Source organism: Phyllostomus discolor, chromosome 13 (genome assembly GCF_004126475.2).
Source record: "Phyllostomus discolor isolate MPI-MPIP mPhyDis1 chromosome 13, mPhyDis1.pri.v3, whole genome shotgun sequence".
Taxonomy (NCBI): domain Eukaryota; kingdom Metazoa; phylum Chordata; class Mammalia; order Chiroptera; family Phyllostomidae; genus Phyllostomus; species Phyllostomus discolor.
The window spans coordinates 57,752,405-57,958,478 of record NC_040915.2 but is presented as its reverse complement, the minus strand read 5'-3'; the positions used below and the strand labels follow the sequence as shown (position 1 = coordinate 57,958,478).

Below are 206,074 nucleotides of genomic sequence, written 5' to 3'. Positions count from 1 at the left end.
CTCCCATTGCTTCCATTGGCTCCACTTCTCAGAGGCTGGTGGGGTGGCTTGAGCTGGAGGGATAGCTGATTAGAGAAGGAACGAATGGAGGTGGGAGGAAGGGAGCTGACACCCTCAAGAAGAAGAAGAAGGGGGTCAGCAAGGCCGATGGCTCTGGGCCTCCATGCATTGCCCTTGGACCTTTTCCCAGGGCTATGGAAAAGGCCACTTGGGACACCCCAACGGTGGCAGACCTCAAAGGCCACTGAAGCTTGGAGGTGCACTTGTTTCCCTGGTACCACTGGGGCCCATTTTTGAGCTGCTCAACCCTTGGGAAGAAAAGCCTTAGGAAGTCTGGGGTGGGGCGAAACTGGCAGAGGAGAGGAGGGAGCACGACTGGGGCTCAGTGCTGAGTGGTGGCGACCAGGGGTGACCCAAGCTCAGGCTGGTTGGGCTGGGACCTGGCATCTGCGCATAGGAGAGCGGGCCCCCTAAGCACAGGGCTGCGGGCAGGGTGGCCATTCCCAGCACCACTTGCAGGTTCCCTCTTGTCCTGGCTGGCCCCTCTGTGTCCCAGAAGGGAAGCGCCTTTTCCCTGCGTGGCCTGAGGTTCTGAGCGTCCCCTTCTTTGATACGTTTCTCCCCCAGCCACTCTTCTGTGTCCTGTCTCTCCTGGGTCATGTGACCAGACTCTCTATGTCCTGTGTTCTCTGAACTTCTGGCAGGTCTGGACTCAGACTCACACACTTTCGAAATTCCCCCAGAAAACCCTGGGGATCAGCTACGAAGGGTCAGTTCTGGCGCAGAAAAGCCAACAATCGCTCCAGTCTGGCTTTGTAACACACTGCAAGTTTGGGTTGGTTTGTGTGTTTTCTCTTCCCCCAGCAGCAGATTTACATTCCTAATTCTGTTTGCTCGGGCTAAAGTTAGCTTTCCTTCCCGGAGAGATGACAGTGGAGGATGGGGTGGGGAAAGGCAGCCTGGTCTGGGATTTTAATTTTGCTTAGCTAATCCTCCAGATGGGTAATCCACTTGTGGATAATTGAGGTTCGGCAGTCCATTATCTTTAGGTAGCAAAGTACGACAGGCAGCATTTCTCTTGCAATCTGTCAAGAGAAAGTTGGCAAGAGAAACAAGGCATCCCTTTCATATCCTCCTCGTGGCCCGGCTCCCGGGGAACAGGGGAGGCAGGATCCTGAATGTGCGCGTTCAGCTGCCCTTTCTCACACCTGGTCCGTGTTTGGTTCCTTTGAGTTCTGACACACGGACCGCCCCGCCTCCCAGCATTGGAGGGCTGGTGGTCAGGTGACTGGCGGGCAGAGCTGGCTCTGGACAGTGGATAATTGTCTTGTCTGGTGCACCCTCCCCAGGGTGTTTGCGGTAGGCCGGTGAGCTAGGTGGAAGGTTCAGAGTTTCCCCGACACGGTGGCCTATAATTGGGTCATGAGGTCCCAGACTAAGGGGGGCCCCACCTGTGTCCATGAGACCAAGCGCCCACGATGCTTTCCAAGGCACCTAAATGTTGGAGCATACCTGCACAGTCCTGTCACCTGTCCCTGTCGGGCAAGTCCTGGCTACCAAGTACACCGCGGTAAAAAGTACCAGCACCTTTCACAGACCAGAAGCTACCTCGGCTGAGCTTGGAGGTGGTGAGAGCACAGGCTCAGGGGCTGGCTCACAGGCCAGCTGCCCGGTCTCCTGTCAGGGCCTCCATGTGCCCGACTGGAAATCAGGGAAGACGGGCACGCCAGGGCGGCCGGCAGGGGCTGGTGGGGTGCGGGTCTGGTGTGGCACGGTGCTTAGACCGCTGCTTTCTCTGGTAGCTGAGTCACGTGCTCTGGGCACATCACTTCATAAACTCGGCTTCCTCATTTGTCAAACAAATAAACTCAATATACGAAACAAATAGAAGCTGTACTTTATTAGTATACATTGTTCTGTTCAAATTTGCAACATTTACCTAGAGGATAACAACAGAGCAGCAAAGCCTGTCCCGATGCACAGACGTCTGGGATTGGGGGGACGACGGTGACATCTTCTGCCTCCACAGTGGCGCACGAATTTGTTTCTTGCTTTTGGTTGTACAGTGAGGAGATGGGTAAATGTACGTGGCGACAGTGTTGGACACTCACCTGGAGGTCTGGGGATTCAGAATGTGCTTGTGTTGAACAGACGAGGTGGGAGCATCTCCATCCCAGCCCGTGAACAGGGCGGCAGGTCTTCAGTGGGTTAACGTTCGACCTGTAATGCAGTAAAGGGGAGTCTTGCGTTCTCTTGCAGTTCTAAACCACTCAACATGCAGCAAGAAAAACGAGCCAGATTTGACTGGAGCCCCTGAAACACCTCTGTAGAACCAAAACTGCTTGCAGGTTGCCAGACTGAACTCTCCCGAGGGCTTTCCTGGCATTCTGTGACCCCCAAGGCTGGATGCTGGTGCAAGCCCCAGCCGAGGAAGGGGTGTTGCGGGGAGATCCGGAACTGAGTCAGGTCCTAGGCACAGGGAATCCTAGGGCCTTCCCAGGGTGCCGGTGCCCAATGGCATCACCTGAGTCTTCTGCCCCTGGGACCTGGCTATGAGTAGGTGCTCTCGGCACGACTTTCTGTGGCCACGCTCTGGGAGGGTGACAGCACTGCCTGCCTCGGAGGGATGGACCGCCTGTGGTCGGTACCTCTAACAGGCCAGGCGAGGTGCCTGCCTGGCGCAGAGCGAGCACTCTGTCAGTGCAGAGTAGGGTCACCTTCCGTGTTGTTGCCAGCACCTCCCCAGCCTCACGTTGCACAGATGCTCCCAGAGCCTCTGGCGCTCCTGCCCCGTGCTAGTTCTCGTGTTAGCAGAGTTGACACGGCCGTTTTATGGGCTGCTGGTTCCATACAAACGCACAAGACTATGAAGAGCAGCCTCTGTGCTCTGGGCTGCCTTTCCTTCCCATTTCCCTGTGGCCAAGACTAACGTCACTTTTGAATAAAGTGAATAAATTGAATTCTTTGTCTAAAGCAGCTAGGGAAGCCCAGGATGGAGAATAGGAGACTGGTCTGTGTATGTGCCAGGAACGCTGCTGTCAATCCCCTTATAGTCAGTGCACCTGATGTCACTTCTTAGTATTTACAAATGAGCAAATGCCTTGTCTTCGTTCTGTAGGGGAGCACAGAACTTAGTGTGCCGTGTTGCAGTAGTCCTCGGAACCAGGAATTCCAACTCAGGTGTCCAGTCGGGAGCCATTGTGGGGAATTAGAGCTGCTACTTGGCATGGTGGAGAGAAAGCCTGGGCCACACTCTGAAACCCTCTTTATACAGGGAGTCAAATGTGTTGGCCAGAAATGGTTTTGTTTCACAGTGCGCTTGGTGAGGAGTCAGGCGTGGAACGCCAGCCTTCACCTCATCCCCTTCTCCTTCCTGCCCTCAGACCTGCAATGCTTCTTTCGCCACCCGAGACCGTCTGCGCTCCCACCTGGCCTGTCATGAAGACAAGGTGCCCTGCCAGGTGTGCGGGAAGTACTTGCGGGCGGCATACATGGCAGACCACCTGAAGAAGCACAGCGAGGGCCCCAGCAACTTCTGCAGCATCTGCAATCGAGGTAATCTTCCTGCTCTCTCCTCTTGTCCAGACGGTGGGCCTGAGCTTGTGTGGGAGGCTGGGGTTGCCTTGACCACCCTGCCTCTGACTCCATTCTCCGAAAGGCCAGCCTTCCGCTCCCGCTGAATGATAAAGCTGAATGATAAACACCGTCATTGTCCAGCTAGCTGCTTGCCACCCACCCCTTCCTTTCCAGGAAACTTAGGGCGCTTGGAATAGGAGTTCCCAGGAGATCAGCAGGTGGGAACAGAAGGAGTGTTGTTCCCAAGTTTGGGCCCGTAGCATCCGCAGCTCTGGTGGCAGGGTCGATGCATTTGTAGGTACCACTGAACTGTCGGTGCTGGTGGGAGAGTCAGGGGGCCCTAAGAGGTGAGGGAAAAGGGCTCCTGCTTGCAAGCTTGTGCTGGCTGGTTCACTGGCACGTGAAGTTGAGCGGCCAGGGAAGGAGGCTGAGTCTAGAGACAGATAAGTATCCGAAACTTTCTAGCACAAATGATCGGAAAAGAGCCCAAACCTAGACAGACTGTGGCCTTGATGAGAAAGGAAAGTGGAAGGTGTTCTGAGAAGGGCAGTGTGCTTGCTGCCAAGGTCGGCCTAAGTGGCGTCTGGCTCTGTGGCCCTGCTGTTGTGTCGGATGAAGTCAGGCCCGTCCTGAACCCGAGCTTCTGCCAGGGCTTGTTGGCTGTCGGAAGGGCTGAGGTTTGTGTTTTGCAAGCACAGTGTCAGTGGAGGAGGCTTGCGCCGTATCTCTGCTGAGGGAGGTTGGGGCAGCTGTCTGTTGTGGGTGTGAGGATGCTTTTGCATGGTGCGCTTGCTTTGGCTAGGTGTGGACATCGCTGGGAAGTCCTGTCTCCCGGGACACCCTTGTCCCAATGCTTGTGGAAGTCTTGGATGTGGCTTAGTGGATTGAGTACGGAACCAGGAGGCCCTCAGGGGGCCTAGCCCCTCCCGCCTCACCCTACTCTGTGACCTCAAGCTTTCCCTTCCCTTCTCTAAACATCAGTTTCTCCATCGCTTAAATGGGGTTAAGAACAGCCCGTTGCTCACCTCACAGGGTTGTTGAGAGGGTCCCAGCACACCAGGTAGATGAAGGTTCACTGACCTCCTCAAGGTGCTGCACACTTGGGAGGCCCGTGCTCACGCTTTGTAGCGGTGGTAGGAAACTCGGCTCCCTGACAGTCTACTTTGGGCCTGCAAAACATCCCTGCAGTCACTGGCTGGAATCTTTGGGTGCTGTGCTGTCTTCATGTGCCCTGAGGCAGCTGGTGGAGGGAGATTGCTGAGAGCTGGGTGTTCTTGGTGCCCTGAAGCTGTGTCTCTCCCTGGGATTGCATTCCTGGGGTTTGCCTTGGAGGCCGCTGGATGTCGCTGTTTGCATCACCAAGACACTTGCTGTGAAAGCAGGGAGGTGGTCATAAGAGCTGCTTAAGTGTCTGTCCTATTTTCTGACATGTCCGTAGAGCCCTTCCTGGCGGGAACTTCCCCCAGGTAGTAAGCTGTGGGGTTGTGCATACAGGGAGGTATCAGGCTATGGTTGACCGTCTTGACCGTGGCTGCCCCAGCTCTAGAAAAAGTTTCTTGTCTTGCTTCATCCTGACCTGGCTTCCTGACAGCACCCCCAAATAACTCTAAACCTGCTACAACGTGCCATCCTCAGTTCTCTCAGGGTTTCGAGGTTGAGTTCTCAGAAGCCTAGGAGCAGGAACCAATGAGAATGGAGAAAGATGCTGATGAGAAACCCGAGAGCCTAGCCCCGATTGCAGAGTCTGGGGAAAATTGGTGGGAGACCTAGGGCCACACCCCTGGAGGCTCAGCTCAGGAGGAGAGAAGAGCTAAGAGCAGCAGGGAACAGCAGGGCAAACTGATCCAGTTATGGGACCTCTGATGTGGCAAAGCCTACAACGATTGTCCGGATTTGTTTTTCCTGGGGCTGGTGAAGAGGACTTGGGTAGCAGCCACAGGACTGGGACGGAGACACGGGAAGAGTAAAAGCAGAGGCCACCTTATCTCAGAAAAGACAAGACTGCATCTGGATGGTAGGCTAAACAGCTTTGGGTCTCAGAGTCCGAGCAGGAAGTCCCATTCTTCCAAGAAGATAAAAGCGGGCTCTGGTCCAGCCCTTCTCCACCCAGAAGGAAGAGAAAAGACAATTTCGTTTTTTATCAGAAGAGAAGGAGCAGGATTCTACCTCTGGATTCATTTCTTGGGCAGAAATAGGAAGAGACTCCTTCTGGGAAAAGAAAGGAGGAGAAAACAGTTTTTCTGGGAATAAGGACACCAAAGATGTCGAGACGCTGGACTCAGAATGTGGAGAGCCCTGGGTCACCCTCTGCCCTGCCTGCGCCAAGGCTGTGAATGCAGGGAGGAGCTGCGTGAATAAATGAACAGTCTTATTCTTATTCTCATTCTTATTCTCAACAAGGGTTTGAGCAGAGGCTAACGTCAGCCAGCGGGTTGGATGGTTGAGGTTGGATCCAGTGAATTTCCAAGTGCCACCTCACACCCTCCCAGCCTAGCGGTTCTGGAGCAATCAACCATTTGTAGATCTGCCATTTTCGGTCTTGGCCACACAAACGGCTCTTACCTGTGCAGAATGGAGAAGATGACAGGCAGCCTGGCCGCGCTAGCCCCACACTTGAGACAGACGACCTTGTCTTTGTCCTAGAGACATACCGGGATGTGAGTCATGCCTTGTGTGGAGGAAGAGAATTCGCAGTGGAAAGAGGATGATGGTGAGATGAGCTTGTTCTCTGATTTTCAAGCTGAGGATATCAGTTAAATTGATCGGTGGGAAGGAGAGAAGGCCCTGGCAGATCACCAGAGTTGTCTTCCTTTCTTTTCAATTTTCTGTAGCAGGGTCTTTGTGTAGACACACAGGTACTCTCAGGAGGAAGAGGGACAGCGTACTGGGAATCTGCCTTTGGCAGAGGCAACAGCTGGTCTCCAACATCCTTGCCTAAAAGGTAGGGGAAGTCCTTCCCAGTCAGAGATAAGTGTCCAAGTCGTGGCCAGTGCCCATCAAGGGCAGACAGCCTGCCATTACCCCAAACTGAACAACACGAACCGACTCAGGGCCCCCATCTAGCCCCACCCAGCTGGGCACGGCCCCACCAAGGTTTGGACAAGGAGAAAGAGTCCCGAACCCCTGCGTGGATGTGGAACTTGCAAAAGGAGGGTTTGCGTCTGGGGTGTGAAATGCAGCACAGCAGACAAGAAAACGCCGGGGAGGAGCAGTGGCCTTTGGTGAAGGGGAAGGAGTTCCCGGTCTCCAGAGTGCAAGGGAGGGCGGCTTGTTGGCTCTAGCGGAGTTACCAGTGCCCTCAGCGTCGCCTTCACTCTGGCGCCTGGGTCAGGCTGCGCCTCTGGTTCTTGGGCTAATCAGTGGTGAATGGGCAGGTGAGCTCAGAATTCAGACTCAGTATTTCTGACTTTCAAGATGTTTTCTTCTCAGCTTTCTGAGTTTCTTCTCAGAAACTCAGCTTCTGTTTCAGCCCAACAGTTGGCTGCTGAGTTGCTCTGTATTTAAATTCCGGGCTTTAAGTGGCAGCTGTGGATCCACTCCTACCACCTCGCCATGTGGTTTTGCTATAGATAGTACCGTCTGCAGCTGGGTGAAGGCGAGAGACCCAGCCATGTGTTTCTCAGACTGTCTTTCAGGAAAAAGCAGCAACTTCTCGTTGAGCGTCTGCTGTATTCCCTGGGTGTCGCTCCTCCCACAAGGAGTAAACGTAATCGTTACCGGTGCTCCTTCCCTCCTTTCCCGTTCCTTTCATTGCACCACTGGCTGGGCACACCGTATCACTTCAGAGGCCTCACAAGGGATTAAAAAGACAAAGAAAAAAATTCCCCTCTGAAGTGGCATCATCATATCATCAGGAAGGTCTGATATCTGTGCTGGCTGTTGGGGGCACAGCACCAAACAGGGTGCTACGGCCCTCTTTCTCGTTAGCCTCGTCTGCTCATCTCTGACACCTCCCCTCTTAGGCATGTTTGTACGGGACCCTCTTAAGCCAGCCTGTCCCCTGTGTTTGGCCCCAGGCAGACCACTTGGTCACAGCACGGGACAACTCGCTGTACCAGGCAGGGCTGGACACCAGCATCTGACCCAAGTAGGTCTGTGAAGTAGCTGCGTCAGGAAAATTCACTCAGTCCCCACTTCCTCCAGAGCCACCAGGCACTATTGTCAGGGGAGTGTTTGTTAAGCAAGCTTCCTTAGGTCAGCCCGTGTCTAGCAGCGGCTTCCATTCTGATGGAGGAGAAGCGCGTGAGTGTAAGCGGTGATAATGAAACCTGCTGCGGAAGTCCCGGGGATGTTTCCAGAACGAGGGCCAAGACAAGGAAACCATTAGAAAGCGTCTGCCCAGTGGTTAAGGACCACGTATGACACATGGTCCTGGGGTTGGAGCCTGGGCTCTGCCTTTTTGGTAGCTGTACGTGAGACGCAAGTTACCTAACGTCAGCAAGCATCTTAGTGTTTCGTCTCTAAAACAGGTGCAATAACTCCCAGCCCCTGGGGTGGGTGGGGGAACACTGCGGAATAATTCACGCGGTCCGCTGGGCCCTGGCGTGCCACTAGCACTTGCTGAAGGTGAACTTTTACCGTAGTTCTAGCAGCGTTCCAAGGGTCATGCCACTTCAGGCTTCTCCAGACGGGTCTTGTGCAGACACGACACAGGACACGCCAGCCTCTGACTTGTTAATAATGGATCCCATTGTTACCCTGGAACTGTACCTTTAAAAGGGAATGAAAATACCTGAGAATGTGCCAGCCGGATCTGGAGTGGATTAAAGGGACATCATCTAGGCACTGGTACTCCAAGAGGGCCTTATGCTACAAAGCTTCGCTTCCTGCTGAAGGCGCCTTCCGATCCTTGACCACGAATGGGGTTCGCTGACACAGCTCCTTCCTGTGAAACCCAAGCGGAAGTCCTTTGACTGACCCGCCTGGTTCCGTATCCTCAGACCGTGAGTGGTGTGCATGTTGGCCCAAGACCTGCTCTTCCCGGCCTGGGACATCACGTGGCTCCATCGGACCAGAACGTCTGGGTTGGGCCGGAGTGGCCCCAAGGTGGCTGGACTGCCCCTTCCCCAAAATAAAGATGGAGATTATCTTGTGTCTTCCGTAAGAGAACCTGACGGATGCTCCAAAACTGAACTGAAAAGACCACCACGAATAAGAGATAACTACGCCCCTTTAACGTAACTTCCTATTTTTCTTACTCTTCAAGAAGTCTAAACAGTTACTAAGTCCGGTTATTCTGAAGGTGAAAAAGTTAGGAAAATAGAACATGCCCTAATAAATAGAAGAAGGAGTACTCCTGGAGGCATTCCTCCGGGATTTCATCCTGCCCCCGCTGGTTTGTTTTACCCTTGACAAGTATTAGGAAGCCACCTTCTTCTTGCTGGCGGCCCACGGCTGCCCTGGAGCCCCATGCACTCTTCTGACTACATTGCTAGCCGTGGTCCCTGCAGCTGACCCGGGGCTGTGGGCCCTCCACTCAGACCACTGCTTGCTGAGGTGCCAAGTGAGCCTAGAGGCATTTGGCCTCTGGCCCAGGGAGGGGCAGGATCTCAACCATCTGTTCAGGCAGCGGGCCTGGGCCCTCTACCGCAGACTTGCAGAGTGGGCTCTGCAGAGAAACCGATTCGAGGACAGTGCCACCCTTCATCCTGAGCCAGGTGGCTCCGTGGCTGCAGCTGTCTCTGAGCCAGGCCGGGGGCCCCTTCTAGGTGCAGCTGACCTGGGAACGCTAGCCAGAGCGGCCAGAGGAGAGGCTTGGGGGAAGCAGACAGGTATCTCTGTGCTGGCCGCGGGATCTCATCTCCTTTTGTCTTGTTTAGGTTTCTCCTCTGCCTCCTACTTAAAGGTCCATGTTAAAACCCACCACGGTGTTCCCCTTCCCCAGGTCTCCAGGCACCAGGAGCCCATACCGAATGGGGGAGCAGCGTTCCACTGCGCCAGGACCTATGGCAACAAAGGCAAGCGACCCCTTGCTCTGCACTTTGCTTCTCTGCGCAGACTGTGTTGTGGGGGCGCTGGGCCGGGTGTGGGGAGGCGGGAAGGCTGCCAGCTTGCTGGCCGCCTCAAGGAGGCTCAGAGATCTGAGTGGCAGTGGCCTCCAGGACAAAAGTCCCAGTGGGTATCTCACTCCAGGGCGGTGAGTGAGGCTTTAGGGCACTGCCATGATCCAGCCCCCGCCTCCTCGTCCCCAGCCCTCCTCCCTTGCTCCTGGCCAGCCTCGGCTGTCTGGAGCCCTGCAGGGATGTCCCAGGCCCAGGGCAGGAAGAGGAGCCCTGCATGATGAGTTAGTTTGGGCTTGTCTGTTGCCTGTGGCCCGTACAGGGTAGTGTGGAGCTGTGGCTAAATGCTTACTCCTTTGACCCTGTAGGGCAGGGGGAGCCAAGGCTGGTTTCCCCCTTGGTAGGTGTGACTGGTTGCTGTGAGCAGCCCTTTCCAGAGGGCCTCTGGCTGCGTTTGTGAGATGCATGGCGGTAAATGAGCTGACTGCTTCTTTCTCCAAGACGGTTTGCATAGAGCCCCCTGAGCCCCGCCCTCACTTGTTGACTCTTGTCGTTCTGCGGTATTTCAAGTCGTTGTTGCCTTGGGGACGATGCCAGGGGCTTGGCGGATGGCAGAGATGGCATGCTCCACGCTCCCATCACGGACCTCCCTTCCCGGCATGGCGCTCTGAACCCAGGCAGGAAGCTGCTGGTTGGTGGAGGACCCCACTGTGGGCCAGGCAGGGCAGAGCAAGCAGTGAGGGTTGTCTCGAGGTCCAGCTTGTCCTGGGCCCTGCGTGGGGACAGCCAGCCAACTGAGTTGTTCAAAGTTGCTTGTAACCTCTGTGCTTTGGCCAGTTGGCCCAGGAAAGGTTTTGGCAGAAGGAAGGCGCTAAGGGCAGGGCGTGTGTCTGCAGCACTGGGAAAAGGGTTGGCTTCTGTCTCAGCCGTCAGTGGGGTCTGCTGACTTGAGGACCCCGCGGCTCAGGTCTGCCTTGCTAGGGTGCAGCTAGACTGGTCCAAAGGCGAGGCCACTGGCATACTTGTTTGGCATCATCAGAACAGCTGTTTTACCTTCAGAGGCACCCAAGAGAGCGCCTAGGAGTTGGGGGTCTTTGGGTTGTTCTGGGCAGAAGCAGTGGAGGTTCCCTCTCCGTACCCCCTTCCTCAACGCAGGCTGACATGATGGTGAGCGATACGTGTGCACCTGCATGAAGAGTCCTCAGCAGGGGAGGCTGGCAGCCCCAGGGCCCTGCTCTCTCACCCCCGTAGGTACACCAGGCTCCCAGACTGACCAGCTGAACCTCGGTGGGTTCTGCCAGGACAGTGGATGGCCATGGACTGCCCTCCACAGGCCTGTGAGCTGGCCCCTCCCGGCCCCTCCAGGAGGGGGCATCCCCAAAGCCTGGCCTCATCTCTGCTCTGTGTTCTGTTTTCTCCTAGAAGGCCAGAAATGCTCACATCAGGATCCGATTGAGAGCTCTGACTCCTACGGTGACCTCTCGGACGCCAGCGATCTGAAGACACCGGAGAAGCAGAGCACCAATGGCTCCTTCTCCTGCGACATGGCGGTCCCCAAAAACAAAATGGAGTCTGACGGGGAGAAGAAGTACCCCTGCCCTGAATGCGGGAGCTTCTTCCGCTCCAAGTCCTACTTGAACAAACACATCCAGAAGGTGCATGTGCGGGCCCTCGGGGGCCCCCTGGGGGACCTGGGTCCAGCCCTCAGCTCACCTTTCTCTCCCCAGCAGAACATGTCTCTCCTCGAGTCCTTTGGGTTTCAGATTGTCCAGTCGGCATTTGCATCATCTTTAGTAGACCCTGAGGTTGACCAGCAGCCCATGGGGCCCGAGGGGAAGTGAGGCGGATGCCGTGTCCCCGGGGAAACGGCCATCGGGGACTGCTGAGAAATGCTGTGAATGCGGAGGGAAGTGATGTCTTTGGGTTCTGTAGCTGAGAGGTTTTTCTTCGTTTTTAACCCCCCACCCCCTTATCATCCCATCCCTTTCCATCGCTCATTCCCCCAATGGTCTTTAGAAGTAGATCCTCATCTGATCCGCCGCGGAAGTGTCTGCGAGACCCAGTACGGGGCAAGGGCAGGAAACACTACATAGGCCTCCAAGGCAACACCAGTCCCAGTTTCTCTAATGGGCGGAAGCTGGAATTCCTGGTGCCCAGCTCTTAGTGACCCCCCAACCCAAACCCATACCTGATGGCATTTTGGGACCTCAGTGATTCTGGTCCCTTCCCATGTCTCCAGTCCCTCATTCCCCCATCTCATACTCCTAAAAAAGGAAACACAGTAGGGTTTCCCCCCACTTACACAACTCCGATGCCCAACTGTCTTTAAGGAAGCTGGAAGCCTACAGCATCCCATGGACCATGGGGCGAGTGTCCTCCAAGAGCCCTCTGAGCTTGACCCTTGACCTGGATGGCCCCAGACCGTTCTGAGCCCTGCTTGGAGGCTAGCATTTTGCTACTAGGACAAGCTTAGCTGTTGAGGACACTCCCACCCCAAATTCCAGTTCTTACGTGATTTTAACCATTCAACTTGCTGTTGGGTTTTAATTCTCTAATTATTATTATTATTGTTATTATTTTTTAGGACCAGTTGTAGTGAATTGCTACTGAAAGCTATCCCAGGTGATACAGAGCTCTTTGTAAACCGCAGTCACAAGTTAGGGTTAGTATTAAACTTTGTTTAGATGTACCATAATTAACTTGGCTAGTCGATTGGTGAAGTCTATGGAAGAAATAGTTTTATGCAAAATTTTAAAAATGCCAGTCTGGTCAGGGAGGGAGGGGGTGTCGGTGCTGTCGGGAGCCAGGGAGGCAGGAGAGCTGGCGGGTGGGGACGTGGTGCCCCTCGCTCGGGTCACACGTGAGCAAGCCCAGGTTGACCTCGTGGTGTGAATTGATCTGATCAGACTGTATTAAAGACGTTAGTACGTTACTCTGCCTGCCCCCCTGCGTCTGGTTTTTCAGCCATGGGAGTCTTTGGGGCCTGGAGGGTGGGTGGGCAGCCTACGGCCTTGCACTCGGGATAGGGATAGGATCGCAGGAGACCCATCTTCCTCTTCATTGCATCGGCTGCATTGAGACTGGTGGGTGAATGTTACCTCTGAGGACTCAGCTGCCGGCATTCACCCACTTCAACAGATACTCGTTCCCCAGTGTCCTCACTGCTGTGGGCCGTGCTCAGCCTCCGACCCTGGCGGTACAGTGGTAAAAGGTTACCCTTGTGGGTACAGGAGACGGCTAATGTAAGCAGATTTAACCTGAGTTTGGGCAGTGAGAAGTCCAAGGAGAGCTACTGGGTGAGGCAGGAACAGTGGAAGTGGGAGGGTGGATGGGGGCAGTGTCTAGGAAGGTGAGAGGCAGGGAGTGGGACTCTGGGAGAGAAGGCCTGGACTTGGAGGGGACCAGCTGGGACCTCAAGGGGGATGTGAGCAGGCTGCAAATCCTCGTGGGCAATGGGCTCTGAGAAGCTCAGTCACTTGGATGCTCCCAACCCCACATTACCTATGAGGTAAGTAAAAGTTTGCTGCACCTTAGTGGTGATGCAGGAAGAGATCACCTTAGTGGTGATGCGTGAAGAGATCACCTTAGTGGTGATGGGTGAAGAGAAGGGAGAAAGAGAACAGCGAACAAGAGGCAAGAAGTGAGCGCAGTGGAGAATCAAGGGAGCACGGCTCAGAGTGAGAGGGAGCAGGCAGACCTACAGCCGTCGGGGCTTCCCGAGAAACCCCTGAGCGAATGGAAGCTCTGTTTAACCTCCAAACGAACAGGGGAAACATGGCAAAGGAGAAAAACAGACCAGGAGGAACAGACACACAAAATGATTTAGACCCACATTAATATCAATGATTACATTGTTCTAGTTTAAAGGCAGGTTTGGAGCTGGATTTTAAAAAAAAACAACAAAACCCTCTAAACCACCTAAACAAAATCTTGGATCCATTGCCAGGCTCTGGAATTTGTGGAATGGAGGCCTGGGCTGTTCCATGTATCAGAGAAAAGCCACCCTAGGGTGCTGGGATACTGTGGACATAGAGCTTTGTGACCACTACAGAGTTGCCAGCTGGTCATACTACTGGGCACTAAAGCAAAGAACATGGTCTTGAACCAAAGACTTAAGACACTGTAGGTCCTGGTTATGTCCGCACAGGCAGGGACCACAGTTAGGAAGCAGTGTTGGTCACGTGGCAGGAGGGGAACAACGGAGCAGGCAAGCAGACCGCTGCTGCTTCCAGAGCGCTGCTCATCTAGAGGCTCGAGCAGCAAGCGGAAGTGCCCCTGCGTGCCCCCAGCACCCCAAACTTCCTCTTCTCCTTCATGGGAGGCACCCTTCAGGCTGTGAGGATGAAAAGCTGTGTGGGACGTGGCTACACACAGGTGGAATGACTTCTCTTGCCGTGGTCAAGTGCAAAGAGCCTGAGCTTTGGCTGTCCAGCTCCATCATCTGGCCATGGCCAACCGGAGCAAATCTCTGCACCTCGGTTACCTCGTCGGTGAAGTGCGCTGTGAAGACTAAGGGAGACCATCACCATGAGCTAGCACTCTCTGTGCCTGATTCTCAGCATAACCCGTGAGGTGGTTTATCACTGTCGCCCTCCTGCAGACGGGCAAACCGAAAAGAGCAGGCTCACACGGGTGGAAGCACCCCACCCCAGGTCACGTAGTAAGTGATGCAGCCAGAGTTGAAACTCAGGCCTGTCCTCTGACCCCAGGACCTTTATTCCCGAGCTCCCAGCGACACACAGTGCCTTTACACGCAGCATGTGAAGGCTCGGTAGTGTGCTTGGCACAGAGAGGCTCTGGTTTCCCTGCCAGGCCCCGTGATGAAGGCCTGAGAGCATAGCAGGAAATGACCACTGAGGAAGGCAGGGTCAGTGCCAGACGGAGTGCCTGGAGACCAAGTGTGAGCAAACATACCCTTGGACTGACCTGGGAGGTTGTGCACCCCACCCCAAGCCCTCCTGGACCCCACTGAACGGAGGTGTTCCAGGCACCGCCAGGCAGAGCTGTCCCACCAAGGAGCCAGCCCGACCGTAGTTCCCAGGCTCAGCTCCTCCCACTCAGCACATACCAGCCATTCCCAGGGTGTCCTTCCCGCGAGCAGGAACACCCTCCACCTGGAGGCTCTGCATGTCTGAGTCTTACTCACGCCGCCTCTGCCTCCCTCGGCACTGCCTCTGCCCCTGCCCTGGGTCATCGTCACTGCACCCTGGTTTTTGGTGGTCTTCGGAGACAGTGCTGGGTCAGCTCACAGCACCCCCACTTTCCAACTGGGGGGGCCTCTTGCAGGGGTTTTCCCCACTTGCTAGCGTGGAACACGAGGATGAGAGTTCTAGCTCACAGGGCTGCGGTGAGGGTTGCGTGGACTGGCACGTGGAAGGCACATTCAGAAACACTCAAAAGGCTCCCTTGTAGTTTACCTCCTCCTCCCGACTACACTCTCCCGAAAACGAAAGAGAGCAGGGATCAGCGAACTTTTTCTGCAAAAAGAGCCAGGAAGTGGACATTTTCAGCTTTGTGAGCCACATGGTCTCTGTCACAGCCACTCAGCTCGGCTGGACACTGAAATTTTAATTTCATAAAATTGGACATGTTAGAGAGTTCTCCTCTCCTTTTGACTTTTTCAACCATTAAAAAAAGTAGAAACCGTCCTTGCCTCGCAGGCCCGGGTCAGACAGGCGGCAGGCCGGGTTCGGCCCCACAGGCCAGCGTTCACCAACCACCTCTCGAGATCAGCTCCTCTTCCTGCTTCTCCGGGTCTTGCCCAGGTTTCCGATCGTGGATGTCGCCACCCAGGCTCGAGTCCCGGCCAGCCGTGGACTCGCTCATGCTTCGTGTGCGTTAAATTGATCTGACACCCAGAGCTTGTGATTTCTTGGTCTGCCGATCAATCCATTGATCCACGCAGAGTACAATCCCGTGTCCTTCAATGAAGGCTGTTCTAAGGACCCCGCACAAAGATGGGTCTGATGTGCTCAGAACAAGGACTGCCTGCCCAGTTCCCCCTCTTTTTGAGGGTAGGGGCAGGGCAGAGGGCAGGGCAGAGGGAAGGGGGTCAGCAGGGAGCCGGCAGAAGACAGCAGTGGAGGAAATGGTGAGTGAGGGCAGTGGCTGAATCCTGTTATTGTTCACTTAGTTCCTTCTGGCTGCTTATCTACCTCTGCTTTCTGGCTTTCCTGGAAGGCTTGTGCTTGGGGGACACCAGGGATAAAGAGAGGGTGACAGTTTTGGCCGTGCATTCAGAATTCCACAGTTCCCTTGAACGCCCCTTGCAGGCGTAAATCCCACAGTCGCGTCCTCTCTCAGGTTGAACGACCACATTTGGTGCCCACCCCAGTTATCACACGCCTTGTGCCCTTGGAGGAAGCCGGCTGGTGGTTCTCCAGCTTACATAATCTCTCCGGGCCACGGAGTTCCTGGCAGCAGGGCCCCCAGCATTCCAGTCCTCACACAGCACACGTCTTCCCGCATCTCCCACGGCCACCTGCCCGACCCTCCTCTGGACCTCTGCTCGAGTGGAGGGTGTCCCTTACACCCTGCAAAGAGGTTCTCTCTGGGGGAGGGGAGGAGGAGGAGGACAGAATAATTAGTGTCTGGATCTGCATCTCTCACTAAACTGCTGTGAAAGCAAATGCCAAATATTTATCTGAGGGACTAATCCATCCTGACAAAACAAGTTTCCCTGAGGACAAGGCAGTGTGGAGGTAGGTGCCTCTGAATAAAAGCTGCTTTGTACCGCTGTGGATGGCACCGCAGGAAAATAACTTCCGCTCCAGGGAAAGCCTGCTGCCTCCCCGACCTCTGCCGCCCGGCCCCGTGGCCAGTCCACACCAGGCCAAGGGCAAAGCCTGTGGCGGCACTGAAAAGAAAACTTGTGGTTATTGCCATTTCCTCACCTCCTTCAAGGGCCTTTCTCTTCTGATTTTCTTCTGTCCCGAGTCAAAACCTGTGTCCGGCCAGAGCCTGCTGAAAGCTTTGGTGTCCGTGTGAGGGAGCACTCTCCTCCATGAGTGGCCGGATCTATGTTTATGTTTTATTTTTAAGCTTTTCTTTGGATGAGGAGAAATGGTTTGCTTATTCATGTAGTTTCCTCTGCCTTTCGTTTATCTGAGGGATTCTTATTCAAAGCTCAGCTCAGAAGGCCCCTCAGTGCCTTATCTCCCAGAAAGGAGACAGCTTTCATTTATTACATCACTCGTGGGTGTCACACACATGCCAGGGGCCTTCGGTACATCGACACCCTTATGAGGCGGGTACCACTTTATTTTCACTGGGGCTCGCAGAGATCAAGTCACTGCCGGTTCCAGCTGGCTATGAAGTGGTAGAGCTGGGGCTCGAACCCTGAACCCTCTGACGACGGAGCCCAGGGCCCCCTCACTGTGCCTCCCTCCGTGCCCTCTCCCTGCTCTGCACGTCCTTCTACTTTTACATCATCTTTTCATGTGTCTGTGTCCACGTAGGAGACCAGGCTTCTTCACAAATGGGGTGCGTGCAAAGGCAATTCATCTGTGTTCCCAATGCCTGGGACAGTGTTTGACACTCAGCAGCCACGCATTCATTCAACAGGTGCTCTGAATGGCTGCTGTGAGCTCAGAACAACTCTGCTCCTGCTCCCAAGGAGCTTATGCCCACAGAGTAGTACAGGACGTGGGATGACCACATAAACAAGCGTCTGTGCCACAGGAGGGAACATGACACGAGCACTGGAGGGAAAGAAACGCTGCCAGGTCTGAGGAGGCGGCGGCACTAGGGCGAGACCCTGCAGCATGCTCAGGGCTTGGACATACAGGGCTGGGTGCGGGGAAGCAGGGCGGCTGGGAGAAGGGAGGACGTAGGCAAACTTGCCTCTGAAGTCCAGATGCCAGCGGAGAGTCACAGTGGCAAGTCCCTTCATGTCACTGAGGGAGAAAAGGGCCATTTCAGACTGTGTAGAAACTGCTGGGAAACGTCAGCCAGCAACCAGACTGTGAAGGAAGGGTGCTCAAGGCAGACCGCGGGGGTTAGTTTGGGAGACTGGCCCAATGTGGGGGTGAATGAACAAAGACAATAAGACAATTTCCCGGGGGAATTTTGCAGCCAGTTTTTTTTTTTACAATAAATAACCAATCTTTTTTTATAATTTCATGAGTATCTATGTAGTTATTTCTATTTTTTAAGAGATTTTATTTATTTTTAGAGAGGGAAGGGTGGGGGGGGGGGAGAGAGAAACATCAATGTGTGGTTGCTGGGGGCCATGGCCTGCAGCCCAGGCATGTGCCCTGACTGGGAATTGAACCTGGGATGTCTGGTTCACAGCCCGCGCTCAATCCACTGAGCTTTGCCAGCCAGGGCTAAATAACCAATCTTTAAATAACAACTCTCATTACAATACTACTACCAACCATTTATTTACTAAACACAACAAGTGGACCACAAACGCCCCAGGGCCAGTACAGGCAAAAGACTGGGGCCCAGCATAAAGCGGCAACTACTGCAGGGATGAATCCCTGCTGCGGGAAGGAGCCACTGCCCAGCACCGCGCGCGAGGCTGGGCCTCAGGCCCCTTTTCCCAGCCCAGGTTTAGCGGGAAAGGGGGGGCCCAAAGCGATGCATGGTCTGCATCACCAGAGAGAGCTGGTCAAGGAAGCTGATGATGGAAATTCGGAGGAGGCGAGAATCTTCCGCTCTCCAGCGGACCGCGAGGACGCTGCCGCTCACTGAGAGCTCCTTCCGAACCGCGTCTCGGTGGGGTTCGGCATCAGGGGCCAGGGACCCACAGGCGATGTCTGCCTCCAAGGCGGACGGGAAAGGCACACTGAGGGTGAACACATGTGGTCTATTGTCCGGCCTTCCGGTCACGAGTGCGGTGGCTCCTCTGGCTGCAGCGGCCGCCGCGCCTGCGCTGCCGCCGCGGGGGCTGCCGAAGCCATCCTGGCTGTCCTGGCCGCTGGCTCTGGTGGTGCCCGTGTCTGCTGCCTGCATGGTTGTCATGATGGCAGAACTTTAAAAAAATTTTTTAATTTATTGATTTTTAGAGAGAGGAGGGGGAGAGAGAGAGAGAGAGAGAGAAAAATATTGATTTGTTGTTCCACTTATTTATGCATTTATTGGTTAATTCGTACACGTGCCCTGACTGGGAATTAAACCTACGACCCCTGTATATTGGGACGACGCTCTGACCAACTGAGCTACCCAGTTAGGGCTGCAGAACTTTTTAAGAAAATAATTTGTCATAATTTATCAAGAGTCTAAAAATGCTAATATCCTTCAAACCAGTCATTTCATTCTTCTTGAAGGAAGCTATCTAACAAAGTTATCTTTAAAAGCTTGACACTCAAAGGTAATTGTAAAATGTGGTTCACAGAAAGCCATTTAAAAATGATGATTACCAAAAAAAGTTTAATACCACTGGGGGAAATGTTTATATTAAAAGTGGTTGTGAGAAAATAACAAGCTGTGAAAAAAATAAAATCATCAAGGCGGCGAGATCTAAACGGTGCTTAAAAAGATGCACGGGAAACTGACGGGAAGGAAGTGCAGCTGCAGCAGGTTGGGGGGCATCTCACCCCCTGCACACGTGGGGCTTTTTGATGGCTCTCAACAGCTGACCTCGGCGACACCTGGTCAACCCCCTTTGTCTTACTGTGATGCTTAATGATGGATGCCACAGACTCTCAGCTACTTTCGGGAATTAGACTAGTCTCCTTCTGGTATTTAAGATTTGTTTTCAATGTTTACACAAATAAAAACATTCCTTTTTTAAAATGTTCATTTCAAGCTTACCTTCCAAGCTCTGGCTCTGGCCCCGGCCCGTCCCAGGGAAGCTAAACCTGGCCGCAGCCGCCGAGGTGCGGGCAGAGAGTGGGCGAAGGAACAACAAAGGCCCGTCCTCCTCCACTTCCTCTTACCGTTCCTCCCCTTGGCGGCTGGGCTGGGAAAGGGCTGGGGAGGTGCCGGTCTTCCTACCTGACAGCCTAGGGGAAGCAGCTGTTTCTCCGTTGATTGGCTGCTACTCTTCCAGACCTCTTCCTCCCTTTGGCAGCACTTAAAAACTGGCTCTCTTGTGCAAACCTTTCCGAATTCCACCTTCCTTATCTGTACAATGGAAAGAAAGCAAACTTCCTTATGTCGGAACACTGTCAACTGTAAAGCACTATGTAAACTTTATTGGCTATACTTTTTAAAAAGATTTTATTTATTTTTAGGCAGAGGGGAAGGGAAGGAAAAGGAGGGGGAGAGAAACATCAGTGTGTGGTTGACTCTCGTGTGCCCCACACTGGGGACCTGGCCTGCAACCCAGGCATGCGCCCTAACTTTTTGGTTCGCGGGCCCGGTACTCAGTCCACTGAGCCACACCAGCCAGGGCTACGTACTCTTTTGAGGAGCCTATTATTTGAAATGTCTATTATTATTTGAAGTGGGTATCTCCACTCGGAGATCAAATAGGTATTTCACTTAAAAGTAGAAACAGAACTGGTGAATTTCCCTTCAGACCCAACATTCAGTCCACGAACTGACCCTGCAGGCTGTTCTTTTAAACTGCGTCTACCCCATCCAAGCCACGTCACCTCTGTCTAGAAACTGTCCTCCAACTGATCCCCCTTCTCCATCCCTGCCTCCCTGTGGTCACTGCAGCCTGAGTAAGACTTCTCAGACGTAAACTGGCCCGTGTTACCTTTGGCTCCAAACTCTCCAATGACTTTCCATCTCACTCAAAGCAAATGGGAAGCCCTGGCCCCCGGCTCCCTCTCTGACCTTGCTCCTACCACTCTCCCCCTCACTCACTCAGCTCCAGCCCCGTGGGTCTCCTCCCTGTCACTCTCAGAAGCCAAGCCTGCTCCTGCCTCAGGGCCTGTGCACGCCCGAGTCCCCCTGCCTGGAACACCCTTTCTCCAGACAGTCACAGGACTCGCTCCTTCACCTTGACAGACGTGTGCTCCCTGGCACCGAATCTAAAACAACGCACTCTTGCCCTACGCCTCTTCCCTGCCTTTCTTCCTTCTTAGCACTTAGCACCCCTGACGCATTGTATATGTATCTGTTTATGGTCTGCCTTCCCCCATTAGAATGCAGACTCTGCCCACTGCCACATTACATCCAACACCCAGTACAGAAACGAATTCCTTCCAAACATTTCTTTGTAATGACCGTTTCATAGTTACACCTGCTCAAGTCCAATGGCAATTTTCACACCCTAGGGTTCTCCTGGAGTGGGCTCCCACCTTGTGTCCTGGGGAAAGTCACATGCTTACCTCTATGTCCTGAAAGGGAACACGAGCCTATTTCCCATGTTCAACTGTGAGTGGAAGTACACCGGCACTTGGGGTACAGGGTCTGAGAGAAGGGTATGCCCCTGGTGTCTTACCATCTTTAACCCTCCTTCACCAGATGCCTGCAGCTGGCTGGAGCCCGGCAACGTTCGTTATGCCACAGCCTATTTCCTGGAAAGTTGTGTTGTGGAAAAGACAAATACGTATAAACAACTAGAAATGTGACCTGAGGGGTAAGTGCAAGGAATTTGCTGCATTTACAGAGGGTGGAGGGACGAGGCCCCAGCAGGACATTCACCCAGGGTTCCGCAGAGTCGCTACTGGCCTTCAAAGGAGGGAGGTGGGACCCTGTACACAAACTCTGGGGACACTCCCATCTACCTTCACCACCCTCCTTGCCTCAGCTTTCACAGGCGGCCAGATTAAAACTCTGTAGCCACGGTGGTATCCGCATGGGGACTATGCTTGACCCCAGGCAGCTTTGTCTGAAGGGGAGAAGAAACCCGTCTCTATTGTCAGTACAGAAGCTGAACCTCACAAAATGACTAGCTCGTTTCGGGCCCACGTGGTCACGACACTCATGGTCTTCCGGTGCTGCAGGCCCTCACCCTGCTCCCCTGACTGGTGTTGGCCGTGGGCCACCTTGTACCCTGCCCCTCACACAGAAAGCTGCACTTCCCAGAACTGTCCTCACCCAACAAGCTGCTCTCGTCCCCCGTCCCCCTCAGACCTGCCTGAACTGGCTGGGGCATTCCACAACCTTCTATTTTCCCTAGGCAGAGCTTGGCTCTGGCCCCAACCCTTGGTCTCCAGATGCACCTATATGCAACTGCCCAGGAGGGACCAGCAGGGGGAGCCAGCAAAGTTCGGATTCTTCAGCGAGACAGGAGGGTCAAGCATAAAAGCTACTAGTACCTCTCAAAAGACTCAGATAACTTTCTCCCCATTGAAAATACACAGCCGATTGTGAGGTTCCGGCGAATGGACAGCCGAACAGAATTCATCCACTCAGGCACAAACAACTATCTACTAAGCACCTAACACGTGCCAGGCTAGGCACTGCATATAAAGAATACTGTTTAAGTCCCTAACCTAATCCAGACACTAGAACTGATGAACTGGGAGAACTGATGAGCGGAGGTCCAAGCACTTGGGTCAAAATGAAGGTGTGTGACAGCTTCACGGGACTCTGGGAGTGGGAGAGACAAAAGAAAAGAGTTTGAGGCCAGAAAATTCCTATGATTTTCACCAATGCGAAAACCTGCCAGAGAGCGCACGCTGAGCTCAGTAAAACCGCTGGAAGCACCCTAAGCGGGAGCACACACCCGAGTCTCTCAGAAACAGTGAACACTTTCTAGTGCAACCAGAAAGCTGGGTCAATAAAAACCCGAAACCGAAACTGAAAGCTTGGTCAATATACTGATCTTGGTTCCCACCAATCCAAAGGGGAGAGGGAGTGCCTGGGGGGAAAGATGGAACAAGGGTGGCCACATGTTGATGACCCCACGACCTGGGTGACGGGCACCTGGTAATTCATTATATCATTCTCTGTACTTTTGCCTACATTTGAAAATTCCCGTAGGAAAAGCTTATACATAATCAACGACTCGGTCAATAACCACGACAGAAAAGACCTTATTTGTTATGGGAGAAAACTGAACATCTCCGCTCATCCCAAATTCCTAGAGTTCAGAATACACTGAAGCTGTGAACAGTTTCTCTCCCGTCCCCTCTTCTCTCAGATCTGTTGCCAGAGCCTATGATCTTGGTCCTTCAAAGAGTGGCACAGCGGCCCTGGCTAGTGTGGTTCAGTGGGTCGAGTGCTAGCCTGTGAACCAAAAAGTTCACCGGTTCAATTCCTGGGGCCAGGTCCCCAGCTGGGGGTGTGCTGGAGGCAACCAATTGATGTTTCTCTCACACATCGATGTTTTTCTCCCTCTCTTTCTCCTTCCCTTCCCCTCTCTCTAGAGATGAATAAATAAAACCTTTAAAAAAAAAAGGAGTGGCACAGTGTATGTGAGTTATTTTGCTGGGGCTCCCTATCTGTGTTATTCACAAGAACAGGTAAAATGAAACTCAAAACCTCCCTTGGGAAAAATACTGAGATGTCAGCTCTATCTTCCACTGCCTAGCAGGGAAGGAGTGTTCAGTAATGCTGATGAGAAGAGAATCCACAGGAGTGGAGGATGAATGAATTCTGTTCCCAGAAGCACTGTGAGGTCACTGGGCAGCCTTGAACAAGTGCCATGATCTCTGGAAGTTCCCCCTTTCTAAAGACAGGGACGCACTACATATGCAAACGACACTCGAAAATGCATGAGAGAAGTTCAAAAGACAGGTTCTTTCTCGTGTGTCTCCTCAGCCACATGGCCTCTCTGGGGCAATAATTTACAAAAAGGCACACAGCAGGTTCGAAGGCTGGTACCACTCTTGACCTCAGGGAAGTTCTGAGTCAAGAAGGAGGTTTCCTTGGCAGGCCTCAGAGGTTCAGTCCACACCTGGCAGGAAGTATGGGGTCTGAGCTGAGGCAGATGGGAGTAGTTCAAGTTCTGGTCAGGAAGAACTAAAAACAGCAGCCATCACTCCCTGGCATCCAGGGGTGGCAACTGACAGCTACTCCTGAGTCTGGGTTCAGGAGAAACAGTACAAACAAGGCTGTGTAGAGCAGTAAAAACCAACCCAGCAAACGGGGTCAAACAAGAGCTTGACAAAACCACCCATAGCACAGTAAGGCAATAAAGCAAATGCTTTGTAATGATTCTAAATGATACGGGTATTGATTATATAAATAGCCCACATGGAAATACCTGCTCCGGAAAAAAGTGAAAAGTGAAAAGGGAACAAAATACTGATGATATTATGCAAATGTACTACAAATCAGAAATCCATTAGGAGTAAGAAAAGTAGAGCATTCACAAAGCTGCAGTGATCAAAACACTACAGTACTAGTATTAGGACGAACACAGCTATCAATGGAATAGAACGGACAGTCCAGAAATAAATTCATACATCTATAGTTCATTGATTTTTCCACAAGGGTAAGAGCATTCCGTGGGCAAAGGATGGCCCTCCAACAAACAGCGCCGGGACAGCCGATACACATGTGCAAAATATGACACCAAAGGTACAAGCAACCAAAGAAAAAAACAGGTAAGTTAGACTTCGTCAAAATGAAAAACTTTTGTGCACCAAAGGACTATCAAGAAAGTGAAAATACAACCCACAGATTGGGAAAAAATAACTCATATGTCGATAAAAATCTAGTATACAGAATAGATAAGAAACTTGCAACTCAACAACAATAAAGACAAACAACCCAATTAAGAAATAAGGACGGCAATAAACATTCCTCCACAGAAGATAAACAAGTGGCGACAGGCACCCACCCATGTCTGTGAGGGGGTTGCTGGATTATCCACCCCACTGTCGAGTCAGGACTAGCGTCTCTTAGGAATCCAGGGAGGAGATGGTAAAGCTCTAACAAGCAAAAATACTCAAGGGACAACACTGTAACCTTCTTAAGATTCTTTGAGCTGACACTGGTCACAAAACTGAGAGGAAACCAAATACTATAAAAGCTATTTCCAGCCCTGGCTGGCGTAGCTCAGTGGGTTGAACTCGGGCTGCAAACCAAAGTGTTGCAGGTTCAATTCCCAGTCAGGGTACACGCCTGGGTTGCCGGCCATGACCCCCAGCAACCGCACATTGATGTTTCTCTCTCTCTCTCTCCTTCCCCCTCCATTCCCTCTCTAAAAATAAATAAATAAAATCTTAAAAAAAAGAAGCTATTTCCAGATAATTTGGATCTGCGTAACCAGCATAAGAGCAAAACCAAAGGTTTAGCTGGGCTCTAGCTTCTGACCCTAGATGGTGGCAGTTACTGCAATATTCATAATGATAGCAGGAGTTCTTAACAAGTGTGAGGCACTCTTCTTCTAAATGTCTTACATATATTAACAGTTTCATATTTATTGGAGATTTCCCCACTATCTCCAAGAGATCAGAGACTCAGAACAAAAGCACACTACCACTCTAGGAATGGGAGGCTTTCTCATAAATCTGATGGCTCTGGAAGGTGACAAAAGGTTAGGCCGCTCAGTGTGGGGGAGGACAGGATCCTAGAAAGCGGAAGTACTCCACCACCGCCTGGGCAGCATCAGCCTGGCTGCAACAGGGCAAGATCTCTTACTTGTAACGTCAGGATGATCAGGAAGCTGCTGCCACTATTGCATAAAAACTCAAGAACACTTAGCAGTGATGGCTGACTTCCAACTGAGCCATTAAAGTAAATGTGGAAGAAAGCTCCAGGTAGAAAATATCACTGGGGAATGCACAGAACACGCTGAGTGTTTGGAGCTGGCACTTAATTTTCTATTATTGCACTGAGGGTCTGGCCACGCTGGGGCCAGTCTGAGTCTATTTATGACACCACCCATAACACTGCTCGCTTCTGGGCTTCCAGAGGGTGGGAAGGGCAATCAGATCTTAGGGCTGGGCCTCATGATGACGTTGATTTCTCTTGTCCTTGCATTTCCTTCCAGCCACAATCTGTGATCTGGTTTGGAATTCTTTTTTTCTTCTCTCTCCATTTGACCATAAGAGACTGAAGAATACATATTATAAAATATATTAGTGTTTCCTGCCCTGGCTGGTGTAATTCAATAGATTGTGCATGGGCCTGTGAACCAAAGGATCACTGGTTCGATTCCCAGTTAGGGCATATGCCTGGGTTGTGGGCCAGGTCCCCTCAGCCCAGTAGGCTGCACATGAGAGGCAACTGCACATTGATGTTTCTCTCCTCCTCTTCCTCCCTTCATTCCCCTCACTCTAAAAATAAATAAGTAAAATCTTAAAAAACATGTATTAGTATTTCCTGACATACAGATTCTTAACTTTATTTATTTATTTATTTATTTATTAAAGAGAGGGGAAGGAAGGGAGAAAGAGAGGGAGAGAAACACTGACCAGCTGCCTCTCATATATGCCCCAGCCCAGGACTGAACCCGCAAAGGAGGCATGTGCCCTGACTGGGACCCAAACCAGTGGTGAACCAGTGACCTTTTAGCTTTGTGGGATGATGTGCAACCAAGTGAGCCACACCAGGAAGGCCCTGACATACAGATTCTTTAAAGTGTATTTCTTAAGAGGAGATGGGATAAAGCAAACCATAAGAAAAGATGGATGAATACAGTTTTGAAGAGAGTAATCAGCACGACGGTGCAGAATGGGAGAGATAGATGGTGAGTGGGAACTGAGATGATGGAAGAAAAGCAGTCTCTAATAGGGAAAGTAGACAGGTTCAGAAAGGCTAAGTAACCATTTGCTTAGAACTCCTGGGCTCTATTTCTGAACTCCCCTGTTTGTTGCAAATACTCTTGTTAAGCTATGGAATCTGTATTTGAGGCCTGGTTTCTTCTTACCTCTGCTTTGAGACCCATTTCTCACGCTACCAGCATCCTGCTTCGTGGAGTTCACATACTCTCATTGGGCTCATAAATGCTAAAGCTGCATCCAAAGTTCCCTTGTGCCTTCTTGCCAGCCTGCCTTTATTCTAGTACCTCCTCAAGTTATCTGCACTCACCTGAGTCTTTGATTTTCTGTCCAGTTGGCCCACCACCATTAGCTCTATATCAAACTGTTTGCTGGGCATTTCTACATGCACACCTTGCCCTTATGTCAAATTCAAAACCAGTAAGGCAAGGCCACTACTTGTCCCTAAATCAGCTCCACTTCTTAACCTCCCTGGCTATTAGGAAGGATACACAACCACTCAGAAATCCACCCCACCAGTAGGCCAAATCACTTAATTGGGTCCAATGTCAGCCTTGCTCATGATCCCTCCAGCCACTTCCAGTCCTTCTCAGCTGAACTTCTTGAAGCTGTCTGCTCTCAGTCTCCCTTCATCATCTCCTTTTCCTTCTATAATCCATGTATTTAGCTAACCCCACCCCCCAACACCACCACCAAACACCTTCCTGACAGTCACCAATGGCCTTCTTGTGGCTAAAACCAATGGATTCGTTCTAGCTCTTCTCACATTGGACGTTCCTGGTGGCAGTGCAGACCACTTCCTCCTTCCTGAAATACTCTCCCCACCTTAGCTTCTCGAACACCATGCTCTCCTGGTAGCAATCCATTCGTCTTTGGCTACATTTTCTCAGCCTTCCCTGAACCTGCTTTTCCTCTTGTTCTTATCTCTGTGAATGGCACCTCCGTTTCCTAAGTTCCCAAACCAGAAACCAACTTCCTTAGCTTCTCCTGTTTGCTCCTGACATCCCCTCACTCACAGAGTCTTGCTTATTCTTCCTAGATTGCCTCTCTTCAGCCTCATTGCCTACATTTATGGAGCACTTACTGTGTGCCTGGCACGCCTCTGTGCCAGGCAGGTGTGTTCTAGGTGCTTTAACCCTCACAACAAGCCTCTAAGGTAAAGTTTATCATCATCATCTCCAATTCAAGCAGAGACATAGGGTGATTAAGTACTGTAATCTGCATCGAGTCACAAAGCTATTAAGTGGCAGGATTAAAACCCAGATGGCCTCAGTTTTGGGTCCAGGCCCTCTCTTCTCTTTTACTTAGATCATACAAAAGCCTCCTGGCTTTCTGTTTTAGCTTTCTCTGATCTTCCACACTGTGGCCTGTGTGACCTCACTAAAATGTAAGTGATTCTTGTCATTCTCTTGCTTAAAACTCTTTACTGGCTTCTCACTGTCTTCAGGGTAACGTCCATACTGGAGAACCTCCATAACCTGGTCAGTGAGTGCTTATTTACCTCTTTGTTGTGTGGCCTCGCTTTAATCACCACCCCGAACACTCACTAACCACAGGAGCAGCCTACACACTTCCAGGCTTCTGCTCATTGTCTCACCTGCCAAGAATACTAACTCCTTGACCCTCCATAGTTTACTTTTTCTGATAAGCCTTTTCTGACCTCCTAAAACTAGGCCATATACCCTCCCTGTGAGCTCCCACAGCCCCCAGTACTAATCTCTACTATAGCATTGATTTCGGTCTGTTGTTTGGCCTCTCTGCTAGTATCTGCTCTTTCACAGATTGTAGCTTCTCAAGAGCAAGGACCTTGCAGGGTTCACTGTTGTATCCTCCATCCTCAGTTTAGGGCCTTCCTGGTGAACAGCAGACATTTAATAAATAATAATTGGATTAATCCTTTGTCTGTATTACAATCTTTCATATCTACACACAAAAACTACATTTCCTTTACTTTATTAAGTGTAATCCTGAGTTGCATAACCAGATTATAAATTTTTCGAAGATAGCAAATATACCCAGTGCTTCTAAGTTAGAGGTTACTAACCCCAAAACTGACACAGCTCCGTCTATTCAGGACTCGGTGAATGTGACTATGCAATACTGTACGGAGTGTTTTCATCTCTCCCTCCCTATGAGGAAGCTGAGTCATAGAGTTTAACAGCTTCCCTAAAATAACATCACTAGTAAGTGACAGATTTGGGATTTGAATCCTGACATTGGTGCCTGTACTCTATTTTTAAAAGATTTTATTTATTTTTAGAGCGTGGGGAAGGAAGGGAGAAAGAGAGGGAGAGAGAGGAACATCAATGTGCCCTGTGCTGAAGAAACAATTGGTTGCCCCTTGCATGCCCCCAGCAGGAGACCTGTCCCTGGCAACGCAGGCTGTATCCCGATGGGGAGTCAAACTGGCAACCTTTCGGTTTGCAGGAAAGTGCCCAACCCATTGAGCCACACCAGTCAGGGTGGTGCCTCTATTCTTAGCCACTGTAATAATGGGCTATGGAAACTTAGACTTACGGATGCTAAGTAACTGACCTAAGATCACTTGGTAGGGCTGAGACTGGAATCCAAGCCTTTCCAAAGCCTACACTCTTACTTACTTAACATACTGCTTCTCTCGCTTTAAATGTCAGGGCTAAAGCTCATACTGGGTTATTGATGAATTTTCAAAGCTGCAGATCCAGTTTGCTAAGTTTGGAGAGTATTGGAATCCCTTCCAAAAGAGGCACAGTTGTAGCTTACTGGGTTAATCTACCTTAAAATACCGACAGCCTAGTTTTACGAAGTAATTAAGTTTGTAATCTCATGTTCTCCCTGCGACACTGAGGCTTGTATTTTCCTCAATGTGGAAAGCCACGTTTTCTAAAGATGGCTACAGTCGAAATCCACTCTCATTCAGAAATTTCCGCTTCCCTTTTTTTCCCACAAAACCCGTGATGTGATGTTCTCAAGTTCTCTGCTTTTGTGGCACCTCAGTTCCCCAGTGCGGAATGTCCGTTTCTGAAAGTAACCTGTGTTTTGCCGCTTACCCTTAAAAAACCACTGCTCTCCGCAGACTTATTACGCTCTTTCTCCTTAGGCAGAGCTCTGCCCTTCCCCTTTATGTCAAACCTTTCTTGAACACTCAACTAGGTACCAAAATGGAAAGAACCTAATTCGCTGAAGGCCATACTTTCAAAGAAATGGCCTTGGGTTTAGATATTTTGACTGCAATATTATTTCCTTAATACGCTCCCTAATAAAATCATCCCCTGCTCAGTTTGCAATTAGGCACCGAGATGTCTTTCGGCAAAAGCTCAGTGGCTACTTGTACAGCACATGCTGTGAAAGGAAGAGCCGGAACCAACTCATCAGCTCTCACTCCGAAGATTTTTACCGACACCATGGCCCTCTTTTGCTGACAAAAAGGATTCTTAAGCCTTTTAACAGCTTTATAGCTTCCTTATTAGAACTCTTCCGCTAAAATATGTTATCAAAATGAACTGTCCATCCTTCTTGGGAAATGCTCCGGAGGCTATTTCCTGAGTTAACAGTACGGCTTTATCTCTGGATTAGCACTGGTTAATTTGAAACCAATAGTCAAACATCCCTGAAATAGTTAGCAAAATGAGTATTATACTTCACGGCGTTGTCTTCAGGAAGATAAAACACCCCAAATCACTATTTGACTAATGATATTATCGTTGTAGTAATATTTTTAGAAGAAATCGGAAGTTTGGAGTAGCCGTAGGCGATAAAACGTGGCCATGCTGTACCAATGTATGAACCGAAGTTCAAACCCGAATCATGAGGAAAAAACAAAACATTATCAGTGATGGTGACAGCCACATCTCTGACCTAAATCCGATTCCCCTGAGGAAAGAAGGTACCGAACCTGTTAGCATATGCCTATGAAGGACCAAGGGACAAGTTCATCGTTCTTGAAAAAAATCAAATCACACTGACAGGAGAGAAAAAGCAGAGATGATTAAACTGACCAAAAAAAAAAAAAAATCTCCTTTAGCTTCTATCTTTTCTAGGCAACGCAGCTCCTGATAAGACACACACCACAAAACGTGGTTTTGCTCCATATCCAGGCGTGTGGGTTAGAGAAGACAGCAGTTTCTTAAATAGAAAAATTAAATGATAGCAATAGGTAAAGAAGCTTTGGGTTTCTGACGAAGAAATACCAGCACCCCTACATGGCTGTGGTGGGTAATCTGAAAGCGGTGCAAGTGCTGGCCTGTGTACAGCCTGTCTCTAACGTACTCAGAGAAAAAAGGATTGCAATCTAGCAGACTAGGTCCTCACAGTCTAAGGTGGAGCATTTTGCCAGATGATCAGTGAGTACTCACTGCATACAAGGGCAGTGCATTAGGTGCTGAGGGATCAGTTCAAAAGAACAACCCACTACTCTGAACTCAAAACATGCATTGTCATTTTCTGAAGCCCATATATTTAAGGTAATGAAACAAAATAACATCGCATATCTTTTGCAGTGCTGTCGGAGTCTTTAGGACCTGCAAGGAAAATTGTGCAAAGAAACCCCTCCTCCTCGGCCTTTGTCTATTGAAATGTCCTACTGGTTCCCAGAGAAGAGGGTAAGATTCCTTCAGCAAGTGAAATACCACCCCATTACTTTCTCCCTTACTACGTTTCCCTTTTCATCATAGCACTTAAAGACCACCTGACACGTTATATATTTACCAGTTCTTTCCCAAACCAGAATATCAGTTGCATGAGGGTATTTTAAATATTGTGTTCACTGACATATTCTCAGTATCTAGAACTAACTCTAGCATGTGGTAGGCTCTCTCCACATTTGTAAACTTAATAGTGTTTAAAAAGACCCCTGAATATTGTTAGAATTGTTAAATTCTAAAATTTTAGGCTATCTGTGTATATGGTTGAGAAAGGGTAAATTGACAGACTCTGTGTGCGATTCCTAGTACAGACTGAGTCAGGAGTCAGAGCACCAGACACCTGAGACAGGAGAGTGATTGCAACAACAAAGCAACATAGCTTATTAAAAGGACCGAGGGAACCAAACACTGTCAGCAGACTTATCTTAAGAGTAAACTGAATGTGCCTCTCTGTCCTTTCAGTGTCTGAAACCTGGCTGCAGTGAATTCAAATGCACTTCAGATTCGTTGGATGGACACTAGCTGCCTTCCTTGATAAAACTTTCAGAATGTTTTAAAAAAGTGTTTTCCCACTCTCTAAATGACTGCTTGTGAGATGAAAGCCCTCAGACGGAATCAGCCTCTCATTTCTATTTTCAGAATTGCCTGAGTCACAAGGTAGTCTTGGCGAATCACTCTGCTCTCTCTCTCTCAGTTCACTGAGGCTGCCTGGGAACACGAACCATCAGCCAAACAGGAAGAGGGCCCTCTGCCTAACTCCTAAACGCCGAAGTCATATGGATGTGGTGAGGTTTAATGATGGATATAAATCGCTGCAAATGGATTTCCCACGGGGTGGGGGTGTGCAGCAAACATTGAACTTAACTTCCTCTACATGAATTCAGAGCTGATAGAAAGGAAAGATGATTAAATATAGTTGTGCAAATATCCCAGTATTTGCATAACATGTGTTTTCAACTAAAGAGACCCCTTCTGTATTCCTACCATATAGGAAGTCCCAGACTCTAAATATAACCAAGGAATGTGATGATCTGAGCCTGGCAAAAATACACTGTTTAAAAAAACAACACCACAGTGTTCATATAAACATGTGTAACCCACAAAAGCCATTTTCCTTTTCAAGGAGGGGTATAAAGAGTTACTTCCACTTGGATCCTGTTATCTGTGCCCCCTCTGTGGTCCAGGGTTCCTCTCCGTTGTTGTAGCTAGCATGTCCTCCCTAAATTGTTCTGCCTTAGTGACTGCAATTCCAAACCTCCCTCCCCCCAGTGATGCCTCTGACAGAATTCTTCTTCCTGTACTCACACAAATAAAACCAGAAGAGATGAAAGCCCTGGGGAGGCAGTCAGTACAGGTCTCAAACTGACGAGCTGCTAAGCACGAGCTGAATTTCTCTGCCTCTTCACGTGGCCGAGTTGCACTCTTGGCTCGGGGTTAGTGATCTTACATGGCATTGGAAGCTTAGGAGCCAGGGGGCGCCCTTTCAGCCGAAAAAAACACCTCGCTGCAAAAGCCAGCTGAGAAGCTCCCAGTTCTAAAGAGAGGCTGTTTACCAGAAGAGCATACATAACAAGGGCAGGTCCGACTGCAAGGCTGGGACCCTCCCGCAGAGCTGCCGCCAAGGGGACCCCGGTTGGTCAATCACCTGCAAGATGAAGGCGGTGAGGATGCTGCCGGCTTGGGTGCAAACACTCCTCGTCAGCAACATGCTCCTAGCTAAAACCTATGGATCTGGAGGTAAGATTACAATCTTTCCTTTCTGCAGCAACTTAATGAAGCAGAGAGGGTAAAGCTCCTATTCCCCCAGCATGGCCAGGCTACACAGGAAGATGACAGGAAAGGAGGCTTTTAGCTGGTTTCTGTTGTCCCCTGTAAGGGTTTTTGTGTTTTTTGTTTTGTTTTGTTTTGTTTTCTTTTCCTTCTTTTTTTCCCTGCCAGGGGCTTGCAGCTCCATCTTTGCCATTAAGAACAAAGGCTAGTAGCCACTTTCTGTTTCCTTTTCCTTGCCTGTGGCTCAGGAGTGGATGGAACTTGGGGATTCATCTCTCCTACTCCCTAAGTCCTGTCCTTTTCTAGGCTTTGCACGATGCGGCCAGACACAGCCCTCCTTCCGCAGCCTCTCCTATGGCTCTTCTGCAGAGGGGAGTGGGAGTTTAGAGTTAACATCTAGGCAGCAGATGACGCAGGTTCCCACCGTTTGAGGCTCTCTTTTGCCTGACCGAGTAAAGGCTTTTGTAGAATTCTCTCAGGAAGGTATGTTCCCTATGAAGTATGTTTCCTGTCTGCGGAGAGGGGAACCCCAGAGTTTATGTGACATGGAATCACAACCTAGGGGTGTGAATTCAGGCCTGAGCCCATCGAACCAAAACAACCAAGCCCTCTCCGTACTCCCCTGCATGAGGGCCACAAATTCCAGGGCTGCAACCCTTAGCACCTGTGCAGTGCTTTCCGGCTTAAAAATAAAACTAAATAAATAAATAGATAAGATAGATAGATAGATAAATAAATAAATAAATACAGCTGTGTTTCAGGCACCGGCAGGGTTTTCCACGCGAGTCAGGGAAGCCCAGCAGGGTCCAGGGTCTCCCCCTAGATCGGGTGGCCCGGGCTCCCCTGCTCGCCCATCAGTGTTTGGGGGGCTCTTCTTTCTCACAGGCTGCTTCTGGGACAACGGCCACCTGTATCGAGCGGACCAGCCCGCCCCCGCGCCGGGCCTCCGCTGCCTTAATTGGCTGGATGCGCACAGTCCCCTGGCCTCTGCCCCCGAGTCGGGTGAGTGTCCCCTCAGGGCCGGGGGCGGGCAGCGGCCGCAGTCCCGGCCCCCGCCCATGGCGCCTTCTCTCCCCGCCAGGCGCCGGCAACCACAGCTACTGCCGGAACCCGGACCAGGACCCGCACGGACCCTGGTGCTACGTGAGCGGCGAGGCGGGCGCCCCGGAGAAGCGGCGCTGCGAAGACCTGAGCTGCCCAGGTATCCACCCGGGATCCCCGGGGCCCCGGGACCAGGGCTGGCTGGGAACGGCGGTTACAGTTACCGCGCACGTGCGGCTGCACGACCCCGGCCGGCCCCGCCCCATGCCCTGCCGTCCGATTGGCCAGGACTGTCTCCGGGCCGCGGGATCCCAAGCCCATTGGCCGCCGCTGCCCAGAGTGAGCTCATCCTCCTCCAGCGCCTTGTAAACAACTGAAAGAGGCGAGGCCCAACCCCTAGGCTGCGAGCTCCCGATCCTGAGCAATCCGCAGCGTGGCCTTCGGGAGTGGAGCCGCGGGGACCCGAGTCCCGGTCGGACAGCGTTACAATGCCCCATGTATAAGCTGTTTGAGGCATCTGAGCCTCAGAAAAGTTAAGTGACTTACTAAGGCAATAGCAGGGTTCAGATTTGAGTCCAAGTTAGATTCTCGAGTGCAGCCTTGTTGGTCCAGAGGCAGCAAGATAGTTTTTCTCGGATTCAGTGGAATATGTAATCATATAACATAGCGATTGGCACAAAGCGTGGGCTCGGTAAAGTCAGCTGCCCAGAGGAATCGTGATTGACACCTGGAGAAGATGGCAACTGAGTTGAACCTTGGAAGATAGCAAGGATTTGAGCAGATGAAGATGGGGAGGCAGGAGAGGCCTTTTCTTACCGCCTTCCCCTCACATTTGCCGTGTCCAGGCTGTGGGGTGGCACTCTCTGGCCTGGTTTTGCCCCTAGGGTAGGGCTTGATTTCAGTGGATGTGGGTGGATCTAAGGTGGATCCTCCTCACTTCCCCCAACACTAAGGACAAGTTCAACTGTGGAATTCACTCAGGCCACTCTCTGATGAGAGCTGTTTCCCACTTCACCTCCAGAGACTATTTCCCAGGACCTGTCAACCTCCAGGACAGAAGCTGAGGAGACACCTGAAGTGCCAAGTGGAGACGAGGTGCAGGTGTTTGCTCCTGCCAATGCCCTGCCTGCCGGGAGTGAGGCGGCAGCCGTGCAGCCAGTGATTGGAATCAGCCAGCGAGTTCGGGTGAACTCCAAGGAGAAAAAGGACCTGGGAACCCTGGGTATGACTGCTCTACCCTGCCCTTACTGGATTCATGAGGAGATATTTGCTGATTGTCTGGGGTGAGGCTAACGGGGCCTTGTGTCCTGTCCTCGGCAGGCTACGTGCTGGGCATTACCATGATGGTGATCATCATCGGCGTCGGAGCCGGCATCGTCTTCGGATACACCTACAAAAGGTCAGTAGCTTCTCTTCTGGGCTCCCTCCGAGGAGGGGAGAAAGGTACGCAAAGTCGAGTCAGATTCCTTTGTGGCATTCTTCCCCACAAAGAAAGCGAGGTGTTGAATGAGGGAAGCCAGTTTAAGGAGAGACTTGGTTCTAGTTTTACCCAGTGACCTAGGGCAGACCCTCTCCTGGTGTCTTTATGCCTCACCCCAAAGCCTTGTGAGGTAGGGGTTCTTGTTCCCCGTTTTACAGATAAGGAAACCTTTGTCAGAGAGGTCACGTGACTCACTCAAAGTCACAACTCTGGGAGTGGCAGGACCTGGGTTCAAACCCAGCTTTTTTTGACACCAAATTCCCCATGTGTCTCATCCAGTGTGTCTGGTATGGAAATGGGTGACACTGCAGAAATCAGTCCAGAAACTCATTGTGGGGACCCAGAGATTGAACTTTTTCAGGGAGTTAGGAAGTTCTGCTACAGGAAGAGAAACCCACACACCACTTTTGCTTGGGGTTTGAATTTCCTGAGCCATAAGTCTGTCCTTTAGGAAGGAGAAAAAAAAGAGAGTTGTAGGACAAAGAGCCTATTTACTGCTCCTCGCCACATTTCAGAAAGCCAAGGAGGCTCACAGGGACGGAACTTGTGGCTGGGACAGCAGGAGAAGGGATGCTTATTTTGAGAGGGCCCCTGAGATACCATGTGGAAAAAGCTGCCCTGGCTGGTGTAGCTCAGTGGATTGAGCGCGGGCTGCAAACCAAAGCATCACAGGTTCGATTCCCAGTCAGGGCACATTCCTGGGTTGCAGGCCATGGCCCCCAGCAACCGCACATTGATGTTTCTCTCTCTCTTTCTCCCTCCCTTCCCTCTCTAAAAATAAATAAATAAAATCTTTAAAAAAATAAAAAATAGAATTCCACCTTTACAAGCAAATTCATTTAAAAAAAAAAAGAAGAAAAAGCTATCGAGCTCAGTGACAGGCATGTGATGATAAGCCAGAGTTGCATTAACTTTTTATAGGACTGTCTGACTTTGGGGAAATCATTTGCCTTTCTTGGGCAAAATCAGGGGATTTGATTTCCAGCCCTAAGTGTGATTTTCCTCTCCATGGTCTGAGAAGGCTTTCTGTAAGGGAAGTGACATGGTGGCCTGCATTTTCCAGTGTCAAGGGCCATGTCTGAGCCCATAGCTCCAGTGGATCACCCAGCATGAAACAAGTCTAAAGTGTCCTTAGAGGTGATACAGTCAACCTCCTCATTTTATAGGGGAAAACGGGAAGTGTTTGGTGTTAATAATAATAACAACAACAACCAAAAAAAACAATAGCAGCAGTAGGGAACATTTACCTTATGGCAGACATTGTGTCGAGCAGTTTGCATACTTTAACTCATGTCTCACAATCACCTTTCTGAGGCAAATGCTGTTGTTATTCCCAGTTTACAGATTAGGAAACTGAGGCAAGAGAGGATATACACCTATACACCTTGCCTGAGGTCACCCTCCTAGCACTTGGTGAGGCCAAGCCTTCGCTGTGCCACTACCTAGCTATCTCTCGACGTTGGGCGAGATGCCTCTCTTTCCCACTCCACAGCATCCCTGTAGCTAGGGCATGTGGCTGCTTAGTTCAGTGACCATAAACGATAGTTGTTTTTCTTGTCTGTAAAATGTGGGTACTATCCTAGCACCCTCCAAGGCAAGCTCTCTTCCTTCTCTGTTTTTCTGTGACTCAGGAAGCACATTTGACCTGAGAGGGTCTCCCGAGTCCCAGTCCCAGGTTTTTGCCCCCAGTGAGCTGGTGGACGTGGCAGGTCCAGGGACGGCTGCTCATTCATTTCAGAGAGTTAGATGAAATGCTGTGGCCCTGGCCTACAATTCAGAATCAGAACCAAACCACATTGGCTGAGTCGAGCCCTCCTTCCTTAGCCACCAGGTAGCAGTGGACTCTCCTGTAACCTTGTGACAGTTTCCAGGCCTCCAGGTGCTCGAATTGGCTAAACCTTCATTCAGAGCTCAGTTCTCCTGCCAGTGAGGAAGTCAGGCCTCTCTGCTAGATTTGCTCTGCAGGCTGTCATGAGACTGCCCTGCCTGAATTTACCTTCCTGTACAGGGTGGGAACCACATCACGAGACTCCTCATCGCTAACCACCTGACTACTTCTCTGCTCACAAAAGTACTCGAGTACAGACCGTAGAACAGGAAACCGTATGCGGGCTGGGCAAGCTGTCCCCCACCATTAGAGAATAGAATGCCCTGGAAAGAGCTGTTGAGTGTGAGTTCTGATACTCTGTACCTCAGTTTCTTGCCTGTTAAAAGGGGATATATTCCTCCTCCACACACACCACAGCAACCCCATGCCCACTCACGCAAGATTATTATGAGTAAATGTAGACAGTAGAGCACCAGCCAGGTTAAACAGTTGCAGTAGCAGCCGACATTTACACGTTTCTTAGTAAGTAAGGCTATACTGAATGCTCTCCTCTGACAATCTTGTCCGAGCCTCATGACCGCACTAGAAGGATCACTTTTACACGAATGATTTTACAGCGAGGAGCTGAGACTTAGAGGAGTTAAATGCAAGGTCCCAGCTACACGGCTAATAAGGTGTGTCTAAGGATTATCAGTGTTTCTTGAAAGTCCAGAGAGACCCAGTAGTTTCGTGCAAATTTGCCCTGAATTGCAAAGGACAGTAGGAAAAAGAGAAACATTCAACATAAAACAGTGGGGTTTAGAAGTCAAAAGAACCCAGGTCTAGTTCGGGAACTGCTGCCGATCTGGGTGTGACACTGGACAAGTCATTTACCTTCTCTGGTTTTGTCAGAGTTTCTGCTTCTTTAAAATGGTGTAGGGGCAGGAGTTAGCTATGATGATTCTCCCAGCTCTAATATTTCCTAGAACGTCTATTACCTGCTGGTGGCTGCAGGCACTACCAGGTTCAAATCTCCGCTCTGCTATTTGCTTGAATAAGTAATTTGACCTCTCTGCCCCTGCTTTCCCATCTCTGAAAGAGAAGCCCTAGCAGACAGCATGCGGGTTTGTTGTGAAGATGAAATGACACAGTGTAGTTTGGGCACACAGTTGGCGTTAGTAACCTTGGCTGCCTTGAGGAACTTTGCCTGAGCAGCAGTGTAGGACAGTGCTGCTTCTGACCAGGGAGACAGCGGTGGCTCAGAGTTATGGAATAAGTTGAAGAAACCCGTGTTGCCCACAGGGGGTCTGAGGTACCTCCACCGGCCCTGCCCACTTCCCAAAGAATATCTTCATCCACATCTGCTCTCTCTGGGCAGCACAGCTCCTGAACCGGGCCCTGGAGCAGTCAGGGATAGAATTACTGCAAGCCTTGAACTCTGCCAAAAGGCCAGGACGCTAATGGGATGGAGCTTTCCCCTGGCTGGGAAGAGCTGGGCAAGCAGGCACCAAGCTTCCTCTCGGGAAGAAGGGTGGCAGATGGGGGTGGGTGAGGGTTTAGCGTGGCAGGTCTTTGTGCCGGTCGTCTAGGCCACAAGGCCAGTCTGCAGCTTCCTGTTCCTCCCCCAAGTGTAGTGCCTGTGCTAGCTAGCTCTGGAGGGAGCGCTTGTTTTCTGATTTAAAAAAAAAAAAGGCAAGGGAAAAACTGTAAGTCAACACCACTCTACCCCCTTAGGAGAGGAGCTGAGCCAGTGAATAAGCCTTTTGTTGTCTCTTGGCTGCGAGACAACAGCCTGGCTGCCTCCCCCCAACCCCCACCCCCACCAAAGGAAAGTGAGAAAGGACGGAGCTGCCTGGTGGCCAGCGCAGCAGACCTGGTGGCCTGTCTCAGACCATCAGGTGAGCTGGGGGCAGCCACTGCATCTCCAGGACTCACAGACATTGTTAACAGGGGTACTTGGAATTGGGTGTGTTCTGAGGCTTCTAGATGGATAAGGCTATAATCCAGGTGAGTCCCAGCACCTGCTTCCTTTACCCTTGGCCACTCTCCAACCCTGCTCTGCCCCCATTAATGGGAAATCTTTTTTACCCCCTAAAGGTGTGCATGCTGTGCCTTCTGTGACCTCACAGTGCGGACTAGGGAATCAGGGCATGTGTCATGTGAGAGATGTCACAGAATGTTAGGGGCCTGGAGGGAACCCAAGTCCATCTCCTCGTTACACAGATGATGCAATGAATGCCCAGAGAGGAGGGGAGCTGCTGAGGTCTCATAAACAATACTTGCCTTGGCTCGTCAGTAGGAGAGTTTCCTTGGGAAATCAGATTAAGATAACATTGGTTGGTGAATCAAGTCATATCCAGGGCAAATCAATAATAACCTTCTGAGTGAAAAAATTTTTATTTTATTTTATTGATTCCAGGGGGAGGGGGAGGAAGAGAGGGAGAGAAGCATCGATTGGTTGTCCCTTGCACACGCCCTGACTGGGGACCAGACCCGGAGCCCAGGCACGCATCCTGACGGGGCATCGAACTCGTGACCTGTCGGTTTGCCGGATGACGCCCAGCCAACTGAGCCACACCAGCTAGGGCCTTCTATGAATTTTCAGCAGTTCCACTGTTTTCAAAATGCTTTCACTTTCATCATCTTATTTTGAGATAGATATAATCCTCCTTTCACAGACGAGGGAGCCAAGGCTCAGCGAGGCTGTTTGCCGAGCTGGTACTAGAACGTTGGAGAACTGGTTGAAGACAGTTCTGAGGCACCTGCTCAAACTCCTTCCTTTCCAGCCCATCATTTTCTCAGGATCCTTCTCCAGTCTCTTGTCACTGCACCTCACATCACGGAGGCTGTGTAATCCGTCAGATCTCAGCCATCTCCCCCAGGAGTTTTGAAGGAAGCAGGCCTGTGTTGTATCAAGTCATCCATCAGCTGCCTGTTGCAAGGGCTCTTTGGGCAGAAGGGGGCTCCTTCCAGGAAGATTTCTTCCGATAGCTGAGCCTGTGTGTCTAGGTGCTGGCTTTGGAGGGTGCTGACCTAGGTCCTGGGTGCTGGTCCTGTTGTGCAGTGTTCTAGGCACTCACCAGACCCTTTGGCCTGCAATGGGGGCAGCCTGGTCCAGTGGGAAGGGCCCTATATGTGCAGCCATAACATTGGGTTTGAGTCTCTGCCCCACCGTTTCTTCAGGGGTGACCCTGATCAGGTCCTAACCTCTCTGAGTATCAGAGTCTGACAGACTTTGGTTTGAGCCCACCATGTGATTGGAGAGTTCCTTAACTTCTCTGGGCTATTTCTTCATCTATAAAATGAACGCTGAGACCTAATTCCTTGGGTTCAGCTGAGAATGAAGTACTCCATGTGAGTAAAGAGGGCAACACCAGCCCTGACTGGTGTGGCTCAGTGGATTGAGTACCGGCCTATGAACCAAAGGGTCACTGGTTCGATTCCTAGTCAGGAACCAAGCCTGGGTTGCAGGCCAGGTTCCCAGTTTGGGGTGTGTGAGAGGCAACAACACATTGACGTTTCTCTCCCTCTCCCTCCCTTACCCCCTCTCTAAAAATAAATAAATAAAATCTTTAAAAAAAAATAGGGCAAGACCATGCCAACTGGGTCACTGAACACTATAAGAATTCAAAGGTGTGTGAAAACTAAGGGGTCTGATGGTCATTGTCTTGTTTCCCACTGACCTAAGCAGCCCTCAGAGTCCTTTTTGCCTTGTGCATGGGTTGGGGACAGTCCATGTTTCCAGCTGGGGCTCACACCTTCTGGGGCTTTAGAATAAGATGACCGTCTCAGGACAGGGTGCTTAGGTGAGTTTTCTGGACTTCATGGGTGAGCGCTGATAGCTCCCTGGGTCTCTCGGAGTCCTGGGCTGAAAGAACGAAACTGTACCTTGCTTTAAGATCTCTTCTGTATTCTCTTCCTCGAGCCCCCCTGCAGCTCTGTAAGGTTCGTATTACTATTACCCCCATTTTACAGAAGAGGAAAAACACCAGAGGTGGAGGAGGTCCTTGTTGGGGTAAGGCAGTCTGGCAGAACAGAAATCGAGCGTCATCAGCCACTGATTCACCGTGACCGCAGCCAGCTCCTACCCTGCCCGTTCTCTGAGATGCTATCTGATAAACAAAGTCATGCAGAAGGCACAGCCTGAATGCCTCCCTCTTTTCTTGCCAGGGGGAAGGACCTGAAAGAGCAGCATGACCAGAAAATGTGTGAGAGAGAGATGCAGAGAATCACCCTACCCTTGTCTGCCTTCACCAACACCACCTGTGAGATCGTGGATGAGAAGACTATTGTGGTCCACGCCAGTGAGACACCAGTCGACCTTCAGGAGGGCAGTGCCCCCCTTATGGGACAGGCAGGCACTCCTGGGGCCTGAGCACCCCCACAATGGGCAGGAGCCCATGCAGGGACTGGTACAGAATGGCCTACCCTCCTGCAGCTGGGAGGAGCTACACTTTTTGTTGTGGTTAAAACCCTTCTCCGGGTTTTTTTTTGTTTTGTTTTGTTTTGGGGACCTCCTAAGACAGAAGCAGGTGGTGCTATGGGCTGAGAACGAAGATGGGTAGGGTCCCACCAGTGCTCTTTCTCCATCCCTTGGAGCAGGGTTTTGCCTGTGGATGGCGACAGCAGCAGCCCCCATAGCAGTGCTGCTGACAAGGGCTTCCAGACATTGCCTGTGCCCCGGAACTGAATCAGGGATGGACAGGGAGCTCCCCCAGGCTCCTCTGTGCTTCATTATCTAAGGTGGCCTCATTCTCCACCTTTCCGTTTGTTCTCTATGGGCTTATGTGGCGCACACTGTTATTCATCCTTCAGGTCAAGCAGGTCAAGAGGGAGCATCTAGAAATATATCTTTAGTTTAAAAAATATTTGGGGTGGAACTCCCTACTGACCTCTGGGAACCAGAAATGAATTTGTACAAAAGTCAGAACTGTGGTTTGAGAATGGGGTCGAGGCTGGGGTTTACTGGGTGTGCTCCAGCTCGCTGGTCTGGCAGCGATGTGCCTTGACAAGAATGGGCCGGGCCTGGGCCCAGAGACGCTTCCTGTCTCCAAAGGAAAGGAAGAACTGCACTGAACATTCCACTTAGGAAGAGGGGAGAGAAGGATCCGCGACTGCCTTAGGCCACAGGATGTGAGGTGGACCTGGGGTACCCCAGTCTCTCTCCAGGGTGGACAGTGACCTCTCTTCATTTTGTAGGGATAAGACAACAGCCAGCTAACCTACGGGAATCATACTGTGGGGCCCTGTGAGCTGCTTCTTGAGAGGTTAATGTGGAAACTAAGCTCAGAAGTCAGGTAATCACAGCTCAGGCCCCTGCAGTGGCCTGAGTGTACAGGTTGCTCTGTGGCTTCCAGGCCAGCGCCTTCCAGTGAAGGCTACTAGAGCTGGGGCCCCAACCCCTAACTTGTAGAACAGTCAGAATCATTGGAAGGGATCTTCGGGCTCCCAGAGGGGGAAGTGACACCCAAGATTATAAAGTTACAGGCAAGGCCGAGGGGAGTACATTTCCCCGTGGCACTGTGCTGCACTGTGCCAGCAGCTCAGCAGGGCCTCCAAGTCCTAATGTCACACTCGGAGGCCTTAGCAATGCCCTGTCCACGGAGTTTTCTTCCCCGAAGCCCTTCTATTGCCCCATGTGGAGAGGGGGATTAGTGGGGATTGTTCTCTTTAGCAGGCTGTTTGCAGGGGCGAGGGAACCTAGGCCTCAGGGGTCCCTTGCTGTTAAGTGATGCTGAAGAGACTATTACTGGTTTCTACTTTTCTATAAAAGCATTTCTCTGTGTACATGTTTTATATACCTCATTCTGACACCTGCATCTAAAAGTGCAGGAAATTGCTCTGCATTTGACTTACATAAATAAATTTAAAGAAAAAAAAAAGGACTTCACATTGCCGAGTTTTTGTGGGGTGTCAGGAACACTCCTTCCATACGTTGGGAAGCTTTTGGTTACCTTGTCAACACCTCTGTGGCCCTGGCTGTCACTGGGAGGTGGCAAAAAGCCGAATGGTTGGTAACTGCAGTCATCACCAAGAGTCCACCCAAGGTTGGAGCTGCAGCAGAGGTGGCGGTGTGGGCGTCTCGACGGGCAGTTAGTCGCGGCAGATCCTCTCCCCTTCCACATTCTCTCCGAGGCAGGAGGTTAAAATGAATGCCCAGGCAGCCCTCGGCTGGAGCTGGAAACGGGTAGTGGGTGGTGGTGCTGTGGTCGCAAAAGGATGAATGTGCAGAGGGGTGAGCCCGTGGGCTGCCAGGAACAGCTCTGGGCTGAGGAAGGTCCCTGAGGGCACTGCCAGGGCTCCAGAAGCAGCTGTCAATAGGAGTGTTTGCTGGGCTTTCAGCAGGGGATTTCAACAGCAGGTCCTCAGCTTGTGGGAACAGGCAGAGTGGTCTCTGCCCAAGCCCGGACACTTCTCTCTGTAGATCTAACAGCAAAGGGCACCCTCGAGCATGTTTTTCCAGGACCCAGACTCTGTCCTCAGGCTTTGGGTATGTAGATTTATATTTGCCCAGGATAACCACTAACCAGATAGCAGCATCCCACCCTGCCCATTGGTCACCCCTTCACAACATCCCCTAAGTGCAGAAGCAAGAACTGAATCTTTTGCTCTCAAGCACTTGCAGGGAAACACAAGGGGCGGGGGTAACTTGCATTCATTTTTTTCCCATTGTCAAGGTGACACCTAGCCCTGCAAAGGCTCTAGGACAGGGGCCCCAACCCCAGGGCCACAGACTGGTACCAGTCCATGGCCTGTTAGGGACTGGGCCACACGGCAGGTGAGCTTGAGAGTCATACACTTGAATCATGCCCAAACCAACCCCCCATCCCAGTCTATGGAAAAATTGTCTTCCACGAAAAAAGTCCCTGGGGCCAAAAAGGTTGGAGACCGCTGCTCCAGGATATCCAGGCTTTAGGACTGCAGGCGGATCAGAGGGTGGGAGTGTGGGGACCCAAAAGAGTGACGCAGCTGGTAGGTGGAAGCCAGACCTGCTTCAAGGACTGGGCTGCCTCAGGTGGGAAGTGCACGTTCTAGAGAGCAAGTCGGTGTCTACATAAGCAAAGGGGATTCGAATTAGGGAGCGTGAGGACTCCCTGCCGTGGGGAGTCACATGACCCGGACCTGAAGGTGGCCAGGAGTGTTTTCTCTAGAACAGAGCAGGGGGGGCCTTGCACTTCCTGGCAGACAGGCCAGCAGACCCTCCACATGTGTCTCCCTGAGCAAGGCCCCAGATCACTTTTCACTCTCAGTATTCTCAGTTATGTTAACTGCTTAATTTATTTGGTCTGCTCAATGGTCCAACCTGGGCCCACCACTCCCACGTACGCTGGGGACAGCTGAGGCACGACCAGCCACACGGTGCTGACCTTGCTGCCTCTGTGAGCCCAGGGCTCAACCCCACAAGCTTGCACACTCCACACATAAGTATGGTCTACACAGCATAGCCAGAGATGACAGCTAATCCCACAACTCATCAGGTCTATAAACAGTATTTCACATGTCACCCAACAGACAGAACAAGATAATACTAACAGCAACCACTCTCCCAAATCATTCCCACCCCCCTCCTCCCTCCCACCCCCAATACAACCACTACACATTGCAGTAATATCCCAAACCCATTCCCAATTTGTTAAATATGGCCCAAGCTCACAGATGCTTAGGAAGAGGCAAATCTATTTGCGCTGAGTCCCTGGAGATCTGGGAGCCAAGGTAGAGGGTGCTCCCAGGGCTTTTCAGCACCCATGGCTGTGGCTCAGGAGGCTGCAGCCAGGAGCTAGTGATGTGGGCCAGCCGGCAGGTGAAGTAGAAGCCAGACGGCCCCCAGCTCAGGGAGGTGTCTCTCCCAGCATCTAAGCTCTGGGACTCTTGCCACCACCTCTTCCCACCCAAGTTGGTGCCTGGACCAGGGATGGGGAAGGGTGAGGAGTAGCTGCCCCAAGGCCAAGAGACTGCTGAGAGTCCCACTCCCCTAGCCTTATACACTGGGCCTGCAACAAGCCATACCATCCTCCAGAGCTCATCTAGGTCTAGGCAAAGTGTCTCAAGCTTCTGACTAAGGTGCCCACCGGGGTATGAGCGACAGCAGCCAGAGTATGGGCTTTCTAGAGGGCAGGGTCTCTTTCCAGTCCCCAGCCTCCTCCTGCACTGTGGGTGACTTCTTGTTGTGGGCAGAAAAGATGCCAACCTAGGAATTCTCAGCTCGTCTCCAGCAGTATAGCTGGAGAACACAAGATACACACTGCCCCCGACACTGGGACTGGGAAGTGAACCGAAACCAGCCCTTCCCCTGACTCCTGGCCAGCTCCACCACAAGTTAAAGGACTCTTCAAAACCTATTTCCTAGACCCCGCCCAGGGGAGGGCAGCGCATGGAGTGGAAGGAGGGTAGCACCACTGTCATTTCACATCCTTGGATTGCGGCCTGGCCACCAGTCTCTCTCTCAGCCACACTACCACTCCAAGTCCTCCCGTCCTCAGCTGGACCAGACACTTCAGAGCCTAGGGGCAGGTTCACCCTGGAATCTTGCCCAGCAGGTCCAGATCACACTGACTAGCCCGGAATCCCAGAATCCCAGGGAGTTCCGGAGTGGTCACGAGTAACAGATTCCTCCTGGCTCAGAAGCCAGGCTTTTTTTTTCCTTCTTCTTCTTCACAGCTTTCAGGCGAGTGTTGGATTTACAGACAGTAACCAGGTCCCAAAACATGTGGAGATGCATTTCCCTGGTGCTGCGCCCGCTCGCCTCCTGGGGAGGTAGTAGGGATGGCTTGTTCTGCTTCTAAACAAGGTGCCAATCCACAGGAAGCCAGGAGGGCCCTGCCCACAGCAGGGGGTTGGGCCAGGGCTAGGGGGGCGAGTCCCGTGTCAGGCCATACTGCATGCTCACAGTGTGGTCCAGCTCCTCCAGCTCTGCAGGCAGTGGGATGCCCAGCTCCCCCAGGTACAGAGAGAGGGCCTCAAAGGAGTCCTCCAGTTTTGAGAATGCTGGCCTAGGAGAAGAGGGGGTGAAATAGGTGAAATGTGGGTAGGACCATGGGGTGGTGAAGAAGGTCCCCAGGCATGTGACTTAACCACTTCCTAGGTGTATGACCTCGGGCAAGTCCCTTAACCACTGCCTCTGTGGGAAATAGATTTGCTGTAAAGATCTATTACAGATAACCTGTAAGGAAGCTGGCATGGCTCCACAGGTTAGTTTAAAAATGAAAGTCCAGGAGTAAAAAAGCTCCTCCCACGACTGGGAGCAAATGCAATCATCAAAGGTGGGATTGGACTAAGTGCCTTTTTAAAAAATCCTGTCCAGTCCTGGACTGTCTCCACATCGGTGGGCCTGCCCGGGAAAGAGCATGTCAGAGGCCCAGAGGCCCAGCAGCCCTTCCCGAGGAGGAAGCACAGGGTGGGCTCCTGGTGCCGTGGAAGTAACTGAGGTGCCCTGGAACCCTAAGACATCTCAGGCTCACTCCTCCGCCTCCCCCAGGTTTTTACTTAAACATTTCACCTTCTCAGCCCACTCTGATCGCTACATATAAGCTTACAACTTGTATCCCAAAGAATTGTCTGTCTCAGCTGGAGCCCTTGTGCGCAGCACTCGTCCCTTTCTAATGTTCCATACAGTCGATCTCTCCTTGCTAGACTGTGAGTTCCACAAGGCGGGTGGGGGGCATGTTTTTGTTCACTGCTGTATCCCAAGGGCTTAGGACAGTATCTAGCACGTGGCAGGCACTCAGCAGATAGTTTTCAATGAGTTAAAGACAGACATTGAGAATGACTGAGAAAAGGGGCAGGACCAAACAAATAGCATATAAATTCACATTTTTCCTCATGCTCTTACTCGGGTGTTACTAAAGGATTGTGGTCCTTTGGCCCATGAAAGAACAAGATATGGAGCCTCCCACCAGCCAGTCCCGACTCTACAGTGGACTTTAGGAAATCATTTAAAAATAAAGATTATGTGCCTGCTGGTTACCTTGGGGAGATGGAGTTAGGCAGTGAGGAGAGTGTTGAGGGGCACACTGATTAGGGGATTATAGAAGATGTATAGTTCCTGTGCCAGGTATTTCAGTAATGTTTGACTTTGATTTTTAAAAGAAACATGATTTTTGATAGCAGAAAAAAAAAAAGCACAAGATTCTAGTTTTGTAATGCACAAACTTGAAAGGACCTTGGGAAACATTGGTAATAAAGAAAGATAGAACCTGAGAAAATTAAGGTAATTTTTTTTCCCTCACCCAAGGACATTTTTTTTCATTGCTTTTTAAGAGAGAGGGGGAGAGGGAAGAAGCAGGGTGGGGGGGAGGAGGGGGGAGAGAGAGAGAGAGAGAGAGAGAGAGACAGATGTTGATGTGACAGAAAAACATCAACTGGCTGCCTTCTCCCACATACCCCGGTTGGGGATCGAACCCACAGCTTTTTGGTTAGGAACCACACTCGAACCAACTGAGCCATGATGGTCAGGGCTAAGGTGATTTTAAAAAGATTTCTTTAAAGGAGGAAATTAGCTAAATGCGTGAAGATGCTCACTGTAGCAACACTTATTATAAAGAGAAACTGGAAAAACCTGAACATCTCTCTACATTATGTATACTATAGTATGTTCAGGGAGTCTCTTAATAGAATTTCATGTACTTAACAGAAATAATAAATAGGAAGACTAGATGGTAACAAGGAAAATGCAGGGCAAAATGTAAGATTTTTCTCTATTTGAGGTTAGAATCTAAAAAGTGTGTATGTGGACATGGACAGGGGAATATGGAGACATGAAGACACTTAATTTGTTAGAATGGTACAGGTTTGGGTGAATTCTGTTAAAATTTCTTTTAATGGCTGTGTCTCTGTGTTATACCCAGGACACTTGCTACTATGCCCTCACCCCCCACCCCCCACCCTGGCATGTCAGTGTTTTTGGGCGCCTTGAGTGGCTGACAGCCACATCTCTGATCTCAAGGCTTCTGCCACCCCTATGTCTGGGAAGGGCTTGGGGACGGCCAAGGGATGGGGGAAAGGGGCAGGACACCAACCTGCTCTCGGGCTCCAGTTTGCAGCAGATAGTGGCCAGGGGGAAGAAAGCTGGGGGGCAGTCTGTAGGGACAAACTTCTCCCAGAAAAGCTTCACGTTGAGGCCAAAGTCCAGTGTTCGGGGCAGGCAATCAGGATCTGCATACACCTGCCCGATGATCTGCAGGTGAGAAGACGGCTGGTCAGAGAGTGTGGAGAGTGTGGCCATACGCAGGGGAGAGGGACGCCGGTGTGTGGACAGGAAGAAGATGAAGCTGAGGTTTAAGAGCTGCCCCCCTAACCCTGACTCTCAAAATCTTGCTAATACAGACTGTCTCTCGACTGAGAGTCTGATTATTGAGGAGGGTTGTTGTTTTTTCTTTTAATAAGAGAAAGTTTATGTAGAAAGCCACAGAGGTAGAAGTGAGCAGCAGAAGACATGGGCTCAGGAAATGACTTACAGAGACAGAAGAAGGGCCCTTGGAACTCACCCAAGAGGAAGGTAATGGTAACATTTGGGGGGTAGGGGTGGGGGCGGGGCACGGTGTGCTCCTGAGAGGGAGAGTGCACTGAGGAGGGTTTAGAGGAGGCCTCGCTGCCCCCGCAGCACAACGCTCCAGACCTGGAGGGGCAGCTCCTACACCGCACCTGGCCCTGCGGAGCCCCCCGTGTCTGAGTTCCCTGCCAGCGCTCAGGCCCTGTGCAGTGCGGTGTTGGGTCTGACTCATGCCTGAGACCCTTTGGTGCCAGCCCAGTGCTTTGTACACAGTAGGTGCTCAACTGCCTTCTATGAAAGAACACAAATTTTAAAAAATATTTTACTTATTGATCTTTAGAGAGAGGGGAAGGGAGGGAGAAAGAGAGGGAGAGGAACATCAATAGGTTGCCTCTCCCACGCTCCCAACTAGGGACCTGGCCTACAACCCAGGCATGTGCCCTGACCGGGAATCAAACTGGCGACCTTTAGATTTGCAGACTGGCACGCAGTCCACTGAGCCACACCAGCCAGGGCCAGAAAACAATTTTTAAAAGAACCTTTCTTCGTTATTCCAATCACCACTTGTCTCTCCTCTGCCACTCACCACTTTATAAAAATCACAGAAACCTCTGAATGTGTGTGTCCAACTAACTGCTTTGAGACAGACTGAGCTAAGCGCCTAAGGGCAGGAATGTTTCCAAGACTCACTCTGTACCCCACAGTGCCTACCTAGCACTGTGCTAGGTGGGCTGGCATTTCCTGGGGTGGCTCCTTCCATTTCCAGGCTGAGGACCGAGACACCTCTAGGGCCTGGGAAGAGGAAAGGTTGCTTCTGGCTAGAGAGAGCCACCTGAACAATCTCCTGCCTTTCTACATCTCACCTGTCCCGTACTGACCCTGTGGCTTCCTGAGACTGTTTCCTCACCTGGAAAAACTCTACTCCATCCTTCTCATGGGACCAGTGAGACTCAGCTATGTTAACAGATGTGCGATGAACTCTACAACCCTAAACTTGTGTTGATTTTACTGTGAGTCACTCATCTTTGGAGGAGGAGCGGCAGTTCTGAGGCAGGGCAGAGCTGCTAGGCCTGCTGCCTCAGGCCCTGTCTACGTGAGAGAGCTCACCTCGCAGAGAACGATCCCGAAAGAGAAGACATCCACCGTCTCATCGTAGCTCTTTCCTTGGGGAACAAAAGAGAGCTGGCTATTAGGTTTGGTCCCTTACAAGCTCTGCACTGAGTCCAGGGCCAAGCCAGGCCACAGCCAAGAACCAGGACTAGAACAGGATCCGTGGGGATACTCCAAAGGCTTTCCACCCGACAATCACCTTTCCTCAGCCCTGGGTGGGCTGCACAGATAAGATCTTATAAAACAACAGTGCCCGTGATGAAACTGCATGGGACAGTGAAAGGGACCTGGACCAGGGTTGATCTGTTCTCTGCCACTGCCCAGCTGTGTGCTCCTGGGCAAACCACAGCACTTCTCTGGGCCTGAGACTCCAAAAAGGGTTGTATCAAACCATTTCTGAGGCCTCACAACCTTATGGGGTTCCAGAGTCCCAGCCGGCATCTCTCGCTGGTTTGAGCATTATCCACAAGAGGGCACCACACTTCAGTTCTCAGCATAGAGAGAGACTAAAGGCTAGAGCTCAAGGAGTAAGTAGCCTGAGTTCTTACCTACCCTTGGGGCATAAAGGCCACAGTCAGACCTTCCCCTAAGCCTCGGGTGGAACACTGACCAGCTAGTAGGCCTGAACTCAGGAAGGAGTTTATGTGGCCTGGTCTGGCAAGGGATAACAATCATGCAGCCTTCACCTCTGCATACTTGGCCTTACACTTCACAGGCCTCCCTGGAGTTCCCAGAGCTCTGCTGCAGGATGTGGCCCCCAACTCCCCTCTAGAGCACGTCCCCTCAGGGCATCAGGACTCACCGTTCAGCATCTCAGGGGCCATCCAGTAGGGGTTTCCCACCACTGTGTAGCGCTTCTTGCGGTCATTTTTGCGCAGGGTACGTTTCTTGGTGGTGGCCTTCTCCACTGGGGGCTTTTTCCTCTCCTCTACTATGAGCCGTGACAGCCCAAAGTCTGCCACCACCACAGTCTTGTCCTGGTAGGACAAAGGCCAGGTCAGGACTTGGTGGGGACCTTTCCAAGAGACGTCATTGAGAACGGGAGAAAAGATGTGTAGCAAAGCAGAGCGAGACACAGCCGAGGTGTTCTCTGACAGACAAGGCTCAGCGTGTGTTTTCTAACGTCTGGTGTCTCCACACAGCAGAGCCCCAGGCCTGGGGGTGTTCACAGCCCGGAGGGGTAAGGCTCTGAGACCCAGAGGGTGGAACTCAGCGGCAGTTTTGGGCATTTCTTTTGTTTTATTTGTTCCCCTTCGTGTCTTATTCCCCAGAAGATTTAAGGCCACGGCTACAATCAGAATAAGACCGAGAAAGAGGGTGGAGGCAGTTGGTGGGGTACTTGGGGGAGGTAAACTCTTCAAATAGCTAGCGGGCAGTCACGTGGAAAAGGGATTAAGATTGTTTGGTGTGGGTTCAGAGGGTGAAGCCAGGGCAATTTAGTGGACACTCAGGAAGCCAGACTTCAAGTCGAAAGGAGAACAACATTTTAACAACCAGAGCTGACCGGCCAGTGGGAGGAATACAGGCCCCAACCCAGTCACTGTCCATCTACTACTAGTACGGTGGCCTCAGGTGCTAGAGATATAAAATGGGGTCCACCATGAGCTGCTTTACGGGACCATCATGGGGCAAAACCAGGGAAAGTGACAGGGCTCTGTATACAGAAACCCTTCTATCCAAAGGATTTCAAGGGCTGCTACCAGGAAAAGGTGGAATTGTATCTCCAAGTGTCTGGGAGCCTAGGAGACAGAAGAGGGCATCCGAGGCAGAGGAAAAGCAAGACAGGAGCCCTAGGCGTTATCTCTGGTCTAAAGCAACAAGGGACAGTCAGTCTCCCTTGTGACAAGGAAGCCCTGTGGGCTGGCCGTGGGGAGGCCCAGACAGGTGGGACATACCAGCTTGATGAGGCAGTTGTGTGAGTTCAGGTCCCGGTGGATGATGCACATGGAATGCAGATAGGCCTAGAACAGAAGTCGGAGCTGAGGCCAACGGCCAGTAAATCAACCAGACGCTGACTCTGAATTTGGGCCACAGAATGGGCTCTTCTTCCAGGCCACCCTCAACTCAGCTTCAGGACCCAAACTGGACCCCAGAGCCCAGGTCCTCCTGCTGTCACTGCCTTGTCCCAGCACCAACAGAAAGCCAAAGGCTCCCTCAGCTTCCTCTCTCCCTGCTGCCGTCTCCTGCCCGTCCTTTGTTCATTGACCCCAACCCAGTGGCTGCTCTAAGCCCTCACTGTTTTCTCACGAAGTCTTTAACTTCACTGGGCACCGGCCCTTGCATGTCCTTCTACTTAGGTCCCCATTTAGATCCAGGGCATCTGAAGTGAGCACCCTCAGATGCACTGCTCCTAGGCCCTCCTCCCAATCTCTGGCTTCAGCTACCTGGATCCGTCTTGCCTGTGACAGGGGAATAAGCGACCTCCTCCTGGACCAGCAGGCTCCAGATTCCCGACATTCACCTCCCCTGAGATGTGGCACCCTCCTTGCTCTCTGTCTACACTTTAACCTCTTTCCCTTCCCTTCCGAATGTTTCCAGAAAAATCCACCTGCTATTTTCCCCCTCTAGGCCTCCATCTCTGGCTCTCATTACTCTTGGAAGGCACTTCCTTTTCCTTCCCTCCTCTTCCCCAGCAAATGTGGAAGGAGCCATGTCCCCCCTCCCCAGCCCCCTGTAATACTACTTCCATCCCCTAGGCTCCCAGAGCTGCTCACACCCAGGGAGCTCTCCCCGAATTGCTGGAGCTCGTGACGTGCCCATCCCCACCTCAGAGGTAACACCTCTCCCATGCTACCGTCATCCGAGACTCCTGTGTGCCTGCTTTTCCTTCCAGCTTCCTCAATGTCAGCTCTTCTCAAAGCCATTTTCTCTTCATGTGCTGACGCCCACAAACCACACATCAGCCTTGGCAGACACCTACCCTAGCTCTTCCCAAACGTGTTTCCCAACCATCACTGCCACTCCCCCCTCCAAAGCACGTCTGGTAAATGACACCAACATTTCTCTAGGTACCTCAAGCCGCCCACACTTTCTCTTCCCCTTCACCTGTTCCCTCACTGCCAACCTGCCTTTCCATTCTGACTCTGCCGTCCGTCTCAGCCTCCTGTTCCCCTAATCATACCCCAACTCAGAAACCCACACCCCTGCCCCGCACCAGGTCTCTCGGCCCCGAGTTCTCCCAGTTCCACCCCAACCTACTGACCACACCAGACTCATCTGCAAAAAAGCACAGCTCTGGCCACAAAACTTACTTGCTTAAAAATCTACACCTGTCTTTTTGGCTCCCTAAACAAAGTCCACACTCTTTAGCTTAAGATACAGGGAACTTAATGTACCCCCAAGACTAATATTGTCTTCATGGTCCCGACATGAAAAGCAGTGACTAAAATCTCAGGACTGACCAGCCCAAGCTCCTAGTTCCGTCCCTTTCTGGCCTCGGCGCCTCGTCTGGAAGCCAGGGTTGCCATGAGGAATAAGCATGCACATGCATGTTATTCCCGCAGCTGGTGCCCGGCACGGAGAAAGCACTCAACAACGGTCAATCGCTGCTATCATCGGAATCATTGTTCCCAAGTGAAACAGACTGTTTCCTCCTCTCTCCTCCCAGGTCTTAGCTGCTGTCGTCTCCTTAACCTCGGGGGCCTCTGTGCCAGAAGGAACTTTTATCCAGTTCTGGCCTGTCCTTTGGGGCTCACTAGAATGAATCTCCAGTTTCTCAGGTTTCCTAGGCAGCGAGGTCCTCTGCTTGCCCCAAGTGCCCTCAGCACCTGGACACCTCTGTGCCAGCAAGGCCAGGCCACCTTGTGCAAGTCTGCCTCTCCAGTTTGCCTTGCCCATGTCCTGTGTGCCCTTGAAGACCTGGATTCTTTGAGAGTAGGGTTGTGAGCTGAGAACAGCCATTTGGGGTGAATTTCACTGGTAGAGAGAAGCTCAGTACAGAGCTGCCCAGCGCACAACCTGCCTTCCAGTGCGCCAGCAATCCTTGCATCTCTCCTGACTGCCGCCCCAACCGCCCCTCCCCTGCCAACCCGCTGGCAAGGTTACTGCCAAGACTCACCATTCCAGAAGCGATGCCTTTGGCAAACCTGACCTTCTGCTGCCAGGGCAACGGGTCCTACAGGATGAGGGAATGTCCATCAGAGGCTGTCGGGCCCTGTCCCATTCATGGTCCAGGCCCTGTCGGTCAACATGGTCTGCCAGTGAACCTTCTCTGCCTGTGCCCAGTCCCACCCATCATGGCCCTTCGAAGGCAAAGCAGTGAGTCTCCCTGGCTATCACGGTTCCGGGGTAGTGGTGACACAGGTGACCGGCTGACAACCCACCAAAGCTCTTAGGGACCGTGGAGGTGGTACGCTTACCACACTGCGCACAAAGTCCTTCAATGTGCCCCCCTCAATGTACTCTGTCAGCAGGTTCAGCTTCTTGTCCTTGTACAGCACGCCAATGAACTTGAGCACATTGGGGTGGTCCAGGCTGCGCATCACCTTCACCTGGGGGTGGGGAAAGCCAAGGAGGGTTGGCAGTTCCCATTATGTCTTCCTTATCCCTTCCCTCTAGGGGTCAGCTTGATCAGTGTTACCTGCATCTCCTACCTCCTATCTTAAGTGACAGGGAAGAATACTTCTGCATAGTTGGGGAGGGCCCCATGGGCCTTACTCTCAGGATCTTGCCTTACTAGGAATTACATGTGGGGGGGGTGTGATTAGAGTGGGAGGGTCCCAGAGTGAACAGAGGCCTGGAGGGCCGCACTTGGACCACACGTGTACCCAGCTGAATTAATTAATGGAGCAACTTGAGAGAGGCGATGGGAACTGTGGAAATGCTCAAGGGACGTCAGTTCTCTGGGAGGCCCCACCCTAGGCTCCCTCAGCAGGGTGTTCAGGTGGTTCTCATAGCATCTAGTTGCACTAAATGGTTTGTTCTCATGTGCATCACCCCAGTATCTGCGAGCACCTCTGAACCACACTGCACTGGTTGCTGCAGCCCTTGTACCCAGCTTGTGTTGCCTTCAGTGTGCGTTCACGGAACAAATAATGCTATAATTCAGAGGGCCAGGGATGTTGCTCTAGTGTTCTTTTCTGCTCAGCCTTTAAGAAAATGATTCCAAAGTAAGTTTCCTCTTGAAACCATTTTTAGTAAAGCCTTCCCTCTTCCAACAGTGACATCAAACTCCCAACTCAACCGCACTTTCTTACCTCAGTCAGAAAAGTCTTCTGTGTTTCCTCATCACACCGAATTAACTCCTTCATGACCATCACTTTGCCCGTGGCTTTGTGTGTTACCTACAAGGAGGGCGGTTGTTATGGGTGCAGAGACCAGAGGCAGTTCTGGGGAACTGTGTGATATCTGTGCAACTCCCCATCCCATCCCCTGGAGAACACACTGAGCCAGATCAGATGGAGAGAGTTCATGTGCGGAAGCACGGCACAGGGCAACAGGGACTCAGAGAGCACACCCCCTTTCCTGGAGAGCAGGGCATGCACAGAGGAGAGGCAAGAATCCAGAAAAGGGAAGTGTGGAATGAGGCAGGAAGGGGCTGTCAAGCCAAGCAGGGGCTCTGGTTATCTGACAAGGGAGTGAGTCCCTTGGGTGAACAGAAGTCTGGGGACAGGAAGGTCAATGCTGTAGACATGCGCTAGGGGGCTGGGTGGGTTGGGGGTGAGCTCTCCAGCCCCAATGCTCCGAAAGCTGAGACACATGGCTTACCTGACCCCCCCTCCCAGCTCTCAGTAGAGGAGGAGGAGGAAAGAAAGAGAGAGAGGTTAGTCCCTGAGACTACTGTTCATCAGGGAGGCAGGAGCCACTCCCCCATGTACCCCCTGGAGCATGACTAGCACTGAGGCCTCTGGGCAACCTAAAAACTCTCACTGACTGTAGGCAGGAGGGCCATGGGCACAGCTCATCTCAAGGGTCTCCAAGTTCACCAAGTGGCCTGGGAGGGCTGGGGTGGCAGGGGTGCAGCCCTCACACCATTCCCTGCAGCCAGGAAGACGGCCTGCTGTCACACAGGGTGTGAGGTGAATCCACATAATAAAAACTCCCCAAGAGGAGGCGAGAGAGGGATGAGGGGCAGAGGAGCAGAGCAGCTGCCGCCTGTGCTTACCTTGATGGCCTGCCCAAAGAAGCCCTTCCCCAGGACCTCCCCGTGGATCAGGTCACACGGCCGGAAGATCTGCTGGGAGTAGCTGCTAGAACAGCGAAGGGATTCTGAACGGCTGATGTCACGGCTAAAGAGCAGGGGTTCCTTCGGGGAGCTGGGGCCAGGGGACTTGGAAATGCTGTTACTGCGCCTGAGGATGAGGAAAGAGGGTGGTATGGATAGGGTAGTCCTCAGAGACCTGCCAGGAAACCCTGGGGGCAGGAATCTTAGGGCTACCTGACCATTCATTCCAATGCCTATGGTTCAGGAGCTATGACTGGGGGAGGAGGATTCTTGTATCAGAGAGCTGTGCCATCTAGGGGCTAGACATCAGTAGTTCAAGCACAGTGAACACACATTCAGAGTGAGAACCCTGAGTACTTCTCACCTGGAACGACTGACTACATGCTACTGGCTTAGAGTGCTCAATACAGGACAGCACTATGGGTGGACCATCAGATGATGGTCCACTTTCCATGTCTGCTTGATTCGAGACACCAACTGGGTCAGACTGATAGCCTATTGCCATCCAAAAAATGACCAAATGGGATTTTGGACATTTGCACATTTATATCTGTCTACATTTCCTAAATTTTAAAATAATAAATGCATAGTTTTTATAGCAATAAACTCATTAGGTTTATATTTTTTAAAGTAGCCAGTAATAGCCCTGGCTGGTGTGGTTCAGTGGATTGAGTGCTGGCCTGCGAACCAAAAGGTCACCAGTTCAATTCCAAGTCAGGGCACATGCCTGGGTTGTGGGCCAGGTCCCCAGTAGGGGCTGAGTGAGAGGCAATAGCACACTGATGTTTCTCTCCCCCTCTTTCTCCCTCCTTTCCACTCTCTCTAAAAATAAGTAAAATACAATCTTAGAAGAAGGGACAGGATGGATGAAGCCCGCAGCACTGAAGGTTGACTGCAGCCCTGCAACCTGCTCTCCGTGCACACTCCTGTTTCACCTGGGCGACCCAGAAAGGACTGCCTGCAGCTTCCTAGCCCTTGCTCTGCCTCCTGCCAAGTGTGCCGACAAAGCAAACAAGGTGAGCCATCCCCTGTCTTGCATGACGGCCCTCTAGATATCTGAGCAGCTCTCTGGCCACCACCCCCGCCCCACCCACATCTTCCCTCTTCCAGGCCATGTGTTCTCAGGCCTTCTCTGACCTCTGGCGCTGTGCCTCCACCAGCTTGCGCATGCTGATTGAGGCCAAGAGGGCAGCCAGGAGTGACAGGAGCCACCTGTCGGGAGGGCCCTATTTCCAACAGATGCCAGCCAAGAGGGCCCTGAGCGATTTAGTCTGTTTGGGTAGGAGGGCAGATAAAGAGCTGATACCTAGGTAATACTAACAACACCTCATATTGACCGAGTGCTGACCCTCTGCCGGCGCTATGCTACTTTGCATCCTCTCCCATACTGAATCCTTACATAATCGGTGAGACAGCCACCTTTATCTGCAGCTCCACTTCACATATGCAGAGAGAGGCTAGGAGAGATGATGTGATTTGTGAAGAGAGGGAGCTCAGCTCAAAGGCGCCATTATGGGTGTGCCTGCCTAGACACCCAGTGCTCTAGGCTCCCGTTCTTTCAGTCTCCCTACTTGGTGCATGCTCTCTCTCTGCAAACCTGGATTTGGTTGTTGGTCCCTCAAATCGTAAACAATTTGCATGCATCACTTGTTTTATAGTTTTCAAAGTCCTTATTTATACTTATCCATCCTATCTATGCCCCCACTCCAGCCTCCGAGCCCCATGCTTTTCCCACAGGCCAGGCTGCCCTTCAGGGTTCAGCATTACTGCCTCCTGTCCAGCTCAGGAGTTCAGTGGACAGTATGACCTTCTGGTGTCTAAGGGGACATTACAGACAGCTGGGTCAGATCACTCACAGGTCCTGGCTATGAACTGTGATTTCCATGAAGGGAGCTGGGTCAGCACAATCGTCAGCCTGTGCCTGTCCAGCTGGTTCCCTTTTTAACTCTGCTGGTCTCCAAAAGCCAGCTCTGCCTCATGTGAGGGATAGGCATGGGACAACACAGAACCAGGGTGAAAGACGGCACCTAAGGGAACGTCTCCTCAGTGTCCCTTCCAGATTCTCCTTGGTGTCCAGGGGGCTGAGGGTGTGAGAATGTCCAGCATTCTGCATGTGAGGAGAGAGCCGTGCATCTAGCCGCAGCTGGTCCAGGCGCTGGGAGACGGGGTCATGTTCAATCAGGAGCTGAAGGGCCTGGCTCGTCTGGCTAATTGCATCCTCTACCTGTAATCAAGGGCAGTGTAAGGCTGGCTCCCACAGGCTGTCCATCCCAGGCCGCCCACTGTCAGCCCAGATGATCCAAACACAGTGTGGCCAATGCTCAACTTGGCTAATGGTAGCCTCCAGATGTCAGTAGCCACACAGTGCCCTCTGCCTGGCATCCTATCAGCTTCCCCATCTGTTAGGCCATCCCTGCAGCCCTGGGAACATGCCAGGATGACACAGGAAGTCATCAGCAGTCACAGGCTCAGTGGCAAGACAGAGAGATAAACTAGGAATAGGGAAAGGTAAAGACCATAGTTTGATCTCCCAGAGGGTCTGTTCCATGTCCAACCCCCAAAAGACAGACTGGACACACACTCTACCTCTTCCACTCGGAGTGTGCGAACAGGGGCACCATTGATCTCCAGGATGCGGTCCCCGGGGTGGATGGCATTGCGGTTGTTGGGACTGATGTGCATCCGGTTGACCCTAGGCCAGACAAGAGTTGAAGAAGGGTGAAGGCATCCTAAAAACATGCCTGACCGATTTCACTTGTGCAGGGAAGGCTCACTAGGTCCCAGGCTCCTACTGGCCCCCAAGGCCTAGGCCACTCGCAGAGAAAGGGCATTCATCCAATGGCTTAAGCCAGAAACTTGGATGTCATCCTCCCAGTTGGAGTTCCCTCACTGCCCCCAAGCCTCACCACTTTGGAGAATCTTGTGTTCTCCCCATCACCACACTTACTAACATCTTTTCCCTGGATCTTGCAACAACCTCCTAATCATTAGGACCTAATGGGTCTCCATATCTTTAGGCTTGCTCCCCACCCATCCAACTTCCACAATAGCAGTCCTTCTAAAATGTTAACCTGGTGGCATCACTTTGTTGCTTTAATCCCTCAATACACCTGCTGAGTCTTCACAATCCAGGCCCTCCGTGACTTAACAGCCCACTCTCTGGCTACTCCCAACCACCCAGTCTATACCAGACACAACCACAGACTCCTACCTCTACCCTGAACACAGTTCCCTCCCCTCTCCATCTAATGAGGCTTCAGAAAAGACCTCACCTCTTCCTGACTTCCCCAGCCCTAGTAACTCTCACCTATACTGCAAGCACCCAGTGCCCAGCACACAGTAAGTGCACAATCGTGATTTACAGGGTTGTCTGGCAGCCACAGGTGCCTCATTACTAGCATTAAGATGGACACAGACTCTTTCCCCATCTGGTCTCTGGCCTAGACCTAGGATGGAGTCTTAACCTCCTTCTCCTTCCTCCGTTCATTCACTCAAACAACAAAACAATAATCAGTGAACACCTACTATATGCCAGGCACTGTTCCAGGCCTTGGGCATGCAGTACCGAGTAAGACTAAGATGAGTCCCAGGAGGAACTTGTGGAAAGGACAAATGATAAACAAACCAATACACATAATCAAGCCAGATAATTTCAAAGAGCACACATGATCTGAAACCTGACACACGAAAGGTGAGTGGTTCTGGCATTAAGTATCCGGTGTGAAGCAACCTGGGCAGAGAGAACAAGTGCCAAGGCCCAGGTGTGGTTACAGCATAGTGAGCACCAGAAAGAAGATATACGATGAGGATAAAGGGAACTCAGCATAAGACTTTGGGAGTTCTCAGCCCCTGGAGGTCCGTCTATGGGCTCTGCTCAAGAACCCCTGCTCGAATTCTCAAAATACTCACTCTTTCACTTGCACGGTGGTGGCATAGTTGGAGCACGCACTCTCCACGGACACAGAGAAGCCCCGCCTGCCCTCAGTGGTGGCTGGCATGGACATGTGTGTGACGGAGTAGGGCAGCTGGTCCTGAACAGACTCCGTGGAGAGCCTCTCAAACATGGGTGCCAGCACCACCTCATTGTGGCACTTCCCACTGTGGAGAGGAACATAAAGGGGGCTAAGACACTGGAGCCCCACCTGGAAGCCCCCAGCAACCACTGCACCATGTGGTTTTAAGCAATAATACCTACAGTTCCACTGCTAGGTCTTTGCCATGAAGTGGCTGGCCACTCAGAATGAGAAGCCTGGCTTCTCTGGGGTGGACTGGGCCTGGCAGTGAAATGGCTTGGGTTCTCTTTGCTCAGCCTTTGACTCAGTGAGAATCCAGCCCCCTTCCCTCTTTGGGCCCCAACCTGATTTCTTTTGTCAACCAAGACAGTTGGACTAAGTGAGCACTAAGGGGCCTTTGTCTTTAATGTTCTGGGATCCTTCTCTGAGAGCACCTTCCCAGCCATTCTCTCCCTCTGGGAGGACTGCAGGGCAGAGCGTCATTATTCACACAGCAGGTAAGGACAGAGGTCAGAGAGATGTTAATTTTCTTGCTTACAGGTCACAGAACTGATTAAGAACATCGCTGTGACAGGAATCCAGTGCTCTGATACCCTAGTTGTCTTTCTGCCCAACTCATGCTGCACTTGTCACTCCCTCGGACACTTTTGTAGGGGAAGAAAGACACAGGGCCACCATCTTACCAGTAGAGGGTGGTGTGCTGCACCAGGGCATATGCATCCCCATCCTCAATGATCACCTTGCAGCTCATACAGGCAAAGCATTCTGGGTGATACTTGAACTCCCCGGCCACCTGTGAGCAGGAGGGGAGAAAGGTGGACAGATGGAGAAAGTGAGTCCTCACCGTTGCTAGAGTGAGAGTAGGGGTGGGTGGGTGACCCCCAATCAAGGATTCGCAGATCCTGGCAATAACGTATGTTTGCACCTCCTTTCCTAGAGATACCGGAGGAAGTGTCAGGTTGTGTCTATCATTTTTGAGATTGCAAAACACTGCTTTGGTCTCAGCCACGAGAATAAGTCCCCAGAAGTAACATCCCAATTAGAAAGACTCACGTTTTCTCCAACACAGAGCTGGCAAGTCTGTGACTAGGCTAAAAGCCCTTTGTCTAGAGCAGGTGGGGAGGTGGAACCTCTCTCTGCTAGCCCATTCCAGAGTCTCCCTTTCTGATTTCCTGAACACAGCTTAGGTATACCCTCCTCTCAACCTGTAACACTCTCCTTTAAGGCCTTCACCCCATTGTATTGTGTCTTCTCCCTGCCTGCCTACCCACCCACACCCAACACTGAATGTTAAGTCTTTGAGGAAGGATCTTACCTGGCACTTAACAGGTGCTCGACAAACCTCTGTTAAATGACTGAATAAGGGAGAGACCATGGCTGATGGAAAGACCAGAAGATGAACAACCATGGGGAACTGGAGACACTGTCAGTGGACTCTGATGACCAAGAGGGGCAGAGATGGAGGGACTCACTCACCATGACAGGCCCTGTCATCAGCAGGGAGCACCCATGACAGAATTCCCCAAACTTCCTCCAGTAGTCCTTGTGGCAGTAGAGCTTCCCATCCTTCTCATAGTACCAGTTGGTGAGGGACTCCTGACATTCTGAACACCTGAAGGCAAGATAAGAGGAGAAACTCTCCTGGATCCAGTGTTTCTTAACCTGTTTTGGTCTTGAAACTCTTGAGAATCTGATAAGAGCCAACAAGCCTCTCCCAGAAAAATGCACATACAAGGAAAATGTACATATAATTTGTGTATATGGTACATGTATATCAAGGATTGAGGCCTAATCATGGCCCCATTTAAGAACCTCTGGTCTAGCCCTGGCTGGTGTGGCTCAGTGGACTGAGCACTGGCCTGCGAACAAAAAGGCCATTGGTCCTATTCCCAGTCAGGGCACATGTCTGGGTTGCAGGCCAGGTCCCCAGATGAACCAAAGAAGTTTAGACACCTACCCTTCACCAACAGCATTACTAGTGTAGCATTCTTTCCCCCAAATATTAAGCATAAAGAAACAATCAGACAAATCTACAATGTGGATCACTTGGTAAGACAACTGGCCTTGACTCTTCCAAAGTCAGTGCCATGGCGGGTGGGGGTGGCACAGAGATTAAAAAAGCCTAGAGATGTAGCAACTAAATGCAATGCCTAAACCTTGGATTAAAAAGAAAATAGCATGAGTGACATTTTTTTTGAACTGAGGAAATTTGAATTTGGATTATATATTAGATTATATTGTGAAATTACTGTCAATTTTCTTACATATAATAATGATATTTCGATAACATAGAAGAATTCTTAGAAGAACCATATTAAAGTAATTAAGGGTGAAAGTCAAGATACCTACAACTTTTAAACAGTGCAGAAAAAAAATCAAACACTGTGTGTGTGTGTGTGTGTGTGTGTGTGTGCGGGCGCGTGAAAAGATAGCTAAAGTGGCTTAGTTAACCAATAAAGAACCTAGGTGAGGGGTACATGAGCATTCCTTGAACTATTCTTTCAACTTTTTTACATATTTGAAAATATATATTTTCTATATAGTTGAAAAATTCCATATATTTTTCTATAATCTATAGAAATTATATCTTCTATAATCTATAGAAATATATACATATATTCTATCGATTAAAAAAATTTCAAAATAAAATACTGAGGAAGAAAACCCGAAACTCCATTCCCACTGTACACAGAGCATTAAATCCACAGCTGCTCTCTCCGCCAGTCAGTGGGTTGCGATGCTCCACCACAGTCGGGTCGGGGGTGTGTTCTCAGGCCACATCTGCACAGACGAGCGCCTCCTCGTTTCTGAGCCTCCTGGCTAAGAGCTCCCTGGCCTGCTGAGCCCATGCCATCTCTTTCTCTCTAGTTAAGAGACTCTCTGTTCTTGTCAAGGCCTCACACCACGCACATTGGCCACATCCTTGCTTCTGAGGTGCTGCCTGAATCCTGACCCTGACACTTACCAGTTATGTCATCTTGGGCGACTTATTTCCCTTCTCTGACCCAGTTTCCTCATCTGTTAAATGGACTACTATGAAAGTGAAATCATATGTATTAAAGTATACACAGTTCGTATAAAAGACCTAATACAGTAGGAACTTAGTACATGTTAACTATGAAAAATGATGATAGTGGTAGCTCACACTATTTGCCACTCATTGCCACTATCTGGATAGCTCTGGGCAACTCTCAGTAGCTCTTCCTCACTGACAAAATGGGCCCAATAGCATCCAACTACAAAGAGCCACTGTGAAAACTAAGTCAGTTAATGTTTAAGGAAAGCCTTTGCCAACTGTGAAGGGCAAGGCAAGTATATTACTACAGTAACTTGCTAGGCACTGCAGATATAAAAGGTCACCCACACCACCTTCCAAGAACGTATAACGGCAGGAAAAGAGAATGTCTAAACAAAACTTAATTTTAACAATACAAGGTAAGAGTCCACAATGAGTGCTACTACTTTTGAGCACTGCAGTGGGTAGAGGAGGGAGACAGGAATGGCTGTGGAGCTAGGAAGGTCTAGAGAAGTAGGATCCTGAGAATCCCTCTTTATGGAGCGTCCAGTTCCCCTGGGAACTCAACAAACACAGACGGTTTCTGCCACCAGCCGGCCCCATCTTGTAGCATTTCCTACTTGTCCTGTGCATGCTGAATTTCAGGGTCTTGAGAGCTTAGTACGGTGTCAAGAGTATGCATATGAAGTGCCTAGAAATGGCACACTGAAAACCATGCATTACAGGAGACTGAGAGGAAGACTCTCTCCTGTACATTCAGCTCCACCTCCTCTCTGTAAAAGGACTGCTGGATGAGCTCCAAACTGGGAGAGACGTGGGTTCAAGTTCTTAGGAGCTACATGCTCTTGACTGAACCCTTTCTCTCTCTGGGTTCAGTTTCCCCACCTGTAAAATGAGGGGATTACACAATACTACAGATCCCCTCAATTCTGTGCATATCTGTGTTTTCTGTGCAATTCTGTGCATACCTATGGATGACCCAAGGTTTAAATGTCAGCACCGCCACTTACCACCTAACTGATCTTGGGCCAGCTGCTTCATTCTCATTTGTGAAACAGCAACATCACCACCTACTTTCAGGGTAGAATTAAATGAGTTCTGGGTGACTGTGAGGTGCCTAGCAGAGGGCCAGCACTAGAAGCAGGAGGTTCCTTCTTGCCTCCCACCTTCGGACTTAAAGCTCCTGGATACCTGTCTTTCTTCTTTACTAGACTGTCAGCTCCCTGAAGATGGGAGCAGTGTCCCATTTAATCCTGGTAGACTCAGCACCTAACAAAGGGCCTGATGGTAGGCATGGCAAGAACCAGCAGTCCAAGTTGGAGCAAAAGGGTTCGTGGTTCATGGTCACCAGATCCTGCCCTTCTTTTGGCTTTAGTGGAGAAAAGCTGGTGCAGATACATTTGTACCCAACTGTAGGCCTGGGCTCTATTACGCCCTAGCAATGGTATGTGTGCTGCAGGGCATGGGAGCACCAGAACACGTCCTCCTTTCCATTGTCAATATCCTGCTTTTGTTTGCTGCAAGTGATCTGGCCAGGCCCAGGATGGGAGCAGGGAGAGAAACCAGTGCAGGCATGTAGGTGAGACATGCCAGCCTGCTGGGAAGAACACCTGGCTGGAGAACAATATCACTGATGCACACATCTGTGTCAAGGAATGCTTCTGAGAGGCACACCCAGCAACACGGCCTAAGTCGATAGTCACAAATGTCTGAGAGGAATGGGAAGGCGAACAGCTTGTAGGAGGGCTATGGGTCCCCAAGCTATTTTGCTTTAGAACACAACTGCTTCTTAGGTCACTGTAGAAGCTGCCACTGTAAACTTACAGTCCTAGCTTATATTCCAGGCACTCTATGAGGTGACTTATATATTATCCCTAATCCTGATCACACCCTGCAAGGTGATAGGATTAGCCATTTTACAGGTTAGAACAATAATTTTCAACTGGTGTGCTACGAGAATTTTTAAAACATGCAATACCTGACTATTTAGTCAGGGACTCTGACCTGTTTTCCCTTAGACTGGCAAATAAAAAAAAAAAAATGACAACAGCCAACACAATAATAGCCTCCTGATGTGAATGAATCAAAATTATACCTTTTTTGGTCAAATCAGTCAAAAATATGATTTTTGGTGTGCCGCAGAATTTTAGTAATTAGTTTATGCCTGCCATGAAATAGAAAAGGTTGAACTAGGAGACTCAAAAACAGTGACTAGTAATTTCTGCAGGTTACCGAATACTTACATGACGGAGCTGGACTCTGAACCTATGTGCACTTGGCCATGAAGCCATTCCCACTGTGCTATAGTCCCTGAGTAAGGCAGCACATCTAGTAGGCTGGGCCTCGGATCTGCGTCTGTGAAAATGAGGAGACCGGAGCCCTGAGAGCTCAAGTCCCTTCAGTGTTAACACTTCATGAGGCTTTTCCTTAAGCCCCAGCACTGGATGTGAAGTGGCGAGATTCTCCTCATTCACTTAGTCTGCAGCCTTCTGTAGTCCCCAGCAGTCCCTACCCTTTCAAGAAAAGAATCCAAACACACTCTGGAAATGTAAGGTGCTACTCAAAAATAAAATAATATAAAATTAAAAATCCCACCTCAGATTCTCAGTGGCTGTGGCCACAATGTATTCTTAAAGCCAAGGTTTTTTTCCAGCTTTCAATTTTTGAAAGTTTCAGGTAAAAGTCACAATCTGCCCTGGCTGCAGTCCCCAAGCCATCCAGCTTAGATGTGGTAGTGCCCTGAACCCAGGGCCAAGGCATCAGCCACCACACTTTCTCTCCACAGCAGCCAGCGCTAACAGAGCTGAAGCCCTTCAGCCAGGGGAGATCGCTGAGAAGCCCATGAGCAGTGAGGACGACCTCTGAAACCCCCCTGGCAAAGCCCTACAGACGGCCTGGGTAGCTACCAGGTGCACCAAAGGCTGGCAGTCAGTTCAGTGGGCAGCTCGGATCCAAAATGAAGTCTTTTGAGTCAGCAGGGAACAAACAAGTTAAAAAAAAAAAAAAAAGATAATCAATTGAGTTTCTCACAAATAACTCTTTTAAGACGTGGGTCCTTGTTCCTTCTTTGCCACTTACTACGTGTCACCTAAGGCCAGTTACTTCATGACTGAACCTCAGTTTCCTCATTTGTACACTGGACATGATAAAATCTCATGGGGTTATGAGGATTAAATTATGTACAAATGCCTAACATGATGCCTGGTTCATGGCGGGTGTCCCGGGTTCAGTTCCCGCCCTCCCTCCTTTACCTTGAGAACATCAAGAGCAAAAGGAGGCAGACCCCTTTTCCTCCCAAGCCCAAGCAACATGGATCTGCTTCTTGGCCCAGAACCAGGTTTTTGTGAGTCGAGAAGACCCTACAATGAATTATTTATCTAATCAATAGATTCGAAGCAGTCCCTGTTAATTAGGGAATAGTTACTGCGGATGTGCAAGACCAAACAGGCAAGGTACTATGCTGGGAGATGCCAAGTGAAACAAGATAGACCCAGTCCTCACTCACATGCAGACTATTCAGGCCAAATGTTTACAGGTAAACTTTCAACCTTATGTGGTCATGGAACCAAACAGTCATTACAGCGGATTTACAAAGGTTAAAGAACAAGCCCTCCCATGTCCTGCTAACGGCCTGGCTGATGCTCAGCCTGAGTGTCACCACTGGGGATGAGATGCCAACTCGACCACAGGGCCTGGAGGGGCAGATATAACAGAGGTCTAAAGACTCCCGTCCATCCGAGCCCTGTCTTCTACCACCAAAGATGCCATTGTTACCCCTCCTTCCTGGAGACCCTGGAGACTGAGGTAGGCTGTCAATTAAGCTGTAATAATTATGGAACATGTTTTTGTCTTGTTCTTAAAAAAAGTAACCAAACACATAAGGAGCCTCTGGTCAGCAAGAAATAAGTGTTACCAGAGTGCATTGATTTAGTTCCAACCAAAAGCCAGGAAGCCTGTAGTTTCAAGTAACTTGGACAGTTGTACTGCAGTTAAGGGTAAAGCTTCGTGACTTGGAAAAAATGGAAAAGAGCTTGTGTGTCTCCAAGGAGCCATATGAGTTGCAGAGTTGGGAACCATTTACCTGATCCAAGTCCTTCATTGTTCAGATGAGGAGAAAAAGATCCCAGAGGACCTAAGGCAGCTGCCAAAATTTACTGCTAAGCCGGGCAGGGTTAAGAATAATTTTCCCTTTAAATATCGGTTGCTTTAAAATACAAAGATGCACTTGTTTTCTTCAAGAGACAATGTGTAAACCAAGCCCATTAAATCAATGTTGGACATTAAGGGAAATTCTATTTAAAAAATTCTCTAAAGATGTCAGACAAAAGTTGCTCTTCTGTAAATTCCATTTTGAGGTATTTTCTTATTGGGAGCACACCTATAATTGCACCTCACTCCTGACACAAGTGGCACTGGCAGAGGAAGACAGTGCACTCTGCTGAGGTCTCTGCCAGGAGGCAGAAATTACATTCTTTATTCCCTGCTCCCTCTGCCCTCCCTTAAGGCTGTCACGCCTGATCACGTCCCCATGGAATCTGGTTTCGTCGTTTGCCTTGCAACCACAGCCTCAGAAGTCCTGTGGACTTTTGTACTCCCCCAGAGGCTGAGGTCAAGGACATAATTTGTTCCACGGAATCTGCAAGGGTCATGTTTAGGAGCCCAGGAGCCCCTATGCTCTGCAGAGGAGAAAACTGAGGCCCAGGGAGGGGTCAGGCGCCTGGTCAGATATCAGCCCTTGCAGACACCCTGTAATGAAGGGGGTTCATTACAGGTGGGAGCAGCTTTCTGACCAGCAATGACAGTGGTGACTGATTAGGTTGATACCTGGGAGAGAAGAGTCTGGATGGCCCTTCCTGTGAGGCAGAGAGCCCATCCTGCTGACCTTCATTTCAGAAGCGGCTTCAGGAATGTGGCCTCCCATTTGGGGGATGGGAGAGGGTCTGTAGTGAGTGAGTGAGTCAGTCCCCCCACCCACCCTTCCAGCTGGGCAAACAGAGTTTGGGGAGGTGGGGGGTGGTCAGGTTCCCCAGAGGGGCTAGAGCAGAACAAGACAAAGGGCAGGCAGGAAGACCAGGGGAGCATCATTTGCCTGGCCCTCAAAGGTCCAGGTTGAGAATTCATTATCTGCTCTAGCTCCTGAGAAATTAGGTCCTGCCCCCAGAGATTAAAAAGGGCTCAGCATTCCTGACTCCTAAGGGAACAACCCCTCCCCCAAAGTGCCTTTCCAGGATTAAGAGTAAAAGGGATTAATGAGATCCTGGCTGAAACTAGTGGCTACTTCAAACACTTGGCATCTCAATTCCACGAGGTAAAATCTGCCTCCTAAACTCAAGATCGATTCCTATCAGCTCTTCAGAAAAGAACCTCTGCCATCTTTTTGATGTGCCAAGCAACCTCCAGGGGCTTTTTTCTGCCCTCTCTGCTGGAAGAGGAAAGCAAACCTAGAGTAGTTCACTGTTGAAACCAGCTGCCTCATCTGAAAAATGGGGATATATAACGTCTTTAGGCTGCTGAGATCAAACGACAGAGCGCCTAGCAGGATGCCTGGTAGAGTCAGCACTGATGACCAGTTCCTCACCCCAGCCCCCAATCCAGAGGTTTCCCACCACTTTACCACAGTCCAGTAATTCTGTGAAACCACACGGGGTTCTGCTTTTCTGCCCAGGGCCTGGCCACCTGACTAGTACCCCAGTAGCGAGGTCTGGGCATGGAACTGGGTTGGGGAAGCCAGAGCGGAGAAGTCAACCAGGACCACTGGTGAGGGGGAGGCAGGCCTTGGAACAACAGGCTGTTCCCAAGGAATGAAAACAAGCCCCACCCCAGCCAGGAATGACTCCCTTGTGAAGGGACCCTGAGGGCGACTAACCCCCCGGGGAGTTTCTGTTGGAGGTGGGGTGGGGCAGCAAGCAAAGAAAGGTAGGTCTGAGGTGGTGAGAAAGTTCCTACACCTCCCTCTGAGAAGCTCCACAGAAAGAGAGCCCCAGAGGTACTCAGGCCTGAGGACCTGGCATGCACAGGGGCTGACCCTGCAGCTCGGGAACATTCCAAAGCCAAAAGCCCCAGTCTCAGAAGAACTTACCCAAGCCTTTCCCTAGCAACTGTACTCACCTGGGAGCTCAGAAACCCTTAAGACCAGAGGCACATGTGCTTGCCATTAAGAATGCCTACTGTATACCAGGCTAACCACACCTAGATCCTGTCAGCTTCCATGCTGTTTGGCAAAACCTGTCCATCCTGCTTGTTGGGACAAATTCCCGGGCAGGCAGCACAGCCTGCAGGTAAGATATGTGAGAGCTCAAGGAACAGAACTCTACTTGTGCTCTTCCCCCAGAAGCAGTAACATCAGGAACAGGCAGGCAAGCTGCATCTTTAGGAGGTGCTTCTAGGTGTGTCTGGGAAGGAAGGAGAGCCAGAATTCCCCAGGAGCCTCTTTTGGGGCAGATCCCTCACCTCACCATTCCCAGAACATGGTGGGGAGCCTTCGCCGGGCAGGTTCTGCTTGGGAACAGAGTCTACTGGCTTCTGCCTGACAGAACCAATGGTCAGAGGACATGCCAAATCTGAGGAGATTCGGGACCAAAAGAGGAGATGAGGAGGGGGACTCAGAGCCCAACTCACCGAAAGGGGTCTCTGGCGGTGAAGTAAGCCGAGATGGACAAGTAACTCCCCATCTTCTTCCCACACCAGATAAACCAGCTCAGCTGCAAACCCGTCTGGGAGTGCCTCAGGCTGGCTGCAGACCGCCACCATGACAGGCCCGGGGCTCCCGGCACCTCTGGCTTCAGGCCGGCTGCCCAGTGCTCACCTCTCCCTCCGGAGCAGCTGAAAAGGCGTGAGGACTCTGGGCCACTTGCCCCCTGAAAGATTCCCAAAGGGGCTCATGGCTGGAACAACTCCTCCCCAGTTCTCAAGCTCAGGCGGCCCCTCGGGAGAGCCACCTCTCTGCGGAGGCTACACGCACACAGGCATTCTTGGGCAGGGGCCGGTGACCAGCTAAGAAAGAAGCGCTGCTGTCAAGTTAGCCTTCCCCTTCGGCCCCACCCCTGATGAGGGAGGGAGGGAGGAAGAGGAGGGACTCCTCGCGGAACCGAGGTGTGTGGTTGGAGCAGCTATTAGGAAACAGACCTTGCAGGCAAGGGGTGGAGCTGGGCTAGAGAGAGGCTGTAGGCAGGCGCCGCAGCAGACAATAACCAGGGCTGGCTGAGTGTCCATCCCTGAGCTCAGGGAAGGGCAAGGCAGGAGAGAGAGTGAGCACACCAGCCCCCAAGATTCCCCTGCCTGAGAAGCTGCCCAAAGGATGGAAAAACTGCTCGGAGGTGAAGAAAAACCCCAGGATACCAGCTCCAGGCCAAGCCACGCCCCCAGAAGGAGGGGCTCTCAGGCAGGAGAGACAGGTCCAGAGAACTGTCCCCTGGGTTCTGGGCTCTGGTCAGGCATCGACTTGTTCCTGGCACTAGGTCCCCCATTCATCCCTTCCTTCTGCCTGGCCTGGGGACAACTCCCAGGGCTGGCCAGTGGGGGCTGCCACTCCTCTTCTGGGAATCACTAAGGATGAGGAAACAGGCCGAATGTTAACTGACACTGAAATGTTTCTCCTTGTGGCAAGCACTATATAAGCACTCTCTTATTTCTCTGAAATGGGAATAATCTCCATTTCATAAATAGGAAAGGTGAGGCACAGAGAGATTAGGTAACTTACCTTAGGCCAAAAAACCAGTCAGTGGCAGGGCTGGGATTAAAACGTAGGCCCCTGTGACTACTGTTCTGGAGCCCTTCACCCCTGAGCTTCACTCAGCCTCTAAGGAAAACAGCCCCCTCCAAGCCCTTCTGCAAGTAGGAGACAGCACAGGGACCAGAGCCCCAATCGTCTGTCCCCTCTCTTTCATTCATTTGTTCATTCCAGAATGCCATCCATCAGACTTAGTGGGCAATGGGACTTCTTTCACTGTGTCCATGGTAACCAGGCTTCTCAAACTGAAAAAATGGGGCATGAGGGAGGCCAGGCCCAGGTGCCTGTGGGGACAGTGGGGCTGGGATCTGGAGTAGAGGCCTGCCTGAAGAGCTTCAGCTATGGATGGCCGAACCAGAGCCCACCACTGGGGGAAAGCCCCTTATCTGCCCCCGTGTGGGATTACTGAGGGGCAATGCAAGGCTGCTGGAGAAGACTGGGGCCCTAGTGTCCAGAGCCCACAGTTGAACGTGAGGGAGTGATACCAGCTCTCTTGCACCAGGCACAGACTCCGCCCCACTGAAGTCACCCTGTCACCACGACAGGAAAGTCTGTGGCAAAAGTGGTGACTGCATTACAAGGGACCTTTTTCCATCCCCCTGCTGACTGGGCACAGGGATAACAATGACTGGGACAAGGTGGTGCTTGTACCTTATTATAAGCTATCATTTATTGAGTACTTGATACGCTCCAGGCCCTGTGTTATGCTTTGTGTCTCTATTTTTCAAAAATACCTTTATTGTGGTAAGTATAGATATAAAACATTAAATCTGACATTACGACCACTTTTAAATGTACAATTCTGTGGCATCAGTTACATTCACAATATTGTGCAACCATCACCACTGTTTTCAAGCCTTTTTCATCACCATAACTTATTACATTTTAAAATGCACCTGTCCTTTGACCCTCCTGGAGCTACTCCTCTACCCCACCCCAGCCCACCCCCTTGTCCATCACACTTCTCTCTGTCTAAACTTTAATTCATGTAGCCAGTCCCCAGTGGGTTCCCAGGACTCTGGCGAGTGGCTTCAGGGTCCACTGTCTGCCCAGAATCTGGCCCATGTTGGTCCTGCAGTACCTTGGGCTCACCCTGGATGAAATTTTGGTCCTGGGTCCTATGGGTGAGCTCCATGGTTGTAGGCACAGGGCTGTGTCCGAGGGGTGGGAAGGTGGGTGGCTGGCACACCCAGGGTTAGAAGCCTGACCAGGGCACAGTCCCAAGAGCAGGAAAATGTTAAGCGAAGGGAGAAAAACATGCCTAGCAGAGACTGTCTAGGGACTCCAAGTCTCTATCTTCTGACGTAGAATTAGACACCTTACCCATTAAGCCCTGCAGCCCCTCGACAGACAACTGTGCAAGCTTGTCTGGGCTGTATCTATTACGTATCATACTCACATCGCCAAAGCATGGATGTTCATCCCCATTTAACAGACAAAGAAACTGAGGTTCTGAAGGGTTATGTCACTAGCCTAAAGATAAACAGCTAGTAAGTGGCAAAACTGGGTTTCAAACCCAGTAAGTGTAATTCTAGAACAGGGACACGTTCTCTGTAACAGGCCAGAGAGCAAATATTTTAGGTTTTGCTGGCCTACACAAATACAGATTCTGTCACAGCTACTCAACTGTCACTGCAGCACAGAAGTGGCCATACATACTCGTGTAAAACGTAAACAAATGGATGTGGCTGTGTTCCAATAAAACTTTATTTATGGTCACTGAAGTCTGAATAACGGGCTACAAAATACTCTTTTGCTCCCCCCAAACATTTAAAAATGTGAAAATCACAGGACGTACAAAAACAGGTGGTGGGGCTACAGTCTGATGATCTCTGCTCTAGAGCCAAGGCACTCGACCTCTGTTTATTGTCCCGAATAGTGAAGGCCAGCTTTTGGCATTTGTGCCGAACTCAGCCGTGTCTATCTGCCTCACACACACATCACACTCGAGCTCCAGAGGCAGCAGGAAGAGCGCTGGATAGACGCTCACCCTGCACCAAGTGCTGCTTGCAGCACTCACACATCCGAATTTTAACCAATGCTAGTCAGTAGTGCTGTGACTTTCCCCTTTGCAGAGGAAGGGATGGAGGTACAGACAGTTTAACTTGCTTGTCTGAGGTCACAGCTGTGTTAGCGAGACGTGAAATCAGGATTCGAACCCAGGCTGTCTATATTGAACTTCACCACTGCTATGCTGGAACCCAGCCTGGGCCCAGAGCCAGACTGTCTGGGTCTGAATACGACAATGCACTGCACATAAGCCCTTGGCACACAGTCTGGAACACATTAAGGGTTGATAAATGTTAGCTGCTAATATCATTAAGACTATTGTTACTACCACTATGGGCTAGCTACGTGTGGCCTTCAGCAAGCTGTTGCCTCTGTCTGGGCCTTGGGCCTTGGGCCTTGGCTAGATCTCTAAATAGCTTCCAGCTTCAACATCTTTCAGCCCTCTGATGTTACAGAGGGCTCCGTTTCCCTTGTGTCACAAGTTGAGTTTAAACTTCTTGAGCCGGCCCTAGGGGATCAGAATCCTGGACTGGGGGGCCATACAAGAGAGGAGGTGGGGCAGCATGAAAGGTAGGAGAACAACACACAGGACACTGAAAGGGGGCTGCCCAGCTGGAGGGCTGGAAGCTCTCTTTCTCCCAGCCACAGAGCCAGCTATTTCTCACCAAAAATCTATTATGTTCCCCTGTAATTCTATCAAGCAAGAAGGGGGGCCCCAATTAAGTCTGGAACTAGCAAATTATCTTCTAATTGCACCCTGTAATTTCCATCTGATGAACACAGTGCGGACGGAAGAAAGTGCAAGCCACAAAGAGACGGGGGCCAGGGAGCGCATGAGCATAACTCCTCTTGACATTTCACACAGCTCTGCTGTTCCAGCGGTGGCGGGCGCAGTGAGTCGGTGTCTAGGAATGTGAGCAGGAGGCTGCAGGCATTCTCCGCTCCCCCACTCCCCTTTCAAAGGACTCAGTGGGTAGGTGGGTGGGTGAGTGTGTGGGTAACTAGTGAGAGGATTTCTCAACGCCACGAAAACCAACTAGAAGAGGGGCAGCTATCGCTCCATGTTCTGAGATGAAGCAATAGCTCCTCCTAAGCGGAATTCATTTGACTCCCATAAATCCAGACTTCAGGAGGAACCATCGAAGGACTTATCACCAGATGTGATAAGCTACCGGCCACATTAAAGAAATTTTTTTAATTGATTTTAGACAGAGAGGGGAAAGAAGGGAGAATGTACGTGCGAGAGAGACATTGATTTGTTGTTCTACTTATTTATGTATTCACTGGTTGAATCTTTTATGTGCCCAGACTGGGTATCAAACCCACAACCTTGGCGTATCAGGATGATGCCCTAACCAACTGAGCTACCCACCTAGGGCGCTGTTGGCCACTTAGACCGCAGTGTGCTATGGTTCCTCAGGGCCAACCTCAAAGGGCCCAAACCACCCAGAAGTGGGAGGTGAATGGTTACACTGGAGGATGTATTTCCCCCTCTTGCCCTTAGATACCAATCCTGCGTGGAAAGCTGCCCTTCTAGGTCCACAAAGCAGCTGGCAGAGTATTCATCAGTTACAGCTACCAGAGGCATCTGCAGGGATTCTTGGACTGGCAGTTAAGGACAGGATAAGATGGCAAGAAAGGTGTTAATCTCCTGCACATTTCACAAATTGGAAACATGGTGGGGAGCCAAGCAAACTGACTCTCGGGAACCAGCTGAGACGCAGGGCTTGAAGGCACCTGTGAAGACTGGAGACATCAGCCTCCAAGGCCAACAGCCCCAAGTGAGCACTCTGGGGAGCAGTGGTGAATGAATAAATAACCCAATCTCTCCTATGAAGGAGACTCGGTCAGATAAGGTGAACGCTAGGAACCATGTTCACGTGGGGCCCACTACTGGCCGGGAGGACTCCGACAAGGGAAGGCAGCTCCTGGAGGCACTGCAGCTTCTAAACCTTGCAAGGTAAGCTCTGACACCCCCAATACTGACCATTTTTCCTGCCCTGCTCCTCCTCTCTTCTAGCTTATTTTCCATACTATCGCAGTGGTTGGCTTTCTAAAATAAAAGTCCCAGAAATTCTACTGTTAAAAATTTTGCCTAGAGAAATATTCCTACAGATGTACCAAGACACGTGTCCAGAACTGTTTAACACCAAAAGATTAGGCCCTGACCGGTGTGACTCAGTTGGCTGGGCATCCTCCAGCAAAGCAAAGGGTTGCTGGCTCAATTTCTTCTAGTCAGGGCACATGCCTGGGTTGTGGGTTTGGTCCCTGGTCAGGGTGCAAACAAGAGGCAACCAACTGGTGCTTCTCTTATACCAATGTTTCTCTCCCTCTTGTTCTCCCTCCCTTTCCTCTCTCTAAAAACAAATAATAAAATCTTAAAAAAAAAAAGCATCAAAAGATTAGGAACAATCCATGTGCCCATCACTAGGGGTGGGCTAAATACCACAACACATCCATACAACAACATACTGTGCAGCTGCAAAAAATCACGAGGTAAACCCTAGGTACTGCAACAGAAGTGTCCCGGGTCAAGTGCCACGTGAAAAGTCCAGTGTCAGAAAGAGTCCAGAGCATAATACCATTGTTTAAAAAGTTTATGTACATAATCCTTAGAGGCTCGCTGGAAGATCCTGCCACGTGGCTATCAGTTTCTCCTTAAAGTAGTGAGACAAAAAGCAGGGATGAACTAGTATTTATTTTCTACTATTTTGATGTTGGTTACAATTTTTTTCTTACACTTAAGTGCTGCTTTTTTAAATGATAAATGGACAAAAACAAAAAGAAGTCCCACAGGTTAGAACAAGTGCCTCCTCACACTGTTTTCCTAGAGCTCTTGTCCAAAGGCAAAGTCTGCCTGGGTGTCCTGCGCTCAGGATCCCTGCGGCTCTCTTCCACTTCCCCACCAGGGTCACCACTCTAGCCACCTCCTGCCCCACTCCACTTCCAGACCCGCCCACATAAGGCTCCTCTCCCAGCAGCACCCTAAGCCTTTGCTCTCTTAGCTCCTTCTGCAGCCTCCTGTGTTTCTAGCTGGTGGCTGTCTCCTCCTTTATCCAGGTCCAACTCCTACAGAGCCCCAAATTTCCTCTGGGAAGGGCTCCCTTGACATGTCCCCAAGCACATCACACACAGGAATGGCTCAGAGACAATATCTGTCTACCGGAAGATCAAACTACGTGAGGCCCACACCTAGATGTCTAATAAATAAACATGTTTCAAGACCCCCATTGTGAGCAACTACAGTACTAGAATGATGAGAATAACTCATTTATAAAGCATTTTCACTTTACAAAGGGCTTTTACACTCATCACCTAGTTTAGTCCCTGTAACAATCTACCAAGAAATATCTATAGCACAGGAAGGGCAAGGAAAGCCCAGAGGTGTTAGGTAATTCACCCAAGGTCGCTCCTGGGAAGTGTAGGACTGAGATTAAAAGCTGGGTTCGCTGACCTCAAATCCTACGCCCTTTCCTCAACAGGTGCCCTAGTGAGGCACTCAGGAATCCTGTCTCTCCAACACAGGGCCCCAAGCTGCTGGGTTCAGGAGTTCAGGGCTGCTGAACTCCTGCATCTTAATTTTCTAGATTTTTCTGCCCACATTCTTACTATCAGGGTATCATGAAAGATTTTATCAAATGCCTTGTGGAATCAAGAGTCTCATGACTAACAATCATGAAGTCAAATCTAGTTAGTGATGACTAATTCACTGCTGCTGTATCCTTAGCTCCTTTTTCTAAGCACTCACTGTCCACCTATTCCATCATCTACAAAATTCCACAGAATTTGTCCACAAAATTCCATCAAAATTTTGCAAAGGAATCAATTCAAAATTACTTTTCCCCAGATCTCTTTTTCTTCCTTTTTGAAAACTGGGACAGTTGGCCATCTCCATCTTCTGTTAAGATTTTATTTATTTTTTATAGAGAGGGGAAGGGAGGGAGAAAGATAGAGAAACACCAATGTGTGGTTGCCTCACACAGCCCTTACTGGGGACCTGGATGACAACACCGGCATGTGCCCTGACTGGGAGTTGAACCGGTGATCCTTTGGTTCACAGGCCGGTACTCAATCCACTGAGCTACACCACCCAGGGATACACAACAACCATTTAAGGTCAGAACCATTTCCCCTTTTACAGATGAGGAAACTGGCAAAGAAAGATGAAACAGCTGACTCAAGTTCAGGTAGCTGGTAAGAGAAGCTGGGATGGACACTTAAGCAGCCTGACTCCAAACTCAGATCCACTTTTCTCCACGACCTCTAATGCAGTCTGGGGGGTCTTATAAGACGAAGACTGAAACACAGCCAGTGGATGGGCCGATGAGTCTGTCTCCGGAACATTACTAAAAGAATCTTGTTTCAGGTAGAGATAGGATGGAAGCCAAACGACAGCCCAGTATATAATTTTTCTTTCTAGAGCCATTATTAGGGATACTCCATATTATTACCTGTTTTTCAGCTATCTGAGGGAGCCAGTTATGAGACCAGGCCAGTATGTCAAATCCGTATCTCCAACGGCATTTAATTTGGTGCCCTTAATAGAGCAGAAGATGCTCAAAATTATATGTGGACTGTTGGTTTGAGAAGCACAGTGTGCTGCTAACCCTTGACACATTATGCCATTCTAATGTCTCAGAGTGCGTTCTTCTCCGTTACCTCCTTAACCCTCACAACTGCCCCACAAGGTAGATTACTTTCACCACACATTATAGATAAAAAAACTGAAGCCCACAGGGGCAAAGGAACTCACCCACAGTTATACAACTAGCTGGCTCAGTTAAGACTAAAATCCAGGTTGTCTTCTGATCCCTGGGAATCCCAGTGCAAAGAGAATCCTCTTGAGAGCTACAGAGACCTGGGATCAAATGTCAGCTCTGTGTGACCCTGGGCAAGTGACTCCACCTTCCTGGGCCTTCCTGTTTTACTGTAAAATGGGGTTGCAGGGTTATTGTAAGGGCTGAATCAGCTGATGTGAGGGAAACTCCCAATACAGTGCTTAATAAATATGTCACCCATCTCTGGCCCCACCCCAACTCTCCATCTCTGCCCAGAACAGCAGCTGTGGGACTTCTATAGGGTCTTAGTTCTTTCTTCCCAAAGAGGGCAAGATTAAGGCACATGGAAGCTACACGCTGCTGCTACATACTAAGAGTCCCATTGTATGTTGATGCTGGTGTCCCCTGTGAGGGCAGAGAAAGACCCAGGTGTTTTTCCTTCCCTTCCTCTGTCAGGAAGATCCCAGCCCCTTGTCGGACAGCTAGCCTTAATGACGTGCTGGCTGGCTGTTTCCTCAGAGATAAACTAGACAAACGAGCAAACCAGAATCAAAGGCTTGAGTCAATAAATGCAGCAGCAACATCAACAGTACAACAGCAGATGGCAGGGTTGCTCCACTGACTCTGAACCCAGGAGCTGGAGGCCCAGGGAGAAATTTAACAGCCCTTTTACTGACATTTGAGAACTCATGAACCAACACCTTTCAATGTTATCTGACACCTAGTGTGTGGCAGGCATGGTGTGTTTTTACCCTGAAGTCACAGAAGAGAAAACTGAGCCTCAGAGAGGTTACATGACATACCCATATTCAAAAATGCAGAGACTCTTCTAAGCAAGGAGTCAGAAAGTCCATGTTCAAATCCTAGCTATGTTACTTACTAGCTCTGTGGCTGTCAGCAAGTAACCTTCATTTCCCTACTTGTAAAATAGGTTAAGACAGTTCCACAGCTCTATAGTTATTAGGCTGTTGTAAGAATTAAATGAGATAATACACATGAAATGCTTAGGACTTGTCTAGTGCAGAGTAAACACTCAATAAATGGAGCCTATCACTGTAATTATAATTCTACCATGCTTGTTTAGATGGGGGTTTTACGTGAGAAAATGAGGATGATTTTCGGCATCACGAAAAACACCCTTGTCATCAGCCAGCCTATTACATCACAGTCTCTGGTCACTACGTGTGTAATTTCTTCACACAAGTTTAGTGGAAACCGTTTGTTGCCTGATGAAGTGATAAGTTTTCTATCTGCACTACCCCTTTTCTAGAGCACAGGCATGAGAAATCACTTCTCAAAAGAGAAAGTTCAAATAGTATGTGTTTGGTCCTGGCTGGTGTAGCTCAGTGGATTGAGCCCTGGCCTGAGAACCAAAGGGTCACTGGTTCTATTCCCAGTCAGAGCACATGCTTGAGTTTTGGGCCAGGTCCCCAGTTTGGGGTGTATGAGAGGCAACCACACATTGATGTTTCTCTCTCTCTCTTTCTCCCTCCTTTCCCCTCTCTCTAAAAGTAAATAAAAATCTTTAAAACAAACAAACAAACAGTATGCGTTTGTGATCCTGAGAAAAGAAGGCCATAACCGTTCCCAGGAGCCTTAAGAACGGTGGATTTTCCCCTCTGATAATGCTGTTAGGAACGGGGTCAAGTCACAGAGTCCCAGGCAGGGGCCATAAAGGCCAACAGAGGCAGCTTTTCCCTCCTCCCATGATCCCTCCTCCTGAGTCAAACATCTCTGACAAGAGTGAAAGAACAAGTCAGAAAACTTGTCAAGGTTCTTTGCTTTGCAGATATGCCAAGAGGCCAGGTTACCATTCACAGCTCCACACCTTAACTTCAGCTACAAAACAACACGCAGTCCCGCTACTTTTCTGGCCTCCCCCCATGAGAGGGAGCCAGTTCCAGAAAACTTCAGAGAGAATGGCCCCAGCTGTAGCACCAGTGGCACTGCTCAAGGAAAGGGAAGGCCAGAGGTATTCAGAATCTAAACAGGTCTGTTGTGAAGGTTGAGGAAAGGAAGCAAAAGGGCTGGTCAGCCAGGTGTCCAGAGATCAGAGGGACCCTGGCCGGGTGCCCCACTGTACCAGTACAATTATAGACGGGGCTACTTCCAGCCACTTCCAGGAGATCTGTCAGCTGGCCTCCATGTACAGTCCCAGGTTCCAGCTTTAACTGGCCTTCTATTGTCCCAGGGACCTGACAAACTGGCAGAAGGCTGTCACTGTCAGGATTAAGGATGTGGCTGCAGACAGAGGATAGAGTAGAATAAGGAGAAGTGAGGGGAGGAGTTTGGGCCAAACCCTAGAAGTTTCTCCATTCAATATCCAGCCCCACCCTGTGATTAGGAAAACAAAGGTGTGGGGGAAGGGGAGAAGAAAAGTCATTTCCTTTATTGTAACTGCAGCCCAGCTGGGTAAGAGCAAGACCCAGGGAGTCAGGAAGAATGCATTTATTTGGGAGACTGAAGGGAGGGTCCTGCTTCTAGCAGGCCTGCACCCAGAGACTCTGAAGTCATCAGAGAATTACAGGTGAGCTGGGGTGGAAGACATCTTAAAAGACCATTCAGGCTGATGCCTCATGCTCCTCATAACCCAGGTTACTTCTGGAGTCAGACAATACAGTCCTTCCTTCCTTTTGGGCAAAAGTCAAATTGGCTCCAAAACAGCTCTTCTCCCTGGGGCAAACAACCAGGCTCCAGGAGATATTTCAATATGTTCCTTTAATAGTGCTAGATTAGGAAGCCTCAGCCCTTAAGACAAAGCCGTCCACAGCAGACAACCTGGATGCTCTACTTACCCCAAAGGCATGATCTTCACTTTAATTATGCAAGGGTAGTTCAAAATTAACCTTAATCCCTGAGGCTCCACATGAGATGACCAACGAGTGTATACGTAATAAGAAAAATAAATGTATGCATAAGTATATAGACATACCCTCACAACATAAACTAATAACTACTAAGAGTTTTCTATGTATCAGGTGCTGGGCTAGGCACTTTAAATAGATTATACATCTAATCTTCCCAATCAACTTTGTGGGATGAGTACTATCCTTAATCCCATTTTATAGATGAGGCACCTGAAGCTCAGGGAAGTTATCTAAGGCCAATTAAGAAACTGCAAAGCCAGGATTTGAAACCGGACAGTCTTATTCCACAGCCTGCACTCTTACCGGACTGTGATAACGTGCCTTACCTCTTTATGAGCACGTATTTGTGTGACTGTCTCACACACACACATTCTCTCTCACGTGTGTGCGCGTGCGCGCGCACACGCACGCACGCGCACACACACACATACACAGTGCTATCTAACAAGGTAGCAACGGACCCAGACCTACAAATAATCCAAGACTTCAGCCCTAAGACCAGCTCCTGTTGTCCATGGCCTGTCTGTGTACCTCTGTGTCTTTTTGGTTTCGGGCCTCTCATCTCTGACATGAAAGGGTTATATCATACAGTATGTAGTCCCTTCTGGTTCTGAAGTTCTTTACTGATAGGAGAATCTAAAAATTCCAAAGATTAGCTTTGTCCTATCTGATTCCGCTTATTTTGGATAGAAAACATTCACACAAATAGGAAAACAGCAGGTAGAAATATGACCAGGGGTTAGATGCCAAGGCAAGCCTTGACCTGGGAATTCATTAGGTTCCGATGCTGCTCTTTAGCCTCAGGTCTAAAATAAAGGGGCTAACCCAAGGCTTTCTCTATAAGGTCCATTGTAGCTCTGACAACTCTAGTCCTATCCTACTAAAAGGCAGAGTAAGGATACAATCAAGCTCCCTGAGTAAGAGAAGGAACCAAGGCAAGCAGATAGACACAGAGAAGACTGAAGAGCTTTGAGTTAGAACTGAAAGGGAAAAAAAAAAAAAAGCTGGTTCCTCTCCAACACTTCCAGAGGCCAGCACTCTTCAGGCCAACCCCCCACGTAGCTGGGGGGTGGGGTGCAAGTGCTTAAAGGTCAATTAAATTACTTGATATCGGCATGGGGGATGCTTTGTAGCAAGAGCTGTATGTGGGTGCTGGAATTCAGAGCATGTGATGCCTGCCAGTCTGTTCCATTCTCAGAGTGTGAGCACAGCTCCACCATTTCAGACCACAAGGGCCACTCATGCCCACCGAGCCTCTGATGAGGAATGACTGCAGGCCAGGCACTGTTTCATGTTTTAGAGAACGCAAAGACAAGCCCCCATTCTTGAGGATTCTAATCTCACCAGGGAAGGAAACAACCATTCAGTGGGTGCCCACCATGTGCTGGGCCCCCGCCATGTATTATTTCATTCAATCTTAATAAGCCTGAGATAGATTCTTAACATCCATATTTTCCTGATGAGAAAATTGAGCCTTAAACAGCAGGAACAAATCTGACTCTAAAGTTTGTGTTATTTTCAAGAAACTGTGCTGCTTCTAAACAATAAGAACCATAATAAAGTTAATAACAAAAAGCAGGAGAGGATAATCAGCAACTCCCCAGGCAGCAGAAGACAGTAGCCCAGTAGCCCTGGCCTGACTAAGGGTCACAAGGTCAGACCTCTGGCAGGCTAATGATAACAACCTGACCTAAATTACATTTCAGCTCCTGAGCCCTAAGGTGGAATGACCAATCTCCTGGGTACTTCCCCATGAGACCTGACAGAGAGACCCAGAAAAGACTTCAGAACTGTTCTTAAGACCTGAAACAATTTATTACTCTTACCTCACTTCTGACCAATCAGCTCCCAGCACAACTCCAACCCCTAACCCGTCATTTGTTGTGATTTTGCCCTCAATAATCGTAACCTGTGTGCCACTGGGGAGTTGGGTCTTCAGAGCATAAGCACCTCATCTCTGTATTGGCCTATTCAATATTAAAACTATTTTTTTCTTTCTATACTTCAACCTGCTGCTCATTTCTTTGAGACATGGAAGCAGACCTAGATAGATAGATAGATAGATAGATAGATAGATAAAATAAAATAAAATAAAAATAAAATAAAATAAAATAAAATGAAATAAAATAAAAGCAGGAAATTAGGAAGGCAGCCTGCTGTGAAGAAGAGCGGCTTTGCCAATTACGCTAAAAACACCCCTTAAGGCATCTATCTGTACACTCAGTAGTGTAGGCAGGGGAAAGTCACTGTTTCTGGGCCTCAGTTTCCTTACCTAAAAATTGAGGATGCTGAGACACCCTGAAAAGACCTCCTCTCATCCTCCCCAACCCTGGCTGCACCTGGCCCATTTGTGGCTCTTCCACGTTCACCCTGGCACATCCCTTCCTGCCCCACACCCACCAAAATAAAAACTCTCAAGTCAAAAGCTTATTTTTGTATTTTCCAGGAAATGAAATAGGTCCGAGCCTGTAGTGCACTGACAAAACAGGAGGACAGACCACTTACCGGAAGCAAGAGCTGTGCCAGGCCTCGTGAGCAGTCCTGTACAACCGCTGGCTCGGAGCGACATGGTCCCCACAGCCCTGACACCTCCAGGCATCGTCACCTGCACACAGAACCAAGGAGGGGTTCAGAGGCCCGAAGTTCTGAGGGGAAAGGGGATGAGATTCCTAATGTGTGGGATAAGTCTGAGTTAACAGACTCTCATATTGAAAGGGTTAGTCCAATGTTCAGCCAGATGAACAATTTCCTCTTCCACAAGGTCTCTGGTAAGCACAGCCCACTCATCTCCCCAGGGAGAGGAAATTCATGGCCTCAAAAGTAGTCTCATTTCATTTTTTAAAAAATGGTTCTGCCCTGACTGGTGTGGCTCAGTGGGTTGGGTGTCATCTGCAAACTGAAGGGTCACCAGTTTGATTCTCAGTCAGGGCACATGCCTGGGTTATGGGTCAGGTCCCCAGTTGGGAGCGTGTGAGAGGCAACTGATCAGTGTTTCTCTCGATGCTTCTCTCCCTCTCTTTCTCTATAAAAAAAAAAACCACGCACAATCTTTAAAAAAATGGTTCTGACTATTCCTTTTTCTACTGTAACAAAACCTGCCTTTTCTACAAGTGTCAGTCCTTGCTTAATGAAATAAACAAGGTTTCTTTTTTCAGGTGATCAGTCTTTCCTACAACTACTCCCAACCAGTACTCAGAAATTTCTCTCTAGGTTAATGTTATTGCCTTTCCCTATTCTTCAAAAACCCTGGTTGTGCAGATTTCCCATCACCTAGTCCAGGAGCTCATTCATTCAACCAACGCCAAGGGTCCTCTACAAACTCTACATTGAAGGCTGTTGGAAAACATCATCCCTGCTCCTCAGAGAGCAAATCCACTCAAATAGAAACATCCTCTCATATTGTAATTTTTCACTTAGATGTTCTTTCAGAAGTGGAAGTAAACTGCCATTTTAGTTCAGAAAAAGAAGTTGTGGGTATATAAGGGAAAGAACATTAAATGAATGCCTCCTACAGGCCAAGAACTATAGTAAGAACCTTCTCATTTAATTTTCAAAACAACCATGTGAGACAGATATAATACACTCATTTAAGGGATGGGAGAATTAAAACTTGAGGTCAGGGGTGATAGGTTAAGTGGCAAATCTAGTATTCCAATTCAGGTCTGGTTCATTCTAAAGCCCACGCTCTTTCCAATCCATCATGTTAATTCCCATTCATTCCAGTTAGGGGAACCAGGAAAGTCTCTGTAGGGGAAGCTGACACTTGAGCTGAGCCATGAAAGGTGGGAAAGATTTACCCAAGGCTGAGAAAGAATGGGGAAGGGCTGTGCAGGCCGAGATATTAGCATGGACAATAGCAGAGTCGGTTCACATCCCTCCAGGAGGGATAAGACACAGTACACCTGGTGTGGTTCAAATGCCAACTTCTTGAAATAAAGAGGGCAGCTAAGATCAAGCTGTGGTACCTCGCTCAGCCCTAGAAAGCAGGACAAGGTTGTTACAAGAATCCCTTGTGAGCTCTGTGTATGCAGCTTTGTTCTCGCTGGGTAACTCCAGACTGCCACAGGCACAGTGACAGTCACCAATCCTGTTTCACAGGCACAGGGGCCATAAATAGACAATGCATGGCTCCGGACATTTCCCGATTGCTTGGCAGCATTCTGAGGCAGCCAGGGCATAGACAGCTGTCCTTGTACCCCAGAGGAGAATTAAATAAGCTGGCAGAAGGCTTTAAAACATCGACCCACCCCACGTTTCTTCTAGTTCCACAGTGATAGGATATACGAGGTCTGTCCAGAAGGTATCCAGCCATGTACTATGAAAAAGACATTTATTGAAGACCATGCAAGATACAAGAAACATTGTACATAGACAATAAACCTCAGTTCCCTACAAAGCAGGCACCTTGCGACCTACTCACACAGTTCTCCCAATCGCCATCAGCTGCTCCATTGTATTTTCCTGAATCTCATCACAGTCTGAAATCTCTTCCCTTTCAAAATGGTGATTTTAGTTTGGGGAAAAGCCAGGACTTGCAGGACACCAAATCTGGGCTGAAGGGGAGCTGAGACACCTGGGTGATTTGTAGTTTCACCAAAAACTTTGCACGAGATGTGATGCATGAGCAGGTGTGTTGTCGTGATGAAGCTGCCAATCACCAGTTGCCCATAGCTGTGGCCTTCTGGATCATCAGAATAGTTTCCGCAGAGGAATGTTCAGGCTTAAAATTTGATGAAGCCCTGGCTGGTGTGGCTCAGTGGATTAAGCGCTAGCCTGTGAACCAATGGGTCGCTGGTTTAATTCCCAGTCAGGGCATGTGCCTGGGTTGTGGACTAGGCCCCCAGTTGGGGATGTGTGAGAGGCAACCACACTTTGATATTTCTCTCCTTCTCTCTCTAAAAATAAGTAAATGAAGTCTTTAAAAAAAACTTTGATGCAGATTTGTTGCTCTACTTGCTCAGTCATTTTGAATGTGACAGCCATACAGTACACATGCTCATTCAACAGCGTCTACTGCCTCTACTGACTAGTATGATGAAGCTGCATGCACATTCCAGTCCACTCTCCTTGGCTGCCAGGTTACACCGAGGTCACGCAAATCCTTCTTGTTATATTAACAATGGCTGGACTTTTTCCGGACAGACCTTGTACATACCCATCACCTCCCAGATCTAAACTTCTCAGACCCTTATAAGGACGCTTTTTGTCTTTTTAAAGATTTTATTTATTTATTTTTTAGAGAGAGGGGAAGGGAGGGAGAAAGATAGGGAGAGAAATATCAATGTGTGGTTGCCTCTCAGACACCCCCTACTGGGGACCTGGCCTGCAACCCAGGGATGTGCCCTGACTGGTAACTGAACCAGCGACCCTTTGGTTCATAAACTGGCACTCAATCCACTGCATCATACCACCAGGGCTGAGAGGTCTTCTTGGTCTTTGGGTGGTACAGGCCAGAGTGCACCATCATCTTCACAAACGCCAAAGCAGGAAGTCTGAGAGACTCATTTAAATGGGTTATGGACGGGGGTAAGAAAATGGATTAGTGAGAGGAGTTTTTGATGAATACAGAAATCCAAATGAATCTCCCAAGTTCTGGAGGTACCAGTCTGAGACATTTTTGGAACTCTCACATGGAAGGGCTTTCAGAGTCAGTTTGTGAACTGCCACCCCACCCTAGCAAATTTCATTATGTTAAGCCACACCTTGTTTCTCATTTTAAATTTTTAATCCAAAAGTAACAGTCTCTTACCAGACCACACACCTACTCGGCAATTCAGTATCTTGGCTCTGAATGATTTCTGATTGTTTCCAAAATTCAAAATGGATCACAAATTTCCACTGAGGTTATTTGAGAGAACTTATTGCTACACCCTCCAAAGCCTGCCCTGTCTCCTCTAGTCTTAAGAAATTCAAAGCCATCTGGCACTTATATAGCATCCTGTGGTAGGCACTCGGGGCACAAAAATCAAGACCCCTCCTCCCTCCTCTAGAATCCACCTGGTTTCACCTCCCAAGTGTCTCTCCAATCCTTCCCTGCCCTTTGCTACAGCCCAAGTTCAGGTCTTTGGCTCCTCCTCCCTATGGACTGTGCAGTATCAGCTGGCTCGCCCAGACTCCCCAGTGTTACAGAACAGAAGCTCGACTGCTTAGCATGGCACTGCTCTTCTGGACTCCATCTTATTCCACCTCTTGGAGGATGTGCCCTTACAGTTATCTCCACCACCACTGCCTTCTCCGTTTGCTCCTTCCAATTACCAGTTAAATTAAGTTCAAGTCTTTCCTATTAAAAAAAAAAAAACATCTGGACCCTGTTTTCTCCTCTAGCTACCCCACTTGCTTCCCTCCTCGAAGTCACGTGTTATTAGAAAGTTGTCTACACATCGCTGCCCACGTTTCCTCACTTTCCAGTTACTGCATAATCCACTACAGTCTGACTTCCACCCCCACCATTTCTCAGAAATTGTCTCACCAAAGTCAACAGTGACCGCTTATTGCTAAACTCAATGGACACGCTTCAGTCATTTTTTAGCAAATATTTACTACATGACAACAATATCAACTACATGTCTAGTGCTGTGCTGCAAACAAAAGCAAGATTAAACATCAGTTATTGAACAATAACAATTATTTTAACTACAAGTGGGGCAAGTGGTGTAAAGACTACATCAAGTTTTTAAGTAGGAAAACGGGGTTGGGCACACAAGTTCCTTAAGGAAGTAATTTCCAGGCTGAGCTCTAAAGGATAAATATTAAATTAATGAGGCAAAAAGGAGGAGGGAAGGATAACATTGGAGACTGAGATGAGGGGAGACATGTGCAAATGTCCTGAGGCAGGAATGCAAACTCCTCACACACCAATAAAGTTGGCTGTTATTAGCTACAAAGGACTAGGGGAACCAAGACCTGTCCCTGGCCTACTACAGTCCCTCATTAATTCCACAAAGTGTCCCTAAAGAACTTTTATCGCTCAACATCCCTTATAAAGGGATGCTCTGGTCACATCTTGATCTACTTTCTATTCTTGCCACTCACATTCATGTTCTTACATCCCAACACTCACACCTCAAGCTCTTCCATGTTCAGAATACTTTCCAACCTTTTCCCTTAATCAAACGTCTATCCTTCTTGATGGTCCCCCCAAGGCAAACAGTGCTTGTTTCACTTTGTCTATACCTGTTTTATATAATTTGTTCTGTAATTGCAGTTTATTATGTTTCTGTTTCCCTCATTCCCTCCCTCACTGCCCCCTCCCCTCCAGCTCTAAGGGGCAAAGATTACATCCTGAAGAGCTTTAAATCTCTAGGGCCTAGCATAAAGCCTGGTACAATCCTTTGCGTGGCGAACCCAACTGAAAAGTTGTACCCAACTGTCAACTACCAAAGTAATTTCCAGAGATAAGCTCCAACGGCCAGCAGGGATAATTCTACTGAGATAAGTGTCTGACTCCCAGGGTGACCACCTACAGGTAAAGGCACAGGTAGATACACGGGCCTTGTAAAGACACGCAGGTCTATCGTGGTGTACTTGAGCAAAGTTATTTACCCATAGCCTTCAGCTTCCCAAGCCTGGACATTCTTCCAATGAATACTCTTGGAACCTTTGGCTCCCTAATAACCCTGAAAGTCGATGATCCTAACTCTTTTACAACCTTCATTCTAGAAAATGTAAGATAAACATAACAATACAAAGTTTATGGAGATTTCAGCGAGGCCTAACGGAAGACCAATCCAGAGTCCAGTCCAGTCTCCCTGGGACATTCTTCCTCTGGGAAAACACCTCCTGTACCAGGCTGTTCACCCCCTCCCTCTGCTGTGTTTACCTACGTGCAGACTTATCAACAGTGGCTACTGATTGTCAGAGCCCAGAGAGGGAAATTGATTAAATAAATGTCCCCAGAAGCCTCAAACAATAAGGAACCTTCATTAGGTCTTTAATAATCGGAAATCTGTGCCTTCATTATAAGAATCCGTTGCTTTTAGGAAGTGGCAAATGTGCAATGCAAACAAGGTAAAAAATTTTAACAAATGCCTCATTACAGAGGTTCTCACCTTCAGGCTTCTTTGGATACTGGTATAAAATATATTCAGTGTATATACACTTCCCTCTCACAACTTCATAATTGGTGATGTGACCCTCGAACAGTCTGGGAATGCACTGGGCAGACACTAGGGTGGCAGGATGGTAAGGCTGGAAGGGCCTTTAATAAAAATCATCTACTCTAATCAAATCCTTTCATTTTTCTTAAAGAAAACTGGGTTTCTGCCCTTGCTGGTGTGGCTCAGTGGATTGAGTGCCGGCTTGCGAAGCAAAAGGTTGCTGGTTCGATTCTCAGCCTGGCCCACACGCCTGGGCTGCGGGCCAGGTCCCCAGTAGGGGGTATGTGAGAGGCAACTGTACATTGATGTTTCTCTCCCTCTCTTCCTCCCTTCTCCTCTCTCTAAAAATAAATGCACAAAATCTTTTTAAAAAGAAAAAAGAAAACTGGATTTGGAGAAGGAGAATCAAGTATCCTCACCATCAGAAATTTGGTCTGGGAGGGACTCAAAAGGGTTCTGATACTACCAAATCAGTTCCATTTTTATTACCCTGTGTAGCCTCAGGCAAGGTAAGGTAAGACTTGCTCAAAACTAGTTATTCATTCAGTGGAAGGGCTCAGCCTGGTACCCTAGTTCAGAACCAGTGCATTCCCCACAAGATACTAACATTCACCTTAATCTTGGTCTAAGAGCTGGGTTTCTGCAAACTAGTCCTTTTCAGACTTCAAAGTGGTGAGAAATCCCCAAATGCTGAGGGTTCATGAGACCATGAAGCCTGGCCTGAACCAACACGCACAGATTCTATCCTTTCATTTGAGAATAATCTTTGATGCTTCTCATATTCCACTAGACAATGAGAACCAGGAACAAAACGGAGCCAATTCAGTGCAGCACAAAACAAGTAAGGTAACCACTGTGGCCCTGGGAACTGGCAGGTCAGGTGTATAAATTCTACTTGTTCTGGGATAAAGCAGGAAGCAGAGGGGCAGGGGCAGTAACTAATGGGGAACCGGGAGGGTGCAGGGGAGGGGGAGGCACATTTTATTGAAGTGACTAACTTCATTAAATTTATCATGTAATGAAATGATTAACGTTTCTGTGGGTGCTCTCCCCTGTATCCCAAAGGGTTTTCCTTCTTACTATCTTACCGAATATTATTACCAAAGGGAGTGTCTGAGGAGTAAAGATGATTTTTAAAGGAGCTTCTGAACTTCTCTGGAACTTAGATTCACCCTCCTGGAAAGAAGGGATCAAATGATTCCTTCTGGCTCTGAGTCTGCGTGACACCAAACCAGGGGCCTCTCATTTTTCAGGTTAAGGCGCAGAGGCGGCTCAGGAGACGCCTTCTTGCTGTTGTTCTCTTCTGCCCTTTAGTTTATTAGGGAAAATTTGTAAGGGCCAAGCAGAAAAACTGGAGTTGGACCTGGGAATGAAACTTGGCTGTATCCTTAGGCAAATTATTTAACCTCTCTGGGCCTGTCTCTTGATATTTTAAAAGAGGATAATACCACTTCCTCACAGGATTAACAAGAGGATTATGAGAAATAATAAATTACATGTGAACATACATCCCATAGTGCCTGACACTTAGGGGCAACTGAACTGTGAGTAGTTTCTCTTCTATCTTTCATGTATATTTAGAGGGTTGGCCAGAGAAAAGCCTGGGCTTACTACACTAACCTCCAAAATCTGAAGGGAACATTTTCAAAACAAATTCAGCAAACACTTTTTTTAATGTGCAATACACATGTGCAATACACAGACTAGGTCACAAACTGCTGGGTGTGAGGGACAAAGATATCCAAGAAATAACACATGTCAGAGAGGGACAAACCAGGTGCTAGGGGCAGGGCAAACTTGGTAGAGTCACAGGATACGGGGTAGAGTAACAAACTAGACAGAGGTTCCTGTGGCTTTCGGGGCACTCGGGTTCTCACTTCCAACCACACAGTTTGCTTAGCTGTGAATGAGTTGGCACTTTCTTATCTGGAGGAAGGCCTACAAACAATCTGTTAAAAAACTGATTAACTAACTCGTGTATTCCCAGGTAGCAGTTCTCTACCGATTATCAATGTCAGGAAAAAAAAATCCCAACTACTTTGGCTCCTTATTATGTGCCAGGCAGGGCTCTAATCACTATGCAAGCATGAATTAGTCGAACACAAAGACGCCATGAGGTAAGGACTAGTATTAAAGAACTATTATGGTTTCCATGTTACAGAAGAGGAAACCGAAATGTTCAACTAAAGACCACAGGTCTGCTAACTCGGAAGTCTATGTATTTGACTACATTTTACACTTTCTTTGAAAAATTATGGGCAGAAGGAGCTGATACTCAGGGTATACTATAATAGAACCAAGCAATGGTTTCATGTTCTAGCTACTACTGGGTATAAATTAACAGATAAAAGAATCTAATTCTTGCTACTGTATAAAGAAAGATCAAGAGAAAAAGAGAGACTTGTAAGAGACTCCTGCAGCTGCCAACTCTCTGTCACTGAAATGCTAGTGATGCCCCACCCCACCCCACCCCCTAATTTGTCCCTGAAACTTGGCCCCCTCCAGGCTGCACTGATCAGAAGCTAGCCCTGGGCTGGGAATTGACCCAGGCTTCAAAAGATGAGGAAATGTGGAAAGCCTAATTAATACAGCCCCTTGGACATGATGGGTTTCTATTCAGCTTTAAAATCTTGTAGTCATCTCGGACCCTACCTTGAATCCTCCATCCTATACCCTGGGCTACCCAAGTCACCTTGCTCCGCCCATAACATTAGGCATTCCCTACTGGTCAGTGCCTTCTCCATTCCTAACACCTCAGCTCAGGTTCCACTGTATTTACCTCCAGATGGGTACCCTTCCTTACCCTTGTCCAATTCATCCTGCCACCAATGCCAGACTGGTAGTCTAAAAACAAATGCCCATATCATGACTCTTCCTGCCTCTAAAACTATGGTCCCTACTGCAGACCAGAAAATCCCACAAGCCCAGCATTAAACCACTCCAGGCTTCAGCCACACTGTAGCACGACCTTCCATCTCCTGTGACTCCCCCACCTCCAAATCTTTGCCTCTACCACATATATGAGGGGAGGCCCAGAAAAACCTGGAATTTATAAAATATTATGTATTTATTATGTTTAAACTTCAGTCACCTTCAAAATACTCTCTATTTGATGCAATACACCTATTAAGACTTTTTTTCCACTGCTCAAAACAGTTTTTGAACTCATTGATTTTGATGCCTTTTTGGGCTTCTGCTGTTTTTTTATTTCACCTCCTCCACACTGGCAAAAGGCCCCCCTTTGAGGACTTGTTTTCATCCAGGGAAACAAAAACAAGTTGCTCAGGGAAAGATCCAGTGAATAGGGAGGGTGGGGCAGAGGGGTCATGCTGTTTTTGGTCAAAAACTGCTGAACACTCAGCGCATTGTGGGCAGGTAGGTTCATAAATCACCCACCATGAAATGGCCTAAGGTGTTGAAAAAGTCCTCAAAAAAATATTTCACTGAGGCCTCCCACAACACCAACTGGTACACTGACACGGGTGGGTTCCCAGAGCATTCACCTAGAGGGGATGCCTGTATTACAAGGACCTGCCCTCCAGAAGATAATTCCAGCTTTTTGGGGGGCTCCTTCCTGCATCAATTCACCATCCTTTGTGAAGACCTTGAAACCTGTCCAGCTCTGAATCCTACTGTTTCTTCCCTATCAGGATACTAACCCCTCCTACCCTTTTTTTAACCTACCTAAGGCTTCTCAATCTTGCCTCTTCTAAGCTGCATTTCCTGGCCAAATCTGGCAGCCATCCTGGACACCCTGCTGTTCTTCAAATATACCAAGCATATTCCTGGCTCAGGGCCTTTGCTCATTCCCTTTTTTTTGTCTAAAATGTTCTTCCCCGGGCCTGGCTGGGCACTCAGTCGTTTCGAGTGTCAATCCTGTACACTAAAAAGTTGCAGGTTCCATCCCCGGTCAGGGCACATACCGAGGTTGTGAGTTTCATCCCCAGTTGGGGTGTGTACAGGAAACAACCCATCAATGTTTCTCTCTAAAATCAATAAACACATCCTCAGGTGAGGATTAAAAAAAAAAAGTTCTTCCCCCAGATATCCAAATGGCTCAAACCCTTGCTACATAACTCTGCCCAGATGTCATTAACCAGAGAGGCTTCCCTGACCTGACTGCTCCTGTGACCTTATCTTACTTTTACTTTATTTCTCTTCAGAGCATGTATCCCTTACATATGATGCTCATATATTTAATTACTGTCTCTCTCCCCACCAGAGCACGAGGCAAGGGCTTTAGTCTATTTTGTTCCCTGAGTACCCTCAGGTCCTAGAGGTGCCTGGCAGATAGTAGGAACTCAATGTATCTGTAGAATGCATGTATGAATACAGCTCCTCCTCACCTTTGAAATTCCATGTTACCATATACAGGCTTTATATAGCTTGTCTTGATTTGTCTTCCCCCCCTCTCTTAATTACTCTTAAGCAGACACAAACCACACATTTATTTCCACAAATATTTATTGAGGGCTTCCTGTGTGCCAGACTGTATGCCTCAAGCATCCTGGAATATTAATTGAAAAGAGAACTGAAGGAGAAGTCCCAGGTTAATCCTGGCTCAACCACTAGGTGAGTGGCCCTGGACAAATCCACTTTTGTCCCTGGGCCTCAGTTTCTTCACATGTAAAACGAGGAGAGCAACATTACCTCAAGTCTCTCCTGGCTCTAGAGTCTGTTAAAATTTATAAGAAGTAAAACGTGTCCCAGCCCAGTGCCTCAGCCATTACAGGCACTCAGTAAATATTTGATTCCGTTGTAGCCGATTCTCCTGTTACATGGGAATCGGAGTTGTCCTGGAACAGCTCAGCCAGAACAAGTGAAAGTTTAAGTCCCACTTCCTTCTCTGACTCCCCATGCAGCCTCATTCTGGCGTCTGTGATGCAGAGGGATGAAGCGCTAAATTTGAAGTTGGAAAATATGAACTCTGACCCCCGCCACTTGTTTGACTATGGAACTTGAAGTCATTCCTGAACCTTAGTCTCCTCCCCCCTAAAAAAGCCATACTGACTGTCTCTCAGCTCTTCAAAGCTACTACAAGCCTTCCCACGTCAGGGCCTTTTTATGTTATCCCCTCTGCCTTTTGTCCTTTTTTTTTTTTGCTGGACTAATTTCTACTTAGTCCCAAGCATAGCATTAACTTACTTTTTAAAGAAAAGTATTCCCTATCCACTCTCCTCACCCCTGGTGCACTCTTATTACCTCCCTATTTATTTTGAATTATTAGAGCATTTACCTCAATTATTCACTGTCTATCTCCAGGGCTGTGAGCACCAGAGGCAAGGAATGTCCGTTTGTTCATCACTATACTCCTCGGTGCTTGGGTAAGTGCGTGGTACAGAAATAACCAACAAATACTCTTGTGGAAGAATGTATAAACTAATGCACCTAGAGGCTTTAATGCCGCTATACAGCTTTTTGGTTCAGTCAGAGGAACACCTAATAAACACTTGCACTCTAAGATCTTTCACATGTTTCCGAGAATCAAAGTTCAAGGCAGAGAACCTATATTACACAGAGGTTAGAAAAAGTCATTGAAAATCAGAGATGAAGAACTCTGGAAGCTGAAAAAGAGGAAAGTGACAGGGTGCATTTCTCCCCGCCAGTCCTCTTTCTCTAGAAGCCTATTATCAAGAACGAGGAGAAAATCCCATGCTCCCATGGTGAGGAAGTGACCCCCTGGTGGCCTGGTCCTTGTATTCAGGATGGAGGAAGTGACTGTCCACAGGCTGAAAGCCAGGAAGTGGGGGGCAGATATCCAGGACAAGCTCCCTCCTCCACTAGTCCCTCCTGCCACCGCTAGAAAGCTTCTGGACGCTGACCCTGGTCGACCTAGGGGCTGGGCCACCCACATAGGTAGCTGGGAAACATAGGCTTCCCAAAGTCCCAAGTACCTGGTGGGGGGGCAGGCCAGGAGGGCAGGAAGCTGCAGGGTGACTGAGGGGAGACTGCAGGCCCAGCGAGCCTAACCCTGAAGCTACCCTTCATCCTTGTACGGCTCTTCCATCCAGGAGGTGTTTCGCCATATTTCTTGTCTTGGACAGGCCAAGGGTGAACCCAGAACCCCAAGGGCCCTACCTTCCCCAGGAAGAATGCTACGGTCTCTCCTTACCCCCAGTCCGTGCCTTAAACCCCAAGGGAATCTGCATCCTATTTCCTGCAAAGAACCTCAAGACGCCCTTGTGAGAAGCCTTGGGTCCCGTCGGGAAGTCATACTCTCCTCCCTTTCCACAGAAAACCCAGAACCCGGGGAAACTTTCCATCCCTTCATCACTGCCCCGAACCCTGAGGTTCCCGTACTGTCCATACTCCACAAGAACCCAGGCCCCTCGGCTTCCTTACAAAGTTTTAATTTGAGGGTTTGCGGGTGCCAAGTCCCGCAAAAAAGCTGGCCCCTGGCAGAGCCCGCATCCCTTCCTCCCGGAGACCTCTAACTCGCGGGAAGCCGCCCCACCCTTCTGCCCCTCGGAGCCCCGGGTCTCCAGGCCCCCAATTCCCCAAGTCCCACAATCTCCGAGTCTCTGGGAGCGCTGTGCTCACTCCCCAGATTCTTCTAAGGAACCCAGACGCCCCGAGAAGCCGCCGGCTCCCCTCAGGCGCCCTGGAGCCCGGCTTCCTAGATAACGGCGGACGGGATGGCGCGGCCCTTCCTTACCCGCCAGCGCGGCCATGGTCCTAGGGGCGCGGAAGTGGGGAGGAAGAGACGAGCGGCGCAGCACGAACTGGCTGCTCCCGCAGCCGCCTCAGGCGCGGGAGGACCTCAGCCCCCGGCGGGAGCAAGATGCACTTGCCTACGGCACCCGGGGAGGACCAAACCGCACCTGGCACCGGGGCCCGCCCGCCGGTGCCCCGCCCCATGACGCCCCGCCCCGGGGCAGGCCCCGCCCCTTGGTCCGGGCTCTGAGGCGGCCCTGGCGCCCCCTAGTGGGAGCAGCACCCTCCGTGGGTGCCAGAGCTGATAAGGATGATGCTGCGCAGGCGGGAGCCCTCAGCACAGAGGACCCTCAGCCCATTTTACAGATGGGGACAGCTGAGAATCAGAGAGAACTAGTTCAACTACTTCAAAACGGCACAGCTCTTTAGGAGCTGAGCTGGGATGGCGACCCAGGCCTCCCGACTTTCAAAAGCTCTTTCCAGTAGAGTAGAATCAAGAATGTGAATATGGAAAAACAAGGTCTACCCTACAAACTAGCTTTGGCAGAGGAAGATTAAGGGTGGACTTTTCTCAGAGGCTTCCAGCTCAGAGAAGCCACTTCTCTGCGCCATTATGGATAAGCAGACACTCAGTAGGTAATCTCTAGGTCAAAGATGGTATGTGCAACCACCATTCCAAGGTCAGATCCTTAGCCAGACCAAATAGGTACGTAATGAACTCAGTACACCAGATCTAATTTTTCAAGACAAGCCAAAAAGCTAGATATTTAGGTGAAATTTCCCACTTTTTAAAACTGTTGGGAACATTCAAAAATTCTAAAAATGCCATGTAGTCCAAAGGAAACACACCTGTGGACTGAATTTGCCCTACAGGCTCTTTTTTACGGAGGAGAGATCACTGGACAAGGAGCTAGAACAGCTGCCAGCTGATTTAAGGGGCCTTGAGAACCGCTTCCACTCACTGGGCTTGAGAGGGGGATGGAGTCCTCTGTGTGACAAAGGGTTGGCCACATCATCTGGTCCCTGAGTTTCCTCTGATCTGATTCTCTTAAGTTCAGCCTTTGGCAACTGTCATTTCCTTAGATTAGATTTAGGTCATGGGAAAAGTGTCCGAATGACTCAGAATGGACAGAGAGGGGGCCTGAGGAAACGGATCATGATGCCTCCATCAAGGACAAAGTTCAACCCAGCTGTCTCTGGTCCTAGTACTTGAGTAAGTTAAGGGAAGCACAATTCTCTTACTTCCTGTCCTGACCATGCAGTCCAAACTGGATGCAGGTCGGATTTTTCTCCTCTAGGTGTGGCTTCTGCTGTCGTGCGCCTGCAGAAAGTGCTGGGGTACTGGTGAAGTGATGATTTCTGTTAATTCCTGGGAAACCCCCTTGGCAGTCAGCTTTACAGTTGCTGAGGAAATCTCTGCCATGATTGCAATGAACACAGCATTGTGTGTTGAATTCAAATGAAAGGGATCCAGGGACCTCTTCTGCCAGGCTACCTATGACTATCAAAAAGGGGGTGGGGATTTTATTTACCTTGCACACCTTGGGGGAGAGGGGTTACATTGTATTTTCCCTGACACCCAGACCCTGGCAGCTTTGGAATCAAAACCCCTGAGTGTCTTCCCTTTCCTTCTGCCCCTCAGCAAGGCACCTTGGTCTCGCTCTTGTGCCTTTTCACCCTCTCATTCCATTTCTTTGCTACCTGCAACCTCGTGGTCTTCACCAGCAGGAGTGGTGGAAAACCAGGTCCCCCAGGTTCCTGCTAGAGAAGTTCAGATAACTCTGAGAAGCGCACGTTTAAATGTAAAGGAAGAGTATAAGTCTGTAGAAATGATAGAACTAAGATATGTCTTTTCAGTATGGACCCAAAGACCCTTCCAAAATCACTTGTGAATGCAAAGGAGACTTCTGGAGGGCAGAAAAGGCCGAGGCACCCAAGTCACCTGTCCAGTTTGATTACTTGACAATGGCTTGGTCAGTCCTTGAGGCCAGATCCTGCTGACTCACGACCAACATTCTGGGCCTATAATGATGAGAACCCGGATCCTGAAAACCACCTGAAGGTTCAGGCTCAGCCATCCTGAGAAAACTGCTCTACTGGTTCCTAGCCAGCCTTCCCAGTGTCCCTTCCACTTGCTTCCAACTGAGCCAGTGTTAGGTCTCTAGTCTCTCCCCTCCCTGAATCATCCCACCTAACATAGACCAATCTTCCAAATTGTGTCTGTCACATCTCTGCTCAAAAACCTGCAACAGCTCCCCGCTTTTACAAAATAAAGGCAAACCAGGCCCCTGGGAAGTAACTGTATCTCACTCTGTGGCTTCTCTCCCTACTCCCTTCACTCAGGACTCAGCTTTTCTTCTGAACACATCCTGCCCCATTACCTGTCTGCCATTCCTACAACTACCGGCATCCCCATATTCTCTGTAATTTTATTGCCCCATTCTGCCCCAAAATGCGATCTTGTTTCTACTCTTAACACAGTGCTATCGTCAATCATATCATTTTGCAACCCCTATGAATTCATCTAAATTTGCACAAATACGATAGCCATTAGCCACATGTGCCTATTTAAAGTAAAATAGCCTGGCTGGCGTAACTCAGTGGATTGAGGGTGGGCAGAGAACCAGTATCGCAGGTTCGATTCCCAGTCAGGGTACATGCCTGGGTTGCAGACCGTGACCCCCAGCAACCACACATTGATGTTTCTCTCTCTCTCTCCCTCCCTTCCCTCTCTGAAAATAAATATATAAAATCTTTAAAAAAATAAAATAAAGTAAAACAGAACTAAACATTCAGTTCCTCAGCCCATTAGTCACACTTCATGTGCTGGAAAGCTGCATGTGCCTAGTGGTTACTGTGTTGGACGGTGCGGACAGAGAACATCTCCATCATGGCAGAAAATTCTGTTGGATAGTAATGCGTGCTCTTTTAGACAATGATCAATAAGGAGTTAGCCCCTCATCACAAAGAGGGACTACCGGACATTATGTGCTTCCTGATATGATGCAGTAAGAAGTATATGGCAGGGGGGTGGGGGTGGGGGCACAAAAAAACCTGGAACTTATTTGTAAAAAAATTGTGTATTTATTTTTACATGTTAAACTTCAGTCACCGTCAAGGTGCTCTCCATTTGATGCACTATGAGACTTTTTTCCCACTGTTCAAAATAGTTCTTGAACTCATTGATTTTGATGCCTTTAGTGCTTCTGCCGGTTTTTGTCTCACCTCTTCCACATCTCCACATTGGCAAAACATTTCCCTTTGAAGACTTTTTTCATGCAGGGATTAAAAAAAAAAGTTGCTCAGGGTGAGATTGGGTGAATAGAAAGGTGGGGCACAGGGGTCATGCCGTTTTTGGTCAAAACTTCTGAACACTCAGCCTGGTGTGGGCAGGTGGGCTCGTAAATCACCCATCATGAAATGGGCAAATACACTGAAAGAGTCTTCAAAAAAAAAAAGCCTCACTGAAGCCAAACACAGCCTCTCACAATGCCAGCTGGTACAATGATACAGGTGGGTCCCTAGAACACTCACCTGTACTACAAGGGGCCTGCCCTCCAGAAGATAATTGTTTTTTTTGGGGGGGGGGCATTGTATACTACCACTTATGACATAGTCTTACAAAAAAAAAAATCATTAGCCCTGGCTGGCGTAGCTCAGTGAATTGAGCGCAGGCTGCAAACCAAAGTGTCACAGGTTCGATTCCCAGCCAGGGGACATGCCTAGGTTGCAGGCCATGACCCCCAGCAGCTGCACATTGATGTTTCTCTCTCTCTATCTCCCTCCCTTCCCTCTCTAAAAGTAATAAAATTAAAAAAAAAAAAGAAAATCAAGCCTGAATCTGGTCAAGTCTCTAGATATAACAACAAATTTTCAAGAAATACAAGAGTAAGAGGAGCATGTTAACACCAGTGATGTAAATAGCAAAACTGAAGCGGTGGGAAACTCAACAGGACAAATGAACTTGTGTTTTATAACAAACTGCAGGGGAAGGGAGAGACGGAAGAGGAACATGTGGGTGTAACGATAGACTTGAGACATCTAACAGCAATGTATGGACCTGATTTGGATGTCAACTGAAATAAACTGCATAAAAAGTAATGAGACAATTAGGAACATTTGAACAGTGATTGATGACATTAAGAAATTATTATTTTTTAAGGGGCATAAAGTGGTATTTTGGTTTTTTAAAAATTCTTGAGATATATACACACACACACACATACACACACATATATATATATAGAAATAATAGATGACACATGACTAGAATGTGCCTCAGAATAGTCCAGGTGAGGGAGAGGGAGGAGTGTGAAGGTGGGAATTGAACAAGATTGGACTGAAGTTAATGGTTACTGGGGCTGGGTGACTGCTCCGTGGAAGCTTGACTGTCATATTCCACCTCTGTGTATGTTGTTTTCCATTGGAAACAGAAAAGTTTTTTTCTTATTTGGTTTGAGTTTCTGGAGTTCTCTTAGTTTTGCATTTCCTACTATATCTTGGCACTAATCAACTGGATAACTATTAGGTCAAAATGTAAGAGGGAGAAAAGAGCCCCGTTCAGAAGGATGACCTGTAGTGCTGGTGTGCCAGGGGACCTGAGGCTGGGCTGGATTTGTGGCCTTACCATCTTCCATTTTGCACTCTGCTGCTGGGGAACTTCTGCAGGGTGCCAGGGAAGGCCACCTGCCCTGTCACAAAACAGGTGGAGAAATGCTGACAGTGAATAGCCTGTAATTGTCCTCAAGGCTCTCTGCTGGGCCACAAGCTAAGGTCCACTGTGGCAGCTTGCACGTACTTGTCAGGACTACTGCTACCTGTCAGACAGGTCACACCTTGGGCAGGGCTGTGTATGAGGCCAGGTCTCCAGCCACACTTCTCATCTGTAATATCGATGGTGTTGGAAAACTTTCATCTTCAATGTGACATTCCCAAGGATGCTCAGGTGCTTCCCAGAGGCCAGATCAGTGTGACTATTCCCCAACCACCCCCCTGCCCTGTGACACAGACAAGAAGTCCACAGCTCACAGTAATGTAAAACCATTTAATTCTAATCAAATCACTTTCACAACAGTGAAAATTAGTGACTGGTCAAGGTGTGCCACTGTATATGGTGTCATTTTCTTTCTGTGGTTCAGACCTGGTCCTGATCCACAAAGGTGGCAGAAGTGGGGGGTAGAGGTTAAGAACGTAGAAAAACACACAAGAGAAAAACTGCCTCAGCAGTGGGGCAAGGTAGTGAGCCTGATGAGGGGTGGTGGAAAGGGGGGCTCCCTACCAGGGCTGGGCCAGCAGTCCTAAGTCAGCTTTCCTGCCCCAGCTCCTGATGGAGGATGAGTGGGGTCCTATACGGTTCAAAATCAAAGGGCATGTAGCCAACATGGGCTTGCTTAACAGGTTCCTGGGATATCTTTGCTGGCAGAGCTTTCCTGGGCTCGCTCCATTTTCATTCAAGAGTCCAAGAGATTCATCTCCCCACCCACATCCCTTCTCTAACCTTTCCTCTGGAAACCCATTTCTGGTGGGCTCATGTGACTGAAGTCTCTCTCTCACCACTAGGTGGAGCCACTGCACTGAAGGATCTGCCCCTGCCCCCCAAGTCTTCTCCAGCTGAGAAAATCCAGGGCACCTCCCCCTTTAGGAATTTCCGGGTGATAAAAAGAGCCCTCTTGAGTGGGTGCCCCCAAGATGTTTAAAATCCATCAGGCACACTGTAGAGGTGGTGGCTTATTCTCACCAAATGGATTCAGCAAATAAACCACCTATTCAATACTTATATTTTGTCTTTTAACACTGAACTCTGGCATGACAGGTACAGGGGGGATGGATAAGGGCTGTGGAGAGGGGTGGAGGGCTTCCCTCATCTTGGGTAAGGTCTTGGTTTCCACATGCTATGCAGAGCAATATCTGGGGAAAAAACACTAGGTGGGGCTTTCTACGATCTGTTGGCTACTGCTGGAGGTAAGCCAGGACCCGTGCACCAGTGATGTGGCCGAGGCCCCAGAGGAAGGCCATCTCCTCCCACCCTCGGGGTCTCCTGGAATAGACTAGAGTTCTAGGGAGAGAAAGACAGGCACAGCAAGAGTCATTCTATCTAGTGAACTATCCTCCTGCCTGGTACCACACTCCCTCAATCAGATTTGGAGGAAGAAACTTGTGAAGTCGAAAAACAAATCAAGGGCAGGGGAAGCCTGACTTTCAAAGAAAGACCACATGCTATCACCGTGCTGAGACCCCCGCCCAGGCCCACTGCCTGGTTTTAACAAATCATCAGGGGATGCCTGCTCTGGAGTGGCATGCTTCCTTGGTTTTAGCACATACACAAGGAGTTCTCGGGGGGAGTCCATCAAGCCATACCAAAATGAGGGTCTTTCTTCTTCCCTACCTCTTCATTAAGGACAACTTTGCTTCTGGGGAGGCTGGTCTTCAACATGCAGCTGGACTGACTTGAGAAAGCCAAAGCACGCAGGTCTGGAGGATGCATGTGCAACTTCTGCAGCCTTGGGGACAGGGCTGCTTGTGCGGTTGTCCCTGCACCAGAGCTCTGAATCCCACTGGCGGCCCACCTGCAGGTTTTTACTGATGCACAGCAGTAGTCTAGGCTGTGTGCTCTCTGGCAGAGAGGCACATGTGTGTAGTGTTTTTTTGGAAAGCTGATGGGAAATCTGTGAGTGAAGCCACATGTCTCCTGGGATATTCTATGCCAGAAAACAAGGAGGTCATTCAAGCCACTCTCTGGGGCCAAAGACACTGAGTATGGCCCAGAGCCAACAAAAGATCATTGGGTCTCTGGTGAATTCATGATACGATTCTAGCTTCAGCTGCTGCAATTATGATCTTTTATAGGACAGCAATTTTTTGCATCTCTGCTGAGGAGAAGAAGAAGGAAGAGGGAGAGGAGAGGGAGGAGGGAATAGGACAGAGCAGCATTGGGATCTGGAAGGGGAACCTCTCTGTATGAGGACCCCCCCACTGACTTCGGAGGCCACTTACCAAGGGGTATTTAAAAGAGATGAAAGAAAGCTTCCATAAGTAACATTTGGTTCATCCCTTTGTTTCTTATAATATTAAACTTGGGTGAAATTGTACTGACAGTTTCTCTCTTCTGCCTCTTCCCTGTGCAGAGTCAGGAGCTGCTGGGCTGGCTGGAATAGGATTTCATGGTGTAACCCATGAGAGACGACTCAATGCCAAGGCCTGAGATTATAGCAGAGTGTTTATGGCAGTGGCCATACTCCAGTGTTCTTGACAACTGGTATTGAGTCCCAAAGCTCTGATGGAGAAGCAAAATTCCTTGGTGTGTTACTGACCCCACTGATTCCAGGGATCAGGATTATCCAGGAAGCCAAACATCAAGAGTGGGGATGGCGTGTCATCAGTCCAGAGGCCCTGCCATGGATGTAGGAGACCAGCATTAGGCAATTAGGAGCCAGAACATGATCACCAGGGCCACAAACAGGAAGAGGCGTGACAGGAACTGCTCATCCACGTACTGGGGTGTTCCGGGGACAGCTGGAGAGACAGGAGGGAGAAGAGAAGTGTCAGAACACTGCAGCTGTGCACGCTACCCATATGGGACAGAGTGGAGAAGCATCGGCCTTCCACTCCTCACATCAAAATCCTGCACACTGAAAAGATTTCCAAATCCCAAATAACATCATGCAAAACAAAACTGGAATTATGAAAACATGTGAAATAATATAACAACGAGGACATTGTCTCCAAAGGGGTTTGGCCTATTGGTGCAAATAAGACAGGGATCTCTTAGAGGGAATAATGAAAGAAAAGCTACTGTTTGTTAAGCATCTCCTGTGTGCTAAGTGTTTTGCACACACTTTATCACTTGGTGGGTACTAGCCCCATTTTCTATAAGAAGAAAGTGAAGTTGGTGGTGAACACACAAGGAGGTATGATGCATTTAACAACTGTACACCTGAAGTCTGTGAGTTCATTAACCAATGTCACCCCTAATAAATTCAATTTAAATTAAAAAAAAAAAAGGAAGAAACTGAAGCACTGCCTCCTGAGTCATAGAGTCTGTAGATTCTGGCACTGTCCAACCAGGAGGGATCTCAGAGAGCGCTTCATATAGCACCTCCTGCTGCAGAGGAGAGAGCTGGAGCCCAGACAGGCAGAATGACCCGTTTCTCTCATCCCGCAGCAAACTAGGGGCAGAAGTGGGCTGAGAAACTGGGTCTCCCTCCTCTCTGCTTTGAGAAAAGCTGCTATGCAGAGCTCACTGTCCTGCCTATAGGGGAAGGAGAGTTAAGAGAATCTACACCCTGATGGACAAGCTGTACCAAACATGACAAGAGAAAACTGATTGTGGCAGGGGGGTAAAGACATCCAGAGACCAGCCTGGCTGTGGAACTACGTTCACCTGGGGAACCCAAGGTGAACCTTGGACCTGGTTGGAAGGAAGCAAGCTATCAGGCCTTCCCCGGGCCCTACCCTTTGGGATCTCCTTCCTTGTAGAGAACATATGAACAGAGGAGAAACCTTTGAGGTAGGTGGGGTAAGAAAGGGTATTCTTAAGATCTCTTGGTGCTGTACTATTCCCTAAATAGGTACTCTGAGGGATTCACATGCAGGCAACCAGTCAACAACGACTTATCGATTGCCTGCTATGTGCCAAGCACCAGGGTGGGGGCAGGGGACAACTGGGATGGCCCAGGCGTGGGTTACTGTCCCTAGAGTGTAAGTTTCTAGACTGCACTGAGGAACTATGCACTGGTCCCTGCTGTGCCTAGCACACTGGAGGCTCCAAGCACTGCAAGCAGAGCTCAGCTGGCCTCAGCAGCTCTGCAGCTTCCATGGTAAGGATCCTGGCCTGGGTGTCAGATTGTGATGGAGTACAGAGCACTCACCTTGCTGCCCTGCTCTACACCGAATGCAGCTGGCATTCTCAAACTCACTGGAGGCAGAAATGCAGCAGCAGGTGGCAGACCTACACAGAGGTCCCAAAGGGCTGGGGTTTGGGACCAGCCCCATGTGTGTCCTGAGGGAAACTGGACAGAGATGCCAGAGAATGGAGAGGCCCTGACTCCTTGTGGGTCGCCTTGCTTGTTCCAGCCCCAAAGGTCAAAGTAAGGGAGGGGTACATGTGCAGGACCAGGCCTTTCTTCGGCTTTGAAAAGGTTTATACCTTTCCATTTTATGTGCACAGGACATGTCTTGGAAGCCATTACTAAGTACTTTCTAATTTGTAAAACAGAGCTAATCACACATCTGTCCCACAGGCTTATCATGAGGACCCTGAGTTTATAACAGAAAGCATTCTAAACATGCCTAATACTTGGCAAGCATGCAGTATCATTAGCACGACTGCCAGTAATCTGGAAAGAGTTCAGCACATTTTTAAAAAGCTGATTATCTGTGTAGTAACAATTATCTGTACCCTATACATTGCCAGATACTTGAGATGCCTTCAATTAGAATTACCAAAGAAATAAGGTCTCACCTGGAGGAGGCCGCCCATCATTTATGTTAAATGCTGTGGCAAATATCCCAAAAGGAAATGCTCCAATTCCAAAAGACATCTGAAAGCCACCATCTCCAAATCCGAACCCTTGAAATCCCTGTGTAGAAGAAATGCCATTAAGAAGCAGAACAAGCAGGTTTCTCCTGAACCCATTACACATGTCAAGTTACAGGTGGCACCCACCTCTCCTCCCTGTCCTCTGCCACCTGTTTCCAAGGGGGACATCTTTTCCTCCTGTCTAGACCCCAAGGCAGAGGAACCCTGGTGGCCCCTCTGCCCTTCTAGTCCACAGAAGGACTAGCTGGACCCAGCTAAGGAGATTTGAATACCAGAAGGAACTGGCTCTGACCCAAAGTCAAACACTCTGCTGAAGCAAGTCAGGGTCCTTGCAGCTCCAGGTTCTTTCCCAGAGTCCTACACTAGCCAGTGAAATTTCCCACATGCTTGCAACAGCAAAACTGGTGATAACTCTTATACCCAATTACAAGGGAACGTCAGTACAAGCTACACATGATTGGTAATAGCAACACAACAGAGGTCATGATAAAAATCTTGACACATGCTCTCAAAGGACCATTACACTGACCATGCAGCAACACAGCAAAACTCTGCGACCGCGTTATCAGATGAAACCGGTTGGGCACTATGGTCACAAGTACATGACAATATGTGGACAAGATATGGATAAGTCTTTTCTCTGAAAATTTTCTATTGATATCAAGAAGTTCAAACTTTCTGATAAGTGAGAGAAGTTCAAATATTCTGATATAAAAGTAATATATGCTTGTTATAAGAAATTCACACATTATAGGAACTGACAGGAAGTCACGGTCTCTTTGTCCATCTTCCATTTCACAGCTCCTCCCCTCTAACAGCCACTGTCAGCCGTGCGGTGTGTCGGCCTGTGCTCTGCCCCATTCAGGTCCTACACAGCATCATCTTTCACATGATAAGACTCAAAAGGAGTCAGAATGTCGTGAATAAGTAACTCCCATTTTCTCAAGTGCTAACTCTGTGCCGGGCAGCATGTTAGGCACTAGGAGACATAAATCACATTGAATTCTTACAGTAGCATCACCCACATTTTACAAGTAACCAAACTGAGGCTTGGAGAGGTGAAATAACTTGAAGGTAGTAATGAGTTCAGATTTAAAACTAAGTCAGTATGATCAGAAAGCCCACACTCTCCATTACTATGCATGTTGTACAAAAAAATTTCTCTCCTTTCCTGTATCCCTGGGTAGATCTTTGGAACAAATGATTACAAAAATAACAAAAAGAAGAAAAACGAGTGGGCCGAACACTGTCCACAAAGCACTTTCATTTGTGAGTCTTTCACAAATCGTGCAAGTGACTGCTCCCTGTCCCATACTGAGCAGCCTAGCATATCCAGTTCCAAACTTCCTGCCAGGTGGCACTACCTATAAAGTTTATCAGGCAATTTAATAAGAGGGAAACCTACATGGAAGGAAAACAACCTGTTTCCTCAGTGCAGAAATGCCTCCTATTTAGACCTAGTATGGGTGAGAGCCCAAGGCTCCTAGAACCAAGGCTGCCTTGCCAAGACAGGTATTGACTGCTTCATCAGGAGCCACCACTCCACTCAATGCACTCCCCAGGGCTAACTCCTGGACCCCCTCTAACATATGTACAGTCCCACGAGTCCTCACGTTCGGTGGGTTTATTTTCCTAGATGGCAGAGGCAAAAAGGACCATTGGTGGCTGCAGGTGCTTGTAAATGCTAGAGGTGTGCATGGCAGTCACCAGGGCCAGGGCCTCTGATTCCTGGGTCAGCAGCTAATACTCTGTTGGGAAGCAGAGCCTGCGAAGGTTACAGAGCCTGCGATGGTGTTGCCCAGTAGTCAAGAACAGGGACTTCCATAGCAGCCCCATCTGGATTTCAGCCCTTGTCTGTGAGACCCTGAACAAGTCACTTCACCTATGGGACCTCACTTTGTTCTTCTGTTAAATGGGTTGATATGAAGCTTAAATGAGATTGTGCATATAAAGCCCTTTACATATAGTTGTTTGAATATAATAATCATTCAACAAGTGTTTGTTGCTGTTACTGTTGAGGGCAATCTGGAGAAGAGACCCTCAACTTATATCAAGACCCCTGACTCAATAATCCACCCCCTGGGAATCCTAAGAAAATGCTATAATTCAAATAGGAAAAAAAAAGTGCCAAGATGGTCACTGTAACAAAATCGGAAGATATTAAAAGGTCCTCTAATGTGAAAACCTAAATTAAAATGCATCAGTATTCAATGGAATAAATAGTACCTTTTAAAAATAATAAAGAGTGCCCTGACTGGGAGGCTCAGTTGGTTGGAGCGTCATCCCGTACACCAAAAGGTTGCAGGTTCGATCCCTGTCAGGGGCCAGGTCCCCAGTTGGGGTGCATGTAAGAGGCAACTGATTGATGTTTCCCTCACACATAGATGCTTCTCTCCTTCTTTCTCCTTCCCCTCCCCTCTCTCTAAAAATAAGTAAATAAAATATTTAATGATAATAATAATAAAGAGGACACTACAGAACATCATGGAAAATACTGTCAAAATTAAAATTTAAAGCAGTGAAGAGAATGACGATGACTACATAAGATATATGCACACGTACATGGCATACAGATAAAAAAAGATGGGAAAATGAAAATATACTTGTGAGACTCTGGTAGTGTGGATAAATATTTTGCTTTTAAAATTTTAAAAATATTTTGACAAGAAATTAAAAAAAAGACTACCACCTGATTTAAATGTGCAAAATTTTTGAGCCAGTAATTCTACCTTTAAGAATTTATACTAGTAAAATAATCACGAACCTGCTCAAAAATCTGTAAGTTCATCAGAGTATTTTTAAAATAGGGAAAAAAAAAAGGGAACAGCTGAATGTCCAACAACAGATTAAATAAATGATGTGCAGTCCAGGTACGAGGACACTCTACATAAACTATTACTGACGTGTACAATCGGAAGCCATGTCACTGAAAGTCCCCCCGCTCTAGGAATGTAAACTCTGTAAGGGCAAGACCTTTGCTGTGTGCACAGGTGTGTTATCTATGCCTAGAATGATGCTCTGCACACAGAAGGCACTTAATATAGAATAAATGAAATTTTAAAAAGGGGTTACAAAACAGGAGGCAAATATTAAAAAAAACATATGTATATGTGCACATCTATAAATAAAATATACAAACATAAAAAGATCTATAAAACTTACATGTATATATAATTATAGAAAAATAAAAATAAAATAGATCAAAATGTTTCCAGTGGATATCTCTGGATGGTGTGATTATAACTGGTTTCCCTCCCTTTCCTTTCTGTATTTTACAAGTTTTCCTTTAGTTTTTATAATCAAGAAGGAAAAAGTGCAGGGCCAAGAGAGAAACTTTTAAAGCTATGGGCTCGTTGCAAGAAGTTTCTCCTAGAGTTTTTTTTTCCTCACCCCTCTGTTCTCCGGCTCTGGCCTCTGACCTTGAGGACGGGGAGGCGTCTTCTCTCTGAAAAGAAAACAGTGAAAATGTTCTGAGCTGCTCCGGGTTCTCACCAGGGCCATGCCCCTTTTCCTGCCTAGTACATGAACAGACCTATGCCAAAATAAACCAAATACTGAATAACTCTTTGTTCTACTTGCAATTGTTTTTTCCTACCTATGGAAAATTAAGGAGAAAAATCAGATTGTTTATAAGATTCTCAGTAGATTGCACTCAGCCTACTCCTCTCGGAGAGCCTGAGCCAGATCCGTGAAGAAGCCAGCCAGACAACTATCCCTGGACCATGTGATAGAGGGGTCATGGAAATAAAAAGTCCCAGATCCAAACTGAAACAGAGGGCAGTCTGTCAGCAGAGAAGGCTGAGATTCATGGTCTCTCTGATCTGCCCCTATTTACTTCAGCTTTTCTTCCCACTACTCTTGGGCAAGTACTTTACGCTTTTTACCTCTGGGTCCTAGCCTCTTCCATCACTTGTTCCACAAATACTGGACTGAGGACTTGTTACCCATTAAGCTCAAGGCAGGTTACCAATACTAAGACTGAGGACAAACCCTACTCTTGAGGTATACATGGTTTAAAGGGGACTACAACCAATCCCAATACAGCATGGTAAGGGACTTAACAGAGGTGTGAACTAAATGGGGTGGGAGCATGGGCGAGAGCAACTAATGTGGAAAACAAGGGCCATTTCAAGGAGGAGGTAACTTTAGGGCTACCCATGAAAGATGGGCAGGAGTTTGAGGAGGGTTGAACAGAACTGGCAGAGGGGGCAGAAGAGGTAAAGGAAAAACAAACACAAAGGCTGCCCTGGCTGGTGTGGCTCAGTGGATTGAGTACTGGCCTGTGAACCAAAGAGTCACCAGTTTGATGCCCAGTCAGGGCACACGCCTAGGTTGCACGCCAGGTCCCCATTAGGGGGCATGCAAGAGGCAGCAGATAGGCAGCTGATTGATGTTTCACACATTCCTCTTTCCCCCTGTCTTCCCCTCTCTCCAAAAGTAAATAAAAGCTTAAAAAACAAAGATCTAAATACAAAGGCTCATGAATGTGAAAGGGTGAGAACCTTTGAGAGAAGTCCAATGCATCTGGGCACAGGGCATGCTGGGGTGGGTGGGAGAAGGTAAGAGACACCTCGGGGGAGTTTGGGTGTGGGTGTGTTCACACTCGTGCACACGCCACATCACAAAGGGCTCTCAGTACTTGTGTCTGGAGAATGCCAGACCTACCCATACCTCCATTCCCAGAAATCTCCACTCTATAAGCCTCCCTCCCCCCATATTTTATACATCACTGCTCCAGCAACCCACTTCCCTGCAGACTCCTGCTGGACACCCTGCTTTGCAGGATGCTCCTGTACAGCACTTTGCACACTTGCAATTGTGATGTCTTGTGCGCCGAGCACACTGCCTGCCCTGGCAGACACTCTGTGGACATCTGCATTACAGCTCAGCATATGGCAGCCTGGCTCCCTTCCCCTCCTGGCTCACTCCCATCTGGATCACAACCCGCCTCAGAACTGAGGATCGGCAAGCCCTGAGTAAAGGGTGGGCTGAGCTCATGCAGAATGGAAGTGAATTCACGTCCAAAGGGGAAGAGTGGGTGCGTGAGGTGCCCCAAGGCCTCACCTGGGGTCCTGCTGCCCAGTGCTGCCCCTGCCATAGAGCGGGATGACTTTGTCTCGACTGATCCCGGCTTTGCAAACTGGACACACCTGTCTGTTAGGTCTGGTCTCCAACCACTGCAAGCAGGAGAGAAAAGTGCATTAATGGTACAAGCCCACCAGAGTGCTGTCAGAGCTAGGAGAACAACATGGACCAGAGGCCTCAAACTGGAAACACCAGCACCAACAGGGAACACCTCAAAGAACTTGACTTTGATTCCTGCTCCTGCCACTAAATATTTACTAGCGGTGAAACCAAAATGGCCCTTAAATACCATCATAATTAAACAAGCTTCTTCATGCTTTGTTCTCTCTAGGGACTCCAGCAACACAGCAGGAAGGAATAAGCCTGGAGCTATGTCAAAGTGTCTGACAGACACAGCCTCAGTTTAGGTTGCAGGTGTGGGTGCAACAAAATTTATATCTCCACCCCCTTGAGGGACCCACCGTATTACCCTGGCATTCAAATATTTCTTTCTGTGATTTCTCATTTTTACAGCATTTCCTCAACAACTCTGAATTCCACACATCAGCCTCTGGATATAAGCTGATCATTTTCTGGTGATTTGCTACTATGTGCTAAAGGATAGATTCTGCTCATTATCTAAATTTGCTTAGTGTTTTTTTTAAAGTATTTTCACTCATTTTTGCATTCAGCTATTTCCTTCAATATGAAGAACACCAGAATCCTGTTTTGGATTTCCCAGGCCCTTTCGCTGGTTACATTAAAAACATTTTGTTTATTTAACTTTCTTTTTTTTTTCAAATTATAAGAGAAAGTTTATTTAGAAACTTAACAAAAATAGAAAAAGTGAGCCAGCGGGGCTGCACAGACCCAGGAAACAAGCTACAGAAACAAAAGAAGGGCCCTAGGAGCTCAGGAGCGGGAACGGCCGAGGTAACAAGCCCGTGGGAAGAAGAGGGAGACGGGAAAGGTTCAGGAGTGAGCCTATTTACTTTTCTTAAAAACAAATAAAAAGATAAAAACATGTTACCTGTAGTGTTTTTGTAGACATTAAGTAATTTAATATGTATATTCTCAACATTTATCTTAAAATTTACATTATAGTTTTAGACCTAATGATATAAAGTGCATTATAGAAGTGCGAATCTAGGACTTCAGTGCCCAGAAGGTAGTGTTCAATGATTTTATATCTTGTTTCCTTTATCTTATTGTCAAAAGCCCCAAAACTTATATATATTGTGCTCTTCATAAATTTATGGCAGATACGTTTCACCAGGTTCCACTGGGATCAGAATGCACAGCCCTGAACTTAGCAAGAACCCCTCTCATCTTCCTTACTTTCTCCCACCCAGATTCTGAGGCTCCAGCGGTCTGGAACTTCTGTCCTCCCCTCACACTCCCAAGCCACCTACTAGTGTGGGGCTCTGCTGCCAACAACCATGGAGACAGCCAGCTCGAGGAGATTACTCATGGCCAGTTGTGGCCGCCATCCCTGGTCTGTCTCACCAAGCAGGCACCTGGGTCTTGGTGAATACTTACTAACTGATTTTCATCATAATCTAATGCTGGGAAAACAGACTTTTTTCCTCTCACAAAAGCTCTTTGTTGAGACCTAAAAAGTTTCCTCCTTCCTAACATTTTCAAGGGTAGGGGGAATTGTTGATTATGACAGGAGGTACTTTCTAGAGGCATAATCTCAAAAATGAAAAACTAGCATACTGTCAAATCCAGCCCAATTTACAAGTGAGGGACTGAGACCTAGAGAGGTAGTGGCCTGAGAAGGGCACAAAGGCCACCCGTAGCAGAGTCGGGACCATCCTGCGTACCACACTGACCCCTCGTTTCATCAAGTGCCTGTCAGTGAGAGGGTATGTAATGGGGGTTGGGGAGGAGGCGAGCAAATGAGCCCACAAGCAGGGGAGATTGCAGTTTCTGACAGCAGTCTCCTGAGACTAGGGGTGTCTTGTGCAACCACAGCTGATGAAAGACAAGGTAAAATGAAATGCATCTTACCTGATGTAAACACGGCCAACTGTCAGAGTCCCCAGAGCAAGCAGGCATCAAGGAGAAAAGAGAAAGGGGGAAAAGGAGAAAAAAAAATGCTTTCATTAGCAGAAACACAGAGGCAGGGGCAGACAAATGGGAAACATGGGAAAACCGGGTGGAACTGTGGAGCACTGCCACCCTGCTGAGCGGGAATCGCTGGTGCCAAAAATTAGAAAAGACCAGGCTACAGCCCTGACAAGTGTGGTCCAGGTGGATGGGCATCCTGCAAAGCGAAGGGTTGCTGGATTCCCAGTCAGGGCACATGTCAGGGTTGTAGGTTCAGTCCCCAGTCAGGGTCTGTACAAGAGGCAACTGATCGATGTTTCTTTCTCACATCTGTTTTCCTCCCTCCCTCTCTCTCTAAAAATAAATACATAAAATCTTAAAAAAAAAAAAAGACTGTGCTAAAAACACAGGGAAAATGAAGCAATAGAGTCAAGACACCAATCTCCACCACTGGGGCCTCCCATTTGTGAAGACCCCTGCGTACCAGATCATGTCACCTAACTTCTCTATGAGCCTAACTCTGAGGTGTTTGGGCCTCTAAAGGAATCCAATAAATAAAAGCTGAGGACCCTCTGGCAGAAAAACTCACAGGGACATTCTCATGCTCTCATCCACACACGCATGCACACACGTTAATATTTTGGACCCAATTTCAGTGGCTTCATAGCCTCCTCAGTCTCAAAAGGAACATGCAGATCTAGATCCAGTTCAACAAGACCTTCAGGCTATCCTCAGCCTTGAGAACTCAGCGGGCAGTAAGTACCTACAAAGTTCAGGTCCACTGTTAAAAACATCTTTAAGTAACAAGAAGAATGGGAGGCTGCTGCTCAGCAGAAGGGGCTACCTTCAGCCCAGTGAGGCTGCTCCAACACTATGAAGGATGCTACCCGATCTCTCATTTTTCAAATGAGAAAACCAAGCTCAGAAACATGACATGACTGCCTACAGCACCAGGACTGGAAATAAGTTCCCTGGCTTCTAGTTTACTGTACTTCCTGTCACCTAGCAGTGGGTACAAAAAAAATGACGTTTACAGAATTGAAGGAAAAGTCACTCTGACTCCGTATCTTTAACTTTTTTCCTCTCTTGAATCATTCATTCAAGTAACAAATGTCCACTGCAGATCTAACACATGCCAGGACATGGAAAATGTGGACGTGGATTCTGTCCCTCAAATAACGTACCTCCTCTGGCTGAGCAGACTCAGAAGATAATTCCTTCCCCAATTCCTGGACCACAGTTTAGCCCCACAATCCAGACACACAATCTCCCTGGACAAAAGAGACACCTGGCATCTGACTCCAGCATTAACCTTGCAGCTCCATTCCACATTAAGCCAGGGGCATCCTAAATTGTGGAAGGTCTCCACTGGCAACCTCCCTCAAAGGCTGTGGGGCAGAAGTGGAGGGAACTTTTTCTGGGGGAAAATTAAGGATTATAACAATGACGATGGTTACTCCCATTTACAAAGCAACTACTGTGTGTCAGTCTGTGGCTAAATAGGTTTGCATCTGTTAATGGTACTGAATGGTCAAACTAACCTTTGAGAAAGTGCAATTACCTCTATTTTACAGATAAGAAAACTGAGGCACAGAGAAGATAGTAGATTTGCCCAGAGACAAGCACTCTAACCAGAAGCATCTGTTTCATTTTAGAGTCTGTGTTCTTTCCATTGATACCCTGACTTAATTCTTAATTTTGTCACTCATTTCAAGTCTTGCTTTTTTGATATCCTAATCATAAGACTGGAGCATCACCAAATTCTAGGAGAGGGTTGATGACAACCATTTATGCATAAACCTTAATGATTAGGGAAAGAGACTCCAGAACAAAAATCTCTACCTCACTCTACTCACTCATCAATTAATCATTTCACTGTGGCCAATTTAATTCCCTCAAATATTGCCTAAATGATCCTTTCTTCACTTCCCTGCTGAAAAACATCCAGTAGCTCTATGTCCTGCTCAGTTAAATCCGGGTTTGATAATCTGGCCAAACCCTCCTTTAACTATTCGAACACTCCTCAGTCCACAGCACCCATTCGGGGTGCTATTCGAGCTATAGAATGGCTTCAGGGTCTCAGATGAATTCAACAGTGCAATGCCTGTCCCTAGAAATTGCCTGTCTTGGGGTGATACTCTTTGTCTTATCTGGCATTCTCACCTTTATAATACTCCAATTCACACTTCAAGGTCCAGCTCAAAACCCAGAGGGGGGGAAAAAAAAGACCTCAACATTTACCCAGATTCTCAGAGCTAAGAGGTGGTTCTGCAACCATCAAGGCTGAATAGGCCACTGACTCTGCCACTTCATTCTTATATACTACATAAAATATGGTAACAATATTAGCATCATAGCTAACACAATATTTTTACATATTTCAAGTCATTTAATGCTCACAAATAATCTTATAAAAGATTGGCAGAGTGTCAGTGCCTTGCTCAAGGTCACCCAGGAGGAAAGTGGCAGAGACAGGATTCAAAGCAAGGCAGTCTGGCTCCACAGTCCTGGCTCAGAACCTCAGCTAGCGCAGCAAGTAGCACGTAGGAAGTGCTCACAAATCGTGTTATTACTTTAGAGGTGGGAAAACGAAGCCCAGGGTGGGGACAGGATTTGCCCCTAAGTCACTCGGCTCATCAGCAGCAGAGCTGGAATGAGAACCCAAGCCACCTGCCTTCAGGCCTGAGTGTATCAAGACCCAAAGTGTGTAGGAAACCTTCTCCAGGGCTGTCCAGGGCTACAAGCTTTCCAAGCTTGGCAGTTTGTCCTCTGGGGCGGTGGCAGGAGTACTGACCAGAAGAGGTGGCCGCAGAGGCTGATGACGGCATCCTTGGCTGTGTCCAGGCAGATGTTGCACTCGAAGGTGCTGTCCTGCCCTCCGCTTTCACCAGCACCATTGCTGCTGCCGCTGGGTCCCCCGGCGCTGGAGTTCTCAGGGGATGCAGAGGCTGAGGGCCCCTTGCTTGCCATCCTCGGCTGTCAGCAAACTCTTGAGTGAAGATTCTCCCCAGGAAAATCCTAAAAGGCAGAGAGCCCTTGACTGACCATTTCTGCAGCTCGTTTCCCTGGCCTCCATGCCAATACCCCCATTTTTTCTCAGCTCCAGAGGTTCAGATTATGACTGAACCCCCGAATAGACTTCCCAGGAGCTGCAGAAGATGACAGCCGTGGGGCACTATCCAGAGAGCAATGACTCAGGAACTTTGAATGAACACGGCCCGGAATTTACTGCACAAACTGCACCAATACACAGCAGCCTCCAGATGACTCTCCATAGAAACTGGGTCTCACTGTCTTTACATTCTCCCAGGATAACCATCCCAGGTGATAAATACACACTCAATAAAATGGAACATTCACAGGCTGTGCCCTAACTTTTGATAGCCTCTATATTGGCAACTGAATTTGCTCAGACCAGAACATTTGTGACTGGTATATGCCAGAATATAAAGACAACTCTGTCGCTTTGAAAGATTAGGAAGCTAGGAAGGACCACAAATGCCGCCTGGTCCAATGTCTTCTACAATGCAATCTTTGCACTGCCTTCTGCCAGGTAAGAATACCGCCTGCCTTATGTTGTCTGAATTTGCCTCAATGCCTTTAAAAAGGAGGCTTAATGACAATGCTGAAAATAGAAAACCAGTATGACTTACCATAAGTGAAAGACAAATATAAATATAATGAAAGAAAATCTCTTATCCTCATACTACCCGAAACCATTTGGCATACTTATACCAAGCTTTGGGCAAAACTGGTCCAATCTCTTTAGGAAACTGTGGCTCAAGACATCTCAGCGAGGTGACTAACGTGGAGCTGAGACTGGGACTCATTGCGCCCAGTTTGTACTCAAATGACTGCTACAACGGACCAACTGGCCACCAAACGCTGGAGGAAAGAGACCACTGTTCGCTACCTCCTCCGACTCAAAGAACCTGCCAAGAGTTGAACAAGGAGGATAAGACCAATACCAAAGGATACTCAGAAATTCTCGGAGCAGATTAAGAATCTGTGAAGAACCTGATCTGGCCACCCTCACCACCCTAGAAATTCCAAGTAGGAAATGCTAGCCGGCTAGCACAGAGAACCAAAGGTTGTGGTGCTGGTTCCAGTCAACAGGTGGTTTTGGGAACCTCCCTTCTTCTCTCTGGGCCAGTTTTCTGCAAACTGAGGCACTAGGCTACACGGTCTCATAGGTGCCACTTTCCAGCTCTGCAACTGTGCCATAAGGGTCATCTTACCCACTGTCTCCGAAGTAGATGGTTCCGCCACAAGGCTGGAGTGCTAGACGACCACCCAGATTCCGGCTTCCAAAGTACAAGGAGGCAAGGACCAAAATCCACAGTCCTCTCAGGCCAAGAAGCCTTCCTACACACCACCAACTCAGAACTCTGGACTCACGAGTATCCCTCACCATGACAGCAGCTCAGTGACTTGAGCAGGGAGAGGAAACCGGCTCCCCGCCACTTTTTCACTCAGTTACATCATTTTACATAATGTCCCAGAAGGGCAGCTAGCTGCCTACTGGCAGCATCAGGGCCTTGCTGGCCTTGGCTCCAAGAACTTCCCCATATCTCAAGCTTCCTCCTTTCCATACACAGAATGAAGCCTGTTGGTAAGGACCACATGACTGCCTTTTCTTGCCATTCTAGCTCAAGTACTGGACACATGTGTTTCTTTTCTTTTCTTTTATGCTTTCAATTCATGCTTTATTCCAGATGCCTACACATGATCACTTAAGTATTTCTTTCTTTTTAAAAATTTTTATTATTTTTATTGAGTTATAATGAACATATCGTGTGTGTGTATATATGTTTCCCACAAAAAAAACACATTTAAAATGAAGGATTATAGTTGTACAGATGAGAAAGACAACCATAAAGTCAGGTTCATGGATCAATCTTAACGACAGCCTTCTGATGTGATGCAACTGGAAGTACAGAGCTCCAACACTGACGCATTCTCGTCTTAAAACACGGACTCTCATCAAGCCTCTAAATGAATTACCCATTTATAGAAAAATGGGGCATAGGTGCATGTGTCAAACAACTCCAGGAAGATGCAGTCAGCAAATCCAGAATGGGGAACTTTTTACAGGACAAATAACCCAAGTTCTCCAGAAAATAAATAGCATGGGAGGGATTTGAGGTTACAGACTGAAACTTGAGACACACTAACCATCGGTAGTGTGAGGGTCTCACTGGAACCAAATCAAACCAACTGTAAAAAGACATCTGTCCCTGGCTGGCGTAGCTCAGTGGATTGAGCGCGGGCTGGGAACCAAAGTGTCCCAGGTTCGATTCCCAGCCAGGGTACATTCCTGGGTTGCAGGCCATAACCCCCAGCAACCGCACATTGATGTGTCTGTCTGTCTGTCTGTCTGTCTCTCTCTCTCCCTCCCTAAAAATAAATAAAATCTTAAAAAAAAAAATTAAAAAAAAAAGACATCTGTGAGATGACTGATGAAAATTAGATTTAACCTGAGTATTAGCTGATATTAGAAATTATTAATATTGAGTATGATAATGGTATCATTATATAATGTTTTTGAAAAATTCTCTACTTCTAGAAATACTTAATGAAGGAATGATAAGATGTTTGAGATTTGCTTTAGAATACTCCAGGAGTGCCCTGACTGGTGTGGCTCAGTGGATTGAGTGTCGACCTATGAACCAAAGGGTTGCCAGTTTGATTCCCAGTCAGGGCACATGCCTGGGTTGCAGGCCAGGTCCCCTGTGGGATGCATGTAAGAGGCAACCATACACTGATGTTTCTCTCCCTCTCTTTCTCCATCCCTTCCCCTCTCTCTAAAAATAAACAGAATCTTTAAAATACTCCAGGAGAAAAGTGAAAATAGAAAAAAATGAAATAACAGGAAAGCTGATGGTTGCTGGAGCTGAATGGTAAATGGGAATTCACTGTATTAGTTTATTTTTGTATGCGCACGTAAATTTATATAATAAAAGGTATTTTTAAAAAGGTCAGGTTGCAGTAGTATGAGCCTGAATGGGTAAAAACAAAGTATATAAACGGGCATATGTATACACACATGCAAAGAAAATGCCTGCAAGGTACACACTAAACAGCCAACAATTATTTCTGGGATTATAAGGGCTAGGCACTTTGAATTTTATATCTTATCCTATTTTAATGATTTATGACAAGTAGATATTACTTTTACAATAACTTTTTTTTTGGGGGAAACTATTTTCCATCAACCTTATTTTTATTCTGTTAAGAGTTTGGGGAAGACCAGCTTAAGACCACTCAGTGCCTGTTGCTGCCCGCTCCGCGGCCTGCGCAGTGGGGCTGCAGACCAGGCTTTAGCAGAAAACTGCTGAACAGGCACAGAGGGCGCCCGCGTCAACAATGTCAGACCAGTTGGTGACGTCAGGCTGAGCAGCAGTGAACTCAGGGGCTGAAGCCGTCCATCTGCCCTTAAGTCCCTCCTCGGTCACAGCCTTTTCAGCAGCGGCCTGCTCTTCCTTTTCAATCTCTTCAGGATCTTGGACGTCAAGGGCTCCAGGCATTGTGAAAGTTTCCCTTTAAGTTACATGGGAACCAAGCACAAGACGGTATGGGCCCCTCTCTGGGTAGGGTGGAAAGTTACTGTAACACTTTTAAAAAAGGAAACTATAAAATGTATGTATAATATTATATTTGTTACAATAATGAATATAAATATTAGTAAATGTCTTTAAAAATGTAGAAGAACATACCAAACTGTTAACAGTGATTATTTTGGTATTGGTGGGGGTTTAGAGGTAGTGATTTATACTTTGTAATGGTTTCCCATTTATAAAACTGACATTTTTATGTGTATTAATTTTGAAATCAAACAAGAGAGTACATTTAAAAAACTTCCCCAATGTGCCCTGGCTGGTATGGGTAGGTCCCCCTCTCTCCTTCCTCTCTCTCTAAAAGCAGTGAAAGAACATTCTTGGGTGAGGATAAAAGAAAAAAGGCCGACCAATGTGGCACGGCTGGTTGGACGTCACACAGCAAAGGGAAAACGCGCAGTTTTAACTCCCACTCAGGGCACATGCCTAGGTTGCAGGTTTAGTCCCGGTCAGAGTGTGTACGAGAGGCAACTAGTTGCATCAATGTTTCTCTCCCTCCCTTCTCCTCTAAAAATAAATAAAGTTAAGAAAAAAAAAAAAGGCAAAGAAGAGAAAAAAAAGTGTCCCCAGTGTTCCAGTTTTCCCCGATCCTGAAAAGCTCTGACTTCAAGTCTTGGCTCCACCACTGACTGGCACGTGGCTCAGGGTAGAGACCCTCACGGCTTCAACAGTTTTTCTCACCTGAGGAGGGAGGGTGTCAGGGCTGCTAGGGTGGCCCAATGAGGTAACACAGTAACTTGCAGAGCCCACCAAGGTGGGAGGGGGCTGTTGCTGCTGGGGAGATACACATACATGCCACTTACCCTGATCCACTGCCCTCTCCACTCCCTGGACCCAACAAAGCTCTTCATGGTGTATAATCCTACAAACAGGCATAAGGGGACAGTCAGGGTTAGGGTAGGTATCACTCGGGAATGGCAAGGGGACAGTAACAGGTCAGCTCAGAGTTTGCAGGGAGCAGCAGCCTTGCAGCAGGCCAGGCATGGGAACAGGCCTGCACGTGCCAACTCCAGCCAGCTCACACACTTCACTCTCATTCTAATTCTTAGTAGACTGACCACGTGGCCTCTACCTAGGCTGCAGTCACATCCTGCTAGGCACTCAAATATTTGCTGAGTGGGTGCAGGCATGCATGACTAGTCTTGGTCAACTCCCAGGCCACCTGCTCACCCATCCCTGGAGCCTCCTGTCCTCGACTCCTCCCTAGCCTCAAGCAACCTGAGCAGCATGGGAGAGATGAGCGGCCTTCCCTGGAGAGTGTCCATTGAGCACCTGTGCAACAACAAAATTTGGCTACATCCTAATGAGTCCGGCAGGATTAGGGCAGTGTGGCTCAGAGGACTGATGGCCCTGGTCAGCTTAGGAAGTGGACAGAGTAAAAGGGAAGCAGGCCCTGGGCACACCTGAGCTGCCATCCTACTAAAATTTTTTCCTGGTCTCTGTAGAGACCTATGGACTTGGACCTGACCACACAGAGACCTTGTTGTGGCTGGTTCTGTGCGGCTGTCCCAGTCCTGACCATTCTTCACTCCTGACTTGAATCCACTTTCTAGTTTTAAAAATACACTCATAACTTTTACCACTTCTGACCTTCACTCCATTTTACGGAGGAGGACATTAGCCCAGGGCGGTTAGGGGATTTGTCCAGGTCATCACACAGTGCCAAATTCAGACGTTCCAACACAACATCAGCACTCTTTTCACTCTTACAGGTTACTCTTCAATATGCAGCTTTACAAAATTAAATGCCTGTTTTTTTTTGTTTTCCCTCAAATTCATTAGGTAATGCTGTAATTTCTGTGTTCTTTGAAGTGAGTACAAAGCAAATCACTCATCCATTTACGCATTCTACCAACAGAACTCTAGTACCAACTACATTCAAGGCCAGGGGTGGAGTAGCGGAGGGTCACAAAGAAGAGCAACCCCAAGTTGAAGCTCTGGAGTCTAGAACAGGAGCTAAGGAAGATATGTAAATGATTATAAGAATTCTTAACAGGGGTATCCAACAAACTTGTCCTATTTTCCTAAATAAGAAACCTTCTCAGAGATCTGGTTCCTAGATCCCCTCAAGGATTTAAACAGAATCTGGATCTAGATAGGGGCCAGTAATCTCTATCTTTAAATAAGTGTCCTTCATTTCCATTCCAGATGATTCTCTGATGAAGGGTTTTGAAAATCCAGCTCTCAAACAGGACATAACTCTACCAAAAGCACAAAGCAATACAGTACAGAGTTTGGGAGAGACAGTAACCTCAGGTCCTGTCCTTCAGATACATGCCCCTAACTACAGTCCCTAGGGACTGTGAAGAGGTCAGATACACTTGGAATGTGAGGGAAAGTCTGCTGAGATCTCAGACCACCCAGCACCTGGTCCACCCGGGACAGAGCTTACCAGCAAGTTCACACCTACTTATGAAACACATTTCTAAATGTGAGGTGTCCAGGGTAGCACATGTGGTGCCAGGACTAAGGTAGACTTGCAATGCTTAATGATCCCTGAGGAACACAGAGCCTAGATGCTAAAGTGGACCAGCGACCTGACCCGACATCCTCGTGCTGTTACCTCCCCAGAGTGGCCAGGCCCGCCTCACAGGAACCGGGCAGGGAGAGAACGGAAGAGACGCACACTCCTGCAGGAAGCACCGGGGAACTCAATCTCATGAAGAAACCTTCAGGTTCTAGTATACTGCAGATATTCATAAGCTGCCTTCTCTGACTCTTTTAGGAATTCCTGGACCAGGGTGTGCAGAGGCATCTAGAAATGTTCATTCTAGTTACAAAGATTACAAATTTGAGTGATAAACAGCTGACATGATGCGAGAGGGGACCCAGCAGAGGTCTTGTTCTGCTGGGAAGATGCCTGTTCACACATGCCAGGAACTGCGGTGTGCCTGAGCGTGTCTGCGCTGTTCGCGAGGCTGCTGCTGGACCACATGTGGCACAGATGGGGCCTGCATTCCAAGAATGCTGACATCACACTCACAGAAGGCTGGGGTGGGAAGAAATCTGAGTAAGTTGATTGGAACTTGGAACACACAGAAACGAAGCTCTCTGAGGTGTGTACAGAGTGTGTGAAGGCTGGGCTGCCGGGGAGGATGCAGAGAGAGCACAGAGGGCACGTGGACAAATTCACTGGGCCAAGTTCAGTGTGGCTGGCGCCCAGAGCACATACAGGGGGGTGGGAGGACAGCAAGGGCTAGGACTGAGACAGCAAGAGAGCCTTGTGCCCTTCATACTTGAGCGGGGACTGCTGGGTCAGCTGGGCCTTCTTTTTCACATTTTCTTCCACTATTTCTGAATCAAAAGGTTTTTTTGTTTGCTTTACTTTAAGCTTGAATGCTTTCTCTTAAAGCTTACCACATTCCATAAGAAAGGGTGAAGTAATATTTGAACTGCCCCAGCACAAGCCTAATGGGCCCCCAAGAGGCTGCTTTTCGTCACCCCTTGTATCGCTGTTTTATCATAATGTCCCTTAACTTTTGACTTAGGACTTTGTCCTTAAAACCTAGCATGGCACAGAAGAACTTGATGGCTTTGGTTTCAAATCAGTTCTGCCGCTTTGTGACTTCAGACATTATTTTCTCTCTGAGCCTCTGTTTTACTCGCATCCCTCCTCCACTGTAGGGTTTCTCATGGGGTGCACTGGAGTGTACTGTTTCTTCATATTCCCCACAGAGCTACGCCATCAGCAGGCACTTGGTTCATTTGCTGAGTGAATGAGTCACAGCCTCCCTTTTGGAATGAGCACCGTTCCTTGAAGGCATAGTAAATGAGACATCAGAACTGTGTATGAGGGAATCCAGAACGAAGCATACCTGGTTTGAGCCAGGCCAAGTCAGATTTTCCTCAAAAGTGGTAAAATCAGGAGGTACCTATTCTATTTACTATCACTATGGATAACATAAACTATGTTATTCTGCTCAACCCATTATGTGAATTATTTCATTTAATCTTTACGGCATGCCTTTGAGGTAAGCACCCGACACCATCGTTAGCGTACCCTGGCTCAGAGTAGTTAGGTCACTGGCCAGTCAGAAGCAAAGCTTCCCAACTCCCAAGCCAATGCGTTTAACAGACAGTACCTCAGTGATGTGTTCACGTGTCTGTCTCCTCGACTTGGACCCAGCTTCCAGGTGCTTTACTCAACATGGGGCCAGACACCTCAAGAGCACCCCATAAATGTGTGTGGGTTGATGGGTCTGATGCCCAGGAGTACTCAGAACTACGCAATTCAATATGATTAAATTTAGCCAACTACACTGGGGAACATCAGTATCCTAAAAGAACAAGACATTCTTCAGTGGTGTTTTTTCAGAACTGGAAATGTTACATAATTATTTTAGGAAAAAAATTTTTAAGTAACTATTGTCCCAAACTTGAATGAAAAAAAAAATAATCAGGGTTAAGATTTTATCTACCCCCTGGCTGGCGTAGCTCAGTGGACTGAGCGAGGGCTGCGAACCAAAGCATTGCAGGTTCGATTCCCATTCAGGGCACATGCCTGGGTTGCAGGCTATGGCCCCTAGCGACCGCACATTGATGTCTCTGTCTCTGTCTCTTCTCTTTCTCCCTCCCTTCCCTCTCTAAAAAATAAATAAAATCTTAAAAAAATAAAAAAAGAAACATTCTTAAAAAAAAGATTTTATCTGTCTGTCTATCTATTTTAGAGGGAGGGGAAGGGATGGAGAAAGAAAGGGAGAGAGAAATATTAATTGGTTGCCTCAAATGCACCGAGACCGGGACATGTGCCCCAACAAGGAGTTGAACTGGCAGCCCTTTGCTTTGCAGGATGACAATCTAACCAACTGAGCCACACTTGCCACAGCACCACAGAGTATTAATTATTCACTAAACTTACTTTAGATACCTCCTAGAGCCACAAGCACAGTGCCTGGCAAAGTAAATGTTTGATAAGTGTATGGGAATAAATGATGGTGATTTAACTATTTTAATTCAAACCAATGTAACTGGGTAAAAAACATTGGATTAAAGAAAAGATCTTCAGATTGGAGTGATCCCAGTTAAGGGCTGTGGATTTCTAATGTAATACAGTGAAGGAACAATCTGGAACCAGAGGACCTAGTCTGATACTCAGCTCTGCTATTTGATAAGCCAGGATCTTCACATGCAAATGGGGCAATTGTGTGTCTGCACTTCCTTTGTTATCAGAAAAGTTTCAAAATGACTCAGAGACAGACAGCAGTATGGTGGTTACCAGAAGGAAGTGAGTGGGGAGGTAGTAAAGGGTAAAGGGGGCCAAATATATGGTGATTCTAAATGCTGGGCACACAATGCAATATACAGATCGTGTATCATAGAAATGTACACTTGAAACTTATATGACCCTATTTATCAATGTCACCTCAGAAAATTTGAAAAAGAAAAAAAAGTTTCAAAATGAGAGTTTTGCTTTTGTTTTCAGTCAGTAAGTCCCTATTAATTCAGATTCTATAAAACCTCATTATTTCAGATTCTACCTGAGGCTGAACTAAAAAGCCTCTAAAATACTCTTGACAGTGGAGTATAACAAGAAAATGAATAGCTCTGGCTGGTGTGGCTCAGTGGATTGAGTGCCAGCCTATGAACCAAAGGGTCACTGGTTCGATTCCCAGTCAGGGCACATGCCTGGGCTGCAGGCCAGGTCCCCAGTAGGGAGTGCACAAGAGGCAACTATACACTGATGTTTATCTTCCTCTCTTTGTCCTTCCCTTCCCCTCTCTCTAAAAAATAAATAAATAAATCTTAAAAAAAAAAAGGAAATGAATAAAGTGGACAAGATTTAACCAATTCAGGAGAAATCTTCCTAAGAGTTCAATAATATCCAGCATATACTTGACTAAATGACCTTCCTTCTCCTTCCAATAGGAGGTCCTGAGGAGGATCAGAACACATATAAGGTACACCAATCATGGTTAAAAATAATAAACTGCTCTGACTTGTGTAGCTCAGTTGGTTGGGTGTCATCCGAAAAGCAAAAGGTGGAAAGTTAGATTCACAGTCAAGTCGGGGTGTGTGTGAGACACAACTGATCTGATGTTTCTCTCCCCCTCTCTCTCCTCCCTTCCCCTTTCCCTAAGAATAAATAAATAAAGTCTTAAAATAAAATCAAGCACTGGCCAGGTGTCTCAGTTGGTTGGACCGTTGCCCTGTACACCAAAAAGTTGTAGATTCCATTCCTGGTCAGGGCACACACCTAGGTTGCAGGTTCAATCCCCAGTTAAGGCACTTACAGAAGGCAATCATTTGATGTTTCTCTTACACACTTATGTCTCTTTTTGTCTCTTTGTCGCTCTTCCTTTCCCTAAAATAAATTTTAAAAAATCCCTGGATAAGGATTAAAAAAATAATAATAATAAATATGACACCATTTTGAATAATCTTTAATGTTGACTTTTACAAATCAAAATCAGGCTTCTGTTTAGAGCCACCTGTTATTAATTGTTAGTGCAATTTAAAGACTGTTTTAAAGAAAACATTTAAAGAATTCCAATAACAAAAATAAATCAGACAAGCTTCTCTGCCCCCAAGGAGTCTAGTCAGAATTTAACTGCTATTTTTTAGAAAAGCACCTCAAGCAGTAATTTTCCTGGGCCTTTGCCCAGGATCCACTCCCATATTCAGAGAGCCATCCAACCTAAAAACCCCGTCATACCTACACCACAAGGCGATTCTGAGAAACAACCAGGAATGTGGACACTAAACAGTCAGAGACTACCCCAGGAGTCAACGTGGTGACTGGTCTCAGGGCAGAATGGACAGCCAGTCCCCCAGGCCATTTCCAAAGAAACAGGCATGGCCTGCTGCTTCTGATCTCTGCGTGTCCTCTGGCCAGCTGGGATACAAGGGCGTCACCACTCTGGTGCTTTGCTCCTGCTGCTCAATGAAAGGAGAGACAGACCCGTGTCACTCCCAGCTGAAGTGAAGAGTACAGAGGCAGGGTCTATGACAGCCATATAGCAATTAGGGCCACCTGAGAATTTTAACCCAGAAGCCACTGGGCAGCTTCTTTCCTACTTTAAAAACTACACTTCTGGCAATGATTTCTTAGATATGACACCAAAGGAACAGGCAACAGAAGAAAAAAAAAATCAAACAGAACAGTGGATTGGGTGCCTCTCTGCAAATCAAGGGGTTGCCGGTTTGATTCCCAGTCAGAGCACATGCTGGGGTTACAGGCCAAGTCCCCAGTGGGGGGCACATGAGAGGCAACCACACACTGATGTTTCTTTCCCTCTCTTTCTCCCTTCTTTCTCCTCTCCAAAAAATAAATAAATAAAATCTTTAAAAAACAAACAAACAAAAAACAAATTAGACTTCATGAAAAGTAAAAAAATTTGTTCATTAAAAGACCATCAACAAAATAAAAAGGCAACTCACAGAATGGAAGGAAATATTTCCAAATCATGTATCTGATGGATCAATATCCAAAACACCTAGAGAACTCCTAAAATCCAACAACAAAAAATCTGATTAAAAAATGAACAAAGGACTTGAATAGCCATTTTTCCAAAGATAAACGAATGGCAAAAAATAACATGAAAAGATGCTGCTCAACATCCCTAATTACTAGGGCAATGCTAATCAAAACTATTGGGCACCACCTCACATCCATTGGGATGGCTACTGACAGGGCTCCTGGACCCAATGCCAATGTGGGGTGTGGGTCCCCCACAACAATTTCTGGATGTCACCAGAGTGTCCACTAATTTAAGTCAGTCCTGACGCTGCCTGGAGACAAGCATCAGACTCCACAGGTTAAGGACTCAGCCCTACAAGACGGCCTGCCTGCCCCGCTTCAGACACCCGCTGCAAGCGGCAGCTCCCAGCTGTGTTCCTGCCCGACGAGCTGCAATGCAGAATACCTACCTGTACTCGGGACTGACTGGTTATAAACCAGAAGTTCCAACAACCACCTCCTTGGGTTCAATTCATTTGCTAGACAGACTTAAAAAAACATCTGAAAACGCCTTTACTCACCAGATTACCACTCATTACAAAGGACAATCAAAGGATAAGAATCAACAGCCAGAGGAAGAGATTCATAGGGAGAGGTCCCAAACAAAGGAGCTTTTGTCCTCGTGACCTGGGGCCTGGCTTGGGGCCCAGCACCGTGGCACTTGAAGGCATTATGGTTCCAAAATGTGCCAGCTTTCCGAAAAGAAGAGCCAATAAGCTGTCCTCTGGGTCTTTAAGGAGGCTTCATTGGTCATTAGCCATTGGCAGACGAACTCAGTCTTCAGCCCCTCTCCCAGGCCTGGGAGTGGCAGGTGGGTGGGACTGAAAGTTCCATCCCTGTAATCATTTGCTTGGCTCCATTGGCAATCAGCTCACATCCTCAGGAGCTTTCCATAAGTCACTTATTAGCATAACAAAAGACAACCCCCTGGCAGGCACCCACCCACCTATCTAGGAAATCTCAAGGGTTTTTGGGAGTTGTGAGCCAGAAACTGTGGTGAGGACCAAACACTGGGTTGGCCAGAAAGTTTGTTTGGTTCCCCACCCCCCCAAGATAACTCTAGTAGCACTTAGCTGTCTCTAACTGTATTCAAAACAATTTTGTTAAGACTGTATTGTGACAGCTGTCATATTACCATGCATTTAAAAAATATTAAAATTGGTGCATTTTTGTGTAGCCATTTTAATATTGAGGATGGAAGGAAATATGCAACATTCTCAGCATATTATGCCTTATTATTTCCAGAAAGGTAAAAACGCAACTGAAATGCAAAAAAAAGATTTGTGCAACACCTGGAGAAGGTGCTGTGACTGACAAAACATCAAAAGTGGTTTGTGAAGTTTTGTGCTGGAGATTTCTCGCTGAACAATGCTCCACGGTCAGGTAGACCAGCTGAAGTTGATAGCGATCAAATTGAGATACTGAGAACAATCAACGTTATACCACGCAGGAGATATCTGACATACTCAAAATATCCAAATCAATAAAGTTATTGGTGAAAATGAAAAATGTCTTTTATTTTACAGAAAACACCATATGGACTTTTTGGTCAACCCGGTATCTTCTAAATCACAGTATTGAAACTACTATTAAGAAAAACAGAAAATAACAAGTGTTGGTAAAGAGGTGGAGAAATTGGAACACTTGTGCAATTTTGGTGGGAGAGTAAAATGGTACTGCTGCTGCAGAACACAGTATGGTGCGTCCTCAAAAATTAAAAATTGAATTACCATATGATCCGGCAATTCTGCTTCTGGATATATACCCAAAAGAATTGAAAGTGGGGTCTCAAAGAGATATTTGTACACCCACGTTAATATATGCATTATTCACAATAGCCAAAATGCGGAAGCAACCCAAGTATCTATCAACAAATGAATGGATAAGCAAAATGTGGTATACGCATTCGACAGAGTCTAATTCAGCCTTAAAAAGAACGAAAATTGTGATGTATGCCATAGTATGAATAAACCTTGAGGACATTACGCTAAGTGAAATAAACCACTCACAAAAAGGCAAATACTGTAGGACTCCATGTATGTAAGGTACTTAGAGTAGCCAAAATCATAGAGACAGAAAGTAGAATTGTGGGGGGAGGAGGGAATGGGAAGTTACTACTTAATGAGTATGTAGTTTCAGCTTTGCAAAATATGAAGATTTCTGGAGCTAGATGGTGGTAATATACTAAATATCACTGAACTGTACACTTAGAAATGGTTAAGATGGTACATTTTATTGTTATATGTGTTTTACCACAATGAGAAAAAGTGGTAGAAAATACCAACATTTCCACAAAAGGTCACAGAAGAGGCTGGCAAAAATATGGAGCATTAACATTAAGATGTTAACAGAAAAAAGCAAGTTACGGAACTGTAAAGTGAATGATTCCAACCACTCAACATGTACCCAGTGGGGGAGAGATAAGGAAATAAAGTGACTGTTAATAAAGGCTCTCTGTCTGTAGATACCAGCGCTAGAGATGACTGGGGTGTGTGAAGAAGGGAGCTATTCTGTATTGTCTAAAATGAGCATCTATTGCTTTCACAGTTAAAATTACTGTTCTTTACTTTTTTAAAGTGTATGTTCAAGATGGTCCGGCTACAGTTAAATGCTGAGGTCAAGAGACGCATAGGTGCTGGCAGTTCTGACACCACAGGCTCTGCCCAAGGCTACCACCGTCCCAAATGTTCCAAACCACCAGACCCCTTTGCTCCCTGCTCTGACCAAACACGAGAGTAGCTCCCCAACAGCAGGATCCCCTACTGGTCTTATCACATCAATGATGCTATGGTACCTTTTACACTTGACCATGGCCACCCAAGCACTGCATAGTCAGCACGGGCTGGGGTTGAGCCAAGCTCTGTATGGTCAGCATTTTCAGACAAACACCTTATTCTGTGCTTCGGCATGTCTAAATCCAACTCCATTCAGATCAGGGGATCTGCAACTCTTTGAATATTTACGTGCAAGGCTGTACATGATGACAAATAATTCCATTACAAAATGGGCAAAGGGAGTGAACAGACATATCTCCAAGGAAGATATACAGATGGCCAATATGAGCATGAAAGGATGTTCAATATCACCAGTCATTAGGAAAATGCAAATAAAAACTATAATGAGATGCTGCTTTACATGCACTAAAGTGGATATAAAAATAATTTTTAAGAAGAACTGTAACAAGTGTTGAAGAGGATGTAGAGAAAATGAAAGAAGCCCTAATATATATTGCTAATGGAGATGTAAATGGGTGCAGCTACTGTGGAAAACAGTTCAGTGATCCCTCAAAAAGTTACACATGGAATTGCCGTATGACCCAGCAATTCCACTCCTAGGGATACATATCAAGAGAACTGAAAATATGTCCAAAAACTTGTACATGAATTATCATAGCAGCACCATTCACAATCACCAAAAGACGTACATAACCCAAATGTCCATCAAGTGATGAATGGACAAATGAAACGTGGTACATCCATACAATGGCATCTTACTAAAACGGAATGAAGTACTGATACATGTACAACATGTAGGTTGCTAGGGAATGGGAAGAGGGGAGGACAGGAAATGACTGCTAATGTGTACAAGGTTTCTTCTAGGGGTGATGAAAATGTTTTGGAATTAACATAGTGGTGATGGCCCTGGCTGGTGCGGCTCAGTGGATTGAGCGTGGGCCTGAGAACCAAAGGGTCACCAGTCCAATTCCCAGTCAGGGCACATGCCTGGGTTGCCAGCCAGGTCCCTCATGGGGAGCGTGTGAGAGGCAACCACACATTGATGTGTCTCTCCCTCCCTTCTTCTCCCTCTAAAAATAAATAAAATCTTTTTAAAAAGAAAGAAAAAAGAAGATAGTGATGATGGTTGCACAACTTTGTGAACATAGTAAAAAAATACTGAATTGTACATTTTTAAATGGTGAATTTTACAATATGTAAGTTCTACCTAAAGTTGAAGGACATTCTACAAAATAATTAGCCAGTCCTCTTCAAAAATTTAGTCGTGAAAGACAAAAAAGACTGAGGAACAGTCTCAGATTAAAAGAAACTAAAGAGACCTGACAACCAAGTGCGATGTGGGAAATGGGATTAGATCTTGGAACAGAAAAAGGACATTAGTGGGACAAGTGATAAAATATGAATAAGGTCTATAGATTAGCTACTATTACTGTATTAATGTTAATTTTCTTGTTTAACTTTAATATAATTATGTAAAATGTTAACATTAGGAAAAACTGGGTAAAGCATATACAGGAAAGCTGTGTCTTCTTTTTCGCAAGTCTAAAATTATTTCAAAATAAGAAGTTTCAAAAATGCACGTGACGCAGGTCAGGGGCTGGCAGGTTTTTCTGTAAAGCGCCGTGTAATAACAACTTTAGAGTTGGTGGACTATGTGTTCTTTGGGGCAACGACTCAACTCCGCTGCCCAAGACAGTATATGTAAATTCAAGAGCATGGCTATGTTCCAATAAAAACCTTACTTATGGACACTGGAATGTGATTTTCCTATATCACAAAATATTCTTCTTCCCTTGATTTATTTCCCATCATTTAAAAATGCAAAAAACAGCCCCAGCTCCGCAGCCATGAGAAAACAGGCAGCGGGGCCTGATTGGACCACAGCCCACAGACTGCAGACTCCTGCTCTTGTTCAGGATTTGCCCATGTGTGCTTCGGTTTTTTTAAAAGTGCTTCCCATCAATTAAGTTTGGCAACACTAGATTAAACTAGGTTAGGCGTATTTCTTTATTGCAGGATGTCTCGGTACCTTTAATGTGAGAAGCTCCAAAAAGGCATAATGATATGAAGCTTTCCCCAAACTTATTATTACCATAGAACACTTTTTTTCAGAAGCATCTGTTCAGACTAGTGGCTTGAAAAGCAGAATGTAAATGCCAATTTGGTACTTTTAAAAAAAGAAATGTTCAGATTAAGGAGTTTTAAAACCACCACCACCACCTTAAAATTATTTTACCCAGCACCTGGATAATATCTGAATAAGCATTTCACAAATATTTTTCTTTAATCCTGGAAACACTCAAGGCAGGAAGATAAATACAGACAGGAAGCCCTTTGGGGGGCGCGGGCTGGGAAGCATGTCAGAAGAACTGGGTCACAATATGGAATCTTTGCCCCATAGAACAACCCAAATATTCTAACAGGTTTTGGAAAGGCGGCCTGCTTGGGGTTTTATAAATCACAATATAAGGAGCTCTGATGTTTGACTAGAAAACTAGGTATGCTAGAAGCACTATCTGAGGATTACCTGTGAGCACGAACTGGCTAGTCAAGTTCATACAAGGGCTGGTTTTAAACGTTGGATGGAATGTTAGCTGACAGATCGCAAAAATTCTCTTGGTAGACATACCATCTACACAGCTCAGTGCTGGAAAGAGGATTAAAGAGGGATTTATGTCTAAGGAGGAAAGGCTAGCCTGATCAACCTCAAGATGTGAACAACCCTCCTGCCTGAGACTCCTCACTTTTGTGACCCAAAGCATTCACTGGCTTCTGATCACACACAAAGTCTTCAGAGGCATTTCGAAGTTGTTCTATGAAAGGAAGCTACAAACTGATGGGCTGGGGATCCTGCTTGGTTATTCATTCAACAAACATTTTACAGAGCCCTTATCATATGGGCCATTCCAAAGTCCTTGAAAAGAATAGTTCCCAGGACAACCAGGAAGAAATTACATAAGATACACGACATTCAAACCCAATCGCCTTACTTCCACAATATGTAGGCTGGAAATATCAAGAAGAGGGCACAAAAAAGAAGTCGGTCAGCATCAGAAAGATTCAAAATAACTACTCAGAATCAGACACTTTCAAGTTGAAAAAGGATGCCATCCAGTACCTGTATTCCTCATTCAACAGGGAGTTCACTACCTTTGGAGGCAATTCCATTGCTGGTCACCTCTGACCGGCATTAGGTTCTTTTATTAAATCAAAATCTTGTCCTCCTGTAGAATCCACCTATTAGTCCTACTTCTGCTGCTTTCAAATCCAAAGATGAAGTGGAAGCCCTCTTCACCATGACAATTTTTTCCGTTTTTAAAGACAGTTCCCTTCATTTGCTCTTTTCTGGAATAAGCATTCGAATTCTTTCAAAGGTCCCGAATAGGCTCCAGCTTCCTCAAAGCAAATCTAGTGCTCAAAGCAGGAAAGCACTTCAGATCGGGTGGCTTCAAACATCAGTATGTAGAGGATCCCCGAGGCATATGTTCAAAACGCCGATTTCCCAGGTTCCAACCCTGGTTCTAAAAATGAGGTCTTATTTGAGTCCCCATGGTAAAGCATGCATCTCCAGAGCATTTCAAAGCAGATGGTGCGAGAAAGGTAATTTGAGAAACACTGCCCTGTTTTACAAATGAGGAAACTGAGGCCCAGCACAGGGATGGGATTTGGCCCAGAACGCACAATTGGCGGCGAAGTCTCGAACCCGGGTCCCTTATCCCAAGCCCAACTTTGTTCATAAAGCTTCCCGGCCTTGGCTTCTCCACTTGGGGTAAACTCATTAAAAGCGCAGGAGAGGGGGCCTCGAGCCGGGGACAGAAAGAGTTAGAGCGAGTCCTTGCCTGAAAAAGGAGAGCTCTGTGGGGAGTCTTTTCCTGTCCCCGGGCCTCAGTTTACCCAAACTGTAAACAAGGGACGGAGGACCACAACGCCAGCCCGACCTCTCTTCTGAAGCAAAGGGCTCGGGGCAGAACGAGTCGTGTTGTTTCTGCGACCCTGGACTAAGGTGTCGCAGCCCGTGGGCCCCGTGAAAGAGGAATCCGGTCCCCCGCCACTAAACCTCGATGGCCCCTACCTGGGCCCCCATCCTCACCAGCCAGTCCCCGACATACCTGCCGCTGCTCAGCTAACGCCGCCGAGACCGACGTACTCTCTCCGTCCGTCGACTGCTCCGCCAGTCTGTCGACACAGTCAGTCTCCTCGGCGGGACCTCGGATCCCTCCTACGCGGACTCCGATCACCTGACGTAAAACCTCCCCTCTCTGAGATACTTCCGACCTCAACCGGAAGAGGTTGGTCCGCTGCGCTGTTCTCCGTGCCCAGTCCCAGGCTCTAAGGTTCCGCCTGCGTGTAGGAAATGGAGAAACATAGGGGCTAACCGTCAGCTTTTCAAAGATCCTCGGTCAGGGCAGGGAAAATACCAGGTAAGCTTGGAACATCTTGTTGCATCAGAATGTAAGGTTGGGAATCCGAATGATGGGAATATGTCAGGGGACACAGGAACTAGCTCGAAGGAGATCCCGCTGGCCAAATTAGGGCAATGTGAGCATCAAAATAGGTAATGATAGCAAAAGTTTGACTAATTGGACAAAATGATAACCCACGAGTCTTTACTGATATAAATAAAGAAGTGGATAAATAAATGGGAGAGACTGACAACTAACAAACATGATGCAGTTAGAAAATCAATAATAAGTGGTAAAACTAGATGAACACGATGTTTTACATAGTGAAATTGTCTCCCATGAATTACTTATAATTACAAAGGGAAAATAGTATTTCTACAGAGGTATAACTTCACAGAACAAGTGAGTCAAAGTAATCAAAGTTAACACCGCCAGTTATAGGTAGAGATCATGTGCCTCCTGATAAGGTGTACTGAGAAGGATACACCATCTCTTCTGTGATATTTATATCCAAAATGCATAACCCAAATCTCATGAGGAAGCATGGAATAAACCAGAATCGAGGGACACCCGACAAAATAACTGTCAGTATCATGAAAGACATGTAAAGGCTGAGGAAGTGTCCTGGTATGTGATTCCAAATTGGATCCTGGAGTGGGGAGGGGAGAGAGAACAGATGTAATGGACAATACTGGGACTTGTGACGAAATTTGAATATGGATTGTGGATTAGAATATTATATCAATGTTAAGTTTTCTAAAATTGATCATTGTGGTTATGTTACAAAAATGTCCTTGTTCTTAGAATATTCACTGAAGTATTTAGGGATAAAAGGGCACAATGTCTCCAACTTAATTTCAAATAACTCAAAAAGATGCATATATTATATATATATATATATATAGAGAGAGAGAGAGAGAGAGAGAGAGAGAACTAGAGAGTGCTCAAGAGAGAATGGTTAAGCAAATGAGGCAAAATGTAAACAAGTGGTGAGTCTAAGTTAAGGGTATATGGGAGTTCCTTACATAGTTTTTGCAATTTTTCTTTGTGTTTGAAATGATACAAAAATTAAAATTTACTCCCCAAATAGGGGAAGTGCCTGGGTCCTAGCCAATTCACTTATATTCATTTATGTGCTAGACAGTGACAATGCAACAAGAGATGATTCAAGATCTTTGCTTTCATGCCCAGAGGGAAAAATATTAAACATGCAGTCACAAAACTAATGGACTACTTATCTTGAAAATAATGATAGCTGACATTTACTGAGCTTAACTGAGCACACTTCACACAATGGTTCATTTGATCCTTATAGCAGCCTTATGAATGGTTTTGGCAATTATCTCCATTTTACAAATTGGTAAAGGAAAACTTTGAAGTTCACATAAGTTTACCACTTAAGTTTTTCAATCACACATCGACAGATGGTGAAGCTGCAATCAGCACCAATAAGTTGTTCTCTGGAACCCTTGACGCCCATCTTCATTGTTTCATTAATCCAACAAACATTTATTAAGTGCCTACGGTAATTTCAGGGATTGTATTAAGGATTGGTTCTGAAAGTACTAGATGAAATAAACTCATAGGTGAAATTCCTCATCTGCCAGCTCTCCTCTCAGGTTCCTGAGGACAAAGAGTAATACAAGGTTTGTTTCCAGTTACACAACATTGATTAGAGTCCAGGCTCCAATAAAAAGAAAAGTTGTTCCAGGAGCTGGTCTGGCACTAGCAGGTAGGACTTGGTGTTGTGCTGAACCTGAAAAATGTCACAGAACATCAACATCAGACAAAGCAACTCTGTGACTGTGACGAAACAAGACAATAACAGGACCTTTCCATACCCATGTTTGAACCAGACAACACGTGAACATTGTCCAAACCACAAAAAGGAACAGTTACCTGTCCTGACTTCTAAGGAGATTGCTGCTTATTTACCAATGCAGATTTTGTCTCAGTCTAATCTTCCCTCCTTCTAGGTAAGATTTATCAAGATGCCCAGTCATAGACAGTATCCAATCCAGATCAAAGCCCTGCTTCCTGCTCTGGCTTGTGTGGCTCAGTGGATTAAGCAGTGGCCTTTGGAACAAAGGGTTGCCGATTTGATCCCCAGTTGGGGCACATACCTGGGTTTTGGGCCGGGTCCCCAGTAAGGGCACACAAGAGGCAACCGCATATTGATGTTTCTCTCCCTCTCTCTCCTTCCTTTCTCCTCTGTCTAAAAATAAATAAATAAAATATATATATTTTAAACCTGCTTCCTTAACTCTTCCCCAAATTAAATCATAATGTTCTTTCTAACACTCTGTTACTGGAATGCTTCCTCATTTCTCATGGTTCTCATCCTCCCCACACCCCACTGTAAGAAGTAATAAACCCAACTTGCTCAACTTGTTCAACCACAGGTGTGTTCCTGGAGGTCTTTAATTGGAGGACATTGAAAGTGCCCCTGCTCACTAGTTATGTGACTTTAGACACTTACAGAAGCCTCTGTTTCCTTGTCTGGTAAAAAGAAAAGATTTATTGTAAGGATACAGAACAGGCTTAGCACTGAGTTAGCTCTCAGTATACTTTCAAAAATTACTGCTTGAGCTATTACCTCCTTCAAACAAGTCAGAGAGTACCATCACTATGAAAAAACATTGAAGCCATAAGCTTCAGTTAAGACAAACTTGCTGATTATATTCCCCTTTGCTCCTTTTGTTGGGTTTATAAGGCAGACTAAAGTGAGAGGTCAACTTTTCCTTCATCAGAAATGAAATTATTCTCATGGTCTCTTTGGGAAAGAGATAATCACATTCCTGAAGCCTTAATGTTAGGAAACCGGCACTGTTTATTTCTTCATGTTCTTGTTACTAAAAACGTTATCAAGAAGTAACAGAATTGGAACTAACCAACTTGAAGAACGTCAGCTTCAAAAATGTATCAAGTAATACCTTCTCTGCCTTAGCACACTGACGCACTTACAGACCTCAGAAGCTCTCTTTGTGGTGTTTGCGTTTCTCCTGCTAGAACCCAGCATGGATTCCATATTATTTGATGTCTGATGTCTGCAACAAATTGTGCTGGTGGGGGGAACCATTCCAGTGGGAAAGAATAAAATAACTAGAAATGTTCTGATTTCTGTCTCTGATTGCTCTGAGCATCTGAAGGGTTCTCATTTAAATAGCCCTAACCTTCCTCCTGCCCCACCCCCACTTACTCCTCTAATGCTAATACTAAGAATGACAGCTACTATTTATTGAATGTTTATTAATGTGCCATGGGGCTTTATGCAATTTCGCCCTCACCCCAAATGGTGAAGCAAATAATTGTATATGAGGAACAAGAGGCCCAGAGAAATTAAGCAACATACTCAAGGCCACACAGCTGGTAAGAATCAGTCTCAAGATGAATCTGCCTGGAAAACCTGCTCCTGTTGAAATGCTGCTTGCCACCCTGGGCCAGAGGGTGGGGTCTGAGAAGGGATGGAGGCGGGGATGGAGCTGGAAAGGAAGGAAACGTCTAGGGTAGTGGGGTGTGGGAGTCCATGCAGAGGCGTTCAGACCTTCGCCAGAGTGCAGAGGAGAGTGGTGGAGATTAGAAGCACAAGAGAAGTGGGAGGCCGTTGCAGAGCTTCATTCAGAGGGAACAGGGACCCGAGTCAAGGGTTTGGGGGAGGGGAAGGTTGAATACTGGGAACGGGCAGGTTACTGTGTGGGAGAGGGGCGTGACTAAAGACCTGAGGCCTCAGGTGTATATCTGCCAAGTGAGGAGAGACAAGGAATCTGCAGGACCTTCTGGCCTGTTTGATCTGTTAGACCCACAGGTTCCTGCCCTTCCCTGGGCCAGTTTTCTCCTCTGTTCAATGCAGGGAGAGAAGATCCCAGGAACCAGCCCAGCTCTGGCAGGTGGTGAGGAGGTGGCATCACTTTTTCCTCCAGTCTCCTCACCTGACATGGGGTTGAAGGGACTGTGATTGGGGTATCTCAGTAGCAGAGTGTTAGAACAGACATTTTGGATTTGGGCTTGTGTTAGGCGATTTGAGGGAGGGTTAAGGAAGCAAGGTCTTGATCTGGGCTGTTCCCACCCCCCATTGGGGTTAGTCTGCCCTTTTGGGTATAGGAAAATCAGAGAGGGAGACCATGCATGCAGAGGGGAGAATAAGTCAGAAGAAGCACCCCCAAATTCTCCTCAACCCCAACCTTTCCATGGAAGAGAGGAGTCAGGAGCATGGCCTCACTGGTTCCCCAGCCTGGGGCAAATGTGCAGATCCTTGCTGTGCACCTTCAGGCACGTTACCTAAGCCCTGGGCCTCAGGTTCCTTTCATTCTGTGTGTGGGTCCCAGGGTTAGCCTGAGCCCACTGCCACCAAGCTCCCTGCTCCAGGACAGCTCAGGGTCCGTTAATCCTGCCTCCCACTGGGGCCTAGCCCAGGGCACTGTCCGCATGGTGGCCCTGCTGGCCAAGGGCAGGGTCTGGCTTGGGTCAGGAGCAGAGTGAACCAGCCTGACTTCCTAGGTTCGAGTCTGGGTAGGATTATTTGTTTAGAGACATGGTGGTATGAGGGCCATATTCTGGAATTTTCTAAGAGCTGGGTCAGGAGGACCCCATTCCTGGGAATTAGTCTTCCCCCAGAGGACTCTAGGATATTCCCTACACAGCTGGGGCATGGACAAAAACCTAGAAAACCAGGGAAGGGGAAAACTGGTGAAGGAGAGGAAAATCTGGAAGGCATTAAGCATTTATGGGTCCCTCCCTTGGGTAGTGTGGGGAAGGAGGCAGGGCACTCCTCGAGCAGCCTGTCTCTGCCCTGCACCTGTGTGGCCCCAGGAGGGAAGGAATGTTTGCTTAGGGCTTACCATGTGCCAGGAATTATGGGGAGATCTTTTTCTTATGTTTTTCTCAGTGAGTCCTTTTAATAGGTCATTGAGGGAAGAATTTTTGGCCGCGTTACAGAGGAGGAAGGTGAAGCTCAGAGAGGTGAAGAAACATGGTCAGTGCCACACACCAAGGAGGGAGAGCTGGATTTCGTGCTCTGAGTCCTGGAGGATGAGCTAGAAGTTGGGTGGCCAAATAAAATACAGGACACCTGGTGAAATCGAATTTCACAGGCACAAAAAATGTGACGTTCTTATACTAAAAAAGTATTCGTTGTTTATCTGAAATCCACACATACCTCAGTGACTTATTTTTGCTAATCTAGAAGAGGGGACGCCCATGGCTGCCACAGCCAGGACCGGCAGAATTTAGGACTGGGGTCCAGAAAAGAAGTCTGAATGACAGTGCAGTGCCCTCTTAAGGTCTTGGGGAGAAGGCCGGCCTAGGTACCAAGGGCAACCGGTGCCTGCCACCTGCCTCCTGGCCACCAGGGGGCAGCCAAGGTCCGCACAGCTTCTGATCTGACCACTGGAAACTTGCTCAGAACAACGAAAACCTAAGGGACAAAGATCCTCAGACTCTCAGACTTTCCCCACTTTGCACCTCATCTGTTCACATTCAGCCTCCTCCATACCAGCAAATTCCCCCACTTATTGTCCACCCATGTTCAGGCCAGAAACCTGGAAATGAACTCTTTTTCTCAAGACTTGTAATTTGCATACAAAAAGGTCAGTCTTCCTTGTTTGGCTCCATGAATTTTTACATACCCACCATGTAACCATCACACAGATAAAGACACAGAGCTGCACTGTCCAGTACAGTGGACTTTAGCCTCAGGTGGATGCTGAGTGCTGGGAACGCGGAATCTGAATTGAGATGGGCGTTAAGTATGAAATACTCTTCAGATTTCAAAGACTTGGTATAAAAAGAAAATGTAAAGTAGCTCATTAATAATTTTAAAATATTCATTACACGTTGGAATAATAGTTTACACATGGATTATTTATAATAGCTTATTAAAATTTATTTTACCTGTTTCTTTTTTAGAGAGAAAGAAAACATTGATTTTTTTTTTTGTTCCACTTATTTATGCATTCACCGGTGGCTACCTGTATGTGCCCCGACTGCAGATTGCACATGCAACCTTGGCGCATGGGACAACTCTCGTAACTAACTGAGCTACCTGGCCAGGGTTCACCTGTTTCTTGTACTTTTTTTTTAAAGATTTTTTAATGTGTTTTTTAGAGAGAGGAGAAGGAAGGGAGAAAGAGAGGAAGAGAAACACTGATGTGCGAGAGAAACGTTGATCGGTTGCTTCTTGCATGCCCACAGCTGGTGACCTGGCCCACAGCCCAGGCATGTACCCTGACTGGGAATCAAACCAGTGACCTTTCAGTTTTCAGGCTGGTGCTCAATCCACTGAGCCACACCAGCCAGGGTGGTTTCTTTTACTTTTTAAACTGTGACTAGAAAAATCAGAATGACCTCTGTGGCTCACATTAGAGTTCTTTTGTTTAGCACTGGGGTAGACAGAATCTGATTAATTCACCTGTAAAGTAGGGACTCAGGGAAGTGGAGTCATTGGCTGATGTTTACATTGCCCAGCTATGGTAGAATGCGGTGGGAAATTAGGTCAGTTTGAACTCTGAGCTCATGGCTCCCCACAGTGTCCGTCCTACACCAGCCCCCTGCCTGAATGAACGCTATTTGACCTCTTCCAGGGTCACATCCCCTTTAAGATTTCAATCAGTCCTCAGTGGGGACCTGAAGTATCCCTGGCCATCCTGGATTGGGGGTGTCAGGGAAGAGGACTTCCTGTAGGAGGTGATTAAACTGACACTTGACGGATGAGTAGGAACAAACCAGGTGGAGAGGGAAGAGTTGTAGGTGAAGCGAGCAACGTGTACAAAGGCCTTAAGAGGGCCTGGCGATCGAGGAAGTAAGAGTAGCTCTGTGTGGCTGCAGCAGAGAAGTGGGAGCTGGTGACGTCAGCCAGGCTCAGATCCTGCAAGTCATGACAGGCTTCAACCTGATGGCCAGGGGAGGGATGGGCAGACTGGCTGGACTTGCTGTTTGGAAAGATCAGGGCTATTGTTATTTGGAGAACCCTTATTCCAAGACAGAAAACTGAGAGCCAGAGAGGAAGAGGGCTTGTCAGTATCATACAGTGAGTCAGAGGGTAGAGCCCAGACCAGAAAGACGAAGCAGGTGCAAGAAGGGACCAGGAAAGGAGCAAAGAGCCTTCCTCTTTCAGGAGTCTCTCTAGGAGGCGCTGGCTTTGGGTGGCCACTAGGTGGCAGCAGAGGCTGGACTAAATTCTGAGAGCCACCAGCATGGCCCACCCTGCTGTCCCATGGGCCTTTCTGCTTTCATCTGCCTGGTCTGGGCATAAGGGGCTGCTCTGGGCACCTGAACAGACATTTCTCCAAAGAGTTCATACAGATGGCCAAGAGATGTATGCAAAGATGCTCCGCGTTACTAATCCTCAGAGAAATGCAAATTAAAACCACAGTGGCCCCTGGCTGAGTGGCTCAGTTGGTTGGAATGTTGTCCTCTGCACCAAAAGTTTGAGGATTCTACTACTGGTCAGGGCACACACCTAGGTTACAGGTTCGATCCCTGATTGGGGCACAAGTAGGAGGCAACTGATAGATGTTTCTCTCTCTCCCTAAAAGCAATGAACATATCCTCGGTAAAATGGTGCGGCTGCATGGAAACAGTCGGGCAGCTCCTCACATGGTTAGAGACAAAGGTGCCCCCGCAGTTCCACCCCTAGGTATGTGCTGAGGACAGATGAAGACATATGTTCACACAGAAGCTTTTACATGAATGTTTATAGCCCTAAAGTAGAAATAGCCCAAGTGGATAAATGTGGTTTATTCATACGGTGGAATATTATACAGTCATAAAATGGAATGCAGTACCGACACCTGCTACAATGCAGGTGAACCTTGAAAACATGATGCTAAGTGAAAGAAGCCGGGCACCAAAGGATCATGTACTGTGTGGCTCCATTTATATGAAATGTCCGGGACAAGCAATGCTATGGAGACATGCAGTGGATTAGTGGGCACCTGGGGCTAGGAGTTGGGGCAAAGGCGGAATGACTGTTATCGGTCACAGGATTTCTTTTTCGAGTGATGAAAATGCCCTGGAATTAGGTAGTGGTGGTGGCTGCACAACTATAAACACACTGAAACACTATATTGTACACTTTATTTTTGAGCACTCAGACATGTTTAAGAGTTGTATAAATTGTACACTTTAAAGGAGTGAATTGTATAGTATGTGAATTATATCTCAATAAAGCTTTTTGTTCAAAGTGGTCAGATGGCACTGCACTTGTTTGAAGGCTTGGTCGGGCTGAAGGGTCTGCTTCCAAGTGTGTCTCCCACTTGGCCATTGACAGACGGCTTCAGTTCCTCATCGCCTTGGCCTCTTCGCAGGGCTGTCGAGTACCCTCGTGTGTGTTGGCTGGCTTCCCCGGAACAAGAGAGAGCAAACAGGAAGGCATAGTGCTTTTTATGGCTTAGTCTCAGAGGTTACCTCACTTCTGCCACTTTTTATTTGTTAGAAGCAAGGGACTGAGTCACACTGAAGGGGAAAGGGGACAATGTCCACCACTAAAAGGAGCAAGTATCAGAGACTCTGTGCACCTTTAAACCACCACAGCTTCCGGTGCTGCTGTTATGGGGAGTGAGTCCTGTAATCTCTGATTTCCATCTGTTTCTCTCTTCTATTCCTACTTTATTTTTTAAAAAGATTTTATTTACTTATTTTTAGAGAGGGGAAGGGAGGAAGAAAGACAGGGAGAGAAACATCAATGTGTGGTTGCCTCTCGCTCGCCCCCTACTGGGGACCTGGCCTCCACCCTAGGCATGTGCCCTGGTCTGGGAATCAAACCTGCGACCCATTGGTTTGTAGGCTGGCACTCAGTCCACCGAGCCACACCAACCAGGGCTTCCATTCCTGGTTTAATAAGCTGTTAAGTTGAATCTAATATGTTTCTTCCTATCTACCGAGATGTCTCATTTTAGACATAGTTGGGTCTGTGTTTATTGTCTCAGACCTAGGGCTGGGCTGTGTTTACACCAGGTGTGTTAGGGGCTGAACTCCTCCCTGGAAATCCTGTACACATAGATTCTTACTCCTTAGCCCTGGCATCTCCTTCCCAGATGCCAGATTCCACCTGCCCCATTGGGTTTCCTCTCCTGTTCTGCAGCAGAGGCTGCCTCAGACCAATGGGTGCTAAGTTCCCACGTGTGGCAGCCATCAGCATCCACAGCAGCACCAGAGCGGGTACCACTGTCTTCCTGGGCAGCCCCTGACCAATGACTGTGCTCAGCCAGGGCACTAGGGCCTGGCCATTTCTGCCCAGCAGCGGCTCTTGGAAGGGCAGTCTTTGCACCGGAATTCCCTGTTGGCGCTGAGATTTTCTCGGAGAAGCACTGCAGTGTGAGGCTCTTCCTGTGCAGGCCCCCTTCCCTTCTCCTCTGCCCTCACAGATGTCAGACCTGCAACAGCTTGAAGGCTTTCCTTGCCCACTCCTGTTTTCTCCCTCTTTATCTTTCATAGGCATTTCCCGCAGTAAATCTCTTGTACTCCTTAGTCTTGGTTGTGGCTTCCTAGAGGACCCAACTGACACCCAGCCCTGGCTCCTCTGGGCTGCCAGACCCAGGGGATGAGTTTTCTCTTTATCCAAGTCTTGAGCATGCTCTGTTGCCCTTCCCTTCCTCTCTCTCTGGCCAGGGTCTTGTCCTGTGCCTGGCACATAGTAAACACTCAGTTACTATTTGTTTTTGAATGAATACAGAATGTGCTGGAGCTGGGCACTGCCCGCACCATTCTCCTGGCAGAGAGCTGCAGAGCCTTCTGGTGGGACGGGGAGGGCCAGCACCAAGGGGCAGAGGGAGGGTACGCTTCAGGCAGTGGGAAGGAAGGCCCTTTGGTAGGGAGTCTGGCAGGGGGGCAGGGAGGAGCCAAAAATCTTCTGGGACCAGGGAAGGCCCTCCCCACACTCCAGGGCTAGTCTGGCCTGGCTTCCTCCCATCCATTCTGTGACTCTCGGCAAATCACTTCTCCCAGGGCCCATCCATCCATCTCAGCAGTGGGATGAAAAGCCCTACCCTGCCTGTTTGCCCAGGAGGAGCAGGGGTTGTGAGCACCAGATGAAGTCACGGCTGGGGAAATGTGTACAGGAAAGGGCGGGGTACGCCAGGTCCTGGGCCGGGGTCAGGGTGTGGAGGGGGAGAGCAGATTGAGAAAGATGGGAGAGAGAAGAATTTGGAGAGGCAGATACACACAGAGAAAGAACAGAGAGAAATTTGAGAGATAAGTGGAATGAATGAGAGGGAGAATCTAAAGACACAAAGAAACAGAAAGAGGAAAACTGAGAAGAAAGGGGGAGAAGATGAGAGAGGGTGGAGAAAAACTAAGGAGGGAGAGGGAGAGAATGAAATGGAGGGACAGGGAAAGAAGAGTGAGAGAGAAAGATACGAAAGAAATGGAGAGAGAAAATAAGATGGAGAGTTAGAGCCAGAGAGAGAAAGACGGAGAGAGTGAGGGATGGAGGAGACAGGAGGGATTAGGGGGCCAGGGCACAGCTGCCCCCTTTCCCCAGAGCCTCCCCTTCCCAGAAGTTCGGGGTGGGTGGACACAGAGCCTCAGTCCTGCCCTCACCTCTTTCACCCAATTGTGGCCGAGACCCATGGCACCCTGCCAGCTTCAGGGAGGCGGGGCGTGTGGCAGCCACTTACTGGGGAAGGAAGATGAGGATGCGTTCTAGGAGCCTCCTCTGAGCCCCTGAGCCATCTTCCCTCCCTGGGGAGATATAGAACTCTCCTAACCCTCCCTCCCCCCGCCCCAGCCCCGTCCCCAAGGCCCAAGGGTTTGGCTCCCATAGTCCCCACCCAGGTGGGGCCGGCAGCAGGTGACAGGGTGGGAATGAGAAAAGTAGGGTGAGTGGGGGCGTGGGCCTCGGCAAGTGCACTCCCAGCCAATCAGTGTCCTGCCCAGCTGGTGGATTCAGTTACAAGCTTGTGATCACCCCACACTCCAGCCTCCTTCCTACTCCTCCCAAAACGCCACTCATTGGCCCTGCAGCATCGGGTCTGCCGGGCACTGTTTCCGCTGGGCTTCTGAGCTGCTGCCTCATGGGCTGTCAGGGATGGGCGTCCTGTCCCGGGGGCTTTGCCTGATGGGGATGGGCCAGGGTGGAATCGGGATTCTGGGAGTGCTGCTGGGGGTGCTGAGCTTCCCGAGGGCTGCTCTGGGGGCCTCTTCTGCCCTCCACTGGTACAACACCTCCTGTCACTTGGCCAGGCCCACCCCTGGCAGCCCCTTGGGGTCCCTAAGCTTCCTGGGCACAGATGCCCAAGGACCGGCCCTGTTCCATGCCCACTGGGATGGGCACGGGAGGCTGCAGGCATGTAGCCGGCAGGACGAGCCAGAGCTCACCGCAGCTTTCAGGGCCCTCTGTGCCGGCGAGATCACCCAGGGCTTCTTCATCCACACCCCTGGACCTGAGCTGCAGAGAGCCCTGGCCACCCTCCGGAGTCGGTGGGGGGCCTGCCGACGGACTGAGGAGAGTGCAGCAGCAGCGAGGGCGAAGCGAGCAGCACGGCAGAGCGGAACATCCCGCGTAGCGCGCCAGCGGGCGAAGAGAGGCTGGACCATGCCCGGCACGCTGTGGTGCGGAGTCGGCGACTCCGCCGGGAACTCTACGGAACTGGGTGAGCCGAGCGGGTGTGGGCTTGGTGGCTGAGGTTCAGCCTTTCACCCTGGCCTCCACTCCCCCAGGCTGTGAGTCCTTGGGGGTGGGGGTGGCTTAACACTGTGAACTTCCATGTCCTTATCTGTAAAATAAGGGTGGCCACAAGCCTCATCGTGGGATGCTTCAGTGAGGTCATAGATGGAAAAGGTCCTGCTCACGCCTGGGAGTCACCAGTAGTCACCAACTGAGGGACAGGGCAGGTTGGGGTGGATTCGGAGTCAGTTGAGCCAAAAAGCGATGTCCTCCGAGGAGGCTTTAGGAGCACAGAGTGCCCAGTGGAGTGGAGGATGAGACCCAAAGTCCTGGGTTCAAATACCAGTTTGGCACATTCATGCTCTCTGAACCTCAGTTTCCTCACCCGGACACTGGAAGTGACACCGTTCCTGCAGGGCTGCCATGAGCTTGGGCGGGGACGTGCTGGGCACGTGGGGAAGCTTCGGTAAAAGGCGCTGTTGCTCAGACGGTGAAAAACAAATGGCTGCTTTTGCAGTCTCAGCACAGCTGTCTGTGCGTATGCGTGGGGTGCTGGGGGAGGACTTGGCACCTGAGCCGGGGCAGGTTGGCACCCTGACAACGCTTCAGCAAGCCAGCAAGAAAGGTTCCGCCTGCCTGTTTGTCATTCCATTCCACACACATTCGTGGCCTCATAGTTGTGTCTGGGCGTGAGCTTGGGCCTGCCTCCAGACTCCTCCTGGGAAGATCTTTCCGTGGGCAAGGGCTCCTGGGTAGGCTGGCCTGCTTTTGAGTTGCCCAGCAGAGGCTGTGCCTGAGTGCCCTCCTTCAGCTTCGAAAGTGTGAGTCTCACAGAAGCCCGGTGAGTGGCCTGAAGCCACCCAGGGCTGGGGTGAGAACCAGGTCTCTGGCCCCGATGTCAGATGGGCGTAGCTGGTGTGGTACCCAGGGCCCTGCTGAGCTGGTGCCCCCTCTGCTCCCTGCAGGGGTCTTCCGGGGCCCTGATCTCTGCTGCCGGGAACACGACCGCTGCCCACACACCATCTCGCCTTTTCAGTACGACTATGGCATCCGAAACTACCGATTCCACACCATCTCTCACTGTGACTGTGATGCCAGGTTGGTAGGGGGCAGGGGGCACAGGGGTGGGGCGGAGTTGTGCAGTTCCTGGGTGTGGAGACTCTGGTTCATGTGAATCTTAAGGGACCAGACAGGCTGGAACCCACTGTGCAGGTGGGAAAGCTGAGGCCTGAGTGGAGAAGGAAGTCTTGGACCCCAGACCACATGGCTGGTAGTGGGCAGGTGGGCTTGGGGGGGAGCCAGGTGGCTCTCTGTGGTCCAGGGACCTGAGTGCTGGCTCTGGGGCAGGTTCCAGCAGTGCCTGCAGAAGCAGCGGGACTCCATCTCGGATATTGTGGGCGTGGCTTTCTTCAATGTGCTGGAGATCCCCTGCTTTGTGCTGGAGGAGCAGGAGGCGTGCGTGGCCTGGTACTGGTGGGGCGGGTACGTAGCTGCCCGCTTTGAGCCCTTTCCCGGGGGGGAAGCTGTACGTCTGTCCTCCAGGGAATAATGTCTCATCCTCTCCGTCCTCTCCTCAGGGCAGGGCCAGGATGTTGCCCCTCCTTGGGTGCCCCATACCACCCAGCGGGATGAGGGAGGGTGCTGACAGAGGCTTGGTCTCCGTGGAGTTGAACCTGGGAGGCTTTTGGAAGGGAGGATTCTGGGTTACCAATTGCCATTAATCGCCACCTCCTAGGTGTAGAATGTATGGCTCCATACCCTTCGCCCGCCTCCAGCCCAAGACCCCCTACAATGCCTCCTGGAGCTCCCCAGCCATTCCTCTGGCTCCTAACCCCCAGAGTCCAGCTCCCAGCAAGTCACAACAGAAGCAGCACCCTCAGAAGTGGCCACCACAGCAAGAAGGGTCCCAGCACCCCAGCAAAGACAATGCCACAGCCCTCTGGGCCACCATGACCTCCCCTATGCCTGATGTGGCTCCCACAGCCGGGCTGGATGTCACCCATTCGGGCCTTCAGGGGCCACAAGGTGTCCTAAAACCTCAGGGTGAGCTCAGAACCTAACCCTGGGGGTTCCTGATATGAGGAGGTGCCCCTGCCTCTGTGCATGTGTGGGGGCCCTATGTTACTTCCTTTCCTGCTCCAAACTCCTCCCGGGCTCTCCCAGCTTCTCCCACCAAACCATGCCGCAGTAGAGGGATTTTTGTTTGCTCCAGACTTGACAATGTCCCTCCCCTCTGAGCCCCCACCATGGCTCCTCTTACCTCAGCTGACAATGTCCCATCACCCTGGGGCCCTCGGGCACTGGCTCTGCAGACCATACCCCTCTGTCTAAACTTTACTTCCACAAGTAAACTTTACTGTCATTTGGTTCCTCAAAAGCAGCTTGCTCTCTCCCGCCTCTGGGCCTTTGCGCGTGCTGTGCCTTCTGCTTGGGGCACTCTCCCCTCCTCTTTTTTCCCCTCAGCCTCTGCTCAGCAGCCTCTGCCTCCAGGAAGTCTTTCCTGACCGCCCTCTGCACTCCGGACCTCCACCACTGCAGCGCTGCTGTGTGTGCCCCGCATGTGTGGCACCGTGAGGGCACCCAGGCATGAGATGGAAGGAGCCTGTGCGTGGGTGGCAGTGGGTATCAGTGGAGCTGCTCTGGGGCACTGGGCTCCCCTCACCACCACACCGCCCCCAGGTACCCGCCAGGCCTGCCAAGGCTTCCGCCACCTGGACCAGTGTGAACATCAGATCGGGCCCCAGGAGACCAAGTTCCAGCTACTCAATAGTGCCCCAGAGCCCCTCTTCCTCTGCAGCTGCACGCACCGGTGAGGCCTGCTTGGACCCTTGGGGGTGGGCACCGGGAAGGAGCACTGGCTGGCAGGGCCTTGCCCCAGCATAAGCCTGCCTCTGCCCTCAGACTAGCACGATTCCTGAGGCACCACAGCCCACCCACAGGTGCCAACGTGCTTTTGGACCTGCTGGGCACCACCTGCTTCAAGCTGGCCCCTCCACTGGACTGTGCTGAGAGCAAAGAGTAAGTGACAGATGAGCCAGAAGGGATGGACGGTTTTCCCAAAGGGGTGGGTTGCCTCTACCCACCTCTGTTCACCTGGGGGGTGGAGGGGAGGGGACAGGGACCTCTGAGCTCCATTGTCATCTCTCCTGGTGCCTGGCTTCAGCTCTGTTGTTGGTCCATGCAGGTTGCATCTTGACTCTGTCATTTATTTCCTATGTGGCCTGGCAAGTGGAGTCACCTCTCCACCGCTCTATTTTCTTATTTGCAAAATGGCTGTAGAAGCCAAGGAAACGGTGTGTGTGATGCCCCCCATCTAAGGCCTGAGGGCACGTGGCAACATGCTTGCTTAAGTCAAAACCCCACTTCAGTTCTGATTCTCCAAGCCAGCCCCTTGTTACTTTTCTTATTTCACAGGTGAGGAAACGGGCCCAGAGTGGCCCAGGTTTTTGCAGTCAGCCAGTGGCCGAACCCCGGCCTCTGGGTGCTGCCCTGGTTCATTCTGCCGCTTCTGGTACAGCCACCCCTCCCCGGCTCCAGTGCTGCCCCTCGGGCCTCTGTTCCTGTGTCTGCACCGTGGGGTGGGACCCCTGGCAGCCATGACCACCTGCCCCACTTTTCTCTTCCCACAGTTGTTCCAGGGGCCTTGGGGCCATCAAGGTGTCAGCCCGGCACTTGTGGCGACTTCGGCAGAGGACACTCTGGAGTACAGGCAGAAATGAGGGGCAGGCATGGCCTTCGAAGCACCTGAGGACCCCCATGTCATTCTATGACATGGTGCCTGCGACTGACCCAGGTGGCCTGAGGACCCAAAGAGCAGCAGAAATCCTGGAACCAGTGACCTCAGTTCCAGCTTTCACGGGCACCAGAGTGGACCTTGCCCTTGGCTTTGCTGGGCCCTGGGGGTCTCAGCCTCCTCTCCATGTGTTACACTGAAGCATGGCACAGGCTCTTGTGACAGCCAGGAGGCTGAATTGGGAAGGGGGGCCCAAGGCCCAAAAGCTGGACCATGTCTCCTGCTCTGCTGGGTGATCTTGGGCTGGCGATACAACCCTTCCGTGCTTGGACATGGCATTCAGGAGGCTTGTGCAGAAGCCCGGGGCTTGGACCTTGCCAGGGAAGGAACTTCACTGCAGACGGGAATGGGGAGGGAGTAACTAATGCAGTAGCCTCAGGCGACACTAGGAGAAGGTGCCCATAAGCTCATGTTGCAAAGTGAATGCACGTCTCAGAGGCCTGCCCAGGGGCGCCTGAGTGCCTGCCTGCTGAGGCCTGAGGCAGCAGGTAGGGAACGAAGGATGCCACAGAAGTGCCCGTGTCAGAATCCAAGATGGGGTGCACTAGAGAGGGACTTCCCAACTCCCTCCCCCTGGGGGACCCCTTCTCTTAATAGCTGTTGTGCCCTTCCTGGCCCAGCCCTGGCCCACTATTTCTGCACTAAACCTCACTTCAAATCTCCCCTGTGCTGTTCGTTGATTAAGGGACCTCCTTCCCTAACTCTGAGTCTTTTTGTTTCCTCCTTTAAAAAGACCAGTATAAACAGGACCTACCTCATAGTGTTGTTGAGGGTTAAGTAAACCAATGCACAACCAACGCTTAGGACCTAGTAAATAGTCCCTCCCTCTGCCACACCACTGCCAAACCATGCTCACGGGACTTCCTGGAGGCCTCAGTTTGCTCACCTGTGAAATGGGTCTAAGGAGAGCGCTGAACTCCACACCACAGCTTGGGGTCGTGGTGCAGATTAAAGGAGATGGCATGTGTAATGTATACAGCTGGTGCCTGGTAATTGTCAGATCTGTCATCCTGCACTTTTGTCCCTTTCTCTGATGACCCCCACCCCCAGAGTGCTAACAAGTTAAGAAGGAGTCAGAAATGAGGCTGGAGAATTTAATTCCTAATCAGTGACCTCTAGAATTGCCCCACCCCTCCATCCCAGATGGGGGTCTAGATAGGGCTTTGCTGATTGTCACAGTTGAGGTGCCAGGATTGATCTGAGGGGACCCGAGTTGGCCACTGCTGGCCGGGACAGGGTGACAGGTGTGGATAAAGCTGGAGCAGCAGCAGGAGAGAGGCAGATGGTTTTGCAGAAGGTTGGGGCAGAGTGGGAACCACCTGTACCCCCAGCCCACCCTGCCTTCAGGGACCCAGGCCCCCTTCCTCCAACTTCTGCCGGCCCTGGGGGCTGGGAGTCAGGCTGCCTGGGGTCGGGGTCTCCTGATCAGGTCCCCAGGAGCCACCACCTCCAGGGTCTACAGTCTCGAGGCGCAAGGCAGGCAGCAAGCCTAGGCTTTTAGGCACAGATGGTGGGAAGGCCCAGGGGTCAGGCAGCCCAGAGGGCCCCTCCTCACTACTGCCCTGGCTGCCTCCATCATTGCCCCTGTTGCGGGCCACACAGGGCAGGTGATGGCTCTGGGGTGAGGGGCTCCGGCTGGTGCCTCGGCGTTCGCGGGAGGAGGGTCTCAAGGCCAGGCCAGGGAAGCGGGCCAAGCCGGGGCTGCGACTGCGGTGCCGCTTGGACTTGCCAGGACTGGGGCTTCGGGACTTGGGTGCGAGCAGCTCCAGGGTGCTGTCATCCTCATCCTCCGAGCTGGTACCTGAGCTGTCTGTGCTGCTGGCCGACTCCGAGGTAGGCAGCGAGATCTGGGCAGGAAAGTTGGTCACTGGGGTGCTCCGACGCCCAACGGGCCCCTGAGGCCTCTTGGAACCACTCCAAAACTCCTCCTTGACTGACCCAAGGAGGTCAGGCTACTTGTAGGAGGTCACGGAGCAGAATATAGAAGCTGCAGCATTTGAACAGGATCTTTGGCACCCCTGACCCTGCGTCTGGTCTACTCACCTGGAAGGGCTCCGTGACTCCAATGAGGATGCTGTGGGTGTGGCTGTAATAGCCCAGGATGAAGTCTCCGTGGCCCTTGGGCAACGACTCCTCACTGAATGTCACCTGGTGGGCCCAGGGTATAAGCCCAGGCTGGGGTCAGGGACAGCCACAGAACCCCCCGAAGGCAGTGGGGACTTCCTCCCCTTCCCCCTTCCCTGGAGTACCTGGTAGATGTTCCTGTCCACATCCTCGTGTTTGGCCCAGACATAAGCCACGTAGTCCTTGCAGTGGCGGAAACCCACCTGAGGTGAGAGGAGTCGCGGCTATCAGCCCTCTTGCCTGACCCCACCAGCCTCCCTGTGGGGCATCAAACTCTGGAGAAGCCACGATCCCACCTGGGTACCCAGTTGCTCCTCTAGGTCCTTCCTTCCCCAAGTCACTGACCACCCCACCCTTCTCACCCGGTACAAGCCGATCCAGTCCCAGGAGCTACGGGCGAACACAGTTTCCATGCGGTACCTCACCACAGCCTGCTCTGGCCTCACCCACTCGTCCGCCACCTCCAGCCGCACCAGTGGTATGTCGTCCCTGAAGGCAAACTGCCCAGGGGCAGGAGGCATCATCAGTGGAGACCCTCCAGTATCCCATGCACCCTTGGGCCTGAGTCAGCATGAAGGGGCTGAGATAAGGGCCTTTGAAGGTACTGCAGAGACAGGAAACTGAGGCAGAACAGGTCTAGGGTAAATGTCAGGCTTCCTGCCTCCTAACCTAGGGCTCTTTCATCGCCTCCTTCAGGACTGAATGAGCACACAGCTTTGAAGTTGGTAGACCATGGGTTTGGCCCTGGCTCTGTCATTGACAGGCCACGTGACCCTTGGTGAGGTTTTTTGGTTTAGATTTTATTTATTTATTTTTAGAGAAGGGGGAAGGGAAGGAGAAAGAGAGGGAGAGAAACATCAATGTGTGAGAGATACATCAATCGGTTGCCTCTGCTGGGGATCAGGCTCACAGCCTAGACATGTGTCCTGACTGGGAATCAAACCAGTGACCTTTCAGTTTGCAGACCACTGCTCAATCCACTGAGCCACACCAGTCAGGACTGATCTTATTTAACTCTTTGGGCTTTTCAGCAGATTCAGTGAGATACTGTTTGTAAAGCATCCCATAAACTTCCCAGTACACAGTAGGTATGCAATTACTGGTTTGCCTTTATGCTCCTTAATAAGGGAGATATGATGTACTGAATATTCTGGATCAAGCTGAATACCCCTGAGTGGGCAAGAAGAGCTCTGAGTAAAAGCCTGGAGACCTCAGTTCAATTCTAGGCTCTGCTACTAACTTGCTCTGTGACCTCAGGTAAGCCCTTAGCCAACCCGAGACTCAGCTTCCCCATGTGTATAAAGAGGTAGCTATGATCTTGTCATCAATCCATAAAGACAATTTATAACCACGAGTGCCCTCCTCCCAGGGTCACCCACTTGGGTGCGGTTGCTGGGGAACAGTTGGCTCGGGGACTGGCTCCACCTCTGTCCCTCATCGGACTCAGCTGGTGCCAGCCTGGGGCTTTTGTCTGCTCCCTATTTATCTGGTGTCAGGTTTCCCTCCCTTAGCTTCTGAACCAAACTGCCCCAGAAAAAAAAATAGCACTTCCTCTCACCGCCTCTAGGTTCCTAATAGCCGGTCTAGCCAGGGTGGACAATTTGAAATGCCCTCCAAAACTCCCACTAACCCCTGTTAGGATCGTGTTGCTTTGAGTAGGAGACTTAAGTTTTCTGAGCCTCAGTTTTCCTCTCCTGGGAGGAGGATTTGGACATCTCAGAGCCTACTAAGGCATTCAAGCGGACGACATACGTAAAGCGCCCCACACAGGGCCTCGAATGTAGTAGGTGCGCAACCGGTGACATTTTACAAGGGACAGAGTCCTGGACGAGGAGGGAGGGTCAGGGAAGGGCACCCGAAAGGAGTGGTCCTCAAAGTGAGGGTTAAACCTCACGCCCAAGCATTTTACCAAAGGTCACCGGAGGCCAGACAAAGGCATATTTCCTTTCCCACGTGACTACGTTCGTTACCAAGGAAAACTTTCTCTGGCCTGCTGTGCTCCCTCGTATCAGATCAAGGGAATCAGAGAGCCAAGCGTTGGGTTTCAGGGCTGGAGAGACGGAATCTCCCCTGCTCTGCCACTGCGTCTGCGTAGGACTTGGGGCACTTGCCTTCCCCCCAGGGGCCTCAAATAAACAGAGAATTGGACTACGTAGTCTCTCAGGTCCAGTTCTGACATTCTTGTTTTCCCTTCTTTATGTTGGCAACCAGGGACCTCAGTCCTAAAGCCAATGCTAAGTAACTAGAGTTTAGCTTTGTATCTTTTGTATCTCTACTCCTTCCCATCGCTACCTTGTTCTTCTAGTGACTGGCATAGGGTAAGATGGTAAATAAATAATAAATGAATATGAATGACTGCTGCATGGGGTTTAAGGAAACCTTTTTTTTCTGGTCTTATGACATATGCAAATTTTAACATAAGTTGCCCTAAACCTTTCTTGGAAGAAGGGGGTTAGAGATAAGTAGAAAAGGCATGAGCTCTGGAATCAGATTAGCCTGGGTTCAATCCCTCACTTTTCCCTTTACCAGCTGTGTGGCCCTGGGCAAGTGATACTACGTCTCGGAGCCTCAGTTTCCTCACCTGAAAGTGGCGATCATAACCCACTCCCACTCTGCTGTGACGGATGGGTACCGCTAAGGGTAGGCGAAAGGGGTGGGCTGCAGAACGCTGAGCTGGGCTTGGGGATGGCACGAGAAGAGGGTGAGGCCAGGACTCACGTGCAGGACAAACTGTGCAGCCACAGGCTTGTGGTCACTGACTGTGTATTCCATGTGGCTGCGGTAGCTGTGCTGGGTCACCTGCAGCCGGTAGCTCTCCTGTCCGGAGGGGCTGCGACCTCCTCGCGGAGCCTTGACTTTCCACAGGATACGGTCTGTCCAGGCTGGCTTCCGCTTCTTGGCACTGTGTGGGGCAGGCACAGCCCGAGTTTCAGGGGCAGCAGGTCAAGGCACAGTCCCCAGCCTCGCCTCCAGGCCCTCTTCCCTGACTCCTTTATCTAGAAGGCCCCAGCCCACATCCCCACCTCATGGCAGTGCTGCGCTCACCTGGTGTCATATTTGTTAGTACCCACGTCAAACTTGAAGGTTGGTGCAAAGTTGAGGGGTCCCTCCTGGAAGCCCTTCAGGATGGGCCAGGTGTTCTTGGCCATGTTGAGCTGTGAGGGTCCAGAAAGGCAGAATTGGACAACAGCTTGGGCAGGGCAGGTGAGGGCAAGGACCATAGCCTAGGGTACAGGTGTGTCCTGAGGCACACTCAGTGTGCTTGGGGTTTGGGGTGCAGCCTGGGATTCCGCACCTGGTCCTTCTCCCAGAGCTTGTGGAGCTGGTTGTTGTCAATGGCAAACTTGACAAAGTGTGGGTCGAAGCTCTCGATTCGGAAGTTTAGGTCCCCAAACCAGAACACGAGGCTGTTTGGGGCAGAGGTCAGTGGAGTCCTTGGGGCGGAAGAGCCCAAACTAGATTCTCCTCCACACCCCTCCAACCCGACAACATTGAACGCCCCTAGTGATGGTGATGGTGATGGCTGGGTGGCCTCAGAGCCTCCAGCCCGCCAAGGAGGAGCAGAGGGGTGCAGATCTAGAGGAAAGTTACAGTTGGTTCAGAACCTCAGTAAGGCCCTGCCCCTCAGCAAAGCTCCACCCTGCAGGCTCTGCCTCCATCAAACTCACCCAGCATCCCGGTTCCTAGATGTAGTTTGGGTGGTGACCCACCTCCGTAGGCCCCGCCTTTCCCCACAAGGCCCACCCAAATAGTATCAAGTTCCTTCTCGCAAGTTAGAGGACACTCACCTCTGAGGCCCACCCCTCCTTCACTAGCCACGCCCAACCTCCATTTGGCTCCGCCCCGGCCCGTACTCATGATCCAGGATGCCTTGCGCCCCTGGCCCCTGGAACTGCTGGAGGCTGAGGATCGTCTGGAAGTTGTCCTTGCGCTGCTCCGCCTTGTCCATGTGTGCTGGCAGGTGGCAGTTCAGGAAGCAGAGCATGTGCCCGAAGGCCGCCAGTCTCACACTTACTCCACCCTTGTTGCCCTTGAGCGGCAAGATTGGGCGGGTCTTGGGCAGGGTCCAGGCAGGGAGGTGAGGCACTGGGCAGGGCATACAGAGGGGCCAGGACAGCCAGCCCATGGAGGTGGCTTGGAGAGGGGTGGGGTCTAGGGAAAGGCGCAGAGCACTGGGACCCCCCCTCCCCCCGCCCAGGAAAAGACAAAGCGGACGGGGTCTAGAAAATAGAGTAAGATGGTGGGCGGGGTTGGGGAGAGGCGGGCCTCAGAGTAGTGGGTGGAGCGCAGGGAGAAGATCTTGCTAGTGCCAGGGATCCGGGGACTAATACACTGGCCCCTTAAGACTGTGTCCGTTCCGACCACTTCTTCGCTTACCCAATAGCCACCCAGTCCAGTGCGCGTGCAATCGGTCTGCACGTCCCTCAGGAAGGGCAGATGGTAGTACTTGGCGAACAGCAGCAGAATGACACCCTGCATCCTCACCGTACTCACCTGCGGTGGGAGGCGACTTGGCTGAGGTACAGGGCACAACCCCAGCTTCTTCACCCTTGCCCTTTCCCGTCTCTGGAGTCTGCTCCTCCAGCCTCCCTTTTCACAGACCCGGCAACAGAGGCCAGGTGGACCCCACAGCGAGTCAAGGCAGATGTAGAGCCAGGAATCCAGGGGTCTCCGCTCATCCAGAGGGTGAGGGAGGTGTTACCAGCACGAAGTTGAAAGGCGCCAGTGCATCCATGAAAAGCTCGCTCCACTGATCTGTGAAGAGCGCGTCCTTGAGCCTCTTGTTGATCATGGAGTTCACTTCCTGCAACCTGGGGTGCAGGGTGAGGGGGCTGTCGGGCTGGGGGACTCCTTAGAAGCCCCCCCCATGGGCAAGGGTCTGGGAGGCATGAGAGGCTGGGGAAAGGGTTCGTGGCCCCTGCCCTCTCACCCTATGGCAATCATGTCTGCCTTGTCACCGTCATCGCTGCCACTGCCCAGGTGGAGGAGGGATGTGACGTCGTCAGGGGGCATGGCAGTGCCCACATTCCATGTGACCACAGTGATCCTGGGGGTGCCAGTACAGGAGGGGTAACTGCAGGGCACCACGCCCTCATCCCTGGTCCCCTTCCCACAGGGCCCTTTCTGGGGAAATAAACTGAGGCGGGTGTGGGTGCAAACCCTCAGAAGGACCACAGGGGGCCCAGTATCCCACCTTCCAGACTCTCCCAGGGGAGGTCAATCGAGTTAGGGGTGGGCAAGTCCCTTAGGAGGGGATGCTGTCTTCTGAGAGTCCCAGAATGGGCCCAGCACCCCCAAGGACTCTTCCTCAAGGAGGTAAACTAGGGAAGACTAGGGCGAGCCACCCTGGAAGGATGGCTAGTCTCAGAGCTCAAGCTCCCACAATCTCTTTGGGGAGAGGGCCCCCTCACCAGAAGCCGGGGTCACTCTTGCAGGTAGGCTGAGCTGACCAAGAGGTTGATGATGATGAAGTGGATGTAGATGGGGAGGTGGTGACTGGGACTGGAATTTCTTGGGGCTGAAGGCTAGGGCTCAGGTGCCCACCAGGCCCTGCACCCTGGGTGCCAGGCCTGGGGAGGGCCATCTCAGGGGCTGGGGGGACACAGGGGGAGCAGTTGGGGGAACGGTTGGGGGAGCGGTTAGGGGAGCGGCTGGGGGAGCGACTGGGAGACCGGGGTGGCTTGGGCAGAGGTGGGGGCACAGTCTGGGCTGAGGGGACCCCTGGCCGGAAGGTGGGGGACAGAAGTCCTGGGGAGCGGGCACCAGGCTCTGTAGGGCCCTGGCCTGTATTCAAGGGCAGCGACTGGGGTGGCTGGGGCAGGACAGGATCCTCAGGGCTGCTGCGGGGGACCTCGGGCCTGGCTCTGAAGGAGGGAGAGGTCCGGGGATCTGGGAGAGCTTGGATCAAAGTTGGGGAGCCCGCAGGACTGGATGCCTGAGCCGGAGGCTGGAGATGCCCTTCAGAAGTGGGGAGAGGTCTAGGGGCTGGGACATCCCTCTGTTTAGCTGGTGTCCGTCCCACAGAGGCCAGGGCTGATCCCATGGATACTGGAGCCAGGGTCTGTTCCTGAGAGGGCGATAGAATCGGACTGGGCATTGGGGAAGAGTGGGAGGGGGGCTGTGGGCGCTGCTCCTCAGATGCCAGGGCCAGGCTTAGGCCTGAAGTGGCCAGTGCTGGCTTGGGTCCCACGGAGACAGGTGGCACCTGCTTCTGGTCCCTAGACACTGGAGCCAGCCTGGGCCCCAGAGCGGCTGGAGGCAGCCTGGGCGCAGCTGAGGCAGACATCACCAGCTGCCCCAGGGAGGTCGGAGCCAGGACCGAGCCTGAAGTGGCTGCAGGAGGCGTCCGCCCAGCAGAGGCCGACATCAACTGGCCCACAGAGGTTGAAGCCAGGCTGGAGCTGAGGCGGGCAGGAGCTGTTTTCTGCCTTTCAGGGGTAGACAGTGGAGCCAGGAGGGGTGGAGGAGATGACAAAGCCAGTCTTGGCCCCTCTGAGGAAAGTGGCCCGGCAGCACGTGGCCCCAGAGGTGCCAGAGCCAGCCTTGGTTCCAAGGGTACTGGGGCTGCCTTCTCCTTGGCTGGGAGCTGAAAACTTGAGTCCACCTTGTAGAGGACAAGTTAAAGACACAGGGTAACCCTAACCAGTGGCTTAGGCCCCGACTTCCATATAGACCCCAGAAGATTCCATACACCTAAAAAAAAAGGTACATCTTTCCAAGGAAGTTCTTCCTGATTTCTTACCTCAATCCATCCTGCTGCCCATCAGCTTCTCTTTGGGGGGAAACAGGACACAGAACCTTATCTGCTCTCTCAAGTCTGACACCTCTTTCAGAGACGGGGAAGCTAAGACCCCTGACTCAGATGAGGCAGAGCGTGAGTCTGAACCTTCCTGGTTGGCACCCACTCCCTGCCCCCCCAGGAGGGTTGGGTGGCTGGAGGCTACTGACTTGACACCCGGATGTGCTCACTCTACACCCGAGGTCCAGCGTGTTCAGTACTCTTTCCTCCTTCCCAGTCCTCAGGAACCCTCAGGTTCTCCCCACCAAACATTTCTAGCCTTGGTCATAGCCCTCTCTGTCTGCTTCACCCATTCCCAGAGCTCCACGCAGGAGCAAGAGCCGGGGTCTGAGAATGGCCATGCCCGCCCCAAGCCCAGCTCTGTGTGCCCTTAGGCAAGCACCTCTCTGCCTAGGGTCTCCGTTTTCCTGTCTGTAAAACAGAGGAACCTGGGGAAGGGTCCCTGGCCACACCTGGTTCCTGGGAAACCTTAGCCTCATCTTTCCTGCGTTTATGAGCCCAACAAGTGCTAGGGCTCCATTTGAGCCCCGAGGAGGAGTCCGTCTTCACCAAGTGTGATTCTAACGTTCAGAGCGAGTCCAGGATTCTGTTGATTGCGTCATCACCCCGCTCTGTGCCCAGGTTGTACCCTCTTACTCTCTTCACCCTCTCCCCTACCTGTGAGGACAGGTAAGCAGATTGCCTCCTTTTGTCCAGCAGGTGGAGTAGGGGTCACCCTGTCCAGTAAAGACCTCCTTTTCCTTCCCCATCTGTCTCCTGTTTCGGACACCCCTGTCTCCCGAAGACAGGATACTGTCCTTTGCCAGGGAGGGCAGGAGATTTACACTTGCCCTGGGATGGCTCCATCCCTGCCTACAGAGATGCGGTCTGTCTGCAACCCGTGCCCTTCTCGGTTCAGAGAACCCGAAACTCTGCTTCCACCGCCATCCTCAAACTCACCTCTTTACGGATGCATTTTGGGCATCCCCCTTGCCTCCAGGTATCCCACTATGCACCCCCCGCCCACCAACCACCACGCCGCCTCCGGCACTAACAACTTAGACATCCCAGATGTCACAGTTTTAGTCTTCAGGGACAAGCCTCCTCATTTTGCATTGTCTCAGAGAGGACAAGCAACTTGCCCAAGGTCACACAGCAAAGCTGGAGCACAGCTGGGTCACTTAACACTCAGTCCAGTGTTCTCCTGCAGGATCCTGGGGATAGCTAACTCCGTTTCTCTCTGGGTGTCCCATCACTGCCCCCTCAGGCCTCAAGGTGCCCTGTTCACCCATCCCTGCTCAGTGGACAGAGGAGAGTGCCAGTCCCTCAGCCAGGGTCACCAGGGTGCCTGCAGTGTGTGTGTGGCGGGGGTGTGGAGGTTACAGCCTAAGGATCAGGAATGGGGAGGCTAGATTTTAGGGGTCTTACCTTGGAGGGTGCTCCAGTTTGGAAAACCCCATGGGGCATGGGCAGGGGGCCCAGGCCAGCCAGGGTCCCTGGCCTCCTGCTGCCACTGCTGCTGTGGCCCTCCATGTCTGCAGCCCCTGGCAGCCCGGGCTCCCTCAGGCTCTAGATCCAGCTCCTCCGCTCCCGGGGACCAGTGATGTCATCAGCCGTTTCAACCTGCTGAGAATTTAAAGGCACAGGCATCCACTTCCCAACCCAGAGGTGGCCAGGACAAGGTGGCCTATCCCCTGACTGCTGAAGCTGGCACAGTCCTGGGAGTGTGGGGAAGTGTGCCCGCTGGCTTGGCCTGAGTTCCACCTGGCAGCATGGAGTAAGCTCTGTCTGTACCCCTCCGTCACCCCGCCAGTAGGCCTGGTTGGCCCTTGCTGAAGGGAGGGGCATTGACACACCTGAGGGAAAAGTCGAAACAAGTAGCTCAGAGGTCAGCACCCTCTTCAGGGCCTCCAAGACACCTGAGTCTCTACCCTGATCCTGTGACCTTCCTGGTGCCCTGCCATCTCAGGACTTGCCTTGGCCCCCACCCTTGCCCCATTTCCAGGCCTTGATGCCTGCTGCCTGCCTGGCTCTATTCTTCCCATCCCAGAGCCAGACACTCAGGCTCCAGCTACTGGAGTCCTTTCCCATTTCAGCCTCAGCACTGCCCCTTCTCCTCTGCAGACTCCTATCTGCCTGCCCTAGGACTCCCACAGCCAGGCCCATCCCATCCCAGTTCCCTTCGGCTTTCCTCTCTCTGTACTCAGTGGGTGTGGTTTTGGAAAGGCTATGTGGTCAAGGTCGTGTACTAAGCCGGGGAGGTCTCCTGCATTTCAATGAGGAAAGGGAGTGTCCTCAGTGACCCAAGACAAGTATGAGCCAATTGGGGTATCTGGAGGAAGGAAACTAGGGTGGAAAAAGACCAGCAGTGGGAGAATGAATTGGCAGGAAGGTCCTGGGAGCCCCTTTGGCCAGGACCTAGCACAGACCTTGGTCTCCAACAGGCCCAGGGCGATGACTGTTGAATGAATGAACAAATGAATGAATGAGTGAATGAGTAACAAGGTTCAGGGATGGCTGTGGGCCCTTTGCTTCTTCCTCTTCCCTATTATCATTCTTATCTGCTAAGCCGTCCCTGAAATCCCAATTCCTCCAGAATTGCTGGATTGCTTAGAGTGATCCTGCTCAGTTTAGGCAGATAATATTCAGTTTTTTGACCAGAGCTCCCTGTTAGGCAACAGCCACCTTTGCATCCTCATAGGCCTGTGTGGTTCCCAACATGAAAGTCATGTGGACATAAGACTTTCTGTCCCTGGATGGGCTTTCCACCTATCTCCGGGTCTAGTCTGTGTTTCTGGGCCAGCAGCTCTGCAAAGGCTGGAATTGTGGAGATAGACACAGATCATAATATCATGGCCCTGGCGTAGAAAGGTATTTGGATGGTGATGGTGGAGGTGATGATAGTGGTGATAGGGGAGGTGACTAGTGGTGGAGATGATGACGTACATCATTGTGATGATGGGAGTGCAGGGCTGACAGTGATGGAGGAGCTGGTGGTGTTGATGATGATGGTGATGGAAGAGGTGATAACAAAGGTATGGACGTTGGCGGTGGTGGAGATAGAAGAATGAAGGGGTGGTAGTAATGGTGAGAAGGGTGATAGTGAAAGTGGAGGAGAGATGGGGCAGAAGAGGATGTTGTATCGATGGAAGAAGAGGTGGTTGTGGAGCTGGAGGTGGGGGTGGTGGTGAGGGAGGAAGTGAGAGTAGACATGGTAGAGGTGTGCAGGCCACCGGAGAGAGAAGGAAAACTTGAATGTGCCCTGTCCAGCCCTCTGACTCCTATTTCACAGATGAGATAATGGAGACACCCCTAATAGTACTGGGCTTCTCATGCAATCCCAGTCCCCCGGGGCCAAGGCCTTAGGCTCAGCCATGGGGGCTGGGACAAGGGCATCAAAGTCCTTTGGAAGCCAGGCAAATGCCATGCAAATGAGTGTGCAGAGGGGTACTCGGTGCTAGCTGGGCAGCCTAGGATTTCTCTATCCTCTTCTCTTCCTGAGCTCAGATCCTGCAGGAAACTTTGTTTCTGGCCCTGCTACTGACTGACTTGGGAAGTTCACTCAGATTCCCGATTTGTGTAAGGGAGATAAAAACAGCTGATACCTCCTAAGGTGGCTGTGAAGGCTCAACAAGATAGTACATATGGAGTGTTGAGCACAGAGCCTGGCACAAGTAAGGTCTCAGTCAGGGTAGCTGCTCTGGAGTTCTCATCAACATCACCATCATTATCATCTTTAACATGCCCATTTGGTGGATGCTGAAACCGAGGCCCAAGGCAATTGTATCCCTGGGGGGAAGGGGAAGGGACTCTGAGACCCAGACATGGCCTAACCAAGGGAAGGAGGTGGGGGGCGGACCCTGGCTGAGAAGGGAGCCGGGGGAGATCTATATTTGAGCTCCTGGTGTGATGACTAAGGAGGTTGATAACAGGCTCCGGGGCTCAGGGCGGCAGGCCGGGGGCAGCTGCCAGGGAGAACCGCCCCCCTGCTGCAGATAGCTGGCTCCCTCCCTTCCCTCATTGGAGGGGGTGGGGTGTGTACTGAGGCACAGGGTACAGCTTGTCCAGCCCCCTTTTGGAAGCTCTTAGTGCTAACCTTCAGGCGGTTTGGGTTGGGAAGAGGAAAGGACAGAGTTGGTGGTTGGCAGATTATCTTGGTTACTCTCCATAGTAACCCTGAAAGGTTGGAAATAAGATCCCCGTTTGACAGAGGAAGAAACTGAGGCCAGTAGGGGACAGAGAATGGGGTTCCCAGGGAGATAGTGGATAATTCCTTCCCACAGAGGTGACCATTGAACCCCTTCTTCGAAGGTGAGTCCATGTTGCCAAATTGAAGAGGAGCAATGTCCTGGGAAGCAGAGTAAGAGCAGGTGCAAAGGTATGGTTTGTGGCAAGTTCTGTCTGTGAAAGGATGCAAAATTTGGACATACACCCTTGTGGCCCTTTGGCTCAGAGTAAATACACCATGAGCAGGCATATACACCTTCCTCTGTCCTCCTCCTCTTCCTCTATCTGCCTCCCAGGTGCTTCTGTGAGTGATAATGGTCCAGAAAGGTCTGTCCTCTCTTCAACCCCTGGTCACCCTGCCCAGGCCTACCATAAGGGAGGTCACACTGTGGCCACTGAGAAATGGCTGGAGATGCAGATGGTCCCACATATGAGTGTACTGGGGAAGGTGGAAAAAGTAAGTGTTAGGGAGAGCTTCCTGCAGGAGAAAAATGCAAAGGGTATGGGGGAGCATTTCTCCTCCCAAGACTTCACTCCAGGGTTCCTGCTGGTATCAAAGGCCACATGTCATGTCACCGTCCCCTTGTTCTCATCCTCTGGGGTAGGTGTCATCTTTACACCCCACTTGCCCCTGCAGGAAATGGGCTCAAGGAGGAGGACTGACTTTCCCAAGGTCACGCAGCTGGGGCTGAGGCTCAGGCATCCCTCCTCCCTCTCCACCGCTCCCCCTCCTCCTAGGCAGCCTGGCACCCGCTGTCAGCTGCTCTGAAGTGAGTGGCTATTTTTATTCTGGTGCGAGGGGATCTCGGGCAGCAGAGCCATGTAGGTTAGAAGGCTCTAGGACACCCGGCTTCAGCACGCAAGGAGAGCCTTATTGCAGGGACATAAGCTTGCTTGGGGGCTCATGCTGGCTGACCTGCCCTGGGCTCCCGTGCCTTCAGAAACTTTTTTATTAGACCTCAGAACAGAGCACAGAGCCAGATTCAACCCTGACTCTGATTCCAGATCCACCTTGAGCCCCAGTCTTGGTGTTCACTGAGCCCTGATCCCGTGCCAAGACTGAGCCGCTACCTCAGCTCTAGACTGAGCTCTGACCGTGACCTTAGATTGAGCCCTGACTCTGGTCACATATGGAGCCTGGTCCAAGCCTGACTAAGGCTGATCCCAACTTGAGACCTTGATTCTGGGCCCAGATTGAGCCCTGATCCTCACTTAAGACTGAGTCATAATCACAAACTGAATTCCCACCCTAGTCTAGATGAACCTTTGACTTTATGCTGAGCCTTAACCCCAAGTTTAGACTGAGCTCCAAGTCTCGTCGTTAACTGAACCCTGAACCCGGTGGAAGACCGAGTCCTGATCTTGTCTACAGACTGAGCCCTGAGCCTAATCAATGGACTGAATCCTGACCTCAAACTGAGCTCTGACTCTGGGTCACACAACTCTGGTCACACACTGACCCATAACCTCAGGCTGTCATTGAACCTGGTCACAGACTGAGCCTTGATCCTTGTTGCAGAGTGAGGCCCACGACTAATCATCGAGCACCGACTCCGGCCCCAGACTCAGTTCTAACCCTGGCCTCAGGCTAAGGGCTGGCCCTGATCCTGTCTGAGCCTGACCCCATCACAGACTAAACCCCAAACCCAGTTCCACCTGACGAAGCCCGCTGGCCTAGATTACAAACTGCCACATAAGGGAATGGATTACGATCAGAGATCATTCTGGGAGATTCTGGGCCTCCCACGGCTGCTGATGCAGAATGTTCCCGGTACTGTTGTGGCCAGTGTCTCTACCATTGGTTCCACTGGCTGGATAGTCAACCCTCAGCAGCCTAGGTTGTGGGCCCTCCAGGCCGCAGCATCCAGGTTAATGCAATGAAAGTGGTTTGGTGGCATCTATCCAGTGAACAACATGGGCCCACAGGGCATTGAGGCTTGGTTCTGTCTGCAGGAAAACCACAGGCTCTATCTCCATGGGGCCTCAGGCTTTAGCCACTTGGAGGCCTTTGCTGGGGTATGGGGTCAGGTAGAGGGAGCCCATGACATGTGTCCCCCCTTTTTTTTTAATTCTCACCCAAGGATAGTTTTTAAATTGATTTTAGAGAGTGGGGAAGAGAGAGAGAAACATCTATTGACTATCTTTCGTATGTGCCCCAACAGGGGATCAAACCCAAAACCTAGGTATGTGCCCTGACTGGGAGCCCAACCAGCAACCTTTCGGTGTACAGGACAATGCTCCAACCAACCGAGCAACTGGGCCAGGGCCATTGATTTTTTCAATAATGTTTACTCTTTGTGTTTAGGTAATAGATATTTATTATAGCAAATACAGGAAAAGTGTAAAGAAGAAAACTTTCACCTATAATTTCATCTACCAAGAAATGGCCATTTGATTTCTTGGGTTGTTCCTTCTAGATTTGGTTTTTGGTCTAGGCATATGTAGGGCGAGGCAACAGTATGTTTACAGTTGTGAGTATGTGCAACAATTTATTCTTGTATGATTTACTAATTATTGGATTATTTTGTATATAAACAATTGTAAACCTCTTTTGGCCACACCCTGTATATTGACATATACATATTTTATGAAATTGGGCCCTGGCTGGTGTAGCTCAGTGGATTGAGCTCAGGCTGCGAACCAAAACATTGCAGGTTCGGTTCTCAGTCAGGGCACATGCCTGGGTTGCAGGCCACAGCCCCCAGCAACCGCACATTGATGTTTCTCTCTCTCTCTTTCTCCCTTCCTTTGCCTCTCTAAAAATAAAATAAATAAAATCTTTTTAAAAATTAAAAAGAAAGAAATTGGTTGGTTACTCTGTTGCTGTCACAATGTCCATTACCACCCATATCCTCGATGAGCTTCAGGAATGGGTCCCAGTTGGTTCAGCCAATGAGTAATTCCCATTTTTCCAGCCACATGACTGGATCATGAATGGACTAGTGAGCTACAAGGAGGGTTTTTGGGAAAGAAAGTTCGTTTACTTTCCTGAGGAGATGGCCAAAAAAAAATTACCCCTTGATTAGATGTGAACAAAGAAGTGTGCAGTCCTGGGGAGTGCTGGCAGCCATCTCGACACTGTGCAGGTAACTGGCCTAATGGTCAGCTGAAACTATGGAAAGAGGAATGGGGAGAGACCAAGTTTTGATGGTTTTATCAAGTGGATTAAACTCTGCCTAAAGCCCTCCCCACCATTCAACTATTTTGTTATTTGAGCCAAAAGATGCCCTTTATTAAGTCAGTTGAAGCCCAGAGCATCATGACTCCCAAATGCTATTGCTGTTTGGTGGTGGGATTTTTTAACAACGAACACTTTTCATGTCAATCAACACTATGCTACACCATTTGAAATAATTACATGGTTCTCAATCCTATGGAGGTATCATCATTTATTTAATTCATTCCCTGCAGTGACATACTTAGGTTATAGCTCCAGTTTTTCACCATGATAAATTGTTTTCTTTTTAAAGATTTTATTTTTTTTATTTTTAGAGAGAGGGAAAGGGAGGGAGAAAGAGAGGGATTATTGAAACATCAGTATGTGAGAGAAACATCAACTGGTTACCTCTTGCACACGCCTAACCTGGGACCCAGGCCACAGCCCAGGCATGTGCCCTAACTGGGAATCAAACCCACAATCTTTTGGTTTACAGGACTACACTCAACCCACTGAGCCATACCAGTCACGGCTAAACTGTGTTTTGATAAACAAGCTTGACCTAACCATTGGCCCCCTCTCTGATGATTACTTTGGAATGAAGAAATGACTAGGTTGAAGAAAATTTATATATACATAAATGTATACACATAAAAATCTCCTAACCCAAGGAGAGGCTTATTGATTTTAGAGAGGGGAAAGGGAGGAAGAGAGGGAGAGAAACATCAGTGTGAGAAAGAAACATCAATCGGTGGCCTCTCGCACGTGCCTTAACCTGGACGGAACCTGCAACCTAGGGATGTGTCTTCACCAGGGAGCAAACCCATGACCTTTTGGTTTATAGGACAATGTTCCAACCAACTCAGCCACACCAGCCAGGGCCAAAGAAATATTTTTATGGTTTTGATTATTGAGTCAAATCGCCCTTCAGGAGCTTGGATGAATTCACACTTACACAGCACTCAATGGAATGTTAGACTTAGCCTATTATGTTAAAAATCTGGACAGAACCAATTATATTTATAGTTTCTTCATCTGTTTATAAAGTTTCATGTATCCATCTATAAAGAATGGATATTAAATAATGGGTCTAGGCCTATCATTATTCAACCTTTATAATCAAGTCAGTGAATGGGAGGTAGCAGGGTGAGCAAAGGCCTTAGTGCAGACCTGACATCTGCTAGGTTCAATGTCTAGGGTCCATGATACTTTTAGGGGTCCAGGAAAATGTGTTAGTTTTAATTTCTTTTAAAGTCAGAAGAAAAATGAATATGTAATAGTGAATCCAACCTGGATTATATTCTTTTTTTTTTTTATTAAAGCAGTTGTAAAATCCAATTTTTAATATATTTTCTTAGAAATGGAGGAAGGGGTTCAGAAAGGCAAAAGTGCCTAGGGTCCATGAACATCATAACGCTGCCTTGGTGTGATGTTGGGAATTTTGAGACCCAGTCTAGATTCAGTGGAAAGATCACGGTGCTCAATTTGCCGAGTCTTCCGTAGGCCTGCAGAGGAGAGATGGCATTCTGATCCAGTTATCTTTGGTTTGGTGAGAAGAGCCCAGAGGTATTTCGGGTTCAAATCTCAGATCCACAACTTAATCACTTTTTACCTTTCTTAGCCTGTTTCCTAATCTGCCAAACGGGGTTCATAGGGCTTTTATGAGGTAAAGAATGAAATAATGAAAACTAACATCGTAGCAGGTACTGTTCTAAAACGCTTTATGGATATTAACCTTTTTATCCTTCTAGCTCCTATAGAGTACGTAATGTACCTATCGCCACAATATGTGCCCCAGGGAATTGAAACCTTAATCGAAATTTCGTCCAGAAAGATAAAAAACAAACAAGAATTCCCCGGGCCTCAGTTTCCCCATCCTGAAATCCCGTGTATGACTTAGAAACCCGTGTCCGACCGCATCTCGCCCGCGCCCCCTACAGGCACGAGGCGGCGCTGTCTGGCGGCATCCTGCCGGAGCGCCCACTCCCTCTGTCGGCAGAGGGAGCATAGACATCCTTGGGACTGAGAAAGTCCAGGCCTGGGGGCCGGAGAGGAGCCAGAACCCCACCAGGAGCAAGCTGGGGGATGCTTTTGCGGGCTTGTAGACGAACACCCGGAGTTGGGGGCGTGATCTCTGGCGGGGAGGGGCGGGGCCTCGGGTGGGGGCGGGGCCAGACCGCAGGCCCAGACGTGGCGCAGCGGCCCGGCATTTCACCTCCCGCTTGCTGATTTTCCTCGCCCGGGTTCCGATGCGTTTCCCGCTGCCTCCGCTGCTGCTGCTTCTCGCGGCACTCGCTTCCGCCACCACAACCTTCCGACCCGACTGGAACCGTCTGCACGGCCTTGCCCGAGCCCGGGTAGAGGTGAGTGTTTCGGCCCCCAGCCCGAAGACCGCGGCTCTCACGCCCTGCGGCCCCTTAGCCTGGGCACCATCGCCCGCTGTGGCCCCAGGACCCGAATCCCAAGTCTCCATTGGCTCTGGGACCACCCCTCCTACTTCCCAGCCTCTGGACGGACGCCCCAGCACCCACCGTGGAAGCCCGAGACACTCGATCTTGCGGCCTGGAAATCCGAACTCCTCCCCAGCTCCCCATCAGATCAGACAGCGGGCCCCCAGACACATTGACGCTGTCCCCTAACTCTTCTCCTGGCCTATGACTCTTCCAAGCCTGCCCTCTGGATCTCAATTTCCCATCCTTCCCCCCCACCCCCCATCGCTTCACTTTTCCCTGGAATTCCTCCCGCACCGCAGTTCCATATGGTCTCTCTTCCCTCGCCTGGGGGAGGGAAGACTTTCTGAGTGCCTTCCCCCACCGTTCGGGAGCCAGGGAAGGGGGCTAGGAACTGCATTACCAATACTCTGCAGCAGCCCCTCTACCCTTACACCCTTCCGCGGGGAAATTCTCCACCAGAATCCCTGTCTTGCTGTGTGACTTGGATCATCGCAGCCCCTCTCTGGGCCTCAGTTGTCTGTCTGAACAAAGAGGCTGGAGGAGGCTCTGACCACTGTGACTCACTGGGTTGAGCGTAGTCCTGCAAACCAAAAGGTCCTCAGTTCAATTACTGGTCGTCAGGGCACATGCGTGGGTTGCAGGCCAGGTCCCCTGTTGGGAGCATGCAAGAGGCAACCGGTGGATGTTTCTCTCACACATCAATGTTTCTCTCCTTTCCTTTCTCCTTTCCTTTCTCTCTCTCTCTAAAAATAAATAAGTACAGTCTTTAAAAAGGCGGGGGCAGGAGGAGGAAGGACTAGAATGGGTGGTCCTGGAGTCTGGAATCCTGCTGGGAGGTGCCTCTTTTCCCTCAGGAAGTGTAGGGGCCCTCCCATCTTCTCATGTTGGTTAAGCAACCAGATGGTCTATGGGGCTGCCCCTCCGGTGGCAGGGAGGGCCGGCTCTGCTTGGGGTGGGGTAGGGACCAGATGGCAGATGTCTCTAATGGGGGTGCCCAGGGCAGTTCTGAGCTGTTTCCTTCTGCGGTGCTCCACCCTGAGGCTCTAGGGGCCAAAGGTGAGGCCCAGGTCTCTACTCCCTGAGAGGAATGGGGTGACCATTTCTCTTGGGCTCAGTCAACAGTCAGCAAGATGTGCAGGCAAGAGTCCCGAGGCCCTTGTGTAAGTGCCCTCGTGTCTCTGGCCTTGCCCTCTTTGCCCTTGGTATTACCAGGCCTCAGTTTCCCTGTCTGTACAGAGTCCCCCTTTCTGCTTACAAGAGGCCTCCATCTCCCCCATCTCTATACCTCGGGAACTGCTGGAGTAATTAATTCACAGCCTGCACCAAGTGGGAGACGACAGTGAAATGGCTTTGGGGGTGTGCTTGGGGCAGGTGTGAGGTTTTCTTGACCCATGCCATTTTGTTCCCCTCCAGACCTGTGGAGGATGACAGCTGAATCGCCTGAAGGAGGTGAGTTTGAAGGAAGAGGTCCCAGCTCTGTCTTCCCTGAGCCTCTTGGGGGCGGGTGGGGTGGTGGGCAACAAGGTCCCAATGACTGGGTCCGGGAGGACCTCTGGGCTGGTTCAGGAGCTTGCACCTGACTGGCTGCACCTCGCTGGGCTTCAGCTTCCCTTTGCTACCTTGAGGGGGTTGGGGTCTGATGCTTTGGTTTCTCCCCAGGTGAAGGCCTTTGTCACCCAGGACATCCCACTCTAGTATCCTTCTTTGGTTCTGGGGGAGGCAGAATAGGGAGGGAATCTGGGAGAAAGAATCTCCTTCTACTTAATTTCGCTGATAGGATGACAAATGGTTTTCATCTGACAAGTAGAATTGATTGGTAGTGTCTGCTCAGAGAATTCCAAGGTGGTCTCCAAGTTGGGTAGGCAACGGAATTGACTGAGGACTACCACAGACACGGGAACGGAGAGGAGGGCCCTTTGCTTCTGTGGACCCTCATTTCCTCACCTGTAAATGGGGATCCCTGCGCTACCTCGGCAAACAAGGCTGTGCTGTTCACATCAGCAAGGCCCTGGGAGCCCCTGCCTGGCCCACCACTACCCACCTTAACTTTCCAGTCACAACCTCGTAATGAAACACCTCCCGGGGGCGGACCCAGAGCTGGTGCTGCTGGGCCACCGCTCGGAGGAGCTGGAGGTGAGGCCTGGGAAGGCGGAGGGGGCGGGGAGAGGGCAGGGGGCGGGGCAAAAAGCCGCCGGTAAGCTGACTCAGTCCCTCCCCTTCAGCGAATCCCGCTCAGCGAAATGACCCGCGAGGAGATCAACGCTCTGGTGCAGGAGCTCGGCTTCTACCGCAAGGCAGCGCCCGACGACCCTGTGCCCCCCGAGTACCTGCAGGCGCCTGCTAGGCCTGCTGAAGGCTCTCCGGACCGCGCTGACCTGTAGGTCCGGGAGTGCGGCATCCCCCTGACTGCGCCCTGCGGACAGAATGAAGCGCTCAGTGTCCCGGGAGCACCTCCCTCGCTGAGAGCCGAAGCCTCGTCCTGGAGGGAGCGGGCAGGGATGGAGTTGGGGGTTCCTCTCAATTCCCCTTTATTCTCTCCCACTAACCCCCTTTAGCTAGCTGCACTAAATCTTCTTCCGTCTTTAAGAGATTTGACTCCTTCTTTGCTGCGGGCGGGTGGGGAGTAGCAGTCCCCCTTCCCTCCATTCAACCCTCGGAAGAGAGGCAGAGACGAGTCACGGTCCTTGAAAACCAATAATTTATCAAAACGCTGCTTGTGTATGCGAGGGAGGGTGTCGCGACAGACAGGGCAGCTGTGGGCTGGCTCACAGGGAAGGAAGGGTGCCTGGATGGTGGGGGCAGCTTGCCGCGGGCAGGCCATGCGGGCTGGGAGGCTAGACATTCTTGCCACGCAGGCGCAGCTCGTGGCGCCGCAGGTGGTTGTACAGCGACTGCACATAGGTGAAGACGCACTTGGGGTCGGGCTTCTTGCCCATGATCATCATGTCCTCCACATCCACCAGGGGGACGCAGTCCACCAGCATCCTGCGAGGAGGGGGGCACAGGGGTGGTTGTCAGCGCGGGTCCCAACTCTTGCGGCGGCCCTCTACTCGAAGGTCTTTTCACTGCCAAGGTCTGCTGGTTTCCCATCAATTCCATACACTCGGTCGACTGAAGAGGTGGGAGCCTTCCGGGAAGGCAGGAACCCCCAAGTTCTACCCATCCAAGTCTGGAGGGATTTGTGTTGGGAGCAAGGCCAGGCAGGTGGAGGTGGAGATGCAGGAAGAGAGCTGTGTCCCAACTCACAGGGCAGGGTAGGTCCTGACTACACATCCCAGCCACTTTTCTCTGGAGGACCCCCATCTGCTCACATTCAACGGCACACTAGCTGCCACAAGCCCTTCAGTTGGGCCATTGCACCAGAGGGAACTTATCCCCCTCAAATCTTTCCCTGAAGCCAGGACCTTCCCAGTGGCACTCTGCACCCAATTATCCATCTGCCAGCTCTCTGGCTTGGTACTCCTGCAGAGAGCCCCCACCCCCGAATGCCTCCAATCCCTGTCCTGGCCCCAGGGGACAACCATTCTGTGTGAGATGGCCTCAGTGATGTGTGGGTGGATGATGGGGGTGGGGGGGAAGGGGCAGTTCTTTAACCCTTATTACCCCCCTGGGTAGAGCAGGGGAGGCAGATGCGGGTCCTAGTCAATACAGACAAGACTATCTGTATCATGCTCAGGGGCGGGACCGCCCTTCTGTCCATCAGCCAGAGTGCTAGATGTACCTTACTCATAGGGAAACTGAGTCACGAAGCAGAGGATTCATTTGTTTTAAGACCCACAGCTTATTATGTGTAGGGCTGGGCCTGCTGGGGTGAGTAGGCTCCAGCTACTAAACAACTGACAGCTCCAAACCTCTAGAGCTGGAGGTTGCTCCCTGGTTCCATTTTCCCTCCTCTTCCAGAGCAATACCTCTTCTTCTGCCTTTGCCCCTCCCATCTGCCATGACTGACATATAGTAAGCACGTAGTCAGTGCTGTTAAGTGAGTTTCCCTTGGCAGCGAAAGCATAAGGGCAGGAATTGTTCCTGTTCCCAAGATACTGAAGGGCTCAGAACTACTTCCAATTTTGTGCCTTCAAGGTCAAACCTGGAACCATGGTAGGGCAGAGGCCCATTCCCAGCTCACTGAACTCCTTCAGAGAAGGAGCCTGGGAAGAAAGAGACCTCTTTCATTCCAGGCTCTATCCCTGACCAGCTATGGGTGCTATATAAAGCTCTGCCCTTTTCTGTGACTCAATTTCCCCCTCTTTATAGGAACAGTATAGTCATTCTCTTGCCTCATTTGAGACCTTGGAAGCACTTAGGGTGAGCGAGCGGTTTCCAACTCTGTTGCTGATAGGATAGGTGCCCTTGAGGTCAGCCGGGCCCCAGAGTGGGTTTGTTTTCCCAGCTGTACTACAATGGAGACGTGGCCTCTTCCTGCATCTTCTTCCAGCTGTGGCTATCTTCCCAGGGATCCCAGCCTCCCTCCCCCAATGTGGAACTCCCTCCCACCCCTGGTGTCTTCCCTGGAAACCTTATAAAGCCATTGTTTACACTGGGGCTCACGCTCAGGGCTCCAGCTGCCCCAGTGACAGGCCAAACACCAGGCAACTTGAGCAACAGCACGGCTGAGTCACACTTTCCAACTGGATCAGGGCCGGGTTGGGCCTCTTTCCCTCCAGGCCAGCCTGCTGGGCAGCAGCTCCTAAGTCCATATATGACCTGGAGACAGCACCAAGCCCATCCTCCCTCACCTGCACAGCTCCTCTGAGAATCTGTATGCACACGTGAGCTGCCCCCCACAATGGCTCCGGGCCCTGAGGGGCATCTGCATGCACCTCTAGCTCTGTCCCTGACTCATCTTACTTCGGTCAATACCCTTGCTCCCTCTGTGTCTCTGTCTCTTCTTCTCTTTACAAAATGGGTAGGAAAAGTGATGGGGCAAGGTAAAGAGCCACCAAGGGGGGGGTTAGGAATTCTAGTTTCTACCCCAGCTCTTACCTAACCCCCACCCCCACCCTGGGACACTCTGAGCCCCTCCCTCTCCTCCCCTGAGCTTGTCTGGAATGGGCAGTTAGCTCAGGGTCTGAATTCTCTACTGTGGCCCTGAGGTGACTAGAGAGGAAATGCTACAACTGGCTTAGGGATCCAGGACCCCAACCAGAAACATTTTCCTGTTAAACTGGCCCTGCCCCTGAGCTCCCAGCATGGAGCATGGCACCTCCAACTCCCCAGTGCCCAAACTGCAGGCCTGGGAGGTTTCCTTAACCCTCCTGCTGCCTCCCCATCTGGATCCACCAGAAAGACTGTCCTTCTACTTCTTGTTAAGCTTCTCCAGCTGTGTAGTCCCCCCTTGCTCCACATCCCCCATCCAAGGAGCACTCTAGAATGCTAACCAGACCACACACATCCCTCCTCTGCTAGGAAACCTCTTATGACTCTTGTCCTCAGGAGGAAGGTCAAACATCTGTGTCTGGCCCCCACCTCCCTCTCACGCCCAGACTAAACTTCCTTCTCTCCCTGGGGGTGCAATGATCTCTCTCCATCTCTTGCACCCAGCTTTGGATGAAGGCTCACCCCTCTCTCTGGGACTCCCTTCCCCTCCTTTAGCCTGAACTTTGTCTTTCAGATACCAGCTTAGTTTACACTTTTTTCAAATAGCTGTCCTGGACCTGCAGTGTGGGTCAGGTACCTCCACCGGGGTCACTCCTGGGCTTCCTCCATCTCAGTCCTGTTCACCTGGCTCATCACATCCCTTTTAGGGCAATGGCCTTGCCAGAGGACAGGCAGGGCCATGTCTGGCTCCTCTGGCTCTTGTCAGGGCCCCCTGCTTCCACCACCCACCGCCCAGGCCTCTCTCTGTGCCCCGCTGAGCGTAGGGGGCGGGCGGGCGAGGCGGCGTTTCTCACCGTGGGGCCTGGAGCAGGGGTTAGGACTTTTTGGTTTTTACCAGCCCCTTCTGGACCAGACAGCGGTAGAACTCCTGGATGTACGTGTACACGCACTTCCAGTCAGGCTCTCGAAGCCGCACCATGTCCTCTGTGTCCAGGAGCTGGGGGCAGTCCGCATGGGTCCTGGGGAGGGGAGGGGGCCGGGAACGGGGGGGGGGGGGGGGGGGGGGGAGGCGGGGCCCAGGGGGGGAAGAGGGGGAAGAGGCAGAGGAGAGAGAGGGAAGAAGAACGGAGAGACACACACATACACACACAGAGACATGAGTTCAGTTACATTCTCAGTGCCGCAGTCTGCCAGCCCCCCGCATGCCCCCTCCCCACCGTGGACGTGCCGCTCACTACCCGTTACTAATGGTGTGCGATGCAGACAGGGGTGGGGGGCCAGACCAATCACAGGTGCAGAGAACTCTCGGGGCAAGCGGGAACACGGGGTGGGGGCGATGGCGATGGCGCCCAGATTGGAGAGGAGGACTGTGCCCCAGGGAGGGGGGTGAGGGAGGCGTGAGAGGAGGTGGAGGGAGGAAGAACAGAAAGATATCTGGGGGGAACCAGAAAGAGAAAGGCAGAGAAGAAGAACAGATGGAAAAAGGTGCTGAGGGTGAGGTGAGCAGATGGGGCAACGATTCCAAAGTGGAGGGCTTGCTGATGTCCTATATAAGCCTCTCGCAACACCTATATAGGCTGGGCGGGCAGGGTGCCCGGGCCAGGAGCCTCCTTTTGGAATCTCCAGCTGGGATCCCGTGGGAGCAGGAAGCTCTGGTGATAGTGAAAGGAGAGCAGGACAGAGAAAGGGAGAGAGGGAGCAGGGGGCAGAGGGAGGATGGAGGGGATATGGACAGGGCCACCTGGTGGGCCTTGGCCTGGGCTGGTAGGCGAGCCTGTGGCTCCTTCGTTCCGGCGGGCACCTGGCACACTCAGCGTCGGGTAGGCGGGATGGAGGAGGACAGGGCCTTACTGGGGCAGGGTCTCTCAGCCACTGTCTGACAGTGCGGCTGGCCAGCTTCAGCGGGCCTCGAGGCAGCTGGGCCTGGCCCAGATGCCCAGCCCCGGATGCCCAGCCAACACCAGCAGGGCTGGGGCCCACACTTACTCAGCGGATGAGAAGGCCACCTCAAAGTTCTGGCGCCGGTTCTGTGGGCTGAGCTGCCCATAGTCAAAGGCCTCAGGGAAGAAGTTGTGCACCAGGGCACAGAAGGCCATCCCGTCACTCCAACTCGAGGAGAAGTTCTGGATGTCCACGTGCTATGGGTGGTGGGAGGACTGGTCAACTCCCCTATGCCTTCTACCCCCGAGTATTTTGGCATGACAGACCTGCTGGGCTCAGAGGGGCCCTATAGCTTGTCCAAGGCAACAGAGCAGCTGGGCAGCGGGAACATGAGCCTCCTCCAAGTTATTCTGTCAACTCCCATGTCTGCAACTTACAGGAGTGGCGCAACTGAGAGGCCCAGCGCCACCCAGCTAAGGCCAGGCCCCCATCACACCTTCCTTCACTTACAGAAACTTATCCAGTGCCCCCAGAGCAATGGGGAGGGCACTCCATGGGTAGGGTCTGGGCCTGGACTGTGCCTGCCATCCAAGGGGCCCTCGTTAGGTCCTGCCACTTAATTACTTATTCTAGAATTTAGGGCATGTTCTGTATCCTCTTTGAGCCTGCTTCCTGTTAGAGGATTTCCCGTCTTCCCTGCCAAGCATGGTGGCTGTGAAGGCTATGGGTTGGATAGAAAACGTTCTGCCAAGAGGGAGGTGTCGAGCTGCTGTCTAGGGCACTGTCCACCGCCTGGCCTCCCAGCTCACCTCGTAGCCACGCGTCTTAGCTCGGCACCAGTCCAGCAACATCTGCTTGATGCTGTTGGCGTTGGGGACCCCGAAGCTGGTGGAGCGCTGCACAGCTGCACGGGGTCCGCCGGGGCTGCTGCGGGGGGTATCAGCAGGAGCTGGGTCACAAGACTATAGGGGGCTTTGCCTCCGTCAGCCCACCCAGTGGACCCCAGCTCCACATGCTTTGATCTTTAGGCTCCTCCAGCCCAGCCCTTTCTGTTCACGGCCCACTCATCACTTCCCACGCCCGGCCCCAGCCTCACCCCTACCCCTCATCCTCGCCAGCCTGCTGCAGCTCACCCTGCCGCGCCCTCCTTTTCCAGCTTCTCAATCATGGCCTTGCGTGCCTGGGAGGCCGAGGTCTTGGGTAGGCTCTGTGCCTTCATCAGCTCCTTCTTCTTCTCCGCCTGGCGTTTCTCCAGCGCTGCCAGGCTGCCAGCTCGTGAGCTGGTCTCATCCTCGCGGTCAAAGATACTGGGGGATGGGGAGCTGACTATTAGGGTGTTCCCAGGTCTCAAACTCCACTCACCCAGGGAGGGGTCTTGTCACACTCCACACCCTACACTCTTTCAGAATCTCCTCTGGCAACGCCAGCCAGCAAGAGAGGCTTCCTCATCACACCACTTTACAGAGGGGCATGCTGAGGCTCAAACGAAAAGAAGACAGGAGTTAAGCTCTTTTCAACAGACTTGGCCTCTGGGTAGTTCTGTGAGAAGGCTCACGGTATTGTCAAGTTACACGTGAGCTCAGATTTTGGACATTATCAACTAATGATGATGATCGGCATAATACTAGTAATGGTGATAATAATAACAGCTCCTGTCTGTTGAGCCTTTGCTACATGCCATTTAAAACTTGACAAGAGGAGAGAGGGACTCTTATCATTCACACTAAAGATAAGGAAACTGAGAACCCTGTCCTCAGATTTCCGAGGGCGTGGGGAGCAGCGCGGGGACTTGGGAACGCAGGTCTCTCTGACTCCGAGTCCCTGGACCCCTCTGGTTCCTACGCTGAATTCTGATCCTGTCCCTGCTTCCTGGCAGCCCCAGCATCTCTGTAACATAGATAGAGGGGTACACCCCTCCCTCATGTGTCTAAAGTCTAAAGGAGCTCTGTGACATGGGACCTGGTCTGCAGACACTGGGAAGTGACAGTGTCACCAGGCAGCTCAGTGTAGCAAATAGGCCTCTCTGAGGGTTCGACGCTATTGTTGCCATTCAGAGCTCTGTGACCCAGAGCCGAATCTCTGGCCTCCCCCGTGGTGTAGCAGAGGACTCGGTGAGATCACAAGGTGAGCAGGAGTGGTCTGACGCTTACTCCTCCCCTCCCTGGCTGTATGCCTATCGCGTCCCAGCTCCTGGGTCTACCCCCTGCAGAATGGGTGTGCAGTGAGGTCCCCTGTGACGCTGACTCCTCTGTGGCCTGGGGGTGGGTACCTGTGCTCACCTGCCCATCTTCTTGGATGATGAGGAGGAGAAGGTCTTGGTCTGCACCATGGTGCTGCCACCACCATCTGCAAGAAAAGCGAAGAGGAGCGTGGTGAGGCCTGGATTGGATATCAGCAGATGGAGGCGGGGTATGGGGAGGGATGGTGGTAGCCACAGGCAGAGTAGAGGAAGTGACAACTGGACAGAGAAACACACAGACGACAGTATGAAAAGAGAGTTCGAGGAGGAGCCCGAGGAGGCAGGCAGGCAGGTAGGCACAGGGCGCCGTCTGGTGGCCTTACTCTCCGAGCGCCTCACAAAACTCGACTCCACTGTGGTGGTACGGGCCGTCCGCGTGCCATCATCTGGAAGGGCAGGGGACGAGAGGAAGGATGTGAGAGGCACAGGGGCCACTGGGGTAGACGTGTCCCCACCCTGAGCCCCGAACCCTGTTGGGCCCCTTACTGGAGTGGACGAGCCGCTCAGTCTTGGTGACAGTGCTGACTGATGAGCCATCGGCTGTCCGCTGGCTGTGCCTTGTGGTGGTCTCAGTGGCCATGTTGCCACGGCCATCCCCTGGCCGGGCCCGTGCCTCTTGTAGCCGCCGTTCCCGTTCCTTGTCCCGCTGGTCTGGGCGGGGAGTGCCCCATGCATGCCCAGAGGGTCACCCATCACCCACACAGCACACACGCACGGGCACAGGGGCACACAAGATGGGGTGGAGGGCAACTTGTTAGAAATATGAAGACACAGGGTACAAGGAGCAGCTGGGGGTGAGGGAATAGCCACAACTTGGCAGGGAATGGCGGGAGGTGGGGTGTGCATGGTGATGGACTCGAACTCCAAGGGGGAATATTTGAATCTAAAAAGGGAGTTTCTGTGGGACTGAGTAGCTAATCTGGAGGGAGTATCTGGACCTAGGGAGGAAGCAGCAAAGTCCAGGGAAGGAGAAACTGAGTGAGGGCAATAGTTGAGTGGGCCTTCAAATGGGGCTTAGCCAGAAGAGTGCTAGAGGAAGAAATAGCTAGATCCAGGGAAGGAGAAATCAGAGGTACCTGAGGAGCAGTTTGATCCAGGGAAACAGTAGTTGAGAGAGAAGGTGGCAAAGTGGGTAACTGGGCCTAGAGAAGAACTAGGTGGGTGGAAACAGGCTGGGTGGCCATCAGCGGGCCCTGGAGGAAGTGGCTAGGTGTAGAGAAGAAAAAATTGAGAGTATCTGGAGAAGCAAATGAATCTAGAATCTGAGGGAAAGAATAGCTGGGTTCATGGAGGAAGTATCTCTGCTCAGGGAAGGGGAAGCTGAGTGAGGGTAGAGACTAATGTGATCATCAATGGACCTCAAAGAGAAAGAAGCAGCTGGGAAAAGGAGTATCTGGAATCGGAGACGGAGTGGTTGACAGGACTTGGAGGAGCAATTGGATCCAAGGGGGAGTAGCTGGGTGGGAGAGTAACTGGGTCTAGGAAGGAGAAGAGAAGCTGGTTGGGGATAGTAACTGCGGTGTCCAGGGGGAGAGAAGCAGCTAGGGAAGGGAGCAGCTGGGGGAAGGAGGCAAGGGAACAGCTGGGTCTACAGGAGAAGCGGACTAGGGCAGTTACTGGGCTGGTGTGTTTATAAACCGACTCTAGAGTGAGGGGAGCAGCTGGGGAATGGAGCAGCTGGATCTAGGTAGGACAATGGGCTATCTACCTCTCTTCCTTTGTCGGAGGTCACGTAGTGCAGCCCGAATAAGCTTCCGCTCCTGGAAGTCTGTAGTCTGATCCAGCTGCAGACAGACCCCTATCATTGCCCACCTGGTGCCTGCTGGTCCCTGTCCCTGCCAACCCCCAGCCACCAGATCTGGCCATACCATCTTGTCTAGGATGGCCTCATCCTCGATGGCCATCAGCTCCTCAGCACTCAGTGGGCTCTGCCTCTCTGATGCTTTGTCCACCCGGGTCTGCTCAGCACCATTGGCCACTTCCACTGCTACAGAGGGGGGCTCTGCTGGCTCTGGTTCCACCTGCGGAGTGGGGAGGGGGCATAGACTTTAATCAGAGGCCTAGATGCCAGGGTGCCAGGCCAGCTGCTGGTATAGCCTTGGAAATAATCACTAGTCAGCCAGACTGCCTGCCCAAGGGTGGACATGGAGGTGTCAGGCTCAGGGAAGAGGCACTGAGAGCCTTGTTGTAGGGTTTCCCATGTACCCAGGGTTGTGTTAATATAGTTAGTAGTGGCAGTATTGGCGATTGTCATGCAATAGTAAGTACTGTATAAGCACTAGGGGTTTTACTGTCCCTATTTAACAGAAGGGAAGACTGAGGCTCAGGGCAACTCAATGACTTGTCCACAGTCCTCCAATAAGTGCAATAAGTGCCAGATCGGAGCTAAGGTAGCCTAGCTCCTGAACCTGAGTTCTTTCTACTGTTTCAGTCCCAGCCCCCTTGGAGGCAGGCTGTGCTATCCTGCCAGTTTCCAAGGCTCGGGTCCTCCTGGGCCAGTGCCCAGGCAGCAGATTCCCCTCCACCTTCCCCCGCACACACACCAAGGAGGCTGGACCAGGGCCCACAGGCTCCTGACCAGGTGTCTGACTGGGGCTGCTCAGCGCCAAGTCCTCTCTGAAGCTCATTCCTATTCCCCGTCACCCACTGGGAACCACCCTCTAAGGGGCCTCCAGCCCCAACCTAGGGCATCTCCCTAGCACCTTGTAGACAAGTCCCCAGCCCAACTATCACAGCTCCTCCCCTCCTGGCAGGGCCTCTCTGCTATAAGGGTAAGAAGAGCTGAAGTGGCAGCTGCTTCAGGGAGGCTCAGCCTGGCTGGGACAGGGGGTGGGGATGGAGCTGGGGGCTGGGCCCTGGCCAGGGGCTGCCAGGGCAGCCGCCACACGTGCCTCAGGGCCAGAAGCCTGATACCCTCTCACCTCAGTCTTGGAGTATCAGTGCTCCAGTCCCTTGTATGGATAGGTAAACTGAGGCTCAAGAATGGTGGTACACCTAAGGTCACTCAGCAGAGGCAAATCCTGGCTCAGAACCACCCCCACCCCCAGCCCACAGGGACTTACAAGACTGCTGCTGTGGGCAAGGCCGGCAGAGGAGCGGCGGCGGGTGCTGAAGGCAGGTGGGTGGGCCACGGGGGTCCCAGCATCCTCAGCAGCCTGGAAGAGGGCCTCGGGGTCCGCAGCAGCCAGGAGCAGCTCACTGGGCTCCAGCTCAGGCTCAAGGTCGGGCACCAGTGGGACCCCCAGCCGCAGGCTCAGCACTTCCACCTGCCTGCCCAGTGCATCCAGCCGCCGGCTCAGTGCTGCTGTCTCCGCCCGCAGCTCTTCAGCTGCCCGGGCCACTGGCTCCACGGTCGAGGCAGCTGCCTCGGCTGCCTGGGTCACTGCCACCCGGCCTGCCTCAGCCACTGCCCGCAGCTCCTCCAATGCTTGGCCCAGTCGTTCCTCAAGAGCTGCAGCTAGCTCAGACCCAGGCCCCGGTACCCCCGGCATGGTGCTGCTGGGGGTTCTATGGTGGGGTGATGATGGGGACAGTGGTAGGGACTGCTGCCTCTGGCTGGTAGTGTCTTTGCAGCTGGTCTGAGGGCGAAGGCAAGGGCAGTGGGCCTGCCCCGCCCCTGCTGGCCTCCCAGCCCGCCACCCGCCAGCTGGGGCTGCAGCCCAAATAGAAACCTATTCTGAGCTCCCTGTGAAGGGGGCTGTGGGGGAGGGGTGGCCTTTCCAAGCAGTCTGACTGACAGGGCTGGCCCTGGCCCCACAGAGATCAGATCTGAAGCACAGCAAGGCTGCATGTGGTCAGAAGAATTACTGAGGCCAGGGCCCCGTGCCCTACGATTGGGGAAACTGAAGCAGGGAGCAAGGAAGGGGCCTGCCTGGGCCACCGCATGCATTAATGGTGAGGATCCAGCCTGCTACACTCCGGGGCCTACACTCCTTTGCCTTCCTGCCGTGCTGTTTTAGAAAGCCTTGAACAGACGAGAGAAATGGAGGCACTGGGAGGCAGAATGTTGAGCAACCTATTGTAACAAGTGTCTCGTCCCGGAGACAAATGTCCTCGGGTGCAACCGCAGACTCTGAGCAGGTACACTGTAGGCACGTTATCTGCTTCCCCTTGGCTCCCCTTGGGAAACTGAGGTGAGTGGGTGGCATCAGACCCAGGGCTCACTGTGGCACTCCCTCCAGACCCGAAGGGCCCCAGCCACTCCTTCCTAGCTCCCTTAGCAGAGAGCAGTTAGGGCCTGCCCTGTGGGAGGAAGGGTGCTTCCTTGCCTCTACCCTTTCCTTGTCACTCATGAGAAGACCGAAAGCTGGCGCTAGCCATCTCGCCTCAGCCAAAGTCCCATTCAGTCCCTGGTGCGGCACAGAGGGCATTACCCGGCAGCCGGGTGGCCTGCTGGGGAAGTCTTCCCCGGCTGAGCTCCCAGCCAGCTGATCCCAGGCTTGGGAATGAATAATGGAAGGGTGCAATGTATTCGGTTCCCGTGGCACCTGCTAGGTTTCTGCTTCACCTGATTGGCACCCCTCTGCCCCATCTGTCCCCCATCAATGCTTCTTCCCAGAACCCCCCCTAAATGTTGACGCAGATGCTAATCGCTAATCTCCAATCTTCTAAGGGCCCAGGCTGATCTCGGATGAGCAGATGATCAGCTCTGCACCTCACTGGCTGAGCTCCAGTAGGAGTGGGGGCACTGGCGCTGCCGCAGGGAGAAGGGGACCAGCCCTCAGTACCCTTCCTGAGCCTCGGTTTTTCCATCTATTCATTAGGCATGAATCAACCAATTTTGGAGGAAGGATCAGAGATCAGCATGTGGGAAGCTTAAGGCCGACACAGAGTGAGCTTCCGACACATCTAGTGCATGATAGGCTAGGGCCCGGCCTTAGCTGTGCAACCAACCGGCTGTGGACTATGGGCAGCCACCTGGTCTCTCTGGGCCTCAGTTTCCCCATTGTGCAGTGGCAGAGAAGCGGAGTAGAGGAACCCTGCCGGCCGTATACCTGAAGCGGTCTATATGAGGTGGATAGTGATGCTAGTGGGCTGAGGAAGGGCTCACCTTAATGCTGCAGCCTCCTCGGCCACCAGGGGAGGCATGGCTGAAGCTGGTGATGTGAGTGACACTGCCCAGCCGGGCTGGTGTCCCAGAGCTGCTGATATGGGTGATGGTACTCTTGCCCCCACTGCTGGTGCTGAGAAGGGTGGGGGGCGCCCGCAGCCCCAGCGTGAGTTCTGGAAGGGGAGAGAGACTTCTGTCAGGACCAGGTGGGGTAAGGACAGTGCCAGCCAAGGTTGATGATACCCTGTTGTTCCCAGAACACCCTTTGGACACCCTGAGCCCTGGCCACAGCACCTGTCCTATATGCAGAGCTGGGCAGCTACAGGCATTCATCTCCAGCAGTGGGGAGACCTACCTGCCCTCTGGTTGCCTGTGGGCAGCAGCACCCGGCCTGTGGGGGTCTGGCCACGGCTATCCTTGATCTCAATGGTGAACGTCGTCTTCATATTGGCCCCTGGCTCAGCAGTGCCGACAGCCACGGGCAGCAGGGCACTGGGCTCCTCTGAGCAGACCACGGCCCCCCCTGCTCTGTTTTCAAGGGGCCTGGCAGCCAAGCCCCGCCCCCTGGGGCCCTCCTCCTGGGGGCAGCTCTGAAGCTTCCGTGCAGCTCCTCCTTGCTGCTCCTTGCTGCACCCAGAGGAGGTGTCACTAGGGCCCTGTGAGGAGGAGCTGCTGGAGGAGGAGGCAGGGGTGGTGCTGATGTGGGAGGGGCCCAGGAGCCTTGCAGGGGTTGAAGGACCTAGAGCCACCCGAGGTGGGCCATCCTGGAGCCCAGCAGCCATAGGAGAATCAGACGTGAACTTTCGTACACGGTCCCGAACGGAGCCAGCGCGCTGGAATGGGGAAGGTCCACTGGCACGGGGGGTGGGCTCTAGAAGAGACAGGAAGGCTGTCAGTGGCTGGGTGAGACAGGGACTGCCTCGAGCCTGGGGTAGTGGAACAGGCAGTACCTCGGTTCTGGGCCGGCTGGCGGGGGCTGAGCACGGACAGGGAGCTTTGGCAGGGATAGGGTCCAGCTAGGTCTTGCAGTAGCAGCCATGTGGGAGAAGAGAAAAGAGAGTGTATAGGGGTCCCAACCCCTTCCTGCACCCCAACCTGCTCAGCCCATCTTGCACCTCCCATAGCTCCTGGCCTCCCCACTCAGTTGCGTCTCTCTTACAGTCCCCTACTCCCCGTCCTGCACTGACCGCAGGATGACTGGACACTCCTGGGGGCTGGGGTTAGGCTTGGACTGGAGGAAGGGTGCCCAGGTCCTCCCTGCCGATGGGGATGGAGGACACCCCCCCCCCAGCTCGGCCAGCACTGCCCACAGCTCCAGCTGGGAGATGGGCGCACTCCCTTATTGGGGAAAAGAATGTGCCTGAGGCCCGTTGCCTTTCATGGCTGCGGGGAAGCCTCTGGCCATGGGTGGGAGGGGGTGGGGACACCTCGGAGGCAGTGGGAGGAATGTTAGGGACTGCCTGGACCTCAGGAGGCTGGAGCTGTCTAGGCACAAGAGCCCATTTCCCAGGCAGGGAAAGAGGGGCCAGGGGAAGGGAAGGCAGATGCCTTTAGGTGGCCTTGCTGGGACCCTCACCTGCTCTCTTTGTGTTGGAGGGGCCTTTGGTGGGGCTTTGGACAGCAGGGGGCTCTATGGGGCCAGGCAGGAGCTGCAGGGGAGAAACGGTATAGGCAGGGCCTGGCTCCCAGACCAAGGAGCTCACCTGCCTGGCATCCCTCCCAGTCATCCAGACTTACCTCATTGACCTCCTGTCTCTCAGTGCTGCGGGGGGCTGGAGTCTCCTGGGGCTCAGGGCTGGCTGCCCTGGGCGGGCTGGGGGGTGGCTTGGGGCTGCTCAGAGCCTCGGCAGCAGGGCACTGGGCCTCGGCAGGCTCCAGGGGAGGCTCAGGAGAGGCAGAGGTGGGCGAATTGTCGGGTGAGGCAGGTGAGCTGGATGTGCTTCCAGGTGGGACCTGTAGCAGGAGTGTCACTGTGGTCACATCCCGACTGGTGACTTCAGGGGTTGGGGTTGGCTCCAGGACCTCTGCCTCCAGCTCCCGTTTCTCTGGTTCTGGCACCTGCGGAGGACCCACAGGATGTGGCCAAGCCTCCCCAGGCTGTCAGGTGCTCAGGGCAGGGCATGCAAAGCAGAGGAGCTGGCCGTGGCTTCCTGCAGGCACTCCTGCACAAGCATGGGCACTGGCATGCCATAGGCAGTTTCTGATCCGCACTTCCCGGTATCTTGACACTGCCTGGTCAAGGGAAGTTCAGAGAGGACAAGATCCTAATGCCAGGGGTTGGGGATGGCAAGACAGCTGCTGGGGACTCCCAGACTTAACAGATCCCTAGACCAGAGGCCCTGGAACACCGGCCTCAGCTTGGTTAATCAGTGGAGAGGGTGGGTGTTCTGCCAGGGACACAGCGACCTCTGCTGGCCACTTAGGGGACCAGCATGGCCTGACCTCTCACCCACACTCCCTGGAGAACAGAGTCTCCTCTGTGAACAGTGTTCCACGAGTCAGCTCAGGCCTGAAAGGCAGGCCCTATAAGCCAAGGTAAGCATGTGGGCTGCCTGGAGGGGGAGGGGCAGCTTCAGGATAGGTTTTAGCCAGGGAGGACCCAGGGTCAAAGGTCAAATATGCATTTCAGGGAGGTGCCTCGGTCTGCTGAGTGGAGGCTGGATGGCCGGCGTGGGGGTGGAAGGTAGTTGTGGAGGTGGGGAGGTCAACAAGGGTGGTAATGGAGATGGACAGGAACCTGGGAGCAGTGCAGACGACTAGCTTTGAGGGAAAGGCCTGCATACAGACCACTGTGGAGTGGAGGACATACGGCCAGGGGGAGTCTGGGAGAGTGGGCAGAGGCTGAGATAGATCCTAGTGTCCCCCGAACATGGTTGGAGCCTTTCTCAGCTAAGGACCAGTCTGCAAAGACACAGGGGTCTGGGCTGCTGGCATCTGTGGGCGCAGGACCCTGGGCCATCCTCCCACCCTGGCCACCTCTCACCTTACACCGTTCTAGCCTGTGTGCTGTCCGCCCATTGCTGTCCTCTCTTGAGCCACTGTTGGTTCGCCCGCTGCACAGCCTCCCAGCCAAGGCGGCCGCTGAAAGAGATGGGAAAAGTGACGTGTCAGGTGAGTGGCTGGGTGGCTCTATGGGCAACATAGGCAGGGTGGGGCCAGGGTAGGGCATGTACCCTCAATCTCCTGGGCCCGGACTCGGCGGATGGCAGCCCGGATCAGCTTGCGTTCCTCGTACTCACTGGCACCTCGCAGCTGTGGGTGAGAGGCAGGCCACAGGTATTGGGCTATGGGGTTCAGGTCTTCACCTGCCCTGCCCCCATCCCCTGCCCTGGCCTGGGCCTCACCAGCGCAGTCAGCTCCTCCACATCACTCATGGACTCCAGCCGCCCTGCCAGCTGCACCAGAGCAGCCTGCTGCTCGGCCTCCCGATGCTGAGAGCTGCAGGGACATCATGCCTATAACCCTTACTGCCGTGGCCAGGTCATGGAGGATGTGGGCTGAGGGCAGGGGCCAGGACAGGGTACCCAGAACCTCGGGCGTGTGGCTGTGAACACCCTTTGGCTACATGCTGGCACATGCATGCCTGTGGATAATGCTATGAGCACTAATATTACACACTAAACATGCTGTCCACTTGGGTGTGACCAGGACACCATGACTGGCATGTCGTCCTTGCCCACAAACATCCCTGGTAGTCCAAATGCACGTCTGTACTGCCATTTGCATACCCAGATGCACCTGTGCCTGCCTGCACAACATGAACTGAGCCCTGGCACAGTCCTCCCACCTGCGTGTCCACACCCCCCGCACACACTCACTGCAGCCAGTTCTCCTTGTTGTCTTGCCGCTCAGCACGGAAGCGTTTGGATGCCAGGGCCTCCTCCTCTCGTTCTAGCTCCTGCCGCTGCAACTCCCGGATGGCCGAGCGGATGCGCCGCCGCTCTGCCAGATCCACTGTGACTTCCAACTGCAGAGCAGGCGGGGGCGAGGGGCAGGTCATTTTGGCTGCCAGGGGCAGAGGGTGGGCACCAGCTGCCCACGGCTTGGCCTGTGGTACAATGAGTGATCTATCTCCACGCCCTCTGCCCCAAGCCTGTCTCGTGCCTGCCCGCCCACCTCCCCACACCCTCTCAGGGTTTCAGGGGGAGACCCAGCTCACGCAACCTGGGCTTCTGCACAGCTCACCATGGTTCACAAAGTGGGTAGCCAGCAACTGCCCACCTGTGCCAGCTGCTAAGCCAGGCACTCCTTTCTTTGACTCCTGCCTCTCAGAACTCTTCATAAAACCCCTGAGCGCCTGGGAATCATGGGAGGAGGAGGAAGAGGAAGGCCATTCTCTGGGTCCCTAACAGTGTCCCTGGGGACAGAAGGTGACTCGGGCAGCTGGACTCCACGTTGTGAGAAAGAGATTCCCATGGTCTCATCTCAAGTACCCAGCTCTGCTGGGGGGTTACAGCCTCATCCACGTTGGAGTGACTGGGAAACTGAGGCAGGGGCTGGCACGCAGGTGTCCTAGCTCGCTCCCCTTATGGCTGGTGGTCATGCACTGGCCCAGGCCTAACCAGGTACTAGGGCCTAGAGTGGGGGGGGGCCAACCCCACAGAGAGATATGGCAGCTGCACTAGGATTCACCCAGGGTGTCTATGGGGGACAGGTGTCCAGGCTTCTTAGCCCCTCAGTCCCTGGGAAACTGGGGGTAGCTGGTCTAACCAAGTCTAAGAAAGGGCACCTTCTCTGGGCAGAGTCAGCCAATCTTGTTACTTCCCCCACACCTCCACCCCCCACTGTGCTTCCGTGGCTCAAGGGAGAGAGGACTGCCCCAGGGCCCCAGGAAGACAATGGCAGAGATAAGCCTCCAGTGTGAGTCTGAGCCAAATTCCAGCAAGAATAGTCAAGGTGATTTCCTCTGCCCCTACCCCCCAAATCACTTAGGGGTAGGGCCTTGGAACCCTCTATCTCCCTTCCTTTTCAGCCTCCTCCCTGATCATTCCTTCCTGCTCCGTGGGGGAGCTGGGTGTATGGGTTTCAGCAGGGGTGTGGGCTGGCTTATCTGAGCCCTGAGCTCACTCGTACTAATCTGAGGAGAATAGGGAGAGCCCTGGGGACAGAGTCACTTAGGTCCCTCCAGGCTCCACATTCCTGGGGATCTATCGAGGGTCGAGGGTCGGGCCAGAATCTCCAGCTGGCTCCAGGCCCAGTCTAGTCCTGGCTGGGTGGTCAGGAGCATGTCCTTAACCTCTGTCTGGTTTTCGCACTCACCAGGTGGGGCAATGGCTCCCACTTCAGGGTAGTGGGTGGGGATGGGGGCAGTGACTTGGACCACCCCACCCCCACAACCTGCTGCATAGCTCCTGCTGCAGTATTACCCCCTGCTTGTTTCCAGCCACTTAGGGAGGAGGGAAAGGTGAGGGCAAATGAGTACAAGATAACCAAGGCATTGGTAACATTTATTAAGAATCTGTATGCCACATGCTGTGCTGAGCCCTCACTTATCCTAACCTCACAGAAACCCTGGCACCTTATTACTCCCATTTGACAGATGAGAAAACTAAGGCTCAGGGATGATAAGTGATTTGCTTACAGTCAAATGACTTGAGCTAGGATTTGAATCCAGGACTCTTTGACTCCAGGGTCTGCCGCTAGGCTGAGGATAGCTCTGTTGCTGGAGTCTGTCTGCCACAGTGGGCATCCTGAGGACCTTGGCACTGTGTTGGGGGTTCCCTTCTAGCCTGGTCTAGAGATACCTATAAAAGGACTAAGGTGTGGGAGAGGAAGCTATTACAGCACAGGGAGGGAGAACGAGGCTGACCTTCCCATCTCCCAGCTTTGGTGTTGCCTCAGGCCCAGAGCCCTCTGTGGCACTATTTGGAGATTGAGGGCTAGAGAGGACAACTGGTCTAGCCCTCCCTATGCAGGGGTAAAGAGGCTTAGATGCAATGCTAGCCCTTTGTCTTCTGGGGCACCCTTCTCAATGCCCTGGACTCCAGAGCATTGCAGGACTCCTGGACTCCTTGTCTTCCCTCCCCCTCAAAAAAAAGAAAGAAAGAAAAAGCCTGATGTGGGAACTTGGCCACCTTTGCAACACCTGGGAGCCTCAGTGTCTCCATTTGGAAAGTGGGAGCCTGTTTGATCCCCCGCCCAAGTGGATAGGGCAGGGCCTGGGGGATGGACAACCTCATTCCACTGGCCACCCTCCAACATGACCCTGCCCTTGGGCCTAGAGGCAAAGATCTGCCCACAGTGTCCCTGCTCTGTGTCCTGCATTCAGGGCCTCCCAGGCCCCAGCGCTGTGCGTGGAGGGGGCTGTGTGAGGGAGGGAAGGAAGTACAAAGTGCCATTGTCCACTGGGGGAAGGGGAAAGGGATGGGGCGGTTTCCGAAACTGCCCAGTGAAATTCTCCTGGGAGGAAAGAGAGCGCTTCCTCCGGGGCGGGGGGCGCCTCCGGGTACTTTCTGCCCTAACTGCTGGGGGTCTCAGTCTCCCCACCAGCACAAGGGAGGAGACTTGCTAGGTCTTGGCTCAGATCCAGCTCCTCCAGTTACGGATGGAGCAGCGGCAGTGTAGTGAGGCCTCGCCAGGGGGCGCTGAAGGCCCGCAGGCTCCGGAGCCCCGCCTCCGGGTCGTCCGCCTGCGCTCCGCCCTCGCCCACGACAAGCAAGGCTCTAGGTGACCAGGAAGGAGTCAGACGGGAATCGTCCTGCTACCGCCTGTTTAAATAGCCCCGGCTACGAAGAGGAAACCGAGGTTCACTGAACTGAAGCAGCTTCTCGAGGTCACCCAGCTAGTTAGTGTCGGATTCCGCACTGGAACTCCGGGCTAAGGTGGAGGGGCACGCAGCATGCACGTCCCTACGCGCCCCCATCCCCACGTGGCCCCGCCAGGTCTGCAGGAATGTGCGGGAGCCCAGCCGGAAGCGGCTACTAGAGTCCCCGTAGCGGCCGGGTCGGGGGCCGGCTTTTCCTTATAAGGCCCAGCTCCAAGGGGAGGAGCCCGGCTTGGGACACCCCTGTTCCTGCCACGAGGCCGGCCGAAGCCGGGCCCGGCGGTGCGCGGGGCGGGACCCTCGGGAGCGTTGGAGCGAAGTAATGGCGGGTACCCTGCGGTGGAAGAACCGGCCCGGGGTGGTAAAGACCTCGGGTGGCTTCTTGGTCCCGAGGCGAGGGGCGGGGTCTCGTTAGTCATTTCTTTGGGAGGGGGACCGGGGTGAGCCGAATACATGCACTACTGTCTCTTCTCTGAAACCTTTTCCAGTGCCCAAATCCCTCACAGGACTAGGGGTGGCGGCTGGAGAACCCTAAGCCTCAGAAGGAACCCCTAGAGATGGGGATGTGCGGAGACCTGGCTTTTTCTCTGGACCGCTCACCCTTTACTATCTCTTTTAGAATTCCTACTTCCTGAATGGAGGTCGAACTGACCTTTGGAAGCCCAACCCATCTCCTCCAGCCTGCACACCTCAAACTCTGGCGGTGGCAAACACCCTAAGGTGCTTGTTTGGGGACACGCAGCCCTAGTGCCTTGGTAGATCGTGGCAGTGGCTGAGCACTGCCCAATGGCTGGTCCGAGCTGGCCAGCTCCAGCCCCTGTTTTCAGAGGAATTGTAAGGGGGTGGGGGTGGGTCGGGTCACTTGCCTACTCCTAGGGAAAGTAAATCTTTAATTCCCTTCCCGGACAAGGGTCAGGGGCTGGGGAAGTGGGGCACTGGTCCTTCATCCAGTTCAACTGTTTTCTACCCTTGCTGGTGGGCACATGCCTGTCCTGTTGTGTGCCTCCCTTCTTTGTGCATGGTGGGGGAGGGGGAGTGCTTTAGAGCACCCAAGAAGAAGCTCAGAAAGGGATAGATTGGGCCCATGCCGAATTTCGATCGCCATACTAACTCTAATATCTAGATATTAGCTTCACACACATCGCTCCTCCCATTTTACAGGTAAAAAAAACTGAGGCTCAAAGAGTGGAAGGATGAGGGACTAGAAATCACAGAACTCATAAGACTCCTCTGGCCTTGACTTAGTCAGGACTCTTGGTTCTCCATGTCCCCCTTTGGGGTTTGTTTAGATCCTGGCACACCGTCTTCCTAGCTGGGTTTCTTTGGAGGCTGGCTCTTCAGAGTAGCTGTGACCATTTTGTGAGATGGTGTGCCCTGCACACAGCCTGCCCTTGCTATGCCCTTGCTATGCCCTGGCATTATTAATCATTGCTGCTACTATTATCATTGGGCCAGCCTCCAGGGGTGGACGCGGCCCAGGCTGTTGTTTGGGAGAGGCACATGGAGCCTCCCCACACCTGTGGCAGCATATGGGCGAGTCCTTAGTAGTTACTGTTTAAACGAGTGGTAGCAGTGGGGGCTGGTAGGGGTCAGGCCTCAGCACCTGGCATGGACAAGCAAATACCACTGGGGCCACGGCATCAACCATGTGGAACAGACCTAGTCCTGTTCCCCTGAGCTCTCCTCCTTTCCCCTCCTCCACCACCTACTCTTAACAACTGAGAGGTAGCCTGGAAGGTCCTGCCTCTGACCAGGCTTGCCTTTCCTGACATTGGGAGTGATGGGGCCACTTACCAGCTTTCGAAGGGCTCCCTCATCCAGCCCAGCTAAGGCCTCGTCTGCCATCTTGCTGGTCCCTATCTCTGTTCGTCCCCTCCTGGTGAGATCTTCAGTGCCGGTGGCACCTGACACCAGCTCAGGGAATTCTGCAGGGGACAGATATAAGTCAGGCCTGCTGGGGCCTCTTCTAGTGCCTCAGTTTCCCCATCTTACCCATGATCATTTGTTGCTGTCCCATCCTTACTACCTGTGATGTGACTCCTGGCTGGGAGTTGCCCTCTGCCCTATGGTAGTGCGCTGGAAAACAACAAATCAAGAGTCCCTGGTTCCAGTCCAGCTAACTCAACTACCAGCCTGCTGTATGGCTGAAACAGCCCTCCACCCTGTCTAAGCAAACAGGGAGGGTAGGAACCTAGACAGAGAAGCTGGGTGCCAACAAGGCTCACTCAAGCTGTGATCACCACCAGGGGGTGCCCAGCAGACTCCACAGTTTCCTGCGCCACCCACCCATCCCCAATGCCTGCCCAGCCCCACCTACCCCCAAAAACTCAGCCTCTGGCTGTGGGCTGAGGCCTCTTTAAGTCCTTGCTGCTACTGCCATTCTCATTCCCCTAGGTGATTTAAGCCTTCGAGGTAACTGCCTTCCATTTCTTGAGGACAGCCCTCTGTACACACCCCTCTCCACTCCTCCCATTTCTTCCCTCCCTCCAATGCCAACTGCCCTGACGTCGTGAAGCAAGGTGTTCAGGCACCCAGCCCCTTTTGCCAATTCACACACTTAGAATTCAGTTCCTCAGCAGGAAGGGCCTTTAGAAGCTGACCCGTCCAACCTCTGGATTTAGGCAACCTGAGGACTAGAGAGGACCTGGGGTTTGTCACAGAGGGAAGGAAGATCCCAAAAGCCAGAGGGTAGGCCACCCTTGGCCACCTCTGGCTTCTGAAGCCCCCTCCCAAAGTGCCCCCGGGGCTCAGGACAGTCCCTTTTACCCCTTCATTATCCATCAAAATGGCCCCCTAGAGCCTGGCCCAGCCTCCCAAATGCAGCTCTTTCCTTCCTCCTGCAGTCCCAATGTCTTTCTGGAATCTGAGGGTCCACAGCCTGAAAACCATAGGTGCTGAGTTAATGTATGGTGTTAGGAGTGCCCCCAGGATTCCCCCTCTTGATTCATCGCTCAGTCAACCCTTCCCTCTCCCCAGAACAGTCACTTGTTGAGTCACCCAAACCAGTGAATGGGTCTGGGGGTTCCTAATCCCCACAGTCGGTTTCATTGGACTCTGCCTGTTTAAATTGCTGCTGGCTTTCCCCATCCCTGTAGGCTCCGGCAGATGTCAGTGTCCCAGCTTCCCTCTGTTGGAGTCCTTGCTTCTTACCAATCTACTTTGGGGTAACCCCCTCCCCATCCAAGGTTGTCACTCACCAATTACCAGACTTAAGTTTTGTGGACACTCTGAGCTCTCCCATGTCTTCTGAGGGGTGGAAGTCCCTAATCCATAGGCTAGGACCTCTAGGAAGTTTCTTTCCTGGAGTATTCCCGCTGCCCTACTCCAGTCGCATGGCTCTCTGTCACAGTCTTGAGTCCCTTGCGATTGTGGGACATCTCAGTGGAATGTGGGAACTTCCCCCGAGTGGCTGCCCCCACTGGCCAGCGCCCATGGAGGTTGTGAAGCTTCCTGGTCTCAGCCATATCCCATGGTTTGGAACCCCTGCAGCTGGGTGGGGGCTCCCAGATCTGGGAGTCCCAGAACCCCCGCCCTGACACCCAGCTTCCACTCCCAGACCAGGAGGTCCTTACACCCACCTCTCAGCCTGGTTCGCCAGTCGCGCGCAGGCTCAGGTTAGGTAGCTCGGAATCCGACAGATGGCTAGGAACAGTCAAGGGGAAGGCACTGCGACTAGGATCCCGGGTCCACAGGGCAACCGTCCTCTGGATTCTGGAAGCGCCGCCTGTCCAGCCGCGCCTGCAGCCCGGCTGGCCCCTCCTTACCCAGCAGCACCAGCCAACCCTCGGGAGGGTCCCGCCCACCCTCGTGCCCCATTGGGTAAATTTAATTTGAGGGCCACACCCCTCGCGGGCCTGGTTTGCAGGAGATTGTAGTGGTGGGACCACTGCCTTGGTGGCCTTGGCTGGTTGGGTGAGTGTCGCCAGGAGGACGCAGTTTTGCGCCAAAGTTCAGAAAGGGCCCGCTCCCAGAGCCGGCGTAAGTGGCCGGGAATCGCCCGAGTCTAGGAGCTTTCAGGACAGCCCTCCTCTTTGTTCGTGAGACCACGTCCCCTCCCTGGACTCCTCCCACTCCTCCGTTGGTGGCTGCCTTTGGCCTCTGCCCCCAGGCTGCTTTCGGGACACCTGGTCGGAGCCACCTCAGAGTAGAGACTGTGTGACCAACAGCATTTTGACCCTATGTTGGAGCATCTCAGGGACCACCTCAAATGGGGCGAGATCAGTCACACAGCACGCCTTTCTCAGCCGAGACACCTTTGCCCAGGTATAGCCTTCATCTGCCATGCTTTTCTCTTCCGAGCCCTTCTGGGTCTGCTTCTTGGAGCGCTGCAGTCCTAAATTAGGAGTACGGAGGAAACTGAGGTCCAGAGATAGCTAACATGCCCAAGACAGCACAAGGAGTCAGCCAGGGGACCCTAAGAGCTCAGGTCCACTCCACCTCCATTACTGGAGGCTCTGGAGCCTCCCACAGGTCTCCATGGAGACCGAAGGGAGCTGGAGCCTGGGAGGTGGGGTCTGGAGTCCTGTCTGTCAAATAAAAACAATGATAGTATCAACTCATGTTTTGCACTCGCCAGATACCAGGCATATATCCCCTGTAGCTACCATTTGAGCCCAGGATTACTGTCCCATTTTACAATTGAGAACAACAGTTGATAGGTAGTGGAAATGTGATTTATACGAGCACCGTTTGAGTCCAGAATCTCTGGGGAAGTGGGCCTGTTGCCTCCTGTAGAGTTCCTCAGCCCCACCACTCAGATCCTAACCCACCCACCCCACCTTGCATCCATCTAGAGAGAGGTTCAGTATTGACTGCGAGACCCATTTAAAGGTATCCTATTTCATCCCCATATCCTTGGCAGGTGGTCCCATTTTACTCGTGGAAAAACCTAGGCGCTGAGAGGGAAGAGACTCGTTCGGGTCACAGGGGAGGAGGAGCAAACAGAGTCCAATTTGAAGGCTATACTTCGAGGTCCCCTTCTCCTAGGCAGGCCCCTTCTAGGTCCTCCCTGCTTTAGTTCAATGCCATCTTACTCTGCAGCGCTAAGAGTCAGCGCCCTCCAAGGCCAGTTCTGTACTACTTCAAACCACGCGCGCCCGTTGGTACAGCCCCTTGGGGCGGGGCACACCCAGGCCCCCTGACATTTTCAGGGCCTGCCTGAGTGGTGACTCCCGGCTCCAATGAACGGCCTGATTCATGCTGGCTCCGCCTCCCGCAAGCTGGGCGGAACCGCACAGGTGAGTCTACATCCGGACTTGTCCGGCTGCACAAAAGCTCCACAGTTCTTGGTACCAGAAGCCTTCAGGGCTGGGGTCCTCCTACCAGCCTTCCTATTTTCCTTCCTCCCTGCGAGGGGTGGGGCGGGATGGAACGGTGGTGGTGAAACAAGGATTAAAGGGCAGTTCCATGTGCGCTGGAGAAGCTTTAGCCACAGCCCAGGAAGGTATAAACACCCCGAGAGGAGGGTTCTGGCATTTACTGAGCACCCGCTGCATGTCAGGCATAGGGTTTGCCCTATTGCAAGTTCACCATTGCGCAAGAGAATTATTACCCAGATTCTAGAAAGGAGGAAACTGAAGGTCAGAGATGAAGGCACTTTGGACTGGTAATGGCATTCAAACTTGAGTGAAATTCTGCCAGTGTTAAGGCCCCTTTCCTCCACCTCGCTGCCTCTAGGATGGGGGAAATCCTGGAAGACTCCTCAGAGGAGGTGTTGTGCAAATTGATCCCTCAGGAAGGGTGAAAAGAAATCCACCTGCTGAATAGAGGTGGGAAAGACATGGAAAGGCCTCTGTGGCAAAGGAACAATGTGAGTAGAGGCCGGGAAGGTCGTAAATGGGAAAAGGAGGAAGAGATGGGCTTGGATGGAGCAGGAAATGGAGATGGGGGTGGTCCTTCCCATTTGTGAAGCTCCCTGAATACCAGGTGAGCAGGGTGAATATATCTTTTGGGCATTGGGGAGGCCTGGGTTTCATTCTGTCCATCTGTAAAATGAGGGAGCTGGACTGGCCCACTTCAGGCCTGCCCAGGGCAAGGGGGTGTATCTGGAAGGGTTCACATTCCTCCATGTCCAACCTTGAACTTGGCAGAGTGGGGAGTAGCTGGAGCAGCTCAGGGGCCAAGGGTAATATTTTACTCTAGTGCCTGAGTCTGATAATAAATATTGTACCAGGCTGGCCGTGCCAGATCCCTGAATCACCCTGCTAGCTGGCTCCCACTCCCTCCCAGCCAGGATCCTGCAGAGAAAGCCCAGGCCCGGGGTTGGGACTCCAGAGGGGTGATGGATCTTAGCCCTGGATCCACCCTAAGCAAAGTTTTCATCCTCTGGAAACCTTGGTGTCCTCATCTTCACAATGGGGGAACTGTGGCCTGAGCTCACTAAGCCCTCTCTCTCTAGACCAGACAACTTAAAATTCCAAGATTGTATGGGAGACCCCACCTAGACATGTGCTCACAAATGGCTGTGAGGCCAGCCAAGGCCAAGATCTTGGGCCCAAGAGGGAGTCCAGGGGCTGCTGCGCACTGGGAGGGTGGGAGGGGTTAGGGATGGATCCAAGTTGGGCCTGCTCTTGGGGTCTCATAGCCTAGGGGTAGTAGGGGGACACATGGTGTGTAGAGTCTAAAAATTGTTGAGAACAAAGCCCTCACTTTCTGTGTGGCATGCCGAGGGAATGGGGAAAGGAACAGCACAAGCAAAGGAAGGGAGGTGGGAGTGTGAGGACTTTTTGGGGGAAAAGTCAGGTTGGTGAGGCTGGAGCATGGGGTCTCTAGAGGAGAATGGGTTCTTGTCAGGGTTGGTTGGATCCATGGACTGTGACTCTTCTCGTCACAGGCAGAACAGGAGGCCCCTAGACTCATGGCCAGCAGCCCCAGGAGTGGGGCTGGAGACCTGTTTGGAAAACCAGTTTGGCAAGGCTGTCTCCCCCATGATGTCATCCAGCTGCTCTGTTCTGAGTGACAGTGCCAGATAAACTTCCGGCCTTGGGGGAGAACTAAGGGGGGTTGGCCCCAGGAGCTGAGGGATGGGAAAGGAGTGACTCTTCAATGTAGGAATCTTGGAGGCAAGTGGGCCCTGGGAAGAAGACTTTAGGGGGCTTGAGACACCCACTAAGCTGCTGTGATGAACCCCAGGAGACCAGCCTCGTGGACATAGGAGAGGGTTCTATATGGTCTGGCCTGGATTTCTAGTGACTTCTGTGGGTTCCCTGATGCCTGACTCCATCCAGGCTCATGGCAGGGGCCCTGTATAATTGCCGCCCAGTGAGTTGGAACTTGGCTCCAGATCGCCCTTACAATACATGAGTGGCTATTTTGTTATTACCATGACCCTCACAGCTTGAGCCCTCTGAGGTAGGACCATCATTATACAGATGAGAGGACAGGCTCAGCGAGGCCAAGCCATGCCAACACCTCACACAGGATTTGAACCTAGAACTCTTAGTCTTAACTCTGGTACCCTGCCATTTGCCATTTGGGATCTCTTCCCACATGGGGCTTTGTCATATTTCTTTTTTTTTTTTAATCCTCACCTGAAGACATACTTATGATCTTAAGAGAGGAAGGAAGGGAGAAAAGAGATGAATAGAAACATCTATGTGAGAAACATCAATTGGTTGCCTTTTGCATGACTGGGGATGAAACCTGCAACCTAGGCATGTGCCCTGACCAGGAATTGAACTCTCGACCTTTTGGTTTGTGGGATGAGGCCCAACCAACTGAGTCACACCGGCCAACGCCATATTTCTTTTCTTTTTTAAAAAATATTTATTTCTTTTTAGGCAGAGTGGAAGGGAGGTAGAAGGAGAGGGAGAGAAACAATGTGTGGTTGCCTCTCAGTCACCCCCAACTGGGGACCTGGCCTGCAACCCAGGCATGTGCCCCCACTAGGAATCGAACCAGTGACACTTTGGTTCACAGGCTGGGGCTCAACCCACTGAGCCACACCAGCCAGGGTCAGGGCCATATTTCTTAACTACTTATGAGCACAGGAGTTGAATTTTGGCATCATAAAGTCCTAGATGCCCACTTCATGGTCCAAATAGGTCATCGGAGTCCTTGTATTCTCAGGGTCAGGCCTCAGGTCACACAGAAATTGGGGGTGGAGGCACTCTGCACCTCAGATCCCAAGTTTCTTGAATCCCCTGTTTCCCCCTCCAGGCCTGGCACACACAAGCATAAAATGACAATAATGGACACATACCGAGTGCCTACTATATGCCATTCACTTATTTGATCATTACCATAGCCCTGTGAGGTAGGTGTTAAGATTATATCCACTTTACCCTGGCTGATGTGGCTCAGTGGATTGAGCACTGGCCTGTGAGCCAAAAGGTTGCAGGTTCACTTCTCAGTCAGGGCACATATCTACCTGGGTTGTGGGCTACGTTTCTAGTTGGGGGCCTACAAGAGGCAACTGGTCTATGTTTCTCTCGCACATTGCTCTTTCTCTCCTTTTCTTTCTTCCTTCTCCTCTCTAAAAATAAATAAATAATTTTTTTTAAAAAAGCCAAAAGATTATATTCATTTTATAGATAAAGAAATGGGACCAGAGGGGGGAAGTCACTTGTCCAAGTTGACACAATATGTTGGTGGTAGAGCTGGGACTTGAACCGGTTGTGTGTGCCCTTTCCCTAGTAGGCCTCATTGGAGGCATGAAGACCCCTGGGCAAGAGAGTGCATGGTCCCTTTGCAGGATCCAGTGTCCTGTTCATAGTTTCCATGCAGGCCTGGCCTCCCTGAGGCGGGAAAAAAAGTGCTGAGGCTGTGGAAACACTGTTAACCTTCCCAGAGGAGGCAGCCACGGTGGGAGGGAGTGCTCGGTGCAGACCTCAGAGCCAAGTGTAGACGTGGCAGCTTGGACCCGCTGCAGGCGAGGGAGGGCTGGCAAGGTGGGGCCAAACCCAAACCGTCCTTCCAGCAGTTCCCAGCCCTCTGCCTGCCAGGCCTGGTCCTGCCTGCCCCTCTAGCTCCCCATCTGGATTTAAGATGAGGATTCTAGGCCTAATAATAGCTGAATGGCAGCAAGGGCAATGCTTGAGGCTATAACCAGTGGCAGGCCTGGGGCCCCCCATAGTCTCATGCTGGCCTGCAAGAGTTTTCAGAGCTTTGAAAATAGCAAGTGCTTATGAACTACATACACATGCTAAGTGCAGGCATTGTGCTAAGGCTTACCCACAGTAACTCATTTATTCCTTATGACCATCCCAGTGAGATAAGACTACCATTAGCCCTATTTAATGGGTAGAGAAACGGAGGCACAGAGGGTTAAACTACCTGCCCCTGAAGATTATGGCAGCCTCCAATTGCTGAGCACATACATGTCCATCCTGGGCGGCATGATGGGCAGATTGCCGTTTATTTAGATAAGGGAAAAATGAGAACCAGAGGAAAAGGGAATTGCTCAAGCTCATGTGACTGGAAGAGGCAGAGTTGAGACCCAGAGCCAGAACTCGAACTCTAGAGTGGTGAGGACTTGGGCTTCTGGAATCAGATAAACCTGAGTATGCTAGTGACATCACTGCTCCTTAGCTGTGTGGCCTTGGCAAGTCACATCACCTGTTCGAGTCTCTGTTTTCTCCTCTGTAAAATGGGGGTTGGTTTGAGAGGATGCTGATGCCACCTGGCAGATACTAAGCCAACCATGGGGGCATTTACAGCATGCAATTACCTCATGCATATTCACTCATTCAGGTATCACAACAACCCCCCAGGTGGGGACTGCTCTTTTCTTACACCTGTATTGTAGAAGAGAAATGTGAGGCCCAGAGACGGGAAGGGACTAGTCCAAGACCAATGGCAAGTGAGTCAGGATTTGGGCCCGGTGCTTTGATTCCAGAGGCTGAGCTCTTGTCTCTTCACACTTTGCATCCTGATACTGAGGCACAGAGGGGGTGTGACTATGCCCAGGTCACACAGCATGGTAGGTCTGTAGAGCCATCTGATGTGAGAAGGCCAGGAGAGGAAGGCCTATCTGCCAGCCGCAGGTCACTACAGTCACAGCTTCTTTGGGCTTGGAATGCAAGATGTTCCCTAGCCCCAGATTTCCGAAAAGATGCCCCGTTCTTCCAAAGTTTTGAGCAAGATCCAGATTTTTGTGCCCCTTCCCTGGGAGGCTAGGATTCCAGATTCAGCTAGCAGAGGTGGGGAGGTCCCTTGTGGCCAAAGAGGAGCAGTCCTTGGAGTCACCAGGAAAGCTTGGGGCATGAGGAGGGTTTCAGGTTTTGCTTAAATTCTGATTCTTCCATTCACTAGCCACTTCACCTGCCTGAGCCTCCCTTCTGTAGTAGATTGTTTGCAAAAATGACTTCAAGCTTTGCCTTCTTGAATGCAAGCGCCTTTGTAATGTGACTTTGGAGCTCCTCCCACCAGGAGTTGGAGTCTTTTTTCTTCACGCTATAAATCTGGGCTCAGCCATGTGACTTATTTTGGCTAATAGAATGCAGCAGAGGTGACATTGCCAGTTCTGAGTCTGGACGTTAAGTCTTCCAGCTTCTGCTTACCTCTTGGAACCCTCCCAACTGTCGTGTGAACAAGCCTGGGCTGTGCTGCCCGGGGATGGGAGACCACTGGAATAGGAACGAGTCGTCCTAGATGAGGCTGTGCTAGTCCATCGCCAGATGATCCAACAGCTGACCACAGATGAATGAGTGAGCCCAACTGAGACCAGAAGAACCTTTAGCTGAGCCCAGCCCAAATTGCTAATCCACGAAATCAAGAGCTACATAAATGATTTCCAGTTGAAGGTACTGTTTTGGGGTGATTTGTTATGTAGCATTGTGGCAATTAATAACTGATACACAGTTTTAAACATTTTTTTAATTTGGTGTAAGTAACTGCTGTTAACAACCTCAAAATCTCAGTGGCTCCACCCAATCAGAGTTTATTTCTCACTCATGCAAAGCCTGATATAGGTCGGTGCTCTCCTACCCCGTATCCCTTGGGAGGCAGCTCTCTTCCAAGCAGTGACACCCTCAGGCCCTCCCTAGAATTCATTCCTGGATCCAATGCATATGGAAAGGGATCCTAAAAATCAAGAAGCTCACCCACTCTTAATTGCCATGGCCCAGGGCTAACATGTATAAATTCATTTGTTAGGATGTAGTCACATGACTCTACTAATTACAGGGGAGGAGGAGCATATACCCTTCCTGGATATTCAGGAAGAAGAGTCAGGTTGGAGAACAGAAAACATTGTTTCTGCCACATTTCTTCCCCTACTAGGCTCCCGTGGAGATCAAGCAGAGCATTAACATCTATAAAGAGTTAACTCCATTACCCAGCACAGGATGGTTTAAATAGGGGCAATTGATAGGTGAGGAATCTGAGACTCAGAGAGGTTGAGGAATCTGCCTAGAATCACACAGCGAGCCAATTTAGCTGTTTTGTGGTGGTGAAGGGCTCAGGACAGATCTGGGTACAAATCTCAGCTCTCTCCCTTCTTTACTGTGTGCCATCAGACAAGTTACTCAGTTTCTCTAAGCCTCAGTTTTCTTATCCACAAAATTAAAAGTGAAATAGTTCCAGCCTCGTGGGGTTGGGGTGAGCATGCAAGAGCTCACGTGTGTCAAGAGCTTAGTTGTTCCTGGTATGTGGGTCCTGCTTAATAAATGTGAGCCACCTGGGTAGATGTGATGCTATTTCTGATCTTACTTTGCAGGGTTAGCAAAACATGTACTACTTTTTGTGCAAATCCTGTTTCTTCCCCCTACCTCTTGCGGTGTGAATGGTTTTACTTACCTGGTTAAGAAGAGGAAAATTTTCCCCAGATGGATATCAGTCTCTCAACACACCTTTGGGCACCAAGCCCCCAAACGCCCATGGTTGTTCTGAGAGAGCTCTTAAATGCCTACATTATTGCTTCCTTTAGATGAAAGCTGGGCTCTGTGAAATGTATCCCTTTCCAAGCACCCCTCCAGTATTGTCCCATCACTGGGATGGGGACAGGGCAAGAGGGCCTGGAGCTTATGGGCTCCAGCTTGGGAAAGGCCAGGGCCAGGGCAGACCCTGGCTGCGTGTGTGGTGTGCGCATTCTGAAAATTTCTGACTTCAGTGCCTGAAGGAAGGGGCCCAGGTGGGTTAGAGGTGGCATCCCCTCCTTTCTCCTCCATTTAACCCCCTCTCAGCCTCTGTTGGAGCCAGCCAGACAGAGATTTGTAAACATCTGCTGACGCTCATAGGCCCTGTGGAGCTCCGTCTGAAGGGAGGCAGACTCAGCCAACAGAGCCCCATGTAAACAGATCAGGAGGAGCTCTGTGAACGAGGAGCCACAGGACACTGTGAGAACATGTACTGGGACCTACATTAAATTATTTTCGAAGTTTTGCTTTGAATAGCTAATCCTTGGAGGCCAGAGAAGGTAATTATGCTCAGATCTGGAGGATAAGAAGAAATTTGCTAAACAAGGAACTGAGCTGGTCTTGGGGTGAGGAGTGATGTTCTAGCCAGGGGAACAGGCTGTGCAAATGCTCTGAGGCAGGAACAACCTCTAGGGACTGAAGGAGGACCGATGTGACCAGAGTTTGAAGGGTAAGGGACGAGAGGGGTGCAAATGAGATTGAAGGGGGAAGCCGGGGCCAGGCCAAGGGGTCCCTGCGGGCAGGACTGGCTTCACAATTTGTGGGGCATGTTGCAAAATGAAAACATGAAGCCCCTTGTTCAAAAATTATTAAGAATTTCAAGATGGTGACAATAGAACCAACCAAGCATGGGGCCCTGTGCTACTACATAGGTCATATACCCATGAAGTTGGTCCTGCCCATCGGGACCAGTCTGTAGGGAGCCACAGAAGGCTTTTGAGCTAGGGGGAGATGTGATTTGCATAAGCCTTAGTTGCTATCTTACATACTACATCTGGATGGTATGTGACTCTCTCCTCTCTGCAGAGGTGGCCAATACATTTTCCTAAAATATTTTACTTAGAATGTGTCACTCCTGTGATCAAGAACCTGCAGCGGCTCCCACCCCCTAATAAGATCCAGCCCAGACTCTCCACCCAGAACCTCAAGGCCCTTCATAATCCGCCCTCACCTGGTTTGGGTAACCTGATGTCCACGTAGGCTGTTTCCTGAGTACCAGAGATGATGAGCTAACCCAAGGACACAACAGTTACAGGAGGGCAAGTCAGGACTGGAAGCCTGGTGCCACCCCTGCCCTGGAGGAGGGTACAGCCACACAGTGTGCTTTGTATCTACCAACCTAGCACAGAAACCTGCACACAGTAGGTGCTCAATATGTGCCTGTGGCAGTGAGTTCCTCCTGGGGTACATCTTTGCTAGGGTAAGGGTATTCCAGAATCCAGGATGCAATTAGCATTCTTCTTGGCTCCTTTTTCTCTCCCATATCTGTAGGCATTCCCCAAGCCCCACCGCACCCTGGGATGCCCAGTGGGCCAGGTCTTGCCCATAGACATGTTGTGTCTGGGCCTGTATGGCTTTTAAAAAGCTTCTTTGAATTTGTCATTAGCATTTAAAAATGAGGAAATTTCTCATGACCATCCAAATTTTTGTTTCTCTGCAGAGTGTCATACCTGGGTCTGAATTCCAGGGTGCCACTTCCTCTGAAGTAGAAACTCCAAGGGGTTCCTCTCTAAACCCCCAGTGGGCCTGTGCAGTTTGAGACTTTAAAGAAGGAGCATGCTAATTACCACCAAGGACCAATCAGGATCCTGGGATCTGACTAATCAGGTGAATAATTCCACCTTCTGAGGGCAGAGCCAGGAGGAGAAAAACCCAGCCCTAGTCTCTGCCAACAGGAAGAATGAGGGATGTTTTGTTCCCATTCTCATAACCAGCTCCAAACTGATGCTGACTCCTGACTCCCTGGGGGCTGAATGGGTGCAGTGGATGCAATGAGTGCTTCTCGACCCCGCTGATCCCTGCCACCAGATCTTTGCGGTTGCCTGGCTCTCTGCTTGGGCCACTCTTCCTCCGCGTCTCCATTCTTGCTGGCTCCTGATTACCATTCATGTCTCAGCTCACCTGTTGCCCCCACAGAAAGGCCTTCCCCGTGCACCTATCTGAAGCACCGGGCAGTACTCAGTGCTGTACAATTTAAAAATTTTTTTTCATACCAGCTATTGTCTTAACTTATTTATTTGTTGTTGTTTGGCTAATGCTAGATGTGAGCTCTGTGAAGGCAAGGACTGAGTCTGTCTCGCTCACCACCAAGTCCTCAGGGCCTAGAACAAGACCTGGCTCCAAAGAAGAGGTTGAACACATGGTTGTGGAACAAGGGAACCTGGGGACTCGCAAAAGACCTTTCCCTGGAGGATGCACATGACCTGTGTGGGTGGGAGCTGGTAATGGGCCAGCCAGTTTACAGTTCAGGAGCAATTACTCACCAGCTAATTGATACACAAGACAGCTAAGGGGCTGGGACTGACACTTGAAAATGAGCCTTGGATCTCTTTCTGGGGAAATATTGAGAGAGAGCACTGAGGAATCTCCAGGGGAACATTTGAAAACCTCTTCTGTTTTGTTGAAGGAGATAGAAATGATCAGAAGTCCCCACAAAGGGATCTGGTCCCTTTAAGAAGCAGGTGGGTCTAACCAGGCGGTGGTGGCTGCAACTGGAAGAACTGGCCTGGGAGGTAAAGAGTGGGACTGAGGAGTTACCCTCTCCTACTTTTGGGGGCAAGATACTTTGGGGTATTAAGAAAGATTCTTTTGTTTGCAAATGCTAGACACTTCCCTGGATACCCTGAGCAAAGGGGGACTTGATTGGGAGGCCATCAGAAGTGGTGTCAAGATTATAAAAATTTCAAGGTAGAAAGAGGAGGCCATCAAACTCATTGTTGTTGGAATTCACCCAAAATTGTTTTCTGGTTTCCACACTTCCTTCTGATCAGCCTGTTGGTGAGAGCTTTGCGTTTGAAGTGTGATCTGAGGACCAGAATCTTTGGTCTCTCCTAGGAGCTTGTTGGAAATGCAGAGTCTCAGGCCTCACCCCAGGCCTACTGAAGCAGGATCTGTATTCTCACAAGATACTCAAGGGATTCAAGTGCACGTTATAGTTTGGGTTTGTGGCCACAAGAATCAACTGGTGATGGGGGAAGGGTGTCTCCTAAATGCAAAGGTTCCCAGGCCTTCCGTGAGAGCTGCTGCTTTGGTGGTCTGGGGGTGGTGTGGGCGGGGATGGGTGTTTCCCAGAGCCCTTGGGGGACAGGGCCATAAATTCAGCAAATAGTCTTGAGCTGCTGCCACTAATTCTTGCTCATGTGCTAGCAGGGTGGAGTCTAGCCTACAGCCTCCTGCTCTGCAGGTAGGAGACAGGCCTGAGAAACCCACGTCTGTGACTTCCCAAGGAGGAAACTGCTCAGGACCCTGGAGGGAACACCCTGTACACTGCTGGGTCTCAACTTAGGGGGCTCTGTTTTGAGAGGCTCACCTGCTTGACTGGAGGGAGGCAGAGGGTGTCCTGGGCTGATGCCAGAGCTGGGGACCTTAACCTGCCTGCTGTGCTGCAGACAAGCAGCTCCTAACAAGCTGTGTTCGGCCTAAGGATGGGAACAGCGATGTTGAGTTGCCCCTATAGGAGTTCCAAAGTGCCTTTGCCCTTAAATTACATTTGATCTTCATCACAATCTCATACAAAACATCAAAAATAAACAGCCCACACATGTAAGACTCCTGCCTCTAAAAAGGGTTGACTTCAACCTCAGAGGTGACGGTAACAGTTTAGTGAGGGCTACTACTTAACTTGTAGCTCCCTCTTGGTCCATTAAAATCTGGTTCTCAAATTAAAAGTGCTGTTGAGGCCCTGGCTGGTGTGGCTCAGTGGGTTGAGTGTCAGCCTGCAGACTGAAAGGTTGCTGGTTCAATTCCCAGTCAGGGCACATGCCTGGGTTGTGGGCCAGGTCCCTGGTGGGGTGTGCAAAAGACATCCGATCACTGTTTTCCTCCTCTTTCTGCCTCCCTTACCTTCTCTCTAAAAAGATAAATGAAGTCTTTGAAAAAGTAAGTAAAAATAAAAGTGCTATTGAGTTAGGAGGTTGGATTGGGGTGAGCTCATCTTTTCACATTTTGAAGTTAATTTGAAGTGTGACCATGTTACACTTGTATGACTTGGTAAGAGACAAGTATGTATTTGGGTTCACTCAGTACTCTCTGGGGTTCAGGAATCCCAGTAGTCTCTGGGGTTCAGGAGTTTCATTTTCAGGGCCAAAACATTAATGGAGGAAGCCAATTCCCACATCTCCCACTTGTTTCTGCCACCCACAGGTCCCAGGCATCACTTGGCACCTCGAGGCAGCTCCCAAAATTGCAGACAGAGGCTCCAAAGGAAATTGTCAGTTTCTACAAGGCTTGCCTGGTGTTTCCAAAACTTATTCGATGACATCACAAGGAAGACTTGGCAATTAGGATAAGGGAGTCTGGCCGGTGAAGACAGACAGAAGCCCGCAGGCATGGGTTCAGGCAGGACAGAAACGGAGGTTGCCAATAGGTGGAGGTGAGGACAGAGCCGAGCACCTTGGAAGGAGAGGGAAAAACCAGTTGGCATTACCGAACACGTTCACAAGCACGGTCCTCCTTTATCCTCAGCAGCCCTGCGTGGTGGGAGATAATTACACCCCTTCTACAGATAAGGGTCCTAAGACTCGGCAAGACCATAGGGCTACGCATAGCCAAGCCATGCGCGTTAGACCTGTATGTGGCACATAGGTGAACAGTTGGCATTTGTAGAATAAAAGTAGAATGTGTATATTTGATACCACTTTTTTTTTAAAGATTTTATTTATTTATTTTTAGAGAGGGAAGGGAGGAAGAAAGAGAGAGAGAGAGAGAGAGAAACATCAATGTGCAGTTGCTGGGGGTTATGGCCTGCAACCCAGGAATGTACCCTGGCTGGGAATTGAACCTGGGACACTTTGGTTCCCAGCCCGTGCTCAATCCACTGAGCTACACCAGCCAGGGCTGATACCACTTTTAAAAAGAACTGGAAATGTTGAGAAGTTTCTATTTTCACATAGTATTGCCCCACAAGATTCTTAGTAATTACAAGGGGACCCTTTACAGCAGAAAAACCCGGCAGACACCTTAGCTGAGTAATCAATGTCACTATTACCAGCTATAAATGATATCAACAGGATGTAGCTCCTGTGTGATGCACTCAGAAGGCACAACGTCCCTGCTGTGGTGTTCTTGACCAAAATGCATAACCTTAATCTAAAAAACATCAGACATCCAAATGGAGGAGTAGCCTCTAACATGACTGGCTGGCTCTCTTCAGTGTGAAGGTCGTAGAGAAGAGAGAGACTGAGGACCTGACAGAGATGGGGGGAGACTAGGACTCAGCTAAATGCAGTATGGGATCCTGGGTTGGGTCAGAAGGAAAACGGGCCAAATGCAAATGAGGTCTGTAGGCTAGTTAATAATACTGTATTAGTGTTGATTTCCTGGTTCCGATCCTTGTACTTGGGTTAGGTAAGGTGTTAATATTAGGGGAGGCTAAGTGAGGGGTACAGGTGATGAAGTTTAGAAGAACACTCTGAATGATTTTTGCAACTTTTCTGTAGGCCTAAAACTTTCATAATAAACATTTTAAAAACTACAAAATACATTTTATGACATAGGAGTTATATTTCAATTTACAAAAACTATGAAAATCTTGAGAAGACATGAAAATATAGCTTCTTCAGATGATACTTTCTCCCCTACCCTTGCTCATTTTTCTCTTATAATTTGAATCTCTCTCTGTTTCAGATATACTGAGCTCAAACGCCGTGTCCTCCAAGAAGCACTGCTGGATCTACACAGCTAGAGAGGTGTCCTTTTCTGCTGAACCCTAGGACACTCTTGTTAGTGCAGACCCCATCCCAAGCCACAACTGACATCCGACGCCTGGACATTGGCACTGAGACATTAATTGGCCTGTCTCTCGTTGGAGCCACGAGATGTGAAAAATAAAACCCGTTAGCCACCGTTCTCTCTGCCACAAGAAGGAACTCTGTCTGCCACTAGAGAGAGAAAACAGTTTACACAGACAGAGGGACAGAGAGACAGAGGGACAGAGAGACAGAGACAAAGACCCATTTGTTCTGGAAATTTTCTGCCCTTGTCAGGAGTGGCTGGTTGGTTGACCTCACTGTCCACTACGTAACTTCCAATAAAATCTTCTTCCAGTAAATCTTTCTCTATTAAGGTGGCCAGAATAGTTTTATGTGTCTCTCAACACAAAGACATCAATGAATGCAGCTACTCTGCCAGGGCTGTCCAACCTTTCGGTGTCTCTGGGCCACACTGGAAGAAGGAGGGTTGTCTTGGGCCACCCATTAAATACACAAACACTAATGAAAACTGGAGAGCAAAAGAAAAGGTTTTAAGTACGTTTACAATTTTGTGTTGGGCCGCATTCATAGCCATCCTGGGCCGCATG

At 50.4% G+C, this 206,074-nt stretch overlaps 9 protein-coding genes and 1 long non-coding RNA gene across 34 annotated transcripts in view; 5 read left to right on the top strand and 5 right to left on the bottom strand.

Moving 5' to 3' along the window:
• The window catches only part of PATZ1 (POZ/BTB and AT hook containing zinc finger 1), an 18,283-nt gene extending 5,772 nt beyond the window's left edge, over positions 1–12,511 (top strand). The window contains exons 3-5 of one of the 5 annotated variants that reach the window (XM_036014195.1): positions 3,384–3,555; positions 9,396–9,533; positions 11,001–12,511. In XM_036014195.1, coding sequence (XP_035870088.1) covers positions 3,384–3,555; positions 9,396–9,533; positions 11,001–11,416 — 726 coding nt within the window. In that variant the 3' untranslated portion in view covers positions 11,417–12,511. Of the gene's footprint in view, positions 1–3,383; positions 3,556–9,395; positions 9,534–10,997 lie in introns of all 5 variants that reach the window. The other 4 variants (XM_028528312.2, XM_028528315.2, XM_028528314.2 and 1 more) reach the window with 4 other exon arrangements.
• Positions 12,512–17,933: 5,422 nt separating this feature from the next.
• Positions 17,934–32,401, bottom strand: LOC114509416 (EKC/KEOPS complex subunit LAGE3-like). 2 transcript variants are annotated; one of them, XM_036014052.1, is made up of 3 exons: positions 32,268–32,401; positions 19,335–19,646; positions 17,934–18,552 (listed from the first exon to the last, which is right to left on the bottom strand). In XM_036014052.1, exon 3 carries the CDS (start codon positions 18,540–18,542, stop codon positions 18,132–18,134), a length of 411 nt encoding a protein of 136 aa, XP_035869945.1. In that variant the 5' UTR covers positions 18,543–18,552; positions 19,335–19,646; positions 32,268–32,401; the 3' UTR covers positions 17,934–18,131. The 2 variants fall into 2 exon arrangements, with proteins under 2 accessions (XP_035869945.1, XP_035869946.1); XM_036014053.1 differs by lacking the exon at positions 32,268–32,401 and adding an exon at positions 32,020–32,152 and having other exon boundaries at positions 19,518–19,646.
• Positions 32,019–42,683, top strand: PIK3IP1 (phosphoinositide-3-kinase interacting protein 1). 2 transcript variants are annotated; one of them, XM_028528678.2, is made up of 6 exons: positions 32,019–32,451; positions 33,370–33,486; positions 33,566–33,685; positions 34,547–34,747; positions 34,846–34,924; positions 40,983–42,683. In XM_028528678.2, the coding sequence occupies exons 1-6, from the start codon at positions 32,367–32,369 to the stop codon at positions 41,185–41,187; spliced, it is 807 nt and encodes a 268-aa protein (XP_028384479.1). In that variant the 5' UTR covers positions 32,019–32,366; the 3' UTR covers positions 41,188–42,683. The 2 variants fall into 2 exon arrangements, with proteins under 2 accessions (XP_028384479.1, XP_028384478.1); XM_028528677.2 differs by having other exon boundaries at positions 32,205–32,451; positions 33,370–33,685; positions 40,983–42,677.
• Positions 42,684–44,067: 1,384 nt separating this feature from the next.
• On the bottom strand, positions 44,068–94,887 carry LIMK2 (LIM domain kinase 2). 3 transcript variants are annotated; one of them, XM_036014051.1, is made up of 16 exons: positions 94,738–94,887; positions 82,492–82,591; positions 61,063–61,198; positions 60,270–60,379; positions 59,483–59,671; positions 58,160–58,265; positions 57,601–57,797; positions 55,514–55,700; positions 54,606–54,692; positions 53,769–53,900; positions 53,468–53,524; positions 51,306–51,371; positions 50,213–50,387; positions 49,408–49,463; positions 47,828–47,985; positions 44,068–45,802 (listed from the first exon to the last, which is right to left on the bottom strand). In XM_036014051.1, exons 1-16 carry the CDS (start codon positions 94,751–94,753, stop codon positions 45,658–45,660), a joined length of 1,917 nt encoding a protein of 638 aa, XP_035869944.1. In that variant the 5' UTR covers positions 94,754–94,887; the 3' UTR covers positions 44,068–45,657. The 3 variants fall into 3 exon arrangements, with proteins under 3 accessions (XP_035869944.1, XP_028383181.1, XP_028383180.1); XM_028527380.2 differs by lacking the exons at positions 82,492–82,591; positions 94,738–94,887 and adding an exon at positions 69,221–69,635; XM_028527379.2 differs by lacking the exons at positions 82,492–82,591; positions 94,738–94,887 and adding an exon at positions 69,408–69,635.
• Positions 94,888–99,763: 4,876 nt separating this feature from the next.
• On the bottom strand, positions 99,764–132,500 carry RNF185 (ring finger protein 185). 3 transcript variants are annotated; one of them, XM_036014577.1, is made up of 8 exons: positions 132,308–132,381; positions 118,811–118,869; positions 114,185–114,408; positions 111,352–111,370; positions 109,339–109,451; positions 107,665–107,719; positions 104,197–104,314; positions 99,766–102,248 (listed from the first exon to the last, which is right to left on the bottom strand). In XM_036014577.1, the coding sequence occupies exons 3-8, from the start codon at positions 114,358–114,360 to the stop codon at positions 102,151–102,153; spliced, it is 579 nt and encodes a 192-aa protein (XP_035870470.1). In that variant the 5' UTR covers positions 114,361–114,408; positions 118,811–118,869; positions 132,308–132,381; the 3' UTR covers positions 99,766–102,150. The 3 variants fall into 3 exon arrangements, with proteins under 3 accessions (XP_028383831.1, XP_035870471.1, XP_035870470.1); XM_028528030.2 differs by lacking the exon at positions 118,811–118,869 and having other exon boundaries at positions 99,764–102,248; positions 132,308–132,500; XM_036014578.1 differs by lacking the exons at positions 118,811–118,869; positions 132,308–132,381 and adding an exon at positions 115,636–116,040 and having other exon boundaries at positions 99,764–102,248; positions 114,185–114,410.
• Positions 132,501–143,377: 10,877 nt separating this feature from the next.
• On the top strand, positions 143,378–148,970 carry PLA2G3 (phospholipase A2 group III). Of its 2 annotated transcripts, XM_028528644.2 has the most exons (7): positions 143,385–144,189; positions 145,169–145,301; positions 145,551–145,685; positions 145,939–146,246; positions 146,883–147,012; positions 147,105–147,221; positions 147,833–148,970. In XM_028528644.2, the coding sequence occupies exons 1-7, from the start codon at positions 143,625–143,627 to the stop codon at positions 148,134–148,136; spliced, it is 1,692 nt and encodes a 563-aa protein (XP_028384445.1). In that variant the 5' UTR covers positions 143,385–143,624; the 3' UTR covers positions 148,137–148,970. The 2 variants fall into 2 exon arrangements, with proteins under 2 accessions (XP_035869560.1, XP_028384445.1); XM_036013667.1 differs by lacking the exon at positions 145,551–145,685 and having other exon boundaries at positions 143,378–144,189.
• A 106-nt stretch (positions 148,971–149,076) lies between these two features.
• On the bottom strand, positions 149,077–159,065 carry INPP5J (inositol polyphosphate-5-phosphatase J). 4 transcript variants are annotated; one of them, XM_036013665.1, is made up of 14 exons: positions 158,327–159,065; positions 156,326–156,724; positions 155,532–156,187; positions 155,051–155,167; positions 154,823–154,931; positions 154,498–154,614; positions 153,975–154,150; positions 153,416–153,527; positions 153,166–153,275; positions 152,839–153,022; positions 150,483–150,620; positions 150,246–150,323; positions 150,040–150,144; positions 149,077–149,843 (listed from the first exon to the last, which is right to left on the bottom strand). In XM_036013665.1, the coding sequence occupies exons 1-14, from the start codon at positions 158,429–158,431 to the stop codon at positions 149,340–149,342; spliced, it is 2,910 nt and encodes a 969-aa protein (XP_035869558.1). In that variant the 5' UTR covers positions 158,432–159,065; the 3' UTR covers positions 149,077–149,339. The 4 variants fall into 4 exon arrangements, with proteins under 4 accessions (XP_035869558.1, XP_028383941.1, XP_035869559.1 ...); XM_028528140.2 differs by having other exon boundaries at positions 155,532–156,724; XM_036013666.1 differs by lacking the exon at positions 156,326–156,724 and having other exon boundaries at positions 158,327–159,062.
• Positions 159,066–166,428: 7,363 nt separating this feature from the next.
• Positions 166,429–169,321, top strand: SELENOM (selenoprotein M). The gene is made up of 5 exons (XM_028528128.2): positions 166,429–166,645; positions 168,149–168,184; positions 168,395–168,429; positions 168,790–168,868; positions 168,958–169,321. The coding sequence occupies exons 1-5, from the start codon at positions 166,532–166,534 to the stop codon at positions 169,114–169,116; spliced, it is 423 nt and encodes a 140-aa protein (XP_028383929.1). The 5' UTR covers positions 166,429–166,531; the 3' UTR covers positions 169,117–169,321.
• A 95-nt stretch (positions 169,322–169,416) lies between these two features.
• SMTN (smoothelin) lies at positions 169,417–191,424 on the bottom strand. Of its 11 annotated transcripts, none has more exons than XM_028527532.2 (21): positions 191,281–191,423; positions 189,497–189,627; positions 184,758–184,906; positions 184,284–184,377; positions 184,113–184,191; positions 183,923–184,020; positions 182,677–182,997; positions 182,516–182,588; positions 181,890–181,961; positions 181,295–181,810; positions 180,940–181,112; positions 177,758–177,910; positions 177,598–177,673; positions 176,376–176,540; positions 176,213–176,275; positions 175,930–175,996; positions 174,784–174,957; positions 174,460–174,577; positions 173,756–173,907; positions 172,624–172,788; positions 169,417–169,720 (listed from the first exon to the last, which is right to left on the bottom strand). In XM_028527532.2, the coding sequence occupies exons 2-20, from the start codon at positions 189,545–189,547 to the stop codon at positions 172,644–172,646; spliced, it is 2,739 nt and encodes a 912-aa protein (XP_028383333.1). In that variant the 5' UTR covers positions 189,548–189,627; positions 191,281–191,423; the 3' UTR covers positions 169,417–169,720; positions 172,624–172,643. The 11 variants fall into 11 exon arrangements, with proteins under 11 accessions (XP_028383333.1, XP_035870487.1, XP_035870486.1 ...); XM_036014595.1 differs by having other exon boundaries at positions 169,583–169,720; positions 181,295–181,828; XM_036014594.1 differs by lacking the exon at positions 172,624–172,788 and having other exon boundaries at positions 174,460–174,574; positions 181,295–181,828; positions 191,281–191,424.
• An 87-nt stretch (positions 191,425–191,511) lies between these two features.
• Positions 191,512–205,843, top strand: LOC118498009. The gene is made up of 4 exons (XR_004900530.1): positions 191,512–191,965; positions 192,743–192,939; positions 201,218–201,384; positions 205,402–205,843. It is a non-coding gene; the product is annotated as an uncharacterized LOC118498009 (long non-coding RNA).
• The last annotated feature ends 231 nt before the right edge of the window (positions 205,844–206,074 follow it).

Bases quoted from the DNA above. Each gene is read 5' to 3' on its own strand.
- SMTN (XM_036014591.1), bottom strand. From the start codon at position 189,547: ATGGCAGACGAGGCCTTAGCTGGGCTGGATGAGGGAGCCCTTCGAAAG. The intron at 176,541-177,597 runs GTAGATAGCCCA...CTCCCCGCCCAG, and splicing joins CCTCCGACAAAGGAAGAGAG to ACCAGCGGGACAAGGAACGG. The intron at 169,721-173,755 runs GTAAGTGTGGGC...CCCTCCTCGCAG, and splicing joins GTGGCCTTCTCATCCGCTGA to GATGCTGGTGGACTGCGTCC.
- INPP5J (XM_028528140.2), bottom strand. From the start codon at position 158,431: ATGGAGGGCCACAGCAGCAGTGGCAGCAGGAGGCCAGGGACCCTGGCT. The intron at 156,725-158,326 runs GTAAGACCCCTA...GTCCTCTACAAG, and splicing joins AAACTGGAGCACCCTCCAAG to GTGGACTCAAGTTTTCAGCT. The intron at 153,528-153,974 runs GTACGGGCCGGG...TGCCCCAAACAG, and splicing joins CAAGGCATCCTGGATCATGA to CCTCGTGTTCTGGTTTGGGG.
- LIMK2 (XM_036014051.1), bottom strand. The intron at 53,525-53,768 runs GTAAGCGTACCA...CTCATCCTGTAG, and splicing joins AGGACTTTGTGCGCAGTGTG to GACCCGTTGCCCTGGCAGCA. The intron at 50,388-51,305 runs GTATGTCCCACC...TTGTCCTACCAG, and splicing joins ACAACTGCCTCATCAAGCTG to GACAAGACTGTGGTGGTGGC.
- PIK3IP1 (XM_028528677.2), top strand. The intron at 33,686-34,546 runs GTATCCACCCGG...CTTCACCTCCAG, and splicing joins CGAAGACCTGAGCTGCCCAG to AGACTATTTCCCAGGACCTG. The intron at 34,748-34,845 runs GTATGACTGCTC...TGTCCTCGGCAG, and splicing joins AAAGGACCTGGGAACCCTGG to GCTACGTGCTGGGCATTACC.
- PLA2G3 (XM_028528644.2), top strand. From the start codon at position 143,625: ATGGGCGTCCTGTCCCGGGGGCTTTGCCTGATGGGGATGGGCCAGGGT. The intron at 147,013-147,104 runs GTGAGGCCTGCT...CTCTGCCCTCAG, and splicing joins CTCTGCAGCTGCACGCACCG to ACTAGCACGATTCCTGAGGC. The intron at 147,222-147,832 runs GTAAGTGACAGA...CTCTTCCCACAG, and splicing joins GACTGTGCTGAGAGCAAAGA to TTGTTCCAGGGGCCTTGGGG.
- LOC114509416 (XM_036014052.1), bottom strand. From the start codon at position 18,542: ATGACAACCATGCAGGCAGCAGACACGGGCACCACCAGAGCCAGCGGC.
- RNF185 (XM_028528030.2), bottom strand. From the start codon at position 114,360: ATGGCAAGCAAGGGGCCCTCAGCCTCTGCATCCCCTGAGAACTCCAGC. The intron at 107,720-109,338 runs GTGAGGCCTTGG...TTTTCTTTTCAG, and splicing joins ACTGGGCAGCAGGACCCCAG to AGAGAAGACGCCTCCCCGTC. The intron at 104,315-107,664 runs GTGAGGAAAAAA...TCTTCTACACAG, and splicing joins CAGAGCCGGAGAACAGAGGG to GGATTTCAAGGGTTCGGATT.